This window comes from Myotis myotis, unplaced genomic scaffold (genome assembly GCF_014108235.1).
Source record: "Myotis myotis isolate mMyoMyo1 unplaced genomic scaffold, mMyoMyo1.p scaffold_m19_p_20, whole genome shotgun sequence".
NCBI classification, from domain to species: domain Eukaryota; kingdom Metazoa; phylum Chordata; class Mammalia; order Chiroptera; family Vespertilionidae; genus Myotis; species Myotis myotis.
Window position 1 is genome coordinate 11,852,526 of NW_023416325.1, and position 260,313 is coordinate 12,112,838.

At 50.3% G+C, this 260,313-nt stretch overlaps 13 protein-coding genes, 1 long non-coding RNA gene, 1 other non-coding gene and 1 pseudogene across 19 annotated transcripts; 8 read left to right on the forward strand and 8 right to left on the reverse strand.

The window, feature by feature from the left end:
* Window positions 1-383: 383 nt before the first annotated feature.
* On the reverse strand, window positions 384-16,885 carry SPA17 (sperm autoantigenic protein 17). The gene is made up of 5 exons (XM_036354349.1): window positions 16,737-16,885; window positions 15,529-15,709; window positions 7,525-7,595; window positions 5,681-5,749; window positions 384-695 (listed from the first exon to the last, which is right to left on the reverse strand). Exons 2-5 carry the CDS (start codon window positions 15,680-15,682, stop codon window positions 555-557), a joined length of 435 nt encoding a protein of 144 aa, XP_036210242.1. The 5' UTR covers window positions 15,683-15,709; window positions 16,737-16,885; the 3' UTR covers window positions 384-554.
* A 78-nt stretch (window positions 16,886-16,963) lies between these two features.
* Window positions 16,964-61,194, forward strand: SIAE (sialic acid acetylesterase). Its single transcript, XM_036354039.1, is given in 11 exon segments — window positions 16,964-17,090; window positions 21,588-21,749; window positions 28,996-29,171; window positions 39,474-39,612; window positions 43,954-44,131; window positions 45,763-45,872; window positions 46,416-46,549; window positions 55,477-55,634; window positions 57,216-57,411; window positions 58,933-59,136; window positions 59,138-61,194. Coding segments are annotated over 11 exon segments (1,575 nt in total). The 5' UTR covers window positions 16,964-17,023; the 3' UTR covers window positions 59,189-61,194.
* LOC118678399 lies at window positions 22,808-25,390 on the reverse strand. The gene is made up of 3 exons (XR_004974883.1): window positions 24,924-25,390; window positions 23,983-24,277; window positions 22,808-23,421 (listed from the first exon to the last, which is right to left on the reverse strand). It is a non-coding gene; the product is annotated as an uncharacterized LOC118678399 (long non-coding RNA).
* Window positions 61,195-63,978: 2,784 nt separating the features above from the next.
* On the reverse strand, window positions 63,979-74,484 carry TBRG1 (transforming growth factor beta regulator 1). Of its 4 annotated transcripts, none has more exons than XM_036353951.1 (9): window positions 74,123-74,484; window positions 72,147-72,217; window positions 71,328-71,560; window positions 70,366-70,502; window positions 69,940-70,086; window positions 69,277-69,374; window positions 68,925-69,035; window positions 64,955-65,100; window positions 63,979-64,338 (listed from the first exon to the last, which is right to left on the reverse strand). In XM_036353951.1, exons 1-9 carry the CDS (start codon window positions 74,267-74,269, stop codon window positions 64,253-64,255), a joined length of 1,176 nt encoding a protein of 391 aa, XP_036209844.1. In that variant the 5' UTR covers window positions 74,270-74,484; the 3' UTR covers window positions 63,979-64,252. The 4 variants fall into 4 exon arrangements, with proteins under 4 accessions (XP_036209844.1, XP_036209845.1, XP_036209846.1 ...); XM_036353952.1 differs by having other exon boundaries at window positions 63,979-64,256; window positions 74,123-74,483; XM_036353953.1 differs by having other exon boundaries at window positions 63,979-64,272; window positions 74,123-74,483.
* On the forward strand, window positions 66,018-68,603 carry LOC118678351 (annotated as a pseudogene).
* A 2,567-nt stretch (window positions 74,485-77,051) lies between the features above and the next one.
* PANX3 (pannexin 3) lies at window positions 77,052-83,961 on the reverse strand. Its single transcript, XM_036353205.1, has 4 exons — window positions 83,781-83,961; window positions 81,769-81,914; window positions 79,719-79,933; window positions 77,052-77,691 (listed from the first exon to the last, which is right to left on the reverse strand). Exons 1-4 carry the CDS (start codon window positions 83,959-83,961, stop codon window positions 77,052-77,054), a joined length of 1,182 nt encoding a protein of 393 aa, XP_036209098.1.
* A 10,396-nt stretch (window positions 83,962-94,357) lies between these two features.
* Window positions 94,358-97,389, reverse strand: LOC118678586 (ferritin light chain-like). The gene is made up of 4 exons (XM_036354400.1): window positions 97,369-97,389; window positions 94,710-94,925; window positions 94,452-94,607; window positions 94,358-94,369 (listed from the first exon to the last, which is right to left on the reverse strand). The coding sequence occupies exons 1-4, from the start codon at window positions 97,387-97,389 to the stop codon at window positions 94,358-94,360; spliced, it is 405 nt and encodes a 134-aa protein (XP_036210293.1).
* A 284-nt stretch (window positions 97,390-97,673) lies between these two features.
* LOC118678545 (olfactory receptor 8A1) lies at window positions 97,674-98,606 on the reverse strand. Its single transcript, XM_036354360.1, has one exon. The coding sequence runs from the start codon at window positions 98,604-98,606 to the stop codon at window positions 97,674-97,676; it is 933 nt and encodes a 310-aa protein (XP_036210253.1).
* Window positions 98,607-111,755: 13,149 nt separating this feature from the next.
* On the forward strand, window positions 111,756-112,705 carry LOC118678429 (olfactory receptor 8B12-like). The gene has a single exon (XM_036354116.1). The coding sequence runs from the start codon at window positions 111,770-111,772 to the stop codon at window positions 112,703-112,705; it is 936 nt and encodes a 311-aa protein (XP_036210009.1). The 5' UTR covers window positions 111,756-111,769.
* Window positions 112,706-129,615: 16,910 nt separating this feature from the next.
* LOC118678587 (olfactory receptor 8B12-like) lies at window positions 129,616-130,560 on the forward strand. Its single transcript, XM_036354401.1, has one exon. The coding sequence runs from the start codon at window positions 129,625-129,627 to the stop codon at window positions 130,558-130,560; it is 936 nt and encodes a 311-aa protein (XP_036210294.1). The 5' UTR covers window positions 129,616-129,624.
* Window positions 130,561-140,643: 10,083 nt separating this feature from the next.
* On the forward strand, window positions 140,644-141,582 carry LOC118678451 (olfactory receptor 145). Its single transcript, XM_036354171.1, has one exon. The coding sequence runs from the start codon at window positions 140,644-140,646 to the stop codon at window positions 141,580-141,582; it is 939 nt and encodes a 312-aa protein (XP_036210064.1).
* A 10,416-nt stretch (window positions 141,583-151,998) lies between these two features.
* LOC118678400 (olfactory receptor 8B4-like) lies at window positions 151,999-152,931 on the forward strand. Its single transcript, XM_036354040.1, has one exon. It carries the CDS (start codon window positions 152,002-152,004, stop codon window positions 152,929-152,931), a length of 930 nt encoding a protein of 309 aa, XP_036209933.1. The 5' UTR covers window positions 151,999-152,001.
* Window positions 152,932-159,490: 6,559 nt separating this feature from the next.
* On the forward strand, window positions 159,491-167,530 carry DGCR6L (DiGeorge syndrome critical region gene 6 like). Its single transcript, XM_036353457.1, has 5 exons — window positions 159,491-159,680; window positions 159,775-159,935; window positions 165,256-165,356; window positions 166,181-166,321; window positions 167,020-167,530. The coding sequence occupies exons 1-5, from the start codon at window positions 159,571-159,573 to the stop codon at window positions 167,101-167,103; spliced, it is 597 nt and encodes a 198-aa protein (XP_036209350.1). The 5' UTR covers window positions 159,491-159,570; the 3' UTR covers window positions 167,104-167,530.
* Window positions 163,208-163,310, reverse strand: LOC118678672. The gene has a single exon (XR_004974966.1). It is a non-coding gene; the product is annotated as a U6 spliceosomal RNA (small nuclear RNA).
* Window positions 167,531-167,961: 431 nt separating the features above from the next.
* Window positions 167,962-187,888, reverse strand: LOC118678176 (proline dehydrogenase 1, mitochondrial-like). 2 transcript variants are annotated; one of them, XM_036353455.1, is made up of 15 exons: window positions 187,512-187,888; window positions 182,140-182,348; window positions 178,239-178,273; window positions 177,702-177,851; window positions 176,565-176,629; window positions 176,264-176,380; window positions 175,762-175,841; window positions 174,855-174,936; window positions 174,053-174,196; window positions 173,447-173,539; window positions 173,211-173,357; window positions 172,036-172,211; window positions 170,364-170,462; window positions 168,641-168,729; window positions 167,962-168,567 (listed from the first exon to the last, which is right to left on the reverse strand). In XM_036353455.1, the coding sequence occupies exons 1-15, from the start codon at window positions 187,785-187,787 to the stop codon at window positions 168,380-168,382; spliced, it is 1,950 nt and encodes a 649-aa protein (XP_036209348.1). In that variant the 5' UTR covers window positions 187,788-187,888; the 3' UTR covers window positions 167,962-168,379. The 2 variants fall into 2 exon arrangements, with proteins under 2 accessions (XP_036209348.1, XP_036209349.1); XM_036353456.1 differs by lacking the exon at window positions 174,053-174,196 and having other exon boundaries at window positions 187,512-187,881.
* A 20,431-nt stretch (window positions 187,889-208,319) lies between these two features.
* RTN4R (reticulon 4 receptor) lies at window positions 208,320-232,366 on the forward strand. Its single transcript, XM_036354247.1, has 2 exons — window positions 208,320-208,624; window positions 230,685-232,366. Exons 1-2 carry the CDS (start codon window positions 208,603-208,605, stop codon window positions 232,082-232,084), a joined length of 1,422 nt encoding a protein of 473 aa, XP_036210140.1. The 5' UTR covers window positions 208,320-208,602; the 3' UTR covers window positions 232,085-232,366.
* Window positions 232,367-260,313: the final 27,947 nt, after the last annotated feature.

Genomic DNA, 260,313 nt, shown 5'->3' on the forward strand with positions numbered 1-260,313 from the left:
AACAGATATTCACTACCAAACTCCAGCACATGAATTCTGCTCAATACAGTTTTTAATGAATGACTGAATGCAGGCATGCCAGATGAAAACTCACAAGGACGCAGATTTTTGACTCAGCCTATCTTCTAATAATTCAAGTTATTCTAAAATTAACTGGACTACCCTTGAAAGGCAGTGAGATTCTCTATCACTATGCATGAAACAGGAGCTAAAAGACCTGGGATGTGGTAGAGAGGACTTGTTCATTAGATAATGGTTAGACCACATAACCTCTGAGATCTCTGAAAACTCATACACTCCAGTTCTAAATCCAAGGGTCTCTATACATAGACTCGGAGAAGTATAAATAAGACTTATGATCTCAGGGAAATCTTCAAGAGGCATGTGTTCAATGGCATGTTTATTAACAATGCCGATGACAGACTTTCACAACAGCAGCCAGAGTTATTCCACTACATCGACTCTCCCTTGCTAAGAAAAAGACGACAATCACAACATGGTTGATGGATTTGAATTCTTTTTTCGTGTTTTCTGGGGGCGCAAAACCAGTCTCCTCAGTTGTCTTCCTGTGTTTTCTCTTCAAGCTCCTCTTGTTTCATTTTCTTCACCTCCTCTCTGGCTAAGTGTCCCCGGAACAGTGCTTGGATTTTGACAGCAGCCAGCTCCTCTTTTTCCTTATCTTCATCTGAAGAGTCCTTCAGGGAAAGGAGAAAAAGAGACTTTATAAACATCCCATACAGTATTTTTTAAAGATTTTTCACTTTAAAATTTTATTTAAAAAAATACATTTTTTTTTTTTTATTTTCAGAGAAGGGGGAAGGGAGAGGGAGAGAGAGAGAGAAATATTGATATGAGAGTGGAACGTGGATCAGCTGCCTCCTGTATGTCCCCTACCAGGGATTGAACCTTCTACCCAGGCACATGCCCTGACTGGGAATCAAACCGGCAAACTTTTGGTGCACAGGACAACTCCCAACCAACCGAGCAATACCATCCAGGGCCCCATACAGTATTTTGATGCCATAAAAAAGAATGCATATGAGAACCAAGATGGCGGCATAGGTTAACGCCGGAGTTTGCTGCTTTGAACAACTACTTCAAAAGTGAAACCAAAAAACGGAAGGGACATCACCCAGAACCACAGGAACGCTGGCTGAGTGGAAGTCCTACAACTAGGAGGAAAGAGAAACGCACACGGACACTCAGAGGAGGCGCAGTGCTGAAGTCAAATTCTGAGGTGCGGAGTGCGTGGAGCGGGCTGGCGGCGGAGGGCGCGGTTGGCGTTTTCAATCGGGAGGGAGTCGCAGACTCTGAGCTCCAGATCCGGGCGAGTCTTTAGGGACCCAGACTCAAACGGGAGAAGCAGGACTGTCTGGCTTCGGTCAGAGCGAGTGCAGCTTTCTCTCTGAGCTTTGCAGCGGGTGCTGGGACTCAGAGAGGCAGAGCCCCTGGGGACAGGACTGAGAGCCGCCATAACTGCTCTCTTTGGCCCACCCTGTTGATCCTGTGCGACCCGCCCCGCCCAAGCCCTGCACACAGGCATTTGCCGGATAGCCTCAGGCAAACGCCAGATTAGCACCTCCCTAGAGGACACAAGTTCTCTCACTGCTGACACAGCTGATTCTCATAGCCACTTGGCCTGGAGGTCAAACCCTCCCTGGAATTAGCTACAACAATCAAGATTTAACTATAAGACTGCGAACAAAGACCACTAGGGGGTGCACCAAGGAAGCATAACAAAATGCGGAGACAAAGAAACAGGACAAAATTGTCAATGGAAGATATAGAGTTCAGAACCACACTTTTAAGGTCTCTCAAGAACTGTTTAGAAGCCGCCGATAAACTTAATGAGATCTACAAGAAAACTAATAAGACCCTCGATCTTATATTGGGGAACCAACTAGAAATTAAGCATACACGGACTGAAATAACGAATATTATACAGACTCCCGACAGCAGACCAGAGGAGCGCAAGAATCAAGTCAATGATTTGAAATGCGAGGAAGCAAAAAACACCCAACCGGAAAAGCAAAATGAAAAAAGAATCCAAAAATGCGAGCATAGTATAAGGAGCCTCTGGGACAGCTTCAAGCGTACCAACATCAGAATTATAGGGGTGCCAGAAGATGAGAGAGAGCAAGATATTGAAAACCTATTTGAAGAAATAATGACAGAAAACTTCCCCACCTGGTGAAAGAAATGGACTTACAGGTCCAAGAAGCGCGGAGAACCCCAAACAAAAGGAATCCAAAGAGGACCACACCAAGACACATCATAATTAAAATACCAAGAGCAAAAGATAAAGAGAGAATCTTAAAAACAGCAAGAGAAAGAAACTCAGTTACCTACAAGGGAATACCCATACGACTGTCAGCTGATTTCTCAACAGAAACTTTGCAGGCCAGAAGGGAGTGGCAAGAAATATTCAAAGTGATGAATACCAAGAACCTACAACCAAGATTACTTTATCCAGCAAAGCTATCATTCAGAATTGAAGGTCAGATAAAGAGCTTCACAGATAAGGGAAAGCTAAAGGAGTTCATCACCACCAAACCAGGATTATATGAAATGCTGAAAGGTATCCTTTAAGAAGAGGAAGAGGAAGTAAAAGATAAAGATACAAATTATGAACAACAAATATGCATCTATCAACAAGTGAATCTAAGAATCAAGTGAATAAATAATCTGATGAACAGAATGAACTGGTGATTATAATAGAATCAGGGACATAGAAAGGGAATGGACTGACTATTCCTGGGGGGGAAAGGGGTGTGGGAGATGCGGGAAGAGACTGGGCAAAAATCGTGCACCTATGGATGAGGACAGTGGGTGGGGAGTGAGGGCGGAGGGTGGGGCGGGAACTGGGAGGAGGGGAGTTATGGGGGGGAAAAAAAAGAGGAACAAATGTAATAATCTGAACAATAAAGATTTAATTAAAAAAAAAAAAAAGAATGCATACAAAAAATAGTGCATACATTTAACCAATTTGGGGATATAACCATCAAGATACGTTGTTTCCTGAGGGAATTTTATATAAACATATATATTGTCACGTTGTCTATGTACCAAATGATAAATGCCAAAATAGAAGGCATTGTGTTTTTGTCATTCTTTAATATGTCTCTACATTAAATCATGGTTGCCAACGTTTTCCCTCCAAAATAGCTCCTATTTAACAGTTTCCTGAGCAATAACATTTTTTTTGGGGGGGGGGGTAGGTAAGAATCCTTGAAGCATGGTAAAAATGTCAAGAAGAATAGCAAATGTGCTGTTTCAAAATAATCATGATTACATAAGATGAATTAGTGTTAATTTCTTAATTTCTCAATAACTAGCTAACCAAAAGCACACATTTTGAGTTCCCGAGAGAAACCTACTTAGTCCAATAATGTCAGTTTCAGATTGGTTTAACTTTTGTGGGTGTGTTTTTTTTGTTGTTGTTTTTTGTTAATCCTCAACGGAGGATATTTCTTCATTGATTTTTAGGGTGAGTGGAAGAGAGAGGGAAAGACAGAGAGAAACATTTATGTAAGAGAAAACACATTGATTGGTTGCCTCCTGCACGTACCCCGACCAGGGGAAGAGCCCGCAACCAAGGTACTTGTCCTTGACTGGAATTGAACCCGGGACCCTTTGGACCACAAGCTCTACCCACTGAGCCAAACTGGCTAGGGCTGATTTAACTTTTGTATCTAGCTTTTGGTTTGTTTGTTTATTAAATTTAGGTGTAATTTACAGACAGTGAAATGCATAGATCTTAAGTGTATAATTCAATAGGTTTTGATATTTTAAATTATAAAAGTGATACACACATTTAAAACTTATCACTGGTAGTGAAAGTTTTCTCCCCTTTCCCAAATCCTACCCCTAAGAGGTGACTATTATTATGGTTGAGTGTATATATTCTTCCAAAGTTTACCAATAGACAAAGTATTCATATGGGTACATGTATGCCTTTTTGTTTTAAAGATGAGCTTATGCTATTCACAATGTTCTGTTACTACTTTTTCATCTAACAACATAGCTTGGTTCCCTTCACCTATGTTATTACTCAGGATATAATTCTGCTCATTCTTTTTTCCGCATAACAGCATTGTATTACATTGTACTGGTGGGCGCTGACTTATTTACTCAGCCTCCTATTGACAGACCTCTGGGTTGTTTACCTCTCCTCTCCCTCTATACAATAATGAGGCAAAGCTAGCTCTTATTTTTGTTGTTAATCCTCACTCCAGAACATTTTTTCCATTGACTTTTAGACTTTTAGAGAGAGTGAGAAGGGGGAAAGAAGGACAGGGGAAGGAGGGACGGGAAAGGAAGGGGAGGAGAGAGAGAGAGAGAGACATTAATGTAAGAGACACACATTGATTGGTTGCCTCCCACACGTGCCCCCCCACCAGGGGCTGGGGATTAAACCTGCAACCCAGGTTATGTGCCCCTGACCAGGAATTGAACCTGTGACTTTCAGTGCACAGGTGGACGCTCCAACCACTGAAGCACACCAGCTAGGCCTCTTAAAGTTTTAAATGCAAACAAAATGGTATAAAGTCCTTTGAGATGATGGCTCAATATGGACAAGTAAATTATCCTGAAGCTGGAAATCAATGGGATCTCAGCTCAAACTCATGAAAAGCTGTGAAAGGGCACCCAGTGAAGATGTAAACAAAACAAAACTCCCTTCCTTCTTTCCCGCCCTCCCGCTGCATCCTGAGCCAATGTCAGGCTAAGTTGTCCTGATATAATTCTGGAATAATTTGTAAAGGTTATAGGGAAAAGTCATGTCCCACTGGACAGGAAGTAAGGCATTCCTTGACGGGGGGAGTGTCCATTTTAGGGGTCAATTACTGGGTAACCAACTGGGACATGAAAAGGAACTCAAAAGCCTGGCCTTCAACATTGGGGAGAGTGAGCTCTTCTTTCTCACTAGGCTTGGTCCTCTTGAGTCTGGACTATGAAAATTATAGAGTGATATGCTGGTAAATGCTAAAACACTGGCTCTCCAGGAAAAAAAGTCCTGATTCATTCCATTTGTCATGGTCTTAATATTCCTTCTATGGCTGATTTCAAGCTACCAAAGTGACATTACCAAGCACAGGGTTGTGGAGAGGTGTACACACTCCTCTCCTGAAAGCTGAGAACTGGCCCTAGCGCACCAGGGAATACAGGACTCATATGGTATCTACGCAGGTCTCCTCCTCAGATGTGGGTGTCAGGCAGGAAGTGTTTTTGTAGAGGGCAATGCATGGAAGGTAAGACACATTGCTTGCGTAAAGCCATTTCATTTGGTTGCATAATTCTCTGTGAGTTTCCTTTGTCATCTCGGAACCTTTGCCACTGTGTGGTGGTAACATCATCACTGAGCGAAAAGCTCCCAAATTGGAAAGTGAATCTGAAGGGTCAAGCATGAGGCTGGCGAGTTCTGCCTGCTCTTCCCCTTGAGGAGATTTTTCCATCTGTTGATAATCTTGGGAAATAAGATTTTCTTTTTAAAGGGAAGAATGAATTTTTCTTTATAAGAGGCATGCCTAAAAATGACCTGCCAGTTAGTTTATTACTGATGTTAGTTATCTAGAAAGCAAAACCACAATTTTAACGTGGATAATAGACTAGATTCATATTTAGAGTATGCTTATAAATTGAGTGATATTCTCTCCTGTAGCGCATGGAAAATTGAACTTACTAAGGCTGTGACTGGTGTCTCCACTTTCTCAGCTGCCTGAGACTTTTCTTTCTCGGCTGGTTCTTGCTCCTGGAGAGAGAGGGAAGAGGACCAAATAGGCAATGTTTCAAAAAATAGTAGTCTTGGATCAAGCTGCTTAAAGGTAATTAAATATTACGTTAAGTTATTGAGAAGAAGTGGTAATTAAATACATACTGATTTTTAACAAGGAAGATGGGTGGCAAAAGAATAAATAAATGAAAACTCTCAAGGGAATATGCATAAGTATTAAAGATGAAGGAACTGGTAAAAAATGTTTGCTTTTGGAAAGTATATGACATTGTTTTATATTCAAAACAAACCATTGTCTTATACTAAAAGTAGATGGGATGCTGTAATGAATCCTGAGCAAAGTATAAAAAAGAGGTGCCAATAGTTTCTAAAATAGAAACAAACTAAATGTCACTGTGTTGCATAGTGTGGAATCCAGTTGACTTTTTAATGAAGTTTGTAGATTTTAAATCTAAGTCAAAAGAGTAAGTTTTGTTGTGGGGGATGATTTAAATAGAAAAACGGAAGCCAGCTCTGCCTGCTTTTACATGGTTATGGAATCTTTTTCCAAAATAGAGACATTGCTAATTCCCAACTTATGGGAACAGCTTCCTTAATCCATAAAATAAAAAGGACAAATAGGCTAATCAAATGAAGTCTTTAGAATTCAAAAGAGAAGAAAGAGCTGATATGGCACCAATATTTTAAAATTTTTAACATTTTCCTTTGATTCTAATAAAGCATGAACACAGAGAATCTAGTTAAATGGAAATAAACAGAACATTTATCTTATCTGGCAGGCACAAATGGATGGAAACTCACTTCTGAACTCATGGAATAGGTGACAGATATTTCCCCAGGAAATTCCCCAAATCTACTGTGGAACACCATCAAAACTTGAACTGTGTTAATTCCTTTTAATTCAAATATGTGTGGGTGCTTTGTGGCTAATGGTTTATCACAGCTGTCTAGAGTAGTGCGTTCTCAGACTTTAATGTACCTACATTTTACCTTTGGGGATCTTGTTAAAATTCAACTTCTGATTTGTAGACCTGGGGTAGGGCCCAAGACTGAATTTCTACCAAGTTCTTAGTTGATGCCAATAATGCTGCATTCCACACAGCCTTTCTCAACCAGTATTTCTTATCTGGCCCACAGAACACAGAATATTTTGAGTAATTATTGTCTCAATTCTCTTCAAAATGATGCATTAACTATGGTGAAATGATGAAACATTCTTTATACAAAGGAGAGACATTGATTCCTTACATGAAATGCGTGCCTTCCACTTAGGGCTTAATTATGTTAAGGAAACTTGGTGGAGAAAGACTGGTTCTAAGAACCAGTACAGAGAAGATAGGTTTAGTCTCGGAACAGATTAGCTTTATACAGAAAATTCTATCTACCATTTCCATCTTTAATTCTATTCAGTCTTTTGTAAGTGCAATGACAATGAAATAATTGGACGAATAGTGTTTTATTTTATGAAATATTCATTAATTCAACAAATACTTATCATCTGCTACTGCTAAGCACTGATGCCCAATAAAATTTGAATAAATGAGAATAATTATTCTATAACTTCAATTACATTCTTCCTGTTGATCATCTTTAAATTTACACGCTGTATCTGGTATGATTCAGATACTTTAGAAAAGAGTGTCTCATCAGAAAGAACATTACAATTAAGAAGCTTTAATAAGATATTCTGGGTGCCTCTCACAATTTATATGAGTCCGGGAAGATCCCAATAATCTCTGTTTTGGAGACAAGGAAAAGAAATAACCAAATCTATTAGTTTCACAGGACCATACCTTGAATGCATGGTTGTTATAGAAGCGGTCGTCCACCTTACTTCCCCATTCTGCTGGATCGAAGTTGGTTTCTAAATAATAAAAATATAATGATTTTGGATTTATTTTGAGTTCATTAAAGTAAATCTAAAGTAACACAAAATAAGCATTTTCAAATCACAGGCTCATTGTTGCCAGTTGAAAATCTTATTGTTGTTATACATAGCTTAGCACTGCAGATATAAACCAGTGATCATTAAATATATGCTGATGAATTAAACATTAGATGAGCCATTGGGTATATTTAGAAAGGCAGTAAAAAACTGCCTTCACAAAATTTATAACAAAATGGGAAAGAGAGAGAGAAAAAACAAATGTCAATACTTAAATATAAGTATAGAAAGTTATAAGCATGAACTAGTAAACACAGGAAAATGTATACAAATAAATGCTAAATAGTAAGGAAGTTTGGAAAAGCGAAGGATGAGAACATTTTTGAAAAAATTGAGGCATATTAGCTTGGCCAGCGTGGCTCAGTGGTTGAATGTCGACCTATGAACCAGGAGGTCATGGCTGGTATTACTTTATCTACAAATATTTATTTCAGTATGCATCACTAAGATATAGACACAATATCATTATCATACCTGAAAATACCAACAATAATGTCTTTTTTTTAAAAATATATTTTATTGATTTTTTACAGAGAGGAAGGAAGAGAGACAGAGAGTCAGAAACATCGATGGGAGAGAAACATCGATCAGCTGCCTCCTGCACATCTCCCACTGGGGATGTGCCCGCAACCCAGGTGCATGCCCCTGACCGGAATCGAACCCGGGACCCCTCAGTCCGCAGGCCGACGCTCTATCCACTGAGCCAAACCGGCTTCGGCAATAATTTCTTAATATTAACTACCCCAATTCCTCCCATTGTCTAATATTTTTATTTAATTTTTACTGTTGGTTTGTTTGAATCAGAACCCAAACAATGGGCACACACAGCCTTTTATTACGTCTTTTACATCTCTGCTCATTGAAAGCTCCCTACCTCCCACCCCATATTTTTTCCTTGCAATTTATTTGTTGATGAAATTGGGTCATTTTCCTTTGGAGTTTTCCATAGTTTAGATAGTTTTTATTCTATTCCCATGATGCTTTTTAACAAGTTCCTCTGCCTTTGAACTTTCTATAGACCAGTGATGGCAAACCTATGACACACGTGTCAGAGGTGACATGCAAACTCATTTTTTTGGTTGATTTTTCTTTGTTAAATGGCATTTAAATATATAAAATAAATATCAAAAATATAAGTCTTTGTTTTACTATGGTTGCAAATGTCAAAAAATTTCTATATGTTAAGTTAGGGTTTTTCAAAATGCTGACACGCCGAGCTCAAAAGGTTCGCCATCACTGCTATAGACTGATCTGTAGTTCAATCTGATTCAGGTCTGATTGTTTTGGGCAAGAATAGAGGTAGTGCAGTGTAATGCTGTCAGGAGATACATAGTAACTGATTGTCTCTCTTTATAATTTTTATGGACCCATTGATGATGATTCCTTAGATAATTTCTTTTGGTGTTGCATAATGGCAGGGCTCTAATTTTATTATTACTTCATTTTGGAGTACTCAAAAAACAACAAAAAACTTTTCCTCATCAAATATTTGGTTACCCTGAAATACAGTTCTTACAGAAAAGGTAGGTTAAAGGTTTTATTCTTTTCCTTTATTTACCAATTTTCAGAATAATCAGTGGGTTCCTTAGGATTCTCTTAAGGAGCTTCTTTATTTATGTATTTTTTTTACCATGATGAACTCATGAATATTTAACAAATTGGATGAATTTCAATTCATTGCATTTATTATTCTTTTTAATTCTCACCCAAGGATATTTTTCCATTTACTTTTAGAGAGAGTGGAAGAGAGAGGGAAAGACAGAGAGAAATATGTTTCTCTCACATTGATTGGTTGCCTCCTGCACAAGCCCCTACCAGGCCCAGGTTGGGGAGGAGCCTGCAACCGAGGTACGTGCCCTTGACTGGAATTGAACCCAGGACCCTTCGGTCCGCAGGCCAAGATTCTATCCACTGAGCCAAACCAGCTAGAGCACATTTATTATTCTTTTTTTAAAAATTTTGTTTTATTGCTTAAAGTATTACAAAGAGTATTACATATGTCTCCTTTTTTTTTTTTCTTCCCTTGACCTTCCCTCGGCCTCCCCTACCCCCCAGTGTCTTGTGTCCATTGGTTATGCTTATATGCATGCATACAAGTCCTTCGGTTGATCTCTTACCCCCAACCCCCACCCCTCTCTGGCCTTCCCGCTGTAGTTTGACAGTCTGTTCGATGCTGCTCTGCCTCTGTATCTATTTTTGTTCATCAGTTTATAATGGTCTTAACTCTCCATAAATGAGTGAGATCATGTGGTATTTTTCTTTCATTGACTGGCTTATTTCACTTAACATAATGCTCTCCAGTTCCATCCATGCTGTTGCAAATGGTAAGAATTCCTTCTTTTTTATAGCAGCACAGTATTCCATTGTGTAGATGTGCCACAGTTTTCTAATCCATTCATCTGCTGATGGGCACTTAGGCAGTTTCCAGATCTTAGCTATGGTGAATTGTGCTGCTATGAACATAGGGATGCATATATCCTTTCTGATTGGTGTTTCTGTTTTCTTGGAATATATTTCTAGAAGTGGGATCACTGGGTCAAATGGGAGTTCCATTTTTAACTTTTTGAGGAAGCTCCATACTGTCTTCCATAGTGGCTGCACCAGTCTGCATTCCCACCAGCAGTGCATGAGTGTTCCCTTTTCTCCGCATCCTCTCCAGCACTTGTCGTTTGTTGATTTGTTGATGATAGCCAGTCTGACAGGTGTGAGATGATACCTGATTGCTGTTTTGATTTGCATCTCTCAGATGATTAGTGACTTTGAGCATGTTTTCATATATCTCTTGGCTTTCTGAATGTCCTCTTTTGAAAAGTGTCTATTTAGGTCCTTTGCCCATTTTTTTTTTTTAAATATATTTTATTGATTTTTTACAGAGAGGAAGGGAGAGAGATAGAGAGTTAGAAACATCGATGAGAGAGAAACATCGATCAGCTGCCTCCTGCACATCTCCTACTGGGGATATGCCCGCAACCCAGGTACATGCCCTTGACGGGAATCGAACCTGGGACCTTTCAGTCCGCAGGCCGACGCTCTATCCACTGAGCCAAACCGGTTTCGGCCCTTTGCCCATTTTTTGATTGGATTGTTTATCTTCCTTTTGTTATGTTGTATGAGTTCCCTATATACGTTGTATTGAGTTCATACTCAATGGGCAAAAACTAAAACCATTTCCTCCAAGAACAGGAACAAGACGGGGATGCCCACTCTCACCACACCTGTTTGACATAGTACTGGGAGTATTAGCCATTGCAATTAGACAAGAAGAAATAAAAGGCATCCAAATTGGAAAAGAAGAAGTAAAACTGTCCTTATTCGCAGATGACATATTGTACATAAAAAACCCTAAAGACTCCATCAAAAAACTATTAGACTTAATAAATGAATTCAGCAACGTAGCAGGATACACATTATTCTTATTGATGCTCTAGTTTTCCAAAACTGGCCAGTAGGGGCTTATTTGGATTCTTAGCTACTCTTGAGTCCTTTGGAAACAACTCTAGTAATCTTTGACAGTTCCCTTATTTTCTGGGATGGCAAGATGTTCAGGCTCTTCTTTGTATTTCCTGCCCAGTTCAAGAAATTACCTAGTTCTCCAAGAATCCTGTTTCCTGGGGAAATGGCAGTTAGAGCCTCTAGTGTAGGCCAAGTATTCACTGGTACTAGGTTGGTCTTTGTTTTGAGGCCTTTTATGAAAATGTATAGAACTAAAAAACACTTATTTTATTTTTTATGTTTTTCCCCCCAAAATTTTTAAAATATATTTTATTGATTTTTTACAGAGAGGAAGGGGGAGGGATAGAGAGTTAGAAACATCAATGAGCAAGAAACATTGATCAGCTGCCTCCTGCACACCCCCTACTGGGGATGTGCCCGCAACCAAGGTACATGCCCTTGACTGGAATCGAACCCGGGACCCTTTGGTCCTCAGGCTGACGCTCTATCCACTGAGCCAAACCGGTCAGGGCTATTTTTTATGTTTTTATTGATTTCAGAGAGAGGAAGGGAGAGGGAGAGAGAAATAGTAACATTAATAATGAGAGAGAATTATTGATCAGCTGTCTCCAGCATGCCCTCCACAGGGGATTGAGCCTGCAACCCAGGCATATGCCCTGACTGGATATTGAACCCTGACCTCCTGGTTCATAGGCCAACATGCTACTGGACCACACTGGCCAGGGCACTTCTTTTATTAAAAAAATTATATAGTATATTATGAGGTGACATATTTTTTAATTCAAACTTAGGATTACAGGATTTTATTTACTTTATTTATATACATAATATTTTTATATTTATACTAGAGGTCTGATGCACGAAATTTGTGCAAGGGGCTCAGCCTGAGGCAAAGGAGGTGGCTGCCTTGGCCCTCGAAGCCCCGGCTTTGTCCGGAAGGTCACCTGGAAAGATGTCTGGTCTAATTAGGATATTATGCTTTTATTATTATAGATAACTTTATTTTTATATTTTAAAATTTCAGTTCAAATTTAAGATTACAGGATCTTATCAACTTTATATTTGTAAATCATTCTTCTTACGTTAAAAATCTTATTCCTAATTACAGTAGGATAGTTACTAATTTGCTATGTCCTACAATTGTAAAAAATAATTATAAGATAACTGTGTTATAATATTAACAAGAATTACTAAAAATAATTTAAGCTATGTTAAAATTCATTTTGTTTTAAGGCTATAACCATCAGGGATGTACAAATTATTGTGTCATAAAGTCACTTGAAATAATCTGTTTCTGTGTGGTTATGCTACCCATTCAATACGAGCTAGGTTTGTCTGTTGCACTTTACTTCTAAATTTTAGAAATTAACAATTTTTAAATTTTATTCTATTTTATAACTATGTTAACATTTATGATTTCAAACTCAAGATATACTCAGAGAAATCTAGCTTCTATCTTGTTCCCTCTATTCTGTTCCTTCTCTCTCTAGAGGTAAATGTCATTTAAAAAGATTTAAAATATAAATAACAGCTATGTATTCATATCAACACTCCTTTATTAGAAAATGGCATACTACACATGCTTTTTCCACCTTACTTTTTGCACTTAATATATCTTGAAGATCACTCCATAGCATCATATAGAGATCTTCCTCATTGTTTTTTTAAGCTGTACATTATTCTATTGTGTAGATGTACTCTAGTTTACTCAATAAATGCCTATTATGGGTATTTAGGTTGCTTCCTCAAATAACAATGGAATGAAAAGTGAAGTAGTGGAATTTCTGGGTCATTGCCATTTCCCCTCCTTGGGATTGTATCAAACTAGAATTGGCAAACTTTTGGCTTTTTGCCAATCTGATGAGTAGGGTTGGTAGTGGTGGTGGGGTGGTGGTGACTCAGTGTAGTTTTGATATGGGCCTCTATTATTATGGGTTAATTTAAGTAGATTTTAATATGTTAAGGGCCATTTGCACTTATTTTTTAAAATATTTTTTAAATAGATTTGAGAGAGAGGGGGAGATGCAGAGAGTAACATCCATTGGCTGTCTTCTGCATGCCCCCTACTGGCATGTGACTGGAATGGGAATCGAACCAGCGGCCTCTTGGTGCCATGGGATGATACTCAACAGAACCAATCTGGCCAGGGCCATTTGCATTTATTTTTGTGTAAACTCATATCACTTGCCCATTTTGTTATATAGCCTTGTTGGGCTTTTTTTCTCACTGTTTTTACAAGCTGTTTATTTATTAGGGTGATTAACCAGTTGAGATATAAATTGCAAACATTTTTTTCTCAGTTTGTCATTGTAGTTTTATTTTCCTTATGGCAATTTTTGTCATGTAATATTGTCAATTTTATCTCCATCTTTTCCCTAATTGCTCTTGGATTTTTAAAGTAATTATAGCAACTTGGCTTGCAGCCCCCCCCTCCCCATTTTATGTTATAGAGAAAAGTTATCCATTTTTTCTAGTATTTATAGGTTTCATTTTTTATTTTTTATTTTTTTAAATATATTTTATTGATTTTTTACAGAGAGAAAAGGAGAGAGATAGAGAGTCAGAAACATCGATGAGAGAGAAACATCGATTAGCTGCCTCCTGCACATCTCCAACTGGGGATGTGCCCGCAACCCAGGTACATGCCCTTGACCGGAATCGAACCTGGGACCTTTCAGTCCGCAGGCCGATGCTCTATCCACTGAGCCAAACCGGTTTCGGCAGGTCTCATTTTTTAAAATATTTAAATGTTTGATCAATTTGGAACTTATCCTGGTGTATCATGTAAGGAACAGATCAAACTTTATCTTTTTCCATCTTTACTATATCATTTAATAAAAGCCCCCCTTTTGTCTAGTGATTTTAAGATGCCACTTATTTAATTTACTAACATGCTTCCTGTCACAAAAATAAAAATTAAGACTAGTAATTACCTATGAGGAATGCTGGTAAGGAAATTCTTGCATTGTGTGAGAGACTGGCCTAGAGGACTTCATTCGGCCCACTTGGAGAGACTAAATCCTAATACTTGTGTCAGGTAGAAAACTCAGCTTTGGTTACATGAGTGAAAATGGGTATGATGCTTAAAACTTTTTCAAATTTTTCAAATAGTCTCACCCATTTTTATTCGAGTTAGTATTCTGAGGCCATTACTCTGAATCACCAATTGCTTTAATTATGATCCAGTAACAATGACTCAAATGTTTTGTAATAGCATGTTTTTAAGGTCTAAATTTAAATAAATGACTAAAGACATTTTACACATTAATTTATAAAATAAAGTTATAACAACAAAATTAATGTTTGTTACCCTAAAGGATTTCTCTCAATAGCTTTTAAGTGGCACTTAAGTTTCAGATTGTGCAACCAATATTCAGTGACTGGATATGGAAAAGATGAGCAACATTCAGGAAACTGGCAGAGATGTTGAGCTCTGCCAGGGTACAGCAAGGAAGACGGGGGTGGAGAGCTATGCAGTGTGTATGGGAGTTGTTTCAATGCAAGCCTTGTGTTTCCTCCTTCTAAAAAGATTTAAAATTGAATGTTTATTTGTTTGCTGTTTCTCTAGGCACCTTTACCGCTCTGTTGGAATACTGTAATCAAAAGTAATGATAACTGCTTACATTAAAAACGGTGGCTCTAGTTATATGTTTTAAATAGACATTCATAGCTGTAATAACCCCCATTAAGACCATTAGGTAGGGTCTTGATAGTCATGAACCTTCAAGGCGAGGAATCTGGAAATTTTATTTATGAAAGTGAAGAAATTGCTTTGGCTCTCAACTAAAGAGTCAGGGTTAGCCTGGATCTTAGTCTCTGAGCGGGATGGAACCTTGCGAGACTAGAAAAAGCATATAAATTATCTTCCCAAGATGGAAGTTCACTTTTCAAAGCACTTTTTCTCTGTGCCTTTATTGTAGGGCAGTTTCATATCCCTCAGCAAATACCAATTTATGTAATATAAGGCATGTAGGATTATTATTATTATTTTTTTACCATACTTATAACACCTTCAAGTAAAAAGAAAAAATGTAAAGAAAACCACAAACTCTCCACCCAACTGCCTTGGGTGTACGGGAACGGCCTGCTGGGAAACGGAGAACTATCCTAGATGACCTTGTGGGGTCACCGTCCACCCAGTGTGTGCACGAGAAATACAACCAGGAAGGTCTGGGCAACCAACTGGTCATCTTCAATAATGTGAAATAATGTGATTCGAGAGAACCTGCCACAAAGGCAGGGATGTTGTTTCAAACACCAACAACTGAAGCCACCTGCCTCATACAGGCTTTCTGGGGAATAGGGATGGTCTTATGCAAGTTTCACCATAAACAAGTACTTAAGTCTCTCTCTCTCTTCTTTTTTTTTAAATGCCTATATATTTTTTTTTAAAGCTTACTCTCTCTCTTCTCTAGAAGATCCTCAAAATATGCTGCTGCAAAAGATGGTATATTTTCCGGTTGCTGCCTCAGAATCTCACGTGTCAGCCCTTCAAGAAGATTCCCAAATCCTTGTGGAATTCGGTAGTGGGTGTTGGAGAATGGAATCGACATCTTCTTGGATGGAGCTGCCTATTGTACCTAGAGATTCACCAAAGAGTGCTTACTGTCTTTAAATCTGATTATACTTATGTCATCACAACTATGGCAACAAATTATGTCTGACTACCAAACTTCCTGGCCTTCAGCATTTCCCCCAACACAAACCAAGTCCATCCATTTGTTCTGAAGAGTTTTGAATTCATTAACAATGCATCATTATTCATTAGGATATTACAAATGCAGATTTAATAGCTCATTCTTTTTTATTACAAAAAAAAATCACAGATTTTCCACTATGACACTAAGTACCTTTTCTTCCTCTTTAAAAGGTGAGAGTAATGTTTGCCATCTCACAGGAATTTACGGAGAATGGTTGCTAAAACTTCACTTTAAATTGCCGAAAAGACCCTAATGTTTAGGGTCTAAACTTAAAAAAAAATTTTTTTTTTTAAAAGTCAGCCCTGGTCGTGGTCCTAGAAATTATTCTAATTTGTTAAACGAGCACGTTTCACACTGAGTCTTTCCCTGGAAGGGGCGAGCGGGCAGGATTCTGCAATCCCAGCCGCCCAAGCTTTGGGATTCCTCTATTTTCTCGTTTTCTCTCGACCAGGTCTTGTCTTCCCGTCTAGGAACCCAAGGGCTGGATGGAGGGCAGCTGTCCGGCCGCGGCCTGGGCGACGGAGCCTGCAAAGCCCCTCGGGCCCGGCCTGTTGTGACGGTTAACGCCGAGTGGGGCCGAGGCCGGGGCCGGGGTCTCCGTGGGGCGGTTTCACGAGGCCCGACCGGTGGAGGTTTCTTTAACCCCCTTCCCGAAGGACCAGGAGGTGCGGTATGGAATCCTCTGAGGTTGTGACACGGACCGGGGAGGCCCTGCCCCGATCTGAGTGCCCCTGAGCCGATCTGGGGAGCGGAGGCCGCACGTCGAGGACCTGGGACTTCACCACGGCGGCCGGCCTCCCACCGGCCCCGGCTCCCGGAATGTGTCGGGGATCCGGAGAGAATTCGGGAGGCGAAGGGAAAGGGCGAGGTCTCGGTTTTGGAGAAGAAGTGGGGTAAACCGCCTCACCTCTGGCTTCTCTCAGAGCTGGTGCCGATGGTTCCAGTTGTTTGTTCTCGTTGCTGAGGAACCGTTTTTTGTTTTTTTCACTCCACTACGGCGGCCGAGAAGGGACAAGGGGCGCCCTCGCGGACGGCAGCAGACGGCTTCGCGGACGGCACGGCCTGGAAGGGTGGGGTCATGTGGCCCCGCCCACGGCCCCGCCCACTCCAGGCCCCGCCCGTCACAGACCCCGCCCCCGCCCCCGCCTGACCCGGGGCTGCGTGACCCGCGCGGGGAGACGGAACTTAGCAATCATGGTGGCGCTGGGGGTCGCGCTGGGGCTGTTGCTGCCCTTAGTCCTGTGGGCCCACACGCATGCAGGTGAGGTGGCCTGGCTGGGCCCGCCCCCGCCCGTCAGCCTAGCGGGCTCCGACTTCCCGCGTGCTCGCAGGCAAGACCCCCACCCACGACCCCTCTCAAGGGCCGGGAAGGGGCCTCCAACCCAGGCCTGGACCGCTGGTTCCGCTGGGCTATAGCCTCTGCCCTTCCGCTTCCTCCACCCCGTCCAGCGCGCAGGGCAGATGGAGAGTTGGGTTAATCTGAGTTGGGTGGCCCTCGGGGTCTTTGAATAACTGCCGGGGAGCTCGAAGGGGTTGCGGGGTGCGGGGTGCGGGGAGAGGAAGCAAGTTATGTATTTGGAAACAGGTTGCCCAGAGTCATGCAAACCATTTCCGTGCAGCCCTCTCAGTGGAACCCGAGGGAGGGTTTGCTTTAAGGCAAGGAATTAGATGTTACTAGTTGCAGTGGTGACAGGGCTGTGAAGTACAACTCCCTCGCTGGCTCAGAATGTTTAAGGCTCAGCTTTGGTTGCCGGTGCAGCCGACAGATGTCGGTGCGGGGATAATGTGCGTGGCATTGGGGAGGAGGGCGACCCCCTGACTATTGTCCCAAGGCAGACCCTGTCATTTGAAGACACAAGGCTGGACACTGGGTCACAGCTGTCTGCTAGTGCAAAGTGGAAGTGATAATGCTGGACCTGTTTTTTCCCCTTCAAACACTCAAATAGTGGACCACAGAGATCCCTGTTAAGAAATGAAAGTTGAGCCCTAACCGGTTTGGCTCAGTGGATAGAGCATCGGCCTGCGGACTCAAGGGTCCCAGGTTCGATTCTGGTCAAGGGCATGTACCTTGGTTGCGGGCACAGCCCCCAGGGGGAGTGCAGGAGGCAGCTGATCGATGTTTCTCTCTCCTCGATGTTTCTAACTCTCTATCTCTCTCCCTTCCTCTCTGTAAAAAAATCAATAAAATATATATATATATATATATATATATATATATATATATATATATATATATATATAGAAATGAAAGTTGAGGTGGGAGAATGGTTGGAGTGCAGAAAAGTGACTGCTGCTCTCCTGCAGAACCCAATAAGTACCCTGTTCAGACAAGCTGCAGCCCACGGGTGCTTTTTCCTGGGGTTTAACCGGCGTGTAAACTAACCTTTATCTCTCTCAGCCTCCCACAGTGACCTCTGAATCTAGCATATGATGTGGAAGGAAGGTGAAGAGGAGAGTAGGGCCATTATTCTATTCGCTTTCTCGGTTAAAGGCTGTTAGCTTGGATATCTGTATTTTATCTTTGCCTTTAGGTCATATCCTTACATCACCTTCATTGCCACTGGCTCTTTTTTGTTGATGGATACTCTGAATTTTCCTTCTTCATTTGGTTGCGCATCCTGAACTCTTTCCTTCATATCATTTCCCTGTGTTCATATTTACCATGTAATATTTGAGATGTATAAAAATGTATGTAACCATGAAACAATATGAGCTAGGATGCTGCCAGTTTTATTCAGATTCCCTGGGTGTTCCTCATCAGAGGTAACCACTGTCCTAATTTCTTCAGTCTATGTACTTTTTTTTTTACAATCCTCACCCGAGGATATTTTTTCCATTGATTTTCAGACAGAGTGGAAGGGAGGGAGGAGGAGTGGAGAGAGAGAGAGAGAAAAAAAAAAATCTATGTGAGAGAGACAAATGGATTGGCTCTGGGAATCGAACCCGAGACCCTTTAATATGTGGGCCGATGCTCTAATTACTAAGGAAAACTGGCCAGGACTCAGTCTACTTTTAATGCTGGTCTCTCCCCCAGAATACTAATTCCTGTTTTGTTTTGTTTTCATTGATTTCAGCGAGGAAGGGAGAGGGAGAGAGAGATAGAAACATCAGTGATGAGAGAGAATCATTGATTGGCTGCCTCCTGTACACCCCTCACTGGGGATGGAGCCTGCAACCCAGGCATGTGCCTTTGACCGGAATCGAACCTGAGACCCTTTAGTCCACAGGCCAAGGCTTTCTCCACTGAGCCAAACCAGCTAGGGCATAATTCCTGTTTGTTTTTTAATCTAATATCCAAATGAAGGAAAAATGGAAAACCTAAAAAAAAAAAAAAATTGAAAACCTTAAGCCTAAGTTTCTTGTTTGACAAAAACTTCCCAGTCCTGCCTCCTTCCGTGGCCCCCTGTTTTGCTCCTTGCTCCATCCCTTTGAAGTGTTCCACTGGCCATTCAGTTTGGAATGTAAGCTTTATAAGGACAGCGAACATGCCCTTTGATTTACCGCCAGTTTCGAACTGTGACTGAGTGGAAGTTGCAGTAACATTGGAATCAAGTGGCTTGGTTTCTAGTCCTGTCATAAACCACCTATGTGATTCGGGGCCAAAGAAACTTAATGTTTGCAGTGTGTTTAGCACAGTGCCTGCCACAAGTAAGCGAATTCATAGAATGTAAGCTCCCTGCTGGCAAGGATTTTGTGTCTCCTCACCCCCCCCCCCCCCCCCCGGTTATATTCTCCATGCTTAAATGGTGCTTAGCACATAGTAGGCATCAATAAATATTTGTTGAGCTAATTAATATGCAAGCTATATTTTTAAATTACCTAATCTACTTGGGTCTCAGTCTGTTGGTCAGTAAATACCATGATTATAAACTCTGGGTGTGAACGATCTTTCTACCTCTAACATTCTTTTTATTTTTATTGATTTCAGAGAGGAAGGGAGAGGGAGAGAGAGAGAGAAACATCAATAATGAGAAAGAATCATCGTTCGGCTGTCATCTGCACGCCCCCCGACTGGGGATCGAAATCGCTATCTGGGCATGTGCCCTAGCTGGGAATCGAACTGTGACCTCCTGGTCCATAGGTCGTTGCTCAACCACTGAGCCACGCCAGCTGGGCTACCTCTAACATTCTTTAACTCAGAATAGAGCCCTGCACTAGAGGCTCCTTCCGTGTGTGTTGGAGAAGACGGACTGATTTGGAAAGGTGTTTCCTTCAGCCTCACATAGAGGCTGCACATATCTGGGGCCCTCCATGTGCACCGCCTCCTCTGCCAGTGGCAGCCAGATTTCTTCACTCCATCCCTTCACCTCCACCCTCTCTGGGATTAGCTTTGAGACCTTCAGCTTTGTTTCATAAGAGGCACCTACCCAAGACAAGGCCCTCCCACAGACGTGCTGCTCCCCTTCCCTCCTGCAGGCTGCCAGCACTGTGCTTATGCAACTCCCCTCGGCGCAGTAGTCTCTTCGAGCACTTTCTCCAGGCAGCCACGCATCTCCAGCCCAGTGGGCCTTCTGCATGAACTTTGATGGTCATGTCGGTCTCATGATGGAACTAACTCAGAAGAGAGAGCTGAGGGTGTTGAGGGACGGGTTCTTATTCGAGGTGCAAGACAAATAGGCCACCGAGCCTGTGTAGGAGGCCCCATTAGCTGTGCTGCTCCTTAGCGTATCGCCTAAGGGGCCATCATCACAGGGAGCTTCCTAGGGAGGGAAATGTCAACCTTGTTAGGTCTGATTCTCTTTCCTGCCTATCATTTTTGTTGAAAATCTTTAAAAAATTTTTTTAATAGTGTTAATTATTTTCTTCTAGGGGGATTTTTGTTTTTGTTTTATTGAGCCAAAGCTGTAACTTATGTTTTTCTTCCCCCCCTTTTAAGTGTTGATGAGGAGCTCGCTGAGATCATTTGGGTAGATGCTTGTTACTAATGAAATACTTCTATATAGGCTGGATGTTAAAAATAGGCATGATCTTGTTAAAGTGAGTTCTTGTTCAGCCTTGTTAGTGACTGTAGAATAAAATCCACAGTTTCGAGTGCTCTTTCTCTTGTTCCTTGTGCATAATTTAGCTTGTGAAATGGGTAAAATGGTGACAGAAGACCTTTGTAAGGACACTGTGACCTTCTAACTCTCACTGACTTTATTTTTTGCGCCTTCGTTTACCTGAATTTACCTTCGAAGGAAGCGCATTTGTCGCAGATATTCATAAATGCTTATTTAGCATTTTCAGTGGGTTGTTAAAAAGCCATAATAAGGGGAATTATTCGAGGGACATTCACCCTGGTAGGGTGGAAAGGGGGGGGGTTAGAGAGGGCTGTTGGAGAGAGGCAAGCTTCTTAATTCCCTGCTACTCGGGAGTAGGAGTGGGAATGGAAAGTAGAGGAAGGAAGAGGTTTCTTTTTCTCATAAACACCATCTGTAGGGTGCATAAAAGGGGCATCTTAATGCTTTGGGAGGAGAGAGTCCAGCAGGAGGGCCGGGCCTGAGAGCAAAGGCAGGTCAGCAGCTCTGAAGGGGACGACGTGTGTAGGACATGGGTTGCCCTGGGCTCTTGGTCTTGTACTGTGATGTATCTTGTTGGAAACTGTTCTTGTTATGTTGCTTACCTCATTGGGAGGAATAAGATCTGGTTTTGGAAGATTAAAAGTACCGGGTATATTCAAATGCTCTTGTATAAAGACCGTATGTTCCTTGCTCTTTAACCAGATTCGAGCAGTGACGAGTCTTCCCAGTGATGCTCTTCTGTTTGCTGAATTCTCTAGGTGCCGGTTTTCGGTTTGCGTCCTACATCGGTGATTACATGGTGCTACAGAAGGAGCCTGCCGGGGCAGTGATTTGGGGCTATGGCATACCTGAAGCCACAGTGACAGTGACTCTGTGGCGAGAGCACGAAACCGTCATGAAGAAAGTGACTCATGTGGAAGGTACGGCAGCCCCCATTCTCTGTGGAGCTTTTATCTTCTTCTGCCACCTGCTGGATTATCTGAAAATGCAAGCTTGCTCTCTATATCCCGTTACTCATCCATCCATCCATCTATCCATTCATCCATCCATCCATCCATCCATCCATCCATAATAGCTATTTGATAGCTATTTGCGTATTTACCGTGTGCGAGGCACTGAGGATATAAATTAAGACTAAGTCAAAGTGCCTGTCCTCAAGGAGCTCATGGAATAACAGGAACAGACACTGAGTTACATAGTGCAGTGTGATGACTGCTGCGATGAAGTTGTATATGAGGTGTCATGGGATACAGAAGAGAAACATCTACCTCAGATTGGATGGTAAGGGAAGGTTTACATAGAAGGTGGCATTTGAACCGAATCACATATAAAGGAGAGGCAGTGTGGAGGAGTGGTTAGAACCCAGGCTCTGAAAATCACCCTCTAGGTTCAGGTCCTGGCTCTATCTCTTCATGGCTATATAACCTTGGACATGTCATTTAATATCTCTGTGTCACAATTTATATGTGAAGTGAGATAACAGTATTTGAGACCATGTGGGTTTTGAATGAATTAGCACATATAAAATACTTAGAACAGTGCCTGGCACACAGTAAATACTGAAAAAAATGTGAGCCGTGGTTATAGTTATTACTGTTATTTTAGTCAATCACTCAAATATTTACTGAGTGACTACTATGTGGCAGATACTGTGTTAGGTCCTGGTGATACAGTGGTGAGTGAAACATATGTGGTCTCTCCCCTAATGAAGCTAATAGGTTAGGCAAAGAGACAGAAAAATCATAGCAATTACTGTGAAGTGTGTAAGTGCCACAATGGAGAAGTACTAGGTGCTGGGGAGTGCTTAGTAGGGATAATTAACTTAGTCTAAGCAGCGGTTCTCAACCTTCCTCATGCCGTGACCCTTTAATACAGTTCCTCATGTGGTGACCCCCAACCATAAAATTATTTTCGTTGCTACTTCACAACGTAAATTTTGCTACTGTTATGAATCGTAATGTAAATATCTGATATGCAGGATGTATTTTCAGGGGTCGCGACCCACAGGTTGAGAACCACTGTGAGGCTAAGGTTTATCTTGAAAGATGAGTGGGGCAAACCAGGCAGAGGGACTCGCCTGGCAAAGGCACGGAGGCACTAGTGAGCTTGGGCCATTGGAGAAATGGCTCATGGATAGGTTTGTCTGGAACACTGGGGTACGTGACTGGCGTTGGTTGACAGGAGACAAGTTTGGATACATAAGGAAGCTTGTTATTGTTAAGGAGTATTGGATGGATGGATTTTAAGCACAAAATAACACAATCAGCTTTGTATATTAGAAAGAGGACTCTGGCAGCACTGTGGAAGACTGATTGGAGATCGAGCAGAACAGAAGTGGTGGGACCTGTTAGTCGGCTATTATGATGTTCAGGGAATAGACAGGGAAGGTTTGACCCAAGGCAGTTGCTGTGAGGATGGTCAAGAAGTTGAGAATTAGCAGCCTTACAGAGGAGCCTCTGTCTAGAAGAGAGAAAGATGGTGGTGGTGGGCGTAGATCTGTTTGTTAGGCTTTCCACATCTGCTTGGTAGAGAGCGAGGGTGTTTTAGTTTGTGTAGAGCCACAAGCCTGTTTCAGCAGCATCTTGCTCTGTCCTGCCCATGAGGTAAAATGAGTAAAATGTTATTTGGAATAAAGAAGGTCGCTATGTAGGAAATTCTACAGGGTTTATTGAAGGGCTGACGTCTATTTAAATATCAATGAGGACTCTGGGGTTTTCAGCCAGACTACTTCAATTTGCCACTGTCTATCTCTGTTAATATATAACGTATTACCTGTATTCCCTAGGCGCCCACAGCAAAATGGAATTTAATAACATAAAGGTTTTTGTCTGGCAGACTGGCACTACAGCATTGGGAAAATTAAAACCTGATGGATGGCTGGGAATATAGTCAGGTACGGGGCCTATTCAGATCGTCAAATGATGCTTGGTAATTCAGACACAGGAATAAAATTAGGGATATTAGCATATATCCTCTCACTCTTGCACACATGGGAATGCGTATGTGGATGATAAAATGAGGGTGTGTCTCCAAACAGATATGTTGTCTCTAACTTAGGAAAGAAAAAGTTCCTGGTTGCAGTGTTAGCATGCATACTAGTTTTCTATGCTACATAATAAATTATCACAAACTTAGATGCTTAAAACAACATACCTTTGCTAGCTCACACTTTCTGTAGATCTGAAGCCTGGCTGTTATTGAGCTGGGCGCTCTTCTCAGGGTCTCACAAGCGGAAATCCAGGCATCAGTGGGCTGTGTTCTCATCCAGAGGCTCAACTGGGCAATGACCCACTTCCAAGCTCCCCAGGCTGCTGGCAGATTCATTTCCTTGTGCCTGTAGGATTCATGGCTGCATCTTGGTTCCTTTCACCTCTGACCTCCAGATACTCGTTTTTTGTTTTTGTTTTTTAATCCTCACCCAAGGATGACTTTCCCATTGACTTTTTTTCTTTAGAGAGAGTGGAAAGGAGGGAGGGAGGAAGAGAGAGAGAGAGAAACATTGATGTGAAAGAGACACATTAATTGGTTGCCTCCTGCTGGGCCCCAATGAGGGCCAGGGCTTGAACCAGCAACCCAGGTACATGCCCTTGACTGGGACTCAAACCTGTGACCCTTTGGCTCATGGGCCAATGCTCTAACCACTGAACAAAACTACCCAGGTCTCTAGATACTCTTAAAGGGCTCACCTTATTAGGTCAGGTCCACCCAGGATAATCACCCTTTTTATTAAAGTCAACTGATTAGGGACTTTAATCACATCTATAAAAACCCTTAATGTTTCCCATGTAATGTAACCTAATCATGAGAATGACATCTCATCCCCTTTGCCATTTTCTGTTGGTTGGAAGCAAATCACACATTCTGCCTGCACTTAGGGGGAGAGGGTTATACAAGGGTGTGCCTTATTGGGGGGTCATCTCAGGGCGTGTCTGCCATAGCATGCTACGGTTTAAGTAACTTGCATAAACAGTTTTATTGATAAACAAGTACTTAAGTATTTTTTGTTTTTTTAAAAACATTTATATTTGGTGGTGGTGGAGGACTTTATACAGAATAAATGCAGGTAGGAAAGGGGCCTGTAAAGCTTCCTTTACCTCCAAGTCACTCCCACAAATCGCGAAAGTGATTTGCAGCTGGAGAAGTGCCAGGATTCTGTGTGGGACGTGAGAGGGTGGCTTCTTCCAGCTCTAGGTGTTTCCTTGTGGGAAGGGAAAGGTTGTGGATAATTTTCCTTTTTCTGTTCTTGGCTTCTGAGATTTGGCACAACAACCTGAAAAGTAATTAACATCTGATGTGAATAGCAAGAGGAAGAAAAAGAAAGCACTTCATGACTAATCATGTCTCCAGACAAACTGTTTTCGTTTTTTCCCCTTTGATTGTTTATTCTTCCCATTTTTAGACGGGGGCTGGTCAGGGAGGTGTAGAGGAAATGGAGATAGAGTGTTCTTTACCTGTGTCTTGTGCTGGAATGTGGAGAGAAAATAGAACAGTAAATAGGCCACACCAGATATGCTGTCAGACATGAAAGCACAAAGCCCCCGTCAGTTTGCAAGGCTTTCTTGTGGTGTCACGGGAGGGCGGGGTGGGGGAGTGGGAGGGGGCGGGGAGAGGTTGTCATTTACAGGATGGAGTGCCTGGCACACTCTAAGTAGCTGTGTTATGAAGGAAGGAGATGAAACTTCCTAGATGGGAGAAGAAAGAGCTGAGGAAGCAGAGGTTCGGATGTGACGAAAATCTACAGAAACCTGCATCTGGATTGGGAAAAGAGGTGGCAGGATAGCAAGTGATTAGGGCCCAGAAGAAGGAGCCAGAGCAACTGTTGCTCAGCAAGCCCCTCAGGATTAGCAGGGAGCCAGCTGGACAGTGAACTTTAACTCTTTGTGGCCGTGACTCAGTTTTATTATTTGGACTCAACCGATTGGACCTGGTGGATGCACACAGATTCTAAAAACTACAGCCGGACTTCATCATCCTGTGATGAGCTCCACTTGAACTAGCCCTCGCCTCGCAGGCCAAGGATGATCACTTCTCCTGTGAAACAAGGTGGCTTCTGCCTTTATAAGCCCACCCTTGCCTTTGATCTAAGAAACAGTGTACACTAGTGGTTCTCAACCTTCTGGCCCTTTAAATACAGTTCCTCATGTTGTGACCAACCATAAAATTATTTTCGTTGCTACTTCATCACTGTCATGTTGCTACTGTTATGAATCGTCATGTAAATATCTGATATGCAGGATGGTCTTAGGCGACCCCTGTGAAAGGATCGTTCGACTGCCAAAGGGGTCGCGACCCACAGGTTGAGAACCGCTGGTCGACACAGTGACTGCTCTCCTGTGTATATACTTACATGGGAGGAAATCCTCATTGTTTTATTTATTTTTTAAATACATTTTTATTTATTTCAGAGAGGAAGGGAGAGGGGGAGAGAGGTAGAAACATCAATGATGAAAGAATCATTGATCGGCTGCCTCCTTCCTGCACACCCCCCACTAGGGATGGAGCCCGCAGCCCGCGCAGGTGCCCTGACCGAGAATTGAACCGTGACCTCCTGGTTCATAGGTCACTGCTCAACCACTGAGCCAGCTGGGCAGTCCTCGTTGTTTTAAATGGATGGTTTCTGAGTTACTTGGACCATTAGTAACCTCCCTGTAGTAGATCCGATTTCCCCTGCCGTGCCTGGCAGTTAACTTCCTTAACACTCGTAACTGTATCGGAGTTTATTTTTCTGTAGAGGGGAGAGGGCAAAAGGTAGAAACTAAAAGAACTTGAGGACTAGAACAGAGGAAGTTCTCCGAGGCCTCCTCAGACCAGGGCTTAGGAATAAGGCTTGGGCCTTAGTTGTAGTTCTCTTCCCTCCTGCGGGGGGAGCTCTTCCCCCCTCTGCAGTGGAATGGTATTGGCATGATGTTTTGCCCAAATGTCCCCCCTTCCCTTATTCCTCTTATTGCTGGGCAGCAAAACTTCCAGAAACTCTGGTGACGGCTGTCCTCCTCACCGGCCATACTGCCTGAATGGGGGTGGAGTGAAGATCAAGTTAACAGCAGTGACGAGGAATGGATTGTGTAGTCGTAAAAAGCTAAAAGATAGCTGTCCTCGGTTTCCTGGGGGTTGACGTTATCATTCTAAATGAGCAAAGCTGGTGGCAGCAGGACAGAGCTCCAGTGAGAGATGTCAGTGCAGGGAGCCTGGAAAGACCTTGGCAAGACGGCAGTTGGGACAGATTGGCACGTCTGCCTGCTCGGAAGTGCGAGCCATACGGAGCGCAGGCACCTGTGTGACACAGTCTGTACCCGCTGCCCACTGCCTCCAGAGCCGTGCTTTTCCTGCTTCTGGTGCGTTATACGTATAACAGGATGATGTCTGGCTCTCAGAGGTATAAAAACAGTAGCAGGCATTTGGTCCTGGGCTTAACTGACTTCTTAGGCCTGGGCGGGGCAAATGAGTCAGTTATGCTGACCGGAGGAGCAATCATGCACCCTGTCTCTGATGCCTTGGGGGTCTTGGACATCCCCCCAGGAATGAGCGGTCCTTTATGGTTTGAGCTTTTACTGATCTCCTGGCCTGCATCTGGACTTCTGCTTCTGCTTAGCTCTTGCTGATTAGAAAGAACTCAGCACCCTGTCTGGCTCCTAGTAGTCACTTGGGTAGTATTTTTATAGTTATTATTTTTTACAGGCTGGTACAATAACTTCGGGATGCTTCATTTCCAGTTCTTACCATTCTCTTCCTTTGAAATTACATTAAATTATAAATCAGTTCCTATTCTTCTGCATTATGCCAAGAAGATTTATTTTTAAAAGGTTACTTCTCTATTTTCTCACTCTCATTTTTTCAACTTTGTTCATGTTGTTTGGTTCTCCTAGGCATAATTTTGCCACTTGGAAGATATTTTTCTTAAGTTTCTGAGTATGATGTTTGCAGAGGTGGTGGCGTGAGTGGGTGAGAGGTAGGAAGGTGGTAGGGAGGTGGTTCCTAAGGAATATGCTAGGAATCTCTGAAATAGGGTCTTGGGTAACTTTTCATCGCTTTAATTGAGCCTGAAAACCTTAAGTCTGGGAAATAATTCTGAAAATAATTAATTGGGCAAGTCTAAATGTCTTCTTCACAGAGAGACTAATTTTTTAAAAATATATGTTTTTATTGAATTTAGAAAGAGGGGAAGGGAGAAGGAGAGGGAGATAGAAGCATCGATGAGAGAGAAACATGGATCGGCTGACTCCTGCACGACCCCCACTGGGGATCGAGCTCACAACCCAGGCATGTGCTGTGACCAGGAATCAAACCAGTGACCTCTTGGTTCATGAGTTGATGCTCAACCATTGAGCCACCCTGGCTGGGCCAGAGAGACTGATGTATATGCCTTTCAGTACTTCTTTATGTGACACCTTCTCCACTCACCTGTTTAAATGTTGACAGGAGAACCCAGAACTGCTGCTAGTATTAATCCTTGGTAGCAATGTGGGGAGGAGGTGGGGGTATTGAGGACAAAGATGATACCATCAGGCAAGGGGAACTTTCAGGTTACAAATGATTTTCTCTAATTGGGGCACTGTGCAAATGCGTTAGATTATGATTATGTTAATATTGACAGCTGGATAGTCCAGTAAGAATTTCTATGTTGTTTTTATGAAACTCCCTTGAATTTTAATTTCTTTTGTATTTTTACTTGTCCTCATTTAGGATTACAACTGGCTAATTTATTTCCCTTGTAAATGCTTCAGTTAAAAGTAAGAAGGGGCCCTAACCAGTTTGGCTCAGTGGATACAGCGTCGGTCTGCGGACTCAAGGGTCCCGGGTTCGATTCCGGTCAAGGGCATGTACCTTGGTTGTGGGCACATACCCAGTAGGGAGTGTGCAGGAGGCAGCTGATCGATGTTTCTCTCTCATCGATGTTTTTGGCTCTCTACCCCTCTCTGTAAAAAATAAATAAAATATATTAAAAAAAAAAAAGTAACAAGGGATTGGCACAGATTAAGGATAGACATGCCGCTGCTGTTATTTCTATTTGCTTGTCTGAAATGTGGCCAATTTTCATAGCTTCGAATTCAGTTGATCACTGAAGCTGGGAATGGCCACAAATGAGTATGCTGCGTGACAGGAGTGGGCTTTAATTTTAATTAATTGATTGATTGATTAATTCCTCGGAGCCTTTTGTTATTATTTCAGCACACTCTAATAAATGGATGGTGGTACTGGACCCTATGAAGCCCGGTGGACCTTATGAAGTGACGGCACAGCAGACTTTTGAAAAAATGAACTTAACTGTGGGAGTTCATGATGTCTTATTCGGAGATGTCTGGCTTTGCAGTGGGCAAAGCAACATGCAGATGACGGTTTCACAGGTAACTTGCAGAGTCTCAGTGATAATAAATAATGTTGATGTTGTGGGAAAAGGAAAAGAAAGAGAAGGAAAAAGCAAGGAGGAGAAAGAGATAGAAACCTTTTTACCAGGTGCCAAGATCTGTTCTAAGTGCTTTGCCTGTTTAAGTTGACAACTTTATGAGGTAAGTACTTTATTCATATCTCACAGGCTAGGAAACTGGATCACTGAGATTAAATTACCCGCCTAAGGTCGCAGTTAATAGGGGAGCCAGGATAGGAACTGGTGATGCAGCCCCAAAGCTGCTTTCTCACCCACGGTGAGTGTACGGTCAGTGCACCAGGCTTTCTGGCCTCACCTTCCTGGGCTAAAGGCAGAAGCTAGAGTGTATCTGATGGTAACAGAAGTTTCATAACAAATTGAAGACAAAGGAGATTACTCTTCTTTTTGACTGATCTTAGCAGATGAGTTCTGGGGAGAGCCTAGGGAACCAAAACAATTAGATGTTGTTTTAATGCTGAGCAACTAACGCACTACTTGTCTTCTGTTGTCATGGAGATTGAAAACATAAGATTGAATGTTGGCTTAGCCTTTTACTAGGGCATGGCTTAGAGCAAATCACTTGGTATTTTTTTCTCTCTTCTTGTTTGTTGTTGTTGTTAGTTTGGTTGGTTGTTTGCTTATTTATTTACTTGGTTGGTTAGGTTTTGAACCATGTAAGTGTATTATATTCTAACTAAAAATGTCTGTAGCTGCTGTGAGGAGGCATGTTAGATGCTGGGGGGCAGGGGGAGTTTGAAAAAACAAAAGAAAGGAAAAAGGAGAAATGGAAGTTCTTCCTTAAGCTGAGCAAAAAACCTGCTTTCCTCAAGTTCTTTTTTTTTTTCTTCCCCTTTTTGTCAGGATTGGTTCTTTGAGTAGCTACGAGGTCCTGCTAAATGGGAAAAGGCATTCTTGATTCTCTCTGCTGATCCTTAGGTGTCCTGGGTTTCTGTATCCTTCACCATGCTAGTCAGTCTTCCTCAAATACAACCCAGGCTACCACTGTCCTCCCCGGGGTGAGGCCCCAAACAGAGCTCAGGTCTCCGCCACTGGTCTGGCCAGTACGATGGTCACCTCCCTTGTTTTGAGGACTGTATTTCTACTGATGCAGCCCATGTTCACGCTTGCTCTTTTGGAATCCTCATTTTCCGTGGCTATTAACTGAAACATCCAACCTTCATCCCCAGGTGCTCCTGCCTGCTCAGCTCTTCCCCATCCCCCGCTGGTGCAGCTGTGTTCTCACTTGGTATTTTTGAGACTTTGTTTTTAAAGTATACTTTATAAAAATGTGCTTAAATTTAAATAAATATACTTGTCCTTGTAACCATTAAATATACAGAGTGGGGCAAAAGTAGGTTTATAGTTGTTCATATGGAAAATAATACAATCAATAAATAATAATACAAGAAAAATAAAATATTGTGTTTCACATACTCAAACTGTAAACCTACTTTTGCCCCACCTTTTATTCACCATCCTGTGTGTACCCATACCTTATCTCTACTTAAAACTATGTCTTCATCCTCAGCATAAACTCTGTACCTGCTAAGCAATAATTCCCCTTTTCTTCTTCCTCCAGCCCATAGTAGCCTCTAGTCTGCTTTCCTTCTATGAATTTGCCTATTCTAGTTACCTCATATAAGTGGAATCATATTTGACCTTGTGTCCGGATTATCAGGCATAACGTTTTTAAGGTCCATCGTGTTGTAACATATGTCAAAATTTTATCCTTTTTTATGGCTGAATTGTATTCTATTGTATATGCCCCATTTTGTTTATCCATTTACCTGTTGATGGACACCGAGGCTGCTTCCCCCTCTTGGCTATTGTGAATAATGCTGCTATGAGCATTGGTGTGCAGATATCTGGTCCAGTCCCTGCTTTCCATTCTTTAAGAAAAATACCTGTAAATGGAATTGCTGGTCACCTGTTAGTTCTGTGTTTAACTTTTGAGAAACCACCAAACCATTTTCCATACTGGCTGTACCATCTTACATTCCTACCAGCAATATGCAAATATTCCAGTTTCTCTATGTCCTCAGTAACATGTGTTACTTTCCTTTTTTTTTATTTTTATTTTTATTTTTTTTTTATTATGGCCATGTTAATAGGTGTGAAGAGGTATCTCATTGTGGTTTTGATTTGCATTTCCCTAATGACTACTGATATTGAGTACCGTTTGTAAGGCTTCTTTGGATAGATGTCTATTCGAGTCCTTTGCCCATTTTTGAACTGGGTTATTTGTTGTTGAATTGTAGGAATTCTTTAAATATTCTAGATAATAATCACTTGTCAGGTATATGATTTGAAGATGTTTTATGTCATTCTTTAGATTGTTATTTCATTTTCCTGAGGGTGTTCTCTGATACACAAAAGTTTTTTCTTTTGATAAAGTTCAGTTTATATTTTTATTTCTTTTGTTGTCTATCCTTTTGGTGTCATATTCATGAAATGTTGCCAAATCCAATGTCATGGACATTTTCCCCAATGTTGTCTTCTAAGAGTTTTATAGTTTTAGCTCTTAAGTTTAGGTCTTCGATTCTTTATGAGTCAATTTTGGTATATGGTGTGAGACGAGGGTCTAACTTCATTCTTTTGAAGTTGGATATCCAATTCTCCCACTACCATTTGTTGAAAAGACTGTCCTTTCTCCCACTGAGTGGTCTTGTCACTCTTGTCAATAATTAATTAACCTTATATACAAAGGTTTATTTCTTGGCTTTCTATTCCATTGATCTACAGGTCTCTCCTTATACCGGGACCACACTGTTTTAATTACGGTAGCTTTGTAGTAAGTTTCAGAGTTGGGAAGTGTGATTCCTCCAACTGTGTCCTTCTTTTTCAAAATTATTCGGGTTAGTCAGGGTTCTTGCAATTCCATATGAATATGAGAATATGCTTTTCCATTTCTGGGGAAAAAAGGCTACTGGGATTTTTGATAGGTATTGTGTTTGAATCTGTAGATTTCTTTGGGTAGTCTTGGCATTTTAACTTCTATTGTGAACATGGGATGTCTTTCCATTAATGTCTTTACTTTTTTCCAGCAATGTTTTATAGTTTTTGGTATCTTCTACCTTCTTGACTAGATTTATTATTACTAATTAGCTAATTACAATGGTATCACTATAATAGATTAAGAATTTGGAAAGATTATTATTTTCCTTAGTTCTTTCTCTAAAACTCAGTTTCTTCTCAAGTTGACTTTTATTTTCCTACCTTTCTTTTGTTATCTATTTCTCTTTCTTTGAGAATATTTAATTTGAGATTTTAAAATCTACACCTAGACCATAATCTCCATGAATTTCTTTTTTTATTATAAAATTGAATCCCTTAACGTACTTTAGGATTTCTTATTTTGCTTCTATCACTTATAGTTTCTTTTTTTTAACTAATTACTAAATAATGCTAGTAAAAAGATTCTACTCTGGGCCTATATACTTCATTTCATTATTAGTTTTCTAATTCAAAATCTAAATTCTTGCATTTATGTCTTCCTAACCAATATTTTATTTGCTCTTGCTTCCTGCCCTACTTAAATATATGGGAACCTATTGAATGTAAATGTTTATTAAAATGAATTTTAGCCCTAGCTGGTTTGCCTCAGTGGATAGAGCGTCAGCCTGCGGACTGAAGGTCCCAGGTTCGAATTCCAGTCAGGGCACATGCCTGGGTTCTGGGCTCGATCCCCAGTGGGGGCGTCCACGGGGTAGCCTATCAATGATTCTCTCTCGTCATTGATGTTTCTCTCTCTCCCTCTCCCTTCCTCTCTGAAATCAATAAAAATATATTTAAAATGAACTTTAACTGGATTTTTTTTTAACTTAAGTGAATGGCAGCAAAAGTGAAATTTTAGCTCTTGATAGAAAGCATGGTTTTGGATAGAAGTAGAATTGCTGTGAACGCGTTAAGGAAAACAGTACTTTCCTAATGCTTTAATTGCAGTTCTCTGTTTGCAAAGAAAGGCACGGGCCAGATCTATTTTTATTTATACAGTCAGGTTCTCAGTAGCACTCGATGCCAGGGGATCTCATCTCACTTTTTGTTGCGCTAAATCAGGTCGTTGCTGGTGGAAATCGGGTTCTTCCACGGGATCATGAGGAAAGCATTCCAGGGACCCATGCACGGGAGATTGTGGTGTGGCAAAATCTCTTCCAGAAAGCTGCGCCGGGGTTCCCAGTGTCCCATCTCCCTCCATCCGCCATGGGAAAGTCCAAAACCAAGGCCAGTGTCGACAGTTTCTGTTTCATATGAAAGCTTAGTCCTTTGGAGCCCACACAGTCTGCCATGGCCTGGCTGTTAGACCTGCGTGGTCATGTTTGTCTGTGTGTGGGGGGGAGGAGTGGTGGGGGGAGGGGCAGAGGGGAGAGAGAGAGAGAGAGAGAGAGAGAGAGCGAGAGAGAGAGAGAGAGAGAGAGAGAGAGAGAGAGAGAGAGAGGGAATGCAAACGAATGGAGCTAGCATAGGTCACCAAGCAAGAGAGCTCCTTTTTGTTCCCTGGACTTACTATGATCAGGAGCTTTTTCAAAATAACCAATCAACTTACCAAGCTTTCTGGGCTTCTGATGGGTCCACCCCCTGACCAGTGATCCCTCTCACAGGTCCAGCCGTGGGCAAACTACGGCCCGCGGGCCGGATCCGGCCCTTTTGAAATGAATAAAACTAAAAAAAAAAAAGACCGTACCCTTTTATGTAATGATGTTTACTTTGAATTTATATTAGTTCACACAAACACTCCATCCATGCTTTTGTTCCGGCCCTCCGGTCCAGTTTAAGAACCCATTGTGGCCCTCGAGTCAAAAAGTTTGCCCACCCCTGGGTTAGACTGACAGGCCTCTGTGGTCAAGCATATACCCCTGCACCATTTTGACTTCTTTTGCTCATGTGCTTACTGCCCCCGCCTCCCCCCACCCCCCTACCTGGTACCAGAGGGGAAAGAGAGGGATGTTACCTTAGCAGGGCAATGCTGAGATCCCCTGGGGGGTGGGGGGGGGGTGATGCTGTACCTTCCTGGTGAAGCAAATAGGCTCATGCCCCATTCCCTTTGCTTCCTTCCTTAATATCTAGTTGCCTATGGTAACAAGATTTTTAAAAAATTTATCTTGCCCAGCCGGTGTTGCTCAGTGATTGAGTGTTAACCCATGAATCAGGAGGTCACGGTTCGATTCCCGGTTAGGGCGCATGCCTGAGTTGTGGGCTCGATCCCCAGTGGGGGCTGGTGCAGGAGGCAGCCGATCAATGATTCTCTCTCATCATTGATGTTTCCATCTCTCTCTCCCTCTCCCTCTCCCTTCCTCTCTGAAATCAATAAAAATATATTTTACAAATTTTATCTTTATTGTTGAGAACAGTGCAGATGTCCTCCCATCTTTCCCCATTGCCCTCCTCCACCCAGTTCCCAGCCCACCCTGGTAACAAGGTTTTGATAAGAGTGAACACATTCTTTCTGCCTAGCATTTACTTTTTCATCTTCTGTATTAAAGGAAGGCTACAAGCTCTGAGATATAGGGGAGTAAGGGTGGGGGGTAGAAAGAGTCCACCTGACACAGCCAAGCGTTAATTCTTTATTTTTTTGGTTTTAAATCATGCACTTAGTTTGCATGACAGCATTTTAGGTGCTGACAGTACCAAAAGCCAGGGTTTCTAGTCTCTTAACATTCTGCAGAACTTACTTTTTTTATCAAAAGGATACCGTATGTGACTTCTCCATATTCCTTTTGCTCCTTTTCTCCCAAAGACTCCCCCCGACCCCCCGCCCTCCCCCCCCCACCCCCCCGGCACTGCAACACAGGGGGTGTCTGTCTCTTTTTTTCCCCTTTTCTCCCTCCATGTGACTCTTCTGAGAAGGTAAAGTTCCCACTATAACATACCACTCTTCACATTCAAATGAAGGACATGGCAGATTGCATGCCTATCTTGTTGTTAGGGTGAAGTGGAATTTTTAAATCGCGTGTTATTTATAACACCGAGTGAGATGTTTATAAATGGAGAAAAGTCTAAATGTTCATCTGTCGCCTCCTAAGACAGGGTAGGTCTTAAGACTTGGGTATTTCTAGGCAGACTCAGAAGAAGATGGCCAATGTTAGACAGGAAACCCGTTTTCCATACCTTGGCAATCCCCATATTCCTACTCTCCAAGTAGAGAAATTACAATCCAGAAGAGAAGGGTTATCAGCACATTACAATGAAAGATCCACAGAAGTAATGATGGATGGCTTATTTATAGTCATTTCCTCAACTTTAAAACTGCCGTATGATACTGTAGTAGTGATACCATTGCCGTTAATTAGTTATTAATAATAGGACAGGAGCAAAGGGAAGGCCAAATATTATAGGCATGTCATTTGGGCAACTTCACCAGGAAGCAAACGCTTTACACACACCCCAGGGAGGAGGCTAGATGCACGTCCAGTAACGTTGGGGTGACGTCTGCAAGGTACTGGTCTGTCAGTCACACTTGGGAACAGGTCATTGACCAGAATGGGCATGGCCACTGCAAGGATGAGAAACGTGGGATATTTAATCCCTAAACAAAGAAATTCCCTCTCTTGGCTCCTCTTGGCACACTTGGCTCATGGCTCAGGCTTGGCTCTCCTGTGTTCAGCCACATGGCCCACAGCCATGGGGACTCCAGCACCGTGGACTAATGGACTGCTGCTCGCCTGATGCTGAACTGGAGCTGGTTCCAACATGGAAAAAACACACACAAAACTGGACACTGGCTTTGCTTCCAGCTTTACTGAAACCCCAGCTGCTACTTCCATGACCGGAATGGGACTTTGGAAAACCAGGGATATAACTCCACACAAATGAAAACCACATCCTCCCGTGTGAGTCTCAGAAAATTCTTTTTCTGGAGATAATGTAAGGACCCCACCCCCTCCACCCAGTGGGCAAGAGGAGACCCCAATTTCCCCAATAACTATAGAAGGTGCAATATAGAACGCACACGCGTTCTCTCTCTCTCTCTCTCTCTCTCTCTCTCTCTCTCTCTCTCACTCACACACACACACACACACACTACAGGCCTTGCTCCTCGTGCGGACCCCATGCCAAGAATCTCCGAGGAAATAGAGTCTTGATGCTTCTTCATTAATTCAAGACTGTGGTGTAAAGGTTACAAATGGAACACTGGTGAGCAGCTGCTTTGATGCTGGACTGCCGGTCCCTGGAGAGGCCGCGTTGCTCCCTCTCAGCCCAGCAGCCCTAATGACTTCAAATACCTTGGTATTCATTTCCATCCTCATTTAAATACTTGGTGGAAAAATAATTACACTGAGGTGTTTGATGAGATGAAATTTGATCTCAGCAGATGGAGTAAGGCTTCCCCTTTCATCAGCAGGGAAGCCAAGTGTCATTTAAATGAAAATCTTCCTGAAATCTCTTTATTCCTAAGTTTGTTGCCAATATCCCTGAGGAGATGCAGCCATCAAAAAGGCTTGCTGATACAGGGGGAGGACGCCAGGTTCAGAAGGAATTGTCATCGGGTACAGCAAGAATTTCCTCCCCCCCCCCTTTTTTTTGCTAATCCTCACCTGAGGATATTTTTCCATTGATTTTTACAGAGACAGAGAGAAATATCAATGTGAGAGACACACATCGATTGGTTGCCTCCTGCACCACACCCTCACCAGGGCCGGGGATGAAGCCTGCCACTCAGGTGCATGCCCTTGACCTTGACCAGAATCGAACCTGAGACCCTTCGGTCTGCAGGCCAATGCTGTACCCACCAAGCCAAACCGGCTAGGGTCCCCACCCCCATTTTTGTTACCACTTCACGTTGGCTTTCAAGTTTTGACTTGAAATAATACACAAATGTGAGTTTGAAAATAGAAGTCTTTCAGCCAGTGTTTTAGATCCAGTTCTGTGTGCTGGTAACAATATAGGAGAACGCCAGCCACCCCGACTTCGTTGGCCTTGCAGTATCTCAAGTGTTAGCGGCGGGTGTAAAAGACAAGTAGCATGTTCACCACGCTGCCTCCCGGGCTGGCGGCTCAGGCGATGAGGCACTTGAGTTCCCCGTGGCTGCGGAAGCTGGTGTGGGCGGAGAGAATGGAAGCAGCTCCATCCACTGTTTCCATGGAAGCAACAGACGAGCCTTCGCACTTAGCGAGGAACTGAGTTTCAAGGGAGATGATTCTTTACAGGTACTGGCTGCTGAGAAATAATTTCCCTGCCAGAACACACTGTGAGTGCGTTGGCCTGTCCTCACGCCTTGATGTTTATTTTACGTTCAGCTTGCCAGGCAGGGTCCTGAACACAGGGATCTGGATTTCCTGTGGAATTTTCCCGAGACTGTATGTACCGTGTGTCCCGGCCGTGGGAAGACCCGTAACCCTGACAGGCGAGAGCTGCGGCTCCCAGGGAGCGATCCTGGCTGTGGCTTCCATCGTGATCGAAAGAGCCATTTGTGTCTGGCCACCTCAGTGGCCGCAGCAGGCTCAGCGGCAAGTCCAGAGGCGATGCGGGGGTGGGGGCCGGGGGGGCAGCGTATTTCAGTGAAATGCTCTGTGGGGCAATCTGGCAGCTCCATCATTTATCTTACAATGTGGGCTGGAGGGCCAGCTGTATTCTCGGTGGTGGGCGGGAGGGAAGGCGAGCCAGCTGCACTCCTGCGGCGAGCGGCCAATGGAAGGCATCCAGCCTCCTGCGCCTCTCGCTGGGCAGGCCTGCCTCAGCTGGAGCGCGCGTTCCCCGAGGCCAGTGATGACTGGGCTTCCTGACGCTCCGTTAGCCCTTTGTTTGGGAAAACCAGACCAGTCCAGGGGGATGGAGAGAAGACAAGAAAGAACAAAGCAGAAGCTAAAGCAAAATAATGTCCTTACAATATCTTCTTTTAAAAAATCATATCAAAGGAAATAGCCCTTATGCATGAGCTCCTAGAGGAATGACGCCCAGTAGGACCACACGCGTTCCTGTCCGGAAAAACTCCACGTCCGTCCTGTCATACTCTCAGCAGGGGGTTCACAGAGCGATTTGGGATGGACACTTTTCTTTGTCTCGTTTCTGGGGACTGTTCTCAGCAGGCGCCCTGGACTCTACTCTTCAAATTGCTATTTTCTCCCAAGTTTTGCTTTGGTGATTTGCTGAGACCCAGATGAGAACATAAGCACGTTGAGGCTGATTTCAGTATGTTTCAGCAGTTCAACAGTCATTTCTCCGGCGTGTGTGTGTGTGTGTGTGTGTGTGTGTGTGTGTGTTTAATATGCTTCTCTTATGTGGTATGGATGACACCAATCTGCCTCCCCCAGGCCTTTTGGGCTCCATTTTTAAAAGAATTTTATGCTCTCAGATACTTTTTCTGAATAGAAGTATTTTCATTTCAAGATATCACAGTGGTCCAATGGGCAGTTGCTCTTCTTTAGCCTAAATGACGCCATTGTTCCTCCCATCCAACACAGACTTGCTCCCTGCGATGGCAGGTGTTAATTGCATTCCGACCTTCTCTGGGGACATGATTCTTCATGATCTCTTTTGGACAAGGTAGATCAAGGTGACTCACACCACCCTATCATCGGTTTCAATTATTCGTTTCATATTGGTGTATTGAAGGCTCAGAAGGAGTCCAGACATAAGAAATATCCAAACCGGTAGAGAATTCTTATGGGTTTATTTGGGCCAAACTCGCAACAACTGTCAGGAAGCAAAATCTCAATGGGTTGAGAAAATGCTCCAGAGAATGGCAAAGGAGGGGACGCAAGGAGGGTTATATGAAATCCATTGGCCGTCAATGAAGGGGGCGGAAGAAAGCAACGCGAGGAAATACCTGGAATCAGATCAAACGTAAAATGAGCAGACACACACTTCTTTTACATGGGTGGGTGCAGGATGGTTAACTAACGTGTACATAGAGGTGGCATGCGGAGAACAAGATGACAGCGAGGGGTCCGTGGTGTCCTGTCGGGCGCGGTAGGTGTGCCGTAAGAGGTCTGGACAAGGAGATTACGCTGACATTTCAAAGGTCTGTTATCTTAGATGCAAAAAGACAATGGACAGGCTCACCTCAGGTAAAGACTGACCTTTGTCCAGGGAGCTACAGGCCTGGGACTGGACTACCTGCCGTGACTCGCTTTTACTTAGGAAGTTTTATGGTCAGACCATCCTCTGTGGTTACTTTCAGTCTCTGAGTTTTAGGGTCCACCAGGCTGGCCTCCCCTGAGCTTGTCAGGTTTAGGATGGGCCCCTTTTTTTGGTCCACGGTTCGTGGTGTTTAAGAGGCAGTTGGATAGTTGACCACCCACCAAATAGGTTGGTGTAAGAAATGACATGCCTGTTTCTTTTCTAGATATTTAATGCTGTAAGCGAGCTGGCCAACACCACGGCCTACACGTCTGTCCGCATCCTCTCCGTGTCTCTCAATCAGGCAGAGCAGGAGCTCGAGGATCTCGCTGAGGTTGACTTGGAGTGGTCTAAGCCCACCGCAGGTGAGCGATTGCCGGAGCAGGTGCCATCCCTACACGGAGTGTCAGCGCCCCGGGTGGGCTCTGAGACCCTGAATTTGGTTCTTTATTTATTAGGTTGCAACCATCCTTTTTTCATTTTTTTTTTAAATATGTTTTTATTGATTTCGGAGAGGAAGGGAGAGAGAGAGGGAGAGAGAGGAACATCAGTGATGAGAAAGAATCATTGATTGGTCGCCTCTTGCATGGCCCCCTACTGGGGATGGAGCCCACAACCCAGGCATGTGCCCTGACCAGGAATTGAACCGCGACCTCCTGGTTCATGGGTCGACATTCAACCACTGAGCCGCGCCAGCCAGGCCTTTTTTCATTTCTTATTGACTCTTCACCCTATTCCTGATGGTAGCCATTCCATACGTTTATTCCCAAGACTCCACTGCCGAGTCGTCTTCCTTGCCGTGAGCAGTGCCTCCACCTTCAGCCTCACTGAGCACCCCAAGGCCGCTCAGCGTGACCCCTCGAGCACCCCTCCTCCGTGCCTCAATGCTCTGTCCTCCTCTTTCTTCCTGTGTTTCCGTGTCAGAACACAGCTGACTGGGGTCCTCTCATGGCTGCCCCTGAAGTGGGCTCTCACTTCCTCTGGGGCCTTCTCCCGCCCATCCGGCTCTGGTCTGTGTGTCCAGCAGGAAATCTTCATTCCCCGCCCACTCCCAGTGGCTCTCTGTGCGGCCTCAAGGGAAGAGCAGTGAGCAAGGCAGACGCAGTCCCTACTCTCAGAGGTAGCTTTCCTTTATAACGAAACAGGAAAACGGAACATAACAGACACCCTTCACACAGTGTCTCCGCTCTCCCCTCTGCTTTGTTAAAACTTTCTAGAACATCTTCTTTTTCTCATTCTTCTCACTGCCTTTCCTTTAGCCCTTTATTGTCTGTCTTCTGCTTCCAACTCAGCAACTTGTTCACCTCAAAGTGACTCCTGTCCTTCTCATGATACCTTCTGGATACCTCTAAGCCTTCGACCCTGCCGACCGCCCCCTTTGGGAGCCGCACATTCCTGTTAGCTGGCGTCGTACATCCTTTCCCTCATCTTCCCGCCCGAGGTCTCTGCTTTCTCCAGTTCCTTCCTCCAGTGTGGCCCCTGGTGATCTCTCTAGTCCCTGTTCTGTTTTGTCTGTCCATGCTTTACCTCGGTAACCTCGATGGCTCCTGCATCTTCAAGTATTAATTAACTCACCAACTATTTGAGTGCCCACTATGTGCTAGGCGCTGGCCTCAGTGCTGGGGGTATAGCAGTGAATAAAACAGGCAAAAACAGCTGGTCTCACGGAGCTTGTATTCTAGAGCAGGGGGATGTAGAAAATGAATAATAAAATCGGTAAACTTTCTAGGAAAGTTATTCCGTATCACACTATCTGAGCTCTCCCTGTAAGAACTTAGGAACTAAATTGATTTTGGTCAATTTGGGAGGAATGTTTTGGTCTGTGAACTCTCACCACATGTTATCCAAAACTCAGGAATCGCTTAGATTTGGATAAGGGGTGCATACCTTGCTATCACCCCCCTTTCACTCTCTGAACTCGGACACCAGGTAAATTTGGGATATCGAGGGAAAGGTTAGACCAGTGGTCGGCAAACTCATTAGTCAACAGAGCCAAATATCAACAGTACTTCTTCAAAATAGACTCGCCCAGGCCGAAAACCGACTTCTGCGCATGGGCCACGAAGTTTCAATCTCACTGTACATGCGCCCGCACATGGTATTTTGTGGAAGAGCCACACTCAAGGGGCCAAAGAGCCGCATGTGGCTCGCGAGCCGCAGTTTGCCGACCACGGGGTTAGACTCTGACCGTTAGAGGGTGATGCCGTGCTAATGACACTAAATAAATACATCAGGGAAAGCAGTCAATACAGACTCTTGGGGTCTGTGATAGGTAGTGGTTTCCAGTTTAGAGCGGCCGTGGAATTCCTAGTGAGAAAAGCAGCATTTCAGTGATACCCTGAAGGAGGTGAGGCAGTGAGATATCTGGGGAGGAGCACAGTAGGCCAAGTCCTTCTCACACTTTGTGTCTCTCCTGCCTCTGCTGTGGTCACATCTCTCTGCTTGCCGCTGGGAAGGCTTCCTGACGCTGAGGACTCACGTAATTAGCTTGGACCCACTTGGGTAATCCAGGACCCTCTTCCATCTCCAGGATGGAATCACATTCACAAAAGCCCTTTAGCCACAAAAGGTATAGCCACAGGTTATAACCATTAGGGTGTGGACATTTTTGGGGGGCTGCTCTGCCTACACACAATCTCATTCTCAAGGGGCTTTCCATCCTTACTCCCCTCACCCCACTCTTAGCTTCCTTTTGTAACCTATGCTCCAGTCCAACACTTTCAACATTTTCCTGTGCCTTTTTTTTTTTTTTTTTTTTTAATATATATTTTATTGATTTTTTACAGAGAGGAAGGGAGAGAGAGATAGAGAGTTAGAAACATCGATGAGAGAGAAACATCGATCAGCTGCCTCCTGCACACCCCCCACTGGGGATGTGCCCGCAACCCAGGTACATGCCCTTGACCGGAATCGAACCTGGGACCTTTCAGTCCGCAGGCCGACACTCTATCCACTGAGCCAAACCGGTTTCGGCTCCTGTGCCTTTTAATATATTATCTTTTCTGCCTAGAATGCCAGCTCTGCTTATTCAACTTCTGTCTGTCCTTCAAGACTTCCCACCTCTCTCCCTCTTTTTTTAAAAAAATATGTTTTTATTGATTTTAGAGAGAGAGGAAGGGAAAGGGAAAGAGAGAATAATCTGTGAGATAGAAATATCGATTGATCGCCTCCATACACACCCTAATCGGAGGTGGAACCTGCAATCCGGGCATGTGCCCTGACCGGGAATCAAACCAGTGACCTTTCGGTACATGGGACACCACTCAGCCAACTGAACCACCCTGGCCAGGGCTCTCCCTGCTCTTCTTCATTACCTTTTCTCTCTACCTGCTCATCAATGAAACCAGCTTCATACCAGCCACCCACAGCCACCCAACACCAGCCCACAAACACCTGCTGACTCTCTGGTAGGTCCAGACACTGAATAGGGTGAACGAAGCGAATAGTTCAGTATGGTCAGGGAAACACTATGCGTGCAGCGGTTCTCAACCTGTGGGTCGCGAACAATGAAAATACATCCTGCCTATCAGATATTTACATTACGATCCATAACAGTAGCAAAATTAACAGTTATGAAGTAGCAACGAAAATAATGTTATGGTTGGGGGTCGCCACAACATGAGGAACTGTATGAAAGGGTCGCGGCGTTAGGAAGGTTGAGAACCACCGGTAGAGTATTGTGGAAGCGCCGGAGGAGGCCAGTCTTTATTAGGATTTTTATGATCTGCCTTTCATTTTATATTCATTCTTTTTAAAACCCCTTAATACACGTCAGTACCTCTGGAGGCACTTAACCATATTTTGCCCTATATTTTACTCAGCTGAATAGATGTCTTATTTTGTAGAATATAAGACCTATGAGGAGAGAGCCCATGGTTCTCCTTTTCTTGTTACTTACTGTACTCCCGCCATCTAGACGTGCCTGGCACCTAGTAGGAGCTTCATCAATTTTAATTGACTTGAATCCCCACTATGACACTCGCGGCTGTTTGAGTGCCAGAACTGGATTGAATTGGGATCTTGAGTGGTGCCAAGCCAGTGCCTTAGACATAGCAGTTCCTGAGGAAATACTGGGTTGAATGATCCTGTCAGGTGAGTGTGTGTGTGCCCGTTCCCCTCTTCATCAACTTTCTTCCCACATGGGATTGCCCGCTCCCGTGTGTGTTAGTAACTGACTGGGCTGTATGGACACATGAGCTTTCTATGCTGAACATTTAAACACCAGTTTTGGTTTTTGTTGCTTCCTCTTTTAGCCAGATGTTGCATCCCTTACCTGCTGCCCATGTCTTCATGACCATTAGCTATAAAATGGGGTAGAAAAAAGACACATTTCTTCCCAACATGCTCCCTGCTTGCTCATTTCTTTCCACGGAGCTAAGTGGGGACGAATGGCGAGGGAAAGGTAGAGGTGAGGTGAGGGTGGTCGAGGGGCCCGATGGCCTTTCTGCCTTCACCTGTTGAGGAGGACTAATCGTATTCCAAGGTTCTCAGGAACCTGTAGATGAGAGGGGAGCATGGGTTGGTGGGGGGGTCCACTCGCCTCGCCAGGGAGCTTTGGTTCTCTGCAAATGAGAGCATGGCCTCTCAATCTTCTCCTACTTTTGGAAATTCTTAGCAAGGAACACAAGGGATGGACCACACCCTTCTTCTCACCTAGACCCATCTGTATCCCTCTACTCTTTACCTGACCCTCTTCTTCTGAACAGAAAACTTAGGCCATGGGAGTTTCGAGTACATGTCGGCCGTGTGCTGGCTCTTCGGGCGCAACCTGTATGACACGCTGCGGTATCCCGTTGGGCTGGTCTCCTCTTCGTGGGGCGGCACCCCCATTGAAGCCTGGTCATCTGGAAGGTCGCTGAAAGCCTGCGGGGTCTCTAAGGAAGGGTAAGAAAGCACCCCGCAGTCGGGAGAAAACCTGCCAGGAAATTAGATGAAAGAGGAGAATCGTGGTCTCCTTTGGGGAGTGAAGTACGTGCTGAGTGTCCAAATATGTATTAACTTGTTCCGTGCACAGGCGAGGTATTACTTTCACTGTCACCACCACCACAGCCATCTGAGAACAGCACAAGCAATTATGAGTCTTTTTCTTAATAATAATTATAGCTAGTACTTACTGAAAGCTTTATGCTGAAAAATGTTGTAAGTAGTTTATATATAGTAACTCATTTAATACAACAGTCTCTTGAAATGTAGATACTGTTAGCATAGCGTGGAAAAAGATACCACGTCTGAGCCCAGCCGGCGTGGCTCCGTGGTTGAGCGTCGAGCTATGAACCGGGAGGTCACCATTTGATTCCTGGTCAGGGCATATGCCTGGGTTGCGGGCTCCGTCACCAGTGTGGGGCGTGCAGGAGGCAGCCGATCCATGATTCTCATCATTGATGTTTCTATCTCTCCTCCCTCTCCCTTCCTCTCTGAAATCAATAAAAAAAAATATTTTTAAAAAAAGATACTAAGTCGGAGAGAGCTTTAGTAACTTGCTTATGGACACACGAGTGCGTGGCAAAGGCTGGCCTCAGTGTCTGCTCTTAACCACTGTGTTGTATTGCTTAGCAGAATAAACACTGTAACAGGAAGAACAAGTAGACATGTAATCAAAGAAATATGTAGTGTAGTGATTATGAAAGCACACTGAGGGAAAGCTAGATAGGAAGGACACGTGGTGCGGGGTTTGGGTCGGAGGACGGGCTCCTTAATAAAATCTCCATCGTCCTGCTAGCGTAGAGATGAACGATATGTGGACGGCCTTCACAGACATCGTCTCGTCAGTCCTGGGAAGGCCTCTGGGAAGAGGGTGGACTTGAGCTTTTGGTTTCGCTTGGGTAAAGGTGTGCCTGTGTGAAGACATTCCATTTTGGAGCAGAAGGAATTGCCTGCGGTAAAGCAGGAGGCATCTGAAGCCAGGCCTCCCAGATCTCTGAGGACATGGAAGGGACAATTCCAAGGGCGTGGGGGAGTGGGTGCACATTCCTACAGGCATTCTACAGAGAAACTTAGGAACACGTTGAAAGCTTTTTTTTTTTTTTAAAAAAAATGTGTCCTTTCACCCAGCCGTTTCCGATCTGGGAGTTGATCTTAAGGAAATACTTAAGTCTGCACGCAATGATGAAGCTATAGGAAAGGGAATCATGGCGTTGCTTATAAAAGCAAAAAGCTTGAAACGATCTAAGTGTCTGTTCATGGAGGACTAGTCAAACAAAGCTATTGCCTTGTGTGTGAGACTCGTAATAAAACACTTCTCCTCTTCGTGGCTTTAATGACCTGATCTGGGAACTGGGGTGGCCCATGCTGAACGTGGAAAACTGACTGATACCCTTATCCTGGGAAGAACCTGGAGGTGAAATTCAGAGACTGTTCACACGTGTCCATGTGAGGCAGATCGGTTCAATGTAATTCTGTGTTGCTGTCATCAGAAATTTGCCCCAAGTAAAAGCTGGAGAGGTGCCCAGGTGAGGGATCATAATGTGATCAGTCACTAGCTCTTTCCTGACACTTGTGTGCCTTATCGATTTCAGGTTCACTTCACTGGTTTCTATAAGTGGCCCCAGTAAACACTCTGTTCTCTGGAATGCCATGATCCATCCACTACATAATATGACTCTGAAAGGCGTGATATGGTACCAGGGTGAGTGTTCGATTTGCTATTTCTCCACCGTGTCAGTTAGCTTGGCTGCATAACAAACCATCCTAGAATTTATCGACTTAGAACAAAAGCAATTTTATTTAGCTCCCTATTCTGTGGTCTAGCAGGGTCGTTTTTCTGTCTGGGCTGCTTTGGCTAATTTCCGCTGGGATCTTTATGTGTCTTTGGCCATCTGGCAAGTTGTCTGATGGCCGGGTGACTTAGAATGGCCTCTCTTCCATGTGTGTTGGCTGGGGTCCCGGGGTTCTGTGCCGCCCCCCCTTCAGCAAGCTAGCTCAGACTTATTTACTGTTTACATAGCAGTTTCAGGGTTCCAGGTATATCGAGAGAGCAGACCCCCGAACTGAAGCACTTTGCAAGCCTGCTTGTATCATGTTTGCCGATACCCCTGTCGGCCCGAGCAAGGCCAGTCCAGAGAGACTGCAGGGAGGCCCACTTCCTAAGGCAGGGCTAGAGGTTGGGGAGTATTGTGTGGCCATTTTTGCTTCTACCCCAAACTTCTGTCACCACTTGGACCGTTTCCAGGGGAGGCCAACATCGACTTTAACAGGGACCTGTACAACTGCACATTCCCCGCGCTCATTGAGGACTGGCGCCAGACCTTCCACCTCGGCTCTCAGGGGCAGACGGAGCGCCTCTTCCCGTTTGGGTTTGTGCAGGTACGTGTGGAGGGGAGGAGGGTCTACGGACCTTGCCATGGGGATGTGCCACTGAGACCTCCTTCCTGGAACCCATATTCTTCTTTCACCCTCATAGCCGCTGGTCAGGGGCTGAATGTATGGCTTAATTCATCTCTGTTCACTGCGGGGACAAGTGAGTCTTTTAAAAAGTTAAGAAGTAACTAATATGTCTTCCTATTAAAAAAGTACTGCATATTTGTTAGAGAAATATGCAAAAGATAAGCTAAAAAACATTTATAATTCCACCATCCAGAAATAAGTAGACTTTTCTGCTCATTATTTGTGAAATAGGATCCATACTACAATAGTGTACCATATCTTGCTTTTTCTTTCTCATAATGTTATATTGTGAACATTTTTCATGCTAATAAATAGATTTTATTTATTATACTTATTTATTTTAAAAATATTTTTATTGATTTCAGAGAGGAAGGGAGAGGGAAAGAGAGAGAGAGAGAGAGAGAGAGAGAGAGAGAGAGACAGACAGACAGACATTGATGAGAGAGAATCATTGATCGGCTGCCTCCCGCATACCCCACCCTGGGGATCAAGCCCACAACCTGGGCATATGTCCCAACTGGGAATCGAACCATGACCTCCTGGTTCATAGGCCAATGCTCAACCACTGAGCCAATAAATACTAATCTTGGGCACATTTTAAAAATATATATATATTTTATTGATTTTTTACTGAGAGGAAGGGAGAGGGATAGAGAGTTTGAAACATCGATGAGAGAAAGACATCAATCAGCTGCCTCCTGCACACCCCCCAGTGGGGATGTGCCCGCAGCCAAGGTACATGCCCTTGACCGGAATCGAACCTGGGCCCCTTCGGTCCATAGGCCGATGCTCTATCCACTGAGCCAAACTGGTCAGGACTTGGGCACAATTTATAATGATTACAGAGTACTCTGAAATATGGTTATATTATAATTTATTTAACTAGGCCTTGATAAATGGGCACTGAGTTTGCTTTAAACGTTTTGCTTTTATAAGCAGCAGCATGCTTCTATTCCTTGCAGCTAAATCCTTACATGCATGCTTAATTTTTTCCGTAAGATAAATGCCCAGGAATGAAATTGCTAGGTTAAATTGAATACTTTTTAAGGCTCTAAACCTGTTCCCGAATTTCCCTATAGAAGTTTATGAGTGGGTATAAATGTATGCCCTTAGCAACAGTGTGTGAGCATGTTCCCTTCCCCACACCCTCCCTAACTTGGTGTTATCCCTGCCACTCCTTAGAAGGGACCTCGTTCTCTCACTCCCAGCCCATGGGCACATGCTCTTTGCCTGAAATAATCTCTCTCTCCCACACTTTCCCAGCTAACTTTTACTTCTCCTGCAGCTCTCGCCCTGGGTATCACTTAGGAAGCCCTCTGTGACTTACCGAAGTTTGAGTAAGGTGGTAGTTCTGACTTTGCTGGAACACAGGAAATTAAACAAGTAAAATGTTATAAAACCAAGACCCAACTCACGACGCAGTGAGGGAATGGGCTTTAACATCTGAGTTGGACAGAATACTCCCAGACAGCTGCCTCTGGAGGTCCACAGTTTCCCTTCCCACCAGCCACCCATCTCCTCTACCTCGTCCTACTTTACCATACTTTTTTTGGATAAAGATTTTTATAGACACTCTTTGCACTTATAACTACTTTACAATCATTTTCTTTCTTACATTTATTTTGACTTTGAAACAAGATTATTCTGCTCATTATTATCAAAATAGCAACTCCTGTCACAGTTCTGAGTTACTGTTGGTGGAACTACATTTGGGTTTTGAGGTACTTTTTTGTCTCTTAGCCTGTGTACTTGCTGATTTAAATGTGACTTCAGCCAGCTCAATCCAGAAGTATGTGCTGAATGCTTGCAATGTGCTCCGAACTGTGCGAGGTGCTGGAAACAGCACGAACCAGAGACCTTGTCCTGGCACCGAGGCCTCCCAGTTTAGTAGACTCCCCTTAGCCTCTGGGCTTAACTTGATGTCATCAACAAAAATATGTTGGTCACATGTGGAATACCGAGACTATAAACATCTACCTTCAAAGGGAGATACCGGATCACAGCTGCCTTCAGATCGAAGCCAGCCTGCCTGGATTCCGATCCCAGCCCCGGCACTTCTTCAGCTATGCGATTTTGAACAAGATATCAAACTCCTTTGTTATTTTAAGTGTTAGTTAATCCATGTAAAGCTTGGCACATGTCAGATAAAGTTAGTGTTTGCTTTTGTTTATTTATTATTTTTATTGATTTCAGAGAGGAAGGAAGAGGGAGAGAGAGAGAGAAACATCAGTGATGAGAGAGAATCATTGATTGGCTTCCTCCTGCACGCCCCACACTGAGGATTGAGACCGCAACTGGGGCATTTACCCTGACCAGGAATCGAACCGTGACCTCCTGGTTCATAGGTCAATGCCTCGACCACTGAGCCACGCCAGCTGGGCAGTGTTTGTTTTTATTAATGAGAGAGGCCAGAAAATCTGGAGGGACAGTGGTCTGTAAAGAAAGATGAATGTTGGGTTTGAAGTGATGCTTGCAGGAACTGGAGCACCGTTAGCGATGCAGGACTCAAGCTCAGTAGATAGACCAGGGCCAGACGCATGTGTCAGAGATTACTCATGGAGAGGTGGCCTGAAGCATGGTGGGGGCAGGCGTCCCTGTGACGCTTTCTTAGAAGGGGTTTGGAGTGGAACAGACTGCAAAGTGCAGTATGTTATTTGTAAAGCCCTCTGGATGTGGCCACCTTCCTATTCTTTGGCTATTATATGCCTTCAGAAACAGCAGCAATTCTACTAATCACCATGGGAGGCTGAACAGCACCCAGCTGTAGCCTTAGGAAAAACAATTTGGTTGTGGAGTGTGCTGGTGCCCCCATGTGGCCAGTATGTGCTAGTGCAATCAATGAAATGGGAGTGGAGAATTGCAGGAATTCTCGGCAAAACTGCCATTTTTTTTTTTTTTTTATCCCTGTCTTGTTCCTGTTCTTAGGGGAAATGAATTAAGTTTTTGCTCATGGAGTATGATGTTGACTGTAGGTTTGTTATATAAGGCTTTTATGTTGCGGTATGATCCCTCTATTCCCACTTTGCTGAGAGTTTTTATCAAGAAGGGGTGTCAGATTTTGTCAAATGTTTTTTCTACATTGATTGATATGATTATGTGATTTTAGTCTCTCAGTTTGTTTATGTGATGTATCATGTTTATTGATTTGCGGATATTGAACCATCCTTGCATCCCCAGAATAAATCCCACTTGATCATGGTGAATGATCTTTCTAATGTAATGCTGGATCTGATTTGCTAGAATTTTGTTGATTTTAGCATCTATGTTCATCAAGGATATTGGCCTGTAGGTTTCTTTCTTTGTGGTGTCTTCATCTAGTTTTGGAATTAGAGTAATTCTGGCTTCACAGAAAGATCTTGGAAGTGTCTTCCTCTTGAATTTTTTGAAATAGTCCAAGGATGATAAGGTTAGTTCTTCTTTGAATGTTTGGTAGAACTCCCTTGTAAAGCTGACTGGACCAGGGCTTTTGTTTGCTGGAAGATTTTTATTACTGCTTCAATTTCTTCAGTAGTTATTGGCCTATTCAGGTTTTTTGATTCTTCCTGATTGAGTTTTGGAAGCTTGTATTTTTCTAAGAATATGTCCATTACATTTAGGTTGTCCAGTTTGTTGTAATAGCATTATTCATAGTAGTATTTTTTCATAATCTCTTGTATCTGTGGGGTCAGTTGTTACTTCACCTCTTTCATTTCTGATTTTTTTAATTTGGGTCCTCTCTCTACTTCTTGGTGAGCCTGGCTGGAGGTTCATCAATTTTCTTTATCCTTTCAAAGAACTAGCTCATGGTTTTATTGATCTTTTGATTTGTTGTTGTTCTTTTGGTTTGTTTGTTTTTGTCTTTATGTCATTTATTTCCACTCTGATCTTTATTATTTCCTTCCTTCTGCTCACTCTGGGGTTTCTTGTTGCTTTCTTTCAAATTCTTTGAGTTGTAGGGGTAGATAATTTATTACCATTTTATTTTTTTTAGGTAGGCCTGTAGAGCTATAAACTTCCCTCTCAAGACTGCTTTCTCTGTGTCCCATAGATTTTGGATTGTTGTGTTTTCATTGTCATTTGTTACCAGGATGCTTTTTACTCATATTTTGATCTCTTTGGTAACCCAATCATTATTTAATAGCATGCTATTTAGCCTCTAAGTGTTTGATTTTTTTTCATTGTTTTTATTGTAGTTGATTTCTAGTTTTATGCCATCGTGGTTTGAGAAGATGCTTGATATGATATCTATCTTCTTGAATTTTCCTGTGTCCCAATGTGTGGTCTCCCTTTGAAAATATCCCACGTGCACTTGAGAAGAATGTATATTCTGTAGCTTTGGTGTGAAATGTTCTGAAGATTTTAATTAAGTGCATCTGATCTAGTGTGTCATTTAGGATTGATGTTTCTTTGCTGATTTTTTTTTATTTTTTTATTTTTTTATTTTATTTTTTTAATTTTTATTGCTTAAAGTATTACAAAGGGTATTAGATATGTGTCCATTTTATCCCCCCGCCCTAGACAGTCCCCTAAAAACTGCCATTTTGAGACACTTCCTTGGCAAGAGTGACTGTTGTTGGCATTTCTCCCTGTTGTGCGGCAGGCAGGTACTTACCCTAGAGCAGCGGTTCTCAACCTTCTGGCCCTTTAAATACAGTTCCTCATGTTGTGACCCAACCATAAAATTATTTTCGTTGCTACTCCATAACTGTCATGTTGCTACTGTTATGAATCGTCATGTAAATATCTGATATGCAGGATGGTCTTAGGCGACCCCTGTGAAAGGGTCGTTCAACCGCCAAAGGGGTCGCGACCCACAGGTTGAGAACCGCTGCCCTAGACCTTTCTGGTAGCTTTGTTACCGCGATTCCCATCCCGGCACTGATGGGTGAATAAGGTTCCACCTTCAGTCTTCTGGGTGTCTTGTGGGAAGAAGTGGGGTGACTCATGGATCTTTTAATGAAATTTTCTAGTTTTCATGACATCCCATTATGAAGCTTCACTACCTTTTATCATTTCATCGATTAAAGCCAATTTGCATGAGATTTTAATAAGAGAATCGGAAATATCGCCTACATCCCACATCATACTGTCCACATAAGAAATGTTCCGCCGTGGCCGGGTGGCTCGGTTGGTTGGAGCGTCATCGTTCCCCTAGACCAGGGGTCGGCAGACTCATCAGTCAACAGAGCCAAATATCAACAGCACAGCGATTGAAATTTCTTTTGAGAGCCACATGTTTTAAACTTAAACTATATAGGTAGGTACATTGTTATTCACTTAATTAGGGGACTCCTGACTGACTGGCTCACTCAACTCCTGCATAAATCACGAGCGCCTCCCCCATGCTGCGTATCCCACGGCCCGCCTGCGCCACATCTCCCGGCCAACGGACCGACACCCCCCACTTCTAACGCCACTTCTTCAAAATAGACTTGCCCAGGCCGGAAAACCGACTTCTGCTCATGGGCCACGAAGTTTCAATCGCACTGTACGTGTGCGCCTGCATGTGGTATTTTGTGGAAGAGCCACATTCAAGGGGCCAAAGAGCCGCATGTGGCTCACGAGCTGCTGTTTGCCGACCACTGCCCTATACCAAAAGGTTGCAGGTTCAATCCCTGGTCAGAGTACATACAGGAGGCAACCAGTCAATGTTTCTCTCTCACATTGATGTGTTGGGTGTTGTTTTTTTCTCTCTCCTTTCCTCTCTCTATAAAGTCAATAAACACATCCTAGGGTGAGGATTAAGAAAAACAAAAAGAAAATGTCCAAACCTGTAGGGAATTTTTTACTTTATTTATTTTATTTTTGTTAATCCTCACCAGAGGACATTTTCCCCATTGATTTTTAGAGAGAGTGGAAGGGAAACAGGGAAGGAGGGGGAAAGAGAGAGAGAGAAACATCCATGTGAGAGAGACACATCAGTTGGTTGCCTCCCATGCACATGCCATGAATGAGGACAAACCTGCAATCCAGGTGTGTGCCCTTGACCAGGCATCAAACCTGAGACCCTTTGGTGTACGGGCCGATGCTCTAACCATTGAGAACACTGGCCAGGGCTTTATGAGTTTATTGAGCCAAATGGAAGACAATTGCTAGTAAGCAAAATCCCAGCGGATGGAGATTTGCTCCAGAGAATGGCAGTTGTGCAGCTTGTTTTATATACAGTGGGGCCTTGACTTACGAGTGTCCCGACTAACGAGTTTTTCGAGATACGAGCTGTCTCTCAGCCAGTTCTTTGCTTTGCGTTGCAAGGTTAAATTCGGGTTACGAGCCAGCTTCAGATACCCCACCGCTAGTTGGCACAGCGAACGTCACAGTGAACGCCACAACATCAGCCCAGCATCACGTGTTTCACTCGTTCACTTTTTGATTTGACATACGAGTAATTTGAGTTACGAGCCCCATCACAGAACGAATTAAACTCGTAAGTCAAGGCCCCACTGTATTGGAATCAAAGCAGATGGAAGGAAGTTACATGAAACGCATTAGTGGCAGGATAAGGCGGTGGGAGAAAGCAAAGCGGGGAAAGCTCTAGGACTGGATAAAAGGTAAAATAGAAAGACACTTCTTTTACATGGGTGGGTGCAGGATGGTTAACTAACGTGTACATAGAGGTGGCATGCGGAGAACAAGATGACAGTGAGGTGTCCGTGGTGTCCTGTCGGGTGCGGTAGGTGTGCTGTAAGAGGTCTGGACAAGGAGATTACGCTGACATTTCAAAGATCTGTTATCTTAGATGCAAAAAGACAATGGACAGGCTCACCTCAGGTAAAGACTGACCTTTGTCAAGGGAGCTACAGGCCTGGGACTGGACTACCCGCCATGATGCGCTTTTACTTAGGAAGTTTTCTGGTCAGACCATCTGTGTGGTTACTCTAAGCCTCTGAGTTTGTAAGGCCGCCCTGCAGGCCTCCCTGAGCTGGCCGGGGTTAGTATGTGGCCCCTTTTCGTCCCCATGCCCTTCATCACATATCCCTTCTGCTACGGTTGCAGCCTCTCCAGTGTTTTCCTGGTGACCTTCTACTCTTTCTGGAACAACTCCAGGGGCAGGAAATGCCCTCTATTCAAAGTGCGGCCACATTTATAGGGATGATCTCAGGTGTTTGTTTCCTGGGCCATGTGAGTCACGAACCTGGGAGAAACAGTCTGTTCCTAATGCAGCTCTTCTGATGGGGACAGACATTTTACAACAGCCATGTGGTTGCTCACCCAGGCCGTTTCCCAATGTCCGGCTTGGCCTACTGTTAGGTCATGGCTTATAAAGAGAGATAAGAGGTTGATGCCTCGAGTTGGCTGAAACTACGGCTAAGAATAAGGCGCTATCTAAAGCAGAGGACAGGGTGATACAAACATCAGAGAAGGAAGGAATAGCGGGACCATGTGCATTGTAGTAACTTTTCTGGAGCTTCTGCCCTTTGCAAGAATAGGAATCTATCCACTTTTCATCTAGATGAAAGCAAATGCTGTGTACTCAGCTATGCATACAGAATCCATGACTTAAAATAGCATTGATGATTATGGCTCACGTATTGGAGTGGCTGGGGGTTGATGGACGTTGGCTGAGCCCCACTGGGCACTTTCCTGTCTCCGTGGGTCCGCTGGGGGCTCTGCTGCAGGCCAGGCTTGGCTGGTTGGCTGAGATGAGGCAGCTCTGTCCCACAGCCGTCAGCCTCCTTTCGAGAGCAGCGGGCTAGCCCGGGTATGCCATTCTCATGGCGATGGCAGAGATGCAAAAGAGTGAGTGGAACCATGCTAGGTCTCTTGAGGCGAGGCTAGGACTTGACACACCGTAACTTCTGTTTCATCGATTGGCCAGAGCAAACGACGTGGCTGAGCTCAGAATCAGGTGCTGGGGAGATGCACTTTTCCTCTTAATAGGAGAAGCCATAGAGCCATATGACAAGAGGGTGTGGATATAGGAAGGTGTAAAGAATTGGGACCTTAGCCCCAGCTGGTTTGGCTCAGTGGGTAGAGTATCAGCCTGCAGACCGAAGGGTCCGCAGTTTGATTCCTGTCAAGGGCACGTACCAGTGTTGCAGGCGCACCCTGACAAGGGCCAGGGTTGTGCAACCAATCAGTGTACCTCTCTCACATTGATGTTTCTCTCTCTTTGTCTCTCCTCCTCCCTTTCACTCTCCCTAAAAAAATTAAAAAGATATTTTTAAAAAATAATTGGGACCTTTGATGCAATTTGTCCACATGCTCAAAGACAGAGTCCTCTTTGCTTTCCTACAAACACTGCCTAGCCCTGTGTTGTACGCAGATGTGTCCATCACCTACTGCTTTGCAACAAATGACCCCAAAACACGGTGTCTTAAAACATCAGCCACTGGTTTCGCTCATGCCTCCGTGGGCTGGCCAGGCGGGCTCAGTGGGATGGCGCCCCTCTGCTCCCTGTGACATCGTGGGCTAGCTCTGTGGCTGCAGTTTGAACGTAAGGGTCTAGAATCCGCATCACTGGCCCCTCTGCTGGGATTGCTGGGGCAAAATGCCTGTCTCCTTCATGATCTTCCAGTGTCCAACGCCCCTCTCTCTACATCATTCCTCCAGCAGGGCAGCTAGACTTTTTTTTTTTTTTTTTTTTACCGGCCATCTCAGGGTCTCTGTGGTCAGAGAACATCACACACGTAGCCTAGATTCCACGGGAGGAGACATCGACTCCGCATCGTGGTGAGGGCAGTGGCAGAGTTACACTGGGGCAGGTGGGATGAGGGATTCTGCCACGACAGTGAGAAGCTCAGGAGATACTTGTTGAGTGAACTTCTGAACAAATGAATGAAGCAGAACCAGGGTTTGCTTGCGAAAAGACTCCAGTGTAGGATTCTGCTGCAATAAAATTCTGACGCCGCCATCTCTCTGCTTCCTAGTTGTCTGCAGTTTTGTCTGATGAAGACTCAGATGATCGATTTCCCCAGATCCGTTGGCATCAAACAGCAGACGTTGGCTATGTCCCCAACCGAAGGATGCCCAACACTTTCATGGCTGTAGCTATGGACCTCGGTGACAGGACCTCGCCTTTCGGCAGGTATGGGTGCCTCTTGGGCTTTGTTTGAATAATCATATGTTCCTGATCTGTGGCCTTCACTGTGATGTTCACTTGTGAGAGGAGAGAGAGTAGATGGCCTAAGGATTGGACCCTAGAAGCAGTTGCTAGAGCAGCGGTTCTCAACCTGTGGGTCGCGACCCCTTTGGGGGGTCGAACGACCCTTTCACAGGGGTCGCCTAAGACCATCGGAAAACATATATAATTACATATTGTTTTTGTGATTAATCACTATGCTTTCATTATATTCAGTTTGTAACAATGAAAATACATTCTGTATGTCAGATATTTACATGACGATTCATAACAGTAGCAACATTACAGTTATGAAGTAGCAACGAAAATAATTTTATGGTTGGGGGTCAACACAATATGAGGAACTGTATTAAAGGGCCGCGGCATTAGGAAGGTTGAGAACCACTGCTCTAGAGTCATTTACACTGGGATGTGCTGTAGTAATAAAAAAAAAAAATAAGAACCCTCAACATCTCAGTGCTGTGATGCAACAAAAATGTATGTCTTGTTCACGCTCCATGTCCAAAGGCCAGCAGAGAGGCTTTGCCATCGTGGCCGCCCACAGATCCAGAGAAACGAGGCCCCGCGTCGATCTGTCCCTCCACGGTCGCCTGAAAGTCCCACACTGGCAACTAAGTGCTCTCCCTGGAAGCAGCACAAGACCCTGCTGCCCACGTCGCATTGTCCACCCGCAGTCGCGTGGCCATGCCCAGCTTCAGGGAGAGGGAAGCGTGATTCTGCCACGGCCTCAGAGGAGGAGCAGAGGAGTGTTTGGGAGTGGCCCCGACCACCACCACATGCTAGCTAGCACAGGGTACAAGGGGGTTTCAGTGCAGCCCAACGCAGTGTCTGGATTATCGTAGGAGCTTGAACTAGTGTTTGTTTATTTTTTAATGAATGGTTATTGAATGAACAGATAAACCCTGGAGGGGACCAAGTAATGAATAGATGGTTCAGATGAAACACAGGCTCTGCTGTTTGGGATAGTCTTATGAGTTAGCTCTCCTTGGTTAGTTCTAGCACCTTCCCTCCCTCCCTCCCTTCCTCCCTCTCTCTTTCCCTCCCTCCTGCCGTCTCGCCCTCCTTTTACTTCTTCCTTCCAAGTCATCTGTTATTCAAGGTTTCCAGCCCATAGATGGCCCAGAGCCCCAACTGTGATTATCACTCACCATTTCTCTTAAGCTGACCAGCCATTGTCTATTAGACTCAGCCAACTTTATTCTCACCTTCTGGGGGTGCTTTGTAATTTCCTTTTTTAAAAATCTGGTTATTGCCCTAGCTGGTTTGGCTCAGTGGATGGAGCAGCAGCCTGCGAACTGAAGGGTCCTGGGTTCAATCCCGGTCAAGGGCACATGCCTGGATTGTGGGCTCGATCCCCAGTAGGGGGCGTGCAGGAGGCAGCTGATCAATGATTCTCTCTCATCATTGATGTTTCTCTCTCTCTCTCCCTCTCCCTTCCTCTCTGAAATTAATAAAGGTACATTTTTTAAAAATCTGGTTATTATTGAGCTCAAACCCAAAGTTCAGTACTTGTGTTTTGTCCTGCAGCATCCACCCTCGAGATAAGCAGACCGTGGCCTACCGGCTGCACCTGGGGGCCCGAGCTGTGGCTTATGGGGAGAAGACGCTGACCTTCCAGGGACCACTGCCTGAGAAGATAGAGCTCTTGGCCGACAAGGGGCTGCTCAGCCTCACGTACTCCCAGCAAATTGAGGTGCAGAGGCAGGACCACGAGATATTTGAGGTGAGAATAGCAGAAACAATGGGGGTTCCTCCTGAATGGGGATTCAGTATCAGGATTTCCTCCACAGTGAGGCCCACCTCTTCAATTTAACGTAACTGCGAGGCAGGGCTTGGTTGGTAGAGGGGCTGAGTTTATCTAAGAGGGGCAAATAAACAGCCCTTAATTATTTGCCTTGAGCGGCGATTTTCAGCCCCTTTCGTCTGATGGCACACCTCAACTAATTACTAAAATCCTTATTTTCTTCCCAATCTGACCAAAAAATAGGTCTGATTTTGATTCATTCACACCATATGGCTATTGTGTTGGCCGTTGTCATTTCTGCATTTGACAGTCTAAGCGAAAAGCGGTCAGTGCCCCTAATATTCAGGTATTTTATGCTTTAAGAATTCATGCGGCACGCCGGTAGACAGTCGCTGGCTTAGAGGCAGTTTTGATAGACAGGACAATCAAGGAAGGGAAAACGAGTCCATATTTAAATGATACTCCTTTTGTGTCTTCCCTCCAAAGCAGCCATCTCTGTCCTGGGCAGGGCCTGCAGCATTATTTGCAGGTTGCCTGTTGAAAGGATCCTTGCTCCAGAATATCCTCCTCGTCCTTAGATGTCTCTTTCATCCTAAATTCTGACATCCTTTTGAGTTTAGTGTCTCCTATAAGAGGCTTAAACCTGGTGATTTGGAGCTTGGTGTGATTTGCATAATGAAAGTACTTTCTTCTAAAGATCATCCCTCAGTGACACTGGGGCTGTTGACTGAAGAGGTTCTTCTGTAGATGGAACATTTACATGAGTGTCTGGGAACCAAGAGGCCATTGCTGGGGCTGGGGCATCCGGGAAGAGGGCACTGGAGGAGATGAAAGGGTATTTAAACCAACTTTAGTCACACAGGCGTTTATCCAGGGCAGCTTCTCCTCTGGAACCCGGTGCTTGGTCAATGCTCATGCCACTTAGCTTCTGGGCCCTGGGTGTTAGGGGAATTCTAGCTCCCAGGGGGCTTCTGCATTGTCTCCACTTTTGTCAGTATCTGGCAGTCCGTCCATCATCTGGACCCAGAATCACAGTTGCGGTCAGAATGTAAGCTTGGGCACTGGATCATTTATGTTCCCTTCCCGGGATTGCTGTCTGACTTAAGGCCTCATTATCCAAAGTTCCTTTGTGCCCTTCCCTCGTTCCTCAGCTCCGTGGCAGGGCCACAGGGAGCAGCAGCTTTAGCGTTTGTCAGGAGGGTGACAGCAAGGATGTTTGGGGAACCTTCCCCCAGTGCTGGATGTGATGGTGCTTCCCCATCTCCCTCCGTAGTTTATGCTTTGCTGGTTGAGTTATTTATTTCATCATATGAATATTGGTTGTCAACCGGTGGCTGTAGTGACCAGACTGACTCAGATTTGCTCTGGTTGCTGTAGAAAGTGGGTTCTTGGCCCAAAGTGGCTTTCTCTCCCTACGGTCTGTCTCAAAGAGCAATTCCCAGCCTCGAGGAGCATCCTTCTGCCTGACCTGACCCTTCCTATTTATGCCTCTCTCATTAGATCTCGTGTTGTGGTGACCATCAGTGCAAGTGGCTTCCAGCTCCCATGAACACTTCCTCCACCCAGACCCTGGCCCTGAGTATCAGTTCTTGTCCCGGCGCCGTGGCCGCTCTCCGCTATGCCTGGGCCACTTGGCCTTGCGAATACAAACGGTGTCCCCTATACCACCCCAAGAGTTCCCTGCCAGCCCCTCCCTTCATTGCTTTTTATTGCAAACCAGATGCCTGGACGTCACAGCAAGGCTGCGATGATTTAGTGCAGTAGGATCAGATCTTAGACATAAGTAAATGACAACAAAAAAATAGATTTAATTTTGATTCATTCACACCAATAGCTATTATTGTGTTGGCTGTTGGGTGTTTTCTTGTTTTTGTTTTTTTTTTAAATTTGACAATCTAAGGGAAAAGAGGTCAGTGCCATGACTAAATAGTCAGGTATTGCATGTTTTAAAAATTAGATTTGGGCATTTAGGAGTTTAAATGATGACAACTGTTGCTTTTAAAGGAAATTAACAGAAAAACTTCATTGGAGAGTTCCCAGCCAGCCTGGGACTGTTTCTGTATTCTGAGAGGAGCCAGGGCTGGTGAACAATGAAATGCCTGCCTTTTGTCCTCTAGTTGGGCTGGCGCCTGTATTGGACTCATGCCAACCTACAAGCAAATTGAACCTCAATGTCATTCACTTCTCATAACTGGGAGTGGAACATCTAGCTCAGCCGTGGGCAAACTACGGCCCGCGGGCCGGATGCGGCCCGTTTGAAATGAATAAAACTAAAAAAAAAAAAGACCGGACCCTTTTATGTAATGATGTTTACTTTGAATTTATATTAGTTCACACAAACACTCCATCCATGCTTTTGTGCCGGCCTCCGGTCCAGTTTAAGAACCCATTGTGGCCCTCGAGTCAAAAAGTTTGCCCACCCCTGCTCTAGCTGGCCCACATGGCCTTGAAGTTTCTTCCAACCCTCGTTTCCTCAGTTCTGGGTGTAAGAGGACGTGTTAGATGTTTCCCTCTGAGCCAAATACAGTTCTGCTCTTTCAGTTCCAATGATGATAATGTGGCTGGTGAAAGCTAACAAAGCAGAACCATGTGTAGGCACTTGGGGAGGTACTGAGGCCAGCCTTACGAATGAAGAGAAAGGTGAATGAAGCGTGGTAAAGGAGGTGCTCAGGCTGCCAGTAACAGGTCCTGGGGATCACCAGCTGAGAAAGATGTGACATTGGAGGTCACTGAGGAGCAAGCAGGTTGTTAGAGATCATTATAAATCTCAGGCCCTGGCCAGCATTGCTCAATGATCAGAGCGTCTGCCCACGAACCCACGGGTCATGGGTTCGATTCTGGTCAAGGGCGCACATACCTGGGTTACAGGTTCCCCGCCCCAACTGGGGCTTGTGCGGGAGGCAGCCAATTGATGTGGCTCTCTCACACGGATGTTTCTCTCCTCTCTCCCTCCCACTCCCTTTCACTCGCTCTAAAATCAATGGAAAAAATATCCTCCAGTGAGGAGGAACAAAACAAAACAAAAAAATACATGTCGGCTCTTTAAAGGTACGAGTTTTAACTATAAAAACGATAATCCAGATGGAAGAAAAAAGTGAGGCTGGAAGTGAAGCTACTTGATAAGTATTTAGAAAAATAATCCCATGGGACAAATGTGAAAGAGGGCTCTTGTGTGTTCTGTTAAGAATCAATGCTGTTTATTGGTTGATTAAAACCAGTTCACGGCTCTTGACGATTGTGTGTTGTCTATTAGAAGTTAGAAATGAAAGTGTAAGTCACACATTGTTTGAAGGGATGCCGGGTGAGAAATGCCTCATCAGGCAGTTTTGTCATGTGAACATGAGAGTGTACTTACACAAACCTAGATGGTGAACCTACTGCTCCTGGGCTCCAAGCCCATACGGCATGTCACTGTAGCACTGTAGGCAGTTTTAACACAGTGGTATTTGTGTATCTAAACATACAAGAGGCACAGTGACAAAATGGTATAAAGGATAATCACGGTACATCTGTCCAGGGCATTTACCATGAAAGGAGCTGGCAGGACCGGGGCTGCTCCGGGCGTCAGTGAAGGAAGGGGTGGGTGAATGTGAAGGCCCAGGACATCACGTGCACTACTGCAGACTTTATGAACACCGCACACCTAGGCTGCTCTAAATTAACATAAAATATTCTTCTTCAATAATAAATTAACCTTTGCCCTGATGGGCTTGGCTCAGTGGATAGAGCATCGGCCTGTGGACTGAAGGGTCCCAGGTGCAATTCTAGTCAAGGGCATGTACCTTGGCTGCAGGCACATCCCCAATAGGCGGTGTGCAGGAGGCAGCTGATCGATGTTTCTCTCTCATCAATGTTTCTGTCTATCCCTCTCCCTTCCTCTCTGTAAAAAATCAATAAAATATATTTTAAAAAATAAAATTTAAAAAAATGAACCTTAGCGTACTGTAACTTTTTTACTTTATAAACTAGATAGTTAAGCTCAGGTTACTTTCATCCCCAAAACCTACAGCACACAGTTTGAAAAATGAGGATTAGGAAGTGGCTATGTTAATGAAGTCATCTAAAATTTATTTTTAATTGTTGAAAACTGAAAAAATTCCGTGGGAACTCAGGTTATTTCTCAAATGAAATGACATTTTACTGTTTGAAAAATAAAATTTATAATCACTGTAGATGATTTGGACGCTAATAAAAAGTATAAGCAAGTAAAAATTACCCCAAAATTCATCATTTGGAGAGAAGCACTAATATTTTGGTGAACAGTCACTTGATTTGTTTGGGTCCTATTTTACACACTAATTGGATATTATTTTTAATCTGTTTTTTACTTGTTCTAACAAAATAATTTTCCTATGTAAATTGAATATAGATTTAGTGTGACATTCTGTGGAAACCCCATTTAAAAAAATGTTTTTTATTGATTTTTTTGAGAGAAAGAAACATCTATCGGTTGCCTCCTGCATGCACCCCAACTGGGGACTGAACCCACAACCTGGGTATGTGCCCTGACTGGGAATCAAACCTGCGACCTTTCGGTGCCTAGGATGACTCTCAACCATCTGAGCCACAGTGGCCAGGGATGGGAGCCCCATTCTTTAAGTAATTCCCCATTAGTGGACAACCAATTTTTTTGTAATTTTCCACAGTATCACTAATACTGTGATAATTGTTACTTGCAAACTAATTTCCTTAGGGCCCTTAATGTGGAATAACAGGTTTAGGATAAATGTATTTAAAATTTTGATACCAACAGCTTTATCTTCCCAGGAGACCAACAGTTTACATTCCCAACAAGGTACAGTCCCATTTTTTTATCTCATTCTCATCGATACTGCACGTTGTCAAATCCAAAACACCCTTAATAATTCAGTAGATGAAAAGATATTTTAAGCATAAGGCAGTATTTTTCAAGTTTTTAAAAATGATCCATAGGAAAAACATTTGACATTCCATGTATTCCCATACATGTGAATGCATGTGAGATATTTATATAAATACATATATACACATCATAGTTGATACCAAAGTTTCAATCTTTTGACATGCAATGCACTCCAATATATTCTAATTATTTTATTTTAAAAGATGCACATCTTGACTCCCTAAGTTTAAGAACAGCAAATGGGTTCTTAATGTTCTTGGAAAGCTACAAAGTGAACACTCTTTAATAAGCATAAACTGCACACTTATTAAAAAAATGTCTTTCCGCCCTAGCCAGTTTGCCTCAGTGGATAGAGCGTCGGCCTGGGGACCAAAAGGTCCCAGGTTTGGTTCCGGTCAAGGGCACATGCCCGGGTTGTGGGCTCAATCCCCAGTGGGGGACGTGCAGGAGGCAGCCGATCCATGATTCTCTCTCATCGTGGATGTTTCTATCTCTCTCTCACTCTTCCTTCCTCTCTGAAATCAATAAAAATATATTTAAAAAAAAAAGTCTTTCTTAAAATGAGCCTTTCTTTTAATATGTTTTACTCAAGCTATAATGGAATGGAAAGGTAATTTCTATATGATAAAAGCAGCCTATGTCATTTCTGTGTAAGTACAGATATGTTCAGGCAACTTACAGAAGAAAAATATTAAAACATTAACAGCTTTGAGTAAAACTCTACCCTTGATTTTCCATAATCCCAATTATACTACTTAATTTTTGGACTGTAAAAGCTATACAAAATATAAAGACTATCATTAAGAGTTACAAAATTAATGTTACTTGCTTCTGATACTTTATAGTGACGTGTGGTGTGCTCTCAACGCTGCTGGGCCCTTCCCTCTGCTGGCCAGATGCATTCCTATAAAATTTGAATCCCATTTGCGTCGTCCCTGGTTAGCAGTTATGAATTGTAGCGCAGTGACAATCCAGTTCTCACCACTCCTTCCCCAATCTTCTACTCCTGGGGTCCTTTTGTTCCTCCATTCCAGCCAGCCCTGGTACTAAGATGGATCCTCACTGGGATCCTCGCTGCCCATCCAACCAGCTGCTGTGGTCAGGATGAGGTGAGGTGGTGAGCCTCCACCTTAATGCCATAAGCAGGGTCCAGACAATTCATTCGCACCGAGTGCAGAGTTACTACATGGCTAATGAAATGACAGGGTGAGTCTTACGGAGGCTGGGAGCCAATCCCCAATCCTTTCTCTATCTGTGTTATCATGCCGTTTCAATGTACTTAGTTAAAAGCACATTCTCCAATAAGAGATCACAAAGAGGATGTAGACAGTGTTAAAGATAACCTTTTGGTCCCCTCCAAGGGTATGTACATGTGAAGAAAGGGATGGAGTGTGCCTTGGGCTGGTCTCTCCAGCTTGGGGATGAGCAGGACTTGATTTTGACGACACCAACACAAAAATAAAACAGCCATTTCCAGTGCAGGGGCTGGGACTTAACATGCCTTGAACTAGGATCAGAATCAAGGGAGAAGGTTGTCGGGGTCTTACTCCTGTGTGAGTCAGCAGCCATCACTCGCTCTGGTCAATAAAGGACTTCAGTTTTACCCTACCTGAGGCAGAGCTAAGCAAAACATCATACCCTAACGACAAGGTGAAAATAAGCAGTGTTGTCAAGAGAAATTTATTACTAAAAATAAAGCAGGTGAAGTTTTTCTCAGAGAAAACTGTCACCATGGGAACCTCCATGACAAAATGTGTTAATTTAATCTTCACTTTTAAATTGCTGCCTCTTTCCATATATTTTAAGTTTTAGTTGAAGTTAAAATCATCATGATGAAAATGATGTGGTATCTGATCCCTCCTCGTTCAATCTGAAGACTGCGTTGGGCTGCATTGCGGTGGAGACTTCAAGTGCTGTAGGTGACCATCTACCAAGGGTTCATCTGTCAGGAACAGGGGCTGGTAAGACACAAAGGCTGTAGGCTGAAGCTCCGGGAGGTCCAAGGATCCTGGGGGGGGAAATTCCTTAAGTTTCAGTGTCGCCTAGAAATCTCAGGAGGCTGATCAGATACATATATGTTCCTTTAAATCGTTAACATCCTTGCATCTGTCAGCCCAATTTCATCCTTGTTGGGTAAGATAGGACATTTACTTTTATTGTGGCTGAAATAGATTTAAGTGGCTTGCCTAAGGTTATGTAGTATATTAGGCAAAGAGTGAGAATTTTAATTGTTTTCTTATTTCCAGTTCAAGCTCTCCCTATGATCCCAGTGCCAATCCCAATTGCTCCTTCCATTTATGACAGGGAATCCATGGTACAGAGGCAGGACCAAGGCCTTGACCTGATCCCCTTTATCCCACTTGGAATCTTAGTCCTGCGTCGTAAACCGTAACCTCAGTAGAAAATGAGAAACCCTAGTTTCCCAGTGGGCCCTGCCTTACTATGATCACAGCCGTGCCCTGCGACTTCAGTGGGGACTGCTGGAGAGCTTCAGTGGGTCCTCCTGGCTCAGGACTCTCCAAGACTGGAGCAGTGAAAGCCTGAATCACTTACTGCCCAGACATTTGGGGAACTCGGCTATGAATGCAGAGGGCCTAAATATGGAAAACCTCCAAACCAGAAAGATAATATTAAAGATACCTTGCAGAATGGGATCATCACTATGCTCTTCATCAAAGATCTGTCTCTGAAAGGCTTCAAAGCTTATAGCTGCATCATTCTCCAGCGGTCCTTGGGGCAGCGGCCCATCTCCAGGTTTGCACACATCGTATTTCACCCACTGGTAACTGCAGGATCAAAGGGGATCATTAGCAAGAGCTGTCCGTTAGCCACAGCCCATTCTTTCCTCCCATGGGATCAGGTACTTTTTCCTGTAGCTCTCTCCAATGTTTCTAATAACATATTAACTAAAAAAATAAACTTTCAAAAGATAGAAAGGGGCCTGCCCCAGAGGCTGACGCTCGGCGCGAGGCGTGGCGCTGCCTCCAAACCCGCGGAGCCTGCAGGTCCCGCAGGTCCCGGTGGCGCGCCGTGTCTGCGTTCTCGATGGCACGGGCCGGCCGCCTGGTTCCGCGCTCACTGCCTCTCAGCCGGCGGCCACCCCGACGGGCTCCCCTCAGCCCGGGACCTCAGGGCGTGCGCGGCGAGGCCGCAGGGGCGCTTCTTTCGGGGGTCGGAGCAGCGAGGTGTGGGGCGCCGCGGGGCTCCGGTTGGGGAGAGCGCGAATCTCCTCCCAGGCGTTTCCGGGAAGCGCGGCCGGCGAGTGGGCGATGTGAGGGCGGCCGGGCGCCCGGGGAGGGCATGTTCCATGTTCGGCGGGGCGTCCGCAGCGCCCCCTCCGCCGCCCCGTGATTAAAGCGGCGGCCGCGCTTCCTGACGTGAGACCCGCGCGCCCGGGCGGCGATGACACAGCGCTGGCGGTGGCCACGAGGCGCCGGCGGGCCGTTTGCTGACCGGAGAGCGGCCGCCGCCAGCGTGTCCGCGGCGCCCCGCCAGCATGGGCTGCGCCTCGAGCATCCACATCACCGAGACCCAGACCGTGTACCTGGGCGCCCGGGAGGCCGAGGACGTGCAGGACCCCGCGGCGCTGCTGCCCGCACCGGGCGCCCTGCTCCGTCCGGAGCCCGAAGCCGTGGCCACCACCAGCGGCGCCCTCCCCGCGGACCCCGACTCGGAGAGACCAACATCTCACGTCCATTTTGGCCCCATGAGGTTTCATGCAGATCAACTCCAGGTACTTTTAGTGTTTATCAATGACGACAGCCAGTGTGAAGGATTCCGTAAGGCATGTGAAAAAGCAGGGTTTAAGTGCACGGTGGCCCTGGAGGTCCAGGCTGCCCTGACCTGTTTCCTGGCTGCAAACCACGACATCATCATCATCGACCACAGAAGCCCCCAGCAGCTGGACGCCCCGGCGCTGTGCCAGTCTATTCGAGCCACACAAGTTTCAGAACACACAGTTATCGTTGGGGTAGTACACAGGCGGGACGTAGAGGAGTCTGTGATGCCCTCATTAGTGCCGGCGTTACGAGGAGGTACGTGGAGAACCCCAGCCTCCTGGCCTGTTACTCCGAGCTGCGGCAGCTGGAGTTTGGAGAGGTGCGGTCACAGCTGAAACTCAGGGCTTGTAATTCAGTATTCACTGCACTAGAGAACAGCCAAGACGCCATTAAAATCACGAGTGAGGACAACTACATCCAGTATGTAAATCCAGCATTTGAAACAACAGTGGGCTATGAGTCGGGTGAATTATTAGGGAAGGAGTTAGCAAAAATGCCTCTAAATGAGAAAAAGGCTGACTTGGTCAGTGCTATAAATTCATGCATGAAGATGGGCAAGGAGTGGCAAGGCGTTTACCACTCCGAAAACGGAGATAATGTACAAAATGTGAAGATAATACCTGTCATTGGACAGGGAGGAAAAATTAGACACTATGTGTCCATCATCCGAGTGAGCAACGGCAACAGTAAGGCTGCGAAGATCACGGAATCTGTTCATTCTGACCCTCCCACGGATAATCCATCAGGCAAACATACAGACAAGAGGAAAAGCTCCCTGGACGTCAGGAGTGTTGCCTCACGAGCAAGCGAAGTGGCCAGCCAGAGGCGACACTCCTCCATGGCCCGGATCCACTCCGTGACCATCGAGGCGCCCATCACCAAGGTGATCAATATCATCAGTGCTGCCCAGGAGAACAGTTCCATGCCTGTGACGGAAGCCTTAGACCGCGTCCTGGAAATTCTGAGAACCTCGGAGCTGTATTCACCACAGTTCGGGGGGAACGAAGAGGATCCTCACACCAAGGACCTCATTGGGGGCCTGATGTCTGACGGTTTTCGAAGACTATCTGGGAATGAGTGTACTCTCTCCACAAAAAACCTGCATCAAATTTCGGGCAGCTTACTCACCTCCGAATCCCTTCACAATATCCCACCGCTGATAACTGAGGCCATGGAAAACGATGACGACTGGGACTTTAATGTTTTTGAACTGGAGACTGCCACTCAGAAAAGGCCTTTGACTTTTCTTGGTCTCAAAATCTTCGCTCGCTTTGGGGTCTGTGAATTCTTGAAGTGCTCGGAGACGACGCTGCGACTGTGGCTGCAGACTATGGAAGCCAACTACCACTCCTCCAACCCCTACCACAGCTCCACCCACGCTGCCGACGTGCTGCACGCCACCGCCTACTTCCTCAGCCAGGAGAGGATCAAGCAAGCGTTAGACTCAGTGGACGTGGCCGCCGCCCTCATCGCAGCCGCCATCCACGACCTGGACCACCCGGGGAGGACCAACCTCTTCCTGTGCAACGCGGGCAGCCCACTGGCCGTGCTGTACAACGACTGTGCCGTGTTGGAGAGCCACCACGCGGCCCTGGCCTTCCAGCTGACCGCCAAGGAGGACAAGAGCAACATCTTCAAGAATGTGGAGAGGAATGACTACCGGATGCTGCGTCAGGCCATCATCGACATGGTCTTGGCCACAGAGATGACCAGGCACTTCGAGCACATCAATAAGTTTGTCAACAGTGTCGTCAAGCCCTTGGCAGAGCTGGAGGAAAGCGAGGGGAGTGAGCCAAACCCTCGTGACGTAGACACGATGCTCCGGTCTCCAGAGAACCGGACTCTGATCAAGCGGCTGATGATCAAGTGCGCGGACGTGTCCAACCCCTGCCGGCCCTTGGAGCAGTGCATCGAGTGGGCTGCACGCATCTCGGAGGAGTATTTTTCTCAGACCGAAGAAGAAAAGAAGCTGGACTTACCTGTGGCGATGCCAGCTTTTGACCGAAACACCTGCAGCATCCCCAAGTCCCAGATCTCCTTCATCGACTACTTCGTCACAGACATGTACCGTGCTTGGGACGACTTTGTAGACCTACCGGAGTTACTGCAGCATCTGGACAACAATTTTAAATACTGGAAAGGACTCGACGAAATGAAGCTGCGGGGCATCCGACCACCTCTGGAACCAAAATAGAGAAGGCTCCTTCTGTCCGAAACTGGACCTCTGAAACTGCTCTACTCGCCTGGTGTACTTTGCCAGTGATTCTACAAATTAAATTAGGACTGAACACTTTTTCATAAAATTTTATTAATGACTTTTTCCAGAAGTTTGCCTTATTTTGTAGTGTTTATACCAAATATTGTCATAGAAACATAGCACACAGAATATTTACTAAATTGACTTTTTAAAACCAATCTGTTTTTATCTTCATAGGTAATTTTTAATTCTAGATATTTATAAAGGTTCTGTATCTTCACACTTTCAATAAATGTAGTACCATAAAAAATGATGACATATCAAAGTACTTGTTATTTCATTTTATACTTATATCAAAAAAGAAAAAAAGATAGAAAGGCTTCTTTAGTGACACATTATTCTGCAGATTTCCTTTGCTGTCATGGTACACACAAAAAATGACAATTACATACATGGGGTACTGGCTTCTGCTTCCCTGTCCAGAGGCTAAGACAATACTGAGGCATGGTAGTCAAGGAACAAGCATGCTGTGCACAGCAGCGGCTCAGTAAATGTACAAATGAACCACACAGTTTAGGTCCCTGGCCACTGATCACGGAACGTCTCTCAAGGCAATGGATTTGACCACACTTACTTGACACATTTTCGAGCTCCTGGACAACTCTGGATCAGGTTGTGGACGGTTGGGTGAGAAAACCCAAAGAAGTCAGCTCCAGATGGAAGCAGGTCAGGCATTAATTTCCCCCTGAATAGGAGAGGGAGAACTTTAATCCGAGCGCTCAGAGGGAGATGAGAATGGGTTTAGGGATGGAATGTGGGCATGAACACCCAGAGTAAGCTTTCTTGACGTGGACACTCTGGAGACTAGCTGCGAAGACATCTGAAGGGTGAGAGGAAGCATCGGATAAAATGCTTTAAAAGCAAGAGAAAAAGTCTCCCTGTCCCAAAGTGATCTTTTTTTGTCTTCAAGCTGCTGGTCAACTTACAGAGTAGCCCTTATGGCCTTGAGCAGTTCTGCATGACAGGCGTTTGCAGAAGAGCTGACAATGGCATTCTGAGGGTCATCTTCAGGAACGATTTCAAACTGAAAAAGATAAAGAAGCCATGAGAGTACTTTTCAAGGAAAAAGTAGTAGAGAGAAAGTCATGCTACTCCTGTAACTGTTCTTTACTCTGGAACTTGAAGCTGATGTATACCATACTAGGAGGTGGGTACCATTTCTTACAGTGCCATTTAAAATTCACACAAATCAAAGAAAACAGAAAGTCCTTCAACTGTCTCAATTCTACATTCCTGGCCTGACTGCTCTCCAGAGGTCAACACTTAATTGGTTACATGCCTTTCCAGACCCCTTTCTATCTACTTACACCTAGAAGGATAAATGCAACTTGTATCTTAAAAACAAGTGAAATCATTCTCCATATCATTTTACAACATCTAAGAGGAGTATAAGCCATCTGACTGCAAATCCCCATTTCAATTTCTGTATTTTTTGAATTGCAAAATACCTTGACTATTAAAAAACTGTTAGATCAAAATTATATTAATATGAATTTTTGCCAAGGAAGTATTTTTGTAACAGGGCTATTCAACTTAATTCCTTGACCAGTTTTCTAGAAAGTTCGATAAATTTTTACAAAGAGAAATACCTGCGGCTGTGCACCGCCATCCTTGATCTGACAGGTATACAGACACTTTTCGTCTGGGCACTTCATGCTGGCATATATTCGAGTACTGCAGTAGCCCACAGGGTAGATGGCACTCTCATCATGGAAGCCAGGTCGGTCGGTGATGATCTATAAAAAAGATTCCCCGACCTGCAGTTGAGGTCACTGGAGAATTCAGAGGTCTATAGGTAGCCTTTGGAACCACTTTGGGGCTGCAAAGAGTGACTCAAATCACACAGAAAGAGTGCAGGCCATGCCGCAGACAAAACCAACCTGGTCCTCGGGACTGGAGATTTTCGGGGGTTGGTCTGGAAGAGCAAGGGGCTGCTACTAGTGGGAAGAGGGAGGGAAGGCTCAACCCCATTCCCATATTTCTGATTCTCTCTATACATCGCTGGTCTCACTCACCTCCCCCAGGCTATATACTGTTAGACCCCCCAGTCCGATGGGGAACACAGGCCGTCCTGAGGGATCCAGGGCAATGGGCTGAACCAGCTTGCGAGCACCTCCCTCCATTTTCTTTCTCTTGGATGTTTTCTTCAGAACTGAAACGCAAATCTGGGGTCACCCACTTTAGGCCCCTCCCAATGCTAAGGGGAAAGGAAAACTTTACATGTAAGTGCTAAGAGTAATAAGCCAATCCTGGTTCTGCACACTCACTGAATGGGCACATGGGACTTTTCTCGAAAGCCCTGAGTATCTTTCTAACCCACCCACCTAGCAGTAACCACTTTTAGTATTACTGCTTAGGACCTAAAAGCCTTGTACTTTTAAAAATACATATATTGTTATTGATTTCAGAGAGGAAGGGAGATATAGAAACATCAATGAGGAGAAAGAATCGTTGATCGGCTGCCTCCTGCATGTTCCCTACTGGGGATCAAGCCCGCAATGGGGATCAAGCCCAAAACCCAAGCATGTACCCTGACTGGGAATCTAAATGTGAACTCCTGGTTCACAGGTCAATGCTCAACCTCTGAGCCACACCAGCCAGGCAAGCCTTGAACATTTTAAGGCCTCTTACTTCACTTTTAAAGATCAGAAATTTCCCAAGCCAGCAGTGTGCTCTAAAGGCCACATCGGTTGTTTCCCTGCTTCTAGGAAAGACAGGACTGAAGGCAACCCAGAGAGTTGGGGATAGGGAAGAAGGTGGAAGCCTTAGCTGCTCCCTTCACATTTGACCAGGTCTAACTGGAACTCTTCCACTCAAAGTGGCTCTGATCCACTTGCTTTTCACAGGCTATGAGGGCTGCTTAAGGACCAGATGAGAGTTTAAGGGTATCTGTGGCTGTGTGTGTCTACCAGTTAGTATCAGGTCATTGTCAATAATTGCTGAGCCACTGGCACAACTGATATGTCCTCTGAGGTACCTTCCAATTTGTTATTCTCTTTGCCTTTTTCTTTTTTCTCCTTCTTGGATTTCTTCCCAAATGGTTCCTCAGCCCCCGTGCTGGGCCCGGAACTGGCCCCAGCTCCCTGCAGAGTTCCCACAGAGCTGGCCACACCATAAGCCAGGGGCAAACTGGAGCTGTGAGCAGGAGCGGCAGGCGGCACTTCCCCTTCAGTCAGAGCCTGCAGCTGCAGGAGCTTCTTCAGCAGGTACCTGAGGTGGGAAGGCGAGGAAGCAGGTGGATGAACTTCCCTCTCATCTCAGGTCAGTATTTTACTTATGTTCTGGGAAAGCCAGAACTATATATAAAGATTAATGTACTTATAAAGATAACATTCTTATTGGACCCTGAGAATAATAAAGTTCCAGAGGGGAATACTCAAGGGGCCAAGGATAAAGAATTGCAGTGTATCTCTTTGCATCTGGAAGGTATTAAGGTTCTGAAGGGCATATACCATGAATTGCAGATGTATATATACTCACTGTGCTTTGCACAGAGTAAATACTTACAGAATAAGAGAGTGTCTTTTATAATTGTGGAGTCATAATTAGATTACTTATGAGTTGGAGCAAGAGGGCTTTATCAGAGAGATGAATAGAGGAGCTGTCTCATCACTATTGGTCTAACGCGACCTGAGTAAACAGGAACCAATACCACAGGTGGTAGGTTTCTCTACTTGATCAGTGGCCAGCGGGCTGCGCAATGCACAAAACTCCCACTGGAGAGAAATCCCCAGAGCGATAACACCATATCAACCACCAAAACTGAGGTTCTGAACACAAAATGAAGTCTGCTCACCGTCTTTCTTCTTTTGCTTTAAGAAATTTTTCCTCAAGACGAGCAATTTCATCGCAAATAGCGGCATTTTCCTTAAAAAAAAAAAAAAAATCCTATATAATAAAAGGCTAATATGCAAATGGACCAAACGGCAGAATGACGGGTCACTATGACATACAGACCACCAGGGGGCAGACGCTCATGCAGATGCCCCCCGGTGGTCAGTGCATTCCCACAGGGGGAGCACGGCTCAGCCAGAAGCCCTAAGCTGGGCTCACAGCTGGTGAGCGCAGTGGTGGTGAGAGCCCGGGCTGCGAGAGGGCTCAGGCTGGGCTGAGGGCCACCCCCCAAGTGCAAGAATTTCATACAGTGGGCCTCTAGTAATCACATAAAATGAGTAAAAGATCAAAGTATTATGCTGGGAAGAAAAATTCTATTTCAAACCAAAGAAGTCTTTGTTGCTAGATAAGAAGAAGAACCAGTCTACTGTGCAAACTATAAAAGAATCTGGTAGAGTCAGGGTAATTATAGAATTTTTCAAAACTGGGGTATCTGAGTAAAAAGGGGGCACTATTAATGATAACACTAGAACAATATGGTAAACTATGGCTGTTCTAGGCAAACCAAGATGTACAGTCATCCTAAGTAGGGTAGCCTTTGGCAGAGAAAAGGGAATATGGCTTAAATCCACAGATGCTTAAATCCAACCCACAAAAATATGAATATCCATTCCCAAGTACTTCCACTTCGAGGGGCTTAGAAAACCAACCTAACCCAAAGCATCCCGTGCAATATGAATCCTAAAGAGAAAAATGGGATGAACAAAATCAGCTCCAGTATGTAAAATGCTTAAACTTCCTTTTCCAAGTACTGTCTGCCTGTACTGACGACTCAATCTATTTCCCAAGCATCATTCATTCATTCACTCATTCGTTCAATCCTGAAGGGGATGCTCCAAGCTGTCCGGACATTCCACAAGGTGGGACCTCAAACTCTGAATGTTCAAAACAACAGCCCTTTTCTCCACAAAACCTTTACGTAACACTTAAATGGAACCAAAGTCCTTCAAATAACAGCGGCTCCAAGCTTTATGTGCCTTTGACAAGGAGTTTGGGGGGAGGGGGGGGGATAAGGTATCCGATCCTCTTAATCTGACTTTTCTGACTTCTCTCCAGTGCACACAGCAAGTGCTAAGTAAATGTTTGGGGAATGAATGTGCTCATTTCCAAACCTGCCCTTACGCGTCCAAAAACAGCTTGGAGGATTTTCCAAGTTTTGGGTAGAAAGAAGAGGTCAGGTGGTGGGTGATCCCGACCTGGGAGGACCTTTGAGGACTCCACTCCCATTGCCGGACACCGAGCAAGCCTGGGCGAAGCCAGACATTGGCAAACAGCTCCTTGCTGCACCCAGTGCCCCCAGCGCCTCTACGGCAAAAGCGGGGCAGGAACACGGGAGGCTCAAAGGAGGGCGGAAGGGGTTATGTTACTGAAAGCTTCGTGCATGTATCTGTTCCGGGGTCCGCGGTGCAGGGGAAATAGGCTCGGGAGTGGGGGTGGGGGTGGGGGTGGGAATGTAATGAAACGGGAATCGCGGTGTCCAGTCGGGCAGGGCTCCGACACAGCGCCCTTCCGCCCATCACCTCTCTGGGCCTCGATGTTGTTAAAGACGGTGCCTCGTCCTCAGGGTTCTCTTGCAAACCAGTCGCATTCCCAAGAGTGTTGCGGTGATAAGGATACTGGCTAGAACTTACGGGCACAGCGAGACACCAAAGCCTTTCCTTGCCTCATTTAATCTTCGCAACTCGCAGGGTAGTTATTCAATCTCACAGACAAGAACCAGGATTACAGAAGGACGTGACCTGTCCCAGGACACGGGGCTACCGAGAAGCGAGGCTAACACTAGATGACCGCCGCCCTCCCCCGGGAAGGGGACGGTTGGGGGGAAAGCTTTCGCGGATGCGGGCGTCGGGGCGACGGGCCGAGCGGCGTGAGACTCACAAACACCGTGGCTTTGGCGGCTTTGCGCAGCCGCAGGTACTTGAGCCGGTACTTCTCGTTCTGGCTCCGCTTCGGGAGCTTTTTCATCCTGGCCTTGAACGGCGGCGCGGCCCGCGGCGAGGGGGCGAGGCCGCCCAGCAGGCTCATGGCCCGGCCCCGCCGCGGGGCCTCTCGGACTCGGCGGGCATCGGCGTTCGGCCGAGGGGCGGCGGGGCGCCCGCCTCGGCGGGTCTGCGCTGGCGGAAGCGGGCCCTGGGGAACCGATTTCTCCAGAACGCTCCTCGGCGCGCGCTAGGCCTGAACCCGCAAAGGCAGGCAGTGCCTCCTGTCTCCGCAGTTGCCTCGGAAGTAACCCTGCCCGGAAGTTACGTCACGGCGCCGACTAACGTAAAGCACGGCGCCGGCTGACGTAAACCTCAGTCACTGGAGACAGCGTGCGTAGCAGAGGACCGTGAAGGTTGGGCTGAGGCAGGAGCCGGCGGAAACCCTCCCAGCGCCAACCTCGGGCTCCCACCGCCCACGGCTGTCAACACCAGCTTTTACACTTGGTACCCGCATTATTTCAGTGATGGCAGAGGAATGTTACATATTTATTTCCGCGTTGTTTGACTTTTGGGTCATCAATGGCTGCAGAGAGCATCTTGGTGCACAAACTTTTTCCATACAGGGTTGTTTAGAGGCTGGGTCTGTGTGCTCCCAACATTGTAATGTTACCAAACAACTCATCGGGCACTTATTTATTCAGAAGAATATGTAGTTCTTATTAGGGCAGAATGTTTAGGAAACTTATTTAAGGGGGAGAGCCAGATAAAGGGGCAATATTCATACAGTGGAGTCAGTTTTATCTCAGGCAGGTAGTGGGTGATATGGCAGCACCCAGGTAGGGAAGGCGGAGGTGGTAGGGAAGGCTTCTTTAAAAATACAAACAGCCGAAACCGGTTTGGCTCAGTGGATAGAGCGTCGGCCTGTGGACTGAAGGGTCCCAGGTTCGATTCCGGTCAAGGGCATGTACCTGGGTTGCCGGCACATCCCCAGTAGGGGGCGTGCAGGAGGCAGCTGATCGATGTTTCTCTCTCATCGATGTTTCTAACTCTCTCTCTCTCTCCCTTCCTCTCTGTAAAACATCAATAAAATATATTTAATTAAAAATAAAATAAAAAAACAAACAGTATTTTTATTGATTTCGGAGAGGGAGAGAGAGACAGAAACATCAATGATGAGAGAGAATCACTGAGCGGCTGCCTCCTGCACACCCCACACTGGGAATGGAGCCCGCAATCCGGGCTTATGCCCTGACTGGGAATTGAACCGAGAACTCCTGGTTCATAGGTCGATGCCCAACCACTGTGCCACCCAGTTGGGCAGGAAGGCTTCTTGAATGTGCCCAGGCTGACTCTGAAGAGAGAGGAACAGGAGGGCATCTTGGGCACTGGGGACAGCATATTCTAAGGCTTAGCATCGTGAGAAGCATAGAAAATGCAAGTAGTTGATTAGAGTGAAAGACGTACCAGTACGTGGAGAGGGGCGAGAGGACTGAAGGGGTAGGCAGTGTTTGGATCGCAAAGGGTCTTGTGTACCAATCTGAAGAGTTAGACTTTTACCAGTGACAATAGGAAGCCATTAATGAACGCGTATGTGTCAGCCCCTTTGCTTGTTTTAGGTAAACTTATCCAACTTTGTCAGGAACAACATATTTTTTTACATACCCATATGAAAAAGGGTATAATAATGTGCACCTTTAAAAATAAATATCAAATGAGAGATCGTTGGTATTGTGGGCTGAGTATGGCTTTTGGAGTCAGGTAAGGTTCCATTAAATACAGGCATAAGGATGGGAGTGATCAGATAAGATGGGGTGATGAGTCAGAGGAGAGAGAGAAGGGGATCACCAGCATTTTAAGTGGTTGCTGGCCAGTGGTTGGCTCCAAGTGGATGTATAGTCTCCCTGGGCTATGAAAAGCACACCTGTACCCATTAAGAGTTGTGAAGGAGTCCACAGCCTAAAGTTCCAGCCCTTGGTTAAGTGAGTCCCTGATTTAAATGATGAAAAGGTGTATCTGCACACCTCCTGGCTCCAGCCATGGCGGGTGCATGGCCCAGACCTTGTTCTACACTATCCCGAAGCCCCAAGAGCATGTTGCAAGTTCCTGCCATCATTTTCTCCTGCCCACTTTGCAGGCCACAGGGGGCCTGGCCAAGTTTGATGACTCACAAAGCAAGCTGGGCATACTCCTAGGGTTTCAGGCCACACCAAAGTGTTCCCAGGGATTTCATATCTTTTTGTTTTGTTTTCTTCTTTGGATTTCATATCTTTATTCTCCTACCAGCTTACCCCACTGCTGAGTGCATATCCCTGAAGGGCTATGGAGTACATAGAGAGAGAAGAACCTGCCTCCATTAATAGCCTCTAGAACAGCGGTTCTCAACCTGTGGGTCGCGACCCCTTTGGCGGTCGAACGACCCTTTCACAGGGGTTGCCTAAGACCATCCTGCATATCAGATATTTACATGACGATTCATAACAATAGCAACATTACAGTTATGAAGTAGCAACGAAAATAATTTTATGGTTGGGTCACAACATGAGGAACTATTTAAAGGGCCAGAAGGTTGAGAACCACTGCTCTAGAAGCTTCTTTCCTTGTAGAATGTCTACACTTTAATTATAGTTGTAGCTTTCCCCCCCTTATATTATGTTCTAGATCTAATTTTTTAGATCTCTGACTCTTTAGCTCTAATTTTCAGATTTGTTTCCATGTGTTGATTATACCTTCTCACCTTTAGGGTAACATGCTACAGGATATATAATTCAGCGGAATCGGAGCTTAGCAATTCTAGAGTAGATATATTTCTTTTTATGATAGTGTGTGAGGCTTGTGAGGAAGGAGAAAGACTTTTACCCGTAAAATTTCTTGCTCTGGTTTCTTCACTATGGGTTTTCGTCACTCACCTGGCGAGTGAGGTGTTTAGGTTTTGAGGGTTCTAAGCCAGCTAATAAAGTCATGAAATCGACCACCGTGTCAATGTTGTGCTTCTGAGTGGTCGTGTCCTTCAACACACATAAGACACTCAACCAGCTAAAAGAGATGAGCTCAGAGATGTTGGCTCGGAGGAAAAGAAGGATCACGTTGAGGTCATTGATGGGGCACCCCAGCATCTTCCTGCTGAGGAGGTCAAATGCTGGGAGCATCTCGTAGATGGATAGGAGTCGTTTGTCCCACCGACATAGCCGTGTGAGGTTGTAGATGATCACTGGCACCAGGAGGGTGTATGTTGCTATAGTGGAGAGACTAACAATCTGGAAAACAGACAGGGAGGTCAGTCGGCAGGTGATGAGGTCGGGGATGTAGGTCTCATTGCTTAGCAGCTCTGTCTTAACAGAACAACTGAACTCCTTTTGGAAGAAGACATCCAGGTGGAAGTGGCCCAGGTACAGGTAGGTGGCTGAGGTGAAGAGGAGCAAGAGGGAGTTCCTCAGGAGGTAGGTAGCCACTAGTGAGTGTGAGCGCTGCTTACACGCCAGGTACCGCTCCAGCAAGGGGAACTCGAAGTATCGTTCTGTGCGGGCCCTGGGCAGGGGAAGAGAGGAGGCAAGGTGAGGAGGGCCCGTTGAGAACTGTATCCAAAGTAACAGACTCTGTGTATCCTACATGGCATTCTCAACCATGAAAACCTGCCTTCTCTGGGCATAACCACCCTCCTCCCCAAAGGAGGGAATAAGTAAGTACATCTTCACTCCCCAAGCATTGAGTGCAATGCAGTAAACCCGGTGAATGATCAATGAGGACTAAATCGCCACAGTGGATTTCTGCCCAGCAAGGCAGAATAAACCTCTAAGCAGAAGTGGGATTCTTAGGAAGCAGTAAGGCTTATTAAATTAGCACTGGACTGGGAGTCTAAATAAGCCTATTCTGGTTCGTGGTCTGAGTACTCTGTGATTTTTTTATACCAATTCATTTAGTTTATAAAAATAAATGTGTGCCCTCGCTGGTTTGGCTCAGTGGATAGAGCGTCGGCCTGTGGACTGAGGGGTCCTGGGTTTGATTCCCATCAAGGGCACATGCCGAGGTTTCGGGCTCGATCCCTAGTAGGGTGCGTGCAGGAGGCAGCCGATCAATGATCCTCTCTCATCATTGATGTTTCTAGCTCTCCCTTTCCCTTCCTCTCTGAAATCAATAAAATATATATTTTTAAATTCCTTAAAAATAAATGTGCTAGCAAGTACTTGTTGAGAGCTGTGCTATTCAGGCACATGTAAGCCAGTCTCTGTTCTGAAGGAGCTTATAGTCTGGCTTGTGGGGAAGAGGCAGATAAGCTACGCATACATGAAATAAAAATAGCACTTGATTTATTGTTAAAATGATGACTGCAAACCATGCTAGTTGTAAATTAGGACAGAGGATAACCGTAGGGGCTGGAGTGTTCAGAAAACTTTATGGAGAACATTGTCTTAGACTTGGCCTTCAAGAGGTAGATAGGTTTCAGAAAAGAGTGTGCATAATCCGGAGACAGAATGTGGTTTCAAATCTTAGCTCAGCCATCCTCTTGGTGGGGCCCACCCTGGCCATTCTATTTAAAACCGTGCCGCTCCACAGCCTCCCAGCTTTTCTGACCACCCCCACCCTTACCCTGCTCACTGTTTTTCTTCACACCACTTATTTTCTACCATATAATTACGTGTTATGATTATTCGCTGTCTTGTCTTCCCTGATAGACTATAAGCCCACATGGGGAGGTGTAGCTTTGTCTCCTCCCCACCTCTGCCCCCCAGCACACACACATGGACACACACCTAAAGCGCCCAGAACAGCCCGGCCGGTGTGGCTCAATGGTTGAGCATTTACCTATGAACCAGGAGGTCACGGTTTGATTCCTGGTCAGGGCACATGCCCGGGTTGCGGGCTCAATCCCCAGTAAGGGCATGCAGGAGGCAGCCAATCAATGATTCTCTTTCATCATTGATGTTTCTATCCCTCTCTCCCTCTCCCTCCCTCTCCGAAATCAATAAAAATGTATTTAAAAAAAGGAAGAAAAAGTAGTTGGTGGCAGTGTATGTAGAGGGCCTTGAAGAATGTTTGGGGGAATGTGGACATTTTTCTATATGCATGAGGGGAGCTGTTGGGGGTTTCCGAGCAGGGGAGTGGTATAGGAAGTCGTATTTTGAGTGACCAATCCCTTTCTGACCGTGTTCATCTGCAAACTGGGGGCAGAGTCCATTCTCCTCTCCCAGTACACAGGTGGTAGGGAGTTAATGAGAGGAGGTGTTCACCACTGTGCACTCTTGAGAAGGGTGGTACAGAGCAGGGGTGGGGAACGTCTGGCCTGCGGGCCATATAAGGCCCAGGAAATCATTTGGTCTGGCCCTGCCAAGGCATTAGGGGTCAGTTAATTAAATGTTTGACCAAATACAGCAGGTGAATTTTTAAGTTGATAATTTTGAATGGCCCGTGAAATGATGTTATAAATATTCAAATGGCCTCTTGGCAGGAAAAAGGTTCCCCACCCCTGGTATAGAGACGAGTTTAAACATGACCTCACAGATATCACTTTAATGCCGGGAGGAGCCCTTCAGAAAGGAGTGGAAGAGACGACTCACTTGTCCAGCTCGTCCCAGAAAACATGGGGGTCCGAGCTCTTGTGCCGGATCTTCACCATGTGCTGCACCAGGCGGATGGAGCGGTTATAGGATTTGTCCAGTTCGCTGATGATGAACAGCAGGTCCGAGCTGAGGGCCGGCGCGGCTGCGTACTGCCACAGCAGAACTGGCAGGTACATGGCCACGGCCAGGGCCAGCAGGGAGTAGGGGAGGGCCTGCGGGACGAGAGCGAGCTGAGCAGGGAGGCCCAGGGTGCGGAGAGTTGAGGGAAGGGCCCCTGCCTCAAAGGGGAAGGAGCTACCACAGGCCCAGGACCCAAGGCCGAGTACAGTGAGGTCCAGGAAAGAAGGGAGAGCGAGTGTCCAGGCTCCCCAGCTCCACTTTGCTGATCTGGGGTCTGTGTAGGGTCCCAGGAAGGAGAGAGGCAAGAGGCAGAAAGAGAGGGAGAGAGGAAGGAAGGAGGTAAGAGAGGGATCAGGGATGGGGTGGGTAGGGAGGGCCCCCCACTCCCCATGCATGTTAGCCTTGTAAATTGTCATAACAACATAATGTTATGAGCTAACCAGAAATCGTGGCCAACTGTGGTCCTGGCACCCCAGGGGTGTGTGTGTGAAAGAGAAAGAGAATGTGTAAGTTTCTGAAAGGTATATTGGACGACGAGAGAGAACTAGAACCTTTTCACACCTGTTTTAAAAAATAACATTCCTTGTAAACAGTCTTCACTCCTAGAGATTTTACTCTTTCCTGGCGTAGAATTCCCTCTGTACCGTCTTGAACTTGTTGCCGTCCACTTCCGGCTTTGACATTTCCTGGGACGGAGACCTCATGAATCTGCATTAAGTCTGGTTTGTCTGCATCCTGGAACTAGGGTATTTTGAGGCCTTGTCAACTGTCATAACTACAAAACGTCACGGGTGACTTCTGATTAAACATTGTGAATTGGATATTTTTGTGACGTCTGCTCCCTCACAAAACCACTCGGGATCAAAAAGACATAATCCTGTAAGAACAAAGAAAACAGGAGAGGAGCTCTAGCCGGCTTGGCTCAGTGCATAGAGCATCAGCCTGCAGACGAAAGGGTCCCAGGTTCCATTCTGGTCAAGAGCATGCGCCCGGGTTGCAGGCTCGATCCCCAGTAGGGGGCGTGCAGGAGGCAGCGGATCAATGATTCTCTCTCATCATTGATGTTTCTATCTCACTCTCCCTCTTCTTTCCTCTCTGAAATCATTAAAAATATTTAAGAAGAAGGAGGAGAAGAAAACAGGAGAGGAGGCAAGAGCAACAAAATGTTGAACTGAGAAGCAGTTGCGTGACAAAAGAGACCAGCCTGTGGGTGGATGGGAGCTGAGGCAGGAGCGAGCAAGCAAGCTGTCTTCACCACAGAACCAGAAAGGCCCGGGAGTTAGGGATGCGGGTCCATCTGAAAGGGGCTGCCGATGGGGCCGAGCACAGGGATATTGAAAAGCCGGCCCTGCAGATTCTTTCTGCAACATGATGCGCTCAGTGAGGACCCTGTCCCTCCCCTGCAGGAGGCTCTGGTTTACGTCCCAGAAACTGAGCCAGGGAGATTCAGCACTTGTGGTCCGTTCTGCAGGGGACCACACGGAGAACGGGGGGAAGCTACATGAATACTGAACGCTGGGACCCACATCTGGTTCCCAGAGGGTTGGCAGCTGAGCTGGATGTCAGCTCCACCCTGGCCCCCGCCACAAAAATTAGGATCGAATCATTCTTCTTCGGAAAACGGACCAGCCCAAGAGAAAGGATTACAGACGCTGACATTCGAGGTTTTCGCAATGAAATGGCCCAAGGGACCTCCTTCAACTCAGGGCTGCTGGCCAACAAGCCTCATCCATCAGCACAAAACTCCCAGTCAGACAACAGTGGGAAACCTAAGATCACCAGACGTTTGACGAATGCCTGAAACGTGAGTCCGTGACCAACATATGAAAGTGGAGGGGTGGCGAAGAGACGAGAGAATATAGTGATGCAGCCCAGCCCCACCCCACTCAGCCGTGAGGCCGGCCTGATGGAGCCGGGCCCAGGTTACCTTGTGAGGCCAGAGGGATTTCAGCTGGTACCGACCAGGCTCATCATCCTGTTGGTGGTGAACCAGCGAGTCCCAACAGGAACTGTCCACATAGGCGGCCTGCCGAGCGCTGAAGTTACTGGGCGAGAAGCAGCTGATGGGAGACCCTGGAACAGGAACACGGCTTTGAGGAAGCCCTGAGGTGGAGTGAGGAACGGGAATGATGGGTTTTCCCATCATTCTCTAGACCAGCGGTTCTCAACCTGTGGGTCGCGACCCCTTTGGCGGTTGAACGACCCTTTCACAGGGGTCGCCTACATACATCCTGCATATCAGATATTTACATGACGATTCATAACAGTAGCAACATGACAGTTATGAAGTAGCAACGAAAATAATCTTATGGTTGGGGGTCACCACAACATGAGGAACTGTATGAAAGGGTCACGGTGTTAGGAAGGTTGAGAAGCACTGCTCTAGACAGAGGCAGAAATGGGACCCAGTACTTCTTCCCATCTGCGGGTAAATGAAGAGACAGTGGGAGTCGGCACACTTGCTTGGGAAATGTAGTCAGGTAGCCACACAGCCGGAAAAGAAAGCCAGAAATCCCAGTTCATGGGAAATCCGCCTTCCCTTCAGGAGAGGTGGCAGACTTGCTGAGGTCATCCGTCACCCAGGACACTACATACATGTGTTTGTTCATGTGTGTGTGGAGAGGAATGAGTGGGTTTATTCACCTGTGATGTTCCAAGCTCTGTCAGGCACCTAACGTGAGTTCTTAAGTCAGTAACCCTGGAGGTAGGGAGTAAGAAGAAGGCTCCAAGGAGGTAAGAGACTTGTCGAAAGCATGGATGGCAAAGACCTTTAGAAGTCCTAGGTCCTGCCCAGCTGGTGTGGCTCAGTGGTTGAGGACTGACCTATGAGCCAGGTCACAGTTTGATTCCTGATCAGGGCACATGCCCAATATGTGGGCTCGATCTCCAGTAGAAGGTTATGCTGGAGGCAGCCGATCAATGATTCTCTCTCATCATTGATGTTTCTATCTCTCTCCCTCTCCCTTCCTCTCAGAAATATATATGAAATCCTAGGCCCTGAAGAGATTATAAGGTTCCCAATCTCCCTCATCCATATAAAATAAAGGTTTAATTATTGCAATGACATAAAATACATGAATACTGCCCTAACCGGTTTGGCTCAGTGGATAGAGCATCGGCCTGTGGACTGAAGGGTCCCAGGTTCGATTCCGGTCAAGGGCATGTACCTTGGTTGCAGGCACATCCCCAGTAGGGGGTGTGCAGGAGGCAGCTGATCGATGTTTCTCTCTCATCGATGTTTCTAACTCTATATCCTTCTCCCTTCCTCTCTGTAAAAAAAAAATCAATAAAATATATATTTTAAAAAATACATGAATATTGAAATTTAAACAAAAAAATTTTTAATATTTTTTTATTGATTTCAGAGATCCCTTACTGGGGATCGAGCCCACAAACTGGGCACGTGCCCTGACCAGGAATCGAACCATGACCCTTCAGTCGCTCTATCCACTGAGCAAAACCAGCTAGGGCTAAACAAAATCTTTTTTATTGTAAAATTTTGGAAATGACTTTCAGAAAATGTTGGTGCCCCTGCTTTGCTGGTGCCCTAAATGCATGCTACCCAGCCGACTGGGTAATGCCCAGGCCAGTCATACCACCCAGACAATGTGGGAGCTGCCTTGCATCAGAACCCATGTAAAGACTGAACTACGCAGCCGGTGTGGCTCAGTGGTTGAGCATCGAGCTATGAACCAGGAGGTCACGGTTTGATTCCTGGTTAGGGCACAAGCCCAGGTTTCCGGCTCAGTCCCCAGTAGGGGGCGTGCAGGAGGCAGCCAATCAATGATTCTCTCATTGATGCTTGTATCTCTCCCTCTCCTCTGAAATCAATAGTATGCACATATAATGAGAGAGAGGGAGAGGGAGAGGGAGAGGGAGAGGGAGAGGGAGAGGGAGAGAGAGAAGCCTCCTATGTACTGGGTCTGGGAAGCCACTTACCGGAGGAGAACTCCTGGGCAAAGGCCAGGGACATCAGCAACAAGGGGAAGCCCACGGCTACGAATTTGACTAGGCGATCCAGGGGGAGTTCCAGGCGCAGTCCTTTGAGGCGGGGGCCCCTGCGGTCGGGCAGCAGGGCGTCTGATAGCATGTACTCTGCAGCTGCGTGTGCAAGCGACATGATGCTGCTGAGCTTTGGGGTGCAGAGGCAGCAGGAGGGGTCCCAGGATGGTAGAGTGAGGAGATGGCAGCTTCGGGCAGCTGGCTTTGAGCAGACAGAGCCTGCAACCCCAGCCTCTCGGACATCTGTGCCAGGAGCAGGCGCTGGTTCTCTAAATAACTGGCCGGCCCCTGAGCCAGACACCTGGTAATTAGAGGGAGACCTAGCATCGTGGGTCCTCGCTAGAGGAGGGTCGGGTGTCAGCGGGGGCTGCTGGTGTCAGGCTGCTCTCTGGCTTGCCCTGGAGCCCATGGAGGCCTGTGGCTTTATGCTGCCCTCTTATTAATAAAGTATTTTTAGTGGGGTGGTGGAGGGAAGGCGGGCTGTGAGGCCAGGCCTCCCATGTAATTGGTGTGGAATTTGGGTGGAGAGGGCTTAATTGTGTTGAAGGTGCTCATTTTGTGGTTTGGGGTGGAGATAGGGACCCCAAGACTCAGCTGGGATTACGACTACTACTACATGGTATTCTGTGTCCCAGTGATGAGATGTGCTTTGATCTCAGGCTCTTTCTCAGAAAGGACTCTGCATGTGGTGTTAAATTTCCTTCCACATATTTACAATTTTTTTTTTTAGCCTTCATCAGTTCTTTAGAAAACCGAGGGATGGGTGGCAGTGTTAAATAGTGTAAAGAAGTGACCTTTGAAATTTGAAAATTTCAAAGGCTTCCATGGGAGACCGAGCAGGACTCATTTTTATTGTGTGACTTTGGCCGGGAGTCTCAGCTATCAAATGGCATGATGTTGTACTCTTACAAGATAGGCTTGACTGAGAGTATTATATGTGAAGGCATTTTGTAAAGTGTAGGGTAAATAGCAACTCTTATTTCCACTTGGTGGGGTTGGGTGAGGGAGGCATCTGCCCTCAGAGGCCCCGACTTTGGCCTTCACCCTGGTCCCCTTCGGCTGGTGGCCTTCTCACGAGGCAAAGAGTCCCTGGGGCCAAGGGGATGCACCCATTCAGAGTCTCCTCTAGACCACTCTTCTGGCACCTGGGACGCTGTAATTCCGTGCCCAGATGGCCCCAGTCTGTTCCCAGGGCCCATGAAGGCCTTTTCCTTGGGTGCATCCTCTCTTGGACAGGTCGTGCTGCTGGTGTGCACCCCTAGGACTAAGGAAAGGTGCCTTGAGGGAGTTGGATGGAATTTAGAAGCCCGGGATGCCCGTACATGCAATTATGAGGCTTCTTGCAATGTGGGGACTTAGCCGTGTTGGGAAGAAGGGGCCTGGGAGGAATCTAAATTTAAATCCGACATTCAGATCATTATGAATTGGTGTGTGTGTCTAAATATGTCAAGGTAGGCAGATAGAATGTATTTTATTTAACAGTTGGCTAGCTTTATTTATAACATTTAATTTTTTAGATATATGATATGTGGGCCTCTATTTGAACTGTTTTTCCTGGGCCCACAAATGTTTGGGTTGGGCCTGCCTCTCTCCCCATCCCCAGGCCAGAGGCCAGCTCTGATTCAGAGGTGCTCAGTGTGTGCAAACTGGAGTGGCCCGGGCATGGGAGCAAGAAAAGGGATCCTTTATTTCATTTCCCGTTAGCCTCTCCATACTCTCATTTCTGCATCTTTTCATTATGTGTGTTTTTGACAAATGTGTGTTGTTGGGTCTGTATCCATGTATTTTCTTTTGGTTTTTAAAAATAGATGACTTTAAAAAAATATTTTTATTGATTTTTAGAGGGAGAGGTCGGGGAAGGGAGAGAGAGAGAAACATCAATGTGAGAGCGGAACACGGATTAGTACCTCCTGCACACTCCCCACCGGGGATCGAGCCCACAACCCAGGTATGTTCCCTGACCAGGAATCGAACTGGCAACCCTCAGGGGCACAGAACTATGCCCAACCAACTGAGCCGCACCAACCAGGGCAAAAAAACTGGTTTACATCTTTACTAAAGTATATAAACTTACATTCATAAGCACATATCCTAAGTGTACAGTTCAGTCAGCTCTCATCTGATCAGGAAACTGAATGCTACTACCACCCAGAAGCCACCTGTGTGCTCTTTTGTAATAACTGCCATTTCCCAAAGGGTAATCATTATCATGACTTCTAATAGCATCGTTTAGTTTTGCCTTATACTCTACAAAAATGGAATCATATGTGAGTGCTCTTTTGCGTTGGGCTTCTTTTGCTCTGCATCATATTTATGAGAACCATCCATTTGCAACTGTTTTGTACTTAACATAAATGGAATTACATGTATACATTTTTTTTTGTGTCTGGATTCTCTGTTCAACATTTTTTAAAAATATTTTTTTATTGATTTCAGAGAGGAAGGGAGAGGCAGAGAGAGATAGAAACAGCAATGATGAGAGAGCATCATTGATCAGTTGCCTCCTGCATGCCCCACCCTGGGGATCCAGCCCGTAACCTGGGCATATGCTCTGACCGGGATTCAAATGGTGACCTCCTGGTTCATAGGTTGATGCTCAACCACTGAACCATGCCAGCTAGGCTGCTCAACATATTTTTGAGATTCATCCATGTTGTTGTGCATATCAAATTTTGATTCCTTTTATTGTGTAGAAGTACAACAATTTGCTTATCTTCATCAATTGATGGACAATTGGGTTTCTGGCTACTGTGAACATTCTAATTTGTATCTTATGGGGAATATACAGTATACATGCATTTCTTTTGGTTATATACCTGTGAGAATTGGTATATTGGGATTACTTTGCATATGTTCATCTTTATTAGTTTTCAAAGAGGTTGTATTAATTTCCATTTCATCAGCAGTTGGCGAGAGTCTTAATTGCTCCACATCTTTACTATTATGTTTTGGAAATTAAAAAACAATGTAGCCATTTTGCAAGGTGAGTAGTAGCATTGGATTGAGGTTTGAACTTGCATTTCTCTAATGATGAATGCAGTTGGCCACCTTGACTATTTCAGTGTCTTCTGTTCCGAAGTGTATGTTCAAGTCTTTTTCCTGCTAGCTTGTCTATCTTTTTATTATTGATTTGCAGGAATTCTTTTTATATTTTGCATATGAGACCACTATCAGATATGTTTTATTTATATTTTTCTCACTCCATTGTTTGACTTTTCATTCTCTTAATGGAGTCTTTTAATGGCCAGAAATTCATCATTCTCAGGTAGTCAATGTAGCTAGTATTTTCTCTTAAGGCTACTGCTTTATGTACCCTATTTAAGAAACTTTTGCTTATCCCAATGTCATAACATTTTTTCTCTTCTCTAAATGATTTTAGCTGTTCTCTAAATTATTTTTTGTTTTATCTTTATCATGTTCTTCAGTCATTTGGAATTAGTTTTTTAACATATGGTATGAAATGGGAATTAGAGACTAGAAATAAGGGTTAAATGGGATTAGAGAGATTAGAGACCAAAGCTAAGATCATCCACACCCTCATATTCCCAATTACTATGTATGGATGTGAGCATAGGACAGTGAAGAAGGCTGCTAGGGAAATTATTGATTCATTTGAAATATGATGTTGGAGGAGAACTGTATGGATACCCTGGACTGCCAGAAAGATGAACAAGTGGATCCTAGAGAAATTAAGCCTGAAATATCATTGGAGGCAAAAATGATAAAACTAAAACTGTCGTACTTCAAGCACATCATAAGAAAGCAGGGTTCTATGGGAAAGACAATAATGCTGGGAAAATAGAAGGCACTGGGGACAGAGGAAGACCAGACGTGAGAGGGACTGACTCCATGAAGGAAGCCATAGGCTCGAGTCCACAGGAGCTGAGCAGGCCTGTTGGGGACGGCATTGTGGACATCACTCATTCACACACTTCCCAGAAATTGGAACTGACTCCATGGCATGTAACACACACATGTCATAAGGGCTCAAGATACATGATTTTTTAAGTGGCTATTCAGTCAACTCAGTACAGTTTATTAAAAAGAGCACCCATTTCTCATTGTAATACAGTTTGATGTTTTCATAAATCAAGTGACAATTTGTCTATATTTGTAACAACAGTAAGACTATCTTAACTGCTGTTAAGGTCTTTTCCCCTGTAGCAGTGGTTCTCAACCTTCCTAATGCCCTGATCCTTTGATGAACCGCTGCCCTATATAGTGTAAATGTCCCAGATTTATTGCTCCTCAAGATTGTTCTGCTACTCTTGACATTTTGCATTTCTATATGAATTTTATAATCAGCTTATCAGTTTCAGAATTTTTTATTGAGACTGCTAAATCCCTAGCTTAATTTGAGGAAAATCGATATCCTTCCAGTATTGAGGTTTCAAATTTATGAACACAATATATCCCTCGATTTAGGTCTTCTTTAATTTCTATTCCTAGTGATTTTTAGTTTTCAGTGTGGATGTCTTACACATCTTTTGTTATGATTTATTCCTAGGTATTTGATCTTTCTTGTTAATATTGTTAAGAGTACTTTAAAAAAGTTTTATTTTCTACTTGTTGCTAATATAAGGAACTACAACTGATTTTCGCATATTGATCTTCTATCCAGCAAACCTTTTAAATTCATTTGATTCTAATAGTTTGTAGATTCTTTCGGATTTTCTATCTACCCAACCATGTCATCTGTGAAAAATGGTCATTTATTTTCTAACCTTTATTCTTTTTGAAAATTTATTTTTCTTGCCTTATTGCACTGGTTAGGACCTTCAGTACAATACTGAATATAAGTAGTGATCGTAGGTATCTTTTCCTTGTTTCTCCTCTCTCTCTCTGTCTTTGGATATTGTTTTTTTACATTAAGTTCTCTTATATTCCTACTTTACTAAGTGTGATTATTTTGAATGGATGTTCAATTTTTCAAAATACTTTTCTGTATAATTTGAGATATTCATATTATTTTTTTTCTCCTTATTGTTGTTACTGTGATGAAATGTACTGATTGGTTTTTGAATGTTATACTATTCTTGCTTTCCTGGAATGAACTTTATTTGATTCTGATATATTCTCTTCATTTTGGGTGGTTTCAGTTTGCTAAAATGTTTTAAGGATTTTGCATTTATATTTATGAAAAAGAACAAGCTGGATATTATTTTCCTTTCTTGTGAGGACTTTGGCAGGTTATGCTGGCCTCACTAAGAGAGTGAGGAAGTATTTCCTTTTTATCTATTCTCGGAAAAGTTTGTGCAAGATTCGTGTCAGTTATTAAATTTTTGGAAGAATTTACAGGTGAAGGCATCTAGTTTAGTGGATTCAAGTTCTTGAATAAATATTTGACTATTCAGGCTTTCTAGCTTCTCGTCTATTAGCTCAGTAGTTCTCAACCTTCCTAATGCCCCGACCCTTTAATACAGTTCCTCATGTTGTGGTGACCCCCAACCATAAAATTATTTTCGTTGCTACTTCGTAACTGTCATTTTGTTACTATTATGAATGGTGATGTAAATATCTGACATGCAGGATGTATTTTCATTGTTACAAATTGAACATAATTAAAGCATAGTGATTAATCACAAAAACAATATGTAATTATATATGTGTTTTCCGATGGTCTTAGGCAACCCCTGGGAAAGGGTCGTTCGACCCCCAAAGAGGTTGCGACCCACAGGTTGAGAGCCGCTGTATTAGCTGAAATACAGTAGTTTCTAATGCTGCATAAAAATTGCACTGAAACCGAGGGCTTAAAACAACAAACATTTCAAAAGTTCTGTAGATCAGAAATTTAGAAGCATCTTAGTTGGGTTGTTAGGCTCAGGGTCTCTTGTGAAGTTCAATCAGGATGTTGACTGGAGCAGCAGACATCCCAGGGCTTGACTGGGACTGGAGGTCAGCTTCCAAGCTCACCCAGTGATTGTTGGCTGGTGGTCTCAGTGCCTTGTTGGGTGTTGACAGGAGGTCTTAGTTCCGCATCAGGAGGGCCTCTTTCTAGGCAACGGTGGTTTTCCCAGCAGGTGATCCAAGGCAGAGGGCAAACAGGAAGCCACAGTGCTTTTTATGACCTGTGGTTTGGAGTTGCAAATACTACTTGAAAAAGACATGGCCAGAGTTTTGTTCAGTAATATCAGTTACTCTCATGTCCTATTGGGTAAACATGGTTCAATGAAACGTTGCTTTCAGGCAATACCTTTTATCATGCGCTTTAGTAACCATACCTTCACCCAAAGCACTGCTGGAAGGAAGGAAATTTTAGATACACGGAGAGTTTAGAAGAGCAAGAGGCTTTTGTGAGAATTTTTTAAAAACCAAAGGCCATATCATGAAGGTACCTATATATTCCCAATTCTGTTCTTCAGGCATCCAGCTCTGTCTGCTCTAAGTTCCATTCATTTTGTAATTGCCTTCAGGAAGGGATTCAATAAACTCAGTCTTTCAAAGATGACTAGAGCTGGTATGTGATCACCTGTACTCCACATTCCTTATTAGGGACACTTTTATTTTAAGGAGGACAGACTGTTCAGCCAAAGCAAAACAAACAAAAAAATCTCAATTAGTAGAAATTCAAGACTCGGTGTGCAGGTGAGTTAGATATATTTTGGGTCAGAGTTATACGCTGGAGTTCCTGTGGAGAAGTTATGAAATCATAACAGAGGCTGAAATCCATTTTTTAAAAATATATTTTATTGAGTTTTTAAAAAGAGGAAGGAAGAGGGATAGAGAGCTAGAAACATCAATGAGAGAGAAACGTCGATCAGCTGCCTCCTGCACACCCCCTACTGGGGATGTGCCTGCAACCAAGGTACATGCCCTTGACCGGAATCAAACCTGGGACCCTTCAGTCCACAGGCCAACGCTCTATCCACTGAGCCAAACCGGTTAGGGCTGAAATCCATTTTTAAAGGCCTGTTTATGAGTGTATGCACATATACACTTATCAATAATTGCTGGTCTTTCTCTATAGCCCACATTCAACCAAGACTTGGCAGTGATAGTGTCTTGAGAGATTTTCACGTAGAATTTTGCTACATCCTCACTCTCATCACTAAACCCCAATTCCTGTCCTCAATTCCACTGACGAAATTTTACAAATAGAGTAAAACAATTCATGATCACAAACTTCAAATAAGCCCCATAAGACAGACTCTCCTTGGGACTGAAGAGCAAATAAGACCTCAGGGGTTCATTAAAAGTGGGCTTTTCTCCCTATCTCCTCCTGCCCCCAGCCCCAGGGACCCACTAATCTGTTTTCTGTCTCTATTGTCTTACCTATTCTGTCATTTCCTACCAACAGAATCATATGATATGTGGCCTTTTGTGTCTGGCTTCCTTCACGCAGCATAATATTTTCCAGGTTTGTCCATGTTGTGGCGTGTTGTGTGGCAGGTTGTGGCAGTTACTTCATTGCTTTTTCGGGCTGAATAGTATTCGATTGTATGGATGCATTACGTTTTATTCATCCATGCGTCAGTTGATGGACATTTGGGTTGCTCCCACTTAGGAGCTATTACAAACAATGTTGCCTGAAGGTCAATCAGAGGCGATAACCTATGGTCCTCTCAGGTCTTTTCTGAGCATGTGCACACAGTCTGTGTGTGGTCCTCTAGGCCAGTGGTCGGCAAACTCATCAGTCAACAGAGCCAAATATCAACAGTACAACGATTGAAATTTCTTTTGAGAGCCAAATGTTTTAAACTTAAACTAGGTAGGTAGGTACATTGTTATTAACTTAATTAGGGGACTCCTAAGGCTTAGGAAGAGCCACGCTCAAGGGGCCAAAGAGCCGCATGTGGTTCAAGAGCTGCAGTTTGCCGACCACGGCCCTAGGCTCTCAGGAATATGTGTGACTTATTTCTCTCAGCATCTCATTCCCTAGTCTCTCCTCCCAAACTTTTTTTTTTTTCCTCCCAAACATTTTGGTTCATCTATTATTGCCCCAACTGTTACCCCTTGCCCCAGGAGGCAGTGACTAATGCATTAGCCTTTAAACCAGTGGTTCTCAACCTTCCTAATGCCGCAACCCTTTCATACAGTTCCTCATGTTGTGGTGACCCCCAACCATAAAATTATTTGCGTTGCTACTTCATAACTGTAATGTTGCTACTGTTATGAATCGTCATGTAAATATCTGACATGCAGGATGTATTTAGGCGACCCCTGTGAAAGGGTCGTTCGACCCCCAAAGGGCTCACAACCCACAGGTTGAGAACTGCTGCTAAACATTTTCCACAAACGGCCTCCTCCCCCTCCCCTCCCCTCCCCTCCCTCCTCCCGAGCCGCCTCTGCCCTGGGAGAGTTCCAGGTTAGGCAAAACAGAGGCAATCCCTTTGAGCGGGTCTTCCAGAGAGCCACCAGACAGGACAGAACATACAACCACAATTCCTGGAGAGTAAGCTCTGTTACCAGGAATGCAGGCTGTTGTTCCCAAGGCCAGCACTCAGCTGGGAGCAGGAGGCACATTCAGAACAAGTTAACATGCCACAGAGCTCCCTTACTGAGATTTAACTTTCTCCCTTGTGTCCCCCGGTTGTTGCAAGCTTTTAATTAGTATCCAGAGTTCCAAAAAAGTTCATTTTGAATGTTTTTGCCAGTTTACTCATTGCTTCTCTGGATAGAAGGACTGGGGAATTTCCTCCTCTGCCATTTTTGCTGACATCCCCTGTCATTCTCAGAAATATCCCAGTTGGTGGTAAATTATACGGTTCCACTAAGTATTCAGAGAATAAACTTTGGAATCGGGTCTGATCTCGGTACAAATCCTGGCTCTGCCACTTCCTAGCTGGATGACAGTGGTACTTTTTTTTAACCTCTCTGTGAACTTCAAAGCCTTTATCGTAAAATGGGGGTAAGAAACACAACTCAAAGAGTTGTAGTCATGAATAAATGGTGCCGTGCCTGGCACCGTAATTTAAGGTATAAAGATGATTGTGCAGCGTGGATTTCTCTCTTTCCTGCTGCAATCTGAAGCCAATGTGAAGCCCAGAAAAGTGGTTAGGGCAGGTATTTTTGGAAGGGAGGGGGTCATATGAAACCATGTATTTAAAAATGCAACACACCAGAGCAAGTTACACACATATGTGTGTTTATATGTCTCAGTTCAGAGAAAAAGGCATATGTATCCATACTAAAATATATGGAAGGATAGATACTAAGTAATTAAGAATGGTAATCACTAGCTAGAGGAAATACGGTGTTTTTAGTATCTCATTTTTTCCTTAACTACTTATATTTTCTTCAGACACATAAATCGCTTTGGAAATTTTATTTATTTTAAATAAATGTTTATTGATTTCAAGAGGAAGGAGAGGGAGAGAAATAGAAACATTGATGAGAAAGAAACATCATCAATTGGCTGCCTCCTGCACGCCTCACACTGGGGATCAAGCCTGCAACCTGGGCATGTGTCCTAATAGGGAATCAAACCGGCAGCCTCTTGGTTCATGGGTTGATGCTCAACCACTGAGCCACACTGGCTGGGCCCCTCCTACCACTCCTGATGTGGCTTCTTCTGTATATCCTTAGTTAAAAGACTTCTGTTCAGCTAGTCTTCAGATGATTCTCCAAGTTAATCCTTCTGTCGTTTAGTTATAATTTTGATGTGGTCATTGGAGGAGGTGAGTGCAGCTTCCACCCGCTCTGCCACCTTGGGTCAGTTTGGGTGCAAATAAACTCATAAAAATCCTCTACTGGTTTGGACATTCTTATGTCCACACTTTGGTATTTCATTCTGGGCACGGAACTCAGAATTCTCATATTTCTAAATTTAAACAGGGTCTTCTCTAGTTATGAAGGTATAGTTGTCAAGGTAAGAAGGAGAAAATAGTTATTTAGCCTTTTGTTAGCTTGATTTTTAACTTCTAAATATTTAGAATATGTGTGATATGAAACTGAAACTCGTGAACACAATCAGCAGTGTGGTGGTTGCCAGAGAGAAGGGGGAGGGGGGACAAAGGGGTCATAATATAAGGTGACAGGAGATTTGACTTTGGGCGGTGGATACAGTGCAATATACAGATCTTGTAACATAGAAACCCACACCTGAAACCTTTATGTTCATGTTGACCAATGTCACCCTAATCCATTTAATAAGTATTTTTAAATAAAAATAAACATTTAGAGAGTCTTTCCCCGGGGCCCACAGTATTAAGGGCAGAGGCCTGCCTGTCTCCGTCCTCAACAGGGGAGTGGCTAACGCTGAGCCAGAGCCTCCTGGGTGTGTTGACTGGCATGCACCTGGCGGTGGGTCTAGGACTCTAGGAAAAGAAGTTTTGTTTCTGTTTCTTTTTCTCACTCCCTACTTCCATGCATCTTAGCTCTCTAGGTAACCGTTCTAACCTGCCTAATGGGTATTAGTTATTTTTATCTTTCTAAATATTTTTTTTCTGGTTTGTGTGCATGTAACTTTAATATCACAAATAACGTCATGGTTGGTTTGCTTTGGTTTTGTGTTTGCCGCAAAAAGCTGTATTGTTTCCATGCGGTCCAATGCATGGGAGTGGGCTTCAGGGCGGTTAAAAGAACGGCTAGGGGTTTTCAGGGTGAGGCTCAGGCAAAAACCAGACACCAGGGGATGCAGAGGGCCCCTCAAAGGCCTCTGGGCTCCACAGGCTCCTGGTCGTGCTTGGGGGTGAAACTTTCGAAGAGACACTCGCCCAGCCCAGCCTGGGGGCCGCCTGCGGAGGTGAGCCAGGTGTTGCCCATCTTCTTGCTGAGCTTCACCACCTGCTCACCCAGGAAGTGGTTCTCCCAGAAGTCACAGAGCTGAGGGTTGTGCGGGCAGAACCAGGGCCCACAGCTCCACAAGGGCCTGGTTCAGGTTCCTCTCCGAGGCCACGGCGTCATCCTGCGTGTCACCCCACTCACCTTGGGAGACTTCAGCACGTCCTGGAAGAGAACCCGGCCACCTGGCTGGTTTTGCATGTCTAAGAGATGCTCGGCACCCGCCACCGTCTTCACCAACTCACCCTCCAGAGCCGCAGCGTGGTGGTGGAAATAGAAGCCCAGAGAGAGGTAGGTGTGGGAGCCGCAGAGGCAGGTTGACCAGCGGTTGACGGCAGCCTCAGCCTCGGTGGAATAATTCTGACGAATTTGGGAGCTCGTGGTGGTTCGGCAATAGGAGTTATGGTAAAAACTGCGGGCTGGTCTCAGAGGTGAGGACGGCAGAGGTGGTTCTGAAAGTGGTGACTGGAAAAGAAGTTGGAGGGTGGTCAGAGGCTGGAAGAAGGGGTGTCCCTGGGTCTGTTCCGTCGAAACACCACTGAAGCAAGAGCTAGATCTGGGGGCCGCTGAGGGCACTGCCAGTAACAGTGTGTTTTACGCCTCATCATCTTCCTGGCTTTTCTCACAGAGCACTATGGCTCTGAGCTATGTAGCCTGTAGCTAATCCTTTGCTTGTAACTGCTGCAAAGTCTCCACTACAGTTTACCTGTTGATTTGCCCAGTGGTGGGTGTGAAGACATATCTTGTTTTATTTTGCACTTCCTCTGATTACCAATAGGCTCCAGCATCTCCTCGTATGCTGAGGGGCACTTCGGGTTTTCTGTTCTGTAAGCTGTTTGTTCTATATACTGTGCCCATTTTGCTTTTGTTGATGTTGAATGATGCCAGTTTGATAACTTCTTTCTTTTTGTTATCTTTCTATTAAGTCTATCCCCAGGGTCCTTTACTAAACAAAAATCAACCAGTTCCTATTATCAAATTCACCCATTTATTTGGCTTTGTGGTGTCTCATCTTTAGATAACAAAGATATTTTCCTACATTTTCTTCTAATTAGAGGGGATCTGTGGTGGTAGAGCTCTCAGTTCCTGCTGGAGGAAAGTTAGGAAGAAAGGGTGGAGTGGCCACTTGGCAGTAACAGCTCTTCAACAATCCTCCCACCCTCCTGGTAGTCAGGCCTGAGAGCTAAAAATTACATATCCGCCCGGCCAGGGTGGCTCAGTGGCTGAGCGTCGACCTATGAACCAGGAGGTCACGGTTTGATTCCCAGTCAGGGCACATGCCTGGGTTTCAGACTCAATCCCCAGTCAGGGGTGTGCAGGAGGCAGCCAATCAATGATTCTCTCTCATCATGATGCTTCTATCTCTTTCTCTCTCCCCCTTCCTCTCTGAAATCAATAAAAATACATTTAAAAAAATAAAATAATAAATAAAAATTACATATCCTAGTTTCGCCGGTAGCTGAAACCCTGGTTGCGAATCGGTGTGAGATCTGGAAGGTGGGAGTGAGGTGGCTCTCACACTTCAGTACGTATCAGAATTACCCAAAGGCTTATGAAAACACAGACTGCTGGCCCCACCCAGGAATTCTGTGGGTGTGGAGCAGGCCCCCAAATCTGCGTTTCAAACGAGGGTCCAGGTGTGTAGTTACCCATTTTGTGAGTGTGAAAGGCACTACTCCCGGTGACAGACGTGAGCTTCCTGACCTCTGGGTCACATCTATTTCAGGGTCCGTTTGGGGGCTCCCTCATCCCCTTTTCAGTCGTTCAAAAACACTGTAAGCAAGTCATTCCCTGTATGAAATCTCTTTCTGCTTGAGAAAACTAGAGTTATTTTTGTTTCCCATAGTAAACCACTGATTGGTAGGCTATTATACCCAAAATAGCTAGAAATAACAAGGGGATGTCCACAAATCCCATATCCTTGATGTCGTTATAAACAAGGGGGGCAGGGAGGAACTTTGTCCCGTGGCCACTGGGTTCACTGAGTGAGGTTGGCAGTAGGTCTGTCGGTTGTTTAATCAGGAAGAGCTTCTGCAGCATGTAACCGTGGACGGACAAGCGTTCTGGTTTGTGTGGGATCGCGTGGTCTCCCAGGACATGGGACTTGCAGTTCTAAAACCAGGTTGAGTTGGTGACTCTCATATAGTCTTTCCCCAGTCATCCTGAAGAAGTTTTTATAAATGGGAAGAGGCTAGGACGGATGATAAAAGTGAGAGGCTGGGAAATTATTTTCAGGAGGCCCTTGAAGTTTGGAGGAGCATAATTAGGCAAGCGTCATAGGCTGTTCAAAGGGAGTGTTAGCCTAAAGCAGCAGTTCTCAACCTGTGGGTCGCGACCCCTTTGGCGGTCGAACGACCCTTTCACAGGGGTCGCCTAAGACCATCCTGCATATCAGATATTTGCATTACGATTCATAACAGTAGCAACATTACAGTTATGAAATAGCAACGAAAATAATTTTATGGTTGGGTCACAACATGAGAAACTGTATTTAAAGGGCCAGAAGGTTGAGAACCACTGGCCTAAAGCAAAGAGGATAACGATTGAGAGCCAGAAGTGTGGGCTCTGGAGTCACTTCGGCTTGAGTTTAAATCCCTGTGTCTTTGTTTACCAGCTCTGTGACCTTGGACAAGTGACTAAACCACGTTTCCAAATCTGTAAAATGGGGATAACAGTAGTGCCTACCTATTGTAAGGGTTAATTAAAATAATGCATGTAAAGCGTTTAGAAGAGTCGTATGACTCAGAGTAAGCCCTCAAAACCTGGCCTGTGTGGCTCAGTTGGTTGGAGCCTCATTCCTTACCCCAAAAGGTTCTGGGTTCATTTCCCAGTCAAGGCACATAGCCAGGTTGTGGGTTCGGTCCCTGGTCGGAGCGTGTTCTGAAGGCCACCAACTGATGTTCTTTCTCGCATCGATGTTTCTCTCTTTCTCCCTTTCACTCTCTCTAAAATCAATAAACATATCCTCTGTAGAGGATTTAAAAATCAAAAAATAAAAGAGTAGAGAAATGTAATTGTTCCCCATTGTGGTTGGGCATTCATTCCGAGGGCTTCTTGCTGGTGTTTGTAACAACTTACTTTTCAAGTTGAGGAAGAATAACTTTCGCATCAAAACATTTTTCTGTGCAGTGTTCTCTGTATGGCAGCCTTTACCTCCTTATTCCTCAAACTGTAGATGAGGGGGTTCAGCATGGGGATCACTGTGGTGTAGAACACAGAGGCCACGTTCTCCTGGGCCAGGGAACTGGCGGTGGAGGGTTTTAAGTACATGAATGCAGTGGTCCCATAGAACATCCCCACAGCCGCAAGGTGGGAGCTGCAGGTGCTGAAGGCCCTGGACCTTCCCTCTGTGGTGCTGATGCGGAGGATGCTGGAGAAGATGAAGGCGTAGGAACAAAGGACCGTTAAGCTGGTCACTATGATGTTGAATCCCGCTAAGAAGAAGACGGCCACCTCAACCACGTAGGTGCTCGAGCAGGAGAGCTTCATGAGGGGGAGGATGTCACAGAAGTAATGGCTGATGAGGACCTCACAGTAGGACAGCTTTAACATGAGGCCAGTCTCTATTGTTGAGCCAATGAGCCCCATGACGTAGACCACCGCCACCAGCAGGGAGCAGACGTGATGAGACATGATGATGTTGTAAAGCAAAGGCCTGCAGATGGCGACATAGCGGTCGTAGGCCATCACCGTCAGCATGTAGCACTCGGCGATGACGAACACCAGGAAGAAGTAGAGCTGTGACATGCACCCCGCGTAGGAGATGGCGTTCCTCTCTGACACGAAGTGCACCAGCATTTTGGGGGTAATGACGGAGGAGTAGCAGAGGTCCACGAGCGACAGGTTGCTGAGGAAGTAGTACATGGGGGTGTGAAGCTGAGCATTCAGGCGAATCAGCGCTATCATGCCCAGGTTCCCCATCGTGGTGACCGAGTAGATCCCCAGGAAGAGGAGGAAGAGGGGGAGCTGGAGCTCGAGTCGATTTGTCAATCCCCGGAGAATGAACTCTGTCACCACCGTGGAGTGATTTTCTGTGGCCATTTTCCCTTGTTTGGGCGCCCTGTGGGGAGAAGAGAGAACCCGTGAGAGGCTGCATCTGGGACTGCCTGGTGAAGCTAGTGTTGCACATTTGGAGCAGCTGATGATCCTGGGCCCTTTCTTCCTTCCTTCTTTCCTTCCTCTCTCTCTCTCTCTCTCTCTCTCTCTCTCTCTCTCTCTCTCTCTAACACACTGAACTCATTTACAGCGAGATGCTGGGGTCCCAGGCTCCTATAGGGAGAAATGGGACTGTCTTGCAGCGGGTCGGAAAGCGAGGGTGACTTTCTCACAGAGCTGCTCGCAGGGACCATTGTTGCTGTGGGGGCGTGCCTGGCACTCGGGGAGTCTCGGAGTCGCTGATGACACCATTGCTGTTTGCTCCGCCCTGGGGACCCTCTGAGACCCCGCCCCTCTAAATTTACATCCCCTCCCAAGCTGTGCTCGGTGGCACCTGCGCTTTTGCGACCTAACAAACTGCAGCTGGATCAGAGAGCTCCAAAACTCCCAAACTCCAAACAAAGAGGAGAAATCTGCTGATACTGCTGTAGCCCCTGCTGGGTGGACCCACACAGTGGTTGACTTGGAGATCCAGGAGCCAGGGTACTCCAGGTCAGAGACTAGGTTTCAACTGTTCTCATCTATAAGGGACACACTCAAGAAGCAGACCCAGTGAGCACCAAAGCCCCACTGAAGCAAGTCCTACCGCATAAGGGTGTCTCCAGCACAGCAGTTCTTCTTATAGACACAGTGGCTCCTCACAGTCAGCCAAAAATGCGAAGACAAAGAAACATGTCACAAATGAAAGAAATGGAGGAAAGCAAGCTAATGGAAGACATAGAGTTCAGAACCACAGTTATAAGATTACTCAAGAATCTGCTACGAACCTCCGAGGAACTTAGTGAGACCTTCAAGGATCTTAATGAAAATGCCAAAAAAATGGAAAAGGACCAGTCAGAAATTAAACATACACTGACTGAAATAAAGAATAATATACAGAGATCCAACAGCAGACAAGAGGATCCCAAGAATCAAGTCAAAGATCTGAAATACGAAGAAGCAAAAAATACCTATCCGGAAAAGCAAAACGAAAAAAGAATCCAAAAATATGAAGATAGTGTAAGGAGCCTCTGGGACAACTTCAAACATACCAACATCCGAATTACCGGGGTGCCAGAAAAGAGAGAGAGCAAGATACTGAAATCCTATTTGAAGAAATGACAGAAAACTTCCCCTACCTGATGAAAGAAATAGACTTACAAGTCCAGGAAGCGCAGAGAACCCCAAATAAAAGGAATCCAGAGAGGACCACACCAAGACACATCATAATTAAAATGCCAAGAGCAAAAGACAAAGAGAGAAGCTTAAAAGCAGCAAGAGGAAAACAGTTACCTACAAGGGAGTACCTATACGACTGTCAGCTGATTTCTCAACAGAAACCATGCAGGCCAGTAGAGAGTGGCAAGAAATATTCAAAGTGATGAATAGCAAGAACCTACAACCAAGATTACTCTACCCAGCAAAGCTTTCATGTAGAATTGAAGGTCAGATAAAGAGCTTCACAGACAAAAAAAAGCTAAAGGAGTTCATCACCACCAAACCAGGATTATATGAAATGCTGAAGGATATTCTTTAAGGGATAAATACCACATGATCTCACTCATTTGTGGGATATAATGAACAACATAAACTGATGAACAAGGACTGATCCAGAGACAGAGAGGCATTGATTGGACTGTCGGGCCTTGGAGGGAAGGTAGGGGAGGGTGGGGGTAAGGGGGAGAGATCAACCAAAGGACTTATATGCAAGCATATAGGCCTAACCAATGGACATGGACAAAGGGGGGCGGGGGGTGAGGGCATGAGGGGGGTGAGGGTAGGGGATAAAGTGGGGATAAGGACACATATGTAATATCTTAATCAATAAAAAACATATTTAAAAATAGATGTAGTGTCGAGGACTGAGAAAGGTATGTTGAGATGGTTTGGACATATAGAGAGGATGAATGAAAGGAGATAGACGAAACAAGTATACAAGACGAGTGTGGATGGGAGAGTTGGAAGGGGTCGACCTCAGCGAACGTACCTCAATCAGATTGAGGACGTTTTTTAGCAAAGGCCAGCTTAGGAGTACCCTAATTAAGTTAATAACAATGTACCTACCTATATAGTTGAAGTTTAAAAAATTTGGCTCTCAAAAGAAATTTCAATCGTTGTACTGTTGATATTTGGTTCTGTTGACTAATGAGTTTGCCGACCACTGCCCTAGAGCATTGCTTCTTAAGTGTGGTTCTCGGACCAGCCTCCTCAGCATCACCTGTACGTTAGAGAGGCAAACTCTCAGGCCTCACCACATACCTGCCAAGTCAGGAACTTTGGGGATGGGGCCCAGCAATCTGGGTTTAACATTCTCTCCAGGCGATGCCAGTGCATGATAAAGTTCAAGAACCTCTGCCCTGTAGGTAACAAGCAGTGTATTTCATATTTTATAGTTGGTGATAAATTCTGATAAAAAATGAAATTTCACTGTCTTCTATGTAGTTCCTAAATATTTACTGAATATGAATGTATGGATGCCTATCTCAAATTGAGGCACTGACAGGGCAACTGTATCATTGAGTACAAATCCATTTGCATCTGAAAGATAAAGAAATTAGTAATAGCATTTCTAAAAGTGGGTGTAAAACTAACATTGGATAATGCACATTTAGAAATTTATATTTTTTTTTTTTGCCAAAACCGGTTTGGCTCAGTGGATAGAGCATCGGCCTGCGGACTGAAAGGTCCCAGGTTCGATTCCGGTCAAGGGCATGTACCTGGGTTGCGGGCATATCCCCAGTAGGGGATGTGCAGGAGGCAGCTGATCGATGTTTCTCTCTCATCGATGTTTCTAACTCTCTATCTCTCTCCCTTCCTCTCTGTAAAAAATCAATAAAACATATTTAAAAAAAAAAAAAAAAAAGAAATTTATATTTTTAATCTTCACTCAAGGATATTTTTCCATTGATTTTTAGAGAGAGTGGAAAAGAGAAGGAAAGACAGAGAGAAATATCAATGTGAGAGAAACACATTGATTGGTTGCCTCCTGCAAGAGCCCCAACCAGGGCGTGGCCAGGGAGGAGCCTGCAACTGAGGTCTGTGCCCTTGACTGGAATCAAACCCAGGACCCTTCAGTCCACAGGCCGACGCTCTATCCACTGAGTCAAACCAGCTAGGGCTAGAATTTTTTTTTTTTTTTGCAAGTATTCAGTTGCTATAGAAACGTGAGTTGTCATTAGGCGTCTAGAATTTGTTCTTTACTAAACTTTAGCCCATAAGACTGCGGTTGTCAACACTGACTGTATATTATAACTACCTGAAGCATTTAACAAGGAAGGAATGATGTCTGGGTTCCACCAACAGAGGCTCTGTTTAATTGATCCGTGATGCAGCCTGGGCCTTGGAACACAGAATAGTCCAGAATAAGTGCACAACAGCCATCATTATTATTATTACCATCATCATTACCATTATTATTTCCAGATCATAGTATTAAACCATGGCCCATTACCTATCTACTGGCAAAGGACTGAAATTATGGACATGAACCTAAGAAGCATGGATCATCATTGCTGGATATGATACCTAACTGTCTCTGAGATGTATTTCTTAAACTAAAAACCATAAACTGCCCAGCCAGTGTGCCTCAGTGGTTGAGCATCAACCTATGAACCAGGAGGTCACGGTTCGATTCCCAGTCAGGGCCTATGCCAGAGTGATGGGCTTGATCCCTAATGTGGGGTGTGCAGGAAGCAGCCAATCAATGATTCTCTATCATCATTGATGTTTCTATCTCTCTCTCTCTCCATCTCCCTTCTTTGAAATCAATAAAAATATATTTTTTTTTAAAAAAAGAAAGAAAACCACAAACTCTCACTATTTTAATGCTTCCTTATATAATTATTAACTTTTCTATAATGCTCTTCAAAGGTCCATCTTATTAGCTGCTCCTAAAATGTTGGGGCATGAGGAGAAATGTGTTTAGAGTAGGATTTTCATATTGAGCAGACTGAGTGCCGGCCTCCATTACTGGGACTTGGGGCTCAGGCTGCTCTCTCTTGGTCATTAGCTTCTTTTCTTGGCCCAAGTGTGTAGGCTTCTATATCTGCACACCTGCAGCTCTAAGAAATATTGTAGTTGAACGTGTTTTACACTTGATGCCTTGGGTTGTGCATAGCATAGAAAAAAGAGGAATGCTATGTTATTTTTTCCATTCGCCAGGAGAATGAAGCTCTACAAGGGCAAACTAGGCCAAACACGCAGAACTGCTCACCACCAGCCTGTTTCATCCTACTAAGCTATGTTGGTTGTTGTTTTTTTAAATATATATTTTATTGATTTTTTTTTTTTTACAGAGAGGAAGGGAGAGGGATAGAGAGTTAGAAACATCGATGGGAGGGAAACAGCGATTGGCTGCCTCGTGCACACTCCCTACTGGGTATGTGCCCGCAACCAAGGTACATGCCCTTGATCGGAATCGAACCTGGGACCCTTGAATCTGCAGGTTGACGCTCTATCCACTGAGCCAAACTGGCTAGGGCTGCTGTAACTTAACTTCGTTTAGAAATTTATTATCATTTCGGAATTTATTGAGTTTTTGGAGGTAGAGGAAAGATTTTATTGCCAATTTCAGGTAAGAAAATTACCCAGGTAGTATATGTTCATGGTAGGAAAGTAGAAGTTCAAATAAGCAAAAATAAAATACCACTTTCCTGCTTCTGGGAGACTAACACTGGTAATGACTACCCTTCTTGATTTTTTCAGTGCATATATGCATTTACATGTGTATAGTTATATATGTATTTTTAAAAACATTTTAGCCTGGATTTTAATGTAGAACTTTAAAATACACTGTCTCGTGTGAGTCCTATAATAACAACGCCAGCACTAACTGTATTTCTTTTTCCTAGGTGTAGGAGTCTTTAAATCCTTAGGATGTGGGTAAAGAGAATAAAATCTGCATTGCATTTTGAACTTTATGTGTTACATTATTGGTGGTGAGGTATTTAAGAAGCATTTAACTTCATGATAACGACTACCAGAGGTAGCTAAGATTATTTGAATATTATTTCTATTTATTACAAAGACAAAAATACATTTCCTCTAGATAACAATAGGTTAAAAATTCTTATGTATCCCAGCCTACCTCTTAAAACAATCCAAAAGATAGAAAATCCACCTTAAGTATGCCATTACCAGAATTCAAAGTGCTTTACAAAGCAGAGCAGATGGGAAAATCCTAGACAGAATTGTTTTCATTTTTACTCCCATGGTCATCTAATGGTATAAATAGAAAAATATGACCCACATATTTGATATGAGCTATTACAATTATTACCTCTAGTTTTACTAGACCATCAGAGGCTCAGGATTGCTGTTGATGAGAACACACAAAGAGAAAACACTTAGAGATGAAGGAAAACATATGGTTGGAAATATCACACATTAAAAACAGGAGTTCATGAAAGACATATTTTTTCATAAAATTGCTTTAAGTCTGTAAATACCTGTGCTGAGGAAAAATGGAAGTCTCCTGGAAATTTTAGAGGATGCCTTGGTTTCAACAATCAGGAAATAAATGTCAGAAAAAATGAGAAAACCATACAGATTTATTTCTAGTCTTAAATTTACTCAAAGAGGCTGTTGCAGGAGTAAAACAAAAAATGGGTCCCTGAGATTGGGAGACCCGGGCGTATGTTTATATGTCTGTGGGCAGAGCCCCTCATGGGATGCAGACACTTCAGAGACTGGAGTCCTTGCTGAAGGAACAATTAAGTCTTGGTTTACATCTCTGCTGTGAATCATATTTTGTCTCCCAGGTGTGGTAATTTTCCTTTGATAGAGTTATCTTGCAGCTTGGGAAACTTAGACTCTAATGCTAATATTCAAACATTTTATGAACAACTCAGCCATCAACCATGATCACCATCATCACCATCATTACCACCACTATCATCATCACCACCATCACCACCACTACCACCACCACCATCACCACCATCACCACCACTACCACCACTACCACCACCACCACACCAAAACCACCTCAGTCATTACCATCAACATCATCACCACTTACTATCATTATGATTACTTATCATTACACATTATTAACTAGGCTTAAAGGGGTTTTAAGCAAATTCAAATATTTTACTAAAACCAACCATGCAATTTTAGCCAAGCAATGTGAATGCATAAGGAACATTAAATTGTCACCCTGGCATGATACCTACACACTGACAGTATAGAATGGCAGGAGGTTGAGAGACACAAGAAAACAGACTTATAAGAACTCTTCATACATATATCCTCATTCATAAGTGAAATATGTTCATAAGAAAATGTACTTTTCAAAAATACATTCAGAGAAAAAAAAGAATACATTCAGTAACATATTATTCATGAAAATATTGCTAATGAAGATTTTTATTAAACTACCAGAGGCCTGATGCAGGAAATTCGTGCAAGAGTAGGCCTTCCTTCCCCCCGGCTGCTGGCACCGGCTTCCCTCTGGCACCCAGGACCCGGGCTTCCCTTGCAGTCCAGAAGGACGTCCAGTCTAATTAGCATATCATGCTTTTATTATTATAGATTTTGAAATAATTATAGATTCACATGCAGTTGTAAGATATTACATAGAGAGATCCTCTGCACCCTTTGTACAGTTTCCCCAGTGGTAACATTTTGCAAAATTCACTACAACCTCACACTCAGGAGAGTGCAAATTGCCACACACAATCCACTGATCTTACTCAGGTTTTCCCAGTTTTGCCAGTACTCATCTGTATATGTGTGTAGTTGATGCACTTTGATTGCGTGCATAGGTTCATGTATCCACAACAGCTCCAATAACACTGCTTTCATTTTCTAATATTTCAAATAATGTTTTAGTTTTTTATTATCCTCCAAAGGTGACCAGTGACCAGTTATTTTTCTTTAGTATATTTATACTCTCACTAATTTAAACATATTTTATGGTTTCACGCTACATTCTTGTTTTGTTGCCAAACTTTTTTCTTTGGCCTGCAGAATTCTCTTCAGTTTTCCTCCTGTCTGTTTGACAATGCTATTAGTCTCTAATCGCTTCCTTGCTATCTGATATGACAAGATGTTCCCAGCTCATCTCATATGTTTCATTCTTCAGACCAGGAACTAACTACTTCCTCCAGAAACTTGGTTTCTTTTAGAGGTAAAATGGTGTCTCAAGGCCAAAAGTTAGGTACCAGAGAGCCTCATTTTTGGAGTAATGTGTGTTTTTGTGTTTCTCTTGTGGAGAGTGATGAACAACTTACTGAAGTCTATCCTAGTGCTTTTGATGGACTCTGAGACATATATGTAAGACATTGTATACATGTTTAAGTATCAGATTTACATTATATATGATAAAATAAAATATACATTAGACCTGAGCTAGAAATAACTAAAGCAAAGAAACTATGAGGCAGAGATTCAGGGTTTGTACCAAAAGGAATATGGTCAAAAATATTTCTTTCTATACTGCTTCCTGCTTGTGTTAAAGCAAGCCATCAGCGAACTTGGCTTGTGTTAAAGCAAGCCATCAGCGAACTTGGTCTTGGAAAGCCATAGACGAAGTACATTTGAAATACAGTTTTCACAGCAATGATCTCTGAAGTAATATCAACTCAGCGGAAGTTTACCTGGTATTGCATCATACAGACAAGAATCCTCCAAGGTTCCTAGAGAAAAGTAAACTTTTAATGAACCCCTGAGGTCTTTGCAGTTGCATTCCTAAGAGAATTTATGATAGTTCATTGTTTTTCTCCATTTCTAACTTATGTGTAGTGGGATTAAGATTAGGTTTGGGGATTGATTAGAGCCACTGGAGGACATAGCAAAGTTCTAAGTGTAAAACTTACAAATAAAGCACCATTATTATGGAGTATTGTCTAAACATGTATCACAGAGGTGGATAAGCCAGCAGACATTGATTGATGTGGGCACACACATAAGCACAGTGATAGGTATAGTGATTGTAGTTGGACTTGACAAGAATCTGGGTTTCTGCATTTGGTTATGATTTCATAAACTTCTCTTGAGATGCCCTGACCAAAATCATAGCTTAATCACTTGTTTACTAAAGCTTGAGTTTCTCCAAATAGAGATCCCTCCGGCCTTTGGCTAAAAACATCATAAATGCGGTGTGAATATATTTGGATTAAAGGTAGCTTACACAGCAGCTCAGTTAGTCCCTGTACAAAGGAGTTTATCAGATCCCATCCTGAGAGCAGATTTGGAAATTAAGGGAATTTAGAACAGCTGGTGCTGGCTCTTTGAAGACCAGAAATGTGTGTGGGTGGTGACCTTCATTGTGTGACTTCTGAGTTTCTAAGAAAGCTCACACAGGTCCTTTGCTTCCCCTAACTTGTCACTACTACCAGAATCCTTCCAGTAGAGCCAGTGCTTATGGTGAAGCCATTCACTGAGGCCCAGGACAGTAATGCATTGCCTGGGAGGAGTGATATGTTCACTTGTGGGTCCATTAGAGTAGTTGATGTTAACAGCACAGCTCTGACCATAGTCTCTCAAGACTTTCCTTAAATTGCCTAACTTACCATCCTATTTAAACTACAACTCAAAACCCACAGCTCTTTCTTTGATTTTTTATAGCTCCTATTACTTTCTAAAATATTACATAAGTTACTTACGTTATTAATTGTCTGTCTTCCCCCTACTAGAGTAAAAGCTCAACAAAGGCAGGGAACTTTGTTTTGTGTAGTGCAATCCCTAAAACAGTGCCAAACAGAGTTTCTCAATTAATATTTGTTGGGTGAATCAATTAATGTCACTCTTATTCAAAGACAAAGAGAGAATCTTAAAAGCAATAAGAGAAAAGCAGTTAGTTACCTACAAGAGAGCTCCCATAAGACTGTCAGCTGATTTCTCAGCAGAAACCTTTCAGGCCAGAAGGGACTGGCACAAGATATTCAAAGTGATAAAAGCAAGAACTTATGAATGTTATAGTAGGCAGTTAGTTGGATGTTAACCAAAAGGGAGGAGCTTTACAATGTCCCCGGTGAGTTTACCCCACTAAAGGGGGGAGGAGAAGATAGTGCAGGGGAAGGCTTTTCACGGGTGCATGTGCAGTAGAAGGCAAAATGGCCACCATAAAGGGGATGAGAGAAACCTGGGGAAATCTGGGAAAAAGATTGGGTGGCTTGAAAGAAAGCCAACCCTCCTCTCCCAGGCCCAGGGAAATAGAAGGAAGCTTAACAAAGGCTCCGGTCTCTTTTTGGCAGCCACACAGGCCAGAGAACAGCTGGCAGCAGAGACTGAGCTGGACTGCTGAAGCCTTGGGTGCCAGGGTAATGGCATAGCAACTCTGGGCACTGGCCCTTCTGGTCCTGGTGGGCACAGGTGCAGAACTGCATCCCTGGAAGCTGGACTTATTCCACAGTGAGACTGAGTTGAATGAGTTGCTTGTGGTTGAGGCACTGGACATGGTGTACCTGGTGGTAGTGAACACAGACTACCAGCTGAGTGCCAGGAAGTGCCTTGTTGAGTGTGGCAGCCTTTGCGGGGACATCTGTGCTCTGTGCACCCTTCCTTCTCTTGGAAGGGTTTGTGTTTCCTTTACTCCTAAACTAAAAGGGTCCCCATGAAACTTACAATTAGGGAAGCGGTGGGCTTTAAGGACTCTCCTTTTTGCCTCTATAATTTCCTTCCCTGAGTGTAGGCAGCCCAGTCTGGGCATACTCCCGCTGCTGTGATCTTGCCTCTTCTATCCTAAGCCTTTCCTTTGTTTCACTCTAATAAATCTTACCACTTGCGCTTAAAATCCTCTTATATATGTGTCTCTGAAATTCATTTCCTGTGACATCATGGAAGAACCTATTTCCTCCAGTAGGATGATACAACCAAGATTATTCTACCCAGCAGAACTACCATTTAGATTCAAAAGATAGATAAAGAGCTTCCCAGACAAGAAAATGCTAAAGGAGTTTATCACCACCAAACTAGTATTACAAGAAATGTTAAAGGGTCTTCTTAAAAAGGAGAAGAAAAAAAAAGATCAAATATATGAATAATAAAATGGCAATAAATACATATCTATAAACAACTTCTAAATTGACCAGTGTAAAATCGCCTGTTGGTGAATTCGCTTTCATGAACTGATTTTTTCAGGGAAATGGCCTGACTCCTTTAGTTAGAATCAATTTGACTTTATTACTGTGACTGAGCAGTGGGAAATTGTATCATTTATTAAGGTAGGGGATATAGGAAGCGAACGTTTTTGAAGAATAGCAGTGATATACTTTTTTAATGTGTAGAATTTTAGTTGACTGTTGGGGGTTCAGATGTGGATCTAAATACAGATTTAGAAGTCATCAACAGGAGATAACTGAAGACATGGAAGGGAACAAAATCAGGAGCTCATCGAAGTGTTTCACATGAAGGTCTCTCAGCTGCTGTCTCTTCTCTCTGGCCAGGTTTGTGTTTCTTCTTGAAGCTGGGAATCCCGTATGTAGGGATGGGTTTAGTACCATATTCATGCATTTGATTATCTACCAGAAGGCTAAGACCTCATGCACAGTTATGAGACATATATTCAGACTTTCATTGTATGTAAATCTCCACATGCCTCCGTGATGTGTCCTGTATAATATATAGTTTACGTTAGAAATAAAGAAGGAAGCCATTTTCCATGGATTCAAGTTTTGGAAAGGCGACAGTACTACACAAACAAAAAGGCAAAATAGCTGTTTTTCTTCTGTATTATAACAAGTCACCAGGTAACGTGGTTATAGAGAAGCCCTGCTAAAGATGCATTTGGAAATGAGGTTGCCATGGAAACTGTCTGTAATGTCGCAAAATCCCCCTACAGCTTTCAGAGAACCCCCAGTTTTGTCTTTGCACTTGGATCTCAAGAAGAGCTTATTTTAATTTCATTTTAATTTTCATGAATTATTTTCCTCCTTTTTGTTCAGTGGAATCAACAGCAGGGTTTGGGATCCATCAGAGTTACTCTGGGTAGTGGACAATTCTCAGTGAAAGCAGAGTAAATAGACAGATGAGGCACCATGATTGCTGAGTCTTATCTGGGGGTGAGCAAGGCCTTGCTGCTACACCTACACATCCTCAGAAACACACACAGGCCTGTGTGCAGTGGTTTTAGTTGGACTTGCCTGAAGGAAGATGGATTCTGCCTTTGTGGTTTGATTTCCTATCTTCCCCAAAAGGACTTCTGCCATTAACATCGGATGAAACCTATATAATCCACTGGCTATAAAATCTTCCATCCTTGCCCGGCCAGTGTGGCTCTGTGGTAGAGCATTGACCCATGCACCAAGAGGTCACCAGTTCTATTCACATCAGGACACTTACCCCATTACAGGCTCGATCCCCAGCAGGGGGTGTGCAAGAGGCAGTTGATTGATGTTTCTCTCATCAGTGTTTCAACTCTCTCTCTCTCTCCTTCCTTCTCTTTCTCTCTCCCTCCCTCTCTCTCTACATTCAATAAATACGTATGTTTTTTAAAAAATCTTTCATTCTGAATATGTAAAAAAACACAAAACGAAACAAAAAAAACCCGGTAAGGGGTGTAGACTGCAAGTTGCCCCACTAAACTGTGTTAGTCCCTATATAAGTGAAATTCCTTCTTAGACAGTTTGACAATGTGTGTGGGTCACAGTAGCCAGAACAGTTGCCTGGAGACAAAATTGGGTGCTGTCAGTAACATACATCAAGTGCCTGTGTTTGCTTAAGAAACCCTGCAAGATCCTTGGCCCCCATACAGTTTAGAGTTGGACAGACCAGAATTTGACTCAAGGTTCTGGAACCTACAAGCTATGTGTGCGCCTCACTTTTAACGTGGAGATTGATAGGTCTAACCTATATGGTTGTTGTGAGGAATAAACACAGTAAAATAATTTTGCTTTGGGTTCTTTGGATGAGGGTGCCAGTCAGATACACAGTATACAGTACCAGATAAGTGCTCAATACAAGCACAAGACTTATTTTTACCGCAGATCTTTGCTCTTAATTGTACTTGGAAAGATGTAACCTGAATGACAGGTTAAGCCATTAAAAGCCCCATCAAGCATTACCAAGGGCCTAAGAAACACTTCTTCCTTAGGGAGCAGTGATCCTGAGGGAGCCTCTGTAACTAGGTCACTGCGGGCTCTGCTCCACAATAAAACTCATCGGCATTATCCGCGGTGCTGTCTCACTGCCAGAAGCTGGACAGGAGGCTCAGGACAAAGCCAGGCCGGGATCACAGGAGAACCAAAGCCACCGGGAGGTTTTGATTTCTAAAGGAGAGAAGCAGAAGCAGAGGGGTCTGAGCTCTGAGTTGTCACCTCCTTTCCACCAGGGCCATCTGAGTCTCCAGGAGCGAGATGGGTGGGAGCCAGCACAGTGCAGCACTGTAACTCCAGGCAGAGGAAGGGAGTGCCTGCCTGGCCTGGTAGGTCCTGGAGCAGAGAGGTTAACCTCCAACCCCGGGAGCCAGACCTGCCTGGGTTGCCCTCTGCTGCCACTTAGAAGGACTGGGACTTGTGCAGGGAACTTACTGGTATGCCCAGTGTCCTCATCTGTTAAAGGGGTTTAATCAGAGCGCCCGAGAGCATAAAACAGTGCCACTGGCATAGTTAGCACTGGGGTCAATGTTCCTTAGTTTGAATAGTCACTTTACCATACTACTCCAGGATTATTTTCACACATTATTCCACAGCCAGCCCATAAAGACCAGGCTACAAGACCTCATCTTCCTGTTCTGGTGAGCACTGACCGAAGGTGGACGGTCTAGGCAGGGCCAACTGGCTTCAGCCTTTCAACAGCACCCGAGAGAAGGTCTTTACAGAACTTGAGCGGGGGCTTTAGAAGGAAGGAAGCGCCAGAGAGGGCGGGCTGCAGGGCCACCCCAGCCCAGCTTTGTGGACTTTCTCCTCAGTTGGATTCGCCCTTACCTGGGAGGCAAATCTCACCCACAGTGACTGGAATGGTTCAAGCCACTTTGGGACCCTAAAGACAGAGATGCAGGTACAAGAAAATGCCATCTTCTTTCAAGTTCAAAACCTGTGTTCGAATGCTGTTCTCAAGAATGGGGTTCTTCCCCTCTCTTTCTCTAAGCAATTCTTTTCCTTTTCCCTCCCAGGCGCTCCCAGAGGAGAATGGCCGCAGATAACGCCTCATCGGTGACAGAGTTTATCCTCTCGGGCTTGACAGACCAGCCAGGACTCCAGCTGCCCCTCTTCTTCTTGTTTCTAGGTTTTTACATGGTCACTGTGGTGGGGAACCTGGGCATGATCACGTTGATTGGGCTGAACTCTCACCTTCACATTCCCATGTATTTTTTCCTCTTCAACTTGTCCTTCATAGATTTGAGTTTCTCGACTACCGTCACCCCCAAAATGCTGACGAGTTTTGTCTCCAAGAAGAACATCATCTCCTATGCGGGATGCGTGACTCAGTTCTTTTTCTTCTGTTTCTTTGTGTTTTCCGAATCCTTCATCCTCTCAGCCATGGCATATGACCGCTATGTTGCCATCTGCAAGCCACTGCTGTACACGGTCACCATGTCTCCGCAGGTGTGTTTATCTCTTTTGCTGGGTGTCTATGGGATGGGGATTTGGGGGGCTGTCACTCATATAGGAAATATAATGTTTCTGACCTTTTGTGCTGACAACCTTGTCAATCATTATATGTGCGACATCATTCCTTTCCTAGAGCTGGCCTGCAACAGCTCTTACATCAATTTGCTGGTGGTCTTTGTTGTTGTGGCCGTTGGCATTGGGGTGCCTATTACTACCATTTTTATCTCTTACGGCTTCATTCTTTCCAGCATTTTCCACATTAGCTCCATTGAAGGCAGGTCCAAAGCCTTCAGTACCTGCAGCTCCCACATAATTGCAGTTTCTCTTTTCTTTGGTTCAGGAGCTTTCATGTATCTCAAACCGCCTTCTGTTTTACCCCTGGACCAGGGGAAAGTGTCTTCTCTGTTCTATACCATTGTGGTGCCCATGTTGAACCCCTTAATCTACAGCCTGAGGAATAAGGATGTCAAATTAGCCCTGAAGAAATCCTTGGACAAAATAACTTTCCTTTAGAAAAGAAAAACTGGGAATTGAGAAAACGGATGAGGAATTTTTAATTAGAGCGTTAGTATTACTACTTTTATTTTTGATAAGGAATTCAAGCTTCATGCTTTTCTATTCTATCTATAAAGGAAATTTTAACTGTCTCAAATGGGTTTATTCTCTCTCATTCTCATCCCCTAAATCTTCCTTCTTTATTTTATGAAATAGTTTCTGCGATTACGGAGTACCCAGTATTGAATGGGGCTTCAGAATCACTTAGTCTAGAATTTTCTATAATACATCACACTTTGGAGAGGCAGAAGTATTTGTAGGTTGTCCGGGAAAATAAAGCTTTCTGGTGGCAGAGCTGGAACTGAAATCTCAGCTTGAATCCCAATCCAATTTGTTTTCCCTTATGTCATGTTTTCTTGCCCCACCTCTTTCTTGGAAGATTTCATTTCACATGTTATTTGACATAGTACGTGCAAATTTCAAATGTATTAACAGTAATCTCATGCTACTTTCACAAAATAATTTTTTTTTAAATATATTTTATTAATTTTTTACAGAGAGGAAGAGAGAGAGATAGAGAGTTAGAAACATCGATGAGAGAGAAACATCGATCAGCTGCCTCCTGCACATCTCCTACTGGGGATGTGCCAGCAACCCAGGTCCATGCCCTTGACCGGAATCGAACCTGGGACCCTTCAGTCTGCAGGCTGGCGCTCTATCCACTGAGCCAAACCGGTTTTGGCCACAAAATAATTTTAATATAGCACCTTTTGCAAGAGAGTAGGAAGTGAAAACTTTTGTTGAGTTAGTCTTGGCAAAATGACAAGATCAGTGTCTGATGAATTTTGCAGTGTTTTTGCCAAATGTGTGTTGTTGGTTTGTATCCATGAATTTGCTTTTGAGTTTTAAAAATAGTTGACTTTAAAAAAAATATTTTTATTGATTTTTAGAGGGAGAAGTGGGGGGGGAGAGAGAGAGAGAAACATCAATGTGAGAGCCGAACACAGATTACTACCTCCTGCACACTCCCCACCGGGGATCGAGCCCACAACCCAAGTATGTTCCCTGACCAGGAATCGAACTCGCAACCATCAGGTGCACAGGACTATGCCCAACCAACTGAGCCACACCAGCCAGGGCAAAAAAACTGGTTTACATCTTTACTAAAGTATAAAAAACATACATTCATAAGCACATATCCTAAGTGTACAGTTCAGTCAGCTCTCATCTGATCAGGGAACTGAATGCTACTAGCACCCAGAAGCCACCTGTGTGCTCTTTTGTAATAACTGCCATTTCCCAAACGGTAATCATTATCATGACTTCTAATAGCATCGTTTAGTTTTGCCTTATACTCTACAAAAATGGAATCATATGTGAGTGCTCTTTTGTGTTGGGCTTCTTTTGCTCTGCATCATATTTATGAGAACCATCCATTTGCAACTGTTTTGTACTTAATATAAATGGAATCACATGTATACATTTTTTGTGTCTGGATTCTCTGCTCAACATATTTTTAAGTATATTTTTATTGATTTCAGAGAGGACGGGAGAGGGAGAGAGAGATAGAAACAGCAATGATGAGAGAGCATCATTGATCAGTTGCCTCCTGCATGCCCCACCCTGGGGATCCAGCCCATAACCTGGGCATATGCTCTGACCGGGATTCAAATGGTGACCTCCTGGTTCATAGGTTGACGCTCAACCACTGAGCCATGCCAGCTAGGCTGCTCAACATATTTTTGAGATTCATCCATGTTGTTGTGCATATCAAATTTTGATTTCTTTTATTGTGTAGAAATACAGCAGTTTGCTTATCTTCATCAACTGATGGCCAATTGGGTTTCTAGTTTCTGGCTACTGTGAACATTCTAATTTGTATCTTATGGGGAATATATACATGCATTTCTTTTGGTTATATACCAGTGAGAATTGGTATATTGGGATTACTTTGCATATGTTCAACTTTATTAGTTTTCAAAGAGGTTGTATTAATTTCCATTTCATCAGCAGTTTGTGAGAGTCTTAATTGCTCCACATCTTTACTATTATGTTTTTGCAATTAAAAATCAATTTAGCCACTTTGCAAGGTGTGTAGTAGCATTGGGTTGAGGTTTGAACTTGCATTTCTCTAATGATGAATGCAGTTGGCCACCTTGACCGTTTCAATGTCTTCTGTTCTGAAGTGTATGTTCAACTTTTTCCTGCTTTTCTGCTAGGTTGTCTATCTCTTTATTATTGATTTGCAGGAATTCTTTTTATATTTTGCATATAAGACCACGATCAGATATGTTTTATTTATATTTTTCTCACTCCATTGTTTGACTTTTCATTCTCTTAATGGCCAGAAATTCATCGTTTTCAGGTAGTCAATGTAGCTAGTATTTTCTCTTAAGGCTACTGCTTTATGTACCCTATTTAAGAAACTTTTGCTTATTCCAATGTCCTAACATTTTTTCTGTTCTCTAAATGATTTTAGCTGTTCTCAAAATTATCTTTGTTTTATCTTTATCATGTTCTTCAGTCACTTGGAATTAGTTTTTTAACATATGGTATGAGATGGGGATTAAAGACTGGAAATAGCGGTTAGAGGGGATTAGAGAGATTAGAGACCAAAGCTAAGATCATCCACACCCTTATATTCCCAATTACTATGTATGGATGTGAGCATAGACAGTGAGGGAGGCTATTAGGAAAAATATTGATTCATTTGAAATATGATGTTGGAGGATGTAGAGGGCCCCTGGGAAGGCACATGGACATTTCTCTAATAATTGTCAGCTGAATCTGGGGCAACAGGCAGAGCCACGTCCTGGATACACATCTTACCCAAAAAGGCAGAGTGTTCTCAGCTTGACTTTCATCTTTGCCCAGGTGCCTGGGAGTGGGTTTTATTATGTAAATCCAGCCAAGCACCAGGAATGAATAGGACTCAGGCCGCCCAGAAGTGACCTTACAAGAATGCAAATAAGCTCCTTTGTCTTGACCTTTGGTGAAACTTCCTGAATTTGGGGGTATAAAATAAACACGTGGTTTCCGTGCTGGGTCCCTGTCTCTCTGTCTCTCAGTCAGAAGAGGGCAGCGGTCCCACACGGTCCCAGCTTTTCCTTCCATCTTTGTGTCCTGTCTCTTTTTTTCATATTCTCAAATCCCCAGCCGCCCCTACTCACGGAACCTATCACTCTCTTTCCGCGCTGGACGTGGAAGAGAGACCCCTCCAGGAGGAGAACTGTATGGATGCCCTGGACTGCCAGAAAGATGAACAAGTGGATCCTAGAGAAATTTAGCCTGAAACATCATTCGAGGCAAAAATGATAAAACTAAAACTGTCCTCCTTCAAGCACATCATAAGAAAGCAGGGTTCTATGGGAAAGACAATAATGCTGGGAAATAGAAGGCACTGGGGACAGAGGAAGACCAAACGGGAGAGGGACTGACTCCATGAAGGAAGCCATAGGCCCGAGTCCACAGGAGCTGAGCAGGCCTGCTGAGGACGGCATTGTGGACATTACTCATTCACACGCTTGCCAGAAATTGGAACTGACTCCATGGCATGTAACACACACATGTCATAAGGGCTCAAGATACATGATTTTTCATGTGGCTATTCAGTCAACTCAGTACAGTTTATTAAAAAGAGCACCCATTTCTCATTGTAATACAGTTTGATGTTTTCATAAATCAAGTGACAATTTGTCTATTTTTGTAACAACAGTAAGACTATCTTAACTGCTATTAAGGTCTATTCCCCTATAGCAGTGGTTCTCAACCTTCCTAATGCCCTGACCCTTTGATGAACCGCTGCCCTATATAGTGTAAATGTCCCAGATTTATTGCTCCTCAAGATTGTTCTGCTACTCTTGACATTTTGCATTTCTATATGAATTTTATAATCAGCTTATCAGTTTCAGAATTTTTTATAGAGACTGCTAAATCCTTAGCTTAATTTGAGGAAAGTCAATATCCTTCCAGTATTGAGGTTTCAAATTTATGAACACAATATACCCCTCTATTTAGGTCTTCTTTAATTTCTATTCCTAGTGATTTTTAGTTTTCAGTGTGGATGTCTTAACACATCTTTTGTTTTGATTTATTCTTAGGTATTTGATCTTTCTTGTTAATATTATTAAGAGTACTTTTTAAAAAAAATTTATTTTCACTGAAACCGGTTTGACTCAGTGGATAGAGCGTCAGCCTGCGGACTGAAAGGTCCCAGGTTCGATTCCGGTCAAGGGCATGTACGTTGGTTGCGGGCACAACCCCAGTGGGGAGTGTGCAGGAGGCAGCTGATCGATGTTTCTCTCTCATCGATGTCTCTAACTCTCTAGCCCTCTCCCTTCCTCTCTGTAAAAAACCAATACAATATATAAAAAAAAATTATTTTCTATTTGTTGCTAATATAAGGAACTACAACTGATTTTTGCATATTGATCTTCTATCCAGCAAACCTTTTAAATTCATTTATTGATTCTAATAGTTTGTAGATTCTTTCGGATTTTCTATCTACCCAACCATGTCATCTGTGAAAAATGATCATTTATTTTCTAACCTTTAGGCCTTTAATTTCTTTTTGAAAATTTATTTTTCTTGCCTTATTGCACTGGTTAGGACCTTCAGTACAATACTGAATATAAGTAGTGATAGTAGGCATCCTTATCTTATTTCTTCTCTCTCTCTCTGTCTTTGGATACTCTTTTTTATATATTAAGTTCTCTTATATTCCTACTTTACTAAGTGTGATTATTTTGAATGGGTGTTCAATTTTTAAAAATACTTTTCTGTATAATTTGAGATGTTCATATGATTATTTTTCTCCTTATAGTTGTTATTGTGATGAAATGTACTGATTGGTTTTTGAATGTTATACTAGTCTTGCTTTCCTGGAATGAACTTTATTTGATTCTGATATATTCTCTTCATTTTTGGTGGTTTCGGTTTGCTTAAATTTTGTTAAAGATTTTGCATTTATATTTATGAAAAAGAGCAAGCTGGATATTATTTTCCTTTCTTGTAAGGACTTTGGCAGGTTTTGCTGGCCTCACTAAGAGAGTGAGGAAGTATTTCCTTTTTATCTATTCTCGGAAAAGTTTGTGCTAGATTCATGTCAGTTAGTAAATTTTTGGAAGAATTTGCAGGTGAAGGCATCTAGTTTAGTAGATTCAAGTTCTTTAATAAATATTTGACTATCAAGGCTTTCTAGCTTCTCTTCTATTAGCTGAAATGCAGTAGTTTCTAATGCTGCATAAAAATTGCGCTGAAACCGAGGGCTTAAAACAACAAACATCTCAAAAATTATGGAGATCAGAAATTTAGAAGCATCTTAGTGGGGTTGTTAGGCTCAGGGTCTCTTGTGAAGTTCAATCAGGATGTTGACTGGAGCAGCAGACATCCCAGTGCTTGACAGGGACTGGAGAGTCAGCTTCCAACCTCACCTAGTGATTGTTGGCTGGTGGTCTCAGTGCCTTGTTGGGTATTGACTGGAGTTGACAGGAGGCCTCAGCTCCGCATCAGGAGGGCCTCAGGAAAATTACCCAGGTAGTACATGTTCATGGTAGAAAAGTAGAAGTTCAAATAAGCAAAAATAAAATACCACTTTCCTGCTCCATGGAGACTAACACTGGTAATGACTACCCTTCTTGACTTTTTCAGTGCATATATGCATTTACATGTGTATAGGTATATATGTATTTTTTTTTAAATATATTTTATTGATTTTTCTACAGAGAGGAAGGGAGAGAGATAGAGAGCTAGAAACATCGATGAGAGAGAAACATCGATCAGCTGCCTCCTGCACACTCCCTACTGGGGATGTGCCCGCAACCAAGGTACATGCCCCTGACCGGAATCGAACCTGGGACCCTTCAGTCCGCAGGCCGACGCTCTATCCACCGAGCCAAACCGGTTTTGGCCGTATTTTGAAAAACATTTTAGCCTGGTTTTTAATGTAGCACTTTAAAATACACTCTCTCATTTGAGTCCTATAATAACAACACCAGCACTAACTGTATTTCTTTTTTCCTAGGTGTAGGAGTCTTTAAATCCTTAGGATGTGGTTAAAAAGAATAAAATCTGCATTGCATTTTGAACTTTATGTGTTACATTATTGGTGGTGAGGTATTTAAGAAGCATTTAACGTCATGATAACGACTACCAGAGGTAGCTAAGATTATTTGAATATTATTTCTATTTATTACAAAGACAAAAATACATTTCCTCTAGATAACAATAGGTTAAAAATTCTTATGTATCCCTGCCTACCTCTTAAAACAATCCAAAAGATAGAAAAATCCACCTTAAATATGCCATTACCAGAATTCAAAGTGCTTTACAAAGCAGGGCAGATGGGAAAATCCTAGACAGAGTTGTTTTCATTTTTACTCCCATGGTCATCTAATGGTATAAATAGAAAAAATATGACCCACATATTTGATATGAGCTATTACAATTATTACCTCTAATTTTACTAGACCATCAGAGGCTCAGGATTGCTGTTGATGAGAACACACAAAGAGAAAACACTTAGAGATGAAGGAAAACATATGGTTGGAAATATCACACATTAAAAACAGGAGTTCATGAAAGACATATTTTTTCATAAAATTGCTTTAAGTCTGTAAATACCTGTGCTGAGGAAAAATGGAAGTCTCCTGGAAATTTTAGAGGATGCCTTGGTTTCAACAATCAGGAAATAAATGTCAGAAAAAATGAGAAAACCATACAGATTTATTTCTAGTCTTAAATTTACTCAAAGGGGCTATTGCAGGAGTAAAAAAAAAAAAAATGGTTCCCTGAGATTGGGAGACCTGGGCATATGTTTATATGTCTGTGGGCAGAGCCTCTCATGGGATGCAGTCACTTCACAGACTGGAGTCCTTGCTGAAGGAACAATTAAGTCTTGGTTTATATCTCTGCTATGAATCATATTTTGTCTCCCAGGTGTGGTAATTTTCCTTTGATAGAGATATCTTGCAGCTTGGGAAACTTAGAATCTAAAGCTAACATTCAAACATTTTATGAACAACCCAGTCATCAACCATGATCACCATCATTACCACCACTATCATCATCACCACCATCACCACCACTACCACCACCACCATCACCACCACCATCACCACCATCACCACCATCACCACCATCACCACCACTACCACCACTACCACCACCAAAACCACCTCAGTCATTACCATCAACATCATCACCACTTACTATCATTATGATTACTTATCATTACACATTATTGACTAGGCTTAACGGGGTTTTAAGCAAATTCAAATATTTACTAAAACCAACCATACAATTTTAGCCAAGCAATGTGAATGCATAAGGAACATTAAATTGTCACCCTGGCGTGATACCTACACACTGACAGTATAGAATGGCAGGAGGTTGAGAGACACAAGAAAACAGACTTATAAGAACTCTTCATACATATATCCTCATTCATAAGTGAAATATGTTCATAAGAAAATGTACTTTTCAAAAATACATTTGGAGAAAAAAAAGAATACATTCAGTAACATATTATTCATGAAAATATTGCTAATGAAGATTTTTATTAAACTACTAGAGGCCTAATGCAGGAAATTCGTGCAAGAGTAGGCCTTCCTTCCCCCCTGCTGCTGGCACCGGCTTCCCTCTGGCACCCAGGACCCAGGCTTCCCTTACAGTCCAGAAGGACTTCCAGTCTAATTAGCATATTATGCTTTTTTTATTATAGATTTTGAAATAATTATAGATTCACATGCAGTTGTAAGATATAACATACAGAGATCCTCTGCACCCTTTGTACAGTTTCCCCAGTGGTAACATTTTGCAAAATTCACTACAACCTCACACTCAGGAGAGTGCAAATTGCCACACACAATCCACTGATCTTACTCAGGTTTTCCCAGTTTTGCCAGTACTCATCTGTATATGTGTGTAGTTGATGCAATTTGATTGTGTGCATAGGTTCATGTATCCACAACAGCTCAAATAAAAACACACTGCTTTCATTTTCTAATATTTCAAATAATGTTTTAGTTTTTTATTATCCTCCAAAGGTGACCAGTGACCAGTTATTTTTCTTGAGTATATTTATACTCTCACTAATTTAAACATATTTTATGGTTTCACTCTACTGCAATTATTATTGCTTTGTTGCCAAACTTTTTTTTTTTTGGCCTGCACAATTCTCTTCAGTTTTCCTCCTGTCTTTTTGACAATGCTATTAGTCTCTAATCGCTTCCTTGCTATCTGATATGACAAGATGTTCCAAGCTCATCTCATATGTTTCATTCTTCAGACCAGGAAATAACCATTTCCTCCAGAAACTTGGTTTCTTTTAGAGCAGCCGTGGGCAAACTACGGCCCGCGGGCCAGATCTGGCCCGTTTGAAATGAATAAAACTAAAAAAAAAAAAAGACCGTACCCTTTTATGTAATGATGTTTACTTTGAATTTATATTAGTTCACACAAACACTCCATCCATGCTTTTGATCCGGCCCTCCGGTCCAGTTTAAGAACCCATTGTGGCCCTGGAGTCAAAAAGTTTGCCCACCCCTGTTTTAGAGGTAAAATGGTGTCTCAAGGCCAAAAGTTAGTTACCAGAGAGCCTCATTTTTGGAATAATGTGTGTTTTTGTGTTTCTCTGGTGGAGAGTGATGAACAACTTACTGAAGTCTATACTAGTGCTTTTGATCGACTCTGAGACATATATGTAAGACATTGTATACAGGTTTAAGTATCAGATTTATATTATATATGATAAAATAAAATATACATTAGACCTGAGCTAGAAATAACTAAAGCTAAGAAACTATGAGGCAGAAATTCAGACTTTGAACCAAAATGAATATGGTCAAAAATATTTCTTTCTATACTGCTTCCTGCTTGTGTTAAAGCAAGCCATCGGCGAACTTGATCTTAGAGAAGCCATAGACGAAATGCATTTGAAATACAGTTTTCACGGCAATGGCCTCTGAAGTGATATCAACTCAGTGGAAGTTTACCTGGTATTGCATCATACAGACAAGAATCCTCCAAGGTTCCTAGAGAAAAGTAAACTTTTAATGAACCCCTGAGGCCTTCTTTGCAGTTGCATTCCTAAGAGAATTTATGATAGTTCATTGTTTTTCTCCATTTCTAACTTATGTGTAGTGGGATTAAGATTAGGCTTGGGGAGTCATTAGAGTCACTGGAGGACACAGCAAAGTTCTAAGTGTAAGTCTTACAAATAAAGCACCATTATTATGGAGTATTGTCTAAACATGTATCACAGAGGTGGATAAGCCAGCAGACATTGATTGATGTGGGCACACACATAAGCACAGTGATAGGTATAGTGATTGTAGTTGGACTTGACAAGAAGCTGGGTTCCTGCATTTGTGGTATGATTTCATAAACCTCTCATGAGATGCCCTGATCAAAAACATAGCTTAATCACTTATTCACTGAAGCTTCAGTTTCTCCAAATAGAGATCCCTCCGGCCTTTGGCCAAAATCATCATAAATTCTGCATAAATATATTTGGATTAAAGGTAGCTACACAGCAGCTCAGTTAGTTCCTGTACAAAGGAGTTTATCAGATCCCATCCTGAGAGCAGATATGGACATTAAGGGAATTTAGAACAGCTGGTGCTGGCTCTTTGAAGACCAGAAATCTGTGTGGGTGGTGACCTTCATTGTGTGACTTCTGAGTTTCTAAGAAAGCTCACGCAGGTCCTTTGCTTCCCCTAACTTGTCACTACTACCAGAATCCTTCCAGTAGAGCCAGTGCTTATGGTGAAGCCATTCACCTAGGCCCAGGACAACAATGCATTGCCTGGGAGGAGTGATATGCTCACTTGTGAGTCCATTTAGAGTAGTTGATGTTAACAGCACAGCTCTGACCATAGTCTCTCAAGACTTTCCTTAAGTTGCCTAACTTACCATCCTATTTAAACATACAACTCACAACCCACACCTCTTTCTTTGTTTTTTATAGCTCCTATTACTTTCTAAAATATTACATAAGTTACTTACGTTATTAATTGTCTGTCTTCCCCCTACTAGAGTAAAAGCTCAACAGAGGCAGGGAACTTTGTTTTCTGTAGTGCAATCCCTAAAACAGTGCCAAACAGAGTTTCTCAATTAATACTTGTTGGGTGAATCAATTAATGTCACTCTGTTATTCAAAGACAAAGAGAGAATCTTAAAAGCAATAAGAGAAAAGCAGTTAGTTACCTACAAGAGAGCTCCCATAAGACTGTCAGCTGATTTCTCAGCAGAAACATTTCAGGCCAGCAGGGATTGGCACAAGATATTCAAAGTGATAAAAGCTAGGATTTACGAATGTTATAGTAGGCAGTTAGTTGGATATTAACCAAAAGGGAGGAGGGAACCAGTCAAAAGCCTGATTAAGCTTTACAATCTCCCCGGCGAGTCTACCCCACTAAGTAGGGGGGTGGGGGGAAGGGTGGGGGGCGTGGCAGAGAAGGTAGCCCAGGGGAAGTCTTTTCACGGGTGCATGTGCAGTAGAAGCCAAAATGGTGACCATAAAGGGGATGAGAGAAACCTGGGGAAATCTGGGAAAAAGATTGGGCGGCTTGAAAGAAAGCCGACCCTCCTCTCCCAGGCCCAGGGAATTAGAAGGAAGCTTAACAAAGGCCCCAGTCTCTTTTTGGCAGCCACACAGGCCAGAGAACAGCTGGCAGCAGAGACTGAGCTGCACTGCTGAAGCCTTGGATGCCAGGGTAATGGCATAGCAACTCTGGGCACTGGCCCTTCTGGTCCTGGTGGGTACCCTGGAAGCTGGACTTCTTCCACAGTGAGACTGAGTTGAACCAGTTGCTTGTGGATGAGGCACTGGGCATGGTGTACCTGGTGGTAGTGAACGCAGCCTACCAGCTGAGTGCCAGGAAGTGCCTTGTTGAGTGTGGCAGCCTTTGCGGGGACATCTGTGCTCTGTGCACCCTTCCTTCTCTTGGAAGGGTTTGTGTTTTCTTTTCTCCTAAACTAAAAGGGTCCCCATGAAACTTAAATTAGGGAAGCAGTGGGCTTTAAGGACTCTCCTTTTTGCCTCTATAATTTCCTTCCCTGAGTGTAGGCAGCCCAGTCTGGGCATACTCCCACTGCTGTGATCTTGCCTCTTCTATCCTAAGCCTTTCCTTTGTTTCACTCTAATAAGTCTTACCACTTGCGCTTAAAATCCTCTTATATCTGTGTCCCTGAAATTCATTTCCTGTGACATCATGGAAGAACCTATTTCCTCCAGTAATACAACCAAGATTATTCTACCCAGCAAAACTAACATTTAGATTCAAAAGATAGATAAAGAGCTGCCCAGACAAGAAAATGCTAAAGGAGTTTATCACCACCAAACTAGTATTACAAGAAATGTTAAAGGGTCTTCTTAAAAAGGAGAAGAAATAAAAGATCAAATATATGAATAATAAAATGGCAATAAATACATATCTATAAACAACTTGTAAACTGACCAGTTTAAAATTGCCTGTTGGTGAATTCGCTTTCATGAACTGATTTTTTCAGGGAAATGGCCTGACTCCTTTAGTTAGAATCAATTTGACTTTATTACTGTGACTGAGCAGTGGGAAATTGTATCATTTATTAAGGTAGGGAATATAGGAAGGGAACGTTTTTGAAGAATAGTAGTGATATACTTTTTTAATGTGTAGAATTTTAGTTGACTGTTGGGAGTTCAGATGTGCATCTAAGTACAGATTTAGAAGTCATCAACAGGAGATAACTGAAGACATGGACGTGAACAAAATCAGGAGCTCATCGAAGCTATTTCCCATGAAGGTCTCTCAGCTGCTGTCTCTTCTCTCTGGCCAGGTTTGTGTTTCTTCTTGAAGCTGGGAATCCTGTATGTAGGGATGGGTTTAGTACCATATTCATGCTTTTGATTACCTACCAGAAGGCTAAGACCTCATGCACAGATATGAGACATATATACAGACTTTCATTGTATGTAAATCTCCACATGCCCCGTGATGTGCCCTGTATAATATATAGTTTACGTTAGAAATAAAGAAGGAAGCCATTTTCCATGGATTCAAGTTTTGGAAAGGCAACAGTACTACACAAACAAAAAGACAAAATAGCTGTTTTTCTTCTGTATTATAACAAGTCATCAGGTAACGTGGTTATAGAGAAGCCCTGCTAAAGATGCATTTGGAAATGAGGTTGCCATGGAAACTGTCTATAATGTCGCAAAATCCCCCTACAGCTTTCAGAGAACTCCCAGTTTTGTCTTTGCACTTGGATCTCAAGAAGAGCTTATTTTAATTTCATCCTTCAGTCCGCAGGCCGACGCTCTATCCACTGAGCCAAACCGGTCAGGGCTAGAAGAGCTCATTTTAATGTTTATGAATTATTTTCCTCCTTTTTGTTCAGTTGGATCGACAACAGGGATTGGGATCTATTAGAGTTATTCTGGGTAGTGGACAATTCTCAGTGAAAGCAGAGTAAATAGACAGATGAGGCACCATGATTGCTGAGTCTTATCTGGGGGTGAGCAAGGCCTTGCTGCTACACCTGCACATCCTCAGAAAGACACACAGGCCTGTGTGCAGTGGTTTTAATTGGACGTGCCTGGAGGAAGATGGATTCTGCCTTTGTGGTTTGATTTCCTATCTTCCCCAAAAGGACTTCTGCCATTAACATAGGATGAAACCTATATAATCCACTGGCTATAACATCTTCCATCCTTGCCCAGACAGTGTGGCTCTGTAGTAGAGCATTGACCCATGCACCAAGAGGTCACCAGTTCTATTCACATCAGGACACTTACCCATTACAGGCTCGATCCCCAGCAGGGGGTGTGCAAGAGGCAGTTGATTGATGTTTCTCTCATCAGTGTTTCAACTCTCTCTCTCTCTCCCTCCCTCTCTCTCTACATTCAATAAATACGTATATTTTTAAAATAATCTTTCATTCTGAATATGTAAAAAAAAAAAAAAACAAACCCTGGTAAGGGGTGCAGACTGCAAGTTGCCCCACTAAACTCTGTTAGTCCCTATATAAGTGAAATTCCTTCTTAGATAGTTTGACAATGTGTGTGGGTCACAGTAGCCAGAACAGTTGCCTGGAGACAAAATTGGGTGCTGTCAGTAACATACATCAAGTGCCTGTGTTTGCTTAAGAAACCCTGCAAGATCCTTGGCCCCCATACAGTTTAGAGTTGGACAGACCAGAATTTGACTCAAGGTTCTGGAACCTACAAGCTATGTGTGCTCGTCACTTTTAAAGTGAGATTGATAGGTCTATGATATGGTTGTTGTGAGGAATAAACACAGTAAAATAATTTTGCTTTGGGTTCTTTGGATGAGGGTGCCAGTCAGATACACAGTGTACAGTACCAGAGAAGTGCTCAATACAAGCACAAGACTTATTTTTACCGCAGATCTTTGCTCTTAATTGTACTTGGAAAGATGTAACTTAAATGACAGGTTAGGCCATTAAAAGCCCCATCAAGCATTATCAAGAGCCTAAGAAACACTTCTTCCTTAGGGAGCAGTGATCCTGAGGGAGCCTCTGTAACTAGGTCACTGCGGGCTCTGCTCCACAATAAAACTCATCGGCATTATCCGCGGTGCTGTCTCACCGCCAGAAGCTGGACAGGAGGCTCAGGACAAAGCCAGGCCGGGATCACAGGAGAACCAAAGCCACCTGGAGGTTTTCATTTCTGAAGGAGAGAAGCAGAAGCAGAGGGGTCTGAGCTCTGAGTTGTCACCTCCTTTCCACCTGGGCCATCTGAGTCTCCAGGAGTGAGATGGGTGGGAGCCAGCACAGTGCAGCACTGTGACTCCAGGCAGAGGAAGGGAGTGCCTGCCTGGCCTGGTAGGTCCTGGAGCAGAGAGGTTAACCTCCAACCCCGGGAGCCAGACCTGCCTGGGTTGCCCTCTGCTGCCACTTAGAAGGACTGGGACTTGTGCAGGGAACTTACTGGTATGCCCAGTGTCCTCATCTGTTAAAGGGGTTTAATCAGAGCGCCCGAGAGCATTAAAACAGTGCCACTGGCATAGTTAGTGCTGGGGTCAACGATCCTTAGGTTGAATTTGTCACTTTACTGTACTACTCCAGGATTATTTTTTTAATATATTTTTTATTAATTAAGATATTACATATGTGTCCTTATCCCCACGTTACCCCCTAACCCCCCCACCCCCTCGCTCATGCCCTCACCCCCCCGTTGTCCGTGTCCATTGGTTAGGCCTATATGCTTGCATATAAGTCCTTTGGTTGATCTTTCCCCCTTACCCCCACCCTCCCCTACCTTCCCTCTAAGGCCTGTCAGTCCAATCAATGCCTCTCCGTCTCCGGATCAGTCCTTGTTCATCAGTTTATGTTGTTCATTATATTCCACAAATGAGTGAGATCATGTGGTATTTATCCTTCTCTGACTGGCTCATTTCACTTAGCATAATGCTCTCCAGTTCCATCCATGCTGTGGCAAATGGTAAGAGTTCCCTTTTCTTCTTCCTCTTCTTAAAGAATACCTTTCAGCATTTCATATAATGCTGGTTTGGTGGTGATGAACTCCTTTAGCTTTTTCTTATCTGTGAAGCTCTTTATCTGACCTTCAATTCTGAATGATAGCTTTGCTGGATAAAGTAATCTTGGTTGTAGGTTCTTGCTATTCATCACTTTGAATATTTCTTGCCACTCTCTTCTGGCCTGCATGGTTTCTGTTGAGAAATCATCTGACAGTTGTATGGGTACTCCCTTGTAGGTAACTGACTTTTTTCTCTTGCTGCTTTTAAGATTCTCTCTTTGTCTTTTGCTCTTGGCATTTTAATTATGATGTGTCTTGGTGTGGTCCTCTTTGGATTCCTTTTCTTTGGGGTTCTCTGCACTTTCTGGATTTGAAAGTCTATTTCTTTCACCAGGTAGGGGAAGTTTTCTGTCATTATTTCTTCAAATAGGTTTTCAATATCTTGCCCTCTCTCTTCTTCTGGCACCCGTATAATTCTGATGTTGGTACGCTTGAAGTTGTCCCAGAGGCTCCTTACACTATCTTCATATTTTTGGATTCTTTTTTCTTTTTGCTTCTTCGGTTGGGTATTTTTTGTTTTTTCGTATTTCAAGTCTTTGTCTTGATTCTTGGGATCCTCTTGTCTGCTGTTGGATCTCTGTATATTATTCTTTATTTCAGTCAGTGTATACTTAATTTCTAGTTGGTCTTTTTTCATATCCTCCAGGGTCTCACTAAATTTATCAGCGGTTTCTAGAAAATTCCTGAAAAACCTTATAAACATGGTTTTGAACTCTATATCCAGTCGTTTGCTTTCCTCCATTTCTGTCTTTTGTGACCTGTTTCTTTGTCTCCGCATTTTTTATGCTTCCCTGTGTTGGTAGAGTGGTTTTGTGTGCTAGGTGTCCTGTAGGGCCCAGTGGCTCAGCCTCCCCAGTTACCTGAGGTGGACACTCTTGGTGAACCCCCTTGTGGGCTTTGTGCACAGTCTTGTTGTAGTTATGCCTTGATTGTTGTAGGTATCACTGGGAGGAATTGACCTCCAGGCCAATTGGCAGTGAGAATCAGCTGTGTCTGCAGTGGGAGAACTTCTGTGCTGAAGACACCCTTCTGGGGCAAGACTTGCTTCAGTGGGGCTTTGGTGCTCACTGAGTCTGCCCCCTGAGTGTGGCCCTTATGGATCTGAGGAATTGTAATCTGGATGGCCCCACTCTGACCACTGGGTACACTGGCTCTTGGATCTAAGAATGTGCTAATTTAGTCTCTGCCTGAGGTTACCCAGCAGGAGCTATGAAGAGATCTGCAGATTCCCCTTCCTTTTTTGGAGTTTGGAGGTGCCCAGATGAGGCCCAGCTGTGAAGCAATGCAAGCTGCTGTCGGGCCTTGGGCCTTCTCTTGGAAGTTCTGGGTCTGTCTGGCCCAGCTGTAATTTGATAGGTAATTTTCAGGTTGCAAAGGGCCAGGGCATTCATATGCAAAAGCCTCTGCCGCAGCCTGGGTGGGGCGGGGTCTCAAGGAATCAACAGGGTGGAGCAAGCAGCTATGGCTGGTCCTCAGCCCTGCCCTAAGGGGCCGTGTGTCTCAGTGTCCTGGTAATAGCTGCAAGCACCTCTGAGGGAAAGCCAACCTCAAGTTCCGAGTTCTGCCTGCTGCCAGACAGTCCAGTTTCTCCCTATATGAGTCCTGGGTCCCCAGAGACTTCCCGGAACTGGAGTTCAGAGCAGTCAGGAGCTTGTGACTCCTTCCCAATTCAAAAAGACAGCCATGTCCTCAGGTGCCAGCCCCTTTCCTTGCGTGCACACTCGAGCCTCCGTACCTCTGCACTTTACTTCCGCAGCTCCTCTGAGTCTCAGTGTGCTTTTCTCTTTCCTTTTAGTTGTAGAATTTCCACTCAGCCAGCCTTCCTGTAGTTCTGGATGATGTTCGTTTTGTCTTTTTGTTGTATTTTTGAAGTTGTTGCAGGAGGCAGCAATTTTGGTGTTTATGCTGCCATCTTGGTTTCTTCTCCCCAGGATTATTTTCACACATTATTCCACAGCCATCCCAGCTAAAGACCAGGCTACAAGGCCTCATCTTCCTGTTCTGATGAGCACTGACCAAAGGTGGACGGTCTAGGCAGGGCCAACTGGCTTCAGCCTCTCAAGAGCACCCAAGGGAAGGTCTTTACAGAACTTGAGCGGGGGCTTTAGAGGGAAGGAAGCACCAGAGAGGGCAGGCTGCAGGGTCACCCCAGCCAGGCTTTGTGGACTTTCTCCTCAGTTGGATTTGCCCTTACCTGGGAGGCAAATCTCACCCACAGTGACTGGAATGGTTCAAGCCACTTTGGGACCCTAAAGACAGAGATGCAGGTACAAGAAAATGCCATCTTCTTTCAAGTTCAAAACCTGTGTTCGAATGCTGTTCTCAAGAATGGGGTTCTTCCCCTCTCTTTCTCTAAGCAATTCTTTTCCTTTTCCTTCCCAGGCCCTCCCAGAGGAGAATGGCCGCAGATAACGCCTCATCGGTGACAGAGTTTATCCTCTCGGGCTTGACAGACCAGCCAGGACTCCAGCTGCCCCTCTTCTTCCTGTTTCTAGGTTTTTACATGGTCACTGTGGTGGGGAACCTGGGCATGATCACGTTGATTGGGCTGAACTCTCACCTTCACATTCCCATGTATTTTTTCCTCTTCAACTTGTCCTTCATAGATTTGAGTTTCTCGACTACCGTCATACCCAAAATGCTGACGAGTTTTGTCTCCAAGAAGAACATCATCTCCTATGCAGGATGTATGACTCAGTTATTTTTCTTCTGTTTCTTTGTGTTTTCCGAATCCTTCATCCTCTCAGCCATGGCATATGACCGCTATGTTGCCATCTGCAAGCCACTGTTATACACGGTCACCATGTCTCCGCAGGTGTGTTTATCTCTTTTGCTGGGTGTCTATGGGATGGGGATTTGGGGGGCTGTCGCTCATACAGGAAATATAATGTTTCTGACCTTTTGTGCTGACAACCTTGTCAATCATTATATGTGCGACATCATTCCTTTCCTGGAGCTGGCCTGCAACAGCTCTTACATCAATTTGCTGGTGGTCTTTGTTGTTGTGGCCGTTGGCATTGGGCTGCCTATTGCTACCATTTTTATCTCTTACGGCTTCATTCTTTCCAGCATTTTCCACATTAGCTCCATTGAAGGCAGGTCCAAAGCCTTCAGTACCTGCAGCTCCCACATAATTGCAGTTTCTCTTTTCTTTGGTTCAGGAGCTTTCATGTATCTCAAACCACCTTCTGTTTTACCTCTGGACCAGGGGAAAGTGTCTTCTCTGTTCTATACCATTGTGGTGCCCATGTTGAACCCCTTAATCTACAGCCTGAGGAATAAGGATGTCAAATTTGCCTTGAAGAAATCCTTGGACAGAATTACTTTCTTTTAGAAAAGGAAACAAAATGGATGAAGAATTTTTAATTAGAGTGTTAGTATTACTATTTTTATTATTTATTTTTTTAAATATGTTTCATTGATTTTTTACAGAGAGGAAGGGAGAGGGATAGAGAGTCAGAAACATCGATGAGAGAGAAACATCGATCAGCTGCCTCCTGCACACCCCCCAGTGGGGATGTGCCCGCAACCAAGGCACATGCCCCTGACCAGAATCAAACCTGGGACCCTTCAGTCCATAGGTCGACGCTCTATCCACTGAGCCAAACCAGTCAGGGCTACTATTTTTATTTTTGATAAGGAATTCAAGCTTCATGCTTTTCTATTCTATATATAAGGGAAATTTTAACTGTCCCAAATGGATTTATTCTCTCTCATTCTCATCCCCTAAATCTTCCTTCTTTATTTTATGAAATAGTTTGTGCGATTACAGAGTTCCCAATATTGAATGGGCCTTCAGAATCACTTAGTCTAGAATTTTATGTAATACATCACATTTTGGAGAAGCAGAAGTATTTGTAGGTTGTCCGGGAATATAAAGCTTTCTGGTGGCAGAGGTGGAACTGAAAAACAAAAGTGAAAAATTTTGTTGAGTTAGTCTTGGCAAAATGACAAGATCCGTGTCTGATGAATTTCGTAGTGTGGAAGTGGGAAGTATGTTAGGTTTCACAGGCAAGTATGGCGACCACTGGATTGGTGGGTGGAGTAGTAGGGACATAGGTGAGTTAGGACTTCCAGGGAAGAGAAATTGAGTTTTATGGGGTATAAAGATGTTTGGTAGAAGTGTCATATCAATGATGAGACAAAGTTTAGAGTGTCATTTCTAGGGTTATCTTGGTTGTGGTCCAAGACAATTGGGAACTGCAATACCTAATATGGTAGTCACGGTCATGATGGTATTGAGCACTTGAAATGTGGTCATCCAAATTGAGACATCTGTAGGTGTGCAGAGTAGGTGTAATATACACCCTGAATCTTGGAAGAATATGAAAATTAATATAAAACATCTCATTGACACTTTTTACTTGATTACATGTTGAAATGATAACATTTTGGGTACGCTAGTATTATGTTAAATAAAATATTTCATTAAAATGAATTTATCTGTTTCTTTTTTAAGGTATCTACTAGAGCAGTGGTTCCTAATGCCACGACCCTTTAATACAGTTCCTCATGTTGTGGTGACCCCCAATTTCATTGTTACAAATTGAACATAATTAAAGCATAGTGATTAATCACAAAAACAATATGTAATTATATATGTGTCTTCCAATGGTCTTAGGCGACCCCTGTGAAAGGGTCGCTCAACCCCCAAAGGGGTCGCGACCCACAGGTTGAGAACCGCTGTACTAGAGAGTTCAGAATAATATATGTGGCTTGCACTCTGTTTCAATGGGTGACACAGGTCTGGAGGATGTCACAGAGCCCTAGGTGGCTGTGGGTACAGATTTACTTATCATGACAGCACCAAGCTGTTGCTTCTTAGGAGAGGCAATTGCTATAGAATTTTCAGGGATTGCAGAAGCCTTGATATTGTAATAATTGCATATGGGTAGGAGATGGTGACCTCATGATAAGTTCATAAATCTGCCATATTAAGTAATAGAAAATGGAGCTTTATATTTTAAAAAATCATTATTTTTAGAGAATTATTTAGAGAATAATTTTTGTCTAAACTCAACAATTATTGGTAAAAGTTCCTTTAAGAAGCAATGGCAAATGAAGTGCTGGGAAATATTTTGACTGATAGACTTTTCCTTAGGAATATTCACTTCTGTTGGGAAATAGAGGACATTTGATTAACTGTTTAATTTTGCCCTTTGATTTCGCTTAATGTTGCCAAAAAGAAAAGAATAAGCATATAAAGGGGGGATTGAAATGAGATTGAATAGGCCCCTGAATTTAGGGAACCTAAAGCCTATGTTATTCGTCTATATTGTAGAATCTATGGATAGATTTATTATTTTATATTGCTGTGTAGTATCCATTATATGAATATACCTGTTAGTATATTTAACCTGTTAGTAAAATTAGATACTTTCAATTTTTTGCCTATTATTAATAAAGCTTTTGTAACTGGACAATAAATGGATTTGTGCTGTCTGTCACTACTTGAGCCTATTAAACTGAGACAGGATTGAATCATATATGAGCGTTTATTCCAGTACTGCCGGCAGCATGGGAGAGCAGCAGGTCACCCACAAAAATCTGCTCTGCCCCCACCATAAGCCAGCTGCTTATATTGGGTAGAAGGACAAAGATTACATGGGAATGTAGCCAAAGGGTATGCCAATGGGCAGTTAACAGGTAAGCAGAAGCCTGGGGATCTTCAAAGGGCTTAGTGACATGCAAAGGCTGGGGTCTTCAAAGGGCTGGCATCCTGGTTTCTGCAGCAAGGTTGTTCATCTCTCCATAGTAACAGGCAATGGGGAGGATGGGCTGCATTTCCAGGTGAGCTCCCAGGATTCCGTAACTGCCAACCAGGTTAGAATGTGCCTTCTTTAATCAGAACAAAACAATGATGGTGAATCGAGCATGATTAATATTTCTTACAATTCTAGCTGATTCCCAATATTCTATTTCTGCCTCCATCACTTTTAGAAACATTTTTGAACATGTATTTTGATTGAACTAAGCAGACAATTCTTTTGGATAATACTTAGATGTGAATCTGCTGGATCGCAGAGTAGGCTTATGCTTCGCTTTGATAAATACTGCCAAACGGCCCTGGCCAGTGCGGCTCAGTGGGTTGGAGCGTCGTCCTGTACACTAAAAGGTGGCAGGTTTGATTCCAGTCAGGGCACATGTCTGGGTAGTGGGCTCGATCCCCAGTAGGGGGCATGCAGGAGGCAGCAGATTGATGTTATGCTCTCACATCACTGTTTCTCTCTCTCTCCTTCTCCCTTCCTCTCTTTCTAAAAATCAATAAAAAATACTTTAAAATTTTTCAAACATTTTTAAAAAAGAATAAAGTTAAAAGATCTAAGAGACAAAGATGTAGCCTCTCATTATCCATGCCAAATAGGCAGTTTTGCTTTGCATATGGTAACAAACTTAATGAGTGACAGGCTGAGAAGTTAAGTTTCAGATCAATCATCAACATCTATGATTTCAGGCTGGATGGGGAGGTCACACAAGAATAAGAAGATTGTGTTCATTTTAGTCATCAATTTTGTGTTTTGCCTGTATTAAAAACCAGGAGAAGAACATTTTAGGGATCCGTGTATTTCACATGGTTGAGTCTTAGGTGTCTCTGAGATATTCCAGTGGGGATATCTGACAGTCTGTTAACAGTACAGGACATAGGCCTGAGCTGGACATATACATTTGGCAGATATCAATTGTACCGACCACTGCCAATGCCATGGAATATATTTACTAAAGATAAACGATGCTTTATAACCGTGGGTCCCTGACCTGTTTTGGCCAATGTTGTATGGCAAGCACGTCAAACTCACGGCCCACGGGCCACATGCAGCCCACAATGAATATTTTTGCGGCCCAGCCAATATAACGGTATGTAAGAAACATTTTAATAAAAACTTCGTAACTTAATTTTTACAATATCCTGTTATACATAATTATTAATAACAAACTACAATGTTCACTAATGACTGATTACTATAATGGTGTTGCATTCACTTTCCTTACACGCTATACGCGCAGGCGCACCATTTCTCCCCACTAATACTAGCAGCGAATATTTTAGTAGCTGATAGCCACGTCATTAGTCTTGGACTGACTTGTTTGGTGTGGGCAACAGGAAACGTTTTGCTTTTGGAGAACGAGAAAAATAGGTTTATCTGCATTATGCTTATTAATTTGTACAGTTATTCAGTGTCTGGTAAGTTAATGTTCAAGAAAAAATATTAACTTTATTAAAATGTTCTATTAGTTTATGTTAACGATTACTCATTTTTTTAAAAATATATTTTATTGATTTTTTACAGAGAGGAAGGGAGAGGGATAGAGAGTCAGAAACATTGATGGGAGAGAAACATCAATCAGCTGCCTCCTGCACGCCCCCCACTGGGGATGTGCCCGCAACCAAGGTACATGCCCTTGACCGGAATCGAACCTGGGACCCTTCAGTCCGCAGGCCGACGCTCTATCCACTGAGCCAAACTGGTCAGGGCAGTAAAGATTACTCATTTATTTCAGCCCTTTGTATTCAGCATGTCTGTATTGAAATAAACATACATTTCTATGAAAAGTGAAGCTTTTTTTTTTTTTTTGCGGCCCACATACACTTAAACGTTGTTTATTTGGCCCGTGTTAGCCTTTGAGTTTGGCATGCTTATTGTATGGCAATAATAATTGAATTATAATAATTTGATAATAATGGAACCTTATTATTATCCTCAGTGGAACTTGGGGGTTGCACCAGTTCATGCTGGTCACATGGATGGACGATGCCTGAGATACCAGCCCACTCAAAGCAGAGCAGACTTGGGATTTTTTTCATTCCAAGAAACAGACCTGGAGACAAAGTACATCTGGTACAACCCAGTGGTGGGAGGACAAGGAAGCCAGCACCCGAAAAGGACCCCCCTCCCTGTGCACACTCCCTCCAGCTGCTGCTTTATCCTTTACTTGTGATAAACCTATTCTGTGACCATACAAGGTTTGAGTTGTGAGTCTTTTCAGCAATGGAATACTTAAGGCAATGAAGGCATCAGTAACACATCAGCAGGTGATGGGTAAACCATAGGAAGGAATGGAATTACTCTGGGAATTTACATGGGTTGAGGGGGATGAGAAAGGTGAGGTTGGAAATTTGAGGCACTAACGTTTAAGGATGGGCAAGGAAGAGGGCGGCAGGGGTACTGTACCGAACATCCAGAGGTAGATGGGGCGAGGTTGGATATTCCTGTTTGCAGAGAGGAAATCCCAGGCTGAAAACATGTTTACTTTCCCAAGGCCACCCAGCTGGATGTTGATTGAGACTCCTAATCCTGGTTACTTCGACTGCAGCATTCCTTCGGGACGAAAACTAGTCTTCAGAAAAGTTCCCTCGAGAAAGCTTTGAAAAGTACCAACAACAACAACAACAAAAACCCACCATGTTCCAGAGGTTCTGTGGCTTTCCTGGCCAACAGAGATGTTAAAAAATAGCAGAGCCTTCACTGTCCTGCAGTTAGGATTTCTGAGACATCTTCATCCAACAAGGAAAGTCTTGTTTTTTCACAAGATTAGTGACTCTGCAGTTTTAGGATAAATTTTTAAAGTCAATTAAGACGTCCCCACTTTTGCCTAGAATAACCTGCCCTCCATCAAATTGCCTTCAAGTGAGGCCTCCTCCTGGCATTTTCTCCCTCCGGCACAATCTTGGAACATGGTATGCCCTTAACACGCCTTGAAATCCTGTATTTTGTATTGCTAGTGTTAATGCAACGTGCTTTTTATAGCAAATACATTCCTCCGATAAATGTCACTTAGAAATGGATTCCTGTTTTCAAAGCCCCAAACTGGGGGCTGTGATGAAGCCAAGCTCTGGGCAGCTCCCGACGTGGGAAGGTTTCCAGCTCTTTCTGGCACCGAGTGACTCCTTTGCCAGTCCTCCAAATACCTTCACCCTGCAGGTCACAGCCCAACGATACGGCATCTAGCAGGACTGTCGGTGTTCTGTCAACATCAGCATATTGCAGATGTCCAAGATCTTTGTCATAAAACCATGTATGAGTAACTACATTATTTGTTTATCTTTTGGAAATGGGTTTGCCCTGTAGCTATTTATCGGAAACCTCTGATGAAGTCCTTAGGATTGGGGGAAAAAGCAAATGTATCCCTGAATTTATCTAGTTTCCAATGTGGGATTTTACTGAACCATATTTATATTTCTTTCTATTGAGCTTAGTAACTGTTATAAAGAGTGTGCACATTTGTCATTGTGTTCAATATTAGGTATGTCATATTAGGTGTGTAAGTTAAACAGTATTTCAACATGGGATCTTGCCTCATACTCACTTTTAATATAGTCGGGGCTGGAGAACTTCAAATCCCAAAACAGTAGATGAAAAGTAAAGGGCAGAATCTGACCAAGTGGATAAAAAGAGACATGGAAGCCCAGCTGGTGTGGCTCAGTGGTTGAGCGTCGACCTATGAACCAGGAAGTCACGGTTCAATTCCAGGTAGGGCACATGCCCGGGTTGTGGGCTCGATCCTCAGTAGGGGGTGTACAGGAGGCAACTGATCAATGATTTTCTCTCATCATTGATGTTTCTATCTCTCTCCCTCTCCCTTCCTCTCTGAAATCAATAAAAATATATTTGAAAAAAAAATACATAATACATATAATTTACATAAACCTACCAGCAAAGTGCTTGGTACATGCCCCCCCAATGTAGACCTCAAGATTCCTTCTAATTCTACGATTCTATGTTAAATACATATGTCATTTATGTATAGATTTGTATGTTAAGGAATTGAAAATGTTTAATGAAAGTAAATGGAGATTAAATATAATGCAGAACCATGTAACTCCTAATGTCTGCTTTCTCCGGAGCTCACTGAGGCCATTGCAAATGAAGACATTCCAGCTGCCATCTTTTCTCTTTGGTGATGTCTGTGCCTCTTCTCATGAAGCTGTGACTTGTGTCTGGCCAACTGGTGTGAGTGATGCTCAATGCCCTTGAGGCCAACCTTGGGCCACTAGAAGTCTGAGGGTTAATGCGTGTGCAGGGGAGCCAATGTGTTGCATTTACATGTATTACGCGTGAAGTGACATAAATAGACCATAATTTTTAAAAAGATGGAAAAAATAGAAATAGGTGATAAAGAAGCACTATATAGAGATTCAAATTTTCGAAAGAGGGCAGCTCTGTAACTAAAGGAGCGCAGTTAAGAATAGCACTTCCCACACTGCTTCCTCCCTGGGCTTCGTCTGCTCTTTAGGGAACATGACTTTAGTGAAAAACCCCAGCTGAGAAGATTTTTGAAATGTAGTTCCCATGGCAACAGGCTCTGAAGTGACATAAATCCAGAGGAACTTTGCTGGGTGGTTCTATCATCCAAACAAGGATCCTCCAAAGCTCAGGCAGAAAAGTCAACTTGTAATGAAGCTTGAGTCTTCTCTGCTTTCTGCGCCTCAGGGAGCCCTTTTCCTATGGGGCTTGTTGCAGGTTTGTAATAAGGATTTCTTTTCTTCCGTTGTGATTTGATGACAGGGGTTGGGGTGTATTGTTATCACCATGGCCGCGGCAGATTTCTCAGTGTGAGATTTCTGCTTTAGGCCTGTTGTTGCTGAGCAGTGACCAAGCTAGATCCCCGTGTGGAGGACTGGCAAGCAAATGTCACCCAACACTTACACATACAGCACGTACACAGGACAGATACAGGGGTTGTCATTATCTTGCCAAGTAGCACAGGCAACTGCCAACGTGCCTCTGATTATAAACCCCGTTCATGATGACTCCAGCTCTCCCATCCTGACCAAAATATACCTCTCATCAATTGAGTGCTGTGTGAAATTCCATCATGAGAGATCCGTTTGTGGGTTAGAGATGTTGTCTTCATTATTACTTTTTTAATGAATGGAAGAGGGTCTGGAATGTGGATGATCTTTATAAGATGGTGCTGATGAACGTGTGAGCTCTTTCCTGAGAGCGGGTTTTAATGGAGAATCAAAGGCAGAGCAGGTATTAGGACTCCGAGTATTTGGGGAGGAGGAATGTTGACTGAGATTAGAAATGGGTACAGAAAGAGAAGGTTGGAGACGGTCAAGGAAACCTCTCCTGACTTTGTAATTTGGCCTTTGTGGTACGGAAGAGTGTGGCTATTTGAAAAATAGGGCATCGGTGGTGAGACAGGAAGTAGGGACAAGGTAAATAGTCGAGGGCCTTGAACCTGTCTGTGGATTAAGCATGTTGGAGAGATGGACCTGAGATAGAGTTTTGAAGAAAAGATATTCCTTCAGAGCTCCGCTAACTTCTGTCAGCTCTCCCCTCCCACCTTACAGTGGCCTCCCGCTGGCCCCTTTCAGCATGATCTAGCTCTTAGCAATCCTTTCCTCTAAGCCCCCAAAATGTGATGTGGCTGTACTGAGCTCAAGTAAGACTGAAAGACTGGGATACAGAGGGATAAGTTTTGCCATGAGAGAGGGGGAGTTAGAAACAGATCAAAGCCAGCAAGACAGCGAAACAAACGTTGCTGGGTCCAGTGGGATGAAGGACATCAAGCTACAAGGCCGTCACCCTGAGGGTCACTCTGAGCGTCCTGGAGCCTGAAAGGGAGCTGGGAGGTTAGAGGACGGTGCCCATCGAGGAGAATTCCAACAGTTAAGCAGTTGGGGGTGGGGCCGGGGGGGGAAAACAGTTCTTAACTAATGGGGATTGTTTTTCACTGTCAAGTTCAAATTCCAAGAGATGAGAGAGAAGATTTGCTTCTCCCTGGACTGGTATTGGGCAAGTCCTGTGATACACTGAAATGTAAGTGGTGTGTACAGCGCATTCCTTGAACTTACATAGCATTTTATTTTTACCCTTTCTAGATCTTACACTTTTTTTTGCATATTTAGTTATATGTGTTCTCTCATCTTTTCCAAGAGAATGTCAGAGCCTTGAAGGCAAGATTTTATACATTCCACTAGAGGCCCGATGCACGAAATTTGTGCAAGGGGCTCAGCCCTCGCAGCCGCAGTGGCCTGTCTCAGCCCTCGCAGCCTTGGCTTCATCCAGAAGGTCGTCCCGGAGGTCGTTTGGCTGTCCAGTCTAATTAGCATATTATGCTTTTATTATTATAGACTATTTCTCACAGGGAGACATTAAACACTGTTGTTAAGAATGCCTGATTTGTAGTTACATCTGTTAAATTACAACTCTAAAATGGGAGTGATAAAACCCAGGTAATAAGATTGAAGGGAATTAAAATGAAGTATTATATTTAAACTAGAGGCCCGATGCATGAAAATCATGCAAGAGTAGGCCTTCCTTCCCCTGGCTGCCGGCACCGGCTTCCCTCTGGCACCCAGGACCCGGGCTTCCCTCGAAGCCAGGAAGGATGGAAGGACATTGGGTCTAATTAGCATATTACGCTTTTATTATTATAGATGGTATTGATCCTGGCACACTGAGGTCAGTAAGTGTTAGGACAGGAAGCGTGTTGGGGACACATAAGAAGTGTGCAATAAGGGATAGCTGATTATTTTTGCACAATGCTTTGCATTTTACTGAGCAGATGTTCATTGAACAAATAATGTTTTTAAACCCCCACTCAGATATTATCAAGGGGATAAGCAAAAGTTCCTCCTTTTAAAGTTAGTTTCTAGGGGCTGTGATCCCAGGGGAACCTCTGGCTTCCTACTTCTAATCAGGTCCCCAGATCTCTAAACCCAGAAGAAAACTCCGTTTCCTGTCACCAGCTGGCACTGATCACAGGCAAGAATGCTGGCTCCCTTCCCCAAACCCCAAGATAGAAAAAGCCTCAGGGCAAAGCCTCAAACAGCTACCATGGTTCTTTAGCTCCTTTAGCTCAGAAGGAATTCTAAGTCAGTCCAAGCAGGACAGAAGCTACAGGACTGTTGTTAGTACCTTCATCCGGGTTAGCATTGTGACCAGTTAGTTATCTGTCTGAACGGCTAAGGAGAAGGTGCACCCCTGAAACTTCAGGCTGAAGGCGGGTGAGTGACTGAATCTGGGACGAACTCTTCCTAAGCCGCCCACCTCAGGTGGTAACGGCCTGAAGGAAGATCGCCTTGCCTTTTCACTGTCTAACTTGACCGTGAGGTGCACGCTCCAGACAGTGGGCCTGGCTCTAACCTCCGAGAGGACTTTCCCCAGAGATTGAGCACAGCTTTGATAAACTCGGGCAGAAACCAGAGTAGGAAGGACACAATAAATGGGCCAAAGGAAAGCTCTGGAAGCTCCTCGGTGCATCCTGGGGACCCTCACTGCGGAAGCAGGTCCCCCTCCGGAGGCAGAGTCCAGGGCGTTGGGAGAACAGACCCCAGGCATCCAGAAAGCCTTTCTGCTGAGGTCCAATGTCTGCCTGAGGGGATCTAATTCTCAGGAACGGGGAGGTGACCGGGAGGGCAGCAGCGTCTCTCTCTCTCCCTTTGTTCCACAGAACGCCCTAAGCGAGGATGGTGGCTGAGAATTCCTCTGTGACGGAGTTCATCCTCGCAGGCCTAACCCACCACCCGGGGCTCCAGCTGCCCCTCTTCTTCTTGTTCCTGGGCTCCTACATGGTCACGGCGGTGGGGAACCTGGGCTTGCTCACACTGATCGGGCTGAGCTCTCACCTGCACACCCCGATGTACTTCTTCCTCTATAATCTGTCCCTCATAGATTTCTGCTATTCCACCGTCATCACTCCCAAAATGCTGATGAGCTTCGTCTCGGAGAAGAACGTCATCTCCTACGCAGGGTGCATGACTCAGCTCTTCTTCTTTCTTTTCTTTGTCGTCTCCGAGTCCTTCACCCTGTCAGCGATGGCATACGACCGCTACGTCGCCATCTGTAACCCGCTGCTGTACACGGCCACCATGTCTCCCCGCGTCTGCTTACTTCTTTTGTCCGGGGTCTACGTGATGGGGTTTGCTGGGGCCATGGCCCACACCGTGTGCATGGCCAGACTGACCTTCTGTGCCAACAATCTGGTTGACCACTACATGTGTGACATCCTCCCCCTTCTGGAGCTCTCTTGCACCAGCACCCACGTGAACGTGCTGGTAGTTTTCGTGGTGGTGGGCATCGACATAGGTGTGCCCAGCCTGACCATCTTCATTTCTTACGCCCTCATCCTCTCCAGCATTCTCCATATTCGTTCCACCCAGGGCAGGTCCAAAGCCTTCAGCACCTGCAGCTCCCACATGATTGCAGTTTCTCTTTTCTTTGGGTCCGGGGCATTCATGTACCTCAAGCCATCTTCTCTTTTACCTCTGAGCCAGGGGAAGGTGTCTTCCTTGTTCTACACCATTGTGGTGCCGATGCTCAACCCCTTAATCTACAGCCTGAGGAATAAGGATGTCAAAGTTGCTCTGAAAAAAACCTTAAGCAAAAAAACAAATTCATTCTCCTGAGAAGGGAGCAATAGGGACTTTAGGAAAGGCACTGTTTTCCTTCCACAGATGATTCAGGTTTCGTTGGCTGCATGGAAGAAGTTTCAACTCTTTCTCAAACAAGTTTAGCCTTCCCATTTTATTTTATTTTAATATATATTTTATTGATTTCAGAGAGGAAGGGAGAGGGAGAGATAGAAACATCAATGATGAGAGAGAATCGTTGATCAGATGCCTCCTGCACCCCCCACACTGGGGATCGAGCCCACAACCAGGGCATGTGCCCTGACCGGGAATCAAGCCGTGACCTCCTGGTTCATAGGTCAATACTCAACCACTAATCCACACCAGCCAGGCTATCCTTCCCATTTTAAATGTCCTTTAATTTTTAAATATTCTTAAGATTATAGGATACATTTTGTAGACCTTAAGAGTCTTTTAGCCCTAACCGGTTTGGCTCAGTGGATAGAGCGTCGGCCTGCGGACTCAAGGCTCCCAGGTTCGATTCCGGTCAAGGGCACCTTGATTGCGGGCACATCCCCAGTGGGGGGTGTGCAGGAGGCAGCTGGTCGATGTTTCTAACTCTCTTTCCCTCTCCCTTCCTCTCTGTAAAAAATCAATAAAATATATATTTTTTTAAAAGAATCTTTTAATTCAGTTCTCTCATGTTTCTGAGAATAGATACAGGCCTGGGCACCTTCCCTGAGGTCACTCAGTTACTCAGCAGCAGAACTGGGAGGAGAATCCAGGCTCTTGGTTTCTAACATCGCTTGCGATGGCTCCTTTTCTTTCTCCCGTAGCCCTGGACGCTTTCATTTCAAATGTGAGCTCCTCTACGACGCTAAAATCTAGTCCCGTCTACGGAAATTAGTCAAGGGCTAATTTTAAATATCACATTTTTGCAAGAAAGTAGGAGGTTTAGGATTTGGTTGATTTGGTCTTGGCTAAATGACCAGACAAGTTCTGGAAGAATTCTACAGAGTGTGCGGGGGAAGTGTGCTAGGACCCACGAAGTGTCAGCGTGGCACCGCCGCAGACCGTCGTGTGCAGCATCGGGCACTTGGACTTAAGGGATTGGGCAGTGCTAGGAGGAAGACCTTATACATGTCAAGGTGATGAAGGACAGGATTTGGGAATGACTTCCACACAATCGTTTCTTTGCTCCATTTCAAACTGTGCTTGTAAAGTCGGGGGGAAGAAGTCTGCAGCTCCCAGCTCAGATAAGGATCTGGAGGTGATTTCAGAAGCACAGAGAGCCTTGTATCACCAGCCAGTACTCAGATTAGCGCCAACCAGCAGGTGGTCAGAAGTAGAAATGACTGTTACCACTGACTGTTACCGTACTGTGTGAGGTGGGGGGTAAAACAGGGGGTGGGAGGGTATTCTCTGTGGACTTCCCCAGGTCTGCTTTCCAGGACCTTATCCAAGTCCTGGCAGCCATTCCCTAATGGATCTTGCATCAACACCTTTATCTTTATCTCTTGCCCTCTGGTTTCCGGTTGGGATAGGCCAACGACAGCGTCCAGCATGGGCAGAGGAATCAGCGGGTAGGCGTGTGCTGCTGTGAGTTCACTTCCCTGACTTCCTCCCAGCGGGGCTACACTGTCAGTCACCCAGCGCCCAGTCCTTCCTGGTCACAGCGCCTGCTCCGTCCTCTGTCTTCATGCCGGTGGGTGGGGGTGTGTCTGCCTTGGGAGCCTTAGGAGCCCTGTGTCTTTTCTCTCAAGCAACCTTGGGGGCCCCCCACCCCACCCCCACCCCCACCCCCGCACACAGTTCCTTCCTTATATGTTTCCATTACTCTGTTCGGGGAGTCCTCTGTTGCCTGCTGGGGCCCTGACTGGTACTTTTTCCAGGAGAGGATGGGGAGTTGCACAGCTCAGGTGTGGAAATCCACCTCCCAGTGGCACTTAAAGGCAGGCAGCGGTGCCTCTTGGTTTAAAAGAAAAATGTAAGTGAAAATTTTTGTGAAGCAACGATATGTGAGATGCTGTGAACACACTTTTGACTTACCAGGTTCTCTTTGGGAAGCTGCTCTTGTGTCTGGAAAAATGACGTTTGGGCGGATAGAGAGTTTTGCCTTTGGGATGGCACCGGTCAGCAAACAAGAATTCAAAAGAATGAGAGTGAAGCGAGAGAACGGGGCTTTAGGCGGCCCGGAATCGGTGGGCAGCGCTGGATGCGGGCGACTGTGGCGGGGAAAGGAGACCAGACAGACGCAGAAAGAGCAGGGACGTAGGAACTGGAGGGTAGAATCAGATTTGAACTCTCAGCTTTCACTCTGCAGCCGTGTGACCGTAACCAAGTTACTCGATGTCTCTGAGCATCAATGCCTTTACCTTTAACTTTTTTTTTTTTTTTAGAATTACTAAGACAATGAAATGATAAGTGCTCAGTTAATTTTCTTTCCATCCCTGCTAGGCCCTCTGCCTCCTGCTATCAACATTTCCACAGATTTATTGTTTGGACTTGAGGCAAGTATTTGCTCTTTCTGTGCTCATGCCCGATTCTCTGAAAATGATTATGCTCCATCAGATTATTTCTGCATTCCATCCCATATATATTGTATATTGACCGAGTAGCACATGTTCATTTAAAATTATTACCAAAGAGAGAAAAAGCTCCTTCTACTACAGTTTTCTGGCCCTCCCGTCTCTTCCCCAGGGCCCATCCCAATTGCCTGTTGGTTGTATATTTTTAGATGGTTGGGGGCATGTAGGAGGCAGCCAATTGATGTTCTGATCTCACATCAATGTTTCTCTCCCGCTCTCCCTACCTCTCTCTCTAAAAATCTTTTAAAAAAATTACTGTGCCATTGGTTCCTTAGATGTTAAAAACATCAGAATTATTATTGGTGTCGCCTACATTGCACTTAAAAAGCTAGCCAGATGATTCATTAAATGCATTTCTGTTTACCTGGCATAGAAACTTATTATCCATTCTACTAACTAGCGTAATTTAGCTTATTAAAGCAAAGAGGAGTCATCAAAGAATTGAATGTTTAAAAAAAAAGTTGTGCAGGAGTATGAAAAATTGTCTCTGAAATGTAACACATGTGTTTATTTTATCCTCCAAACCCCATCGGAACAACATTTCCTTGGAAGGGGAAAGATGGTTTAAAATAAAGCAAAACATGGAGGGAGAGTTTGTGACACCCCTTTCCAAAGGTAATTTTGACAGGTGTGTCTGCCTTCATCTCAGGGATCTGAGAAAGGTGCCCCACAACCTGGGGTGCTTCCCCCGTCCCCACTCCCTGCACACAGCCTCCTTAATCTCCAGTCCCCTTATACCATCCAGGCTTGTTCACTGCAACGGCAAGCGTCAGTCCTGGTTAACTTGGGACAAAAAAAAAAAAAAAAAAAAAAAAAAAAAAAAAAAGTGTTACTTGGCAAGAAATGGGACTCTTAGTTCATAGACTCTTAGAACAAGCTGAGGAACCAGCTCTTGGAGCCAGGAAGGATTGAGAGGAGGCCAGGGGTGGAATTGCAGCCAAGCTACAGCACAGAGCCATCTGGTCAGTCTGTGCTGCCCCCTCCTGCTGGCACCACCAGTCCCAACGTGTGTCATCAGTTGCTAGAGTCTTTATCTTTGTCTTTGCCAACATGAATGTTCCTGTTTCTTTGTGTCGCTTGCCCCACACTTTGGTCCTGCCTGGGAACGTGACTGGTGGAGTTCAGGTCTTATCAGTGATGGCGAACCTATGACACGCGTGTCAGAGGTGACACACGAACTCATTTTTTTGGTTGATTTTTCTTTTGTTAAATGGCATTTAAATATATAAAATAAATATCAAAAATATAAGCCTTTGTTTTACGATGGTTGCAAATATCAAAAAATTTCTAGATGTGACACGGCACCAGAGTTAAGTTAGGGTTTTCAAAATGCTGACGCGCCGAGCTCAAAAGGTTCGCCTTCACTGTCTTACGTTTTCTGGCGAGATTTCACGGAAGGAGGCCTGGTCCTGGCTCCAACCAAGGCTCACACAAGAGTACGTTCTCAGGGCGTTTATTCCTTCCTAAACACCAAAGGAGGTTCAGTGTGGGACAGTCACAGACAAGCAACTCTTTTTACCCCTTCTTACATTTTAGTTTTAAACCTGAATTTCACTTCCTCAGGGAGGCTTTCCCTGAGTTTCCAGGCTCAGGAGGGCATCCCTGTTAAATGGTTTCAAAGCCCCCCCCCCCCCCCCCCAGAGCTTCTTGCTCGCACCCTTATTGCATTTCTAATGAGTTATGTGTAAGTATCTGTTTATTGTAGGTTTCTCCATCTGGATTATATATTTGAAAGGGGAAGAGCTATAATGGTTTTGATTGCTGCTTTATTCTTAAAGCAAAGCACAGGGTCCAGAATGTGGTAAACGCTCTTTCCATATCTGTTGGACCTTCTCCATTTCTATATTTCTTAAATTATATTTCTTTGTTACACACTCCTTCCTCCTCACCCCCTTCAGCTGATGCTGACTTCTGGGTAATTTCTGTAGATCTACCCTCCAGTTTACTTATTTTCTCTGCACCCGTGTCTAATAGGCTATTTAACATATTCATAGAGTTTTAAATTTCAACTATCGTGTTTTCAATTCTAAAAGTTATATTTGACTTTTTAAAAGTCTGCCTTGTTAATTTTATTGTTATCTTCATCTGTAACTCTCAATTTGCTCTTTTTTTCCTTGAACAGATTAAGTACATTTAAATTGTATTCGGTCCCTGATAAGCCTAGCAAATTCGCAGGTCTGTTTCTGTAGCTTGTGGTTCATCTTTCATGGTAATTCTCATTCCTAGTGGCCCAATTTGTGTTTGTTACGTGATTTCCATTAAGGGCTCATGATCTTTGAATACTTATGGATTTATACATATGTATAAATATCTGATGTGTACGTATCTGGATTTAAAGTATATTCTCCAGAGAGGAATTTTTTTATTACATGTATAATATGGGTTTTTTTCTTATTACATGTATAATTTCTAACCACACAGAAGTGGTTAGAAATTCATAGGGGATATTTTTTTTTCTTCTTTCCACTCTTCTACAGCCAAGACCAAGTCAGATACATATCTTTGCCTTCTTCTTCTGTGGGCTTTTTCTTCCTCTAATTTATTTATTTTTTAATATTTTTATTGATTTCAGAGAGTAAGGGAAAGGGAGAGAGGGCTAGAAACATCAATGATGAGAAAGAATCATTAACTGGCTGCCTCTTGCATGCCCCCTACTGGAGATTACTAAACAATCAAAGATGTTTACTAGTAATAATTTTAGTGTTAAAAAGTTTGGTAGGATGATTTATTAAAATATTAATTTGTTCATTTATGTTTTAAGTAAACTTTTCATTTAATCTTATCTAATAAAAGAGAAACATGCAAATTGACAGTACCTCCACTACACTCACAAGCCACGCCCACAAGCCACGCCTGCCAGCCAATCAGAGCAACTATATGCAAATTAACCCAACCAAGATGGCAGCTGGCAGCCACAGAGCTGGAGCAAGCAGGAGGCTTGGTTGCCTCGGCGATGGAGGAAGCCAAGCTTCCTGCCTGCCCTGGCCAGCTGTAGCCTCCGCTCAAGGCAACAAAGTTTCAATTATAGAAGATAAATAAATCCCAGATACCTGTTTCCAGCCAGCCTCGCTGGGAGCTTGGGTCACTGGGGGCCGTGGCCAGCCTGCAAACAGCCATCAGCCCCTCACCCAGGCTGGCCACACCCTCATGGGGTGAGGGTCCCCACTGGGGGGCTTTGCCAGCCTTCAAACAGCCATCAGCCACTCACCCAGGCTGGCCACACCCTCATGGGGTGAGGGTCCCCACTGGGGCCTTGGTCAGCCTGCAAACAGCCACCAGCCCCTCACCTAGGCTGGCCAGGCACCCCAGCAGGGACACCCACCCTGAAGGGGCTGTGTCCAACCTGCAAACAGCCATCAGCCCCTCACCCAGGCTGGCCAGGCACCCCAGCGGGAACCCCCACCCTGAAGGGGGTGTGGCCAGTCTGAAAATGGCTCTCAGCCCTTCACCCAGGCTGGCCAGGCACCCCAGCAAGATCCCCACCCTGATCCAGGACACCCTTCAGGGCAAACCAGCTGGCCCCCACCCATGCACCAGGCCTCTATCCTATATAATAAAAGGGTAATATGCAAATTGACCCTAACAGCAGAACGACTGGGAATAACTGGTCACTATGACACACACTGAACACCAGGGGGCAGATGCTCAATGCAGGAGCTGCCCCCTGGTGGTCAGTGCACTCCCACAGGGGGAGCTCTGCTCAGCCACAAGCCAGGCTGATGGCTGCCAGTACAGCGGTGGTGGTGGGAGCCTCTCCCACCTCCTCAACAGCGCTTAGGATGTCCAACTGCAGCTTAGGCCTGCTCCCCGCTGGCAAGTGGACATCCCCCGAGGGCTCTCGGGCTGCCAGAGGGATGTCTGACTGCCAGCTTAGGCCCAATCCCCCAGGGAGCAGGCCTAAGCCAGCAGGTGGACATCCCCCGAGGGGATCCCAGACTGCGAGAGGGCACAGGCTGGGCTGAGGAACCACCCCCGCCCCCCCCCCCCGAGTGCACAAATTTTTGTGCATCGGGCCTCTAGTTGTAACATAAGCATATTAGCTTGATGAGTTTTTTACAAACTGAACACATCCATGGAACCAACCCCTCTCAGAAGCACCCTGAAGCGCCTTCACTTTCCTCTGCAGCCACTAGCCCATGACTTCCCAGCCACAAATAACGGCTATCTGACTTCTGACACCAAGGATTAGTGTCCTTGCTTTCGAACCTCATGTAAATGAAATCATTAAGTATGGTTTTGGTGTTTGGCTTCTTTTGCTCCGTAATAGGTTTGTGACATTTATGTACTATGTTATTAACTTTCATAGCTATATGGAGTACTACTTTATTAATATCCTACAATTTATTATACAGTCTGTAGTCGATTGACATGTGGGCTGTTTTCACAATGGAGCAATTATGTATAACGGTGCTATGAACGTTCTTGGCATGTCTTTAGGTAAACATGTGTACTTATTTTTATTGGGTATATACCGCAAAGTAAAACTGCAAGTCAAAATATATACATATGCCCAAGTTTGTTAAGTACTACTACTAATAATCAATTTATTGTGCTGTATACAATGACATACAACAATGTACCAATGATTACAATGTAAAGTTGTACCAATATTTATTCCTTGTACCGATGTAATTCCTCTTCCTTTATTCCTCTTCCACGTATTTCAGGCAGATATCTAGTGTTTGCAATTCTTTGCTTTAGGGTTCAGGGTTAAGTATAAACCAGAAACAGGTTGCAGTTAATGCCCTTCTCATTTTTAAAGCCTAAATTGACTGGAGAGATAGTATTGATTGGCCAGGAAGAGTAGATTCTTTTAATGAGAACTAAGAGGGCAAGGAAGGTAAAGGACTGAGAGAGATTCCCTTGGTCAGAACTAGGATGGAGGCCAGGGGATCTAGGAGATAGCAGAGCCCAGAGGACCTGAATAGCTACTTATGCTTATTTTAGTAAAGTGACTATATCATTTATTATCCAAACCCAGACACCTGAGAGTGATAGGGTGTGTACTAATAATTATAGTGATAATGGGTGGAAATCCGCACTTTTCCAGGCAAACTGGGATTATTTTAGGTGGCCTCCATGGAAACTTGTAAGTGAAGTTGCTCACGTCTTTGAAAGTTTCTTAGAATCTTCATGTAGCAGATCGTAGGGAGAGCAGCTTCGTCACTGGAGAATGCCCGGATTAAAAACTTGAGGTACAACTCCTGTTACACCGTGAGCCTGCACGCGTTTATAAAGTGAATTCACGCAGGTGAGTGTGTGTGCTTTCTTACTTATTCATGGAACATTTTGATCTTCTCCTATATAGCAAAGGCCTGTGTGGCCCTTAGTAGAGCTGGAGCAGGTGGTCTTCGTGGTGGTGGTGTCTCCACTGTTCTGAGCAGATCATGGAGCTAGAAACACGTCATCTGAGGTGCTCTCTCTGTAGCACCTGCAACTCTGATCTAACTTTTTGTTGTTGTTGTTGTTGTTGTTGTTATTCTCAAAACTCCCTTCAGAAACTTGGGAATGAGCCCTGACTGGCTTGGCTCGGTGGATAGGGCGTCGGCCTGCAGACTGAAAGGTCCCAGGTTCTATTCCGGTCAAGGGCATGAACCTTGGTTGTGGGCACATCCCCAGTGGGGGGTGTGCAGGAGGCAGCTGATCGATGTTTCTCTCTCATTGATGTTTCTAACTCTCTATCCCTCTCCCTTCCTCTCTGTAAAAAATCAATAAAATACATTTTTTTAAAAAACAAAAAACTTGGGAATGGTGGCTAACATAAGTCTGGGACCACTATTCCTTAAAGTCAAGATTAAGTATTAGAGTTAATGAAGGAGAGGGAAAGCGAGGCCCCAACCTTCCACAGGAGGTCCCTGAAGTAAAAGGGAAGCGTGAAGGGAACACCTGAGTCCCTAGGTGCTGTGTAAGCATCATGATCCCAGCCATAAACAAAGATTGCAATTTCTTCCCTGCTGGGACCATCAGAAAAATTCCCAGGGGAAATGGTGCCTAATGAGGTGCCTGAGGCCATCCAGTAGCATAAAGCTCTCATGATACGCTAGCCCGGGTCCTGGTGAGACGGAGGGTCCCTATTTTTTTCTCCTGAAGTTGACTTAGACCAGCTGAGAAAGTCCACACAGAAAACTTGGTCTATTCCTAGAGCATCTGGAGACTGGGGTCCCTAGAAGCTCCGATTCTCAGCACCAGGGGCACCAGAGGAGTTCATACCTGAAAGATGTCTGCTTTATGCACTAGCACCATCTTCTCCTTCGGGCTAATGGAGAAAGAGATGCACACGGCCCAGCACTGAGGGAGCCAGGAAGAAGGAAGGGGAATGTGTGAATCCAATCTTCTCAGATGAGCTTCTTGGTAAACCCACAACCAGCAGGTCTAGGATGTATTGATCCTTCCCCTGCTCGCAACACTAACTTTGATGGAGTGAAGGGGCTTATAGGAGGAAGGTGAGTAGGGGACAGAGGACCCCATGTCTGGCTGGGAGAGGGAGGCAGAGAAGGGGAGACATAAGAGCTCTCTGTACATCCTAAAGCAGTGGGCTGTGGGTTGTACTCCTGGCTCTTGGGGTGTCTTTCTGGGAGTCCTTGGGCAGCCAAGTGAGGTATTCAATCTCCTCATCTCTCAAGAGGGAACAGAATTCTTTTTTAAAAAATATATTTTTATTGATTTTAGGAAGGAAGGGAAAGGGAGAGAGAGATGGAAACATCAATGATTAGAGAGAATCACTGATCGGCTGCCTTCTGCACGTCCTCTACTGGGGATCGAACCCACAACCCGGGCACGTGTCCTTTGACTGGAATCGAACCCAGGGACCCTTCAGTCCACAGGCCGATGCTCTATCCACTGAGCCAAACCAGCTAGGGTGGGAACAGAATTCTTGCTGCTCATGCTAAGAAACTCTAGCCTAGATTCATGATCACCCAGGGGAGCTGAGATATCGTCACAGGCATGTTGTGAATAGCTAAGCTGGGGGCAAAAATGAGAGAGCGTTACCAAACCAAAGTCCAAGGGCCCGATGCTTCAAAAGGCCAAAACTCAAAACATCAGGGTTTGAAGTAAGTAAAGGTTTATTGATTGAAAAGGTGCCAACCAAGAAGATGGGGGACCTGCCGAAACCGGTTTGGCTCAGTGGATCGAGCGTCGGCTTGAGGACTGAAGGGTCCCAGGTTCGATTCCGGTCAAGGGCATGTACCTGGGTTGCGGGCACATCCCCAGTAGGAGATGTGCAGGAGGCAGCTGATCGATGTTTCTCTCTCATCGATGTTTCTAACTCTCTATCTCTCTCCCTTCCTCTCTGTAAAAAAATCAATAAAATATATTAAAAAAAAAAAAGAAGATGGGGGACCTAGTGGTGCCTCAAATCCATCTTGCTTGCTGGACTGGGTTAGGGGGTTTTAAAGGGCTAAGGGGAACAGGTGTGCGGAAGTGCTGGTGGGACAAGTGTTCGCTGGAGGACCTTGGAACTTGGCCATTTATGGTAGAGGGATGTCAACACCAGATATTCCTGGACAACAGACCCTTGGCTTCTGTTGTTCAAGGGTTCCGGTGTTCAAGTTCCAGTTATGTCCTGGTCCTTTGGTCCCATCGGGGTGGGGCCGGGGAAGGGGGACGTGCAAGGTTTTGGTTCCAGGCACAACTGGGGCCCAAGGTCTCTCATCTGTGCATGCTTCACCTGCATGGCTTGTGGTTTTGGTCTGTTGTCTCTGAAAAGCAACTGAGCTCCTCATCAAACAGAACAGAACCATTCTGAGCTGGTTCCACAGTTACAAGGCGAAAGGCAAAAGGGAGGGCGTCTATACCTGGTCTCATCTCTCCTATCATCCACGCTTGTGCCTATCAGCAATCTATTGTATTTTACCCCTTGTTTCCACAGACAGCTCCCCAGAAGAGAATGGTTCTGAGAAACAGCTCCTCGGTGACTGAATTTATCTTTAGGGGATTCTCAGAACGATCAGAGGTCCATGTCCCCCTCTTCTTCCTGTTCTTAGGGCTCTATGTGCTCACTGTGGTGGGCAACTTGGGCCTGATCACCTTAATTGGTCTGAATTCTCGCCTTCACACTCCCATGTATTTTTTCCTCTTCAACTTGTCTTCGATAGATCTCTGTTATTCTTGTGTCTTTACTCCCAAAATGCTGCACGATTTTGTGTCAGAAAATATCATCTCTTACGCGGGATGCATGACTCAACTGTTTTTCTTCTGCTTCTTGGTCAATTCTGAGTGCTATGTGCTGGTATCCATGGCCTACGATCGCTATGCGGCTATCTGCAATCCTCTGCTGTACCCGGTCACCATGTCCCCCCAGGCCTGTGCTCTGCTGATGTTGGGTTCATATGCGGTAGGGTTTGCTGGGGCCATGGCCCACACCGGAAACATGCTGAGACTGACCTTCTGTGGTTCCAACATCATCGACCATTATCTGTGTGAAGTTCTCCCCCTCTTGCAGCTCTCCTGCACCAGCACCCATGTCAACGAGCTGGTGTTTTCTATTGTTGTTGGGATGGTCATTGCAACATCCAGTATCAGCATCTTCATCTCTTATGCTTTGATTCTCTCCAGTATCCTCCGCATTCCTTCTGCTGAGGGAAGGTCCAAAGCCTTTGGCACATGTGGCTCCCACGTCACCGCCGTGGCTATGTTTTTTGGGTCAGGGGCCTTCACCTATTTAACAACCTCTTTTCCGGGATCTGTGGGCCGGAGTAAATACGCTTCAGTCTTCTACACCAACGTTGTGCCCATGCTTAACCCTTTGATCTACAGTTTGAGGAATAAGGATGTTAAACTTGCCCTGGGCAAAACCCTGAAAAGAGTGCTTTTCTGATGGTTCTGTTTGCATCAATGAATTACTGAGAAGCATCATAGTATCTTTTGATCGACAGGTGGGGAGATTTTCATCTTGTTTCTCTAGTAGGGTCTTCTCCCCACTTTAAAAATTGGAAACGTCTTACTTATACTCTTCTTGGGGATTATACTGTGTTGTACTACTTAAACTGGTCCATTGTATGAATTTAGCATTGATTAAGTGGTTATAATTGACTTGACTCTATCGTAGGCCCAAGAGATTAATAAGATGAGGCCCCACACATTCCCTCCTTTTCTCGGTAGGCTAACTGGGTTCTTGCCAGTGACATGTCTGGCTGGGAGATGGAGCAAATGGTGATATGAGGGGCCAAGAGAGTGAATTTGTTTTTTTTCTTTAGGATCAGCCTTAGCAAAGACCAAACGTAGATACCTTGGGGACATAGGTAAGATAGTCTTCCAGTCCCCAGAAAGATTGCTTGGCTAGGAAGATCATACATTGTCTCTTTCATATACATAAATGTGCATGCAAGAGAAGGCTTCCCCCGAAAGTTCTTCACATAGTCTGAACTGTAAAGATAAAGCAAAACTAAAATATTTCATTTCCAAGTTCCAGAACTCTTAGGCCTTGGAATAGTAACCATGGGGTAGGCGGTCTTCTAACTGGGTCAGTTCCTTGGGCTCTGGGTGCTGAGGCTGAAAGCAAAAGAAGAACAAAGGAGGGGCTCCATGGGCGCACATGACTATGTTCACTGCTGCGTCTCTTCTGCCCTGGAGATCTGTGTGCATTAGGGAGGGTTTGGGAAAATTCTTCTATCCTTTAAAGTACCTTTAGACTTTATCGTCTCTAAGAGCGTGTGTGTGTGTGTGTGTGTGTGTGTGTGTGACAGTTAACTATTAATGCATCAGGAAGAAAGAAAAGTCATATTACACTCTCAACTTGCGGGAAGACTGGGAAGGACCCAGAATTCGAGTCCAGAAACCGCCCTGAACTACGCGGTTGAAGGTGCTGCTATTCTTGATGGAATATCTTGGGTTTTGAGGAATACCTCCCCAGAAACTGCCCTGAGCACAGGCAGGAAGGTGAACCTTGGGCCAGACCTACCCCTGTGGAGAGGCGGGGGCGAATTTGAGGGGCCAAGAGACCCAAAAAGACCTGTTTCTACTTAACGGAAGAAACCCAAAATATTAATTTGAAAAGACACGTGCATATGTTTATTGCAGCATTATTTATAACTAGAGGCCCAGTGCATGAAATTCGTGCACTGGTAGGGTCCCTAGCAGCTGCCAGCTGTCAGCCGGGTACTCCCTCTCTTCCCCCAGGCTGGCTCCACCTCCTGGTCGAACTCCCAGATAACTCCTGGTTGAGGGGACAATTTGCATACTACTCTTTTATTATATAGGATACCCAATATATGGAAGCAACCTAATTTATTCTAAATTTAAAGTCCAGCATAGGGAATATAGTCAATAATGTTGCAATAACTATGTAAGGTGTCCAGATGGGTACTATAAATCTGGGTGATCACTTCATAAGATATACAAATGTCTAACTACTCTGCTGTACACCCAAAACAAATATAATATTGTATGTCAACTGTAGAAAAATAAAAACTTATTTTAAAAATAAAATAAAACTAGAGAACATAAGAAACTATGTTCATAACACTTTCTATAAGCATGTTTAATCATTAATTAATCAAATATTTCATTTACTCAATAACTACTTTATTGTACTCCTACTATATTCCAGGTGTTGTAAACAAAACAACAAAAAAATACTTGTGCTGACATTCTAGTGATTGATTATATTGAAATCACTTGTTTATATTTGCGTAAATCATTTCTATTGTGATTGCCATGTCTTTTCCATGCTTTCTTCCTGACACAACATAGTAAATACCCAATAAATGTTTTTCCCAAAGAATTTTGCAAATTGAATATATTCAAACTGTTTTATTTCAATTTTGCTGTAAAAAAACACCTTTATAAAAATCTTATGCTTTAATAATGAGTTGAAAGTTTTATATAAGGAGCTATAATAAAATCCATGGCTATACATTTTAGGGGCCTAAGAAAGTTGCAAAATATAATCTTAAGCAAAATTCACTTTGCTGGGGGTTGAGGGCTAAACAATGTTACTGAGTCACCAGCACCACCTGGTGGCTACTTAAGTGAACTGCTTGATTCAGTATTTGAAGTTTCTCTTGTGTCTCCATTCTTGCATTGACCTGGCCTTACGTATGAACCAATTCATAGTGTTGCATTGTATTGATGTACTGGGGTTTATTTAAACTGGTCCCTCTTAATGACTATTATTTGCCCCGTTTTCTAGTATTATACCAAGCAATGCTGAAATTGATAATCATATTCCACTTGCATTGGCATAAACGTTCCTCGTTTGTTGCCATTTGACTTGGCCTTTGGTGTATGCCAAGATCAATTTTGTTTAAAATTTGGTCACGTTGATCAGTCATTTCCTTTCTGGCTTGGGCTTTGTTTTATGCTTTAGAAAGACCTTCTCCTGATATGATAAATAAAAATGATCCATCCATGTTTCTACGAGTACTTTCAAGACTTCCGTTTTACAGCCGAGTCCCTGAAAAATGGACGAAATCCAGCCTGGAGCAGGGAACAGCTCTGGGAAGCGGGGACCGGCTCCTGGTCGGCCGGCGTCTCGGGGTGGGGTGGGGGAGCGGGGGGGCGGGGGAGGGGGGAATTGCAAGTCCTCTCCAGAGTCCGGAAAAGCTCAGCGCGTGGTGGGGGGAGTCTGTCCCCTTCCCGGCAGCGGCCTGAACACATTTTCAAGTTTCCCTTCTGCTGCCGGGGTCGTGTCCTGCCGCCCGGGAGCTTCGGGGCGAACGCCCCATCCACCTGCCCGGGGACAAGAGACGCGATCGTGGTTAGGCTGCGACGAGATGCGGCGTCTGGGCGGCCTCCGTGCGAACCTCGCCGGCCCGCGGTCAGGTCCATCCTGCGGACTTTCGTGCTGGTCCTCGGGCGCCATCTGGCGGCCTCGTTTAGGTAGCGTCTTCCCTCGGGAACTCCAGCGAAATCTGCAATGGACGGGACGCGGCCGCGGTGCCCAACGTGGACTTTCGGGAGGCCGACGCCGCTAACGGGATCGTCCCGTGGTGCTGCGGCGACGGCGCGTCATCTATTCGCCGAGATTAAACGCGCAGGGACCCGAGGGGGTGTCCATTGCCGCTCTCCCGGACTAGGTTATAGGCTGCTGGGGCAGGTGGACCAGCACCCGCCGGTGCCTGTACCCCCGCGGAACCGACCGGGGCCGCCACGGGGTAACGGGAGAGGATTCCCGCGCCCGGACGCCGTCCCGGACGCGGTCCGGTTGTCGGAGGCGCCTCCGACTTTCTCCCGTTACCACTCCAGAGGCAAAGAGCTGCTCTGCCCGCGGGATGGGCCGGGAGGGCGTCTCCGGAGGACTGGACCCCCAATCTTTCCGAGTCTCGCTCTGGAGGGCACCAGCTCCGGCCCGACGGGTAAATCCGTGCCGAGCGCCCATACGGAGTGCGGGTACCTGGTGGTCGGATCTTCCCCAAATATTTCCAAGTCCCTTCCCCGGAGCTGGGGCCGGCAGGATGCCCGGTGCCAGGGGGCCGGCAGGGGACTTCGCCCGGCCTCCTCTTCCTTCCCCCGTCCCGCTCTGAGGCTGAACCGCGACGAGGACACTCCTACGGAGCTTAGCGGTGCGCTCCCGCCGGCCCGGGACCCAGACCCGCCCGGTTGCCGACCGCGCCGCGGTGCCGCGCGCCCCCTGGCGGCCACTTTGTGTAGCTTCCTCCGCTGGCTCGGCTCGCAGTGGGAGCGGGATCCGACCGGCCCAGGGTCCGCGGCAGAGCCCGGGATCGTGCAGGTGCGGATGGCCATACGGAGACCCCTTGGGATCTGTTCATCGGAGGCACCTCTAGGAGGTTTTTCCAAGTCCCCACTCAGCCGGGGATTGGCACAGGCCGTCTTGAGGGTACGGAGAAGGGGCCCCGAGCTCGGCCCGGTTCCCCTCCTCCCGATGGCATTCCCGCGGGTTGTTGGGCACTGTCTGCCCCCAGGTGTCTGGACATTTCATCCATTTCATCCTCTCAAGTTGGGCACCCGAGCCTTCTTTCTGGCCTCCCCCCTTACCCTCCCCCCCCTCAATGTTCTCCCTATTTCTGACATTTTAAAAAATATATATTTTATTGGGTTTTTTTTGTTTGTTTGTTTGTTTTTGTTTTTTTTTTACAAAGAGGAAGGGAGAGGGATAGAGAGTTAGGAACATCGATGAGAGAGAAACATGGATCAGCTGCCTCCTGCACACCCCCTACTGAGGATGTGCCCGCAACCAAGGTACATGCCCTTGACGGGAATCGAACCTGGGACCCTTGAACCTGCAGGCCGGCGCTCCATCCACTGAGCCAAACCGGCTAGGGCGATTTCTGACATTTTGCTGCACAGCAGCCCCTTCCCAATTTGAACAGTGCAGGACTCCCTCCCACTGAGCTGAGGAAGGCAGGATGCTGAGGCAGGTCAGTAAAAAGCTAGGACGGTCCCTGACAAGTGGAACGAGGAAAACGGAGACAAAATAAACTAACGGCCATGCAATTAACAGAGCTAACAAGACCCGTCCTCCCTAACCAAAGGCACTTAAGAGCAGATGATGCTCACTGCTCCTCCCCAACCAGAGAGCGGGCCGCTTACGTTACCTTAGGGCAGTGGTTCTCAACCTTGGCTGCGCATTAGAATCACCTGGGTATCTTTCTAAAATCCTGATTTCTGGGCCTCATCCTCCGGAAATTCTGTTTCTTTGTTAATAATGTTGTGGCCCCGCCCCATAACAAAGTAACAGCAGTTCCGGAGGATGAGGCCCAGAAATCAGGATTTTAAAAAGATTCCCAGGTGATTCTAACGTGCAGCCAAGGTTGAGAACCACTGCCTTAGGGAGATAGATGACAGAGACCCAGTTAGTGCCAGCCGTGCCAGCCGAACCCCAACATGAATGAAGTCGGGGTAATAAGTAACAACAGCAGCAAAAAGTTAGAGCCGGATAAATCCAAAATAGAGGTGAAGCTGACCAAAGACCTCAAGCCCCTTTGTAGGCTCATGTTGATGTGTCAGAATATTAAACACCTGGAAAGCTGATGCGTGTTAAGGGAGCCCTCCCCTAGCATGCCCGCCTGCAGAAACCAGATCAAACGCTCAGGACCAAGGGAGCCTGCACCCCCCTCCCTTGAGCGCACCCCAGCCAAGCCCCCCTTTCCTCAGGGCTTGTGTACTTTTTCTTTTTCTCCTAAGCCCCGAGGGCCCTCCTCTCGCCTAACTGTTCAGTGAACCCAGCCCAGGCTCACTGCTGTCGGTGATCTCGCTGCTTCTATCCTAAGCCCTTCTTTGTTTCCACTGTCCCAAACGTTGATAAACACTCTCTCAACATCACCTGGACTGACTGTATATGGGCTTCTTTCCTGCCTGAAGTCAAGAACCCACACATTCCTGCCCTGCGGGGGTGGTTCAATGGTTGCGTGTCCACCTGTGAACCAGGAGGTCGCTGTTGGATTACCTGTCAGGGCACATGCCCAGGTTTCTGGCTCCATCCCCAGCAGGGGGGGTGCAGAGGGCAGGCCATCAATGCTCTCTCATCATGGATGTTTCTATCTCTCTCCCTCTCCCTTACTCTCTGAAATCAGTAATTAATATATATATATATATATATATATATATATATATATATATATATACATATATATATATAATTTTATTTTATTTTATTTTTTTAAAGAACCCACCCATTCCAGACCGGGCAGACCCATGACAATGCTATTTCTCTAAGACAGGAATCTCCCGCCTCCTGCCCCCAAGAGCACAGCAGACTATTCAGCAGTCTGATTTTTTGGTAGATTTTGATAGTTTATAAAAAGTGTAATTGGGGATTCCCGATCATTTATTTTCAAGGTTGGAATGAGGCGTTGAACTGGGTTTTCTTCTCCATGCTGACCCTGTGGATGGAGGTGGACGCGGGGCGGGGATGCCAGCCTGATGCCAGCCCGATGCCAGGCACGCGCACGCCCTGCCTGGAGCTCCCAGCCCGGGGCGGGGGCAGTCTCGCTTGACAAGTGGCCCGGAATAGCGTCCCACGAGTGGAAGACAAGAAGACCGAGGCCCCAAAAGTGACAAAACTGGCGCAAGGTCACGCCGCTTGACATTGGCGGAGCTCGGGGACTCCGTGACCCAAGCACTTTTGACGGGAGGCCGCCCGGTGGAGGCGGCAGGACCCTCAGGCCGCCCTGGCGGACGCATGCGCAGGACCAGCCCTCGCCCCGCGCAGCCCAATGAGGCCATGAGCGTCCAGAGGCAGCGAGAGGGAGAGGCTGGGAACCGAGCTTGGGTCAGTGCCGACACCTGCGGGCTGGGCCGCATTTAGGAAATCCGGGATTTCAACGCCGTGGAGGTACGCCTCCGAGGTTGCGTGGGCGGGGAAAGGGGCGGGGACGACGCGAGACCCGCCCAGGAGCTTCCGCTGGGGGGCGGGGCCAGCCTCGTTCTGGCCGACGCGCAAAGCTGGCCGCAACGCGCTCTGAACTGTCGTAAAAGGGGCGGGGCGCCCCGGGCTCGGGACTGGCGTACGGCGGGGAGCGTCCCTCCGGGCCGCGGCTGGCAGGGTGCGGGGGCCATGGAGCGCTATGCGGGCGCCTTGGAGGAGGCGGTGGATGGTGCTCGGCAGCAGGAGCGGCACTACCAGCTGCTGTCAGCGCTGCAGAGCCTGGTCAAGGAGCTGCCCAGGTGCGGGCCGCGGGGCGGGCGGCGGCGGCGGCGGCGGCGGCGGCGGCGGCGGGGCCCGGTCCTGCCCGCGCTCACCACGCCCCTCTGCCCGCAGCTCTTTCCAGCAGCGCCTGTCCTACACCACGCTCAGCGACCTGGCCCTGGCGCTCCTCGACGGCACCGTGTTCGAGATCGTGCAGGGGCTGCTGGAGATCCAGCACCTCACCGAGAAGAGCCTCTACAACCAGCGCCTGCGGCTGCAGAACGAACACCGAGGTGCGTGGGGGCGGCGGGCCAACGGCGCTCCTCCTGCGGGAGGGAGGCCAGCTGCCCTGGGAGCTCGCGGGCTCTGCGGGCCGAGCCCTTCCCTGGCTGTTGCTCGGTAGAAGTTCCTTGTAGGGGGCAGATCAAGGGCGGAGTCTTTGCTAGCGTTTTTTGGTGTATTTTTTTATTTGCTTGTTCTTGTCTTTTGGTGGCAAATGGGTCAGTCCAGTTTTGTGGCTGGACAGGTATTAACGGTGTGACATTGCCCTGTGCATGGCAGAATGTTGAGGAGCATCCCGGGCTTCTATCCACGGGATGGCAGGGGCTCCCTCCCCCAGGCATGACAACCCAAAATGCCTCAGACATTCTTGGGGGTCCGCGTTAGCCCCGGATTGAGAGCCAGTGCTCTATTACAATGACTCTCCTATGTAACCGTAGAGGCTAGCCTCCTGAGAAATGAATCGCTCAAGGGTGCCTTCGACCTTCAGTCCAGGGTCACGTTACCTAGCTTGTCTCAAACTGCCTGGCGCTTCCTAAGGATTCGGTGTGGATTCGTGCATTGCAGTTGGTTTCTTTGGTCTCGGCTTCTGGAAGCCCTCAGCATTTATTGTGGCATTGGCCTTTAAAAATTCCAAGGCATCCTCCCTGCAGAATGTCCCCACTCTGGACCTGTCAGATTGCTTCTTCCCGCTGTCATTTAACCCATTTCTCCCCCCTCCGTGTTTCCTGTAAAGTGGGCAGCAGGCAGAGCCTGATGGTTTGCAGGTTAAATGTGGCAAAAATTCCTCTGGTAATACAGGTCCCTTCCCTATGGAGACAGGCGACGTATGTCTGCCCCAGAAGTAGTGCGTTTCTGTGATGGTTTTGTCAAATCTTTTTTACGCATCTGTTGAGATGATCAATAGCTTTTTGGTTACTATGGTGAGTTACATTGTTGTTGTTTTTAATTCCTGGGATAGACTGTATTCCTGGAATAGATCCTCCTTGATCATGATGTATTGTCCTTTTGGTCTACGTTGGATTGGATTTGCTAAAATCTCAAAGATTTTTGTCTTTGTGTTCATGAGGGACATTACTCTGTAGTTTTCTTGGGATGTCTGGTTTGGGTGTCAGGGTGATAACTGGCTTCGTAGGGTGAGTTGGGAAGTGTTCTCTTCGGTTTTCCAGAAGAGTTCGAGTAGGATCAGTATTGCATCTGCCCTGTTTGGGTGGTTATCTTTGTAAACATTTTTATCTATCTATATAATCTACATAAAACGCTAATATTCGAAGTGTCCTTCTTCACTCGTCTGGGTAATGACATCAAGTAGCGACACCTGGCTTCCTCTCCCTAGCGACCACTAGCCTCCTTGGAGTTTCTTCAGCCCAGGAACACGACTTGCTTTATAGCCAGGTGGAAACACTTTACAGTGTAACCAAATGTCTGTGAAGCGTTTTCCCGCGCCTCATCTCATTTGATGCTCACAGAAGTCCTGGAGTAGGTAGATAGGAGACTCAGTGGAATCCTATTTTCTTTCCATTAGCCAGAAAACAGAGATTTAGAAAGCTTAGAAACTTGACCCAACTGAAAAGAAGAAATAGTGTGGGGAAGACTTCGTATGAAAATGACTTCAGGTTTTCTCACTGCGCAGAATTTAGTCAAACACTGCTGCAGTTAAATATTTTATCCTTTGTTCTCCCTGCGTGATCTACAATAATAATCTACTTCGTGTTGATATTTACTGCTGTGTTGCTGATAATTACCGGAAAGAGAAGTTGGGGTGCTTCACTGGGCTGGAAAAGTTTAGCTACATCAGAAAGCAGGTCTGATTAAGCAAGTTCTATATCTATAAAAGGCTAAGTGGACTCGTGCATTCGCGATACATATAAAGCTCTTGGTGGTGCCTAGCGCACTGGTGTTTCCATCTGTTACTGTCGATCATGAGTTTGGTTGACACGTCTATTATTGAGAAAGGGCGAACAGCGATATTAAAATATTTCTTCTAATTAATTTCCTTTCAATATGCACGAACTCATGCACGGGCCACTAGTTGAGGTATAAGATGCATATGCTCACAGACCCAAAATACAGAGCTCATCATTCTTTTTAATGCTCAAATCGTGCCGCATTTGGCCAGAGGGAGGACTTCAGCCTGGCTCCTGAGTCGTGTTGACGAGTCCCATCATTCTTTGAGCACTTCCTTGCTTCCTGGTAGCAGTGGTTCTCAACCTTCTGGCCCTTTTAAATACAGTTCCTCATCTTGTGACCCAACCATAAAATTATTTTCGTTGCTACTTCATAACTGTCATGTTGCTACTGTTATGAGTCGTAATGCAAATATGTGATATGCAGGATGGTCTTAGGTGACCCCTGTGAAAGGGTCGTTCGACCGCCAAAGGGGTCGCGACCCACATGTTGAGAACCGCAGGTAGAGGCACGTGTTCAGGCTCATCTTTCCTCGTTCTTTGCCTGCTCCAGCCCCTCTTCTAGTCAGACCACCTGCAGCTTCCCCACACTAACCAGCCTCCCATCTGGACGGACAGCTTTGTAACCAGCCTCCCATTAGGACGGACACCTTTGTAACCAGCCTCCCATTAGGACGGACAGCTTTGTAACCAGCCTCCCATAAGGACGGACAGCTTTGTAACCAGCCTCCCATTAGGACGGACAGCTTTGTAACCAGCCTCCCATAAGGACGGACAGCTTTGTAACCAGCCTCCCATTAGGACGGACAGCTTTGTAACCAGCCTCCCATAAGGACGGACACCTTTGTAACCAGCCTCCCATTAGGACGGACAGCTTTGTAACCAGCCTCCCATAAGGACGGACACCTTTGTAACCAGCCTCCCATAAGGACGGACACCTTTGTAACCAGCCTCCCATTAGGACGGACACCTTTGTAACCAGCCTCCCATTAGGACGGACCAGCCTCCCATTAGGACGGACAGCTTTGGCCATGCAAAGCTTTCACTCCTGCCTTCGACTGAGTCTGCAGGTGCAGGCAGCAGTGGTGGCTCGCTCTTGCTGCCAATAAGTATTTAGTAAACGCGCTGGTTTTGGTAACCTTTATCTCCACAGAGGTTAGTAATTTGGGGAGCAAATAAAGCACTCAGAATAATATATTCTTTAAAAAGGAACCTGCCGTTTCTCCATGGAATGGTTTTGTTTGTTTTCTTTGAATCTTTATTGTTGAAAGTATTATATCGGTCCTCCTTTTTCCCTCCATTAGCCTCTTCCAGCCCGCTCCCACCCCTCCCCCCAGGTTGTTGTTTTTTTATTGTACTTCGTCATATTTATTCAGTTACTAAAAACAGAATGTTTCATGAATTTGCATGTCATCCTTGAGCAAGGGCCCTGCTGATCCTCTCTGTATCGCTCCAATTTTAGTCTGTGCTGCGGGAGTGAGCCCGAGGCTTGGTTCCACCTGGTGGGGCGTGTTTGATACTCTCTAGCCCAGCGGTTCTCCACCTGTGGATCGCGACCCCTTTGGGGGTCGAACGACCCTTTCACAGGGGTCGCCTAAGACCATTGGAAAACACATATATAATTACATATTGTTTTTGTAATTAATCACTATGCTTTAATTATGTTCAGTTTGTAACAATGAAAATACATCCTGCATATCAGATATTTACATGACGATTCCTAACAGTAGCAACATTACAGTGATGAAGTAGCAACGAAAATAATTTTATGGTTGGGGGTCACCACAACAGGAGGAACTGTATTAAAGGGTCGCGGCGTTAGGAAGGTTGGGAACCGCTGCTCTAGACCCTTTGCTACTTGCCCTTCAGAACACGTGGGCAGGTTTGGGTGCTGCCAGCCGTGGGCCAGCGCCCTGTGACTTTCTGGTCGTCCCTTCCTCCGACTGCGCAGGTGGTGACCGGCTGCGGTCGCTTTCCTTGGTCGTGACTGAGGCCCTGCACCCCTGCAGCGGGCGCCGCTCTCCTCTGATCGCTGGCTGCTCACCCAGTGGAGTCTGGGCATGGACCTGGGATTTGCAGCAATGTTTAATCAACAGTGAAAGGGACAGTTCCCCGTATTTATGTTTTCCTCATATTCTGCCTCCATTGGCGCACACATCAACTAGGGATCGTGTTTCTTGCGCCTATATCTTGAGGGTGGCTCTTGGTTTCAGACTCATTTATTTAATGTGATAAATGCCATAGTCGAGGTGTGTACCGGATCCCAAGAAACAGAAGGCTGTGGGCACAGCAGGTACCAAACAACTGGCAGAACCTCAGGGCCTCTCCTGAAAGAGCTGCAATGTGAGGGTTCTGCCGGGGACAGGGCTGGGCTTGTGTTTCCTTAGGACCGGGGCCTCCCCTTTATGGGAAGCTACGGCCACTGACACCCACTGGTCTAAGGTGTGGGCTGTGTAGTGTCATATATTCTGTTTTGTGACTGGTTTCCTTTCTGCTCTGTCCAGTCCTGAGACTCCATGCTAATCTTCTCTGCATCGTCCCATTTTAGTATTTGTGCTCAAGGCTTGGCTCCTTTCAGGGGGAAGTTTTTGATCCTCTCTAGACCCTTTGCTGCGTATCCTTCGGAACATGTGGGCAGAGGCCACACCTTGCTCTGGCACAGGGACGCCCCTCCTCATCCTCCTTTTCCAGGCCTCTGCCTGGATGGTCTCCTGGACATCTCAGTGGATGTCCCGTGGACGATGAGCAGGTCACACCCAGGACTGCTGGCCGGTGGCCATCTGAGCCCAGAAGCCTCCAGACCAGGGGTGGGCAAACTTTTTGACTCGAGGGCCACAATGGGTTCTTAAACTGGACCGGAGGGCCGGAACAAAAGCATGGATGGAGTGTTTGTGTGAGCTAATATAAATTCAAAGTAAACATCATTACATAAAAGGGTACGGTCTTTTTTTTTTTTAGTTTTATTCATTTCAAACAGGCCGGATTCGGCCCGCGGGCCGTAGTTTGCCCACGGCTGCTCCAGACCAGTCTCCCACCCACATGGTCTTGAGTCCAGGCTCCAGCCCTGAGCCCACCCCACACCAGCCGGCCCTGCCTCACCCTCTAGGGCACTATACCTTCCCGAGTCCCCCGGAGCCTCCTGCTGGAGAAAGGTCCTGCCCTGGGGGAGGGTAGGACTAAGTGGGCTGGGCTGCCCGGAGTCCCCGGAGCTCCCCCCTCACCGACCCCCCCACCTCGGCTTCTGGTACAGGGCTTCGGGCGGGCTGGGTGATCAGTTGGGGCCTCACGTCTGTGCCTCTGACCTGGCTGCCCTGGGCCTCAGTTTGGTGCTGAGGTGGGGCAGGCCCTGAGGTGGGCGGTGTTCCCTGGCCCCTCCATCTCGCCCCTGCTGCCTCCTGATGGACTCTCTGGCCTTGTTCCCTCCCAGTGCTCAGGCAGGCACTGCGGCAGAAGCACCAGGAAGCCCAGCAGGCCTGCCGGCCCCACAACTTGCCCGTGCTCCAGGCAGCTCAGCAGCGCGAGCAGGAGGTACGGGTGCAGGCAGGGTGGGCGCCACCTGGGCTCTGCGGACGGGGCACGTGGAGGGGCTCAGGGGGACTTGGGAGCTGCTGGCTGTCCTGGGCCCCAGCCTGGGCTGGGCTGCTGAAGGCTTGGGGAGTTCTTACATGTGGCTTCTCACCATGGGGTGTTGGAGTGCCAGGACCAGGTAGAGAGTGCGCGATCCCCTCCACCTGCTCCCCAAGACTGCAGCTCCTGATGGGCGGGGCCTGTGCAGGGGCCGTTGTGCCCATGGCTTTGGAGGTGCAAGGGCAATGGTGGGGTGACAGGGAGTCAGCAGGGGCCCATCCTGCTCCCTGGTTACTCAGGGACAACCAGAAAACCTAAATGTGACCAAGCAGCCATGGATGATGGGGGTGCATGCAGAGACAGGTGTGGGGTTCCGAGGCAGTCTCAAGGCTGGGGTGCAGGGAGGAGGTGCCGAGCTGGAGTCTCAGGCAGCCCCGTGGGGAGTAATGTGCACAGAGGCCCAGAGACAGTGGCCGACTTGCCAGAAGCAGAGGTGGAACGGTGTCTGCCAGTTCATGGTGGCCCTGAGCAGTCAGCACTGGGTGCGACCTGGTACAGCAGGGAGGACACCTGGCGGGAGGGCCTAGAGAGGACACGTGAGGGAGGGCAGCCGAGCCCTCGGGGGGTCTGGTGCAGCCAAGAAGGCAGTGGTCTGGGCGCAGTAAGGGAGCCAGCAGTGGTCCTGGAGCCCAGGCTTCTAGAAGGGTGGCAGTGGCAGGCCAGGACCCTGTGTGGGAGGTGTGGTGGGTGGAGGCTGAATCCCTGAGCTGCCCTCGCTGTGGCAGGCGATGGAGCACCGGATCCGTGAGGAGCAGCGGGCCATGGACCAGAAGATCATCCTGGAGCTGGACCGGAAGGTGGCGGACCAGCAGAGCACGCTGGAGAAGGCGGGCGTCGCCGGCTTCTACGTGACCACCAACCCGCAGGTCAGTGTCCTGGGCCTGCCCTGCCCTGGGGATGCTAATCCCCAAAGGCCAGATTCCGCCTGGGGTTGTAGGGCTGGTTGCCCAGGCAGCAGCAGGGTACGAGTGGGGGTGGGGAGGCCTGGGGTGCGCGGAGGAAGGGGAAATGGGAGGAGTTCGGCTCCAGGAAGGGTTTCTGTGCAGCGCTCAGCATGGAGGCTGGTCCCACCGCCTCTGCCCACAGGTGCAGGGGCACTGCTCACCGTCCCCAGCTCCACGGCGCCTGTGGGGCCCCCCCGGCATACCTCTGTGTGCGCCAAGCCCCTGGCAGGCTGTGGCCAGACTCACTGCCTGGCACACTCTAGGCCAGTGATGGCGAACCTTTTGAGCTCGGCGTATCAGCATTTTGAAAAACCCTAACTTAACTCTGGTGCCGTGTCACATATAGACATTTTTTGATATTTGCAACCATAGTAAAACAAAGATTTATATTTTTGATGTTTATTTTATATATTTAAATGCCATTTAACAAAGAAAAAACCAACCAAAAAAATGAGTTCACGTGTCACCTCTGACACGCGTGTCATAGGTTCGCCATCACTGCTCTAGGCCCTGAGGTCTGCGCCTGGGCCCTGGGGAGCGGGGCTTCTAGCTGGGCCTTTACTGCGGCAAAGGGGGCCCCGGTATCATTCTGGCCTCACAGTGGCCCCTCTGGATCCCAGGAGCTGACACTACAGATGAACCTGCTGGAGCTCATCCGGAAGCTGCAGCAGAGAGGCTGCCCGGCGGGGAAGGCAGCCCTGTGAGCAGGTGGGGTCCCTGCCAGTCACCCCCTGCCTGTCCGGGCTGGGAAGACAGTCCTGTCCCGGTCGCCACGCGTGGCACAAAACTAAGGAGCTTGTCTTCCCGACGTCCGGCCACCACCCTCCTAGGTGCCTGCAGGAAGGTCACCTCTGAGGAGAGGCGGGGTGGACCCCGGCTATGTCTGCCCCCCCCCCCCCCGCCCTTTGCCGGGGGTTTTATGCCTAAAGCTAGAGCGGTGTGGGGAAGGGGGAGCAGGCCCTCCTACTGGCTGGCTACACCAGAGCTGAGCAGAGGGTAGGGCTAGAGCCCCTGGCACCAGCACATCTCGGCCCCGTTCTTGGTCAGTTCAGCCCCCAGGTAGGAGAGGCCCGCGGCCCAACGCTTGTGTGAGCCAGAGAAATAAAGGTGCCTGGGTATGGCCTGCAAGTGGCTTGTGTGACAGCTCTGTGGTATCTGTCATGACCAGGGCCCAGCTGGGCCCTCACCAGGCAGCTCCACAGCCTGCAGGTGCCCTCACCCCGTGTCACAGAGGCCCCTGCCTGGGGCTGTCCCCGTGCAGCTGCAGGCCCATCACCTTTTCCCTGGGCCACTAGGGTGCAGCCAGTCTGCCTTATGTGGGTGGCAGCCACGGGCCTGCTCCTATTGGAGCAGCAAAAGCCTGGTGTGGGTCATGGGCACAGGGAGCAGGAAGGGGGTGAGGGACGGAGAGACCAGGGTGGGGAAGCACCACGCACAATCCCTGGGGCCTCCTGTCGGCATTGGTCAGAGCTGGGGGGTCCAGCACCCTGCATGGCGGGTCTGCAGGACGGCCTGGATGGAAGTGTGGGCCTGGCCCCCAGGGACACATGACTGGAGACAGGTGAGATTTCTCAGGCCTTGGAGCCACGCCCTCTCTGCTGACCCCACCTGAGGGCCCCACAGGAAAGGGCGTGGAGGGCTCCTGGCTGCAGAAGTAGTGGTTTATTGACCAGTCCACCTCCCTCAGCCTGGCTGGCCCACCTGTGGGGCTCACAGTGTGTGGGACAGACCCTGGTGGAAAGTGGGCCTTCGGGTCTAAGGTCGGGGGGTGGGCAGTTCCTGACCTCAGTGGCTCTGGCGGGTATCAGACCGCCTGTACGTGGGTGCCCACATCCTGGGTAGGAAGCAGTTCTCAGAGACTTGGGTGTGGAGAGGTGGATCTGCGTGCGGCTGGGCTGTAGCAGCATTGGCCTACGGGCCAGCCAGACCCCAGCCCGAGGCCCTGGGAAACCAAGTCTGGTGGCAGGTGGCCCGTGGGCGCTAGGCCGGGCGGTAGAAGAGGTTGCCTGTGTAGAGCCTCCGCTTGAGCTCTTGCCATAGCAGCTGCCGCTCCCGTCGGGCGCCCTTCATGACACTGTTGTTCTCCAGGGCGCGGCGGGACAGGTAGGGCAGCACCTCCATCACAGGGCCGTAGGGCACGTACTTGTACACAGGGAAGCCCGCCTGGCCTGCACGCACAGGCAGAGGGGGTGAGTCCTGACCCCGACGCCCGCACCCCACCCCCAGGGAGGCCCAGCTTACCCAGCGGGAAGCTGATCTGGTCACACATGCCCAGCAGCTGTCCAAAGTACACCTGGCGGTCAGCGGGGTGCAGACCCAACTCCTCCATCCTGTGACCAGGGAAGGCAGTAGGTGAGCCCCTGGGCCAGCTCTGAGCCACCCCCAGATCCCCATCCACATGCTCTCACCTCCATTCCTTGCAGGGCTATAAGCTCTGGCTCCCACCTCAGCCCGTGGCTGCTAAGTTCCCTACTTCCCAAGCCAGCCTCCCTCCTGCCGTGCTCACTCCCCGTGGCCCCTTCCCTCCTGCTTGTCCCAACCTCCCGTAGTGGTACTCTGACCCAGCAAGGCAGGCCTGCCCAGCAGCCGCCCCATGGTGTGGCTCGCAGAAGCTTCCAGCCCTCACACCCAACCAGGCCACTTGTCACCCCTCACTGGCTGCTCTGTCCTATAGAGCAGGCACCAGCCCCCAGTGGCCATTGTGTCTGTGGAAGGGGGCTGAGGGACACCGGCCATGAGATGCTGTCCCGTCCCAGCCACAAATGAGACCATTTAGGGCCAAGTAGGCCCCAGCTGAGCCCAGTCCACGCGGCAGGCCCACAGAACATACTGCTGTTTGGCCACTGAGTTTTGTGCTGGGTTGTTACTTGGTCAAAGCTGGCAGGGTCTCGGAGGTCCCTGGGGGCTGATCAGAGACCACACCGCTTCCCAGGGAAGGTGAGCCTGAGCGGCTTGAGGCTCCCTGGCCCCTGGAGCAGGAGGTGGCTGCCACTGCTGTGGGTTAGAAATCGCCGTTTCCATTGCAATTTCAGATGGAAAAGGCAGCACCATCCTAACAAAGGAGTGGTGACGTGACTGAACGGGTTTAGAGTCAGCGCTCCAGGCAGTGCCCTCACCCCACCTGCACCTTCACTGCCCCTTAGGAAGCCCCACTCAGCAGCAAGCCTTGGGCTCGGGGTGCCTCTGCTGTGGGACGGGGGCCCCTGCTTTACTCCTGGGAAACTTGAGGATCAGCAAGACTCAGTGCAGGGCCTAAGCCCCAGGAGGCAGTGACTGGGGAGAGGAGGGGAACTTGGACCCCGGGCCCCCAGTGTAGCACCGCTCGGGCTAAGACACAAGATGAAGGAAAGAACATGGCAGCAGTACTGGAACATTTAAGGATTTGCTTCACCTGCTTCCTATATCTGACTTGTAAGGATCCCACCACAGTTTTGCTCCACAGGGCAGGCATTTAAAGAGAAAACAGACTCTGTTAAATTCCAAATGCGTGTAAAATGTTAGGAGTAATTGTCTCTAAAGAGGCCAGGCATCAGACGTTTCCTGAGGGGTTTCAGCATTCCACCCTGCGTTTGTGTATTTTAAGAAGCTATTTAAGTCACCTAATGACATTTATTTTTTTGAATTTGAAACTAGTATGTCCGGTATTCATTTTAAAAACCAAATTAACTGCAGATAGCCTCTTTGCTACAGCAGTGCCAATGCCTCGCAAGACCTGGCGGACAGGGTCTGGGCAGCACTAAAGCCGCCTCTCCCGCTGTCCCACAGAAGTTCCCCCAAACACCCACCATGCCTGGCAGGGCACTCTGCACATCAGGCATGTCAAACTCATGGCCTGCGGGCCGCATGTCTCATTGGGCCCATGTTAGCCTTTGAGTTTGACATGTTTGCTGTACATGCTTCCAGGGTCTCGTCAAGCTCTTCCCTGACCCGGGAGCACTCACACAGCTGTGGGGGGCCGCCTTACCTGCGCAGCGTGAAGCGCACCGTGTCCTCGTTGTGGGAGGCCACCATCACTTCCGCCTTGCCATTGTTCTTCAGCTCCTCCAGGACGTAATTGAGGCACCTGGGGGGAGAGGCACGTGAGCCTGGGCCGGAGAGCTCCCCACGGGCAAAGGCCACAGGTGGGCCCAGGGCCACTCAGCGAGCCCGCTCCTCCTAGAGGTACCCATGGTGCCAGGACAAGACTAGGAGCACTCAGCCTTCTCAGTACCTGTGAGTACGAAAGAAAAAGCAAGCAGCACTGGGGTCAGGCATCGGGGGGAACTAGCTGAGGCACATGCCCTGTGCGTCCAGGACAGATGCAGCTTCACGTCCGGAAAGGGGCTCCCCGTGCTGGGGGAGCCTGACCGCTGCTCCATCTGGCAGTGAAAACAGCCGGGCAGGGTGCATGTCCTCGGACCCAGCAACTCCATTGCCAGCCACAGCTCGTCCTCACCCCTGGGCACAAAGGACGGACAGGCTGTGCCTTGGGTCACCCTTCTAACGCAGGACACCAAGCACCTTAGAGCTCGCAGGGACACATGAGCACAGGCACCCGCGTTGGCCATTAACAGTCTGCACGCCGACCTGGGGGATCCAGATACAGCTTTACCTGCAAAGCGAGGGCAGAAGACAGCGTACATGCTGACCATGAGGTCTGACCAAGAGAGGCGCATGCAGCTCCTGGAAGGAAGAGGGCGCTGCCAGGGCCGAAAGGCAGGTCAGTGAGGGAGACCCTTCGGGGTCTTTGAATTTGCAACACATTTGCACCACCTCGTAGAGAAACAGCACGCAGCCAGCCTGTCCGTCCTGCATGAACTATCACCCAGACAAACGCAGCACGCGAGACCGTGATGGTCCCTGGAAATAAGGTGAGTGCAGAGCGGGGAGGGCTACCTGGGCCACAGGAGCTGCCGGGACCCAGGCCAGTTCAGTTTCATGAGTCGACGTTTCTATATTAAAAAAGCCACCTCGCCAAAACCGGTTTGGCTCAGTGGATAGAGCGTCGGCCTGCGGACTGAAAGGTCCCAGGTTCGATTCCGGTCAAGGGCATGTACCTGGGTTGCAGGCACATCCCCAGTAGGAGGTGTGCAGGAGGTGGCTGATCGATGTTTCTCTCTCATCGATGTTTCTAACTCTCTGTCTCTCTCCCTTCCTCTCTGTAAAAAATCAATAAAATATATTTAAAAAAAAAAAAAAAAAAAAAAAAAAAAAAAAAAAAAAAAAAAAAAAAAAAAAAAAAAGCCACCTGGCCTGGCCAGTGTGGCTCAGTGGTTGAAAGTCAGCCCATGAACCAAGAGGTCACCAGTTCAATTCCCGGTCAGGGCACATGCCTGGGTTATGGGCTCAGTCCCCAATAGGGGGTGTGCTCTCTATCCCTCGCCCTTCCTCTCTCTAAAAAGTCAATAAAGACATTTTTAAAACGACCTTAATGTTTTTGAAAAAGTAAATCAAAAGCAGAAAACAATCAGTTCTGGCCTCAGGGCAAAAGTCTTGCTCTTACCAGAAGCTGCTGTCTCCAGGGCTGCTCCCCCTTCAGATAGGGGCCCATCGTGTCAGCTCCAGCACCAAGGAGGTATGTCCCCCCCCCCTTTTCTCCCTCCCCTCCCCTCCCCAGGTGGCCCTGCGGCTCTGGGACCTAAGAAGGACGGGCGCACCTGTGGTACATGGCGTTGGTGGCCTCGTACGTGGGGTTGATGGGGTCCTCATAGCCGATCTCGGCAGCGCGGGCCCGCTCCTGGGCCATGTAGGCACCCCGCACCAGCTTGGCTCCAAAACACCAGCCCTCGCGGCGAGCCAGCTCCAAGTCCAGGGTGACATTGTCATAAGCATCCTGCAGGGTCAGGGCCAAGAGTCAGTAACTAGGTCAGCCCCTCCAGCCAGCACTTCTAGGGCAAGCATGTCGAACTCGAGGGCCTCACGCCTCATTTACTTGGCCTGTGTGAGCCTTTGAGTGTGACCTGCTTGTCCTAGGACAGTGACGGTGAACCTATGACACACATGTCAGAGGTGACACGCGAACTCATTTTTTTGGTTGATTTTTCTTTGTTAAATGACATTTAAATATATAAAACAAATATCAAAAATATAAATCTTTGTTTTACTATGGTTGCAAAGATCAAAAAATTTCTATATGTGACACGGCATCAGAGTTAAGTTAGGGTTTTTCAAAATGCTGACACGCCGAGCTCAAAAGGTTCGCCATCACTGGCCTAGGACCTGTCTGGGCCTAGGAGCATCCAGGGTACAATCGGCAAGGGGCACCAGGGCAGCAGCTGGTGGCTGAGGGAGGTGCCCTGTGGGTGTCCAGGGGGTCTGGAAGACAGGTGTGGGTGAGAGAGGCCCTTGGACCTCTGTCCACAAGGAATGGTAACGGGGGGGGGGGGGGGGGCACCTGCAGCCTCTTCTGTTTGGCCTGGTCAGTCCTTTGAGGGAACAGAGCAGGTGCCAGCAGTCACTTTATATGTGTCTCCTCAGGCTGCCTAGATAACCCCTCACCCCCACCCGCGGCCTCTAAACACCTCACTGGTCCCCAAGGAGCCCGTTCTAGGTCTGTGCTCAGGGATCACCCTGAAGCATTACTGAGGGACATGCAAAATTCTAGGCAAAGGCCCAGAGCTTTCATCGAATTCTTACAGAAAACGGTCATTCATGAAGGCTTTGACATCTGGGATTTAAAGACATTAAGTGGACCCCGAACAAGCTCCTTCGTCTTCCTCCCGCCCCTTCAACACCTGGTCTGGGACCTGGATCGACCAACCTCCCTCCTCCACCTGGGGGCTCAGGTGGGGGCTTGCCACCACCGAAGGGCGGGCGGCTCGGGCCGGCGTACCCTGAGGTAGCACTGGTACGTGTTGAAGATGAGCGGCTTCTCCACGTTGAACCTGCGCTGCATTTCCAGCGTCAGGCGGCTGATGGCCGGCTGGAAGTAGGTCTGCTCCGCGTCCACCATCAGCCGCACCCCCGCTTCGGTGGCTTTCTTAGAGGTCAAGGGTGGGAGACAGGGTTTGTCTGGGGCTCAGGTGAGACAGGCGCCCCCCAGCCCCCGGGCACATCCCAGGCCTCGACCTTGGCCAGGACATCCATCCTCTGCAGCATCCTCCTCATCTGCCGTTCCTCCTCCTCGGTGAACCCCGACAGCAGAGGCTCCAGCTGTCCTGTCTGAGGGCGCACGCGGGCAGGTGTCAGCAAGCGCTGGACCAGCCCTCTCAAAGCCTGTGCTTCCCCTGCCCAGAGCCTACCAATACCTGCTGCCTGGTCCCCAAAACCAGCGAGACCCCCTCATCCAGGCCCCTCCTCCACCCTGTTTGCGCATGAAGATCAGCGCCCTGCCCTGAGGCCGGCTGGTGACCCAGGGACAAGGCCACTTGGAGGTGTAACCTCACAGGTCAGGCCTGCACCAAGTCTGCTCCCTCAACCTCCCCAGGACCCTTGGACGTCCCCCTTCTGTTCCCACACAGCGCTAAGGAGGCTACCCTTGACCCATCCAATCACCAGGAAGGGCTCAGCCCCAAGCAGGGCGCGGGCCCAGAGCAGTAACAGCCATGCAGCACAGACTGATGGGACAGAGGCACCAGCCCGATGGTGCCCTGCAGGGAGCTGGGGCAGGTTGGCACACACCCTGCAGGCCTGCGTGGCACTGGGGCCCTCTGCTCTCCCCACTTGCCCGCTAACCCTGGCCAGGGCGCTCTGAGGAGGAGTGGGGGTCCGCGGTGTCTCAGCTGGAGGTGTGTGGAAGGCAGCGTTTGCCTCTGCTGTTGCTTCACATCCAGCCTCAGAGGCGATTTCAAACGCGGCCTCCGCGTCCCCGACACCCTCCTGGGGCAAGTGGAGTCTCATTCCTTCCCCTGCACGTGGGCCGCCTAGTGACTGACTGACTTAATCAACAGAGCCAGGCGGGGAGATGCGGGATTCTGAGGCGAGGCTAGGAAAGGTGACAGCTCCCGCCTGGCCCTGGGGACACTCGCACTGGGAACCAGCGGCCACACAGTGCGGAAGCCCTGGCCGGCCGCTGGCCATGCACGTGGGGACCCTCCACACTGACCCCAGCCTCTGCCGCTCCAAGTACAACCGCAAGGGAAACTGAGAGAACCACCTGGGAGGGCGATCATATGAGCGTAGTCCTTTCAGGCCCGTGAGGTTCGGGGTGACCCAACATGCAAAGACAGATGACATGGGAAGGCTCCCCAGATGTCCCTCGCCTCGTGGGTCTCTGTCCCACTCTATGGGGCACTAGTGGGTCTGTCTTCTTCCCCCTAGACCCAGCATGTCAAACTCAAAGGCTAACACGGGCCAAATACCATAAATGAGGCATGTGGCCCGCAGGCCGTGAGTTTGACATCCTTGCCCTGGACCATGGGGTCCTGTGGGGCCAGGGAGGACAGTAGTCTTGGCCCAGGATGGGCGACAGGAACAAGGCCCCTCCCGGCCCAGCCTCCTCTGGGACAGGGCTCACTGGCGAGCGGGGTGGCGTCACCTGCATGTTAGGGACCACCAGGTGCTTGGAGAGCTCGGTCCTGCTGTCGATGAGGCCGCTCCAGTCCAGCAGGTCCAGGGTCCTGCGGGAGAAGGGCGGTCAGCAGAGTGGTGGCAGCAGCTAGAATCTGTGTGGGGGCCTAGACCCCAAACCAGTCCATTCCCTAAAAGAGCACCCCGAAACCCAGTCCCTGCAGAACCCGCCTCAGTGTTCAGTTTCAAAAGTCAGATAAAATATAAATGTCATTCTCTGTTTGAAAAATGAAAACCAACCCTGGCCGGTGTAGCTCGGTGGGAGTGTCGTACCGAAGGGTCACAGGTTCCGATTCCTGGTGGGGCGCATACCCCCAGGTTTGATCTCCGGCCAGGGGGTGCATACAGGAGGCAACTGCTCGCTGTTTCTCATATCGATGTTTCTCTCTCTCTCCCTTGCTTTCTCTCTCTCTAAAAACAATGAAAAAAATATCCTCAGATGAGGATTAAAAAAAACACACAAAAACCCAAAACATGAACGTGTCCTGCATCGGGGCAGCGGCAGCTCTGAAACCTTGGGGCTTGTACCAAGGCCCCACAGAGACCTCAGTCCCCGCCCCTGAGGATGAAGCCCGGGGCCCTGCGGGGCTCAGCGGCCCTGGCCCTTCACCTGTCAGCGGGCGGGCCCAGGAGGGCGGTACTCCTCATCAGCTGCAGTCACCGAGCCTGTGCCCAAGCTGCCGGCCCTCCCCCATGGATCCCAGTTGCCTGTCAGCTCCCGTCCTGTGCACCTCAGGGCAGCAGTTTCTTTGGCGCCATCACCCCAAGGCCCACAGACTGGAGGGGGGTGACCAGGGTTGGGAGAGGCTGCTGGGACTCAGCTGGAACCACGCCTGACCGGGTAGATGCCCATCTCAGGCAGGCGCTGCTCTTACCCGGACACGCCCAGGGTCTCTGCTCTGAACCAGTCCTCAATCTCCTTCCGGGACGCAATGCCCATCCTCGCCACGCTTTCCTGGAGAAGCGAGAAGGCGTCTGTCCCGGGCCCCCCGGCCCCACCCACTCCCATTCCGTGTCTCCCGCCCGTCGGTGTGTGATCTGTTTTGACTTGGTTACACTGTTAGTTCCGGCTGTGTTTCTGCTCCTTAGATGGTCCCTCCCCGCGGGTTCCGGATGCCCCTTTCCTGTCCCTGCAGCTCCGCAGAGCTCTGCTACCTGCAGGGCCAGCCCCCCCACCCCTCTGTCCAGTGTGACCGCAGCCTCTGGTCAGATTCCTTCCCCGCCAAACCCTAGCAGCTTCAGGGTGGGCTGCGGGCCCTGGAGCAGCTCTGGGAACCCACCTTAGACACTGCCTGGCCGTTTCTCCTGGGCAGGGCGCCGCCCCAGCCCCCCCACTGTCTACCCGTCTACTCACACCACCAGGGAAGGGCTGCCCACCTGCAGTGCCGCCACCTCCAGCTTTGTGTCCATGGCATTCAGCCCGACCTTCCCTTGCTCAGCAGCCATTTGGTGAAAGAACCGTCTCCACTTGGTCAGCACGTCTGAGAACTGCAGCTGCAAATGCGGGCCTGAGCTGCCGTCACGGGCGCATGCCCAGCTCCCGACCCCCAGGACCCCCACACAGCCCCAGGGCCCCTCCCATCCCACCTGTGTGCTTGGCTCCCAGCCCCAAGGTACTGGCATGGTAGCCTGCAGTTCCTGCAAACTCTCTCGGCACGTGGAAGGTTCTAGCACTTACCAGAAACTGGGGTCTCCCCAGCGCAGTGAGCTTGATGGCTGAGAAGCCGTCATCGCTGGCTCCACCTGGGGAAGCCGCAGGAAGAGCCCTCAGGCTCCAGCGAAGGGTGGGAGGGGACCAGGAGCTGTGCTCACCCAGAACCAGCGGGCACACAGCTCCTCCACACGCCTCACCCCGTGGGGACAGTGACTCATCTGCGTTCGCCATGTGGGTCAGGAAGGCGGTGGGGAGGCCTGCCCATTCCTACATAGTCCTGCTGGCCACCCCTCTCCCTGCTGCTTCCTCGCCCCTGCCATCAGCCCCCGGCTGCCCACGGGGGGGCTCGCAAACACAAACATGGAGCAGAAAGCGGGCTGGAGCGCGGAAGGGGCTCAATCACTACATTTGTATCTGGCTTATGGCTTCCAGAGCGTGTCTCTGCTTCTATGGGAGCCTCCTGTCTGTTTGCTCCCAGGCAGAGTGGGCAGGGAGGCAAACAGGTGCCCCTGGCACTGGACGGCCAAGTGTCTGCCTGACTGGCCAGGGTCTCCCCAGCACCACTTAGAAGACTGTTCTGATCCTGGCCTGTCGGAAGGTGTGGGACCCACTTTCCCGTCACAGGAGGCTGCTGGGGATGCACAGGGGACGGCGCTGTGACCTGGCGGGTCTCTAACAACTACAGGACACGAGGCCTCAGTGACCCCTGGGTAGGGACTCCCGTCGTGAGGCTGTGAGGAGGAATTCTCCACCAGAGGAGATGGACACGCGCTCCCTGAACAGTGCAGCCCTCGCCTACCCAAGTGCCTTGTGTACCCAACGTCTTGACCCTGCCACACCTGGGGGCTGCTGGCCACCAAAAGCCTTCCTAGAGGTCCACACGGGCACCTGGTGCCCAGGAAAGGGGAGGGAGGCATCTTCCTGGGGGCAACTGGGTTCTTCGCGGAGCTGCTGGACGCAGGCCTGACCCCAGCGTGACTTAAGCCTGGCCTGTGGCTCCCCCGTCACCCCAGGTTATCCTCACAACCGTCAGGGCCGCCCAGACAGAGAGGAAGCCCTGAGCGCGCCCTCCGGTCCGGCCTCCCGCACGCGCATTTCCACGTGCCACGGTCGCCGGGCTGGGCCTGGCAGGGGGACAGCCAGCCAAGAGCAGGGCCCCACCTGAAGCCTCGATGCAGCGCAGGAACGTCTCCATGTGGCGGTCACACTTGGCTTCGTTGGCGTAGAAGTAGGTGCGGGCGCTGACGACGCCGTCCCTGCGGTCTCCGAAGGCCTGGTGGGCCTGGTACTGCTTCTCCCTCTTACTGGCGCCTGCAAACGGCCTGAACGCTGACCGGGCCTGGCACCCGCCCAGCCTCGCTCCCAGCACACAGATGCCCTGACCCCCTGCACGTGCTCCAGGCTGTTTGCCAGTCCCAAAGTCACCTGACCCCGCACCCACTGCTCCTCCTCGGAAGAGCCCTAGTCACATGGCAGACCTGGGCCGGGGAGGCAGAACCTGGACCAACGGAGGGCTGGGAGGATGCGTCAGCACACTCAGAGCCATGGCCTGGGTGCCCATGGACGTGGGACAGAACTCAGCACCGTCCTTTGCCCCCTGGGCTGGCTATGCCCCCTCTCCAGGTGCCAGCCATGGTGGGGGGGGGGGGTCAGGGGGGTGGCGGTGAGAGCATTTGTTGGTGAGCAGCCCCCTCTTACCTCCGTCCTTCCTCTCCGCGGCTGAAGTGCAGGACCTTAGGGAAGGAAGAGGGCAAGGGTCAAGGTCATGCCACCCCAGGCACAACTGACAAGGATGAACCCACCAGGGTGAGAGAAAACGAGGCTGAGCCCTGAACCTGACCTGAAAGCTGTGCGAGGGCTGGTGAGCCAGGGCAGGGAAGAGGGACTCAGCCGCCCCACCCACCCAGGCCTCCAGTGACCCCCTCTGAGCTGGGAGGGGAGCGGCCGGCACCGGAGAAGCCAGCCGAGGTTCCCCGTGGGCGGAGCCCTCCCAGCCTGGACCAGAAGTAAAAGCCCCTGACAGATGGGAGCTCTCTGAACAGCCCAGAGCAGGAGTGAGTCCTGGAAGGAGGCCTCGCCCTGCAGCCATTCCTTCTGAGGACAGGACAGAACTATAGGGCCAGTCAGGGCTGACGAGAAACGAAGACGGGCCACCACCGGCGTACAAATCCCCCAAACGGATGAGTGAGGGCCCCTAGCTTTACCCTCCACCCCTCCTCATCCAGGCACCTCCAACCACTGGGGCCCAAGACTGGCCTCCTGCTCCCACACACAGCCGACCCCATCTCTAGCCACCCAGCACCCGGCTGCACTCTTGCCCCTTAGACTTAATTTCCAAGCAGCAACCAAAATGTTTCTTTTGAAAATGAAAACCCTCCCATCATACCTGAATAGCACCCCCAGGCCTCATGAGGGCAGGACAGCGAGGCCAGCCCTCAGCCCTGGCCACCCCCACCCCGACCAGCGCTCCGCCACACTGGCCTCGGCAGTCCCCGGCCGTGCCCTCGCTGGCCCTCTCCAGCCCTGCCCACTCCCCTCGCCCCCCCCACCCCCCACCGCCCCTCAGCATCACAGCAACCACCATCCTCCTCCTCACAGTGGCGTGGGGTCGTCAGCAGGAGGCTAAGTCTTCAGATGAAGGGAGTGCTTGCTCATCATGGCTGCCCACAGGCCCAGGGCAGGCACCCGCAGCTTTATCACCCGATTTGTAGCTAAAGCCTCTCAGTCAGGGACCAGAGAGCGGGCTCAGCGCAGCTGCACAGCCCCGCAGCTCTGCTCATCTGCTCTCACCCACAGGGACGGGGCCGTGGCATCCCCCGGGGGTGCTCTAGGCCACGGGAAAGCAAGGGAAGCTGCGGACAGGGACCTGCACCTGTGGTGGAGGCCCCACCTGTGTTAAGAGGCTGTGCCCACTTTCACCTCACTGACCCCAAGCAAGTCCCCAGGCCTGAGCCTGGGACCCTGGGACAGACGCCTAGGGCAGGACCCACGAGGCCACAGCCTGGGGGCAAGAATGGGAGCTACGCCTGCAGCCACTGCTCCGGCCACCTCATGCCAACCACAAGCAAGTGCTTGATGCACTAGTCACAGAAGGAAGAGGGTGAGGTATGTGACCATGTTGGCCCCACATACGACATCCCTGCGGGAATAAGGAGCTCCCACCCCAACCCCCAACCTGAGGCCCCTGGGCAAGGGCACCTACAAGACCCAGGCCCAGGCCCTCCAAGGTGTGGCCCAGGCAGGGGCCTGGTCAGCTCGGGCAGCAGCTGGCGGGGCACAGGCCTGCTCCACAACCACAATCCGTGGCTCAGAGAAGGTGAGTGTTAACCTGTCTACTAGGCAGACGGCCTTCCATCGATGGGAACCGTTACCTATATCTAAAGGTCTCCAGGCTCCGAGGACTCCCCCTTTCTCACTCCCAGCATGCTCAGCGGCAGGAAAGCCCCGGAGGTCATGGTTATTTCTGCCCCCAAGACGCTCTGTGCACGTGTACCCCAGGGAGCTGCCACCACTCGGGGGACCGAAGCCCAGACAGCCTCCAGCCAGCCCTGGGTCTGCATAAACAGGGCAGACACACCTGCCGTCACACTGTCCCTGGGTGTCCTTATCACAGCCCATCGCCAGGTAGATGATACACTAGCCCCTTCCCCCTTCTCCATGGCCTCTGCCTGCTGGGAGACCCCATGGGGGTCCTCTCCTAGAGTCGGGGCCCTGGCCTCTGCCTTCCATCAAGTGTTCTGGGAAACACCACTCCACACCCTCCCCAGATGGCTACTGTCTCCCGCCTCCTGCTTCCTGCCCTGAGAGGCCCTCCTGGGCCTGCAGATGCCTCCATGCTGTCTGTGCCTTTAACAGCTGTGCCCAAGGCAGGCCCGGCAATCCCCGCCTGCAGCCTTCATTTGGGGCAGGGGCCTCCACATCCATGGGCACGTCTAGAGCCCCCCCTAGCTGCCAGGCAGGCAGGCAACCTGATGGTGCACACGTCAGCCCAGGCCCCTCTGCGGGCACAGGGCCTCTGTCAGCAGAGCTGGGCACAAGTCCTTGGCACATGCCACTGGCTTGGCTGGCAGTCACCCTGTTCGGATGGGGAGGGACCACCACTCATGTCCCAGAGCCCACCAAGTGGTGCTCCTGCAGGGCAAGGGCTGCTAACAGCAGGGCAGTCCAAGGGCACAGGCCCCTGAGCCACATGGCAAGGAGGAAGCCAGGCAGGCCACCCTGGGAAAGGAATCTTTTCATACAAGAGAGAGAGAGAGAGAGAGAGAAAGAGAGAGAGAGAGAGAGAGAGAGAGAGAGAGAGAGAGAGAGAGAGGAGAGAGGAAATCCCACGGTGAAACCATCCAGCCCTCACCCTGACCCAGCGGGACACAGAGCCTATTAGTTAGTCAACAGGCAGCCACAGCCCCCACTGGAAACAGAGGGGGTACTCAGCTGGAGAACCCCGCCTTCAAGACAGCGAATCACTAGGCAGGGGCTGGGCTCCCCAGGCCAATTGGCTGTGAGGCTTGGACATTCTGTTCCCAGGGCAGGAGCCTCATGTGACTCCTTTCCCTCCTCTCCCCTGCCCTCCCACCCCCCCCCCTTACCCTCCCCCCCCCCCCCCCCCCCGCATGGTAAACACCACAGCCTGACACAGGCAGGTTATTCAGCAAGCTGGCCCTAGACTGACCCAGGTTATTCAGCAAGCCTGGCCCCAAGCCTCGGGTCAGTCGGGCACAATTGCTGTCAGCACTTGGACTCCAGATGCAAATGAGGGCCCTGTCCGGACAGGTGCAGGCATCAGCACGGAAACCGGGCATTTTGCAAAGAAAGGGCAGGTCTTGTCTGTACTTCCCCTAAGGACACTACTCCAGGAAGCGGAGGGTGACCTAATTCTGACTCAGCAGGGTGGCTCAGGGACATGCCCGTGTTTCCACACTCACTGCCCAGAGAGCAAACCCTGCAGCAAGTTGGTGGCCGCAGGAGGAACCCAGGCAGCTTGTCAACCATTCGTGGCTGCACAATCCCTTCCCCACTGATGCCTGGGCAGGCTCCGAGCCCACCTGCATATCAGAACACCACCTCAGGGGCCAGGAAAGGGTGGGGTCCTCCCAGGAGAGATGCTGGGGCAGAGCAGGAAGGCTCCACACCAGGGCAGGCAACCAACTGGGCAGCCCTATTCTCAGCCTGAGAGCCACTCAGCGTGTGTGCCACAGCTCAACTCGGCCCTCGCAGGGCGAAAGCGATTTGATTTCATATAATTTTCACACGTCACGAAATACTATCCTTGCTCTGATTTGCTTCAACCATTTAAAAGTGCAGAAACCATCCTCAGCTTGCAGACTGTGCAAAACCAGGCGGTGGGTGGGATCGGCTGCGGTCATAGCGTGCTGACCCCTGGTCTCGATGTCCCTCCGGCCTCGTGCACACAGAACATGCCATGGAAGCCCAGGGCTGTAATCCTCACGAGGCAAAAGCGCAAGAACCCCAGGCTGAGGTTCCGGGAACCAGGCTGACCAAGCTCTCCTCGCCCTGGCCTCCTCCCAGCCTGGGCCTTGACCCAGCCCCTGGCTGCCCTGGGGCGCTTTGGGGTTACCAGCAGACGCCCCGCAGGCCTTACTCCATCTCCTGGTGCCCCGCCTCCTCTTGGCTCAGGTCCTCCTCCACTCCGTAGTCCAGGATGGAGCCCACGCCAAAGGCCCTGTTGTGCTGGATTAGGGGCTGGATGGACTCCTGGTCCTCACCGGCCACAAACTGTCCGTAAAAAGTCATCTTCATCAGCCTGTCGAACAGCCGTTGTCCTAGAAGCCTCCTGGTGAAATGGAGCAGCTGAAAGGCAAAGGGAAGAAGTTGTCTCGGGCCAGCAGCCTCCCCTGTCCCCAGCAGGACACCCTGCTTCCCTGGCCCCTTCACTCCAACCACAAAGCTTGGACACTCTCCTAGAGCCTCCATCTTATTTAATTTAATTTATTTACTTATTTACTTACTTACTTACTAGAGGCCCAGTGCACGAAATTCGTTCACTGGGGGAGGGGGCGTCCCTCAGCCCGGCCTGCGCCCTCTAGCAGTCCGGGAGCCCTCGGGGGATGTCCAACTGCCACAGAGGCGGGAGAGGCTTCTACCACCACAGCTGTGCTCACCAGCCGTGAGCCTGGCTTCTGAATGAGCAGAGCTCCCCCTGTGGGATCTGGTTGAAACCAGCTCTCCAAAATCCCCTGAGGGGTCCTGGATTGCGAGAGGGCACAGGCCAGGCCAAGGGACCCCACTGCTGCATGATCAGGGCCGGGGAGAGATGCGGGAGGTTGGCCAGCCGAGGAGGGACTGCGGGAGGGCTCCAGGGCATGTCGGCCCCCAGCAGCAAGCGAACATACTGGTTGGAGTGTCTACGCCCTGGTGGTCAGTGCATGTCATAGGGAGCGGTTGAGTGGCCTTAGCATATCATTAGCATATTATGCTTTGGTTGAATGGCTGGTCAACCGGGCACTTAGCATATTAGGCTATTATTATAAAGAAGGATTTTTGTTCATCTTCACTCAAGGATATTTCTTTCCATTGATTTTTAGAGAGAGTGGAAGAGAGGGGAAAGAGAGAGAAACATCGATGTGAGACACATCAACTGGTTGCCTCCCACACACCGGCAGGGCCGGGGATCCAGCCTGCAACCAAAGTATGTGCCCTTAACCAGATTTAAACCCATGACCCTTCATTCCACAGGCCAATGCTCTAACCACTGAACAAACTGGCTAGGGCCCCAGGGCCTCAATTTTAGAGTGGAGACCACCCAAAGCAGCTAGTCTACCTGCAGCAACTGTCAATCACCATTCCTCATGCAGGGTGGGTCCCAAGAGCCACCGCTGTGGCCACTCCTCCTCGCCCTGCATGCTCACAGATGGTCCCAGCGGCACTCGGCAGGTGCCCGGCCACAGCGGGTGGATAAAGAAGTCAACGGCTGGTCTCCGGGAAGAGCAATGGGCATGTTCACAACATTCCCTATACCCACACCTCAGAAGGCTACGCTGGGGAGGAGGAGGACTTGGTACAGCTTTCCAGAAGGCGAGCGCCTAGATGTTTCAATGGTTTGTTCACTGCTAAGTCCAAGTTCCTAATACAGTGCCTGGCAAGGGGCCAGGTCTTCAAATAGTTGTAGAACAAACAAACATGTGCGGAATGAATCTGGGGTGAGGTGTAGGTGGCAATAAGCCAGGTGGACCATCTGCAGAGTTCTGTGAGAGGAGAGCCCGCCCTGGGACCAACGGGGGCCACGGCGGGCCAGCAGCTCAGGCGGACGTGTCCCTGAGGAAGGCAGCTGCCCCCCAACTACCCAGCTTTCTCCTCCAATCACATCCCACATTTCTGCCATCGTACATTCAAATGCCCTGAGCAGCCGCTTCATGCCAGTACAACTCTGGGCTGCACGGAACAGGGGAGCTCATATGCTACCGGGGAGAGACTCCGAAGAAGGGAGGAGAGAGGTCACTCCAGGGGATGATTTAGAACAGGGAGGGCAGTGTTTGCTAACTGGCATGCAGAGAGGGGGCCTTGCCAAGGTGAGGGGGTGACACAGCTGCTGCCATGGGACAGCCAGAGCGAGAGGAACCTCCAGGGGATGGCTGCTGGGAGGGCCCCCCCCCCCCACCCCCCGCACCCATCTGGGAATTCCTGGGTCTTCTGCCCCTGTCCCAGCTACAGACAGGAAAAGCCTGAGGGTTCTCAAATAATAGAACCCCCTTTATTGGGGGGAAGATCTGTTGGGATCAGGGTTCCAAGGAACAACCGCAAGCAGCCCACACTGGCCCAGCGGCAGACAGGCCCGGAATGCAGGATGGCGCTCCGTGGCGCTGCCTCAAGGCCACCGGGAGCAGTGCAGAGCGCCCCAAGGACGAGGCTCTCCAGCCATCACCTCTGTCTCGCTGCAGCCTGTGTCTAATTCTACTGTATCTCGTTGTTTTTATAAAGGGGATTAGAAATGGAAAACGAAAGGGCCAACAGGGAGGACAAGGCAGGCCTCCCTCTCTCCCCCCAGCCTAACACTGAGCCACGGCCAAAGGGGCCTCGCAGGAGGAAAAGCAGGTCTTTTATTATCATTATCATCATTATCATTGATTTTTAGAGAGAAGGATAGATAGAAACATCGATGAGAGAGAAACATCATGGATCGGCTGCCTCCTGCACACCCCCTGCTAGGGATCGAGCCTGCAACCCGGGCATGTGCCCTGACCGGCAATCAAACCAGTGACCTCTTGGTTCATGGGTGGATGCTCAACCACTGAGCCACACAGGCCAGGCAAAAACTTGCCGTAAACATATCAAAGCTCATCCCAGTGGCAGGCGGGGCGGAATGACCGTCACCCGGCTCTGGAAGGAACCCGTGACAGTGTGCGCGCCAGCTCTGGCACCCTGTGCGGGGGTGTCTCCTCCCAGGCCTGCAAACCTTCCCATCCAGGGCCACATGGTAAATAATTTATTTAGGCTTTGCGGGCCAAACTGCCTCTGTCATCAGTATTTAACTCCGCCAACACAGCCCAAAACAGCCACAGCCACCACTAATGGACAGAGCAAGAACAGGGCCGACACGTTAGTGACACAGGCAGGAAGGCTGGGACCGGGGACCCTGGGCTGGTGCCCTCCCACACACCCTGCACTGCGCTCTTCGCTGACCTACTCTGCTCCAAGGGCAGGGGGGCTCAGAGGGCATGGCCACCCAGGTCACGGGGCCAGTCACTCACCCTCTCACCCTGGCAAAGGGGAGGCCGACCTGCCACAGGGCTGTGGAAGGGCACAGGGCAGGGCTGGCAGTTTCAAATCCAACCCCAGAACAAGTGGCCACTTTGCAGCCATCCGGGCAGCACGACCTGACAGCCCCACCTTCTCTCCAGGTGGGGGCACCCTTCCTGGATTTAGAATCTTGCACCCGTCACACACACTCTAGTTCTCATGTCAGACATGGATGCGTGCAGCGCACGGCTTTAGTGGGCCGTCTCTCCCTGCCTCTGGCAGGACCACTTGTCATCACCTGCAGTGACCCCTTCCATCACCACCTTCTGCACCGGCTCACGCCCAAGCACAGAAGCCTTTGTCACAGAAGACCTGGATTTTCTAAACAATCTCAGTGTGGCCCCCACTGAGTCCGGAGCCAGTGCAACAGCTCAAACCCGGCTCCACAGGCTGCCACTCTCCCTGGGAGCAGATTTAATGACCCTCAGCACCCCAGCAGGAATTGCAGGGACCAGCGCCACTGAGCAGGAGTAATTCTCAGCCGGGAGAATTTTTACTGCAGGGTAGAGGACAGGGAAGGGCCACAAGTCTATGCAGTTGGTCTGGCCTCTGCCTCATTTCCTCCAGTCCCAGGCACCGAGACCACCATCACTCACGAGACCACCAGCAATGACAAAGGTAGAACAGGCCCCATGGGGGGGGGGGGCGGCAGGCAGAGCACCTCCCACCGATAGTGGGCTCCTTGAGGGCATCCCCAGGGCACAGGCTGGACTTGAGGGAGCCTAGGAGGGGTCCCCAGCCTCTTCCAGGCACCCGCAGCTCAGTCCCTGCATCCCAGCACTTGCCCCTCGCGGGCATCACAGAGAGCGCTCCCCCACCCCCACCCCCCCCTCCCCGGCCCCAGGTAACCGAGGGCCTCTGGCTTCACTGGCTTCACTGCTGGTTTTGAACCTGGGGAATAAAATCCAGGGCTGTACCAGATGAAATATGGCCTCGCTGGTTCCAAGCCCCCTCCCTCCCTCCCTTCCACCCACACCAGGGGCACAGCTTCTGCACCGCTCATCCCAGTTCTGCCTGGCAGTCCCCGTGGTGCCCAGACTGTGGGAGCCGGTCCCGTATTTGCCCTCTGTAGGGACCCCACAGACAACCACTCTCTGCCTCCCTAAGTCTTCCCACCCCCAGCTGCCTCCTCCCCCCTGAATGCTGCACCACCAGTGCTCGCTGCTCCTTTCTGGCTTCCCCTCACATGTGGGTGCTCCCCAAAGGGCCATCACTTCCCTCAGCCCCTTCTTGCCCTCCTCCCTCAGTTGGCCAGGGCCGCTGTCACAAACATGGGATGGCTTCCCAGAGGCCTCCCCTTCTCCTGTTCAGCCCCTCCCTCCTCCCATCAGTACCAGACTCCACATCTGACCGTGCAGCTTCTGGAAGGATCCGGGCCAACACCTCCACTGGCCGCAGTGTCCCTTCAGAGCCGCCAGACACTGACTCTCTGGACCTGAGCCCTCACCTCCCACCTGCTGTGGCCCGGCCTTCACCGAAGCCTGAGATGTGCTCCTTGGTCCAGCCCCCCCTCCCCCCCAGGGGCGGAGGGAGGCAGCACAATGCCCTTCAGCAGTCTCACCTGAGAAACCGCGGCCAACCAACCGCAAGAAGAACCTTCCGGACCCTTGGTACCAACTGGAGCCTTGCAAACTGTTCCCAGGATCCCTTTGGAAAAAACTGCATCTCTACCCAGAGGGACAGTGGCTAAGGCACTGAGAGCCCCGCTTCTCACCTGCCCAAAGCCCTCACACTTTTCAAAGTTACCGCGTTAAAGGTTTAAAAGTCTGGTGTTTGAGCAGCTTCCCATCTCCTCCCGCAACACCATCTGTTCATAGTGGCTGCGTCTGGGAAGCCCCTGGATCGCGGAGAACTCTGGGGACCCGGCCTACGAACCCTTCAATTCCACCAGACCTCGCTTGGGGCAGCACGGAGGACACTCGATTTTAAATTTCAGATCACAACTTTGTATTCCTGCGGGCGGTACCGGGCTTAACGTGGAGCTGTTCTTTGTTTTTGGCTGGTAGTACTGAGGAGTCGCAAAATTCAGGGACCAAAGGAATGCAGGAAACACCTCCCTCCCGACTTCCCTCGCTACAGGCGATGCCCAATTAGCGCCTTCTTTACACTCTGAAAGTTCGTAACGAATCCCGGGACGAGCAGAGGAACCCGGGGGCCTGCGTACCCGCCCGCACACCGCCCCGCCGCCCCCCTCCCCCGCCCGCCACCCGCTCGCACCTGCTCGTGGTGCGCCAGCAGCGCGGGCGAGGCGCACAGGCGCAGCACCAGCAGGCTGCGCACCAGCTCCCAGCTGCGCCGGCTGCGGTACGCCTCCTGCGCGTTGTCGAACTCCACGGCGGGCACCGGCGGCCGCACGGCCTCGGCCGCCCCGCGTCCGCGCACCGCCCCCCGGCCAGCGGCGGGCTGCTCGCGGGTCTTCGGCGCCGCCGTGGACAGCGGGGCGAGGCGGGGAGTGCGGGAGCGCACCGCGGCGAGGATGCGCCTTAGAGCCATGGCCAGGCCCCGGCGTGCGCGGGAGTTGCTTAAGTACCCGCTGCCGCTGCCGCGCCGCCCCGCAGGCCCCGCCCCGCGCCCAGCCGCGCCCGCTTCTCCCGAGGCCCCACGGGGCCCCAGGACCCGCGCCCCCTCCAGGGAGGCCCCGCCCTGCGCTCGGGGGCGCGCGCCCTGCGGAAGCCCCGCCCCGCCCCGCCCAGCGGGCGCGCCGGCTCCTGGGAACGCCCAGCCCCAGGAGCGTCCCGGGACGGTGTGTGTCCCGTGGCAGGTCCCGCGCACGGGGCGGCCCCACTCACGCCTGAACCCCGCCTTTTCAGTCCGTGTCCACACCCCCAAACGGGACTCTGTCTCCCTGGCCACCCACCCCCAGCCCCACCTTCCCCGCTGTGGACTCTGTACCTCTGGCCCGCTACCGGGTGTGCGATTTCTTTTCGGGTTTCCCAAGTCGCCCCGGGTCAGTGGATCCTGCGCGCCAGCCAGCGCCGCGGCGCACCTGCGCACCTGGGCGCCTCCCTGGTCGTTGAGCCGCACGGACTCACAGCTGAGGCGGTCCACTTCTCCTGCGGGGTAAAGGGGCGTTTGGGAAGCCATCGCTCCTGTCTTCCCAGGCCCACCGCCCACCCAAAGGCCGGCCCCGAACCTACAGGCTCCCTGGGAACCCCTGTGGTCTCCCTGGTTTCAGTCCCCTCCCCAACCCCCACTGCAGGCCCTCAGTGCCACCCTTGGGGCTGGCAGCAAAGCCACCTGCTTTGCCACCTCCCTCAGGCCTCCCTTCACTCCTAAGGACTTCCCACTCTGGGCCTAGGATGCCCTTCCTTCCAACATCACATTCTGAGCCTGCCGCAGGAATAACACCTTCTGGGAGGGACCTGCCTGACTGCCCGCTATAGCGCCCCCTCCCCACCACTCGCTCCTGGGCCCTTCCTGTAGCTCCTTTAGACATTTTTGTAGCCCACAGCTGGGTCTGACTGTGGGTGGCAGCCTCACTCCCCACCTCGCCCACCTGGTTCACCAGGTGCTCCATGCATATCAGTGAATTGGACGCCCTGATCTGTTCAGCACTGTTGACCACTTGCAGCCTCCAGGCAACAGCTTGAGGAAGAGGCTGATAAAATTGAGTTCATGTCAGTCAATATCCATGTTTAACAGATCAGCTACCATCCCCCAGTCCTCAACCCAGGGGCAAGCAACTGTGAGGATAGTGGCAAGTGACCCTTTCTCATAGCAGCTCTATTCACAATAGCCAAAAGGTAGAACCAACCCAAGTGTCCATCAATGGATGAATGGAGAAACAGACTGTATAGTGCACTCACAGTGGAATGTTATTCTGCAATAAAAAGGACTAGAATGCGGATGCATCCAGCTACAGCACCGGTGAACCTAGAAAACATTATGCTAAGTGAAAGAAGCCAGACAAAAAGACCACATGTTATGTGACCTTATTTCTGGGTAGTCTCCAGAATAGAAACAGAAAGTAGATTAGTGGTTTCTTGGAGGAATGGGAGTGACTGCTAATGGGTGTGGAATATGGGTATGAAATGTTTTGGAACTGGATGGTGGTAATGTTTGCTTAACTTTGTGAATATTTTTTTAAAACAACCGTACAGCCCTGCCGAAACCGGTTTGGCTCGGTGGATAGAGCGTCGGCCTGCGGACTGAAAGGTGCCAGGTTCGATTCCGGTCAAGGGCATGTACCTGGGTTGCGGGCACATCCCCAGTGGGAGATGTGCAGGAGGCAGCTGATCGATGTTTCTCTCTCATTGATGTTTCTAACTCTCTGTCCCTCTCCCTTCCTCTCTGTAAAAAATCAATAAAATATATATTTTTTAAAAACCCATACAGTTGTACCCTTGAAATGGGTGAGTTGGGTGGTATGTGAATTCTCTCTCAATAAAGCTGTTGTGATTTTAAAAAAAAAAAAAAGAAAGAAAGAAAAAGAAAAAGCCAGGGATCACAGTTTACGGCATTTGCTTCAAGGAGCCCGTGGCCAGGACATGGAGGCGATGGCGAGAGGAATGGTTTGGGGCTGCAGAGAGAGGACAGAGGAGCAGGGCTCGCAGTTTTCCCTGAGCCCATCCACTCACCTCCAGGTTGAGGCCAGAGGGGTAGGAGTGTCTCGGTGCCCCAGGTCCCTTGGGAGGGTGCCCTACCTGTACATGTGCCCGTGGAGATAAGGCTGGCCTGAAAGATGCCAACAAAATATGAAAAAAAAAAAAAAAACAACTAAGTTTCACAGATGCAACAAAAAAATCAAGAAGCCAGTTCGGCTGCGAATAGCTGCTGGCACGTTTTGAAGGAGGGACAGTTCCCGGGGCCAGAGATCCTAGTGGGAGACTGAGTGGGGGTCCTCCAGGAGGTCAGCCAAGAGGGGGTGAGTTGGGGGCATAGGGCAAAGAGCTGGGACCTGTCCTCCAGCTCAGGAGACAGGCTGATCTGAGAGGGCCTCAGTGGACTTGGTCATGTGGCTGTCATCTCCCCCCCCCCCCCCCCATGTTGGACCAGTCAGCGGGGCCAGGAGCTCCTAAGAGGAAGAGACAGACCTTAATGGGACACTTACCGACCCCTTTCTGCCACAGTCATGTGACTACGTCGTGTGTGGTTCTTCCAAACAGTCCTTTCTCTGTTTTCCTCCCGCGTCCCGTCTTGTACTGCTACTCAGTGAAATATTTGTTTTTACTTCGGCCTCAGAGTTCATTTGGATTTATTACATTCTGCCGCTTGCTCTACCCATTTTTAAGTGATATATTTGCTGCAACTACACGCAGAGAAATTCATTCATATTTGTTTAATTTGGGGTCTGTCGTCCTGTTATCGGGCTGCAGCAAACACAGGCTGGTATTGGCTCTCCTGGCACGTTCCCCCTTACCCACTCCTTGTTCACAGATTCCGCTCGAGCTCTATGTGGCTGTGGAATTGTGTTCATTTTTCTCAGAGCCGGTGAAATATGATTGTATTTCCTGACGCCGAGATTGTCTGCTAGATCCCAGAACACACTGTTACGCTTACGTGGATGCGGTCGCGCTTCGCCACGCCGGCCACTTGGGACGGTCACTTACAACGCACATGTGAAGAAAGGCATTTAGATCCCCCCCATTCCTTCCTGGTAAAATCAGGTGACCCTAAATGCTGACGGGTGCGGCAATCACAGTCTCCCCAGAGAGGAGCTATGATTACTGCCCCATTTGACGCAGTAAACTGAGGCCCAGAGAGAAGGAGCAACATCCCTGAGGCCCACAGCAGGGCTTGGGGCAGAGTTGCTGTCCCCAGGTTGCTTCTTCCACCTTTTCCAAGGTTCGCTCAGTGCCGGCACCAGGTGAGCCCTGGCCGGAGGCATCTTGGGAGCCCACAGCCCAGGGAGCCCAACAAGGGCACCGGCCTTGACAGGGGGCCGAGCCAGAGAATCTGAGGCCCCTGGCGACAGAAGAGAAGGAATGACGAGGAGGTTGAGGTGGGATAAACGTGCATCTTTGTGGCCAATGTACTGGCAACTTCTTGTGACGGAGGCGGCTGGCTCAGGGCTCCGGAGCCTTCGGCACGTGCTGCATGACGACCAGAAAAACATGGCAACAGCAGCATCGACCCCAACTCCTGTGGAGAGGGGCCAATAAGTCAGGTCAAGTGAAATGGGGAAGCTGAGACAGCTGAACAAAATGCAGAGCAGTGTACAGCAGGTGCAGAAGGTTCAGCTCCCTAGAAAGGACCTCTAGGCCTCAGTTGTGTTTCAGCTCCAGGCCCCGAAAAGCAGCAAAACCAGGTGGGCCGCACCAAGACCGGCTGTAATGACTCATGATTCTCTGCCCTCACACTGACCCATCAGGGGAGACCGCAGCCCTGGAGGAGCCCAGCTAGAAAACGGATGAATATTCTACTGAAACCCTCCCCCTGAGACCTCCCCTAAGATTCCTGCCTGTGAGAAGGAGATAAAGCCACAGGACAAGGGGCCCAGCTCCTGCTCTTCCTCTAGGGAGCAGCCCCCCGCCCCCCCCACTTCCCTTCCCCTCTCCTTCTCCCACAGGCATGCATCTCCTACCTAAACCCTAAAGCAGTGGTTCTCAACCTTCTGGCCCTTTAAATATACAGTTCCTCATGTTGTGACCCAACCATAAAATTATTTTCGTTGCTACTTCCTAACTGTCATGTTGCTACTGTTATGAATCGTCATGTAAATATCTGATATGCAGGATGGTCTTAGGCGACCCCTGTGAAAGGGTCGTTCGACCGCCAAAGGGGTCGCGACCCACAGGTTGAGAACCGCTGCCCTAAAGGATCCCAGGAGGCGTACAACCAGTCCTTCCTGCTGCCCCAGCAGCTCCAGGAGGGGCAGCGCTTTAGGCTTCCTGCAAGGCCATCTCCTAGGGCTTCCTGGCAGGCATTTCAGTCCTGGTCTCCTGGGGGTTGCTTGGTGACTGGGCAGGGCAGGCCTGGCAGGCTGGGTCTCTCTCTCTCTCTCTCTCTCTCTCTCTCTCTCTCTCGCGTTCTTTAAAAAAAAACCCACAAAAACCTTATTGTTGAAAGTATTATATATGTCCCTAAAATATTATTTAAAAAAAAAAAAAAGCAAACATGTTCTTTATTGATTTTGAGAGAGAGGGGAAGGGCTAGAGAGATAGAAACATCAATCGGCTGCTTCTTACATGCCCCCTACTGGGGATTGAGCCCACAACCTGGGCATGTGCCCTGACAGGGAATCGAATCCGTGACCTCTTGGTTCATTTGTTGACACTCAACCACGGATCCACACCGGTCGGGCCAGGCTGGGTCTCTCCATGGCAAGGCCTCCGGCTGAGGTCTCTTCCTGATAGGAAGGTTCGGGACATCTTTAATGTCGCCACAGGGGTCGATGGGCTGGGAGCACCATGGGGCACCCACACATGGAGAGGCTGAGTGTCTACTGAGGTTTTAGCCACAGGGACACGTATCCCCGACACACAGGAAGGCAGCACCAAGGGAAGCTGCCTGCCCTGAAACTCTATGGAAGAGGTCAGGGGGTTGAATAGCTCGTGTTTTTTGTTTGGTTTTTAAACAACTGAGTTTGTTTATTCTTTTTTTAAAAAAAAAATATTTTATTGATTTTTTACAGAGAGGAAGGGAGAGGGATAGAGAGTTAGAAACATCGATGAGAAACATTGATCAGCTGCCTCCTGCACACCTCCTACTGGGGATGTGCCCACAAGCAAGGTACATGCCCTTGACCGGAATCGAACCTGGGACCCTTCAGTCCGCAGGCCGACGCTCTATCCACTGAGCCAAACCAGTTAGGGCGAATAGCTCGTGTTTTTATAGTGATATTTTTGCATCGATTGCTCTTTTTCTCCATCATGCTTTGCATAAATAATAAAATAACGCTATGGCTCACTCTGTAATATGTAATAACCTGGGCCAGCTAGAGAGGTGGCCCCCAGGCAGCCCCCCATAGATACCCTTCAGCCCAGGCTCTTGGGGCTTACCAGCGATGGAGTCAGGGGCCCAGCTGGTACTGGGTCCCCGGGAGTCGCTGGCTGGCTGTTCAAGGCCTTTGGCTCCTCTGTGGGGACCGCCCAGTGCAGAGTCAGCAGTTCTGCCGAAGTCGGGCAAGCAGCCCAGCCACCCCACTGGGGACGTCCAGGGCCAGATGGATGGAGCTGCTGGCCTGGCCGCCCTGCAGCACATTCTGACGTAGGTGGAAGGTGCTCAGGGGTGTGGAGCCCGGTCGGCCTGGCACACCCCTCCCCGCCCCCCCAACATCGTCCTGTCCCCATCCTGGCTCCTCTGCATGAATCCCTCAGCCCGACATCGATTTTCCCTCCTCACCTGGCGGCCAGGCTTTGATGTTGGGACGCGCTGTCCCTCCAGGTGCTGAGCAATGCTGACCTTGGCCTCCCTGGCCCCTGCAGAGCACACGGCTGAAGTCCTCCTGTCGCTTTGTTGTTGTTGTTGTTAATCCTCATCTGAGGATATTTTTCCACTGGCTTTTAGAGTGGGGCAGACGGGGAGAGGGAGAGAGAGAGAGAGAGAGAGAGAGAGAAAAATCAATGTGAGAGAGACACATTGATTGGTTGCCCAGGCCCCAACAAGGGCCAGGGATGGAGCCTGCCACCGAGGTATGTGCCCTTGACCGGAATTGAACCCAGGACCCTTCAGTCCATGGGCTGATGCTCCATCCACAGAGCCAAACTGCCTAGGGCTCCTGTGCATTTTGCCACCTTCCTGGAGAGGCCACCACGCACCCAGGCACAAGCGACCCAGTCCCATGGCCGTTCCTGCACAGCCACACGGGCCTGCGGGCCCTTGAGGGGCTGCCACTCGGGTGGCTAAGGAAGGACTTCAGGCTGAGACAGACCTGTCATCACAGGCAGCAGCACCGAGGGGCCTCCTCCTCTGATTAATGTTTAAATGAGTCGGGGGGAGGGGAGCGCTGGTGGGGCTGACGGGGAAGCAGGATGTTGGGGATCCCATGCCCTCTCTGGGGGCTGAGCCTGGAGAGTCAGGGTGCCCACTCCAGGTGAACCCCAGCGAGTTCCCCAGAGACTAGGGGAGAGTCTGGAGAGACTGAGGTGGGTGCCAGAGAGCAGAGTGGGGCACACATGAGGCACAGTGGGATAGCCCCACCTCCAGACCATGAGCATGTCAGCAGGAGGGACCCTGGGGCTGCCCAGAGGCAATGGGGAGGCTGTGGGGAGGCTATGGGGGGGGGGAGGCTATGGGGGGTTATGGGGAAACAAACATGCAAGCATTAGGTTCTAAAGCAGAGCCCTGCGGGGTCCCTGAGCCCCGTTGTCACCTCTGCTTCCTCCTCGGCCCCCTCCCAGTTTCCAGGAACTTTGCTCTGGACCACCCAGGCCTCAGGCTCAGCCTCTCAGAGGCCTTGGCATGCTTTGGACACCACCTGATGTTTTTAAAAAGCTCCTTTCCTTTTATTTTTTTTAATCCTCCCTGAGGAGTGAGGATATTTTTTTCCATTGATTTTTAGAGAGAGTAGAAGGGAGGGGGGAGAGAGAGAAACATGAGAGAGACACATGGATTGGTCACCTCTTGCTCACATCAGACCAGGGCTGAGGATTGAACCTGCACCGAGGTACCTGCCTTTGACTGGGAATCGAACCCGTGACCCTCTGGTCCGTGGGCTGATGCTCTAACCACTGAGCAACCCAGCCAGGGCTTCTTTCCTTTTGATTATGAAGCCAGTACGTGCAGTTTGTGGACAATACAGGGAGAAATACAAGGAAGGGCGGCGGGCAGAGCAGTGTCATCTGAAATCCCAGCACCCAGCGCGGGAAGCCAGAGCTGAAATTTGGGTGTATCTCTCTCTTTTTTCTGTAGGCGTGGCACACACGTGTACACACATATCACGTGTGTAGGTGCACAGATTCATCCCCCAACCCACACGCAAGGCCACTCTGCAGCAGACCCCTCAGGAGACACATGCCAGGTCAGTCCATGCTGTCCTGAGACCTCGGGCGGCCGCCTAGCCACCGGGGCCACCAGAGAATGGCCACCGGAGCTTCTGGTTGGGATCAAACTGGGCACAGGGGTTGGCAAGGCTCCCAGCCACCTCATATCTCAGCAATTCGACCCCATGCTTGCTCCTGGCACCTCCTGGCCTGGGCTGGGAGGGTAGGCGGTGGAGGAAGACAAGGTACAGGAAGGGCTGGGACTGTAGTGACAAAGCTGGTCAGCAGAGGGCAGCAAAGGGCCATAGAGCTGCCCTGGATGAGTCCCCTGGCCCTGGGGCCTTGTCCCACCTCCAGGACCCAGGACCCTGACCTATGGCTGCAGGGGGAGGTCAGGCCTCACCTTTCCCACTCCCCCACGCTCCCGCTCCCTCCCCCAGTCCCACCCGCTCCCCCCACAGTCCAGCTGCTGGCCTGGAGGCCACCTCCCTTCAAGCCTGTCTCCTGCTGCCTGCCCCCAGCACAGAATTCTCAGCACCCTCCCTCCACTGTCCCCCATATCCCCCTCCCCTCCACTGTCCTCTTCCTCCCTCCTCCCCTCCCCTCCCCCCCAACACACACACGAGTCACCCTCCTGGACACTGTCCTGGTTCATCCCAGAGCCCAGCACAGGGTCTCCCGTTCTCATTCCCGGGCCCCTGAGGCTGGGATGAGGCTCCAGAACATTCTGTGTGGCCCTCATGATGCAGGCAGCGCTACATCACATGTCCCCAAGAATGTCCCTCCCAGCAGCGTGGAGACCCCTGCTTGGCAGGCAGGCTGGCGTGGCCACCAGTGGCATTTGTGGACACATGATGCGTGGCCCTTCTCGGTGAGCCCCCCCCCCCCCCGCCCCTGCCCCCCACAGGCAAGGGAGCAACTTCCCAGAGAGACTCAGTCTCCAGGGCTTGGTCAGGCGCCCTCAGGGCCAGCGTCCCCCAGGGGGTCCCGACAGAGGTCCTCACACACTGGGCCCCTGTGAGGCTCCCTCGTGCCCAGCATCCCTAGGGTTACAGCCTTGTCCCCTCAGCCAATGGCCAGTCCCTCTGTGCCCTTTATGTTGGGGAGCCCACCCCTTCGAGGCTGCTAGTCCCAGGACCTTCCATGGCTCTTTCCCATCAGCCAGGCTCAGCTCTTCGCTCCCTCAGCCCCAGGAGTGTATTCTGAATTTGTCATCAAGACCCTAAGCCCTCCTGCTCCCCGCTCCCTCTTCCGGCCTCACTCTTCCTGGTCCTTGGCCGCTCCCTTCACCACCCACCTTCTTTCTCTGGTGAATGTGTCCAGTGTCTTGGCCGCAACTAGGACCCTCTGCTACAACTAGAGAGGCCCACAGTCCCTCTCCAGCCCAGGCCTTGAAGGTGCCCACCGCCCCCACTCCCACCCCCCCAAGACCTTATCTGTGGGTAGGCAGGTCCCGGCCTCATCAGGGGTCCCATGAAGGCTCCACAGTCAGCCTGGCCTTCCCTAAGCTCTGCCCCCCGCCCCTAACTCAATCCCTCCCCCCCCCTCCAGCACCTCCCAGCTATTTAACCCCATCCCAGCTATTTGACCCCAGACTTTATTTTCCTGCCATTGACTCAGTTTTCTCATCTCTACAATGGAGCTGATGTGGGATGAAATGAGAGAATGAAAGCCCTTGGTGCGGGGTGGAGAAGGGCCAACGACACCAGCAGAAGCACGTGGCAGCCACGGGCCTGTCTCTCTGAGCAGCAGGAGGAACTGGGGCTTGTCGGCGGGGAGCCCCATGGAGTCAGCTGTGCAGTAGCGGTAGCTGCAATGCCCCATTTGTTGCTGCTGACAATGTGTCCTGGGAGGGGGTGGTGGTTTGGGGAACATCATCTGGCTCTCTGGGCTGGAGGGTTCCACCTTTGGACTGCAGGGGCCAGGGGCCGTTCCAGACTCAGTACCGATGGGGCGGGTGAAGCCGGCTGCCCACCCCACTTTGGCCACCTTTCTCCTGTCTGCCAGCCTCTCTCCTCCCCATCCCCTCAGTCCTGCCTGGTGCCCTGGAGCCCTCCCTCCCCCACCTTGGGCTCAGACCCCGAAGTGGAGCCTGTGGGAATCAAACTGACTTAACAGATGCCACCAGAGAGAGGCAGTCTGGCTGGGGCAGAGGTGGGAGTAAGGGGGGTGTTGCCTCCAAACGCAAGGGGGTGAAACGGCCCAATGACCCTAAATTGCCTTGAGGCTGGCGCCCCGGGGGCCAGGAGCTGGGGGGTCACTGTGGAGGGGACGAAAGCTCAGACGGGCCACGTGGGCCTCTGGCTCCGGGCTCCGCAAAGGCTGGCAGCCTCCCAGGCCCACCCAGCCAGACCCCAGCTGGAAGGGACATGGGTTTTCCTACAAGCCCCCTCAACCCCTGTGAGTGGTTTTCTCACTAAAGCCTGAGAACTGTGGGGGTGGGCGTCCTCAGGCCACCCCTCCCTCAGCTCAAACTAGAAGCTGTGCGTGCGGATCATGGCACATGTTGGTTCTGACTTTCCAGTGCAGTTCTCCCAGTTTCACAAAATATTGCCCAACCCAGACATGTACAAGGAAAGAAGACGGGGCGTGCTGCGGGGAGGATGGGAGGAGCAAGGGGCTGTCGTGGGTGAGTCTGCGGCAAGCAGCCACAGGGCTATGGCATCACCTCCGTCTCTCTCTTCAATCTCTCAAATATTTCAATCCGTGCAATAAAATGTCCGCTCCACGATGGTGGTTTCTACGCTGCTCCTCGGTCTCTACGGTCAGAATTCTCCCTTTGCGGCGCCCTGGGTGCAATCTTCTGCATTTGGGGGCTCGGGGAACAGGGGATGGTGAAGCTGGCAGCTGGAAGCTAGGATTGGGCGGCGGCCCCACCTGATGTCCGAGACCTGGAGCCTGTGGCCAGGTGTGGGGAAAAGGAGAGGTTGCAGGTCTGACTCCTGGCTTTCCTGCCTGTCCTCAGATACTCTCAGCTCGGTGCTGCCCCAGGGCCTTTGCACTGGTGGTTCTTTCTGCCTAAGTCTGACATCTTCTTTAGTACCCACTCAAGCAGCCCCCACCTGAGTGCTGTTTCTGCAGCATCTGGTTTGGTCCCATTTCCTCGCTGCCTGCACCTGCCCTAGCACCTGGCATGTACCTGTCCTAGGAAGTAAGCCCTATAGATACTGAATGCAGTGGAGGGAGGCTCCCTCACTCTGGGGGCACCTCTGGGGTCACGTCTCTGACTGTATACGTGCTGGACTCTCGCCCCAGCCCTGTCCTCCATTTGCTCACGCTCGATCCTCTCAGGTGTCCCAGGTGTGCTGGCTCAGGGCTGCAGGTCACAGCCTTAAGCCCTCAATCTGGTCATGGGCGTGGGTGCAGCCCAGATCCCCATCCCTCCTTCCCCATAAATAAAAGATTCCCTTCCTCCTTTCAGCCTTGCATAGCCACAGCCTGCTCACCACCCGGCCCTTTGTGCCCACGCGTTGTCATGGAGACAGCAATTCAAAGGCCTGGCACTTCAAGGCTTCCCTCCTCTCCTGATGGGCCAGGGTGGGGGTAGCTAGGATGGTTGCCCCAGCCCGGCCAGGGCCACTTCCTCCCTGTCCACTACCTCTCACCCTGGTGTGGTCGGCCCCTCGGCCTACCTGGTAGCAGGCGTGCTTTTACAGGAGCCGTCTTCAAAGTTGGATATAATGAGGAAACTCAGGCACCCTGGTCCCTAGGGAGGGCTTGCTCCCCTGGGTCTTTCTGCAGCCCAGCCTGGTGCTTGGCATTTGAAGGGTGCAGTGAGCCACGAGGCAGCGAGTGACCCTGGACATGCCCTCCCTGCCCCTCCACCCCCTGAGCCAAAGTCACCATCCGTCTAGGGGGCTGTTCTTGCCTGGGCACCCCCAGGGTCCCTGAGGCTCCGGGACACAGGCCTGGGGAGGTGCTGTCCCCTTCCCCATGTCCCCAGCACTGACAGCCCAGGACTAGCCGGCACAGTGGGCTACACAGGGCTCCTGACCCAGGACCCAGCCCATCCCCTCTGTGCCCCCGTGCTCGCTGCGTGGAGTCTGTGTCTGTTCACCCCACTGAGCGTGCAGTGGGGTCTTTGAGGCTCTGGTGCTTCTTCTACGTCCTGTGCACCACGCGCACGTTTTATCTCCCCACAATCCACCTTTAATCATCTCCTCTGACTCACGCAACTAGAAAAATCTGCGGCAGAATTTTCTGGTTGCAGCCACGTCCCTCTCACCCACCCTGGCGTGGCTGGGGCAGAGATGGCCATTTGGGACGCGTCGCCCACTTACTGTGGCGCTCAGGCAGGTCTGGTACCACTTCGAGCCTCAGTTTCCGCTCCTGCATAATGACAGTAGCTGCTCACCCTCTAACAAATGTCCACAGACATCTGGGGGGGTGGGGGCGGGGCTGGGTTCCATGCGGGACCCAGGAACAGGACACCCCATTTCTTTGGGAGAGACCCTGCCTTTCTTGCTCCAGTCCAGGAACTCTGGTGAGGGCAGCCAATCACAGACCCTCCCACTTAACCCCCCGTCCCAAGCAGGCTGGACCAATCAGGGAGGAGCAGCAGGGCAGGTTGCACCAAGAAGCCCAGGCTCTGTACCCACTTTCCCTGGCCTGTACCCCCATCCCCCTGAGCAGCTTGACCCAGGGAAGCCCTTACCCTCACAGATGGCATCATGGTCCTGGTCCCAGGAGTAGGCAAGGGGCTTAGACATGAAGACTGTGCAGGCCAGAGCCATGCGACAGGGCCCAGCAGGAGCCAAGCAGCTTCTCTAGGTGTCACCCTCCCAGGAGCAGGTAGGGTGCTGGCATCCTTTTCAATAGCGAGGTCCTCCATGACCAGGCAGCACCGTGACACCCCAACGAGACGCTCTTAAACTCAAGTTCAAGGTGTCCAGTGACTCAGCTGGGCCCAATTCTAGCAGAGAGGGGACCACACCCACCTCTAGGCCATGCCCCCTAGTATCTTGGATCTGAAAGCAGGTGGTTTGGTGGACCTGTGTGCCTGGGGACTGGGTCAGGGCTCCAGGTTCCCAGGAGGGCCCTGGGTGAGTCCTTGGGGCTGGGTAAGGAGAAAGGGTGTATGTCAGCCACCTGCTCCCCAGTGTGAGGCCGAGGCCGGGGCCTCCCTGGCTTAGAGCCCCTGCCCATCAGGCTCCACTATGGTCTGAATGTGTCCCCCCAAATTCATATCCTAACCCCCTAAATGATGGTATTAGGAGGTGGGGTTTGTGGGAGGTGCTTAAGCCTTCGTGAGCAGGATGAGTGTGCTTATACATGAAGCTCCAGACAGCAACCTCGTCCCTTCTGCCTGGGGTGGGTACAAGACATCTGTGACCAGACCCTGCCGGCACCTGGTCTGACTTCCAGCCTCCAGAACTGTGAGCAGTGCAGCTGCGCTGTTTATAAACCACCAGCCTGCGGGATTGCGTTAAAGCGCCCCAAGCGGACTGCGAGGCTCCACGCCTCTCCTCCATTGCACGAGCCGCCAGTGCAGCGGTTCTCAACCTGTGGGTCGCGACCCCTTTGGGGGGTCCAACGACCCTTTCACAGGGTTCGCCTAAGACCCTCGGAAAACACATAGATCATTACATATTGTTTTTGTGATTCATCACGATGCTTTCATTATGTTCAATTTGTAACAATGAAATTGGGGGTCACCACAACATGAGGAACTGTATTAAAGGGCCGCGGCATTAGGAAGGTTGAGAAGCACTGCTCCAGTGGGCCTGCCCCAGCGCAGGGCGTGTCTGGAAGGGAGGAGGCTGGGACTGACTGGGAGTCTCTGGCATGGCCAGTCCTGGGCCTGGTACACAGCAGCTCATTAACAGAGCTAAGCCCAGCCCATCCCGTATTCCCCATCGCTCTGGGGCGGGGTGGGGGGGTGGGGGTGGGGGCAAATGCTCCGCTTGGTGAGAACGGCTCCTGCTCACAGTGCTTCCTGAAGCTCAGCACTAGGAGCTGCTCAGAGCTCAGGCCCGTCCAGCACCCCTCCTCGGGGTGGCCACATGAGGGTAGGCAGGTGGGGTCCTGCAGAATGGGACCTGCAGTTAGCCTCCTTCAGGCAGCCCTCCTGGATCACCCCCTCCTCTTTTCCAAGGAGTTGATGTCTCTGAATCTCTCCGATGGATGTCCCAAGGCAGGCCCTGCAAACTCAAGGAGCCACTCTGGGACCCCTTGGACATTGCCCCTCCCCCACATCCCCTCTTTCTGCTCCCCCAGACCCCTTCCTGTCCCCCACCCCCGTCCCCCTTCCCGCTCTCCCAATTCTGTTCCTTCTTCCTCTTGTAAAGTGGGCATCGCTCCATTTCACCATCAGGGAAACTGAGGTTGGGAGGGGAGGGGACATCCCAGGGACGCGTGGCCAGTCCGTGGGAGGGCCAGGATTTGCTGGCCACCTGTGACACCTCGGGACAGCGGGGGTGTGGAAAGCAATGTGGGTGAAGCGCTTGCCCTGATGCGGAGGGCAGTGGAGCCCTTGGTCAGGGGCTGCACCGAGGGCTGGGAGCCCAGCAGTGCCTCCTGCACCCAGTAAGTAGCCTGTGGCCTTGCTCCTAGAAGCAGGATGAGAGAGTAATTAAAGCCGCCTGCCAGCCCAGCTCCAATGAAGAAGGGAGTAGGTACTCACGGCTTTGTTGGCAGCTACGTGCAGGCGGGACGCCCAGGAGAACCTCTGCCCTCTGTCCTGTAGGAGAGGATTGCGTCATTTGTTTTATTTCAAAAGAATGCCTTATTTTTTTTAAATATATATATATATATTTATTGATTTCAGAGAGGAAGGGAGAGGGAGGGAGAGAGATAGAAACACCATCGATGAGAGAGAATCATGGATCGGCTGCCTCCTGCACGCCCCCTAGTGGGGATCGAGCCCGAGACCCAGGCATGTGCCCTTGACCAGAATCGAACCCGGGACCCTTTGGTCCGCACGCCGATGCTCTATCCACTGAGCAAAACCGGCCAGGGCAAGAAGAATGCCTTATTTTTTTTTTTATCTAGACTGATCTCCTGGACTAGGATGTGGAATAAAGGGACACAAGGAAGCATCTCCCTCCCACTGCATCTCCAGCCACCCAACACCCCCAGCTGTACCTGCAGGGGCCCCCTCCCTCGTCCCCAGCCATACATATTGGTGCCCCCTCTCTCACCTCCCAGCAGTTCCTGTGGGTGTCCCCTCCCTTGCCAGAGTGAACCCTCCACCTTGATAAACTCTCGCTATAATTTAAATTTGCATCTTTCTCATTTTGAGTGAAGTTGAGCCTGCCTGGGTGGGTTCATTTCATGTCTTGGCCCATCTTTATTCTGGGTTGTTGGTCTTCGTCGTACTAATTTGTAAGAACTCATATATATAACAGGGAACAACCCTTTGCAAGATGAATTGCTGATATTCCCACAGTTTGTTATTTTTTTATTTGGTTCACCACCCATGCATCTGTCTTTTATTTTTACAAGGTTGACTATATCCATATCTTATTTAATGGCTTCTGGGTTTTGTATAATTCTTAGAATAATTCAAGGTTATAGATTTTTTTTTTTATTCTTCTAGTAGTTTTATGCTTTTTTATTTTCTTTTTAAGCTTTGGTTCATTTGGAACTTATTTTAGTGTCAAGGAGTGAGGTACTGATCCAAAAGTTTCCCCCAGCCTGGCCAGCGTGGCTCAGTGGTTGAGCACTGACCTATGAACCAGGAGGTCACGGTTCAATTCCTGGTCAGGGCTCAATCCCCAATAGAGGGCATGCAGGAGGCAGCCAATCAATGATTCTCTCTCATCATTGATGTTTCTATCCCTTTCTCCATCTCCCTTCCTTCCTGAAATCAATAAAAATATATTTTTTAAAAGTTTCCCCCAAATGTCTTTTTAGTTGTGCTAAGACTGTATTTGTTGTATATTTTAAATTATTTATTGACTAATCCAGTTTTTCCTTCTCATATTTACCTAGGAGTCTCTTCCTGGACTTTCTTTCCCATCATCTGACTGTCCAGGGGCTCATTAATTACTGTGGTTTTAGAATATATTTTAGGATGCCACACGGCCAATCTCCTTCAGTATGCTTAGTTTTAAAGGTTTCCTTGTTTTTTGGTTTGTTTGGTTTGGGGTTTTTTGCTCACTTATTTTTTCATGTGGACTTTAGAATTTGTAGGGCTTTTATCCAGAGTCAGAACTTCAGAACATGCACCTGGGACCCAGCGCAGGGTTCACCTCGTTGGTGGCTGCCCATGGGCTTCACTCTCCGTCCCGCCGCGCCCTGCTGACGGAATACACACGGGCAGTGCTGTCCAGGGTGCTGGGCTCTGGATCTGCCCCAGGCTTTCCTTGGAGGAGTGGTGTGTCCCAAGGGAGCGACCAAGGTGGAGGACCCTCTCTCTAGGTATCATCATTTGCATATGGGAAGGGAGGTGATCCTGGCCTAGCTGTGAGGTTCTGCAGGCCCAAGTGTGGGCCTTTCTGCTCACACACACCTGGGTGGAGTCTACCTGGTGTTGCAGAATGGGCTGGAGAGGCCCAGTGGCCAGAGCACACAGGCAGCACAGGTGCCTGGGAGAGGAGCTGGGTCCAGGATGGGCAGCTATGGCCACTCTGCTGACCACTCATTCTAGAGGAGGTTGCAGGCAGGTGGGAGGCAGCAGCCAGTCATCCTTCAAGCTGAACTTGTGCACGCTCAAGCCAGAGCCTGGAGCCTGGGCATCGATCGAAACCTCCCAGAAACCCGACCCTCAGGCCAGCCAGTCAGGAGTGGCAGCTGAGAGCCTAGAATCTGGCACAGGCAGCCCAAGGCTCTGTGCACAGGTAATCCCTCTCCTTCACCCCCAGGACCCAAGCTCGACCCACCTAGGAGAGCCACACCTGGGAAAAACCAGCCACCTCGTTGAGGGGCTGCAGCTGGCTGGGCGGGTAGAGTGAGGGCACCAAGGGGGGGCTGGGCTGGGGTGGGCAGACCCCAGACTCCTTCCAGGCTAAGAGAAGTGCCTCTGAGGCTGGCAGCAAACCTCAGCCAGGCTGGACTGTCAGCAGGAATCCTGGCTAAAAATACCCCACTCTCAGAGGCCTCAGAGCCCTGTCCTTACACCAGGCACGTGAATGTGCCCTTCAACCTTCATGCAAGAGGCCAGCAAGAGGCCCATTGGACGGATGAGAAAACTCGGGTCCTGCACCCATGAAGTCCCAGCCCAGGGCCCCAATCTCCAGGACCAGCCTGGAGATTCCAGGACCAGAGTCTCCTGTCTCACCTCAAGGCCAGGTCTGGCCCCTACCCTGCTCATTGCCTGTGACCCTGCGCAGGGGTCAGAGCAAGGATCAGTCTAGGACAGTGGTCGGCAAACTGTGGCTCGCAAGCCACATGCGGCTCTTTGGCCCCTTGAGTGTGGCTCTTCCACAAAATACCGACTTCTGCGCATGGGCCACAAAGTTTCAATCGCACTGTACGTGCGCACCCGCACGTGGTATTTTGTGGAAGAGCCACACTCAAGGGGCCAAAGAGCCACATGTGGCTCGCAAGCCGCAGTTTGCTGACCACGGGTCTAGGAGAAGCTCGGAATAGGATGAAGGCTCTGCCAGCCCCTACCCTGCACCTGACTCTGTTCGGAGGCTCTCAGGCTGTAGAGCCACTTGCTGGGGGACAGAACCCTGAGGGCTTGGGCGGAGCCGACCCAGAAGAAGCTGGGGCAGCAGGAGGGCTCTAATTGTCTGCCCCATTGGTGAGTCAGTCCCTGTGGGCTTCTGGGTGACCATGGGGCAAAGACACACCCTTTGCTTTGGGCTCATTAGCTGAGTGACTCAAGACAAGGCCATCCTCCATGGGGCTCCTTCTCTCCACCTGTAACCTGTGGAGGTAAGGGAAGTGGACGTCAAGCGGAGAAGTATGAGGGTACCTGAAATCAGCCTCCCGGGGTGTTGTTGAGTGACTAACTGCCTAAACAAGCAGGTGGAAGCATTAAAGGGAGGAAGGCAAGGGGCCCCTCCATGGTGCTCTTTGAGGAGGATTTCTGAGCTTCACCGTCCTTCTCTGCCTTCACCAAGCAATCTGGGAGGAGCCCTTGGCCTCTCCAGCTAGGAAAGGAGCAAATCTGCATGCCCTGTGGATCTTGGCAGCTCAGAAAGGGGCTCAGGGGGGCCCTGGAGAGAGCAAGGCTTGGCACTAGGTCTGAATTAGCTCAGCAAGAGCCCCCTCCCTGCAGCCGCAGGTGTCCACTCCAGCCGCAGCTGCGGCCATGCCTAGGCCTGCCTTCCCCACCCGACTGGGTGCTAGCAGGTCCCTGGTTCTAACTGTCGGCTGGGCTCCTGGGATCAAGAGTGGCTCCCAATTTAGCTGTCACTGCCGGGTGGGTGGCTCTCGAAGGATCTGCATTTCTTGCAGGAATGGGGGAGGGGAATGAATCAAGTGCTGAGGCCTTGGGCACAGCCTGGGGACCCCGCTTTCCTGAGATCTGCCCCTGCACCAAACTTTGGGTCCTTAGGGACCAGAAGCCTCCTACTCATCCCTGGCCCAGGCTTGTGCCCAGACAGAAGCTACCTAACTGGCTGCCCCCTCTAGGAGAACAACCTGAGCCCATCTGCTGGAGATCACCAGGGAGCCCTAGACACTTACCCCTCCCTCTGGAAGCAAGGAGAAGGGGCAGGTCCAGCCCTAAGGGCCAGGAGCCAGCACTGCATGTCCACACAGCCCAGGTCTCCTCATCCTGGTGACCGAACATGAGGGCTCCAGGCCCAGAAGGTGGGTGTGGTGAGGGCCACCACTGTGCAATGCACATGCCCCATCAACAATCCCCAGCAGCCCCTCAGAGGTGGGAAGTGCCCGTGGCCAGGCTGGGGGCCTGCCCAACACAGCTGACTCTAGGACGCCATCTTTTGGGAGGAGGCCCTTGCTGGGTGTGGAGGTAGGAGGGTTACAGAGATGGGCAGGCCCAGTGGAATTCTTATTGGGGATGCTGCCAGGGGTCGAGCTGTTGGCCCCTTCCCTATGCTGGGCCGAGGTTGGAGTGGTGGGGGGAAGCAGTGACTATGGGCAAATAAAGTCCTGGGAGGGGCTGCCAGGATGTGGGTCTACCTAAACTCCCTTGACCTCAATTTTCTTGTCTGTAAAATGGGTAGTGGTATCTTCACGACAGGACAGAATAGGTCAATGCACTTAGCAGGCCTGGCACAGAGTTCTCTCGGGCCTCAGGCAGGCAGCCACCCTCCATGGTAAGAGCAGATGGCAGCTGGTGCACCCCCAGCTCCCTGGCACTGGGACCACATTCCCATCTGCCCACTCCAAGTGTTGGGAAAGATTACATTGGAGCAGCACCTGGGCAGCAGGCACGGGTTTGCGGTATGACCTTTGAGCTTCCGTCTGGGTCTCTCCTTGCACTATCCTGGGGAGGGCTCAAAAGGTATGCAGACACCGTGTCTCACCTCCCCCCTCCTCCCTGGAGGGCGTTGAGAAACTGGCTGGCCCAGGTACCCCAGCGGGCTGTCTCTCCAGGATGGAAACAAGGCTCCTGGAGCCGGTGGAAGCAGCGACCTTCCAAGGAAGTCAAACTGTGTCCCTGCCAGCTCAGGACTGGCCACAGCCAAAGGATCCCCTCATCCTAGCTGGATGCTATGAGCTTGAGTGAAAATCTCAAACTCTCCCTGCAGGGCCCTGCATGGTCCTCTCAGGGGACAGGAGAGGTGGGCAAATGAGGGACATTGACCAGCTGACCTCTCCCAGGAGGCATTAGTGTCTGCTTCATCCACACGCTGCTCTGAGCTCGGAGAGACCAAGGGGATGGGCCGAGGTCACAAAGCTGGGAGGGCCCTTCAGTGCCTGACGTGCTACCATGGAGGGTGGCCCTGGGGACCAGAGGGTGGGAATGAGGCAGTGACAGACCTCATTGGAGGGGTGGGCAAGCTTCTAGGAGGTTGTGTCTCATGTGTAATGGGTCTGAGGGGGCAATTCAGGCAGAAGCCAGAGCCGGCAAGGAGTGATAAAGGTCAGCCTAGAGAGCAGTCTCCAGCCCATGCCTGCTCCTGGGCCTCAGGGGCATGTGTCCGGAAAGCCTGGGAACACAGATCAATGAGGCCCAAATGGTCTGTCCTCTCCGCCCCCATGCAAGGCCTCCCGGGAACTGAGGGGTGTAGACTACATTACAGGGGCAGGGCTCCACCAGGCTCTTCCCACGGGATCTCTCTGGGCTTGATCCCTAGGACTGGCTGTGCCCCTGACTAAAGGCTGCAGCCTCTCTCAATCCATCCCCACTGGCTCCTCGGCAGCTGTCATATGCCTGCCCTAGCTGCCCACCCAGGGAGCACGCTGTCCCTCATGCTGTCCAGCACCTGCCCGCACCCTGTAAATGTGCCTTCGCAAACCCTCCCCACGTCTCCAGCCTGAGCAGTGAGCCATGCCCTGCTGGAGGCAGACTGGCCTGTCACCCAGCCCTGCTAGGCTGCCCCTCTGCCTCCACACCTACCTACCCCAGCCAACGCCTACAGCCAACATCCGGAGTCATCCAATGGGCTGGCTGCAAAGGCGGGCGGCGCAAAGACGAGGAGGGCGCTGGCCAAGGTGCTGACCAAGGGGCAAAGGACACCGGTCCCACAGCCCGCAGTGCCTGATGCCCACCCACCGACCTGTGGCAGCTGGGAAACCCAGGCCCCAGCCTAAAGCCGCCGGGAACACCTGGGTGAGGGGCTTCAGAAGTCTCTGGAGCTTTGAGCCTGTTTTTGAACTGGAAAGTAGAGCAATCCCACTCCAGCAAAGGGCTGCGGGGCTGCGGGGCTCCAGAATTTAGTGAAGGCGGGAAAGGGAGCGGGCCGAGCAGAGGCACCTCTTCTCCCACCCACGTCCTCAGGACTCCAGACCAAGCCCTAAGCGGTGGCTGGCCACTCTGGGGACCCGCACACCCTGGCCAACCCGGGCCGCCACGCCCTCGGGCCCGCGCCCCCAGCCCGCTCCGGCCAAGGCCGCCATCCCCGCGGCCGCCTGTAGGGGCCGCCGCCTCTTCAGAAATGCGCCGCCTTTGTCTGGGGCCGCGCGGCGCCGGTGCAACGGGCGTGCGGAGCGCCTCCTGCGGCCCAGCTTGCGCCCCTCGTCTGGGCGCCGCCCGCCCGGCAGCCCCGCGCCGCCCGCGCCCCTGCCCCGCCCCGGCCCGCGCCCAGGTGAGCGCCCCGCCCGCCGCGAGGCCCCGCCCCCGCCCCGCCCCGCCCCGGCCGGGCCGGCGTGGGTACCGGGTGGGTTCCTCGCGCGTCAGACCACATGATCCCATAAAACATTCATCCGCTCCGGATCCGCGCCGCCGCCGCCGCCCTCGCCCTCCGCTCCGCGGCGCCGCCAGTTCATCCGACCGGCGGAGCGGAGCGCACCCAGCCTCGTCCCGCGGCCGGGCCGGGGCCGGGCCGGAGCGGCGGCGCCTGGATGCGGACCCGGCCGCGGGGAGACGGGCGCCGGCCCCGAAGCGACTTTCGGTCCCCGACGCGCCCCGCCCGACCCCGACGATGAAGAAGGCGCCCGGCGGAGGTGAGTGCTGCGCCGCGCGCGAGCCGGCCGCTGGGTGGGGCGCTGGGTGCGGGGAGTAGGGGGTCCCAGAGCTGCAGGGCCCGCTGGTCCCCGCTGCCCAGGCCAGCGGCAGGGTCACCGGCGGCGGGGAGGGCCACCGCAGTGGTGCGCCGACTGGGGCCGCGGGTGCCCGGCCCCGGGAGGGCGGAGCCCGCGGCAGCAGGAAAAGTTGCCGCTTCCCGGGAAAGTTGGAGGCGGCGGCGGAGGCAGAGGCGGCGGCTCGGGGTGGCCTCTGAAGCCGGGGCCGGGGCCGGGGCCGGGGCCGGGGTGGAGGCTGCCAACTGTAAGGGCGCGGTCCAGCCTTGGAGCATCCCGGCCACGAAGGGGTTAATGACCATGTGTGCAGAAACGTGGTACCTAGCAGGGCTGGGGGCATTAACCGCCTCCACCCTTGCCCCCCCTGGACTCAACTCAGGACCTCTCCCCCTCTCCAGTCTCTGGGGTCAGGCCGCAGCGGCATGAATGGGGGTGTTGGCAACAGCAGAGGGGTGGGGTGCGGGGTTAGCCCTGCGCTGCCCCTCCAGGGGGCCAGTCATGAGAGGAGGCAGCCAAGCCCCCATATCCGCAGCCTAAGGGCCCCTGCGGGTTGGGCCGAGGGGCTCACAATGCCTCATCCCTGGAAGCCCTCATGGGACCCCTCCCCCTACCTGGTATGAAGTCCTGAGAGTGGGGGCTGGGGACCCGACTGCATGCTCTGCCGGAAGAGTGCTCCCCTGGCACCCCCACGGGCTGCCCTGCTGATGTCCACAATGCCGCAGGCTGCACACACGTTTTCTTACACGTGCACGTGTCTGCAAGGGCTGCACCCTTGCATACCGCGTGTGCACACACATGCCAGGCTGCCCCAGTGTGCACGTGCACACATGCTAGGGATGCATCCCGGCATCATCGCCCCCAGCTGCATGCCCAAGGCCACACACACATGTCCATAGCATGCTTGCTGTGATCTCCATGCTTAGCACATGCTGGCGCCCCCCAGCAGGACCCACTCCTGTGCCTACATGCACGTGTTAAGGGGGAGGCTCTGGGCAGCTGGAGCTCACAGATAGAGGAGGCGAGAAACCGCCTACAGGATCCTGGTCCCACTCTGTCCGCCAGCCCCCTGTCCCCGGAGTCTCCCCTCCACAGCCCCTCAGGCCTGTTTGTGTATGTGTAACTGGGCATGCGTGTGAACATGTGTGTCTGCACGCATGACCGTATGTGCCTGTGGACACATCAGCATGCGCCTTTTTTCCTTCTGGGTGTAGGTGCCCCTGTGTGCCTGGGTGGGCTGTGGCCGGGTTCTGCCCAAATCTGCAGCAGAGGCTTTGGGAATGTGTGCTGGGGGCTAGTTTGGTGCCCCGACCCAGGGTGTGAGGTGCAAGGGCTCCCGGACACTCCTCCTTTTCCCCCATGACAGGGAGGTGGTGGCCGATGGGGGCTGGGACCCACCTGGGCAGGGAAGGCCCATTTCAAATCTGGAGGTCAACACAGGGACAAATTGGCCAGACGCCCGGCATGCTCAGCAGTGACTGCTGCTCAGCTCAGCGGGGTGCAGGTCTGTGCCCTCCCCATGGCTGACCCAGGGTGACCTGAGGAAGCCTTTGCCCCCCGTGCCTCGGTCTCTCCATGGTGAGGTGTCACCGACCTCGGGTATGGTGTGGGGCCCCCCAGTGCCTCGGTCTCTCCATGGTATGGTGTGGGGCTCTGAGATAAGGGTGTTGGTGACTCCCTCTCGCTGTGGGAAGGAGGACTCCAGGCCGGGGCCCAGAGAGGCAGAGGCACAGCGCCGGCTCCCCTGCCACCGTCAGTATCCTCGTCTGTAGAATGGGGACAAGCCAGTCATTCTTATAAGGTGTGTGAGGGTGGGTCCCATGATGGGACAGGCAGTGAGGCTGGCCACGCCCCTTTGTCTCAGCCTGTCTTTCCATCTGTGCGGAAGAAGCAGGCTCCCACTCGAGGACCGAGACAGGCGATGGCTCCTGGCTCCTGAGTGTGGGATGGCAGGACAGCAACGGCCTGGATTTGGGTCCTGGCTCAGCCACCCGCTGGGGGCTGTGACCTTGAGTGTGACAGTTCGCCACTCCGTGCCTCAGTCTCCTCATTTGTGACATGGGCCAGTGATCAGGCTTCCCTCAGTGGTTGCTGGGGGCACTTTAAGGCCGAGGCCCCCACTGAGTTCTGACCACAGGTCTCTTACCTTCAAAATACCCGAAAGACCACCATCCCACCCCCGTCAGCCATTCCCATGTAGGGAAGTCCTCTGGAGCTCCTGCACTGCCAACAGGGCCCCTCCCTCCTGCCCATTTACGGAGGGGGGAAACAAAGGCCCCTGACAGGCAAGGGAAATTGGAGAGGGGAACATGGGCAGGTAGGTGAGCGGGGAGGGAGAGGACACTATGGGAGGTGGTCAGTAGCCACCTACATTATTTCCCACACGGGCGCTGCCCCTCACTAGCAGGAAGCCTGCAGAACCCCGGAGCCTCAGTTTCTCTCTATGAAAGAATCATGGGCAGCCGGGGTCGTGTCGTCGGGACTGGCCCTCTCCCTGTGGTCCCGGAGGAGAGGAACGGAGAGGCTCAGGGAAGACAGCCTGGCCCAGGGGGTCTGCACAAGCAAGAGGGCTTGTGGCTTGTGGGCTGTGCTGGGCTCTGGAAGTTCTGTTGTCCCAGGAGGCGGAGGGCAGGCCAGGGCCTGTGCTGTGCCTCTCCCACTGTTTCTGACTCCCTTGCATCTTCCCTCTGCTGGCCCCAGGCCGGAAACTCCTGCTCACCCACAGGCAGCGCAAGCCCCTCCTTTGCTGCCTGCCCGGGCCTTGAATTCATGGCTTCATAGCTTAGACATTTCTGGCAGCTGGTACAGCACCAGGAGGGTCCTGGCTGGTGGAGTGGAAGGAATCTACCCCCACCAGGGATGAGATCCCTGCTCTCCTGGGCCTGTTGCCAGAAAGTCTCCACGGAGCCTCAGTCTGTGCATCTGGAAAGGGGTCAGGAACACAATGCAAGAAGGTGTTCCGTGATGAATGAGTGAGTTTATTGAATGAGTGAATGGTGTGTGAGGGAACCAGTGTGTCAGTGAGTGTGGGGTTCTGTTGTGGGGATCCTGAAGGCCTTTGACTGTGCCTGGTCAGTATCTTTCATGTGCCCCATCCCCAGCCTGGTAGGCCCTGACCAAGGACCCCGTCACCCCCATGGCTGCTTGACCCTCTGTGGCCACCCAGGGCCGGGGCCTCAAGGTCCATAGGATGCTGCCTGGCTACCCCACCCACAGCTGACCTCTCAGGGCCCAGCCTCTGCATCCTCTGCACCCCTCCGTGTCCCCTGCCCTGTGGCCTGCCTTCTTCTGCACCTTTGAACGGCCCAATCCCAGACACTGTTTGCTCATTCAGATCCCCCACACATGCTCTCATTCAGTTATGCATTCATTTTTTTCATTCATTCATTCGTTCCTGGACTGTCAGACCCTACGCGGAGCCAGGCCGTTAAAGGGATGTGACCTTGGGCCTCCTGAGTTTATTGGACTAAATTCTTTGAAGGGCAGGTGGTCACAGAGCCGCAAATGGAGGCTTAGCCAGAGGACAGCATGCTGTCCACACCCCTGCATCTTCCGGCACCATCCCTGGAGTGCGTGGGCCTGCCAGGTCCCACCATACGGGTGTTTTGTGCTGCAGTTTCTTCTTTTGTCGCTGTATTTTAAACATTTTGCACATTGGGACTATTCCTGTGCATCATGGGTTTAGTGGTGTGTGCAGAGTCCCTTCCTGAGGATGCGCCATTATTTCTATGAACCTGCCCTGGCCTCTCATGCTGCCCGTGGTTGTGGGGCTGGGCATGGGAGGTACACGCCACACATGGAGGCCCCATGAGGTCCCCGGAGGTGTGGTCACATACCCCCTCTCTGGATCCCAACCCCTCCCAACCTTTCCAGGGCGGATTCTGCGTTTTTCTCTGGGAGTGAGGGAATATGCTTCCATGCTGATCAGGATTCCAGCCCTGGCACTTCCAGCCACCTCTCTCCTGGCCCCTTCCCGTAGCCTCTGCCTTCACCCTGCAGCTGTCCTGACAGCCCTGTCTCCATGTGGGCCTGCAGCTCTGCCCTCCTGCGGGAGAATGGAGGAGGAGCCATCAGGCACCCTCCCACAACCTCGTGCCCCCACCAGACACACACACACACACACACACACACACACACACACACACAGGAAGGACAGCCAGGTCTCGGAGGTGTATCTGAAAGGCAGGGCAGCGGGCAGGCCTGCCAGAGGAATGGTGGGGAGGTACTGCCTGGGCAGAGACCAGGTGGGCCTGGCAGGCGGAACTGGGCCGATGGGGACATGGGGAGCGCGGGTAGAGGGGCTAGGGTGTCAGGAGCTGGCCCGGCTTGGTTCAGGCAGCCCACCTGGTGCCCTGGGGATGCCCCTCAGCCCTCCGGTCAGCACCCGGCCTTCCTACCTGGCTGCCACAGATCCTGCTGCGTGGAATTGAAGTTCCAAGGCATGTTGGTGGGGATCGAACAAGGGTTTCGTAGTCAAGCAGATTTGGGACAGCTGGGTTAAGTGGTGCTGACGGAGCTCCTTGTACCAGAGGGGGTCTCAGGGCTTCGGGTTTGCCAGTAGGGTGGGACCCCTGTGCAGCATGCTTCAGGGCCTGCTGTGCCCACAAACTTGTTTTGGGAAAAGGTGACTGAGGTACCTGGGAAGGACTGGGAAAGGGACCTTCGGGCGCTGGGAATGGGCGGGCCATCCTGCACAAACCCTGTAGCCACGCACCTGGGGGGTGGAGGGACTGCACTTCTCCTGGCAGTGTGAGGCAATGTGCAAATTTAACCTTTGGGTTTATGACTCTATTTCTTCGCAGCAAATGTCACGGGAAATGTCAGGCTGAGGCTGAAGCTGGTAAGGGGCCCATCGAGGAAGCGGGTGGAGTGCCGAGGGGCTCAGGCCAAGGTGGGGCTCCGGGACACTCACCTCCTCCCAGGAGCCCTCCTGGATTGTCCCTCACTTGCCTGAGCCCAGCATCATGTCCTCAGTCTGCCCCAGCCAGCCACTGTGACCTTGTTGAGGTGTTGCCTTTATTCGCCTGCTGCCAGGGCCCAGATGGGGCAGGCTCAGGGACCTGCCAGCGGTCTCCCCTCCAAGTCTGGGCAGCTGTTGGATCAGCCTGTGCAGTGTCAGCTTGCTGTGTGACCTTGGGCAGCACCCATCCTCTCCTGGTCACCAGAGGCCTCATTCGTAATCCAGGGCTGCTGACCGACTCAGTGCCTTTGTGGGTGGGAAAACACTCCAAATCCCAGGCATGTCGGGTGCCGGGCTCTGGAGGAAGTAGGGAAGGGCTGTGTAATGACCAGCGGGGGTGGCTGGCTGGCTGGTGGCATCCTGTGGCAGCTCCAGGCACACAGTAGGTCCGTCCAACCTAAGTGAGGACCGGGGCATAGGGAGCCAGGACTGTGTGGAGGAGGAACTGTGCTTACAGTTCTCTTTGCACTCGTGCTGCTGGGGGTGGGGGGTGGGGAAGGCGGGGGCGGCCCCTTTTCCTGCGGGGGCGGCCCCTTTTCCTGCCTGGGCCTTGGACAGGTGTGGGCTGGGCAGCAGGAGGGTTAGCCACCTACCCCTGGGGTATGGCCTCCAGCCCAGAACCACCTCCCATCCCCAAAGATGTGGCCCGAAGCAGAATTCCAGAGAAAGGCCAGGAGAGCTGTGGGGCTCAAGGTCACCCAGGAAGCTCAGCACCTGCCTCCACAGAGCACCCCAGCCAGGAACCTGGAGTGGTCCTCGTGCCCACCCCACTCATCCCAGAGCCTGCCAAGTTCCTTCCCCCCTGCTCTCTGCTGTCCACATCCCTCCCTCTGCCCTGGGAGGCCTCCCTGCTCTCCCAGGACACATCCAGACCCAGCCCTTGTCCTCAGAGAGCACAGAGCTGGCTGGTCCTGCCCTTGCCCAGCTACCGGGGCTTCCCGAGGGATGAGGCCATGTGAGACGTGGCCGGTTAGCCTGGCAGAGACTGGGCTGGTAGGTCTCCCTGGGAGCCAAGGCCAAGATCCCTAGGCCAACTGAAAAGGCAACAGGACTGTCACTGTCCCTCTGGCGCAGTGAGCATCCCCTACCCCAACACACGGTGGCCTTCCCCACATGGCAGGGTCTGATGTGTGGCCTGGAAGGTAACACCCCCCCCCCCCATCGTCCCCGGGGGAGGGCCCTTCCCATCCTTGGTGGGATTAGCCAGGGTGCACACTCAGGGTGGCGGCTGGGGAGAGCCCCAGACAGGTCCCCGAAGGTCACTCACTTCTCCCTCCATCCTCTTGGCAAGTGCTTTCCAGCATTATGTTCAGGCCAGCCCTGTGTCAGGCAGCAGAATCCTAGATTCTTGAGACACCTTCTACCCTAAAGGTCCTCCGGTTCCAAGGAGACACCCCAAAGCCCACAAGGTCCGCAGAAGAGAAACGTACTCTGTGGGTGCAGGCAGGGTGGTGAGGACTCTGAGGCCTGGGCCGCCACTGGACCCCCCAAGTCACACTGGCCCTGGGTCTTAAAGAGGTGCTGGATGCCAGCCACAGTGGCTCAGTGGTTGAGTGTTGACCTAAGAACCAGGAGGCCACGGTTCCATTCCAGGTCAGGGCACATGCCCAGGTTGCAGGCTCAATCCCCAGTAGGGAGAGTGCAGGAGGCAGCTAATCAATGATTCTCTCTCATCATTGATGTGTCTATATCTCTCTCCCTTCTCTTTTAATTTTATATATATACATATATATATATATGTATATATATATGTGTGTGTATACACACACACACACACACATATATATATAGTGCTGGAGCTGCTGGCTGAGGGGGAGGGGACCATGGAGGGAGCAGAAGCTCGAAGACTCTGGGACAGTCCACTGCATGGGGCTGGGTGCTGAGGCCTCTGGGTGGGCCCAGGCTGGCCCTAGAGGAGGAGGGAGATGGGGGTCAGATGAAGAGCCTGTGGGGGCCAAGAGAAAAGCAGAGGGGGGGGGGGCTAGGGCTCTTGGGCCAGTGGATGTGGTGGAGCTGCTCCGGCCCAGCCTCAGCAGGAAGCCAGGCCGCTGCTCCGTGTGCTCCCGGCTGAGTGACACGTGGCTTCGCACCCCAGCGTGTCCAGGCCGTGTTTCATCTCCCTGCCTCGGCCCCAATTTATGTCAGGCAGAGGCTGACGCGGGGACAGGTGTGACAAGTGTTTGGCTTCCTGTTTGAAAATTGGCAAGAGAAAAACTCTCCCCATAAAAATATTCTATCTACATACCTCCTGGATGTCACCGAGAGGCCCCGTCATGGCCCAGACAGATGGTGGCCCTAATGGACTCCATTCTTCACCTGCTGCCTGAGCCTGGCCTGGCTCCTGGGGTGGCCTGAGGTGGGTGGCGGCAGTGTGTGTGTGTGTGTGTGTGTGTGTGTGTGTGTGTGGCAGTCTCCCCACTGAGCCGTGTCCCCGCACCTCTAGATCACAGGAAGCCTGAATAGGCATGTCCATCCTCTTCAGTGTCAAGGGGCCCAGGCGTGGGGATTAGGGAGGGAGGGGCTTCAGCCCCAGGTGGCCCACTGTGTTCACTGTCCCCACATTGCCCTGAGGCCCAGGCAGGGTCAAGACCCCCGGCATTTCACTCATGCAGGACCCCTCGGGCCAGACTGTGGTGTGGGAGGGGAACAGGTGTGGGAGGGGTTCTGGGGAGGAGAACCCTTCAGGGTGTGTGTCTGAGAACAGAGGGGGCATCCCTGAGGGTGCTACCTCCGCAAAGGCGAGGCCCAGTGCTCCTGCCTGCCAGGGCCTGGGTAAGGCTGGCTTAGGCACCAGCGTGCCCTTTCTCACTGTGACTTGACCTCCCCTCAGTCAGATGGGGACCGTGGTCCGCTGGGGGCGACATGAGGCACTTTTTGGATGCTCCCGCAGGGTGGGCAGGCTGGGCATTTCCTGTGCACTCACTGTGCGCCTGCTCCCGGGAGCTGTGTGGTCTCTCTGCCCCCTGGGAGGTGGGTCTCGTTATCTCCACTCTCCAGGTGAGGGAATGGTTCCTAGAGGTTGGGAGACCTGCCTGAGGCCCCACTAAGGCAGAGCCCTGGGCAGGGACTCCAGGCACTGGGCTTTTGGGAGGGATGCTGCTGCCCTCGGATAGCCTCACCCACCTTTTCCAGGGCAGGGCTGCCCCGTCCAGTTCAGCACACACGACCAAATAGAACAAACTAAAAATACTTCCGATGTTACCGGTTTGTGTACATTACAGGAAATCTGGAGAAATACAGCAGAATTTTAAGAAAGGAGTTATGTTAATCAGCTCAGGTATTATAACAAAATACCACAGACAGGGTGGCTTAAAGAACAGACATTTCTTCTCACAGTTCTGGAGGCTGGAAATCTGAGACCAGGTGCAGCAAGGTCAGGTTCTGGTGAGGGCTCTCTAACTGACTTGCAGACAGCCACCTTCTTGCTGGATCTCACGTGGAGAGAATGAAAACCAGCTCTCCTGCATCTCTTCTTAGAAGGACTCATCCCATTACGGGATCCCACCTCAGGACCTCATTACATCGAATCACCCAGTGCCCCATGGATTCTCCTGGCCTGGACATCCCCAGGGAATGCTGTCTGCACAACCTTGAAACTTGCCTGTAGTGGTGGGTTTTTCTTGCATTCACATGAGAAGCGTTTGTGGAGTTCCCACTGTGTGCTGGTCACCAGCTGTGGTGCTGCCCCATGAAGCCCTTAGGAGCAACTGATAGAAGCAAACAGCGCCAGCACCTGTTAAATGGATCAGCAAGGTGTGGGGTGTAGGGGGCTCCTTGGCAGTGGACGGAGGTGGGGGTGTTTTGGGACCCTGGGGTGGTTCACCAAAGTTCCCCCACCCCTGGAGATTTTGTCAGGTTCTCAGACCCAACCTCCCATTTCACAGATGACAGACCTGAGAGGCCAAGGTCACTGGTGGTATCTGAGCTTTGCTGGGTATAGTGGCTGGGCTCGGGGTGCCCCAGCCTCATGGGTCTGCTGCAGCCCTAGGGTTGTGGGGGAGGCAGCTGGGGAGGAGCTGAAGGGGGGTGGGTAGGCGAGGTCTGGCTTCCTGTGGGCCTGACCTGGGAGGGAGGCAGCTGGCTGCCTGCCCAGTGGGTTGCAGGGTTTTAACCAGAAGAGGTGCCGAGGCCTGGGCCAACGGCACTGCCCTGAGCAGGCTGGGTCTGCCAGGGGCACTGGGCGGGGAACCAGGTCTGTCTGACCTGCGCCTGGGCTTATGCCTGGAACCTCCTGCGTTGAGCTAGAGCAGGAAGGAATGGGGAACGCAGATGGGGCAGGGTGTTGTGAAACCATTAGGAACATTTTGGGGGGAAAGGCCAATGCCTTTTCAGGCTTAATAAAGTCAAGCCATGGCCTACGGGGCAGGGGGGTATGGGAGGTCAGCTGGGTCCTCTGTGGGGTGAAAGGTCAAGCTGCTCTGGCCCTCAGGGTTCCATGGGGGAATGAATGGAATATGACCTGCAGATGCATCCCCCAATCCCTGATGGCCCAGCCATGGCTGCCAATGCCTGTGGTGGTCCCCGCAAGGCCTTGGGCTTTGGGGGCTCCTCCCCCAGCCTGATCCTTGGCTCCCCGGGACATCTGTGCCCTGGGTGTTATGGGGCTGTCCAGGCTTCTTTTGGAGCTTCCGGCAGGTGTGGGGGTGGGGAGAGACCATGCTGGGGTACCTGCACTGACCTCTTACTTGTCCCCAGGGCAAATGCTGAGAAAATGAGGCCATCCTGCCTGGCTCCGCCCCCAGGGCAGCCGACCCCCTTCTGCAGCCTGGAGCGCCAGGCGCATCAGCCTCAGGAAGTAGCCGAAATACACTGACCTGTTTTCCAGGAGGCAGCGGCGCCTTCTTCTCCCACCCTCGATGGTGAGAAGCCGCCAACCATTTCCATCCCAAATTGATTTCAAATAAGGAAGAATTATCACATACCATCATATGGGAATAATTTATCACTTGTTAATAAAAGAGCAATTACTTATTCACGTCGCCCCTGCCTGTGCGCTGTGGGTTCAGTTGCAGAGACATGATTAGGACCCTCACAGAAGCCAAAGGAAGCTTGTTTGTGCTCCGCCACGGCCACGGAGAACCCTCCCCTGGGCCTGAGGGTCCTGAGTTTGGGGTTGGGGGCTCAGATCTATGAGATGGGAGCAGGGCAGAGGTGAGGAGAGGTCAGGGGGAGTGGCGGCAGGACTGTGGAAGGCCCAAGCACACAGATGGACTTTCAGGCTGGAAGCTATCCCTTTAAATGTCTGGATCTCAGAGGCTTCTGGAGCCAAGAGCCTGATCATCCCTGGGGACGTGGAGAGGGGGTGGGGAGCGTGGGAGGCGAACTTGGCCACCCTTGGCTGAGCAGGGGCTGAAGAGGAGCGTGTGGGGCCTCATCCCTGTACCAGACACCAGGCCACGCCCTGCTGGAGCTCTCAGCCCCACTTTCTCCTGCACCTGGGAGACACCTACTTCTGACCCACGTTCGCCTCCACCTTCGGCAGACACGCTTGATTTTCTCCTTTCTATTTATCCCTACCTCTGAGATTTCAGTGCAGCCTTTTTTAGAAAGACAACACTGTGGTCAATGATATCTCGCTCAAAGTTAAAACCTGCGCCCAGCCCTCAGAGGCTGGTCTGGAACATCGGTTTGCATTCCTGGAAGGCAGCCACTGTTGCCTCATTCTTCATTGTTCCCAGTGGTTACCTTCACATTGCCACGGCTCCTTCCCCAGCTCCCTGTTCCTTAGCACACTCCCCAGGGCGGTTGTCTTGCTACCTTCAGTTAATTCATAACCAGTGTTTCCAAGCTCAGGTCACATCAATAAATGCTCTTCGCTACTCTTGTGTGGCCTTTTGTGTTTCCTGGAGTTTACAGTTGACTTTGTCTTTTTTTTTCTCTTGTCCTATCTGCCACTCCCCTGTGCTCACTCTTCACGCCAGGCATTCTCTTGGGCCTCTGGTTTTACCGCAAGGAGGTCTCACCCCAGGCTTTTGTCCTGCTGTCCCCACCTGGACCAAGGAGCTATGGACCCCTCACAGCTCCCAGGACTTCCCTTCGTCACCCAATGTTTCTTGGGCCCCGTGTTTTCCTCCTTCAGGGTTTATGTCCTATTTTAGCGAAAGCACATCCCCACTAGCTCTCTAGGGAAGGCACAGTGAAGAATCATTCTATTAGTCCTCAATGTTAGCAATCAGTTCAAGCTGCCTTGGCCTGGTCCAGAATTCCACGTTGAAAACAGTTCCTCCTCGCAGTTTTAAAGCCATAGCAATGAACAGATGGGCGCCCAGTGTGCTATGGAGAAACCTGGTGCCAGGTTTAGTCTGGGTGCTTCCGGCCTCCCGAGGCCTCAGATCACGCTGTGAATGTCATTTGTTGTGCTAGGCACTTGCCCAGTGGAGGACCAGGCCTTGGGCTCTGGGAGATTTTCTGGTATTATTTCTTTGGTAACTTTTTTCTATTTTCTGTTTCTGAAACTCCCCATGTACAGATGTTGGACCTGTATATCTGTCTTCGGAATATCATCATTTCCCCCCCCGCCTCTTTCTCATTCACTTTTCTTTTTGTAGGACTTCCTTGACCTTGTTTTCTAACACTTCTATTGATTTTTTATTTTATTTTAGCAATTCTATTTTTAACTTCCAGGCACTCTTCCTGTTTTCCGATGGCTCCTTGTTCGTGGCACCCTGTTCTTGTTTTAAATCCTCTTCTATCCCTACAAGGACACTGATTAGATTTCCCGAACTTGTATCTGTTCCTCCCGCCGCACTGCCTTGGCGTCCTAGAGCCATTTTCCCTCTTGTCTCCATTGGTGCCTTTTCCAAACTCCTCGTTTCCTGGCCACACCTACTAGGGAAGCACTAAAGGGGACCGGATGCTTTGCTGAGACTGGCAGGGTTTGGGCCACCAGGCAGGAGCCCCAGTAGGGGCGCCCCTTTCTCTGGGTGTTTCTTCAGGGGAGCAGCCCATCACCTGTTCCTTGCGCCTCTCAGCGTGTATCCCGTCCCCATCATTGTGGGGCTCAGGGATGAACACGTCTCCCACATGGGTGGTGGGTGGGTGGGTGGGGAGGTGGAGCCCCGAGTGTGCCAGGGTTGCCTGAGAAGCAGCAGCAACCTGACTCAGTGCTAAGGGCAGACAGGACTCTCTCATGAGGGAGAGCTCCAGGCCTGTCTGCGAGTCTGTTCTCTCTGCTGGGGCTGAGCTTGGTGGAGGCGGGGAAATGGCTCTAGGCACTGCTTGCAGCTGAGCCTGGCTGCTGCGCCCTCCTCCCACCCTGACACCGCCTCTCCTGGCTGGAGCAGGACCGCCAGGCCAGGCTGGAGCCGCCTTGAGACAAGCAGACAATCAGCAAGGCTCCGGGTGCCACCCCTGAAGCTGGGCCTCACTTCCCTGGGCTCCTCACCTGAGACAGGCTTGACCGGGTCGGATTAGCAGAGGCCCACACCAGCCTCTGGGGAGGCAGAACTCTCTGGCCACAGAGCTGGGCCCCAGGTGTGGGTGCTTAATGGGGTTTCCAGGCTGGAGGCATCTTGGGGCCCCAGGGAGGCGGGGGCTGGCCCATCATCATCCTCATGTCACTGGCAGGCAGCAGACTCAGTGTGGGTCAGCAGCTTCCCCAGCCACTTGGGGAGGGGGTGCATGGAGCCCAAAGCTCAGACCCCAGGGCCCCCGCCTCAGCAGCCCAGGGAACAGAAGGCTTGGGCAGAGGACAAGGCCCTGTGGGGGTCAGGAGCCCAGAGCATGCCGGTCCACTGCAGGGGTGGCGGTCAGCTGCGGACTCCCTAGAGGAGGGCACATTATCCTGGGGTGGCGGGATTGGTGTGGAGGGGCTGTGGCCCCAGAGCCCCCTGCCCCCCCCCCAAACTACCTCCCCATAGACACGTCTCCCTGAAGCATCACCCTCCTCCTCCCCAGCAGGGTCTGGGGATTGGTGCCTCCTCCCGGTGCCTCCTCCTGGTGCCCGGTGCCCGGAGCCATCCTCCCTCTCTCCTCACAGACACTCTGGTTCTGTCTGTGTTTTAACTTGTCCTCTCCCGCGCGTTCGATGGCCAGCCCTCCCACAGCCTCTTTAGCCAAATACTTGTTTTTCTTTTGACCTGCGGGCCGTTTCAGGTTCACCTCCTCCCCTCACCACCCTCCAGCCCCATGAGATGCTGCCAGGCCCTGTCCATCCATCCCTGCCTTGTGGCCTCGGCCGGACAGTGGCCTTCTCTGACCCTCAGTCTCCTTTTCGTTGGGTGGGGGTTTGAGTGACTCCGTGAGGCCGTGGTGAAGGTGAAGGCAGCAGCCCCCACCTTCTGCAGGCGCTCGCCACGCTTCCATCACAAGCCAGGTGGGCACACTATTTCTCTAAATGGCCAAGTACTAAATAATTACAGCTGCGTGGGCTGCATGGCGTGTCGGACCACTCCACTCCGCTGGGCAGCTCTAAAGCAGCCACAGGAAGCACACAGGTGGGACTGCCCGCCCACAACACGTTATTTGCCACGAAATGCTGGATGCCACAGCGGTTCTCAACCTGTGGGTCACAACCCCTTTGGCGGTCGAACGACCCTTTCACAGGGGTCGCCTAAGACCATCCTGCATATCAGATATTTACATGACGATTCATAACCGTAGCAACATGACAGTTATGAAGTAGCAACGAAAATAATTTTATGGTTGGGTCACAACATGAGGAACTGTATTTAAAGGGCCAGAGGGTTGAGAACCACTGGAATAGAAGATTCGAGGGCCCATTGGCTCTGACAAGGGCTGCAGTGTCGCCACCTGAACACGGTGGTCGCCTGGCCTTGGCTGGTGGTGACTCCAATGGGAGAATCTCAGGCTGTGAAGGTCATTCTCTGCCTCGAAACCCTCATTCTCTGGAAAGCACCCCACCCCTGACGCTCACCAGTCCGCACGGGGCTTCTCCATGGGCTCCACGGGGCTGCTCCCACCTTTGCAAACCCCAGCTCAGTCTCAGAGCCCCTGAGCCCCCTGCTCCGTGTCCGTGAGAGCTCGGCTGTTCTGGGACAGCTCGGAAGGGCTGCAGTCCAGCCGCTCCACCCAGACTGGGGCTGGTCTCAGACGGCTGAGAGACAAGAGGGGCTGACCCCAGAGGGCAACGCGACAAGGGCCTCCCAAGATCTGCACTTGTCTTTTTTTTTTTTTTTTAAATATATTTTATTGATTTTTAACAGAGAGGAAGGGAGTGGGATAGAGAGTTAGAAACATTGATGAGAGAGAAACATCGATCAGCTGCTTCCTGCACACCCCCTACTGGGGATGTGCCCGCAGCCAAGGTACATGCCCTTGACGGGAATCGAACCTGGGACCTTTCAGTCCGCAGGCCAGTGCTCTATCCACTGAGCCAAACCGGTTAGGGCTGCACTTGTCTTTTCATAGCAGAATAAATCCTGCTCAAGCAGAGGCCGCCTGCCTGCCTGCCTGCCTTGTTGGTGATGTTTGACAAGTGCCAAGGGCTTGAGAGCATGTGGGGATATGCCCTCCAGTCTTCTCCTCCACCAGCCTTCTTCTGCTTCCTGGGAGGGGCTCCCAGGTTAGCCCCGCCTCGCCACAGCAACCCCTCTGCTGTCCGCTGCCTCTGGGCCCTGACCCACCCAGGCCTCGGCAACAGAAGGCCCAAGAGTGCACTCCTATGGTGTACTCCTATGGCACGCACCCCAAGTATGCGGTCCTATAGCGTGAGCCCCGAGTGTGTGTTCCTACAGCATGCACCCCAATGATGCCTTCCTATAGCATGTGCCCGAATAGGTACCCTCAGTGTGCATTCATGTAGCGTGCACTCCGGGTGTGCTTTCCTACTGTGTGCAGCCTGACTGTGTGCTCCTGCACTTTGCCCTCACAAGACTGTGCACTCTGGGCCTCACAAGGTCGGTCAGCTTTGTGTAGGTGGCAGATGCCGGGTCCTGGGAAGAAGAGGGATGGGTGGATGGGAAGGACCCAGCATTGTTGGCACTGGCGATGGGAAGGAGTCAGGGCGAGCAGCTGGGAGTGGGGGCAAGTGTGTAGCAAGGCAGATCACAGGCCCTAGCACCAGGAGTGCCCCTTTCCTGAGGCCTCCCCCCGCCCCCCCTTCAGGGGCATGTCAGCCACCGGCCGGTTTACCGTTAGTGTTCTCTGGGGTCTCAATCCTCTGATGACTGTCAGAATCAATTAGCCAAGAAACTGATGAGCTGGTTGTGGAAACAGAACTCTCCAGGTAATTAGCAGCAGGTGTGTGTTGGTGGCCTGATAGCGTGGAAGGGATGCTGGCCAAGTCCCTGGGGTGGACAGATCTTCAGCTGGCAGAACCCCCAGATGCTAGTATCCTCAGCCCCTAGCGTGGGGCTCCCTGGAGCGCGGGCCATGGGAGGTGGGCAGTTGGAGACCTGTGGGCTGGACAGGGCGAGGTTCCAGAGCCTTCCAGGCCAGCAGGCCAGCCTTGTCCCAGTCTCCAGGCCAAGGATCCTGATCATCAGACCATCTGCCTGGACCCTGACCCTGGCAGTGGGCCCGAGGCCGCCTCCCCTGGCATCCTCTGACATCTGCAGACAGCTCAAGGTTCTGCGACACCTTAAATCCCCCACGTGGCACATGCTGCAGGTCAGGGTGACCGCCTGCACTCATCCTACTCCTGGGTCACACTGTCACAAGTCAGGGTCTCATCCTGGCCTCAGGCCTCAGTGCCCAGCACAGCACCTGGTGCGTTTGGCCGAGTGAGTGAAGGTTGAGTGAGTGAGTGAGGGAGGCCCCAGTCACAGGGCGTTCCCTCCGGCCTCCACCTCTCAGGTGGGCCAGGCCCCTCCCCAGCCAATCTCAGTTTCCTTGACTTGAGAGGGACCTTGGGCTGCCCTCCCAGGTGTGGTACTGGCTGGAAATTTTGAGGGGGAATAGAGCTTGGGTTTGAGGTGAGGATGATGGGTAAGGTGGGGGTAGGGGAGCTTTAACTCTTCACTGCCCAGCGAGGTCTCTCATGGGCCTGGCGCCATGACCTTGGGAATGCTCCTAGCCCAGGGGCTGTGAGCAAGCGGCTTTCCCCCACCCAAATCGTTTTCTCAACTGTAAAATGGGTAAATAAGCTAGACCTCTCGGAGAGTTAGCAGACAGACGGGCCCAGCCTGGGCCTGGCCTGCTGGCCCTGGGTCCACCTGTGCCCAAGTGCATTCAGGAGGCCGGTCTTGCCAGCTCTGCCTGAGTCTCAGTGGGACAGCGGGCAGGCTCTGCCTCAGTTTCCTCCACTGCACACAGCTTGGCCGGAAACTGACCAGCCCTGGCTCCAGCACCCTCCTGCCATGGCGGTGACTTGGCCCATATGGACCAGACCCACTCCTGCAGCCACTGCCCTGAGAAGATCAATAAGGGCACAGCGGGCAACAGGGGTGTCAGCCACACCCCTTCCAGGGTGGGCTGCCCCCCACTGGAGCTGCTGCCACTCTCCCCCCCCCTCCCCTGGCACCTGGAGTCGGGGAAGGGCCTGAGAAGTGCAATGAGCATGCACGCTGCCCATGCACATGCCTGCGGGCCCCAGGACGGGCGGAAGGTGGGTGGCGAGTGTGAGAAGCGAGCGAAGACTGAGGTGGGGACAGATGGAAGGCAGAGGATTGGTTGGTGGAGGGCTGGCACAGGGCAGGAGTGCGAGCACAGCGCTGCCCTGACCCTCTGCAGCATGTGGACACCACCGGCTCCACCCCCGACCGGAGCTATTTCTGGCCGAGTGTGCTGAGCTATGGCCTCCTGTTCTGCCTGGTAACTGCGGTCGGTGCCGTGACCCTTCACGGATGGCTCTGGTGCTCGAGAGGGTCCTGAGTTGACTGATGTCCTGGCTGTGCTCTAGCTGTCCAGCCCCTCTACAGCCTACTGACCCCAGCCTCCCGTGCCGGGGGGTGGGGGTGGGGGCTGGGGTGGGGGGAGCAGGTAACAGCTCAGAGCCTTCCTAGAAATGTCTCCTCACAGCCACCAATGACACAGGAGGGAGCCAGGTGCCCTGGCACCTGTCCACGTCCTCACAGCCCGGGCCCCATTCCTGCTGAGGTCACACAGTGGCCACTCTTCAGGCTTGGGATGGACGCGCTGCAGCTCCTTCACTCTCCCACCTTTCCTCAGCGGTTCTCAGCCTGTGGGTCGCGACCCCTTTGGCGGTCGAACGACCCTTTCACAGGGGTCGCCTAAAACCATCCTGCCTATCAGATATTTACATGGCAATTCATAGCAGTAGCAACATGACAGTTAGGAAGTAGCAACGAAAATGATTTTATGGTTGGGTCACAACATGAGGAACTGTATTTAAAGGGCCAGAAAGTTGAGAACCACTGTAGACTTTCTCTAGGTCTTAACTACTTGCTGCCTCTGTTTCCTAATCTGTGAAATGGGCTCATGATACTGAAAAGAAAACTGATTCTTATGCGGCTCTGACTCACACCTTTTATACCAGCTGCCGGACCTTCATAACAGCCCCTGAGGTGGGAGTTTCTGCCACCCCATTGCAGTGTGGAACCATTGAAACGGGGAGGGGGGGGAGGGGTGCGGGGATGCGGGCATGGGGGGGGCACTGAACCAATGTTCTGGGACTCCAAGGCCGCCAGCCCTGGGCTCTCTCTGTAGCCTCACTGGGTGGGGGCAAAGGCATCCCCATGGGACCTCAGGGGAGCTGCACCCCTGCGTACCTCAGCCCAGGCTGGGGGACCCTGGAGTTGCGGGGGCCAGGATACACACCAGAGCCCCCTGGCTGGCCATCCTACTCCTGAGCTGCTGATCTCAGCAGCCACCTGCCCACTGCCTGCTGCCCTGCGGCTGGTGGTGAGTCCCCGGATTTTCCTACCCCTCCTGGCTCCCCTCCCTTTCCCTCCCTATTCCTCCTCTTTCCACCTCCCTCCTCTCCCCTCCCTGTACCTCTCCAGGTTCCCTGTCCCCCTGTCCCAACATGAAGGGGAACGTTTGCTGAGCAGGCGCCGTACCAGGGTGAACTGTGCGCGTGTCCTGCAGGGCCACGCCCAGGCCTGATGCCTCCCAGGCTCTGGGGCCGTTGGATCCATGGCCTCCTCAGCTGTCATTCCAGCTCCAGTTTGGTTGCCCTGACAGAAGGGGTCCTATCTAGAATCCGGTCACTGTCTTACCCCTGCCCCAGGCAGGAGTGGCCAGTCCTCCCCCAACCATGCCCTGTGCCCACTGCTTCTGAGCCAGACCTGGGCTAAGGCAGGAGCCGCTCCACGTGGAGGGCGCTGCGCTGAGGCCTGAGGAAAGAGAATAGGCTTGAGGGATGGCGGGAGAGGGATGGTTTGGGTTTGCACGTAGCTCAGGGGGCCTGGAGGCCTGAGGGACTGGTTTGGGTTTGTGGGTGGCTCAGGGGGCCTGGCAGCCTGGTGTGGGGTCATGACGGCCACAGGGGCTTTGGAGGGGCGTGTTGTCATCTGGTTTCCTGTTATCGCCGTGGTTCCCGTGTGTGTGAGCCAGAGCGCAGCAGGGCTGTTCTCTCACCACACGTGCCTGGAGGGACACTGGCACTGGGTGCTCACTGAGGACCAGGACCCAGTGAGGCTGGCACAAATGGGAGATGAGGCTGAGGGCAGGCAGGCGACCAGGCTGCAGCCGGTGGGCAGGTGGGACAGGGTGCAGCCTGGGGCCTCTGATGGGCAGATGGGACCAGCGAGAGGGCAGACCTAGAGGCCAGAAAGGCCTGGCGCAGGGGGCTGCAGAGGCCAGGGAAGACGGAGGACAGGATGGAGGGAGAGGCTGAGGGGACAGGTGGAAGGATGGGATGGGGGGACAGGAGACGGATGGGATGGGGAGGCCTTCTCAGGGTGGCAGTCCACCGTGGGTGTGGGAGGGGTCAGGTGAGTGACTGGGTCCAGTCCCTGGGGTGGGGTCAGGAGATGCCCTCCCATTTCCCCGCTTGGTCTCCGGTATCCCCCCACCCCCTGCTGGGAAGATGAACCCACACTGCAAAGTTGGGTTTGATTATCTCATAAAAAGATGCCCCCTTATGCTTGCTCAGCAGAGGGGTTGCCATGGAGACCAGCGGGCAGGCCCCAAGGGGGGCCGGGTTGGAGCCAATTACTGTAGCTGCTGCGAGGAGAGAGCCCACCACCCGCTCCAGCGCTGACAGCAGGGTCTGTGCAGAAGGACTGAGCCTCAGAAGTTGGTTTCTGGAAAGCAATTGGCTCAGCGAGAATGGAGCCGCGTCTTTGTGCCTGATGCCCGCTTCCTGGCAGGGCTGGGCCACTTGGCCGCTCTGCCAACCACTCCCAGGGCGGGGCAGCCAAGCCCGGGAACCTTGCTCAGAGCATTCTTAGAGCGGATATAGCCCCAAGCTCAAGTCTCCTGGGGGCCCAGACGGGCGAGGGCTGGAGGCGAGGGCTGGAGGCCAGAGCGGCCGGCCCCCATGCTGGGGAGGTCAGCTAAACCTGACACCAACCAAGTTCACAAACCATAGCTGCAGGCCTGGGAGCCACGGCACTGGGCAGGTGATGTGGCAGGCGTGGTCATGACGGGTGGCTGGTGACAGAGCGGGTCGGCGTGCAGCCTGGTCTGTGGCATGTGCGGCTGGCGGCATGGCACGGTCACGATGAGGCCTGCCCTCGGTGCTGAGGGAGGTGCAGAGCCTGGCCCGGTTGGTGAGTACCTGCACCCCCCTCCCCCCACCCAGGTCTTGCTCTTCCACCGAGGTCTCAGAAACAGGAAGTGTGTTTTCCTAGCACAGTTACATCCCGTGACAGCAGGTGAGATGCTGGTGGGAGCTGGCATCACGAGGCCTGACTTCCCCAGGAGACTCTGCGAGGAGAGCCGGAGGGGGTGTCAGCTGTGCAAATAGACAACAGTCAGGGTGCCCCTCCGCCTCCAGCCCATGGCCAGCCAGGAGGGGTGCCCAGGGCTTGGGGTGGGGGTGGGGTCCTGGGCCAGGCCTGCTTCTTTGGATCCCCATCCTGAGGCTGCCAGGTCCCCAGCAGCTGACAGGGGACAGAGGAGGTCCCCCGACTGTGGGGAGGGGGCATCCAGGACCTGGGGACCAGAGCCCAGGAAGGCACATCCCTGGTGACCACTGTACATGCCAGTTGGCTGAGGCTCTGAGCTTCAGATGAGTGTCTGGACCAGCCCAGGCAGAGAGGACCCAGCAGGGGTGGGGGGCCCCAAGGTCATGGTTCGGGGTGGGGGAAGCTAGCCTATGGTCCTCTCCTTCCTCCCTCCTGGCTCCAGCCCCAGCACTTAGCCCTGCTCGTGTCTGCAGAATCCTGTGCTTAGCTAGCTGCCAAGGAAGGTGTTCGCTGTCAGTGCAGGTGTTAGCTGATAACTCACATGTTAGCTGATAAGCCCTAACCCTCCCAGGGGGGGTCACATTTTAATAGACTCACTCCTGAAGGCAGAGAGGACCTTCAGCATTCAAAGAGGGGAGCGCTGATGGCGGGATGATAGGCATTGCGCTTAACTGGCGAGACCAGGGCTGGATGCATCGCCCCTGGAGGGGTCTCCTGCCTAGTGTAGGTCACAGGTGAGGCCCCAGGTGTGTCTGGCCCCTCAATGGGGGAGGAAGAATGGGGGTGTAGCCCCCTGGGGCTGGAGTAGATCTCGCTGAGCATGTGTCTGGGCAGGAGGGTTGCGGGCAGTTGGGGTTGTGCAAGGATTGTTGGGCTGGGCAGGAGTGAGCTGCTCACCTGGGGAGGAGAGCAGGCGGCAGATGAGGCTGAGAGAGGAGACTGCAGGTGTTCCACGCCAAGGCAGGAAGCTCTCCAAGCCGCTGGGAGTGTCGAGGAGGGAGCAGCCTGCCTGGAGGGGGCTCGCCCTTCTGAGCCCTGGACCCACCTGCCCTCAGGCGTCCAGTCTCCGGATCCTGTGATAGGGTTGCTGGGACCCAGTTGGTGGAACCCCGGGCCCCTGCAGGAGGACCGCTGGGGGCTCCGCCCGGTGCCTGCAGTTTCCTCATTAAGCACAGCTCCCTGTGGCGGGAGGCCTCCTCCGAATTGGGGCAGCCCTGGGCCTCAGTGTCTCCAGGAGCCTGGGCGGGGCACAGAGTCTGAGCCACAGCCCTGCCCCTCCTGTAGCCTAAGAGGGCCCAGCAGCAGACTGCCTGGCAGGCCTGAGCATGAGCCTCAGCTCAGGGCTCCTCGGAAGGACTGCCAGTCCGGCCCTCGAGTGTTTGCCAGAGCCTGTCCCCCAGCCTGGCCTGTGGCCTGTGGGGCAGGGGACAGGGCTGGGACCCACAGGGACAGCAAGAAAGCCCAGCGTTTGCTGGAGCCCGAGATGGTATCTGCAGGGGCGTGTCCATCTTGGGAGGCCTGCAAGGGGGCCCCAGCCAGGACCTGGCTAAGCCCAAGGTGGCATGTGAGGGCCTGTGGCAGAGGGTCCTGGTGGCCTGGAGCCCTGGTGGTCTGGGGCCCTGGTGGCCTGGAGCCCTGGTGGCCTAGGGCCCTGGTGGCCTGGAGCCCTGGTGGCCTGGGGCCCTGGTGGCCTGGAGCCCTGGTGGCCTGGGGCCCTGGTGGCCTGGAGCCCTGGTGGCCTGGGGCCCTGGTGGCCTGGAGCCCTGGTGGCTTGGACGCAGTGCCGTCAGCAGGGACTCAGCCAAGCCGGGCAGGGTCCCAAACAGGGAGTCGCTGATGTGCCTCCGGCCAGATGTTGCCTGGAGGGCTGTCAGTGGATGGCACATGCTCGTGGAGCACATTGCTGACCGAGGTTGGAATACTGGCCTCCAGCTCCGAGGCCTTAGCCTCTTCCAGGGAACGTATGATCCCCTAGTCCAGTGGTCGGCCAACTCGTTAGTCAACAGAGCCAAATATCAACAGTACGACGACTGAAATTTCTTTTGAGAGCCAAATGTTTTAAACTTAAACTCTATAGGTAGGTACATTGTTATTCACTTAATTAGGGGACTCCTAAGGCTTAGGAAGAGCCACACTCAAGGGGCCAAAGAGCCGCAGTTTGCCAACCACTGCCCTAGCAGGTTCCACGTGACAGGTACAGCAGGAAACCTGAGTTCCCCGGGGTGACAGCATGTCCTGGGGCAGCCTGGCTCCCGCACAACCCCTACCCACACAGGGCTCCCTGCCAGCTAACCGCCCTCTCCTCTGCCCACAGGGAGCCGGCTGCTGGCCTGGGTGCTGTGGCTGCAGGTGTGGCGGGCGGCGGCTCCGTGCCCAGGAGCCTGCGTGTGCTACAACGAGCCCAAGGTCACAACAGGCTGCCCCCAGCAGGGCCTCCAGGCCGTGCCCGCCGACATCCCCGTGGCCAGCCAGCGCATCTTCCTGCATGGCAACCGCATCACACACGTGCCGGCCACCGCTTTTCGTGCCTGCCGCAACCTCACCATCTTGTGGCTGCACTCGAACGCGCTGACCCACATCGACGCCACCGCCTTCGCCGGCCTGGCCCTCCTGGAGCAGCTGGACCTCAGCGACAACGCGCAGCTGCGCGCCGTGGACCCCACCACCTTCCGCGGCCTGGGCCGCCTGCACACGCTGCACCTGGACCGCTGCGGCCTGCAGGAGCTGGGCCCCGGCCTGTTCCGTGGCCTGGCCGCCCTGCAGTACCTCTACCTGCAGGACAACGGGCTGCAGGCGCTGCCTGACGACGCCTTCCGAGACCTGGGCAACCTCACGCACCTCTTCCTGCATGGCAACCACATCCCCAGCGTGCCCGAGCGCGCCTTCCGCGGCCTGCACAGCCTCGACCGCCTCCTGCTGCACCAGAACCGAGTGGCCCGCGTGCACCCGCACGCCTTCCGCGACCTTGGCCGCCTCATGACGCTCTACCTGTTCGCCAACAACCTCTCGGCACTGCCCGCGGAGGCCCTGGCACCCCTGCGTGCCCTGCAGTACCTGCGGCTCAACGACAACCCCTGGGTGTGCGACTGCCGGGCGCGCCCGCTCTGGGCCTGGCTGCAGCAGTTCCGCGGCTCCTCGTCCGAGCTGCCCTGCAGCCTGCCCCGCCGCCTGGCTGGTCGAGACCTCAAGCGCCTGGCGGCCACTGACCTAGAAGGCTGCGCCACGGCCGCTGGGCCCTCCCGTGCTATCTGGACTGGCGGGCCGGCCGACGAGCAGCTGCTGGGGCTCCCCAAGTGCTGCCAGCCGGACGCCGCGGACAAGGCCTCGGTGCTGGAGGCCGGTAGTCCGGCCTCGGCTGGCAATGCACTCAAGGGACGTGTGCCGCCCGGTGACAGCCCCGCAGGCAACACCTCTGGCCCGAGGCACATCAACGACTCCCCCTTTGGGACCCTGCCTGGCTCGGCCGAGCCCCCTCTCACCGGACTGCGGCCCCAGGGCTCTGAGCCACCAGGCCCGCCCACCGTGGGGCCTCGCCGGAGGCCAGGCTGTTCCCGAAAGAACCGCACCCGCAGCCAGTGCCGGCTGGGCCAGGCGGGCAGCGGGGGCAGTGGCGCTGGAGATGCAGAGGGCTCAGGTGCCCTTCCCGGCCTCGCCTGCAGCCTCGCCCCCCTTGGCCTGGCGCTGGTGCTGTGGACCGTGCTCAGGCCCTGCTGACCAGCCCCCGACTGAGAGCAAGGCCTTCCTCAGTAGCCAGGTGTGTGTACATACGGGGTCCCCTCCATGCTGCCAGCCAGCACCGGGAGCCAGGCCCTCCCTGATGGACGCCTCCCACCCCACCCCCCATCTCCACTCCATCATGTTTACAGGGAGCAGCGGCAGTGTTTGTTCCAGAACACTGCCTCCCGCCGGCCCGCGATATACAGAAAAAATGCATTTTATTTTACTTGTGTAAAAATATTGGGCAATGTGGAATAAAGAGCTCTTTTTTAAGCTGTGGCCCCTCAGAGTGGGAGTGCTGTGGGCAGTGAGAGACGGGGAGGGCCCTGGAGGCGTAGTCCTGCCCTGGTCACAGCCACACAGACGCCCCAAGACGGAGGAGTTTCCATCCACACGAGGGGTGCAGCCTGGTATGTGGGCCGCTCAGACCACCTCAGCCCAGCAGCCATGGTGACCACTAGAGACGCCTGGTGCCTTGGCCCACCCCCAGCCACGCTGAGCTGATAACGGCATTTAGGGGGAGCTGGACGTCGCTGCCTTTGTGGAGACATTTGCCGCATGGGGTCCCTGCCCCCTCACACCACTGCTCCTGGTCACACCCTACCTGCAGTCACACCTGCACAAGCATGTGCCCAGGATGCCCGCCCTTTCACCATGGCACACCCAGACACAGGCCCAGGTGGTTCTGCCTGGCCCTGTACATATATAGGGTGTCCCAAAATTCACGCAAGAAGTAATTTTGATAGAAAACACAGGTTTATAATTAAAAATTGTACATTTTTTATTGATTCATAAAGTACAAAGTATAGGGTTATGTATGGAATAGCACATTGGGTAAATGGCCTCCACGGCTTTGCTGGCACATACGCAAAGCCATGGTCTTCATTGTCCCTGCTCCTGGGCCATCATTGGTACTTGGTAATGCTTATCAAATTGAAGGGATTGAAATCAAAGGGCAACAGATATCAGAATCTGATTCAATAAACCAAGAAAAATTAAGCTTTTATTTTTTGTTGTTGTTGTTGTTGTTAATGCTCATGCAAAATTCAAATCTTGCGTGAATTTTGGGACACCCTATATATGCGCACATAACACACACACACACACACAGGCAGGGCAGGGCCCGCACGTGTACACACACACACATGCATGCAAACAGCGCAGGCAAAAATATGCACATGCACATTTCCTCCGGGCCCGTGTGGTGAGGGCTCAGAAACAAAAGGGAAAGAGGATACGTGTCGGAGGCTACCCCGTCCTCCTGGGCAGGGCCCGGGGGAGCAGGGGAAGGAAAACACTGATTGGGGGAGGGAGTAAGGGGTGTGTTGCTGGTGGAGCCAGATGGCCATGCGGGCCGCGGGGGCTAAGGAAGCCCAAGGGAGGGAGGGAGGGGAGGGGAGGACGTGCTCAGCAACGTGCCCAGCTCCTCTGTCCCTCGGTGGGGCTCAGACCCTTTCCCCGCTGCCCAGAGCAGTGCCGGGTACTGTGGGGGAGGCGCCCTGCCTCTCCTGTCTGGCCCTCACCCCTCCTCAGCCAGGCTTCCCACACGCCCCATCTCTTCTTCCAGGAGACCCTGGACTTGGGCGCATTGGCGCTGCCCACCTCTGTGTGGGCCTGGCAGGCTGCCCCTTTGCACAGTGGACACTGGCACATCCCAGCTCCAAGACCCAACGCCTGGCTCTGGGCTCAGAAGGGGCAGCTCAGGCCCTACACGGGCTCCTATCCCAGCCCCTCTGGGCCCAGGAAACCCCAGCGTCCCCCTCCAAAGAGGCAGCTCTGTGGACTCTGGTGTCAATGTTCTGGGCAGCCTCAGGCCTGTGCCTGGCGGCCCACCATCAGCACTCCCTGGCCCCCCCGTCCCTGTGACTGCACAGCCGGGAGTCTGCCAGCCTGGGCCTGGGCATGAGTGGGCAGGGGGAGCATGAGCAGGAGTTTCTTGATCCACTTTTCTCCTGAGCAGCCCCTGGTGTGCCCAAGGAGATGCAGCCAAACTGCTAGGGACAGGGAGGGGGCCGAATTCCAGGCTGAGGCTGTGGGGCTCTTGAAGGGCAAGGCAGCCCCTGGTCTCCCACTACCTTCCTGGCAGCCAGGAAACCACAAACACCCATTGGGCAAAAGGCTTTGAGGCCCACCCGGGCTCCTCAGCTTACAGCCTTCCCAAGATAAGTCCACTCCCTCTGCTGAGCCTGCTCTGCACTGAGAGACATCTGCCCCCTTCAGGACACCCCTAAGGCCCCCGGTGCCTCTCCCCGGCCGCTGGAACCTCAGGAAGCTGCAGGCCCACTGAGCGGCCACGTGGCTGGCTTCCTTTGCTGGGCCGTGCCTCCCAGCTACATGTCCTCCCAGCCCATCCTTTGGGGGCACCCTCCCCTCCCCAAGGAGGGAGAAACCGAGGCCACAGTGAGGGATGGGAACAAGGGGCCCACCGGTTCTACTGAAGGTGACGCAGGTGGATGTCTGGGCCCAGGTGGACCTGGGGCCGGTGCACAGGGTCCCTGAGGCTTTGGCGACTGTGTCCTAAGACGGCAAGGGTGGGATCTGATTTCCTGAGAAGTTCCTCCGGCTGCTTTGTGTGCAGTGGGGCTTGCTCAGTGGAGGCAAGGGGTGCGCAGTCTGGCCAGGCTGGCAGAGGGAGGGGTGGGGGGATGAGGAGGGATGTGGGCAAGTTGGAGTTAGACCCAGAGAAAGGTGGAGGCAGTGGGCAGGCTTCCAGCGTCTGTCCCGAGCATCCGGCACGGGGCACCCGTCCCTGAGGTGGGATGCAGGGAGGAGCGGCCTCCCTTGTTGCCGAGGCCCAGGAGACATCTGGTCGGGGGTGTAGCGTAGGCTGTGCGGGCTGAGCTCAGGAGAGGGGGCCCGGGCTGGAGGACAATTTGGGAGTCTGGAGCATTTGGGTGATATTTACAGCCCAGGAAGAGATGAGATCACCATCAGCCAGTGCTGGCGAGGGGCGGGGAGGGGCGGGAGTGCTGGGCCCGGGGCAGCGGATTCAGGGCCCGCCTGCCTCCCCGCCCCCCCCCCCTCCCGACCCTGACCACTCACTGGCCCTGCTGGCTCGTTGAGATCACGCCTGATGGACTGGGCCGGCGGGTGGGGCGGCGGTTAACGTTCGGCCTCTGTCTCCTGGACCCCGAGACCTGTGCAGGAAGCTAATTAAAGCCCGAAGACATGGCGCTGAGCGTGTTGACCTCCCCCGACGCCAGCTGCTGGTTTACCGCGGATGCTCCTGGCCCCCATCCAAGGATGCCAGGCCAACCACAGGACAGCCTGCGGACAGAATCCTTCACGGCTCACAGGCCTGTCCTCACGCCCAGGCCCCCAGGTTAGGGCTGCTAAACACCATCCGCGGAGGCTGACACCTCAAGCCGGGGCTCGAAGTAGGTGAATGGGGCGAACGAGCGGCCTTCTCAAGGCCCTGGGCTCGGAGGGTCACTTCGCTGCAGGCCTCTGAGGTTGGGGGCATCCTGGGGCCACCGTGTGCTACCTGCTGTCTACCCGGAGGCTGCAGGGTTGGCCCAGGCCCTCCTAGGGGAGTACCTACCCCATTAAACTGGCTGCCGGGGCTCTGCACAGTAATTGAAATAATTGGTTTTTAATCCTTATACTCGTTTTGAAATAATAGAAGCAGTAGAATGCTGAGCGGCGGATGGTGAACTGATGTCCAGGGAGACTGAGAACATGCCGGGAACAGGTTGATGGAAATGTGTTAATTTGTTCGATGAGCTGGGGCCCAGGGCAGCCAGGCAGAGGCCTCCCTCACAGCCAGGGCACCTGTCCCAGTCGCCAGCCCTGCCCAGCTCTCGGTCACCTGGCGTGGGGTGAGCGTCTTGCATACCCTCCCTCATTCGTGTCCGAGGGGAAGAGGCTGCGGACACCATCCGTGTGCAGACCAGGACACTGAGGCCAAGAGGTGTGGAGGTGACTTATCTGGGCAGGATTGGACTTACCTGAGGCCACTTGTTCAGACACATCACCGCCAGCAGGTCCTGTGGGCCGGCACGTGCCCCCTCGCCATGCCTCAGCGTCCTCATGGCCCTGGACATCAATCTCTCTTATGCCAATTATCCCGGGAGGGGCCCAGGAATGCCATTCACTCAGCACATGGGTGCACTGAGCCATCGTAGACACGTGACCACACTGTCATGACCTGTCTCACTAGGAGGCCTTGCTGGTGGCCCTGCTTGTCATTCCTGCTCTTTCCCCACCAAGAGCTGGGCTGGGCCTCCCTAGAGCCCTGGATGGTAGGCCTGGCTCCTGTGCACAGCCCACAGGCTTGGCAGGGTCCCCCCCTTGAAGCCTGGGCAGCCCCAGGGGGAGAGTGTAGGAGCCACTGGCCACCAGCATTCTGGCTTTGACCCTCCCTATATAGTCAGGCTAGAATCCTGGGGATCTCGGGGGGCCTGCTTCATCCTCCCACTGCTGCCTCCCTGCGCTCCCAGACAGAATGCAGTAGGATTCTCAGTACCCTCCGCTTCATCATTCAGCTCTGACATGACCCCTCCTCCAGGAAGCCCTCCCTGACCACCACCCCCCCAGGCTGATTCCCACCCAGCGGGGCAGTCACAGAATGGAGCCGCAGCACACAGGGCTTGGGGGAGTCTGGAGTCAAGTTGTGGCTGGGGCAGGTTACCACATCTGGGGGCCCCCGGTTTTCCCTCCTGTCAGGAGGAATGAGTGAGCCCGCGTGGAAGGAGTCCCTGCAGCTCACAGAGCCACTGTGAGAGGACCCAGCTTGAGGCCAGTGCTGGAGGGGCTCAAAGACTGGAGAGATGGCCAGGGAGAGGCCAGACCGGACACTCTGCTGCTCTATCTCAACGCCGTTCCTCCCTCCAGTTGACCCACGTCCAGCGGGTGTGTCTTCTCAGTCCTTGGACGCAGGCACCAACCGCGCACTTGGAATCCCAGGCCCAACAGGTTAAGGGAGTCCCCAAGGCCATGCAGCAAGTAGTGGTTCCAGCCTGGGCCCCCTGAGCACACCTCACGCAGGGGTCACTGGGGCTCCTTCTGGAAGCCCTCACCTCCCTTCCGCTGTCCTAAGCGCTGCTCACAGCATTTCTTTCATTCCTGCGGCCAAATGCACAGCCGGACTGGCAGGGCCCTACTGACCACGGAGTGGGGGGGGCTGGGGTTGGACGGGACTCACAGCCAGCATCTGCGGCCAGCAGCAGGGATTCCCAGCTCCAGGGGGGTCTTGTCCTCGTTGCGGGAGCGTGTTCACTTCAAGCTGTGTGGCTGGGCTGGGTGGAGGAGTCTTCATTCTCGGGGCCAGGTGGGGGTGGGACCGGCCCCACTCCTTCTGGCACCCGCCAGCTCACCATGCATTTATTAGCGCACTGGGTAAGACGAATGGGCCTCCTTCTCGGGGGCTGGCAGGGCGCTGCTCGGGCTTCGGGCATCACGCCCTTGGCCACTGGGCAAGAAAGGAGCCCGCCTGGGACTGAGCGTGGGAGGCCTGTTATGTAGCCTGGCTTGTTGAATCCATGCACATGAATGTGCGAGGGAGGAGCAGTCGGCTGTTCTTGCAGGCCCAGCCGTGGTTCCCCTAGACCAGGGGTTCTCAACCTGTGGGCCGCGACCCCTTTGGCGATCGAACGACCCTTTCACAGGGGTCGCCTAAGACCATCCTGCATATCAGATATTTACATGACGATTCATAACAGTAGCGACATGACAGTGATGAAGTAGCAACAAACATAATTTTATGGCTGGGTCACAACATGAGGAACTGTATTTAAAGGGCCAGAAGGTTGAGAACCGCTGCTCTAGACCAGTGGTCGGCAAACTCATTAGTCAACAGAGCCAAACATCAACAGTGCAATAATTGAAATTTCTTTTGAGAGCCAAATGTTTTAAACTTAAACTATATAGGTAGGTACATTGTTATTCACTTAATTAGGGGACTCCTAAGGCTTAGGAAAAGCCACACTCAAAGGGCCAAAGAGCCGCATGTGGCTCGCGAGCCGCAGTTTGCCAACCACGGCTCTAGACAAAGCAGGTGGGCCTTGGAGGGCCCTTCCCCAGCCCACCCTTCTGCCGGGAGGGCTAATTAAACCCGCTGCCGGCAAACACCGGGACAGGAGGCCTCCGATCTGTCTTCACAGAGGCAGTGCAGAGATTTATGGGCACTAAAGGAACATCCATCTCAGGCTGGCCAAGGTAGGGGGGTGGGCGGGGTGGGCGGGGTGGAACGGGGAGCGCAGCCCCATCCCAGGGAGCACAGCAGCCTCATTTTGATGCAGCAAAGGGGAGACACGGGCGAGGCTTCAAGGGACGCTCACCAAGGAGGGAGAAGAATTAATGTGAACAATTAGGGAACGATGAAGACCTTGCACAGGAAACACCTCGACACTCGCAGCTCGGCAAGGCCAACCTGGGAGGCAGCCGCCCGGGGGCGGGGCAGCCTGATGCCACACAGTTATTTTTGAAAAATGACGGAGGAGCGAGGGAGCCAAAGCGCAGAGGTGGGGGGCAGGGGGGGCGGCAGCCTCCTGAGCTCAGGGGCTTCAGGAAGGCAGTCACAGAATCAGATGAGGGAAGAGAGTCTCAGGGCCTCGGAAGCTTGAGGCTCAGCCCAGGGATGACTGGGGGCCCCGAGAACTAATCGGGGGTGACGGGGCAACTCATGATCGAGCCCTCCCTTTGCCAACCGGGAGCAGCTATAGCCACAGCTGCCCACCTGGAAGCTTTCACCTGCCAGTCCTCCCCCTCCATCCCCGGAGCCTTCGCCTGTCTCCCCTCGGCCACCCGAGCCCCAGTCCATGCCTCCCATCCGACTGTCCATCCATCTCCCACCACTCAGTCCATCCAACAGCACGTGTCCTGCCCTTCCCCTCCACGGGCTCCACTCCCTCCATCAGATCCTGGGGTGGGGGGTGATGGTTCTCCTGCCCCAGGTCAGTATCATTCAGGATACGCCCCCTTCTAGTCTTGGGCCACCCCCAGGCCTGCAGAGGCACACACTGGCCCCGGGGGCCAGGCCTGACTTGGTGGGACCAACCAGGGTGGTGCTGTTGCCTGAATTCCGACCACGCCCAGAGAGCCTGTGGCCCCACCCACCTGCGGGTCTAGTCTGTTCAGGGGCCCAGGTGGGGGATATAGACAGCGTCAGCCCTGTCCTGCCTGCGTGGACCCTCATCTGTTAGGAACAGACATGCCCAAAGGGTGAGGACACCCCCCTAAACCTGCTCCCCTCTGCGGGTTAACAGCACACGAAGACTTTTGCAATTTTCCCAGCCCATTAGGCTCGTTCTGTAAAAACCAATTAACAACTAGCCTTTCCCACAAAGGATCTTGGCTCCTGGGGCCTCACACACCCTCCTGCCCGCCCCCCCCAATCAGGACCCCCACTGCGGTGGCTCTGAAGGTGGTGGTCCTTAATCCTGACGCAGCAGCTCAACCCCCTCCTCCTGGGTCCCCCATCAGAACTTGAGGGCTGGCAGGGTGGGCCCAGCAGGGGGCGGGGGGGGAGGGGGATGAGCACCCTTAGCAGGAGCTGAGCTGAGCACACAGATGGGGCTGCCTATGGGTGACACGTGGGGAAAGGCGCCGCATCGGGGGTGGGTGTCTCCATGGGACAGATCATGGCCGTGTGGCTGGGGCCCTCTGCAGGGTGAAGCAGGCCTTGTCACTTTGGGGGTTCACAGACCATGAGGAGCTCCTTGGTGGACCCCTCTAGCATCTATGCCAGGGGACGTCACCAGGGCCTATGGGAGGGGGATGGAGGGAGGAGAGGGAAGGGCTAGCCAGGGGCCCCACTGAGTGCTGAGCTCTGGGGCTCGGCAACCTGTCCTTCCCATTCCCAACACATCCACTCACAACGCCAGCTGCACCGCTGCGTGCCTGCTCTCGGTGCCAGGGAGGGTGCCCTACGGCCTGAGTCCAGGTGCAGTCCAGGCTGGCCGCTGTGGCCGCTGTTCATTTAGCCAGGAAATGCCCCAATTAGTGCTGTGTCGCTGAGGCCGGCTGGTGTGCTGGCGGCCTGCCGCCGAGAAGGGGAGCTGACCCAGAGCAGCAGGGAGCAAAATGAGAAGGCACTTAGCTTCTGAGAGGTTTGCACTCACGGGGCGCTTTCCCGGGATCTGCTCGCCTGGCTGAGTGGGTGGGAGGGGACTCCAGCCCCCAGCCCCTCACAGTGGACGCTTGTGCTCCTGTGTCCTGCCTGAGGGCACTGTGCCCTCCCTCCACCACCCCTCTGCCCCTGGCTGGAGTCTCTGCACCCGAGTCCTGCCCCCAGATTGCCACCAGACACACCAGCTTAGGGGTCCGGTAGGCGGGGCACCCAGTGGACAGCCCAGCATTGTCACTGCATTGCAGTAAGTCCACCTGCTTGTGCTGGTGGCCTGCGGCTGCATGGGCTGCCCGCGTGGGCTGGGCCCAAGGGCTCCCCTGTGCTCCATCGGCCCGCCCCACCCCCACTTCCCCTCCTAATTGGGCCTTCTCCCTGACAGAGTGCCACACAGGCCTCCGTGCCGGTTCTGTTAACATCGGCACAATCTTTGCTCACTGAAGCCTGGCAGAGTGGAAAGGCTGGAGCAGCCAAAATAGCTCCAGGTCTCCCGGGAGCCACGCAGCAGAAATTCGGGGAGGGGCGAAGATCCTAGGTGTGATGGGGACAGCCCGGGCCGCTGAGGCTGCCTGGACCTGCCCGGCTCAGGTCAGGGCTCGGTCCAGGGCCCAGATACCTTTCCGAGACTCAGGGACACTCCGAGCCCAGCTCGGGCCAGGTCAGCCCTGGGCCGAGTCTAGCGGGGGATCCAGCCTGGACAGCAGGGCACCAGGAGACCCAGGACCCACGCTCATCCCCTCCTCGCGAGAGCCGAGACGGAGCCCGTGTGGGACTGCAGCGCCCACAGACCTGCCCCTCCACAGACCTTCTCCCAGCAGCCGCCCCCGGAGCTCCCTGGTTCTCGTTTCAAATGCAGAGCTGGGCCCCTCGCTGGAGAGCGGGTCAGCAAGTCTGGGGGTTCGGGGGCTCAGCAAGTGCCCTGGTGACTTCTTTGATTGGGCACATTTGGGACACGAACCCCACAATGCTGCGCCCCAAATGGAAGGAATTAAGCAAGCACAGCCAGGGATAAACACCATGATTTTGTAACTGGGGAAACTACAGATAAGGGCTCCAGGGGGGACATGGAGGGCCAGCGAGAGTGAGCTGTGGGGCTGGCCTCTTGCTGATCAGGGGCCCTGGGGGGGTCACCTCCCCTCCCCAGGCCTCCATGGCGAGACGCAGAGCAATGCCCGCAGGGAAGGCCCCAGGCCCGCCCTCCTCAGCCCACTTTCTGAGAGACCCGCACTTAGCATGAGAAGGCACTTAGCTTCTGAGTACCCAGCAGGGGCCAGCTGCTCATTCATGAACCTCACGCACGCAGGGACTGCCACGCACCCACATGTGTGTGCAGTCACAGAGGGAGCTCCAAACACAGTGCCCACACATCGCCCAGCATGTCAGCTCTCAGGGCTGTGGTTTTGGCAATTTGTTCTCTTCTGGGGTTCATGTGTCTGGGGCTGCCCGCCCCCACGCTGTGTCCCCTCACCGAAGGCCTCCTCCTGTCTCCACAAAACCCACAGCAAGTGGCCGGCAGCACATGCATGGGTGGGCTCCAGCTCCTGGGACCCGGGCTCCGGACGCGGCACCAAGCTGCCCGAGAATGGATTTCTGAGCAGCCAGCCTTGGACGGCACCGCTCAGGCCCAGGCCAGCACTCCCTGGTGTTCAGCACTGGGGCACAGAGGTGGGTGTGAGGGCCCCATCCTGCAGCCCCAATCTGGACTGGTCCAAGAAAGCTCCCTCAGGCTCAGAAGGCATGTGGCCGCGGGCTGCCATGCTTGGCTACAGCATCGACCTCCTCCCCTGGCCCTGCACCCAGGTCGGGGAGGGAGGGTGGCCTGGAGGGTCCTGTTCCCAGAGGTTCCGGAAGCCGAGGCCCCACAGCCCCATCCCCGCTCTGCTGCTCACACACGCTTCACGGCTGTGTGGGGTGTTGTTCACAGTTCATCGGCATTAAAATTAGAACTGCTGCTGAAACTCCAGCAAACTGAGCCCCCAAGGGCAGTCACTTTCCTGAGCTGTGGGACATGCAGGAGGGGCCGGCCGGTGCGGGGGGTGGGGGGCAGGTGCCCAGCGGCGAGCATCCACCCCTGGCCGAGTCCTAGCCTGAGGCCTCCTGAGAGCCCGGAGCTGGGCATGGGGGCAGGTGGCCCACAGCAAGGTGCGGGAGAGACTGGGGACAGAGCACCTGACCCGGCGCTGCCATGGGCTATGGGACTGCAGCACTTGCCTGGGTCCTGTGGGGCCATCAGTGATGTGGCCAGGGAGGCAAAGGCCCTAGGAGCGTCCCCCAGGTGGGCAGCATGCTCTCGGGTCACGTGCCTCACGGGACACAGGTCTGCAGACCCACCCCAGGAACTTCCCCCTTGCTGGTCCCTCCTACCCCTCCCCCCCCCCGCCCCATCCCCGCTCCATGCAGTCCCTCTGGGTACACCCCTTCCCTCGGCCTGTGCTCACAGCACCCCTCAGCAGGGCCCCCTCCTCTTCCTGACTACACTGCAGTCCCGGCCCCTGGAGTTTACCACGTGTGCTCCCCCTGGATCCTCAGGGTGCTGCTGGTCTCCATTGTCCCTGCAATGTCCCAGGATGGAGCCCAGAGGCCTTGGTGACCACCTGTGACAGTAGCCGAGGGGATGTGGACCAGGCAGGTCAGAGAAGCCTCAGGGTCATGGGAGGGGCCAGGAGACATGGCCCAGCCCCTGATGGCGTCCCCTGCCCACCCTGACCCAAGGCCTGCCAGGCCCTTCCTCACACGAGAAGCCTGGAGGAGGGCGAATGCAGCACCATTGCCTCCCAGGGCTCAGACCCACTGACTGTAAACAGCTGTTTGCTTCTTGGACAGCAAAATAAATTGTTTAACAGCAGAGCCGTTCTTCTCTGAGGGGCTGGGGGCTTAGCACCTGCGAGTCCCACACCCCCCAGCTGGCCTTCAGCTGGGCCCGCCCCACAGCATGGTCGCCCAGTCGCCCCAGGGCCAGGGGAGTGATGGATCCTGCCCAAGCCTAGGCTGGGTCCCCGAGCCCCTCATGGGACCCCAGCTAGGCCTAGCGTCTTATTCCCCGTCTTCCAACAACAGCGGGGCACCAGGTCGCATCTCCCACTTCCTCCTCCTCCATCTTCACCCCACCCATGATGCTATGCCGGCGGGTCTGGGGACATGGGGCTTGCAGAGGCCTGGGCATGCTGTCCTCTGGAACCACACGTCCCAGGGCTCCTGCAGGAAAGGACTCCAGGCAGCTCTGGGGAGGGGGGCTCGGTGCCCCTCCCAGAGCTCCAGCTGCCACAGTTCTTTGACTTTGGAGAGGGTAAGCCAGGCCCAGCTACCAGGGACCAATGATCGCTGCAGCAACTGGCCCCCGAGCCAGTTCTGTATATGCCTGTGAACATGCTGACGTGGAGGGGGCACATGTGCCTGGGAACACATGTGTCTGTAAACATGCTTACATGAGGGGGTACACATGTGCCTGTGAGGTCATGGCATCAACTCACCTGACCTCACACCCCACCTTGGTCTCTACCTGCTGCCTTCCCCTTCCCCGCATAGGTGTCCCCCTGTTGGCACCCGGGCCCTGAGGCCCCACCCAGTGCAGTGGGGGGTTAAGGACCAGAGTGTACGCTTCTCCCAGGGGCCTGGCTATTGATGCTGAGTGGCCAAAGACCCCTCTCTGGGCCCATTGCCACCACACGGTCCCCTACGTGAGGCCACATGTGCACTGAGCTCAGTAATCATGTCCTTGTCCTTAGGAAAGGGCCTTGGGGTGTTGCCCTGGGGCATGAGCAGAGGGCCCTAGCCCAGGAGAGGTGCCTGGGCTGGAGAACTGCTGGCATCATAGGGCCAGGCCCGGTGCCCCACCAGGCGAGGCGCTCCCGACCACACGCAGGAGGGAGCCTGGGCTCTGAGCAGCTCAGGCCACTCGCCCTCCCCACACCACAACAGAAAAACACCCTGGGGCCTGCCGTCCGTTCAGCCCCTGCGTGCTGCCCAGCGGCCTCCTCCCAGACAGGAAATCCATACTGGGCTGAGCGATGCCTCCAGCGAGGCCAGACCTGTTGGGGTTGGGAGGGAGAGGCAGGTAGGAGAATGGGGCCAGGCTCCTCCCCTCCCCTGTTCACAGGCCGAGGTGCCGGGCCAGCTCCCCACGTGCGTTCTATCAGAGAGCTGGGCCATCCCGGGCCCAGGCCCTACGTGGGAACACCCAACACAGGAATCCTCATGCCAGATCCTTAAATGCAGGCAGCTGGGTCTCGGGAACCATGTCACCCTCTGCCCCAGCACAGGGGGCAGCCAGAACAGGGATAATTTGCTGACCAAGATGGACCCCATGTGGCCCCCTCTCCACAGCCACCTTTCCCTCCACCGCCCACCACAGGGGCTGGCAGAGCTTCGAAGGCCCCATTGGGTTCCCCTCCACCGTCGCCGGAGGGCTCAGCTTGTCTCCTCCAGCCCTACCCAGGGATGTCCGTGCAGCTCAGGGAGGTTCCTCTGGGGCCACCAGACCCCTGGGCCTGGGTGGGGTGACTAATTGGGTCAGTATCCTCTGTCACCCAGGAAATCCACTTACCCGGTGTAAGCCCAGGCTGCTTGGCCCTAGGGCGACTCTGGGGTGTTTGTGAATAAATGAGTGAGTGAATGAATGAGTGAGTGAGTGAGTGAATGAATGAATGAATGAATGAATGAATGCCTGGTATCCCCACAGAGCCAGAGTTGCCCCAGTTGATGGCAGGAGCCAAGAGCTTCAGGGTCCCATGGGTGGGAGGGCTCCATTTAGGGCCGGGACCCAGCTTCGCTGGAGGCTCCGGTCAGTGCCCTCGGGCCACCGCAGGAAGGCAGGGCCTCCTGGAGCCAACCTCCTGCTTCCAGTCGGGAGGTAGAGGCGGAGGCGGAAGTTTCTGTTGCTACTCCCCAAGCATTTCCCACTAGCAGTGTCAGGCCCAGAAGGCCAGTCCTGGCATCCATGTAGCCAGTACTGAGCAATGGGCTGTGGGCAGGAGCAGGGCAGGACATGTCTGGGTTTGGGGGAGGCCTGCGGGATCCCTTCCTCCCTCTGCCCTGCATCCAGCGATGCCCCAGATGGTGGCTGCCTGTCAGCCTGGGTAGTGGAATGATTTAGAAGGCGGCTTCCTGCCAACCCAAGGCAACATTTAGTGTGAGCAGAAAATCCTCCACTGTTGCTTTAAGGTTTAGGGCTATTTGTTACATCAGCATAATCCACCCACCCTGACTGATACAGGGGACAGCCACCAGGCTGGTTCCTCACTGGACACCGAAACCGGATCAGACACCTGCTCCCTGGGCCTGACTGTGAACCCACTGACCTCCAGGTCAGGCGGTCTCCTTCATCCTCCTCTGGGTCCCGAGTCCTAAAGCCGCCAGTGCCTGGCACACAGGAGAATCAACATATTGTTTTTCTTCTGCTGTCCACCCTCTCTTTGGCTTGTTGCAATTTAAAAGTAAATGTTTGACTTAATCTCTGAGAAAACACCAAATAATGGGATTTGAGGATGGACTCACAGAGCCAAGAAATCAATGCAGCCAGACCTCAGCCCAGAAAACCACAGAGCTGAACGATCCGGGCCCTTGCCCAGGTCCCAGGCTTGGTGTGTGGAGGAAGGCGGGTCTCATGGGGGCCGCGAAGTGGGGAATAGGTGTTCGCTACCCAGCCATGAGGGAATACTATGACTCCCCCATTTCACACTAGGGACACTGAGGCTCAGAGCCACTTGTCCTGGCCCCCCGGGGTCTATCTCACCCGCCTTGGACCAGGCTTACCCAGGAGCCCCTGGGGGAAGGGGAGGCCGAGCAGCCTGCAAAGGCATGTTATTTCATTAACAAGAGATGAATAATTAATACGACAGCGCCTCTGAAACCGTTTTGGTTTTTATTTTAAACGGGTTTGTTTTTTTTTCTATGTATAGAAACAGCACTTTTGTTAGGCACCAAATTTATTTTTTAATAAACATAGCAGTTATTTATTCAAACTCCAGTGCTCCCTGGGGTGGACTGCACGGGGACAATGAGGACTTGCTAGGGCGCCACTATTAGCCTCCAAAGTGCGCCAGCCCAGCCGACTGCGTGCACCGCAGGGCAAAGGGCAGGGGGGAGAGGTCTCAGGGGAGGCCTGGCCAGCAGCTCCAGCTGTAGCGCCGGGACACAGGTCCTGAGAGCCCGGGCTGGTTCCTCTCATCTCCCCGTGCAGGCCTGGGATGGGGGAATGGGCAGGTGGGGCCAGCTCTGAGATGGGCTGAGGAGGAGCCCAGAGGGAGGTGGGCGCCAGGCAAAGGCTGGGAGTCCTCCTTGCAGGGGAGGAGCCGGGGAGGGATTGGGGGTCACCCATCCTGGAAGGGCAGGCTAAGCCAGGCTGTGGGGTACAAGGCCACGGGCCCCAGGCGAGCTCCCCACTTCATGCCACCCACGAGTCCCGCCTTCCTTTACACACCAAGCCTGTGGGACCCCAGCGAGGGGCCCAAATCATTCAGCTCTGTCATTTTCTGGGCTGAGGGTTGGCTGCGTTGATTTCTTGGCTCCGTGAGTCCATCCTCAAATCCCATTATTTGGTGCTTTCTCAGAGATTAAGTCAAACATTTATTTTTAAATTACAAGCCAAGGAGTCCTGGCTGGTAATATGTTGACTTTCCAAACGCACCTTCTCGGACTGGAGGCCAGAGGCTGGCCCAGTTGGGGGACGCCTGAGACCCTCGGTCAGTCCTCAGCCTCAGCGTGGGTGCAGGGCAGGGAGATCCCGGCCCCACCCCGAGTCCTACCGCCCAGCTCTGTTTCCTTGACTCAGATGCGATGCCAAACAAAAGAATTCGGGTGTAGACATTTTCTTCTTGCAAAGAGTCGTCATGAATTTTTAAAGTGCGCAATATTGTCCTCAACAAAACACGTAAAAAAAATGGGTTGTCTGCTCCCAATAAATATTTCCTAGATTAAGTATTTGTAATGTTATCAATTATTTATCTGTATATGTGGAAGATGCATAATTTGTAATAATAAAATGTAGAAAGGGTTTTAATTTTTCTGCACAATATATGAAATCGAGTTTTTACTAATACATGAATAAATTGACTCTAATCCCTTCCTGTCACAGTGCACAGTATTGTTTTAGGTATAAATCTCTTATTTTATAGATGTTTTCAAAAATTCATCCTCAATATTTAAGGGTCCACGTAAATCTTCGTAACAGAGAGTTTCATTCAGCGGGTTCCCGTTTATGGGCTTGTCGCTCTCCCGTGTCCCCCTTGAATCATCACCATGCGTGTCAAAGTCACGCCAGGGCTCCATAAACACGAATGTTCATCGTTTACAAAATAGATGCTGCTTTGTCTGGAATGAGACGGCGACGGCGCATGGCGGCAGGAGGCACAGCGCCTGGCCCTGTTGCGGGGGTTCAGGGCACCGGGCCTGGTCACTGATGGGCAAGGGTGAGGACAAGCGCATTCCTCACAGGAGTGGGTCTCAGCTAAAGAAGCACATAAGAGACACTTAATGGGCCAGAAACTAGGAGAAAGGTAGAGGCGGTCCCTGTGCCGAGAGATCACCGAGGACAGGGAGAGCTGGTAGCGAGGGCCGATGAGAAGATAACAGATGGAGGAGGGAGTGGGACCAGCCCTCAGAACTGTAAACTCCACAAACCTCCTAGGCATGGGGCTCGCAGCTCCCCCGAGGAAGCCGACTGAGTCCAGAAACTGAGCACCCAGCACTTGTGCTCTACTGGACACTGGGCTCAGGTGTATAAGGGAAGCCCTGTCTTCTCATCGGAGTGGGGCATCTGGTGGTGACTACCCCAGGCCTGGCTCAGGCAAGCCCGGAAGGCTTCCTGGAGGAGGTGGCGCAATGTGGACCAGGGCACCCAGTTGTGCCACCAGCTTGCTGTGTGACCCCAGAGAGTCTGCCCCTGCTCTGGAACTTAGTTTTTCCACCTGGAATCACAGAACTTGCGTTTTAGTCCCCATGAGGCTATGTATAGGCCACAGGGCCCGGCTATCAACTCCCATCTCAGAACTCAGCTCCTCTGTAAAGTGGAATTGATGGCTCTGCATGAGATAATGTTGGGATGGCTAATGCCCCAGGCATCAGGGGCAGGCTCATGGCCCAGACTGGGCCAATCACAGTACCTTCTCCAGCTCGCTACATCACAGTGATTGGATGAAGGGAAAGTCATGTGACCTGAGCCACACCTATTGAGATGCTTCCCTGGAGTTTTTCAAACTGAAGCAGGAGATGGATCCCTTTCTCCCCAGAACAGTGGTTCTCAACCTTCCTAATGCCGTGACCCTTTAATACAGTTCCTCATGTTGTGGTGACCCCCAATTTCATTGTTACAAATTGAACATAATTAAAGCATAGTGATTCATCACAAAAACAATATGTAATTATATATGTGTTTTCCGATGGTCTTAGGCGACCCCTGTGAAAGGGTCGTTCAACCCCCAAAGGGGCTGCGACCCACAGGTTGAGAACCGCTGCCCTAGAAGGAGGTCTGGAGGTTCAAGCCATAGGTCCAGCTTGGGGACCAGCCAGTTGGGAAGGCTGACCATGGAGGGAAGTAGCCACAGGGCTGGGAAGGAACCCATGCCCCAGAACCAGCTAGTTCCTGTGGTCCCAAAGCCACCCTGGGAGCCCAGGAAGTCCCTGCCCACACTGTCCTGAAACACTTCCCTGAGCCCTGGGGGTTCACATCAGAGCCTGGGTGCTCTCAGGCCCAGGGCGGTGCACGGTCACAGGGTCAGCGCTGATGTCTAATTACTCGGAGCCCAGAGGCTCCATCTTCATCCTGATGCCGACTGAGAGGTCTCTTCCATGGTCTGCACGTTAGAAAGCAGCGACATCACTTCATCACAAATGCATGATAATTGGAGGGCCAGAGATCAAGGTGTGTCTTTGAAAACTGAGACGTGAGCCCTCAGAATTGAGAGCAGGGCATCTATCCACCCGACCACCTACAAAACCCAAAATGCCAGGCAGCAAAAGGCATAAAATAGGACGAACTGGGCTAGGCCAGATACCGCAGGATTCACTGTGTGGGTGCCCAGAGGAGTCAAATTCATCGGGACTGTGCTTGGCAAGAGCCGGGAGAGGAATGGGGAGCTGTTGTTTAATGGGGCAGAGTTTCAGTTTGGGAAGATGAAAAAGTTCTGGAGATGGATGGTGGTGATGTTTGTTCAACAGTGTGAGTGTACTTAATGCCACTGAAGTATGCACTTAAAAATGTTTAAAAATGTGAATTTTATGTTACAACTATTTTGCTACAAATAAAGAAGAAAAAAAGATTATTCCCCCTCCAAAAAAAGCATTATAAGTCAATATGGCATTACATTTTTTTAAATATATGTATGTAAATAAGTCTCTGTTCACTCTAGGTTTACTATGCAGAATCACCTGCCAAGTGAATAGCCTGAATATACAATCTTTAATTCAATAAATGGATTGTTTTAGTAGAGAAGGACGAGGAGAGGAGGAGGAGGGGGAGGAAGGGGGAAGAAGGAGGAGGAGGAGGAGGAAGAGAGGAAAGGAACATAAAACAGGGTTCATAAAAAAAACTGGACAATTAAAGCCAGACCTGGGACCAGTCGTGTGATGCCCATGTTTCACATCTTCCTATATAATAAAAGGCTAATATGCAAATTGACCGAATGGTGGAACAACTGGTCCCTATGATGCACACTGACCACCAGGGGGCAGACGCTCAACACAGGAGCTGCCCCCTGGTGGTCAGTGTGCTCCCACAGAGGGAGCGCTGCTCAGCCAGAAGCCAGGCTCACAGCTGGCGAGCGCAGCGGTGTTGGCGGAAGCCTCTCCCGCCTCCATGGCAGCACTAAGGATGCCACTCCCCACGGGGAGCGGGTCTAAGCCATCAGTCGGACATCCCCCGAGGGCTACCGGACTACAAGAAGGCGCAGGCCAGGCTGAGGGCCCCCCCACCCGAGTGCACGAATTTCGTGCACCAGGCTTCTAGTCCTTCTATAAGGCAGATGCCTTCTGATGGGACAAAGCAATGCAACACCATCCTTGAAGCCTCAGAGGAGGCATCACAGTGATTGGATGAAGGGGCGGGTGAGCTCTGACTTACATCCTGCGGAGCCTCCCAGGGCCTCACTGGTGCTGGGCTCTGGGACACAGCAGCCAGTGGGACCAAGGGGGCATCCTCAGGGGCACACAGACAGGGAGCGAGAAGCAGAAAAGGCTCCATGTCAGGGAGGGCTCCAGAGAGGATGGCTCCTTCTCCAACTATGAACATTTCCTTAAACAAACACTGTCATGAAAAGCCATAAGAACCAGAAACCACGTGAAGACTGGCTAGCAGGCAGCCTGGAGGGGCCAGCCCTGGGGTCGGGGGGCAGGTCCTCTAGGGCTCTGCCCACTGACCCTCAGGCAGGTCGCGGGGCCTCTCGTGCAGGCCTGGATGGCTCCGTGGGGCAGGCAGTGAGCGTGGTCCCTGGGCTTCCCTGGCCGGTGGGGAGGGGGGGGGGTGCTGGGCCTTTAGCACCTGCTAGGCACCCCCACCCCGGGACCCTGAGCCTTTGCAGCAGAAGCTGTGTTGCCCATGCCTTTCACGCTCCGTGTTCTGCCGCTTTGAGGTCTGGAGTCCTTGCTGATCCTGAAGGGACTACCCCTCCCGGGGTCAGCCTGTTCCTAAGAGATAGCAAACAGCTCATCCATCCATGAGCGCACTTTTCAAATACCAACCGGCCAGTCCTCAGCTCACCCCCGACCACCTCCTTTGTGGGGCTCTCACACTCAGGGCCACTGTCCACCTGCCCTAATCACCCTGGACCAGTTACCAGCCAACCGGGGAAGCTCCTGTACCCCAGAGTGCTGAAATTATCCCAACCAGCCAATCCTGAGCCTGCTTCCCGGCCTCGCCTGCTTCCTTCCCGGGGAAATCACATTAAAGGCTACGGCCCACGGTTCCCCCTCCCCCCCCGAGCCCCCTGATCAACCCAGGTGCTTCCCCATGTGCCCCCTCCTGACGTGTCCTGCCCCCTCCTCTTGGGAACTGTGAGTATCCAATTGTCTCCTGATCTGTGGGCTTTGCTGGACCTGAATAATAATGAAACCTACATTTAAAACAGGCAGCCCCAGACCACTTCACGGGGCAGGGGAGGGGCATCATGAGGTACCACCATCCAGGCACAGGCGTGGGCAGGGGCACAGTGAGACCTATCCCTTTGGGTTAGCTCCTCCTTGTCCTACGCCTTGGGCTGCTGGGGCCTCCCGGGGACCAGCAGCCCCCCAGAATGGCACAGGTTCCCGTGGGCCTTAGAATGCTGGGAGAACACCCAGGGCTGCCGGATGGGGGCATCTGTCAAGGGGGTGGAGAGCCGTGGTGGAGGCCTGGGCCCGGGGACACTGGGCCCTGGGACTGTGGCCTCGCCCTGGGCAGGATGGCCAATCGAACTGGGAGGACCCAGTCCAGCAGGGTGGCTCAGTGGTTGTGCGTCAACCCATGCACCAAGAGGCCACGGGTTCAATTCCTAGTCAGGGCGTGTGTCCGGGTTTCGGGCTCGATCCCCTGATCGAGGGCGTGCAGGAGGCAGCCAATTGATGATGTTTCTCTCTCATTGATGTTTCTATATGTTCCGCTCCCTAAAATCAATTAAAAATTTTAAAATTTTAAAAAACTGGGAGGACCCAGCAGCCCTGTCAGGCTCGATCTTTCCACGAGTGCGCTGGCATGTCTGTATGGCAAGGTGTGGATGGCATCTCTGAGGCTGAGGATATGGGCAGCTGAGGAGTGATCACTAGCAAAACTACACAGCCTTGATTTCCCTGGGGGCCCACATGAGGGGGAATCAGTCTCCGTGATGGTGACAGGGGGGATGGAGCAGCCACGGCACCGTGGGCGGGTCTCAACCAGAAAGTCACATCATCAAAGAAGTCGCAGCCCAACTAGAGGCTCAGGAATGCCCAGCTGGGCGCCCTGGGGGTGCCAAGAAGGGCTGAGGACTAGGGTGTGGAGTGAGTGCAGAGCACTATGGGGCAGGGCCCGGGCGGGGGGCGGGGGGTTGGTGAAGGTCTCCAGTGTCTTCATGTGAATGTCTGCCCCTGCCGCTGCTCCCACCCCGAGTGTTTGACGGTGGGGGGCCCCCGCCTTAAAGGACAGAAGGTCCTGGATCCCCACATGAACCACTAGCCTACAAGGGCTGGCAACACTAGGATGGACTGAGGCTAGACGCCTGGAAAGGGTGAAGGGGTGCAGTCTCCTCTCCCACGTGGAGATTATGCCCCATTTAATGAGGGAAAACTGAGGCATGGGAGTGGGAGGCCGGACCAAGGAGCCACGAGTTACGGTGGGACCTTAGCCGGAACCGCTGCTCAGTCCGCCCAGTGAATGCCAGAAACCCTGGAGAGGTTCGCGACCCTGGCGGCTCCCTTCCCTGTGAGATGAGGGTCCCTGTAGGTGGACTTAATGACAGGGAGTCCAGCAATGGCACACACATGACCCTGGTGGGGGCTGGAGCTGAGCCCGGGAGGAGCAGGTGCTGGGGAAACAGGTTGGTGGGCAGCGTGGGCCCAGGTAGTCTGGCCCAGGTAGTGCGGTTGCTCCATGGACAAGGCGGGATTTGCACCCAGCTGCCCAGACTCAGTTGCACATGTTCATGGATTCCCAGGGCCCCGGGACCAGCACTGCCCCTTCCCACCCCAGGCCCCTGTGTATGGAGCCTCCGCACCACCTCACGGTGTGTGAGAGCTACAGGTACCGCACAGGGAATCGTGGTTCTGGGTAAGCGCCCCTGACCAACAGGAGGGCCCCTGGGATCACCCAAAGCCAAGCAACCCCGAGTCCCTGTCATGCCCTGAAGAGACAGGAGCTGCAGGGCCAGGCCGGCCACCCCTCTTCATGCCGGCCCACAGCCTGTGCTCAACCGGCTTCCATGCCTCAGTCAACCTCTCCTTATCTGGAGCCTGTGGGCGCAGCCTGGTGGTCGGCCACGGGACGCGGTGGAGGCACAGCCGAGAGGCCCACCTGCCTCCCGGGGGCCAGGACTCACTGCAGGCCTTGCCCTCGGTGCTCACCCATTCTCTGCAGAACTGGCAATGCCCACCGAGTGGTGAGCCAACAGCACCCTATTCTTTCCAGGTGCAAAACGTTGGTGCCGGCAGCCGCCCTCTCCTCCTGATTCCTAAGAGTTCTTAGCCTTGTGTTCGCAAATTGCCAAGTGTGCCTTTGCACCCTTCCTGTCCCTTTTCTTCCTCGGCTTCCGGAGCCGAGTGGGGCTCACACTTGCTGGTGAGACCTTCGGAGGTCAAGCTCATGGCCTGCTATGCCCTAGGCAGCCAGCATTTCTTCCTGAGAACATCTTCCTAGTGGTCCTTGCAGTGACATAAGGGTCATGCACCCTGGGAGGCCGGCCCGAAGCCAGGTTGGAAGGTGACGCCATGTTTCTCCCACCCCAGGAAACGAAGACGGCGTCTGCAGGTGGCATTTGGCAGCAGAATCAACTCAAGGAAAGGTGATGGCCGCAGAGCCACCAGGAGCCGTCTCAGTCCCTTCTCCAAGCAGCCACGGGTCAGGCTGCCAGGGCCTCAAGGCTGACAGGAGCGGTGCCAGGACCCCAACACACCTGGCTAACACCCACTCAGCTGGACCATCCGGCACCCCACCTGATGCATGTCCGACAGGCAAAGCCCCGTCCCAGGACCAACACCGGGTCTCTGGCCGTGGTGCTGCCAGCGGAGGTGGACACAGCCGAGGCCCAGCAACCGTGCCTGCCCCAGACACCCTGCCCGCCAGTGCCGCCTCAGTCACTCCCCACCGCCCCAGGCTGCAGCGGCTCCCTGAGTGGCAGCAATTAGGGCCGTGGCTGGCAGAGCAGCCGCTCCCCCCCAAAGCATCTGACGTGCCAGTGGGTCCCCGGGGGCCGCTGCGCTCTGGCTGCGGCTGAGGCGCTTGGAATATGTTGCTTTCTGCTGTAAAAATGGAAACATCCCCAACGTGAGACACAAGCTGGCAAGGAGAACGCCGCTGCGAAATTTCTCACCCTGAGGCGGGCGGGCGGGCGGGCAGGCGGGGGGTGATGGGGAGAGACACCTGGCAAGAAAGGCTACACAGGGGAGCCAGGAACCTGGGGGTGCAGGAGCAAGACATGCACACCCCCAGCCCGACAACCCTGCTGGGAACGTGGGTTGGGCCGTTCCTGCCTCGATTGGCCATTTTCCAAAAACACCAACTGAGCCAGCGCCTCCAGTTATCAACACCTCCTGGGGCTGCTGGGATAGCTGTGAGGGAGGTGGGCATGGGCGTGCAGTTGAGGGGGGGAGGCAGGGCAGGTCACCCAAATCAGAGAGAGTAGCTTCCCAGGGTCCAGAGGCAGGGGGGCGACCAGGTGTCTACAGTCCCGCTGCCAGGTGGGGTGTGAGGCCAGGGATGGTGTGTCTGTGTGGCAAGGAGTCTCTGAGTGCCACCAAGCCATCCTATCAGGGGCTTCGGAACCAAACATGCAAGCCAAGCACGCCAGCCCCCGGCCCGTGTCCCCCAGACACTGCCAGGCTGGCGCGAGGCACCCTCATGATTACCTGGCAGCCCAGCCCCCAAGGTCTAAGCCTCTGGCTGTCTTGGTCAGGACCCTCCCCGCAGCACTGCTCAGTCACAGGCTCGGCACCTCAGCCTCAATCTCCTCTGTGCTAACTACAGCGGCGCTGACACCCACCAGCTCCACCAGCCCAGCTCTGCTGTGAAACGCCCCCGTCCAGCCGGCTGTTCTCACCCCAGATTCCCAGGGAACACAGCGCGGTGCCCATTGCTCTGCTGACGGTGGACACTGGCCAGCGGAGGCCGGGACCCACGGGGGCAGGCCCGGGGCTGAGTCCCCTGGATGGCCTGGCCGGAAGCACAGCCGCCTCTGCAGAGGTGGTGTCATAGGCGTACCCCCTGACAAGCCCGCACTGTGGACACTTCCCCTGCACGTTGCTGATCATCACGAAACCGAGAGGAAGGCCAGGGAGGTGTCCGCCCACCCCAGAGCCTGTGCCAGCTCCCAGGCTGGTCCTGACCGCCCTGTTGACGCTGTTGGGCCAAGGGCTCCCCTCAGAGGGAACCTGGACTTGTCACCCGATTCCAGACGAGGCATAGGAGCCTTAAGACCGCCTGGGGGCTCAGCCACACCTCTGGACCAACGCAGCTGTCCAAGTCATTCCTAGAAGCCAAGTGACACAGATGGAAAAGCTGGACCACCCCCTCACACACACACACATTTGTACACTCACATACGTTGGCTAACACATGCTGACCCACATGCACACTCGCATGCTTGTCATAAGTAAAAACACTCGTGTGCACATATACACAGTCACTCATGCACATTCACAATTGCACAGGCTCGCTCACATGCAGGCACGCACATCGCGCATGCACGCTTATCGGCTTGTTCACTCACACACCCAAACATGCACACTCACACAGAGGCACTGGCATGCTCACATACGCATACACTCTTGCACACTCGCATGTTCACGCTCATGTTCACATGCACACACACAAGCACATTTTGTCTTTTGGTTCTCACGCCGGCCCTTTGCACAGACCCCTCGCTGACATTCGGAGGTGAGGTGGGTGTCCCACCCGTGGCTGCCGCCTCCCATGTGTCAGGGGAGCAACGTGGGCCCATGAGCTGCTCCAGACCTTCTCCCTGCACCACAGTGACACCACGTCTGCCCTCATCACCCACTGAGGCTCTGGGCCACCCAGTGAGCGGGCTGTGGGCAGTGACTTCTGAGGCCTGGCAGCCAGCCAGCATGTCTGCTCAGCTGCCCACCTGCTCAGCGGCGGTGGAGCTGGGCACCATGGGGCTGGGCACTCTGGAGCCCTCCCTGGAACTGGGGCCCCAGGCAGGCGGGCGATGGGGAATGGGACAAGCAAGGACTTGGGCTCTGCCCTATGGGAAGGGGGGGGCGGGGCGCGGCAGAAATAAGACAGCGAAGATGGGGACAAAGACCTCTTCTCACATGACACTCATCCCTGAGATTTCTAAAGGCCTGGAAAACATGTGATCCAGGGGACTTGTGACAAGTGGCTGCGCTGGCCCGGGCAACAGAGGCCAGAAGGAGACAATGGGCGGTGAGTCCTGTGCCAAGACAGGACAGGGGTCAAGGTCAACCTCCCGGGCCCAGACCCTGGGAGCCAGACAGAGGGAGGTCTGCAGGTGGCAGGGTGGAGTAGGAGCTGCACACAGACTTCTATCCCTGGGTGGCACCGTAGGGTTCCAGGTGGCACTAGGGCTGCCCAGCCAGGGCGAGAGTCAGCACGGGCAGGTCTGCGAGCTGCGAGGGCCCAGGCCAGGGGGTCAGGGTCTGAGTGTGGGGAGAAGCTAGTTAACAGTGGAGAGCCGGAGGGCACTGCAGGCCGTGCTCCCGCTGTGGCAGCAGGAGAGTTGTTGGTCCGCATGGCCCTCCGTGCCTCTGGCTCCAGCCTGGCATGACTCTGAGGGTGATGGCAGCTCTGAGACCCTCAGGGCTGGCATGGAGGGATGGGCCTGGCAGGCCAGCTCCCCTGGGGGCCAGGCCACAACCTTGATCAAGGACGGAGGCACAGACAGGAGGGTCTCCTGCTCAACCAGGGGCAGCCCAGCCCCTGCATGCGCCAGGCCGGAGCTGAGTGGCAGCTGAGGCTGCAAGACAGGTGGGGTGGGTGGGGGCAGCAGTCAGGGCAAAGCCAAGCAGAGGAGGGAAAGGAGGCTGGGGAACATGCTGCTGGTTGGCTGTCAGCTCAAGGTCCACCAAAGCAGCCATGCCTCCAGGAGGGAAGTGAGGGAGGCTGTACAGGGGAGGGGAGCTAAGCAGTGCTGAGCAGGGATGAGCGTTCAGCGAGGCTGAGGCCGGCCTGACCCCAGGGGAGCCCAGAGTGTGAGCAACATCCGGAGTTGTCAGCTCTGGGGCAGGGACCAGCTCTTGTACCCACACCAGTCAGATGCTACTGCAGGTCAGCCTGAGGAGAGCCCTGCCAGGCCTGAGCCCCCTGGACTCCCTCCTGCCTGCTTGGCCCCTGCCCATACCTGAGTGGCCCTCAAGCATCTGGTCCTAAGCCAACAGGCTTATTCACCAAGATTGCACCAGGTTTGCTCAGCACCCAGGCCTCCCACAGCAGCCCACCTACAGCTTCAGGCCTTTCCCAGGGCCCGAGCTCCACCCAGCACGGCCCTGGCCACTCCCAGCGCATGGGGCCTGGTTCAAACGCATGGTGGATGTCCATGAGGGCTGCCCCACCCCCAGGCAGAGGCCCAGGCTTATGGTACAGCCTGGACGGGCAGGACCTCCCACCACCAGGAAGTTCTAGCTTTAAAAAGGGGAGATTGGGGGTCTCAGGACAGCACCCCAGGACCACCCACACCTATGCTCACAGACAAGAGTGGGAGAAGCTAACTCAGCTCTCGAGGGCTGGACAGGGCAGGTGGAGTTTCTGGCTGGTGTGGCAGGTCGCCCTCATCCCCTGGGGAGCCCAGGACCCAAGAGTGAGCTGAGGGAGCAATGGGGGGACACGGTCTCCCCATGTGTACAAAGGTGTGCCATGCTGCAGGGACAGAGGGGAGCAAGGCTGGATGGCATGACAGCCAACTGTGGTCCCCACAGCGGTGGGAGCAGCCCGGGGATCCTGGACCCCCTTTCTTTTCGATTGTCACGACACCCAGGCTACCTGGCTGTGAGGAGGGTCTCTGGCCTGAGGAAGGGGCCCAGGCAGAGGCCATGACGCCAATTGACCGTGCATTCAGGGCTGGGGCTGGGTCTGACCCACTTCCCCCATTGCCTGCGTGGGTCACACCCATAGCTCAGAGGCCAGACCTGCTGGAGATGGCGTGGCCGGCCTGATGGGGCCTCAGCTCTCACCTGGCTGGCATCATGGGCACCCGGTCTCCTGTCAATCCTGAGCACTGGGCTGCTTGGCACTGCTGCCCTATCCCAGCCCAGCTCCTGGCAGCCATCAGGTCACCTCAGCATGCCCTTTGCTCTCCCAACTCAGCGCTTCTGCTGCAGTCCATGGGGCCACCAGAGGCCACAGTCTGATGGGGTCACCCCTGCTGACAGCCAGGAGGGGCTGCCAGAGACCACCGGGTGGGTGGTACACAGAAGCCCTCTCTCACCCTGGGCAAGGGTCTGCAGCCTGTGGTTTAATGAGGGGCCAGGGGACTCTTGTTGTTTCTCTGCACCCCTAAGCCAACCTTGCTGGTCAGGTTGCCAAATGCAGGAGAAAACTGAGGCTCAGGCACACACCTGCCAGGAACCAGCACCCTTGGCCAGGCCTCAGAGAGGCGGACAACAGACCTTCCTGAAGGGTCTGGGCCCAGGAATCCCAGCCACTGCCTGGGCTGGCTTGCTCACTGTCACCAGGATTTTATTTGTGCCCCTTTTTTTGGTGGTGGTGGGGGGAGCTATATGTATTGAGGGTGTCCAGTGATGAACTTAACCCCAGAGTCCCCAAGGCTGAGCCCCATCCAGGTCCCCAGGGACTCATCTGTCCCCCTGGGCCTCTCTGCCTCCCCCCCTCCCCAACCTCCCAAGGTCAGGCTGGCATGGGCCTGTGGCACCAAGACCAGGTGCCCTGCCCACTGGATGACCTGCCCTTCCTCAGCCAGTGCCTGCCAACACCACCCGTCACCACTGCCAGGCCCAAGGCAGGGCACAGCAGACACTGACTCCGGCGGCTCAGAGCCTCAGACCAGGCATCACGCAGCCCAGGGCTGCCTGCAGTGCCCAGTCTCACTTCCAGGCCCAAGCAGCCGGGACAAGGGGGTGTCCACCCTGCCTAACTCAATCCGCGCCTGCCCCCCAGCAGCAGAAGGGTGGCAGGCTAGGGTGGGACTGCAGGGCAGAGGGCACAGGAGAACTGCAGTGGGCGGAGGTGGTATGTTAGGGTCCCCCACACACCTGGTCTGGATTGTCATGGGTGCTATCATGCATCCCATGGAGGGTCATTGTCATCCCCTGGGCACAGGGGTTGTCAAATGCATGAATGAATGAGTGAGTGATGAGCCACTGGCTCTCCCTGGGTTGCATCAAGACCACTGAGGCCCCACAGGGATGGGAATGGCCTGGAGTTGCACAGCCCTTTGGGGGAGGGAGTCAATCCTTGGTCCCCTTTGTCTGGAGGAGAAGGGACTCCACATCAGGTTCCTCCCGAAGGCTGGGCCGAAGCTCCACCTGCCTCTGCTCCCAGGGCCACCCCTACGTGGGAGTTCTCACCTGACTGAGAGCAGCATGTAAGCGCCCAGGGAGAAAAATCAATTCTCCTGGTTCCACTTTAATCCATCGGTTCCATTTCTGATTCATTTCCCAGCGCCCAGGGTCACCACTGCTCTGCAGTCCCCAGCAGGGATTAGCTGCCAGGTCAGGACTGCGCAGCTGTCAGGGGCTGCCCCAGGTCCTCAGCTCCTCCCAGACATGTGCAGTCCACGCGTGCACCAGACCCCCCCAAAGCCCAGGGCCTGCCTGTCAGGGGCCACTCGCTCTCTGTAAGGGGTGAGTGACTAGCCCCGGCCTCGCACAGGTGGGCCTGGAGAATAAGGGCCTGAGAAATGAGGGAATGCACCTTGCTCTGCTCAGGGTGTTTTAGGGGCGCCACTCAGGGCGACTTCTAGGGTGCTGGGCCAGAGGGCCACTGAGCTGGGACCTGGCTGTCCACCCTGTGTCTGACCAGGCACTGGACTCCAGGTCCCCCACGGTGCTCCTGGCCTGGGTGTGCACTGAACCCCGATAGGCGTGAGGGGCTCACACATGGCCTGGCAGAGACACTGTGCTCCCTGGACCGCTCCACTCCACCCTGGGCCTTGAAGCCCCACACAGGGTCCAGGGGTCTCAGGCAAAGATTCTGAGGGCAGAGTTGAGTGGCTGGATAAAGGAGAGGGAAGCCCCAGCAGAGAGGAGCGGCCCCAAGAAGGGGCAGGAGGAGCTTGCGTCCGGTGCTGAGCCCCTGCCGTGTACCCAGGGCATGTGGGCCTGTCCTGCTGCCTGCCTGGCAAACGCTTTCCACTCCGGAGTGACTTTGTCCCGGCCCCATCCAGCCACCAGATCCTGCTGAGATGCCCACACAGGCCTGGACTCTGGATAGGCTGGGCGCACTCAGCTCCCCCCAGGGTCCAGGCAGAGCCCCCGGCCTCTCCCCAGCACGGCCTCTGGTTGCCAGGCATGGTTGGCCCTCAGCTGACCTGAGCCCCACATCCCTGGCACACTCCACGGCTGTTGGTGG

Bases quoted from the DNA above. Each gene is read 5' to 3' on its own strand.
- SPA17 (XM_036354349.1), bottom strand. From the start codon at position 15,682: ATGTCGATTCCATTCTCCAACACCCACTACCGAATTCCACAAGGATTT. The intron at 5,750-7,524 runs GTATGGTCCTGT...CTCTCTCTCCAG, and splicing joins ATAACAACCATGCATTCAAG to GAGCAAGAACCAGCCGAGAA. The intron at 696-5,680 runs GTAAGTTCAATT...CTTTCCCTGAAG, and splicing joins AGACACCAGTCACAGCCTTA to GACTCTTCAGATGAAGATAA.
- TBRG1 (XM_036353950.1), bottom strand. From the start codon at position 74,269: ATGAGCCTGCTGGGCGGCCTCGCCCCCTCGCCGCGGGCCGCGCCGCCG. The intron at 70,087-70,365 runs GTGAGTGAGACC...TCTTTTTTATAG, and splicing joins CAGTATATAGCCTGGGGGAG to ATCATCACCGACCGACCTGG. The intron at 69,375-69,939 runs GTATTTCTCTTT...TATCTTTTTCAG, and splicing joins ATGGCGGTGCACAGCCGCAG to TTTGAAATCGTTCCTGAAGA.
- PANX3 (XM_036353205.1), bottom strand. From the start codon at position 83,961: ATGTCGCTTGCACACGCAGCTGCAGAGTACATGCTATCAGACGCCCTG. The intron at 81,915-83,780 runs GTAAGTGGCTTC...TTCCTGTTCCAG, and splicing joins TGCCCAGGAGTTCTCCTCCG to GGTCTCCCATCAGCTGCTTC. The intron at 77,692-79,718 runs GTGAGTCGTCTC...TCCCCTGCCCAG, and splicing joins TTCTGGGACGAGCTGGACAA to GGCCCGCACAGAACGATACT.
- LOC118678586 (XM_036354400.1), bottom strand. From the start codon at position 97,389: ATGAACCCAGAACCTTTTGGG. The intron at 94,926-97,368 runs GTAAGGAATGAG...CAAATTCGTCAG, and splicing joins TGAACCCAGAACCTTTTGGG to AATTATTCCACCGAGGCTGA. The intron at 94,608-94,709 runs GTGAGTGGGGTG...CACAACCCTCAG, and splicing joins ACGTGCTGAAGTCTCCCAAG to CTCTGTGACTTCTGGGAGAA.
- LOC118678545 (XM_036354360.1), bottom strand. From the start codon at position 98,606: ATGGCCACAGAAAATCACTCCACGGTGGTGACAGAGTTCATTCTCCGG.
- LOC118678429 (XM_036354116.1), top strand. From the start codon at position 111,770: ATGGCCGCAGATAACGCCTCATCGGTGACAGAGTTTATCCTCTCGGGC.
- LOC118678587 (XM_036354401.1), top strand. From the start codon at position 129,625: ATGGCCGCAGATAACGCCTCATCGGTGACAGAGTTTATCCTCTCGGGC.
- LOC118678451 (XM_036354171.1), top strand. From the start codon at position 140,644: ATGGTGGCTGAGAATTCCTCTGTGACGGAGTTCATCCTCGCAGGCCTA.
- LOC118678400 (XM_036354040.1), top strand. From the start codon at position 152,002: ATGGTTCTGAGAAACAGCTCCTCGGTGACTGAATTTATCTTTAGGGGA.
- DGCR6L (XM_036353457.1), top strand. From the start codon at position 159,571: ATGGAGCGCTATGCGGGCGCCTTGGAGGAGGCGGTGGATGGTGCTCGG. The intron at 159,936-165,255 runs GTGCGTGGGGGC...GTTCCCTCCCAG, and splicing joins GCTGCAGAACGAACACCGAG to TGCTCAGGCAGGCACTGCGG. The intron at 166,322-167,019 runs GTCAGTGTCCTG...TCTGGATCCCAG, and splicing joins ACGTGACCACCAACCCGCAG to GAGCTGACACTACAGATGAA.
- LOC118678176 (XM_036353455.1), bottom strand. From the start codon at position 187,787: ATGGCTCTAAGGCGCATCCTCGCCGCGGTGCGCTCCCGCACTCCCCGC. The intron at 175,842-176,263 runs GTGGGCAGCCCT...TCGCTTCTCCAG, and splicing joins TGGAGGTGGCGGCACTGCAG to GAAAGCGTGGCGAGGATGGG. The intron at 173,540-174,052 runs GTTAGCGGGCAA...GTGCGCCCTCAG, and splicing joins CTCAGAGCGCCCTGGCCAGG to ACAGGACAGCTGGAGCCTCT.
- RTN4R (XM_036354247.1), top strand. From the start codon at position 208,603: ATGAAGAAGGCGCCCGGCGGAG. The intron at 208,625-230,684 runs GTGAGTGCTGCG...CTCTGCCCACAG, and splicing joins GAAGAAGGCGCCCGGCGGAG to GGAGCCGGCTGCTGGCCTGG.